This window comes from Marmota monax, unplaced genomic scaffold (genome assembly GCF_021218885.2).
Source record: "Marmota monax isolate L192 unplaced genomic scaffold, Marmota_monax_Labrador192_F-V1.1 WCK01_AAM20220418_F8-fsc00025, whole genome shotgun sequence".
In the NCBI taxonomy this organism is placed as follows: domain Eukaryota; kingdom Metazoa; phylum Chordata; class Mammalia; order Rodentia; family Sciuridae; genus Marmota; species Marmota monax.
Window position 1 is genome coordinate 8921882 of NW_026691950.1, and position 247718 is coordinate 9169599.

A 247718-nucleotide genomic window follows, 5' to 3' on the forward strand; every position below is an offset into this window, starting at 1 on the left:
GATAGCATCTTCAACAAATGGTGCTGGGAAAAGTGGAAATCCATATGCAACAAAATGAAACTGAATCCCTTTCTCTCGCCATGCACAAAAGTTAATTCAAAATGGATCAAGGAGCTTGATATCAAATCAGAGACACGCCGTCTGATAGAAGAAAAAGTTGGCTACGATCTACATACTGTGGGGTCAGGCTCCAAATTCCTCAATAGGACACCCATAGCACAAAAGTTAATAACTAGAATCAACAAATGGGACTTACTCAAACTAAAAAGTTTTTTCTCAGCAAAAGATACAATAAGAGAGGTAAATAGGGAGCCTACATCCTGGGAACAAATCTTTACTCCTCACACTTCAGATAGAGCCCTAATATCCAGAGTATACAAAGAACTCAAAAAATTAGACAATAAGAGAACAAACAACCCAATCAACAAATGGGCCAAGGACCTGAACAGACATTTCTCAGAGGAGGACATACAATCAATCAACAAGTACATGAAAAAATGCTCACCATCTCTAGCAGTCAGAGAAATGCAAATCAAAACCACCCTAAGATACCATCTCACTCCAGTTAGATTGGCAGCCATTATGAAGTCAAACAACAACAAGTGCTGGCGAGGATGTGGGGAAAAGGGTACACTTGTACATTGCTGGTGGGACTGCAAATTGGTGCAGCCAATTTGGAAAGCAGTATGGAGATTTCTTGGAAAGCTGGGAATGGAGCCACCATTTGACCCAGCTATTCCCCTTCTCGGTCTATTCCCTAAAGACCTAAAAAGAGCATGCTACAGGGACACTGCTACATCGATGTTCATAGCAGCACAATTCACAATAGCTAGACTGTGGAACCAACCTAGATGCCCTTCAATGGATGAATGGATAAAAAAAATGTGGCATTTATACACAATGGAATATTACTCTGCATTAAAAAACGACAAAATCATAGAATTTACAGGGAAATGGATGGCATTAGAGCAGATTATGCTAAGTGAAGCTAGCCAATCCCTAAAAAACAAATGCCAAATGTCTTCTTTGATATAAGGAGAGTAACTAAGAACAGAGTAGGGTCGAAGAGCATGAGAAGAAGATTAACATTAAACAGGGATGAGAGGTGGGAGGGAAAGGGAGAGAGAAGGGAAAATGCATGGAAATGGAAGGAGACCCTCAGAGTTATACAAAAGTACATACAAGAGGAAGTGAGGGGAAGGGGAAAAATAATATAAGGGGGACAAACGAATGTCAGTAGAGGGAGCAGAGAGAGAAGAGGGGAGGGGAGGGGAGGGGAGGGGAGGGGAGGGGAGGGGAGGGGGGATAGTTGAGGATAGGAAAGGCAGCAGAATACAACAGACACTAGTATGGCAATATGTAAATCAATGGATGTGTAACTGATGTGATTCTGCAATCTGTATATGGGGTAAAAATGGGAGCTCATAACCCACTTGAATCAAATTGTGAAATATGATATATCAAGAACTATGTAATGTTTTGAACAGCCAACAATAAAAAATTTAAAAAAAAAAAAAAAGAAAAGCAATGTTATACTATACTTCTTACACCAAGTATTATGGAATAACTCTATACCAGCTTTCTGTGAGTGTGTTATCTCTATTATGAGGTTGTGTTAGTTAGTTTCTTTTTTTTTTAATTGGTTGTTCAAAACATTACAAAGCTCTTGACATAACCCTAACCCTAACCCTAACCCTAACCCTACCCCAAGTCAGTTTCTTGTTGTGACAAAAATACTGACCAGAACACTTAGAGGAGGAAAAGTTTATTCTGGGCTCACGGTTTCAGAGGTTCAGTCCATGGTCAGCCAACTCCATAGCTCTGGGCCTGAGGTGAGGCAGAGCATCATGGCAGAAAGAGATGGCAGAAGAAAGCTGCTCAGTTCATGGCAACTAGGAAGCAAAGAGATGTGGGAGCGGGGAGGAATCAGAGACAAGATATAATCCAAGGCCACTTCCCCAATATCCTACATTCTTCAACCAGTTTCCCTCTCCTAGTAGTCTCTTCATCTATCAATGGTATAATCCAGCCAATGGCTTAACCCAATGATGAGACCAGAGGCCCTAATCATTGCCTACAACTTCCACCTCTGAACCCTGCAGAACTGGGGACCCTCCAACACGTGAAGTTTTGGAAATATTACAAATTGAAATTAGAACAGAGGTTCTCCAGTTGACATCCAATTTCCTCTGGCAAAAGGAGTACTAAAATTCTTCTTCAGGTGTGGCTCAGAAAAATGACTCTTCCTGGTCCCAGACCATGCTTTTCTCCTTCATTAGATCATTTGCTGGTTCTCTTCGGTTAGATAGCCTATTCTAAATTTCATACCGTTTATGTCTGGATTTGTCCACTAATGCTACTGTCACCCAGGTGTGAACTCATTGATTCTCCAAGTTATCCAGGGTGATTAGAAGTTAAATATCTATAACCCCGATGTTAACTAGTTAAACTGGCTGAAACTACCTCTACCCCATCTTCAGTGTAGCAAGTGCACAACTGATATGTATCCAACTTCTGAAAGACATAGATACATTCTAAGGCACCTTATGTGCCTGAAGTTTCTTCTGCCTCTCAGGCTTCTGCAAGTTTCATATGGTCTTGGTCCTGCATCATGTAGAACCACATATGAAATACACCCTGTATACTCCCCACACATGCAACAAAATCCATTCAAACACAGAAGTCACGATCCCAGCACACTCTACTGAATAACTAGAAGGACCAGGGAAGGAAAGATCCATCATGGACAGCCCAAGAGAACAGAACTTCCTGCTCTCTAGTCTATTACTGCCTTCAGGAATGTCATATCCAGCTATGTATCTGCTTCTGTCCTTCCCTGCCCTTCTCCAGTTTCTCCATAGGTCAAGCGGTGCATCTGACTCCAATACTAACTCCCAAACTTGTTTAGCCAAACCTATCAAATTTCTCATCAAACATTTAACAAGACCCATACATGTTACAAAGCAATTAGAGACACAAGTAGCCAACTGTGTGTGTGTGTTTGTGTGTGTATGTGGATCCCTCAGTTGATAAGAAGCTCACATCTGTTATATCTCCAGCTCCAAATTCTTCTATCAAATTTTCCTCTTTTTGCTCTGAATTACACCTCTAATTTTTTCTCTTTTGTATCACTCAAATGTCTTCAATCCTCCCCATTACTACATACTTTAAATTATACATGTAACCCACTGCGTTGCTAACAACAAAGAGTGGGAGAAAGTGATTATATTGCAGCACAGTTCAACAAACAAAACCAAATCTGAGCCAGCTCACTCTTAACAGCCCTTACATCCTTTTCAAGGCCAATAGAGATGAGCCTAGATGTTGAGGATGTGGATCAATTGCAACTTCCCACATGGCTGCTATTGTGCCCTTGTTTATATCCACCTGGGAACACTGCCTAACACTGTTTACAAAAGCTATGTATGTGCCCTGCAATTTCATTCCTAGGCATATACCTAACAAAAATGTACACATATTTTCACCAAAAAGACATGTAGGAAAATGTTCATAGCAACACTGATTTTAATAGTTAAAAATCAGAAACAACTCAAATAACCATCAAAAGTAGAATAAATGAATGAGATAATTATACAATGTAAGACAACACAGAAATGGGAATAAGTATAACTTAACATGAATACAATATGGATAGGTCAAAGGAACATATTGAGTGAAAGATGGTAGATCCATGTTCTGGCTTCTGTTCATAGAAGGATTTCTTTATGAAAAATTAAAAATAGCCCATACCAATTCATGGTGTTGGGGGGATATTAATTACTCTTGGGTTAGTGAATTGAATAGGGAATGAGAATGGCTTCTGCAACTCTGGAAATGTGCCACTTCTTGATTGTGTCTGGCTACACAGATGTGTTCACTTTGTGACTGTTAGGAAAGCTATACACTTATGGTCTATGTGTGTGTTTATGTGTGTGTGAGTAAAGGGTTAATAGCAGGCCTGTACCCTTTATCTCCAAGACCTAGGTCTACCTGGGGAAATTTTTTATTTACTATCTCCAGCACCAGTCCTTTGGAAATGACCTAAGTTAAGATAAATTTGGAATGTCAGGTGCCAAGTCAGATCCCTATTATGTACATTGTGAAACCTGTAATCTGAGGCACAGCACAAAGGGCTGAGAGACCTGTGGACTGTAAGCCTATATGACTGGTAGGCAACCAAGGGAAACTGTTTCCATGAAGGTGAGCCACAGAGCACGGCCTCATCCCCAGCAATCATGCACACTCTAGGCAGGTGAGGAGGGAGCTAGGCATCCGAGTCCATGGAGAGTTGGGAGACTTTCATGGAGACTGAAGGCTGTGCATATTCTGTTTCCTGTCTTGTATCCTTCTCCAAAGCTAAGAAAACTAAGTGCTAGATGAAATGCTGTCATATCTTGTCAGTTTGCTTGCCAGTCTCCACATATTATCTATGAGTTGATGGGACCATGTATTGGACTTCAATAAAAAGTTTACTAAAGAAAGAAATTCCTGTGACTATTCTTGCCCCAAAATAATTTTCACTGATCATATCTTCTGCTTGGCCTCCAATTCCCTTCCATTTTTTTCTAAACCTCCTTTCTGCCATTTGACCTTGTGCCTGAGAGGCAAGCACTATACCAATTGAGCTATATCCCCAGCCCCTATTGTCTCTTTTTTTAGGACTGTACAACCAGTCCCTAAAACACTTGTTCATTTCTCATGCAGAGCTGTTTAAAAATTGTACTGTCTCAACTACCCACAGAGACCTTGTGTCAATAGCAAACATTAAAACTAGTTGCAAAACATAGCCCATACCCAGGAGAAGTTGTGTGGTAACCTCTTTAAATTTTTTTTTTTATTTCTTCAGCTAAACAAGGAATGGAACATCTCTGTCACAGACATTTGTATTCACACTTTATCTGGAGTCTTATTTATTGAAAAATAGCTCTAGTTATTCTTGTTTCTAATTTAGTATCTTAAACTTTACTGAAGTGTTAAAACAAAGGTGTAAAGATTGCCTCCAACTGCCAATATGTACTCTGGGAGGTGCAGTTGCAGTCACATGACCCCTTAGAATGACTTATCTCTGGGTGTCACTCTTTGCTCTGTACTTTGTACCTCTTTAGTGATGGCAGATGCCCTATAGTCAGTGCTAGCTTCTCACTGTTTGTTTCTGGGGCTTTGTTACTTTGTTCTTGTTGGTTTTCTTTTTTAAGGGAATGAGGACTTTAAAGCTTAATAAAAATAGAAAAAAAAACACCTTATTTCATATACAGAAAACACATTAGTTTTTGTATTGTGCACATTTGCTGTTAAAATAGTCACCTACCCTCTTGAGATAGACTTTGTTTTATTTGAATTAAGGTCTCAATAGTTGGAGTGTTCTGTCTTTCCTCACCATGGCCAGAGTCACAAAAGAAAGGGTGTGATAGTGTCAGAAATATCTCAGTATCTCATGCAAACATTTCTGAAACCACTACTTGATTGATCACATCTTTTTCTTGTACCTTCTTCTTATTTGATGTAATGCAAATTTATTGAGCACACTGATATTCAAAGAATTCTGAGTGGAGAAAATATGATCTAAAAGCCACCAGCAACTTAGACTCTAATGAGAATCATAAACCATGTTACTCCAGAATATCATGTAGGGTGGGACGGTATACAATTAACACACATATATTGTTAGCCTTATGGTAATTACACTTGTGCTTTCTTCTTATAGGACTTCTGCAGCACTTAGAATGATTAAAACCAATTTCCAACCATTTCTACAAACAGTGCAAAAGAAAGTAAGATTTAATCATGATTGCTTGTTATTTCATTTTGAATTCAAAGTCTTAGACATCAGAAATAATGAGTCAATGTCACATTTGGTAATCTTATTTTGTATCTCCTGCCTTGGAAAAAATAAGTCATCTTATAGAAAAGTATAGGAGGCATTTACTATGACAAAATAAGGTTTCTTAATTTGTCCAGTCTCACTTGTACACAGTGTGAAATCTCAGAACTGAAATCAGTTCTGAATTCCCCTAACAATGGTCATCACTGGAAATGGAAATATCATCAAGATCTGTTCAAAGGGGAACTTTGGTTAAGTCCTATAATAATGTTTAAAACTGGAATACAAGCAACCATGTGAAAATAATCACATATGTACAAAAGGTTGTTAAATAACATAAGGTAAGATTTACTAAAGACATTTCAGAATGCTCACTTTCATGTAGTTCCTAAAGGTATGATTTCTATAAAGATCTGTACAGTTACAAAGCACAAAATTCTGCTACAGAGGCTCCTTTACTCCATGACCTGGCAGAATCCACTTTCACCTTCTATGCATGGAACACTGAAGTACAAAAGCCACTCTTCTTTAGGAAAGAAATTTCCTTAGCCTTGGGAAGATTCAGGTTTTCCTGTACCCTCGAGGGTTCTCAGCTATCGCCATGAAGAGCAGTCACTAGGAGATTTGTTATGGAACCTGTTTTAGTCAGCTGTTTATCTGTGGTGACCAAAAGACCCAATAAAAACAATTTTAGAGGAGGAAAAGTTTATTTTAGGGTTCACGGTTTCAGAGGTCTCAGTCCATAGACAACTGGCTCCATTCCTTGGGGCTTGAGGTGAGGCCAAATATCATGGTAGAAGAGTGTGGTAGAGTACAGATGCTCAGGACATGGCCTTAGGAAACAGAGAGAGTCCCCTCACCACAGACAAAATAAATACTCCAAAGTCATGTCCCCGATGACCTACGTCCTCCAGACATATCCTACCTTCTTACAGTTATCACCCAGTTAATCCCTATCAGAGGATTAAAGCACCAATTAGATTAAGGTTCTCATAACCATTCATTTCACCTCTAATCTTTCTTGCATTATCTCACACATGAGCTTTGGGAGGACTCTAATATCTAAACCATAACAGAGTCTTTTTTCCATCTTCACATATGGATGTGAAAGATAAGACAGGAGTGTAGAAATCCCTCTCACACATGCAGAAAAACTATTGTCAGAATGTTCTCAAACTTAAAACAATTTGAAAAGCCTGTGATCTCTGCCCTATTTCCAAGAATCAGCAGCTCTAAAGGAAGATATTCCCTTTAGTGGCATCCCACTCGTGATTAGCTCTTGTGACAATTTCGCAAGATGATCCTCTGGATTGGCATTCCATTTCAGGTCACCAGGTTTCTGCAATTTCTGTGAGCACTTGTAGCAACTCAGTAAATGCTGGGCGGCCTTTAGGGGTCTGGAAAAGGGAAATGAAGAAGTCAGCTCAACTAATAACACTCAGACACCAGCTGTGGATCTTGTTGGCAGAGAACAGGATCCAGCCTGGTTCTCCACAAAAAAGAAGAGAAAGACATCTTGGCTGATACACTATGGCATGATTTGCATTTGAACAAGGCAAGAGTGTGAATGTAAGAGTAAAGATTACTGCAAAAATAAAATGGCTGGAACTGACTAGCTGGGCATGGTGGTGCATGCCTACAATCCCAGACTCTGGGGTGGGATGGGGTTTAAGGCAGGAGGATCACAAGTTCAAGGTCAGTCTTAGCAACTTAGTGAGGCCCTAAGCAACTTAGTAAGACCCTCCATCTTAAAATAAAAAATTAAAAAGGTCTGGGAATGTAACCAGTACCCAAATAAACAAAAAACTATAAACACTAGTCACATGTGGTTATTTAAATTTAAATTAAGTAAAATTAAATAAAAGTTCAAGTTCACTTCTTCAGTCACACTAATCACTTTTCAAGTCCTCAATAGCCAGAGGTAGCTACAATATTGACAGCGCAGATACAGAACATTTCCACCATTACAGAAATATCTATCGGACATCAGCACCACCCTGGAACCCTATTTGGATGATATGACACATATAAGGGCAAAGAAGGATTTCACTCAGACAGCAAAAGACTTGTTTCCATGAGTGACTTTGTGGATCCTGGGGCACAGGCTGTTCTGTCTTTAGGCCCAGTCAACAAAATCCCTGGTCATGGAGCCAGGAATCAGAACATTTTTTTCTATTTCACTGATGGATGTGATTTGGCTCTGGATTTGTGAGGAAGAAGAAATGGCGCTGTTGTTTTCAGCATCCTTGAAATCTATAGGAAATGGAGTTATTCACAATATTTGCATTCTCACGCAGATCACTGTCAGCAGGGTGGGGGAAGACACCACACTTAGTGGCTCATAAACAGAGGGTTCCAACAAAAAGGACAGAGCAGATGATAAGAGCACACATTAGAGTCCTCTCTGAGACTCCAAAAATAAATTGTGGAGTCTCTTGAAGAGGCTGAAGTTCTGCAGGCAGAGCCTATAAAATGTGTTTATCAGTGGTAATGTGATCTCATTTGAGTCTAGGGGTGCCTAAACACTTGGTGCAAAGTAATGGACACAGTCAACTTTTGCTAACAAATAAGCCAACATAATGAAAACACTGTTTTAATCAGTTTTCCAGTGACAGTTTGAGATTGAGGTCATTTGTTGATCTTTCTGGGAGAATCCATTTACCCCTCCCCCTTCTCTGTCTCACATCCAACAGATACATAACATCTCACTAAGTATTCTATGCACACATACATGTATATTGTTTCATATACATTTGCTGAAGTTATGATGAGTTTATCCCCTAATAAGTCCATCATAAGTTGAAAATATTATAAATCAAAAATGCATTCAATTCACCTAATCTACAGAACATCATAGATTAGTAACACTGTCCAACCTAGAGTATTGGTTGTTTACTGTGATATGTGGCTGCCTGGGAGCTGTGGCTTACCAACTCTGCCCACTGTCCTTCAAGAGAATCATACCTCATTTTTCTATCCCAGGAAAAAAAAATCAAAATTAAAAATATGGTTTCTATTGAGTGTATGCCAATTTGTACTATTGTAAAGGTGAACTTTTGTAAGTCAAACCATTATAACTATCATGTGTATATTCCTGAGCTCTCTATGTTGTTATTGCAAGATGTTCTTAAGACAGCTGTTTGCTCCCAACAACTTACTTAACATTTTCCTATATCTTTCAAGATTCCCTGTGGACCAATTAATCATGTGTAACATATTTTAATGCATTGGGAATTTTCATAATTCCTGAAATGGGAACGAGCACATTGCTCTTGAAATACTGGCTTTTCCAGTGTCTGTGGTTTAGGAATGGAGTGATATTTTTTTTTTCTTTCAGGCAGGAGGAAACTCCTCATGGGGCTGTGATTTTTTCTAGCCTGAGACCATCAGCGGCAAAGAGAATAGAGCTCTCAAAGCCGCAGGGGAGTCTGATGAGAGCAGAGGGGTGTGTTGAGTCAGTGCCCAGAAAAGGCAGAACTGGGACAGAAACCCCTCTACTTTATTTTTTAAACTTGGCATTTCAACAAAAGAAGAAACGGGGCTCCTGAGAGATGATTTCTAAGTGGTGATTGCTGGCACACACTCTGCTTTCATTTCTAGTTTGCTTTTTTCTCTCCAGCAGGAGTCTTAAGTGCCATAGAGAGATGAAACCCATTCCTTCCAACCTTGAAAAGCAAGGAAAATCAAAGTGGAGTGAAGGAAATAAAACACCAGCCTTCTTTTTCAATGTGGAAGTTTAGCAAACCGTGGTTCTACCCTGGGGTTCACCGACCAGTTCTTAAAAGGTCATATCTCATCGTTTTGGCTTCAGTAACACCAACAGTTTCTGCAAAAACTCATCTTATAAAGATAAGATTTGGCAGATATACTGAGCTCCTCAGCAGAGAGGCCACTGTGAAAAACACAATGCACACATGACTGTAGAGTGGGAGTTTCAAATAGAATGAGGATTTTGTCCCTCAGGGTCATCAAGAAGACAAGCAGCTTTTACTGCCATGAGTCTTGGGTAACGTTGGTGAGAACAGGTTTGCTTTCATGTGCTGGGGCTGCCAACCAGGAAAGGCAGGACACTCACCTCATGCCAGCAGCTGTACATAACTTCATATATGGACATGGGTGCCAGGTGAGGGCGATACAGCCGGAAACCGTTAGAAATGGCTTCCACAACTTGGAGATTTGACTTATTTTCAAAAGGCATTTTTCCTTCTGTGAAAACTTCCCACATTAAAACTCCTGTGAATAAAATGCACAAAAACAAGAGGTTGGTGGGAAATTGTTACCTAGAACTGCAAGAACAGTTGACTTCAAATTACTGTTTAATTTTATTTTATTTTATTATTTTTCTTCTTCAGCCTTTGAGTTATAATCATCCAAAATGAGACTCTTCTATCTAGGAATCAGGCCATGCACACCTGAGTTTTTGAAGAGTACTGTAACTCAAACACAACCCCAGAGAAGGCAAAATCTTTCCTTTTCCATTTGTTTTGATGACCTCCATATTGGAAGAAAATGCTGGCGGCAATTTCATTTCCAAGTACCGCTCACATCCCCACGCCCTGAAATCAATGAGCCTTTCTGCTACTCCATAGAAAATGACAGAATTGTGTGAACCTCTGCTGCCTGCTAAGACTAAGTTTTTCAGCGGTGGATGGCACAGGTTCCTCTTTTACTGAAATACCACACTGCTGGGCAGGGACCTAGACTGTCTAGTGGGAACTCTGTACATAAGGCAGTGTTTAATAATCACTGATTGACTTTTGATTGACTAGTGAAACTCCTTTAAGAACTCCCAATTTGAGTTCTTTTAACTATAAACCTGTTTTACAAATATTTATTTGGTATCGGATAGAAACCAGGCCTATTCTAGGGCCGGATGATTCTATAAGAATGAAACTATTTCACCTCCTTAAGAAGTTCACTGTCCAGGGAGGAAGAGAGAAAAGTGGTCAGGTAATATTTAGGCGGTTCTCATTGTTCTGTAGCCACTTGAGGAAAGAGATGAAGCCTTTGTATCACTATTCAGAGGTCTCATAACTCACCTATGCTCCCCAGTGAAGCATAAAACATTACCTACAGCACCATAAGGCAATGGAGAGGTAATGAGAGCAACAATACAAGCATAACCTTACTATGGACAATAAAATTCATACCCTTCTTAGGGCCCAAACCCAAAAGTTATCCAGGAAGTTCTGAATGAAAGAAAATAGATAGGGTTCTGCATATTTATTGCCATGTTTTGAGAATCAAGCCAAAGAACAGACTACATTAGACATGGTTCCATGGTTTCTCTTCCTCGGTGAAGAATATCACCCAGTATAAATGAACAAACAGATCCTAAAGACACCTATGTCTAAACCTACAAAATGTAAAGGTAATGAAGTAAATGAGATGGAACCACTTTTTTTTTTCTAATTCAGGTTTTAAGTTCAGGTTGTCAACTGAGCAATTGACAAACAGGCTGCTTAGTAGTTAAGGAATAAAGTTTATTAAACACACATAAATTCAGTGATGACTTAAGATCATTTTTCCTTAAAATCTTTGTAAGATAGAAAAGTTGGTTGGGTTTGTTTGTTAGATCAGTAGAGTCTTTGCTAGGGTTTTAAAACAAGTGCTCACCAAGGAAGAAAAAGTTCCAAAAAGACAGACTAATGTAAAAGGTGTTTGATGCCAGTTGCCAAAGATGGTCTGGATGTGGTTAGAGCACAACAGGAAGCACAGCTACAAAAATACTTTTTTTTTTTTTTGGTACCAGGGATTGAACCCAGGGGCGCTTAACCACTGAGCCACATCCCCAACCCTTTTTACATTTTATTTAGTGACAGAGTCTCACTAAGTTGTTTAGGCCCTTGCTAAGTTACTGAGGTTGACTTTGAACTCTGGATTCTCCTGCTTCAGCCTCCTGAGCCACTGGGATTACAGGCATGCGCCACTGAGCATGGCATGAGAAGACTGTATTTTTCTCTCGCCATGCACAAAAGTTAATTCAAAATGGATCAAGGAGCTTGATATCAAATCAGAGACACGCCGTCTGATAGAAGAAAAAGTTGGCTACGATCTACATACTGTGGGGTCGGGCTCCAAATTCCTCAATAGGACACCCATAGCACAAAAGTTAATAACTAGAATCAACAAATGGGACTTACTCAAACTAAAAAGTTTTTTCTCAGCAAAAGATACAATAAGAGAGGTAAATAGAGAGCCTACATCCTGGGAACAAATCTTTACTCCTCACACTTCAGATAGAGCCCTAATATCCAGAGTATACAAAGAACTCAAAAAATTAGACAATAAGAGAACAAACAACCCAATCAACAAATGGGCCAAGGACCTGAACAGACACTTCTCAGAGGAGGACATACAATCAATCAACAAGTACATGAAAAAATGCTCACCATCTCTAGCAGTCAGAGAAATGCAAATCAAAACCACCCTAAGATACCATCTCACTCCAGTTAGATTGGCAGCCATTAGGAAGTCAAACAACAACAAGTGCTGTCGAGGATGTGGGGAAAAGGGTACACTTGTACATTGCTGGTGGGACTGCAAATTGGTGCAGCCAATTTGGAAAGCAGTATGGAGATTTCTTGGAAAGCTGGGAATGGAACCACCATTTGACCCAGCTATTCCCCTTCTCGGTCTATTCCCTAAAGACCTAAAAAGAGCATGCTACAGGGACACTGCTACATCGATGTTCATAGCAGCACAATTCACAATAGCTAGACTGTGGAACCAACCTAGATGCCCTTCAATGGATGAATGGATAAAAAAAATGTGGCATTTATACACAATGGAATATTACTCTGCATTAAAAAATGACAAAATCATAGAATTTACAGGGAAATGGATGGCATTAGAGCAGATTATGCTAAGTGAAGCTAGCCAATCCCTAAAAAACAAATGCCAAATGTCTTCTTTGATATAAGGAGAGTAACTAAGAACAGAGTAGGGTCGAAGAGCATGAGAAGAAGATTAACATTAAACAGGGATGAGAGGTGGGAGGGAAAGGGAGAGAGAAGGGAAAATGCATGGAAATGGAAGGAGACCCTCAGAGTTATACAAAAGTACATACAAGAGGAAGTGAGGGGAAGGGGAAAAATAATATAAGGGGGACAAACGAATGTCAGTAGAGGGGGCAGAGAGAGAAGAGGGGAGGGGAGGGGAGGGGAGGGGAGGGGAGGGGGGATAGTAGAGGATAGGAAAGGCAGCAGAATACAACAGACACTAGTATGGCAATATGTAAATCAATGGATGTGTAACTGATGTGATTCTGCAATCTGTATATGGGGTAAAAATGGGAGCTCATAACCCACTTGAATCAAATTGTGAAATATGATATATCAAGAACTATGTAATGTTTTGAACAGCCAACAATAAAAAATTAAAAAAAAAAAGAACTATGTAATGTTTTGAACAGCCAACAATAAAAAATAAAAAAAATAAAAATTAAAAAAAAAATAAAACTAAAACAAAAGTAAAAAAAAAAGGTTGCCTTTTATTAAGAAATAAAGATAAAAAGATTACCCATTTAAATAAAATAAGCAGCACCAAAGGAGCACTGAATTCACTCACCAAATGACCAGACGTCAGATTTACTGCTGTATTTGTTGAAATGAAAAACTTCAGGCGGGGACCACTTGATTGGGAACTTGGCTCCAGAAGAACTGATATATTCATCATCCAAAACATACCTACAGTCACCAGATTCAAAACACACTGTGTTAATTACCTCCACGATCTATTAACTTAAAATCCCTGATTTGCCAAAAGACATATTTTACCCCAGAAAGGTTCAATATACATTCTCTTCTCATTAGCAGAGTGTGAAATTATCCTTCAGAGGATTTTCTCCCCAAACCAAATCTCATTGTGTTTATTTTCATTGGATCTTAGAAAACCATAACAATTCCTCAGTTCAAAATAGTGGCCTACTCTATATGTTTATTTTGATTCATTCTTAACTATATAAAGAGGCATTCCAAATGTTCTAACAGCCAAAATTATTAAAAAAGAAATAAAAGACCAGCCTTCTTAGACTGAAAAAGAATGAATTCTAAATTGAATGCTATATTTTCTTTCATGTACACATTTTTGTGGGGCATAGAGAAGGGGAAGGGAGAATAAAAGCATAGGAGCAGAATACACTTTGATGTGAAAATCTCTAATATAATGGCATGATAAAAAGAACTAGGAACTGGAGAAGATAATGCTAAATGAAGTTAGCCAATTCCAAACAAAAAAAACAAAACAAATGACGAATGTTTTCTCTGATATAAGGTGACTGACTATAGTGGGGCAGGGAGAGGGAGCATGGGAGAAGTAGACAAACTCTAAATAATTGTCCTTTCCTTAAAAAGATATGAAACTCTCTCTCTTTCTCTCTCTTTTTTTTTTTTTTTTGAGAATTGTACGCAGAAATGTCAAAGTATGGGAATCTGGAGAGAAGATACAACAACTAATGTGTGCTTGTTGCCCCTTGAATACACAATATAATTTTAAATTGTTTATTATTATTATAAATTATAATTATAATTTTTAAATTATGTATTAATGCTGCCCCTACACTCCCACTTTTCCCCCATGTACTCCATCTCACACCACCTTTAAGATCTCCCATATTGAGTCAGAGGTCATTCTGCTTAGATAAAGAATGAATAAGAGGAAACAAAGGAGCAAACACCATTTGGATTATTAATAAGACATTGGGGAAATGGATCATGAATTCTCACCAACACCACCACCACCATTCATCCATTTACCTAGAAAAAGATTCCCTGGGCTAAGAGAAAGGAAGAACTGAAGGGAAAGAAAAGGAGTACCAGGCATTGGTGATATCTTCTACACTATAAGGGTGGCCCAGGTCACATAGCAGGAAAAGATGCTCCCACTCCTATATTGGGTCAATGAGACTCAAGATCAAAACAGAACCTTTCCCAAATGATGGCCCAGGAAAGGCAAAAATTCCAGAGAATAAATGCCTGTGGATGTGCCTAGGTATGTGAGATCTATGGAATTTTCTAGTCATAGAGAATGCCAGTTCTGAAGGAATTTGCAGACAGAAATTCAGAATGAGTGAGAAGTCACCTGTGTGTGGCTGGCTGAAGCAGGAGGATGGTGGTTACAAAAATGTCATTGTGCATGGATAACAGCAGGACCAGAGAAGTCACCTCCCTTCCAGAACCCAGCCCCATGACACATCCAGAAGTGGGACACTGATGTTGAAGAAAGTCAGAGAGAAACTCTGGATTTATTGATGTTAAGTTTCTAGCGCCCCAAAGAAAAGGGGACTCAAAATGTAAATTACATTGAATTGCAAAATACATGGCTAAATCTCTCACACTCTTGAGTTGTAGACTTGAAGCCAGCGACTCCACTCCATAATACATGTGTTTGGGATGGTGACCTAGAAAGTCGGGGCTGAACAAATACATCTTTGCCTTTTTCCTTCCAAAAATCTACACTTATCAGGAAAGTATTTTTCTTAATCTTACACAGATGAGTGGACTGAGAAATTCTTTTTGATTTAAGATCTACCATAGTTTTGTTAATGATGACCTGAAAGATAAGAATAGCCCACAGTAAGTAAATGCCTATCTCACAGTTAAAACTGGCACATGTCCTGAAATCCAAAGTGGGTCAGCGGGCCACACAACCACACCAACACTTCCCCCAGATGAAAAGAGCAGAGGAGAACAACTTCAATTTCTCCATAGATAAATGTAAGATTCCTTATAATGAGTGAAAAATATAGATACAGATATAAATATAGCTGATTTAAATTATATCTAGATTTATCACTTACCTGGTCATTCCAAAGTCCGAAATCTTTACTATACATGTAGAACTGACCAAACAATTCCTTGCTGCCTATAAAAGGAAAAAAATAATCCAATTTGACTATAAGTTTTTCCTTCAAGAGTTTCTGAGCTGGGGGTGTTGCACAGGATGCTGGGTCATTCCCAGCACTGAAAAAAGCATCTGTTCTCCTTTTCCTTAGTTTTCACACACCCCTTGGTGTGGCCAGCCATGCTATTGTTATAATGATACCTACCAACGTTACATATGATTTAATAGCCTGCCCTTATAGGATGAATTTTAGTGATTCTTTAATGTAGTAACAAATTGAAATGTCAACACTTTTTAAAATGTTTAATCTTTCTCATGAAATATACTTCATAAATATGAGGATTAATTTAATCTAACAATGATAAACAATGAGTCTTTGCCTAAACGTAGTATGTTTGTTACTTATCAAGTAAAAGAAGAAACCCAATATCCATGGTAGATAAGAAAAGTCATTTCATATCTTTAGGATCTCTACTAGGTGGTAAAAATTAAGAAATTATAGTTTAAAAACTGAAATTTCACTGAAGATAACTATTTTGTAGTGATAATTTCATATAAAATTACTGCAGTGAACTAAATATGGTACAATATAAAATCAACATAAAATAGTTGACGCCCAAACGATCCATCTTTACCAACTTAATCAAGAAAATCATTAATTTGGTTGTTTTGCATCATAAAGTTGAACTGCTTGATAGAATTTTTTTTCTTTTCAGCCAATTTGTGGTTCAATGGGTCCAGCAACAAAAGCAAAAAACTTAGCCAGGTGCAGTGGTGCACACCTGTAATCCCAGTGACTCCAGAGGCTGAGGCAAGAGGAGCACAAGTTGGAGGGCAACCTGTGTAGGGATTCTGATCATGGAAATGTACAGGGAAGCATTGCCCCGGTAAGAAAACTCCCAGGGGGTTGGGGGTGCGGGCAGTAATAGGCACCCTTAGAATGCCCTGTAATCTCTCTTAGGATCTAATAATATAGCTAATAAATGTGCAATGTCTAGCTGGTATGGCAATGCTCTGAGATGCCTCTGTGTTAGAGCTTCATCAAGCCTCGCCCTTGATTGCAGGCACATAGCTCCTGGGAATAGAAGAACTTGTTTGTTATATAACTACAATGTTTCATCAAGCTCCTGTGCTTCTGGAGCTGCCTGCCTAACAGTAACTTCAGACAATGGACTTTCTTGAGAACTACACAAAGCTCCTAACATTGCATATTGTAACTGCGAAATGTACCTGCAGAATAAGCAACCTTACCGATACTCTAAATAATAATGTGGTTATGGTACTAATGACCTAATGTAACCTAGTGGTATAAATAAAGGTGGCCACTTAAACAAAGAGCCCTGCCTCTGCACCTTGTCTCTCTGTCTCCTCTTTATTATTATTCCTTACAAGCCTGGGCAACCTAGAGAAACCCTGTCTCAAAATTAAAAAAATAAAACAAAATAACAAGGGCTGGCACCTGTGGGCACAACCTGTAGTATGAAAAAAAAAAAAAGAAAAGAAAAAGGCAAGAAAGTTGAAATGGTAAACTGGAAGGAGCCAGCAAGGATAACGCCGGCAGGTACCAACAGTGATCTCCAAGCCAAACCACAAGAACGTCCTTGACAGAACAGACTCGTTATTAGCTGATAAGTTTTATGGAGCATGTAGGTAGATAAAATAGAGTGTAAAGAAAACAATCAAGGGAGATACCAGGCATAGAAGAACCTGTGGGAAACTACCTGGAGCAAACAGAACAATGAGGATGGTCGCATAACTGAGTTTTGAATTATAACCCAGGAAAGACAAACCTATAGAGACCAGAAAAGTGAGCTAGGTGCAACAGATACCACATCCATCCATTCAAAAATTTGCTCAATAGCTCCTATGTGCTGGATACTGGGAGATGTGCCATGAGGGATGAAGAACAGGGATCTGTCCCTGTAATAGCCCCAATTACATTGCAGAACTCTCAGATGAGCCAGGCACTGTTTGACGAGCTTGCACATAGTCATTCATGGACTCCTCCCACCAAACCCATACAAGGGAGTTACTATAGTTAATACTGTTTTACTGGTTAACAGGCTGGCACAGGGTCATACAGCTAGTAAACAATGTAAAAAATTAACTATTATATGAAGCAGTAAAAAATAAACGTCATGAGAGTTCTGAGTCATGGGTGGGATAAGCTTACTTCCCAAGGTGTACCAGAGCCAAGGTAACTAGGCCTCCTTTCTCTCCCCTATATAACGCAGACAAGTGACAGAAACAGAAATATGGTCACTCTTGGTCAGATGTGATGGAAGAACAGGATTAGTTCTAGGTGACAGTGTCAGAGGTTTCTTATAGAACCTTCAAATACTCATTTAAGTTAATTTTTATATTCAGAAATGAGACATGGAAGGATGTAGAAGGAATAGAATGAATATCTTGAGTAAATGTGCAATGAACAGAACACGTTATTGCAGGGGAGGTAGCGAAAAAGGGAAGCAGTGCTGTTAACATTTGGTTTGGGACAAGATAGTAATTTTTTTAAAAATCGGAATGCTCTAAGCATTTCTAGTCTCCTTCCCTCAGTAATGCCAATAACTAGCTGTCTTGCAGTACTGTCAGAACCAAAACAGCTGCACACTGTGGCAACTGCACCCCGGGGAGAGAACCACTGGAATTTGCTCTTCGCTGTTGTCTCAAGTACCTAGAAGAGTGCTTGGCATAGACTAGGCACTTGGCACATGTTTGATTACGTGTTCAAAGGAAGTAAGGTGGAAGGAAAGTAAACAGAAGGGAGAAAGCAAGAGGATAAACCAAAGTAAATCCATTGTGATTAACTGATGGAATAGGTGGTTAATTAATTCAAGGCACATTTAGAATAAAATACTAGGTTTCAACATCCCTGGGCAATAAAAAAAGTAAAACTACATTTCACAACAAATTACTTAAAGAGGAAAGGTTTTAAAATGAAGTCAGAGGATACATTCTTCAAAGTATTGGAAGTAATGACCGTCTCCTTCCAAACACAGGTACAGTGCGTGAAACAAGAAGGGAATTTGCACCATACTCACTAAATCTCTGTGGATATAGCAGTTCCTCTCCAGGTATTCCATTCCTTCACACACATCCTGGCACACACTCAGGAGCATCTCCTTCCTAAGCTTTCCTTTTCTGTCCCTGAGGTAGTTAAGCAGACAGCCATTTTCCATAAACTCTGTCACAATATAAAGGGGCTTCTGCTGTATACATACCCCATAAAGTTGAACCAGCCTTGAATGGGATAGTTTCCTGTTGAAGAAGAACAGAGCAGTGAGCAGAATCGGTTTTGCAAATCAAAGTGTTTGTTTTACACAAGTGGTAATGTTTGCCATCCATATGTCATTTTCATTGTCAAGATAAACATCAGCCCAACCACAGAGAGAGTATTTTTCTTTCCACTTTACACACTGAGAAAGTAGGGTCAGTGCTTCCAAAGTCATTGTTGCCGTATGTTATATTCTACTTGTTAGCATTCTAGTTTTACCCTTTCCAACTTGTAAGCCTTCTGCTTCCTCATTACTGCTTCTCCAGGCCCAGGCCTCAGAGATCTGCTCCTTGACTCCCAACCTTTCTAATTTTCTCCACTCAGACAAAAACTCCTGGATGGACAGAAGAGAGGAGTGACCAAAACCATCAAGCTGGGCACAGTGGCGTATGCCTGGAATTCCAGCAGCTCGGGAGGCTGAAGCAGGAGGAATTTGAGTTCAAAGCCAGCCTCAGCAATCCTGAGGCACTAAGCAACTCAATAAGACCCTGTCTCTAAATAAAATACAAAATAGGGCTGGGGAGGTGGCTCAGTGGTTGAGTGCCCCTGGGTTCAATCCCTGATACCAATACATACATACATACATACATACATACATACATACATTCTAAAGAGTAAAGGCATTTTCAATGGCTTTAGAAATTTTTAAATAGAGACTAAGAAAACATTTTCCAACATGAAATCTTGCTTTGTATTTAGTAATTACATATACACATACACACAGGGACCTTGAATGTTGTCTGTTAAAACATACCCAGAAATTCCTAGTCATCTAGACTTCAAAAGTTTATTGTTTCTTCTGTGGAATATAAAATGCAATCTCTAAAGGCCTTTTATGCTAACTGATCACCATGGAAAACAACTTTGAATCAATGTTTGTAATTTTACAAGATGTATAATAAGCAATTCTCTGTTAGTCAAAAGTATTTTGAAAATTACCTCTTCTCCTTCAGAACAGTAAAATAAACTCAGTGACTCTGGAAGAATGTTTACCTTAAAACAAAGTACATGATGTGATTACAGACACATTACCATAAAATCAATTTGTGAAAACACTCCAGTTAATGGATAAAAGGCACTCAGAGACCCTAAACATTATTTTAATCTTGGAGATATATATATATATATATATATATATATATATATATACACACACACACATACATACATATACATATCTACATATCTTGTCAGATTTACCTTTCAAGTTCTCAAAGTATACTTTCAGTTAAGGAATGCAGTTTATGTGTGCCAAGCAATGGCAGAAAAGCAAGTCTTGAAATGGAATATTAATTTGCCATAAGAAAGCCACCAACCTAATATCCACAAGGAAACATTTGAGAATTGAAACATTACACTGCATTGGCTTTCAAGACCAATGGCAAAAAACCTATCAGAAATAAGGCAAAAACAAATAAAACAAACTCTCATGTATATTCAGTCTAACAAATAAAACAAATGTTTCTCATTGGCACAGGAAAAGTACATTCTTTTTTCTTTAAATTTAGTACTTCTTAATAACTTAGAGAAATATATGAGTCATTGTAGAGCAAATGTCTTTAATTTATCAAATATTAATAAATACCATTTATTAATATATTTGCTTATTAAATATTATTTATTCTATATTTATTTAAATTTTTCAAACCCATTGTAGATTTCTCCATTGTCCTTTTCTATTTATTCCCTTTCCTGTTGAATCAAGTTTCATGGTTTTAAATATCATCTCTGGTGATCACTCTCAAATTAATTCCCTCCACCTTGACCTTCCTCCTGAACTCCAGACTCATGTATTCACCTGACCACTTGGTCACCATTGGCTGTCTGATAGGGCTCTCAAATTTAACATTTCCAAAGCAAAATTCTTAATTTTTTCCCGAACCTATGTATGTCAGTAAGTGAAACCCTCTGCCTAGCAGTGTACACCAATACTTTGGAATCACTTTTGTTCTCCTGGTTTCCTCCCATTATCTTCCACATTTGGCATAACAGGTCTTGATCACTTTTTCTCAAACATGTATCTTGAAACAACTCTCTTCTTTCATCTTCACCTTCATTCCACCCACCATCATCTTCCACCTTGACCCCTGCAATAGCCTTCAACCTACTCTCCCACCCCTGATTCCTATCAATCATTCTCCACAAAACAACCAGTGTGACCTACATAGAATATAAACCAGATGAAATGCTTCCAATCTTCCTTGACCATCCAATCCAACTGAGCTCCCCAACCTGCCCCTAATATCTTTGTCATATCATCTCGTTGGGAGTCTTTATCCTTACTTCTCTTCAAAGCTATACTGCTCCTTTGTTTGTTGGTCTGCTATCTGTTTTCCTCCCCATTTCCCACTAGTGCATGGGCATAAATGAACTCTTCAAGAGTAGGAAATTGACCTGTGCTACTTATCAACCTATTTCTAGAACTTAGTACTTACAAAATCAGCAACAGACATTTATTGAGTGAATGGATGCAAGAAAACTGAATGCTGGCCCTGATGCTATATATTTTTTTAACAAAGCTGTAAGGGATACAATGAAATCTTTGTGAAATAAAATATTTCTAATTCAAAAGATTGCTGTGGATATCATAGCAAGAGTTTGCAATGTGATCTGCATTTATGCATGGTTTAGCACAAACTCAGGCAATTAGAGCCAGGCTCTGTCTTTCCCAGAAGGCTGCCCTTGGGGTATTCTGTCCTCTTTCTTTCTAAATCCTTACACCAATAGAAGAGCTCCTCAGAACTTACACTTCTGAAAAGTAGATTTTCTTTTATTTTTCCTTTTCCTCTCATTCCTGAATCCTCCTTCTTTTCCTGATCTGCTATACTTCTAAAACTTTCTCTTCATTCACCTTGAAGTTTTTATTTTTTTAGGCAGAAAAGAAGACTCAATACAATTTTATAAAAGATTGGATGGAAAGAATAAAAGCTATAAAGAAATATGTTAGGAGAGATATTAGATGAATCCTCTCCCTTTCTTAGTTTTCCAAATGTCCTGATTTTAAGTGATATTTAAAAATGTGTTTCTTATAATAGTATTATGTAAAAGCATTTAATTTTAATAATATCAATTATTTAATGTAAGTAATAGGGTCAAAGAACCCAATTAAAAACTTTATTATTAATTAATTACCCCTGGAGAAAATACTTCAGTAGGGAGAGAGAATAACAAATGGTATTTTCAATTCTTGATTCAATTCTGTTTAGCATTAATATAAAATGTTAAAGCCTGTTTTTCCAAAACTAAAATATTCTACTGTGAAGACATGACACAGACATAATGAATCAAGAGATTCACATCAAAGCTCTTAGAAAATTAGATGTACTTACACATATTTTTCTTTGTTTTAAATGTTACTAGATCACGTATCTCCAAATAGTGCAAGGCTATTGATATGCTACATCTAAAGATACAAACCCACAAGTGAAAAACTAAAACAAAGGACCCACTAAAGGCAAAGCAGGGGTTTAATAACTTAAAGGGAATAAAGTACTCCTGATCCAAAAAACATGGGCAGAGCTGTGGATATGCAGCAGACAGAACTCGATGCATGTCAACTATTTAAAGATGAATGTATTTGCAATAGGATGCTAGAATGGAGCTTTTCCTGCCTACTTAAATTAAAAAAAAAAACACATTCAAATCCAAGAACACATTATGTCCTGCTGGGAGCCATTAGCTGGTAGGATTTCCCCTTCTTCTACTGTTTTCTCTTTGTTTTCCACTATACAAAGTCTAATCTGGGACAGAAAAGATCCATTCTTTATAGGACATATTAGGGCACATACAGGATTGCCTGGAGCCCTTAGTTTAGGCAATGATTTAGCAGATAAAACTACACATGACATACATATTTTCTCTACATTTGAAGAAGCTACAAATTTTCATAAAAGGTTTCATGTTAATGCTAATACTTTACAAAAGCGTTTTAAAATAACTAAGGAACAAGCCAGACATATAATAAAACAATGTCAAAATTGTGTGACATTTTTACCACAAGTTAATCTTGGAGTCAATCCTAGAGGACTGATACCTAACCATATTTGGCAGATGGACGTCACACACTTGCCAGAATTTGGAAAATTAAAATATTTACACTTTACAGTTGATACTTCTTCTGGATTTTTGATGGGCTCCCTTCATGCCGGAGAAAAAACTAAAGATGTTATAGCTCATTGCTTACAAAATTTTGCCACTGTGGGCGTTCCTAAACAGTTAAAAACCGATAATGGTCCTGGCTATACCTCTACCTCTTTTAAACAATTTTGCTCATCATTTGGTATTACTCATATAACAGGAATCCCATACAATCCACAGGGACAAGGCATAGTTGAAAGAGCTCATCAAACTATTAAAACATACTTATTAAAGCAAAAAGAGGGAACTGGAAGGGGGTATATATCCCCCAAAGATAAACTTAAAATAACGCTTTTTACTGTAAACTTTTAAAATTTGGATTCATCAGGACTTAGTGCTGCGGAAAGACACATGTATCCAAAAAATGTACATAAGCCTAAAGTACTTTGGAAAGATATTCTAACAGGACAATGGAAAGGTCCTGACCCAGTGATTGTCTGGAGTTGGGGGTCTGTTTGTGTTTTTCCACAGGGAGAACAGCAGCCGATTTGGATTCCAGAGAGATTAACTAAAACAATTTCTACAGATCGAAAAGAAGATGATTTGACTCAAATCCATAACAGCTGATATCCAGAACTCCAGCTTGGCCATTCTTACATCTGCGACAGTGATTAACCAGGATGCTTTTTCAATAGCTATTTTATTATTGCATTTTTCCACATCATAAGGTTCTATTTTTATTTTTTGAGCTCATACAAACCTAGGTTAATGTTTTTCTGATCAGTTTTATTTTTTAACTGTGAAGTTTTTAAACATTGCAATGGAGATTTCACCTAGGTAAAGCTACAAGGCCTTTACTATTTTCTTATGTGTTGTACGTTTGTGTGCACATTTGTGTTTTGTGTTGTATGTCTGTATGTGCGTATGTCCATATTTCTTATATGAGGAGCGCTCATGAAAAAATGGATCCGAATTATTATTTTTTTTTATTCACGTGATTTAAATGGTTTAATTTAAATTAGGTAAACAGCTGTTAAGGATTGTTTTTAAAGTAGGTTAACAGATCTGTTTGTTTACTTTCACCTTTCCTTTTCATTATATTCAATAATTCTTTTCAGGATAATGTCTCTTTAGCATCATTGCCAGAATTCCTATCTTCATCCCAGTGCCGGTGAAGACAAAGATAAAACCAAACTACAGCTTCTATGATAGCTATCACAGTAAACTGTATAAACTGATGCATCAATGAATATAACTCAACAAGTAATGCTCAATCAAGGAGTCAACTTACTTTGGGAGGAAATGGATTTTGGGAGGAAATGGACATATTGATAGATTCCTCCGCTTTGAACTGCTTGCAGAACTTGCCTGGACTATGTAACTATCATTTGGTGCAGCGAATTGTGGTAATGCTGGCATATCTTTGCTGATGGTGTCACCAGTGATGCAATTTTTATTTCCTTGCCAGCGCACCCCATGTTAATTGTGGTAGTGCTGGCATATCTTTGCTGATGGTGGCACCAGTGATGTAATTTTTCCCAAGGAGCCGTCAATTGGCTTGGTGTTGTGGCATTTCTGTATCCTCCTCCCTTCTGCTAGTGATGGTCTAAAATTTGGGGGCCAATGGCTTATGCTGGACCGGTAGTCAGTGACGGGTATGATCCAATTGCAGTGGTATCAACCTAAGACAGGAGGCTGACGCCTAAAGGTCAGTTTTCCGATGACGGGTAAGAACCATATGTTGAATTGGACAACCTACCAGGCACGGTCCATATGCCACATTAACCTCACTCCCCCACTGGCACCAAGGCCAAATTTGGGGGCCAACAGAGGTGAGGCAAAGAACCTCACCCCCCCACTGGTGCATAGACCTATCCACAAGTATGGCTGTATGCTGGACCGGTAGTCAGTGACGGGTATGATTCAATTGCAGTGGTATCAACCTAAGACAGGAGGCTGACGCCTAAAGGTCAGTTTTCCGATGACGGGTAAGAACCATATGTTGAATTGGACAACCTACCAGGCACGGTCCTTAAGCCACATTGCTTGTTGTTTAATTAATCAGAAGGGGGGAGATGCTGGGAGCCATTAGCCAAGTAGGTATGACAATTTCCTTGCCAGCGTACCCCATGTTGCTTAGTGGAAGGACTCGTGGAAATAGGACATTTTGCAGTGACATTGCAGTTAGGTGACCTTGCTCAAGGACCAGGGAGGATCCGGGATTAGGGTGTTCCCAGTTTAGGATAATCGGGTTTAGGGCGTTCCAGGTTTAAGATTATTCCTGCTGGGAATAGGGCGTATCCTGCTGCCTGAGTTCCCCTTGAGTTCTCACGGGATTCAGACAGTATTTTTTGGGAGATAGAAGCCCAGTGGAGGTGGATTTGGGCAGAGAACGTGGATTTCCCCAGAACGTGATTGTAGACGGCTGGTGTGAGTTCGGGAATAAAGAGTTGCTGTTTGAATCTACAAGCTGTGTGGTGGCTCGTGATTTTGTGCCCAGCCAGACTGCGGCAATGTCCATCTGAACTGACTTAGAAGTCGTTGGCCTCATTCCTGCTTCTATAAACTGCCAGAAGCTGTTTCTATTCTCACACTACATACATCTTCCATCACCTTCAAAATATTATCCTCAGGAGATCAATGGAGTAGATGAAGGGGATTAAAGGGGAGGGAGGAGGGACAGGAAAAGGGAGGAACTGTGGAATGAAATTGACCAAATTATGCTATGTACATATATGAACATACTAGTGAATTTCACCTTTATGTATATCTATAAAGCACCAATTAAAATAAATAAATTAAAAAGGAAAAGCAGTTTTTGTTGGTTCTTTTTAGTTATTTTTGTTATAATTATACAAGTTTGGAATATATCATATCCTAATTAGGACTCCATTCCTGTGGATGTACACAATGGTGGGATTTGTTGTGATGCATTCATATAGGTATGGGAAAATTATGTCAGATTCATTCCACTGTCTTTCCTTTTCTTGCCCACTCCCTTCCCTTCATTCCCCTTTGTCTAATCTCCTGAACTTCTGGAAACCAGTTTAATAGAAGAAGGGGAACAGAGGGAGGAACGTAAAAGGGAAAGAGGAAGTACTAGGGACTGAAATGGAGCAAATTGTTTAACATGTATGTATGGTTATGTCAAAATGAACCCCACCGTTATGCATAAGTATAATGCATTAATAAAAACATTTTAAAAATCATCCCCAAAGATCCTAACCCAATTTCCCAACCAAGCTTGAATCATTAAAGAATTCCCTCATCATGATATCAGATATTGCTAATTCTTGTTTGATAGAGATTCCAATATGCCTTCAATTCCCTCTGAGTCCTACATCTCTCACTCATTTTCATATTATGCCTATTTAATCTAACACACAAGACTATAATTTTTGTCCTTTAGACATAGGAAAACCATGGTCAGATGGATATCATATCAAAGAGAGCAGAGGCCAGGCATATAGGTGCTTGAGCTACCTTGAGACACAAAAATGTCATTGGGAATCTGATGTCACTGGAAAATCGTGCTTATCATAACCTTCCTCTGGATTCATTCTGTTATGTGGCCAGAAAGGACATTTTGATCCAATACTTGGGAACAAAATTCGGAAGAACCAAGACATCATTGCTCTGCCTTCCAAGGAGAATGGGTCCAGCTGATCAGTTTGGGTTGTCGTTTGTCGTGTTGTTTTGTTTCCAATTCTGCAAGTTTGAGATGGAATTAAATTGCCCTGGACAACTAAGTAATGCTATTTGGGGTTATTCTTCTTCAGGGCATTGATCCTTTTCTAAGTAAAGGTGAACCAATATTTAAAGAATGTTGATTTGAACTCTGCCAAATTATTGATTTGTCCTGGTCCAACCCAGGTTACAATTATAAACCACAGCTATGAGTTCAACTTAGTCAAAATGGTGTCCTGGAAAATTAAAATTTTAAGAGCACTGCCCAATGGTCTACAATGAACCACTTCTCTTTTAAAGCTCAGTATTCTTAAATTCTCTGAAAGTAAATACTTTATCCTTGCCAAAAGAAAAAAAGAAAAAAGAAAAGGAAACCACTAGGGGATGCCCTTTCAAAAAAAAGAGCAACATACTACTACCCAAACAAAATCAACATTTTTCTTCAGGGAAAAGGAAAAATATAGAACAATCAAGCACCTATTCTTGAACTGAAAAGAATTACACTTGCTGGTATATTTTGTATCCTCATATTTAATTACACAATGATCCAGAGAAGTAGGTACTGTTATCCCCATTTTACACATGAGGACACTGAAATAATTCGTCCAGGTCACAGAGGTTTAAGAATTTGTCTGGATTACACAACCAGTTTGAGCAGAATTGTGTCATAAATCCATGGTGGGCCGATTCCAAAGTCCATGTTCTTTCCATGACACCAGGTATTAGGCAATATTTGTCTGTATGTTCCTTATACTTACATCATCACTTTGGCTTCTTCAATGAAATCCTCTTCAGACATAGAGCCTTCATTGATGGCCTTGATAGCTACCGGCAGATATGCTCGCCATTCACCTAAGTGAACCACCCCAAACTGACCGCTTCCAATCTCCTTGATAAAAGCCAGTTCAGTCGGATCTATCTCCCACTTTTCTGGGAAAGTAAAACATCCATGTTACAAGGAGGGGAACGAATGCTAAAATTTTAGAGTTAGAAAAGATTAAGGAATTATCTATTCCTATCCCTTTATTTTACACAGTGGTTAAAAAAATTCATAAATGAGTGGAGAGAGGGTATAACGAATTTTAATACTCTCATTGTGGCTTACCTGTGCAATTCAAAACATTGAGTTTAAAAATTCAAACTCTACTTCCTTGGAGAGCAATGTCCAACAAAGTGAGGATATCAAAACATGTATAATTCAATGGATGTGTAACTGATGTGATTCTGCAATCTGTATATGGGGTAAAAATGGGAGCTCATAACCCACTTGAATCAAAGAGTGAAATATGATATATCAAGAACTATGTAATGTTTTGAACAATCAACAATAAAAAATTAAAAAAAAAAGAAATGAAACTCATTTCCATGTCTTTCTAAACTAAGCTGACCAAAACTAGGTCTGGGACATAAAGCAGGTATGTTCCCAGTTTGGTTGTGTCCTGGTGTTAACTTTGTAAGGCAGATGAATTTTGTGATACTCCCTTTCCTCCTTTCAGCTTCTTCTAGTGTTTGTTTCACTTCACCCCAAAAAACTTTTCTGCCTTAGTGTGTCCTCATCTTATGGAAATCTAATCAATTCATCTAATAAACATGTCCAATGTCAGAACTCTAACCCCCACACATCTAAGAGTATATTTGAGGGGCTGGGGTTGTGGCTCAGCAGTAGAGCGCTCGCCTAGCACATGTGAGGCCCTGGGTTCGATCCTCAGCACCACATAAAAATAAATAAAATACAGGTATTGTGGCCAACTACAACTAAAAAATAAATATTTTTTTAAAAAAATAGTACATTTGTGTTATTGTGTATTTCTCATTCTATAGAAGCAAATGGGGTTGGGGAGAGAACTATTTCTAAAATAACCTTCTTGAGCACTGTTAAATATCAAATCATTTTTTAAGCATCTCCCTTTTATACATCAACACCAACACCTGCTGGAACTTTAGAGTAATTCATTTAAAAAAAAACTAAAAGCTGATGGCCTCATTCCAACTATATGAATTATTCCTCCTCCCAGGGATACATTTGAAAAGAAACCTGGTAGAATATAGTCATCACCTTGGTATTGGCATAAATTTATTTAACAGAATATTATCATAAAGGAAAACGATGAGAAATTACAGTTCATAATTCTATCTGTTCATCAAAAACACCCCTTTGAGAAAGCAAAAAGGTAAGTAACAGACTAGGAAAAGATATTTCTAAAAACATATATCCATATTTATATTCCTATTTAGAACATAAATGAACTAACTAGAAAAGACATGGAGACCTATTGTAAGGGCAAAAGTTATTTGGTCATAAAAGAGAATTCCAAATGGCCACTAAACCTATGAAAGAGTGATCAAAATAAATACTCATTAGGGATATACAAATTTAAGCCATAATAAGATACTACTTCTTCACATTCACCAGATTGGCTAAAATAATGGTTTTTTTATGTGTGGTGTTTTGTTTTATTTTGGTACCAGAGATTGAATCCAGGATTGCTTAACCACTGAGCCACATCCTCAGTCCTATTTTAATTTTTTATTTTGAGATAAGGTCTTGCGAAGTTGCTTAGGGCCTTGCTAAGCTGCTGAGGCTGGCTTTGAACTCAAGGTCCCCTGGCCTCAGCCTCCTGAGCTTCTGGGATTAGAGGTGCATGCCATCACAGCCAGCTAAAATGTTTAAAAAAGAAAAAAATAATACCGAATGTTGACAAGGTTAAAAATATGGAGCAACTGAAATGCTTGTACATTGTATGTGGTAGTGGAATTTGGTATAAACTTGGGAACCTGACCATATCTACTAAATCTAAGCACGTGCATACCCTGTGACCCAGTAAGACTGCTCTGTGGTATATATCCAACATTCACTGGAGCATATATGCACACTTAGCTTCATCTAAAGATGCGAGTAATATTAGTAGCAATACTTTTTGTTAGGGCCGAAAGTTGGTCACAACCCAAATGGCCATCTAAAGACAAATGGGTAAATCACCAGGGGGTCAGTCCTGGAATATAGCACCATGTCACAGCAAAAATGAACCTACCATGGCCAGCACCATGGGTAAAATTCACAGATGTAATGAGGACAGGAAGAAGTCAGACATGAAAGGCTGTATAGTGTCAGATTATATAATATTTAATATATAAATAAGGTAAAATCAAGCTATAGATACTAATTTTGCACTGTTTTATATGTTACAAAAAGTAGAAAAATTTCATTTCTAAGAAATTAAAGAGCATCTATTTAACTTAAATACATGACTGACAGTGGCACTTTTTATTATATATAGTTTCTACAAGGCAGAGGAATGATGGGGGCAGCCTGAAATCACCCTTCTACCCACTTCACCAAACAACACCCTGATATAATTATGTCATCATGATTTTCAGCATAACCTGAGTACCACTAATGGGAGAGATTTAAGGGAACAAAATACTGCCAGAGTATTAAACAGGACTCCCTGGCTCACTCTTATTCTCACAGATTCACAAATACCACATTTTATAGAATTTGCACTGTTTGAATTGAACTACTTTCTATAAAAAAGATGAAAAAGACACTTTTAACAGTATTTTTTGGTAGGTTCTCTTGGGGTTCAGTTGTCTCCCAAACACCCTTGTAACCAGAGAGTAACAGCCTGAACATCCAAATAAAAAGAACTCTCATTTATCTAAAGGATGAAGATTAAGTCTCCTGGTGACGTGGAGTGAAATATGAAGTATTTCTCCCTGGAGTTGAAATTGCTTTTATGAAATGCATTATTTAAACATGGTGGGAGGGTTAAGCTTTGAAAAGAAGTTTATCTAAATAGACATTTCAGAAGGGCTGAGGATTTAAGGTGTCTACCGTAGGTTCTTTACTAAGTGTGCAATACCTTACCATAGCTAAAGCCAGCTGTGGCTGGTAAACAACCCATCAGCCCAACCGGGCAGCGGAGGCGGGTCATAAGACCTGCGGAGAAAGAGAAATCTGTTTCAAGCCTAGTTACTAATATAGAAGAAAGAAAGAGACACACCCGGAGACAGTACTATTCTTTTAATAATTTGGCATAATAATGCTTTCTACACATTATTCTGGTTGCTTATTCTTTCCATTTGAAAAACATTTTTTATAAAATAATGTATATTCCTGGTACACAACTGAAAGACAATGGAAAGTATAAAGATCCCTCCTCACAAGATCTTAGTGTCAAGAGAGAAATGGTTGCCACTTTGGTGAAAATCTTCAAAAGAATTTTTATATGCACAATTGAAAGTATATACAATTCAATATATTTTATGGAAATGGAAATGTTTTGTTATATGATTTTTATAGTATGCATGTAATTTATGTATTCCAATGACTATAAATAGACCTTAAAATTATTTCTAAAATTTCACTAGCATAAAATATGCTGTATATTCTTTATTATTATTATTATTATTATTATTATTATTATTATTATTATTATTTTAGTTTTTATATAACCTCCCCTCCTTTCTCAATAGATTTTATTTTTTAGAGCAAGTTAGGTTCATAATAAAATTGTGTAGAAGGTACAGAGATTTTCATGTATTCCTTGCCCCTGTACTTGCATAGCTTCCCCCATCATCAGCATCTTCCACTCAGAGAGATGTTAAAACTAATGAACTACATTGACACGTCAGTATCACCCAGCGTCCATCATTTTTGGGTTGATGCTGCACATTCTGAGTTTGGACAAATAGGTAATGACATGTGGCCACCATTACAGTATCATGTAGAGTAGTTTCACTGGCCTAAAAATCCAGTGTCCCACCTATTCTTCACTCCTTCTCCCTTCTAAGTGTTTAAAAATACTTAGTCCTATACACAGTCAACCAAATTGAAACTTTTTAGTCAGATTTCTGCAGAGTACTATATATTCTTGAACATACATTTGTATGTACTTCTCAAATTATTGTCTTATAAAATGTGATTTCAGGTTGAACAGTGTCCAGAAAGGCTACTGCAGTTCATTTGACCACCATCAGTGCTTAAATGTACCCATTTCCTTACCCCCACCCCTTTGAGAGTAGTTCACTTTTTTCTTTCTTTCTTTCTTATTTTTTTTTTTGTACTAGGGATTGAACCCAGGGGCACTTAACCACTGAAACGTATTCCCAGCCCTTTTTATTATTTTATTTAGAGACAGGTCTAGCTGAGTTGCTTAGGGCCTTGCTAAATTGCTGAGGCTGCCTCAGCCTCCTGAGCCACTGGGATTACTGACGTGCACCACCGCACCCAGCTTAGTAGTATACGTTTTTGAAAAATAGCATGGTAAAGTAAATGGAACTTCATTTGACTGGGTCAATGTGCAGAATTCTAAACAATCAATTTCAATTTAGTTCAATAAGCACTTATCGTTTATTTCTTTCATTAAGAGCCTGGCATGAGTCATTTACTATCACAATGTTGGGTCCCTCGGGGGCGGGAAATAAACAAGTGTGTGAACACAAGAAAAGGTAGCTGAGGATAGGTGAAAGCAGAGAAGATAAAATACAGAGACTGTAGATAGTTGCCCAGGGAAGCCCTTCCTGACAAGATGACAGTTATATGGCATTGATTGACAAGGAGTCATCTCAGAAAGATCCAGAGAAAGATTCTTGCAGGCAGATGGAACAACATGTGCAGAGACTGGAAGGCAGAAACAAGCTTAGCTAGTATAAAAACAGAAAGAAATTTTTCTATTAAGTGCCTACTGAATGCAAGACACTCATCTAGGCAGATCCAAAGATGAATAAAACAAGGGAGCTCTATCTCAGTGAAGAAGGAAAGGAGAGGCTGTTCCAACATCAAGCACTGTGCCAGAGATGCACGCAAAGTTTGCTGGGGCGTGGAGAAGGAACACTGAACACATGGCTGGATTTTAAAAAAGAAGTTTTATGGGAGGAAATGACACCTGAGGTGAATCTAATAAGTGGAGTAACTCACGAGGAAAAAACTGAAAGGACATTCTAGGCAGAGGTGACAGCATGAATGATACTGAGAGATGTGAAGCAGAAAGGTGGCACTTGAACAAAAAGCAAGAGGTAGGGAGAGGCAACAAGTTGTACTTGAGAAGTAGAAGGATTTGTGGTTGTGATGGGCCTTGTAAGTCATGCTAGGGAGCATTGCATTTTCCTGCAGGTGGGAGAGAGCCATTGAGATGTCCCAATTAAGGAGGTGAAATATTCATATTTATATTTTTGATAGTTCACTCTGGCACCAGAACAGGGTTGAATTAAGGGTGAAAGAGCATCAGAGACAGTGACAGCAGTTAAGAGCCTACTGCAATTTTTCACCTGAGCACTGATTAGGGCAGCACTAATAGGGAGAGGCAAGGGTCAGAGGAGACACTTTTAGGGTATGAAATTAATTCCACTTAATAATTAATAAGAAGTTAGGTTTTGAGAATAGAAACATCAACTACCAATGCATCCAGTCTCTTTAATTGGCTAAATGATGGCACCATTGCCCGAGATAAATAACAGCAAGAAGCCTAGATTTGGAGGGAGAGAGAGGGTATAAGATGAAAGACCCGACTTCATCACTGAAGTTCAAGACTAGAGAATTCCAAGTGTCTGTGTCCACCAGGTAAAATTATGCAAAGGGAGAACCCTAGGGTGAGATGACGAGTGATCAAGGATGGAACCCCTGTGGAACATCAGTGTTTAAAGGAAGAAAAGAAGGACTCTTTGGGAAGATTCATAGGGAATGATGTGAATTAGAGAAGACCAAGAAAGGATGATGTCAAACATCTAGGGAGCAGGAAATTCAAGAAATGTCACCACCAGATATAACAACAAAGGCCGAATACATGAGCACTTGAAAGCTACACTGCATGCGCCCAAGTGGGGGTTACTGGCAAAGCACAGAGCTGTGGAGGCTGGAGGTAGAAGCCAGATTCCACAAGCACACCAAATGGAAAGTGAGGAATTGGAGGCAGTAGATGTAGACACATTTATTTTTTCAAAAGTGTGACTAAAAAGAGCAATACACACACACACACACACACACACACACTCACTCACTCAACAGAAGTTTGTTTTTGTTTTTAAAATAAAAATGTCTTAAGGGGTAGGAGGACTGTAGGAGAAGGTTAGGGGAAAAAAATGGAGTGACCAGAGAGAAAGGAGCCCCAGCAGAAGAGGAGAGATGGGAACAAGAGCACAGGCGAGGCCTTGGCCTCCTTACTATTGGAGGATTGGAGGGAATGAGGGTGATGGCAGTGACAGGAGACAATGGAGGAAGGTCATGCTGAGCTGCTTCCATTTTCTTAATGAAGAAGACAGCTAACTGATGTGCTAATAGGCCAGTGATTACTGTTGGCAAAGGGCCTTGAGGAAAATGGTAAAAGTTTGAACAGAAAACAGTGTTACCTAGCAACTCTGAATACCTACTTGAGGTTAGAGCTTCTCCCTAGTGGAGTCTTTATATACAGTTGTTGTTGTTGGACACAAGACCTTTAATTAATTTATTTATTTTTATGTCGTGCTGAGGATCGAACCCAGGGCCCACGTGCTAGGGGAGTGCTATACCTCTGAGCCACAACCCCAGCCCTCTAGGTGAGTCTTTATAGCACATGATTCAAGTAATTAAAGAGAGGAATTGGAGAGATTTTCTCTAACGTCAAAGTTTTTATTTGCCAAATATTTTTATCCTGGGAAATACTACCAATGGATTAGTGATAGTCTTTCTGTGACAGAAAGAAGTCTGTCACTCTCTTGGCTTTGTCCTTACTTCTGGGTAAGGTGGTGAATCGTCGTGGGTTTATATGTTTATATGTACACAGAAAAAGTCAAAGTTTAGGTAATAATTTTTTTAAATAAAGAGACAGGATAGCCATGGACCCCAATTCACAACTTTTCTAAAACTGAACCTCCAAAATATCCTCCAATGACATGAGTTGCCTCTTTCTGGAGGATACAATAGACGCTGAACCCAGAGGGCTCAATGGTTTCAATAGTTTCCATGACTTCTGTGGGTTTAAATCTCAACATAGGTACTTATTAGCTATATGACCTTGAGCAAGTTACCTCAAAGTTACCTTAAGTTTTTTCATCCATAAAATGAAAAATCTCAACAGCACCTACTCATAGGTTGCTCTGAAGATTAAATAAACATAAAAGCACTTGAAACAGGATTTGCCCCAAAGTAAATCTTTAGTAAATATCGATTATTTGTGGGGCGTATGACTTTCTTCTTGTCCTTATCACCCTTCTTTCTTGTTTTCTTACTTCTTTTATAGTTTATTTTCTTTCTTAAAAAAATAGCACCATGGTTAGGAATGTTTTTTCTTTTTTACTTTTGTAGTTGTATATGGAAAGCATATATTTATTTTATTTGTTTATTTTTATGTGGTGCTCAGGATCAAATCCAATCAATGCCTCCCATGTGCTAGGCAAGTGCTCTGCCACTCAGCTACAGCCCCAGCCCCTGGTTATCAATTTTTATCTCCTGTTTTCACTTTTTTCTTGTTTCAGTTGTTTTATTTTTAAAATTATCTTTGTGGTATTTTGTAGATGATAAGAATGATATACATGCATTGTAATTTAAAAAACTCTAAAGCCATCTATAAAGCAGAAAATAAAAGTGTCCTTTACTTCCACCTCTCAGTTTCCACAGATAAACATTAACAATTTATAGTCTGTTATACTCTTGTTTGTAAATCATATATATGCTTCTTTTTACCAGGAAAAAAAATGGCACTATGATCTGAATATATTGCTTGCGAATTTTTTTAACTTACCCACATTCTAATCTACTTCATTATTTTTCTTATCATCAGTTTTTAAAATTATTTTCTTTGAAGGAAGGAGAAGGAGGAATGAGCAGAAGAAACTCAGAGCCTGTCTCCTGATTCAGGGGGTTTGTATCTCCAGCCACACCTGTGGCCTCCCAGGCCTCCACCTCTCAAACCACACTCCCTGTGACCATCTAGAATATCCATGTAGGCTCATCCTATAGATGGATACAAATTTCTTGGGGTTTATTCCTAATATTTAGGGCCAGTTTAATGGAAAAGTGGTCTCTTTCCAGAAAGGATTATTTTGGTCAACACAACTTTTCATGAGTGAAATCAAAACAGCACTGCATGACAAAAAGTCAAAATAATATGAAAAGTGACAGTGGGTTCCAAATGCTGTAATGCTGACGTCAGAAGATTCCCCCGTGGACTCATAGTGATCCAGCCCACAATGAGTAGGGGCTGAAGGCCAGAGATGTGGTTGCAATTGTGGTGGAACTTTCTGGAATCCTATTATCTTTCTGCAGATGATAGGTTTGCACAAATGACAATGTGGCAAACAATAGCCGGGAAAGGAGGTTAAATATTTCTTCAGTATATTTAGGCCAAAGTGACTATAAAAGGCTGGATTTTGTATAACTTTCTCTTTTCTCCACACTAGAAAGAACAGAGAGAGATTTAAAGAGAGTTTTCTGTTACAATTGTCTAAAGTAGAGAGCAAACCTAGGAGAGGAGAGTAAAGAGAAGGAGGCATCATCATTTAGGGCATTTGAAACCTTATTACATTTTGCCCTACATAAATTTCCAGAACAAATGCATAATGACCAAAAGGCCTTTTGCTTCTCAGCCACCCATCATTTTTCTAACATGGTAGAAGTATGAAAAATAGACTCACTTCTTGCCCCTTCACTAGAAAAACAAAGGCACATCAATGAAGAGGACAGTGGCCCAGAAAACAGTGTTTTTCAAGTTCCTAAGCTCTTTGTAGAGGGAGACTTATTCCTGTTGAGTGTCTGATACCCACCATGAATTGCTGTCCAGAGCCTGGCTCCCCAATCCTCCCAGCCCCATGTCCCTCACTTACCAGCAGCATTGTGCTGGTGATACCAGATCAACTCAGGCACTGATGGAAAGAGGTGTCTTTCAGCCACATACCACTGTCCGGAATCATTCCTTTTAATCTGATAATGTTTTATTGTAGCCTCTGTACTTCTATAGCAGATAAAATGTGAATTAGTAAACAATCAAAAGGTCACTTTAGAACTAAGACAATTCATTAAGCAACAGAACTCAAATTCTCATGCCATCAACACCATACACTGAAGAGAAGATTGATCAGTTTAACATGTGCCTGACCATCCTCGGAAAATTCCTCAATAGTCTTATTGAGGCCTCAGATTCAAACATAACTTCAGCCAATACTGTTTAGGTGAAAAGTTCAATGTCCATGAAAAAATGCTCACCATCTCTAGCAGTCAGAGAAATGCAAATCAAAACCACCCTAAGATACCATCTCACTCCAGTAAGATTGGCAGCCATTAGGAAGTCAAACAACAAGTGCTGGAGAGGATGTGGGGAAAAGGGTACACTTGTACATTGCTGGTAGGACTGCAAATTGGTGCAGCCAATTTGGAAAGCAGTATGGAGATTTCTTGGAAAGCTGGGAATGGAACCACCATTTGACCCAGCTATTCCCCTTCTCGGTCTATTCCCTAAAGACCTAAAAAGAGCATGCTACAGGGACACTGCTACATCGATGTTCATAGCAGCACAATTCACAATAGCAAGACTGTGGAACCAACCTAGATGCCCTTCAATAGATGAATGGATAAAAAAAAATGTGGCATTTATACACAATGGAGTATTACTCTGCATTAAAAAATGACAAAATCATAGAATTTGCAGGGAAATGGATGGCATTAGAGCAGATTATGCTAAGTGAAGCTAGCCAATCCCTAAAAAACAAATGCCAAATGTCTTCTTTGATATAAGGAGAGTAATCAGAGTAGAACAGAGTAGGGACGAAGAGCATGAGAAGAAGATTAACATTAAACTGGGATGAGAGGTGGGAGGGAAAGGGAGAGAGAAGGGAAATTGCATGGAAATGGAAGGAGACCCTCAGGGTTATACAAAATTTCATACAAGAGGAAGTGAGGGGAAAGGGGAAAATTATACAAGGGGGAGAAATGAATGACAGTAGAGGGGGTAGAGAGAGAAGAGGGGAGGGGAGGGGAGGGGGGATAGTAGAGGATAGGAAAGGCAGCAGAATACAACAGACACTAGTATGGCAATATGTAAATCAATGGATGTGTAACTGATGTGATTCTGCAATTTGTATACGGGGTAAAAATGGGAGTTCATAACCCACTTGAATCAAAGTGTGAAAGATGATATATCAAGAACTATGTAATGTTTTGAACAACCAACAATAAAAAATTAAAAAAATAATAAAAAAGAAAAAAAAACGAAAAGTTCAATGTCCAAAAAAGTGGAGCTCATCATGGAACACAGAATATTTTGAGAAACTTCAATCCTTCTAGGAATCTATGACAGACTGGAGAACATACCTCAGAACTGCCCCACAGAAGCACAAAAAAAAAAAAAAAAACAAAAACAGGTGTTTATCCACCAGCTCCCATTCCTCATTGATGGACCGCTGCTCCTGATGTGACTGCAGGTATTTCCAGCCTAATCAATGGGTCCTATTTTCTTCCACAACCAGAGAACATTCTCAGGCAGGAAGACATGGGAAGCTTTCTAAGAGAAAAAAACCTCCCTGCAGGTCAATCCCAGAGTAGACCAAGGGACAGGAGGAATGCAGCAATAGTATTTTCTACACCTAACCTTATCTAACCCCTTTATTTGATGGTTGAGAAAAGGAAGACAAAAGAGGTCACGGAGCTAATGTAATATCACACATAGCGTGTTAGGGATACAATGTGGTCTGGCTAGTCCTGACTTCCAAGCCAGAAATCCTTTCCCTAAACTAAGCTCTCACCTCGATTCTGTACATGATGGTATCATCATAAAAACAGATTGTCCTAGGGCTTATATATTAACCAAAGTCACAGCTGCTTACCTTCTAGCTCTTATAAACACGGAAATGGTGTAAGACCCCAAATGTCTTGAATCTCTGACAATAAATGCACCTTCTTTAGCCTGAAAAACAATTTACTCATTATATAAGTCTATTCTTGCTCAGAAAGACAACATTATATCTTGGTGATGAAAACCAAAGCTATACCAACTTACTATAAGTCACTTACTATATTCTTACTATAAAGAATGAGACTGGAAGTACACCCAATGTTTTATATCCCCTATAGGTTTAGAAGTCACATTTCTAAAAGTAGTGTAATTTGGACATGAATTTATAATGCAAGAGTATTTAAAAACCTTCTGGTTTTTATAAAAAGAAAGTTCTGTATCTAAGAGTCTTGTACCCCACTTATTAGTTGTTTTTGTTGTATTAATTGGGACAACAGATAAAAATAGCTGATTGATAAGATGAACGTCTGAGACTGACAGGTCTGTACTTTGGAAGAAGAGAAATAAGGTAGTGGATAGGATGAAGGAAGCAGGTAAAAATATTTTTGGAAAGACAGAGAATGGATGGAGAGATCAGAGTTCATGAGAAAGAATGGATTTGGGAGAGTCTGAAGGGAGAAAGAAGTTGCTGTAGGGGTGGGAAGAAATGAAAAGAGAAATGGCAGGAGAACATTTTAACAAGGGTGATACTAAGTTAAAAAGCAGGTCCCTTGGGGCTGGGGAATATATCTTAGTTGGTAGAGTGATTGCCTTGCATGCACAAGGCCCTGGGTTTAATCCCTAGCACTACCAAAAAAAAAAAAAAAAAAAGATTCCTGTGGACATTCTTCCAGAGACTCTGATAAGGCTGAAAATTGCTTTAAAATAATTTTGAATGTTAGATTCTTTTGATTTGTTTGTTTCCTATTATGAAAAGTTCAGTCTCCCTGGATATGTTTGTTTTCAAGTGGGAAAACTTTTGGAATCATGTCAAACCCATGGCAGTTTACCCTTGGGAAGTGCTATGCCCCTTCACCTGTGCTTGCAAACTGTGTGACCCAAAGAGCAGGGTCCCCTCCAGGTGCCTATAATCCATCGCCAGAATCTTTTCTTCCTCCTACCAGGCATAAGCCTCATTCCCTGGTCAAGTGTTTTAAATAAAAGAATCTCTTATAGTCATTTGAAATTACAAAATCTATCTTTCATTGAATTCCTATAATGTTCAAGGACTGTGTTACATATCAAAGGGTAAAGACATAAAAGACAAAGATATAAAAAGCAAAGGTGCGTGTACAGTTTAGATTGCATATACAATAATATATATACATGTCAGTATATGTAATATGCAGGTAATAAAGTTGCACATGTAGTGGTCTCCTCTTACAATGAATCAAAGTTGAAAGAACACAAACAGTATTTCCTGATCACAAAGCATGAACACTAGAAATTCCCAACAAAACCCCAAATAAAATGCTCCTACCTCCTATAGATTTTTAATATTCTCTCTCTCTCTCTCTCTCTCTCTCTCTCTCTCTCTCTCTCTGGTGCTGGGGATTGAACCCAGGGCCTTGTGCATGTAAGGCAAGCACTCTACCAACTGAGCTATATCCCCAGCCCTCTTTAATTCTCTTTTATATAACTCAAGGAAATTAAATCAAAAATGAAAATATCCAGAAGATAATAAGGAAACATCATCTTTTGCTATGCAGCTCTAACAGTACTCAGAAATAAATTCAGTGTTATTATTTATACCAATAAGTAAAAGAAGTAAAAATAAGTTAGTTATAAAATCCAAGTACAATAGAAGAAATAAGTTAAAAAGATCAAAGATAATAAATTATTTTTAAAAAGTAGATAAAATATAAATTATAATTATGATAGATAATAAATTATTTTTTTAAAGTACAACTAGGAATTAAGTTCAAAGTCTGGTTGCTCAGGGAAAACAATAAATAAACAGCTAATTCACCTAATCAATAACTAATGGCAAAAGTTTATAAAAAATAAGTCATAAACCAGGTACGGTGGCACACACCTGTAATCCCAGTGGCTCAGGAGGGTAATCGCGAGTTCAAACAGCCTCACCAAAAGCAAGGCACTAAGCAACTCAGTGAGACCTTGTCTCTAAATAAAATACGAAATAGAGCTGGGGATGTGGCTCAGTGGTCAAGTGTTCCGAGTTCAATCAAAGGGACTCCGTCCCCCAAAAAGTCATAGGTACAAATATGCAAAAATCCAGAAAAAAAAAAATTTACTCGACTCTATACAATAAAATTGAAAAATTGAATGAAATGGATAATTAATTAACAAAACATAACTTGTCTTAAAATTTAGTCCAGAAGAACTGAAAGTTTTAATGAAACTATGAATAAAAAGTGGATGTTTTTAAAGAGCTAACTTTAAAAGCACCACAGTTACACATTTTGATGTATTAAATCTTTAAAAAAAAGTACAGAGATTAAACTAATCCTGAACATATGAAAAGAACAAAAACTTCTAAATTTATGTACAGGTTGAGCTTAATATCAATACCAACAACCCAACTGTGCACAAACAAAAGTACTGACCAGCTTATGTCAACTTACATCACTTAACACAAAATAAAATGTTAACAAATAAAATCCAGTAGCACAAAAGAATAATACACCATGACCAAGAGGGTTTGCCTACAGGAATGTCAGAGAAATTCAGTGTTGGAAATCTCATTAATATAATTTGTCATAGTAACAGATCTGAGGGAGGAAAAAAAAAATCATAGACATCTCCAGACATGTTGAAAAGGCATTTGACAAACTCCAACTTCTAGTACAACTTTTAAAAATTCTCAGTACAACAGGAAGATATTTGTACTTCCTTACACAATACCTTTCTTTACCCTAGTCTCAAGTCCTTTATTATGCTTTATATGGATATTATTCCAAATAATGTCAGGAGAAAAAAAAAATCATGCCCACTAACAACACTAGTATTTATACTATTCTGGTAACACTAGGCAATGAAATTGAATGAGGAGCAAAAATTAGAAGTACTGTATTAATATTATAAAAGAGTAATTGAAATCATCACTATTTGTTGCTGGTAAGATCATGTATCTGAAACCTAAGACAATCCAGTGAAAAACTACCAAAATTATGAAAACTCCCCAGCATTACTGGGTACAAAATTAATTCACAGAACTCAAAATCTTTCATAAATAAAAGCAAGATATATTCATGTATGATAGCAACACAAAAGATAAATGTACAAGCTACATGAGAAAAACTCTTTTTAAAAAAAATTAAATAGGAATGGATTGGAGGTATAAATACACAAAACAAAACCACTAAGTATCAAGAAACATAAGTGTTTGTTTTTTGTTTGGGTTTTTTTTTTTTTGTGTGTGTGTGTGTGTGTGTAACCTTAGACTAGGGAAGAAAATTCTGACACAAACTCTCAATTCTTACAAAAATTTTCCGCACAAATTCAAACATACATAATTCAAATATTATTTATGCCAGAAAACCATAGAACAATTAAAAAACTGGAGTAAATATTGCCACACCACAAAGAATAATTTCCTAAATATAGCTACATAGGTCCTGCAAATTCTTAGAAAAGGATAAAAAACAGAAAATTATGCAAAGGATATGAACAGTTTACAGAAGAGGGAATACAAACATAAAAAATTTAATATATGAATAATATTTACAATCCCCAGAATAAGAGAAGTGCAAATCAAATCCACACTGAGATGAGGTGTCAAAGAGCAAAGATCCAGATGTTTCCTATAAACCACTGGCTGGAGAGGTTATGGGAAACCAGACACTCTTCATTTCTGATAGGTATTCAAGCTGATACAATTCCCACAGAGGGCACTTCAGTCTAGGAAAATCAGAAATGGACATTCTCTTTGAATTTACTAACATCATTTTACAAAAGCCTGTCTATGGGACCATGCCAGGGAAACACCATATTTATTTCAATTTCATCTTAGCAAACAAAGCTCTACCCCAATATTGCCTGAGGCTGGGTCTCTGACCCTCATCCTGTCTGTCCCTCTGCAACAAAGTGAGTCTATCCTGCTCCTGAACCATTACAGGTATTGAGTTTTAGTTACAGAACTGACTCTTTCTCAGTCACATTTCGAGATTTCCTCAACATCCAACAGCAGTGCTTAATGATACAATACCTCTTATCTAGTTTCTAGTTTTGACTCTATGTTTCCCCACAGTTAATATTTACCGGCTGTTGGAAATTTAACTATATGCAGTTTTGTTTTGGTTTGACCTAAATGAGTAGTTCTGATCTGAATCTGGTATTTTGTCTATCCTACTCTCCCCTTTGTTTCCAAAGAATGAAGAAACTACTACACCATGTACTTTTCTGTTTGTGTTTTTAATGAGTGTAAGTTTGTGAGGTTAGAGAGTATATTTAATTGCTTTTGCAGCAGAGGTTATATGAGCAACTCAAATACAAATTCTTCAGGCAGAAAGCATGTTAGAATGAATGAAGGAGTCTCAGTACATTGGAGTTGAAATCATTTCAGGAGAAATAGATTTCTGAAATTATGAAGAAAGTTAATGGAAAACATGATCTGACATAAATATATTTGACTTACCAACTTACCAAGAAACATGTATTGGGGATGAAGTCTTAATAAGACTTCAGAATTAGAAAGAACAAGAAGCAAGACACCAGTATAGTTGATTAAAGTCTTCATAATATGCCTCTCTCAGACATTTAGAAAATATTCAGATTTATTCATTACTACAATGATAATTACCTCCTGTTTCAATAGACGTTCTGCCTGATTTCTGGTAATGTTCCTATGGTACCACCTATAAAAGCAACACAAATAATGTTTAAATTTTTTATTAATTTTTTTCCAAAAAAAATCTGACTCTATTTCCTTCATTTTAAAGACCTTGGTTCAGAATTAATTTTAGAATGTTCTGGCTTTTTAAAATTCAGATAAATTATGATAGAATATTACAGGACAACTGATCAGGTTTAATACAATTTTACTAATTTCAGGCCTGATCGCCTAGTTATTCTAGCATAGCCCATTCAAACTTTCTGACATACATGCTTAGCACCTGTATGTAATTTTGATGGACTCAAGATCTTGTAAAATTCCATGAAAGACTTGTGGGTAAGAAGTCATCATCTTCAACAAATGCTGAGCTTTAGCAGACAAACTAAAAAGTAGCAACTTTACTCTCAAGAACTTCTTATTTGAGTGCTTTCATAAGTGTTATTTCCCTTTCCAAAATTAAAATTCATCCTAATGTATCTGATTCTCTCAAGTCCATTCCCTCTGAGTAGAGTGGGGTAGTTAACAGAGCTCATGGAACAGCCAGCATGGGACCCTGCCCCGGAGCCCTCTCCTGCCACATCTCTTCCCCACTCTGCCCTCGCTCACAAAGCTTTGTCATGTTGGGGCTCTTTCCTCCCCAGACTCACCAAGCCCCTTTCTGCCTTCAATTGTTCTGTTTCCTCTGCATTAAGCACCTCATTAAGTGGCCAGAATATATGAACGCACAGTAAACATGATTAAGTAATATTATAAAGTAAACATATAGTTTGATACGACCATACCTAGACAGTAAGCAAATGTTATTCAGAAAGCAGAGAAAAGTGGTAGAACAGGGAGATTTTTAAAAATTGAAAAGCCTTCGTTAAAAAAACAACATTTTTACAAAGAATTTGGAATTTAACCTAATATTACCAGAAATACTAATTTTGTGGATAGTAGAAGAAAGGAGGTATATATTTAACTTTGTACTGAGTCACCAAAGGCCGGCCAGATGGTGACTAACCAACTCCTCACCTCAACTTGTGGACTTCTCTTCACAGCCAGGAGTAGACAGCTGCCATCAAGTCAGAATGGTCAGTTATCTAAAATACTGATGTCATCAAACTGAAAGTGAACTTTGGGAAGATAATCCACAGACAATGGGAGATGACAGATGGCTCTGACCACTGTCATCTGACCACTGACCACTAGTGTTGGAAGAAAAGTTACTCAGTGTTACATTGTGAGCATCATTCTGAACGTTTTTAGTCAATGTTAATATTCAACTGAGGAATTTCAAGATGAGTCTGAGAGTTCTTGTTGCAGGAAGAAAAAAAAATTCTTCAAACTAATTAAGACACAGGGAATTAGCTTAAGGAGCCCCCACTGGTTAGGTTGTGAAATTTGGATGTTAAAAGGAAAATAATGATTATAATTCACTAAAGTAAATTGAATCTGTGAAAAGCTGTGACTGCATGACGATATTCAAAAAGGAAAAAGTTAACATAAATTATATATTTTTTTAAAATAATGCTTTTTAAAAACATTGAGCTCATGCTGCTTTTGTGTTGGTGTTAATTATATTACTTGTATTCATTTATCAGTGATAAATAGCATAAGTAAATTGCCAATTTTGTTTAAACATAAATTAAAAATTTATACATATGTGGCTATCATTAGAATGACTTCAAAGTAGTTACCCAAGAGCCACATAGGAATATATCACAAATTCAGGGTCCTATAAAATAAAGCCCAATTCTGTTAAGTAGTAAAAGGATTCAGTGAAGGTAATTTAAGAGAGGTTGGGAGGATAGTATTTCAAAATTTTATCTAAAAGTCAGAAAATTCTTTTTTAAAAAATAGGAAAGTCCATAATTTATACTTTTAAAGCAGTGTTTATAACAGGTACAAAATAATATGAACACAGGAGTTGGGGCAGGGCATCTATTGATTTAAAAAAAATTAGCAAGTCCAGCTACATTTGAGTCAAAACTTTTGTATATATATGCAGGTCTTGAGTTTCATGCCCAATCTTAGATTTCTAATCAATAAGTAACAGTATTGGGCTCCTGAATTTCTGACTTGGAAATCCCACCAGAGCTGAGAAGTTACATCAGTTTCCCTTAGGGAGTTGCTTTATAACCCTGGGAAGATCAAGGACTCAGTGTAGAGATATTGAGATAAACTCTTATAAGAAGTTCAGGATAATCCATGTTTTGGTATTTAAATTGTCTACCATTTTAAGAGAATCCAATGTATTCATTTTTTTGTCTCTTATTTCAAATGCATAATCAATTTAAAACTTGTTATTTGAAGTTGAAGAGAATTTGATTAATACTTAACAGATATTCATACAGTTAGGAGAACTTGATTTCTCATATTTACAAGTTTAATTTATTAGATTTGTAGAATCATTTAAAGACTTACATAGGGCTCATTACAATTGTGATTTGCCCTGTCAAATATGTGAAGTATTTAAAAAGATAATTGAATGTATTCAGTTTATTAATGCTAATTACATGTTTCAGGAAATTTAATTAACTGAGCTTATAAATAGAACTGATTGTTTAAGAACATTTAGTATGTGGAGGGTGAATAAAGGAAACTGTTCTTATTTATTTAAATTTATAAATACCTTTCCTTAGAAAGGTCTTCCCAACTCAACATCCCCAACCACTTTATATATCCTCTTCCCTGTTGTTTTCTCCCACAATGTCTTACACTCTTCCTTCATAACACTACAATTTAGAATTATACATTTGTTTTTGAATTTAGTGTTGTTTAATGTCTCCATGAAACTGTAAGTTCCATGAAGGCAGGGAAGGTTCTGTGTGTTCCATGTTGTATCTCCAAGGCTGAGAACCACTCACATCTGATCCATCTTAAATGTACAATAAACACAGAATTAACAAATAAAGAAATAACAAATAAAGGAGGCCAATGTAACAAAGGCAAGGCTGCATATTTGCAATACTAAGCAAGGTGGACCAAAATGTAAATGTCTTTCCTATTTGTGGAAAAATAATAATCACTAGAATGTAATGACCAATTACTAAATACCATACAAGATAGATATAATTGTCCCCACTTATGAGATCATCAGAGGTTCAGAACAGCCAGAGACATTTGGCAACTTTGCTTAGAATCAAAGAACTAACCAGTGGTGATGCCAGGATTTGGAGCCAGTTTCCTCCATCCCTAAGCTCATATTTCAGTATTTCAACCTGGGGCAGCAATTCTTGTCCATAATTAGAAAAATGCCTGGCACACATGTAAGAGGTCAATCAACTTTGTGATTAATAGTGTTATCTATTATAACTATATTTTAACAAATTTGTTTTTTTAAATCAATAAAGTTAAAAGTCTTCCCAGAATTAGAATGATTCATAAGGATGATTTTTCAAAAATCAAAAATAAATTTAAGCCCCCCAAAATGAAATGGCAATGGTAACCCCAGAGTTGTTTAATTCAAATGATGTGAAATCTACATTGTAAGTAAGTGCTGCAGCCAGCGCCCAAGCCTATTCTAAACAGTGGTGGCGATGAGCAACTTAATTAACAACAACAACAAAAAAAGAAAGTAACAATACTGGGTAAAGTAGTCACTGTCACAGATGACTCCTTTAATCTTCCAGAAAATCCAAACTGGGGTGAAAAATAATCTTATTTTTCTTATTTTTTTGTAGCTGATTTTCATCCAAAATCTCCTGTAACATGGCCTTCCAAAAGTTCTGTTTCTGTTGGTCACCCTCCACCCAGGGGACAGTTAGATCTGTGTGAGGCATGCCAGAGTCACTATAGATAGTTGTAAAGATGTTTTCTAAGGAAGGTGTGAGTTCTGCCACCAAAGGCTTGGTTTTTACTGGAGACTGGAGTCTTGGCTCAGGACTATCAAAGCTTAAGTTAACGAGCGGACACGGCAGATGGGCTGAAGGTAGAGAGAAGATAGAAGACTGTGGTTTGTGGGAGAGAACAGAGACAGTCAATGGAGAAGCCTGGTAGAGTTGTCCTGTGGTCATCTCCTTCTACTCTCCAATAAAACTTACATTCTTCACCAGAGCTTTTGGAACTGGATTTACTTTAGGGAAGAAAATACTGAATCTGACTTTCAGGAGTGCTTCAATTAGTAGCAAGGCCAAGCAAGTTTCTTTCATTTCTTTGATGTGTGGTTCTCAAAAAGCCCCTTAGTGTGGCAACTCCTCTCATCTACTGCCACCTTCTGGAAACATTTGCTAATTGCAAAATAAGTACCTGAGGAAGGAGGAAGCGAATGCTCAAACTGAAAATCTAAATTTATTTTAAAAAACAGGGCTAGTCCCAGCTCTGCCACTTGCTACCTGTAAATTAATCTGTCAGCCTTATTTTCTCACTTGAAAAATGAGGCTCTATAAAAAGTGGTTGTGAAGATCTCCTTGTTTCAAATCTATAATTGTATTAAAAATATCTTTTGAGCAGAACCTTTTTGAACATGCCTAAGTTTCTCCCAAACGATAGCACTAGCCTAGTTCTTATCTTCAGCAATGTCTAATATACCTCAAAATGTGAGCCAAAATATAGGAATTATTTACATAGTAAATACAATTTACCACTCATTGAAAAATTGAATGATGTTATTTAAAGGAAACTTTCCACTAAGGATATATAGGTGTGTGTGTGTTTTTTTTTAAGTGCCAGATGGCCTCATTCTGTCCCTGTTAAAAAAGAAACCTGGCCATACAAAACAAAACAAAATGAAGTTTAAGAAAAAGAAGTTTCTAAATCAATCATGATAAGGACCAATGATCTCTCTATTGCTAAAACTGTCAAATGTGTTACTTTCTTTTCTTTTCACAGACCAAAATAAGTGTCTAGACTTTGAAACTGCCAGAATGTCCCTGATTTTCATAGGTTTACCACACAGCACACTTTGGAAGACACTTACTCATATAATTCCAAATTGGTGAGTCTGTTTTCAGTCACATAGTTGCTTGGGATTAAGCCCTCGTTCCTGCAACAAAAAGACGCAGCAAAAATCAAAATGTTAAGCACTCTTGTGACATTGTCATGACAAAAGTTCTTTAAACTCCCAAGGATGCAAGAGAAAATCAAATGTGTTTACTGATTAAATTCTCAAAAAAAAAAAGAATAAAACATTTTTTGCATTCCCAACTCATCAAAAATCCCTGTAGAAGAAATACAAAAATCTTAATTTATAAGATGAATAGTTTAGGAGGTTTTGTAACCTCAAAATAATTTCAAAAAGGAAAAAAAGGCACTTAAATGATAACTTGAAGTCATAGTGACTAAGTTAAAAAAAAACACGAATTACAAAGATGCTGGCTTTATTCTTTTTAATTGCTGCCACGTATTCTATAGTGTGGACATTCTAGTTCAGCTGCTCCCCTATTGAAAGCAGTAATCCTTGAACATGCCTTCTTGTGCACAAGAATATTTCTCTAGGCTGGACCCCAAGCAAGGAATTGCTAAGTCACTAAATATGTGCTTCTTTCAGAAAACACAGCAAAATGCCTTAAAAATAGGATATACCGATTTATACATCTACCAAAAGGCTGGGGGCTGGAGAAAGGGGGTTCTTCTCCTGTGCCTTCATCAGCATTTAACATTGCAAAATGATCTTCAAGACATGTTATTGAGAAGTAGAAGCAAGTTTCAGGGCAAAGCATGGAGTGTGGTAACATTTAGGTCAATTAAACCTACAAACGATCCCATATATTTCAATCTATGTGTATAAGTTCATTGAACTTGATCTGGAAGGCTGCTCACTAAATGGTTAATGATATCTGCTTTGGGGAAAGACACTGTGTTTGGAGGATGTAGCAAAACAGAATTCCGGCATTATTTTAAAAACTAAATTCATCTAACTATGAAATAAAATATTAATACAGTGTTTTGATTTTTTTTTAATCTGAGGCATGTTGATAGTCTACTTACGGAGGTGATTAATGACACAATTTTGAACCTACTAATGCCTCTTTTTCCACTGAAAAAGTCATCACATGATGAGCTTAAACTCAGAACTAAGACAGTCAACATCAGGAAATATAATTCAGAATTAAGGTATGTAATTGAAATGCTCATAATACTTATATACTTACACTCTCTAAATCTTGTCAAATACCAGAAATCAATGCCAACTTTCTCTCCCAGGGAACCCAGAAATCCCTCAGAATTCTTCTGAACCCAAAATTATAGTCAGGCATTAGTAATCTATTGCATCTAACATGATGAGATCTATTTGCATCCAAGGATCTTTTTTCTTTCCAGTCTAATTCAACAACTACTGGAATGTTTGCCTCCAAAACTATTTCTAGTCATCATAGAAATATAAAAGTGAATAAGATACTATTTTTATTCTTACCTTAGAGCTTAATAAGAACAAAAGAAAAATTCCCAACTGAAGAAAGTACAAATCAGAATAAGAACCTGTATGATAGGAATCACTGTTCCCATTTTACAAATAAACTCAGGGTGGGCTAGTAACTTGCCAAGGACCCACAGCAGTAAATGGCAGCATTAGGGTGTGAAGCCAGGTGTATCGGGTTCTGAGCCTCCCTGCCTGCCTGAAATCACGGTGGTCTAATGCTCAGTCTTACAGATGGAGGTAGGGCATGAATTCTATTCCATGCAAAGGGAGGTTATAAAGGAGAAAATGAGCCACCATATAGAGTCTTCTTAATGTTCTAAAGTTTTCAGAGGCTAACAGAGAAGAAATTTGATAAGGACTAAGCCATGAGCCTTACCCTAAACAGTCTCTTGCCTTCCACCAGTGAGGATCATACTTCTCCAAAATCAGGTATTCTTCTGCTCTCTTTAGTGCTAAATTACAGGGTTCTCGGGGCAGGAAATCATACAGCGCCTTGACCTGGATCTTCTCTTCAGCAAGCTCAGAGGGTGGAAGGGGAGGCAATGGCTTGCGTTTTGAAGGTTGCCCACAGCTCCTGTTGGACTGTAAACAGAGGAGTAATGTCACTCTTTTTTTTTTTTCTGGTTAATTACTTTTTTAGCAATCTGTACTAAAAAGCAGTGTGGATACAGCGCATCTACCTGCTACTTCATGTCTCCCACCCAGGTATACGCCAAGACAGAAATCAGGGTGGAAGACTGACTAATAAAACAGCCTTTGGGGCCAGCGACTCACATCATTTTGTGATTTCTGAGATCACAACTTCTCTTAACAACATCACACTGGGTCTGGCATGTTACAATTCTTAAGAGATGATTGACTCCTAAGTAGTTTCACTTTGTTTTAAGGATTCTTGTGAAAGAAGACAAGTGGCCACCCCCTTTCCTGTGCTATAAGCTTGTATTGAGTTCACCTCACTTTCTAGGTTCTTCTCCCAACACCGAGCTGAAATTTTCTCCTTGCCTCAAAATGGCAGGAACCAAAATACATTTCTCTTTCCCCTTTTACTGTTCAGGTTCAAGTTCTATCTTTAAATACAGCAGAGTAGGCTGTTTTAACTGTCCTTTTTTCTTTCTTTCTTTCTTTCTTTCTTTCTTTCGCTGGCTTCTAGAACATCCACTCGCTATGCATTGAGCACTTGTTACAGGCCAAGCTAATGGTAGGTTCTGGGCCTGGTGACAAGCAGGAATCGCTAGGTGCAGACTACCTTGGACCTGATACTCACTTGCTTCTTACTTGACGGTTTGCTGAGCCACCATCTGTGACGCTGAGTGTAGTTTTCTGGAAGTTCTTCATCTCTGCTCAGGCTTATTTGTGTTCTCACTTGTCTGGCATTGAAAAGCAACCGTGTTACAAATAGCTATAGGTATTAAGAGTATCCATACATCCACTAGATTAACACAACCGTAGGGGAGAGATCCAGGTATCTAGCCATCTGCTTTTTTATTTAGAAGGTTTCTTAGCTCTCTCTCCTCAGGCACATTGCCAGTTCTCAGAAGTGAAGTTTCCTTCTCTGAGAGCTAAAGATGCTAAGAGTATGTAGAATGCTTATGAAATAAAACTGAGAGAACATGTCACACACCTGTTCAGAGTCTGGTGCATATTAGGGACATAAAATCACAATCACGATAATGAAAATCTTACTGTGTCAGGCACAACATTTATCATCTTGTATGCATTACCTCATTTGATGGCATCTAATGTTATAAACACACATGGTATCCTGATTAATAACATGAGTTTCGTCCCAACTCCAACATTTCATAGTGTGGCCTTAGCTAGGCAGTGTAACCTCTCTAAGCCTCAACTGCCTCATCTGTAAAGTGAGAAATGTAAAAAGAAAAGACCCTAGGTATTTTTGAAAGTTATGTGAATGAATAAATGTAAACCTAAATAAAATGACATGGGGACATTCTTCTTAAATGTCAACTGTTACAATTAACATGGTACCTTGGGTTTAATATTTTACACATCTACTGGACACCAAAGTATAAGATACACCAATAGTTTGGGGGAGATTCTCAGGTAACTAAGACAAGTCTCTTTAAAGGAGAGAAAGTAAATAGTGGAACACAGTCATAAAAGTAATAGATATGAAATAAACGTCAGGTAGAGAACCAAGTGACACAGCTGTGGGCATATGAGGGAAGGAGTGATTATCCAGAAGGGATGGAGAAAGATCACAGACCACCTGACATTTGACCTACACCTTTCAAATGGTCAGGCAAAATAGGAGAAGGGTTCCCAGGTGGAGGGAGCAGCAGCAGATACAAAGAGACACAGAGACCCAGTAGATAATAAGGAAACCATGAAAGAATTCATTTCCAAGAATTTGCTTTCGGAACAGACTTACCGCTTCTGTACTGAGCAGCAACAGCAGCAACAGAAAATGGACTGGAACGTATTATCTGAAAAGCAGATCATTCTCACTGTTAGGGAGTCACAAATCCATGGCATTGGATAGATGAAGCTGGAGGTGTTATCCCAAAAGAGGAAGTCCCTAGGGACAGGGGCTATGAATTGTTATCAAGCATATGACCATCTTGAAGGTGCCCTCCTTCACTAGTGAAGGACAAAAACTGTCACGAAAGCAAAAAAATAAGTTACTAACACACTGGCCGATGTGGTTTCCCTTCTCAGGCTCCTCTTTCCTGGTCCAGCTTACGCATTTCCTCAGTCTGCACATGATAAATGACCAGTATATTCTTCTTTACCTTTGTCAGGGCTCACATTAGCTAACAAATGTACAGAAGAGTAGGATTCCAAAGACATTGTTCTCCTTGGAAATCTGTTAGCAGGGATTCTGAATTAGGTACGTCATATTTCTTTAAGAATTTTAAAAATAGAAACAAACTCTTAAATTTTCAGTGAATTAAGTCTATGTGTAAACTGAATATTTAGAAGAAAGAAACTAGCCAGTAAATCTGGGTCATGCTTAGACTTTTATGGTGCAGCTTAATCTTTATTTGATTTCAGTTAAATGATTTGCCTTTTTAAAGACCATAAATAAATCTTACAATTCAAATGAATGTTTTATTTTCATAGATCTGTATTTTTCAATCAGCTTATGCTCAAATTGACACCTGAAAATGAATTATTACTAAGGCAGCAAAGTATGGTAGGAGATGACCTTTAACTTTGAGGTTAGAGCTGGGTTTTAATCCCAGCCATGCAGGTAACTATATCTTAGATAGGTTCCTTTACCTCTCCAAGGCTATTGTGTGGACTTATCGAATCAATTCATAGGAAACACTAAGACCAATGCCAGCTATATAGTAAGAAGTTTATCAAGAAGGCATATTATAATAGGGTTGTTGTGAAGATTAAAATTAGGTATCGTTTTTAAAGTCCCCAGGACACAGAAGGAAACATTATCAGTAAGGATCCAACAAGAATCAGAACACTCAAATTAGAATGCGTTGAGTAGACTTCATTTATAAAAAGAAGGTATACAGATGCCCACAGTGGTGAAGAGTACATGGTTGGATGTGCAGGAACAGAATAGAACTGTTCTTCTATTCTATGAAGCCAGATATTTTTGAGTTAAAGAGCACATTGGTAATATATTTAGGACACCATTAAGGCAAACACCAATGAGACCAAAAAAAAAAAAAAACAAAAAAAAAAAACAGGTTAACTGCACAGAATGGGTCATCTGGTCAACCTCTGGTTGCCTTTCCCCATTCTGTCTCAATTCTAAGAGTTTCAGCTGCATTTCTCAGGGTGCTTCTTGTCACCAATCTCCCAATCCTGCTCATGCAGTTTTCTTGAGATTTCTGGATCTGCTGGGACCTCTTTCATCATATACCACTTTCATCTTATGATGGATAACTTCTGCATGCCCAATTTCATAGTTCATTGAATCAATAACACTAAGTTCATGATATACAATTTGAATCACATAAATATTTTATTCATGGCCAACCATGTACTCTTCACCAGCAGCTACTTTTCAAATGGAAGATCGTTATCAGCATGAGTCAAGAAATTATTCCAAATTCATGGAGATTTGTGCTGCAATTTTCATATTGGAACCTTCCAGAAGCTTGTTATAGACAGCAACTTGAGATGTGTAGAGTGGACAGGAATGAATATCAAGATGTGGAGATCACTGAGTCATTTTGGGGCCAGTCTACTACATTTTATTCCTACAGGCTCATCCTTCCAGTAGAATAAAATGGAAAAGAGTAAAGATATCCAGGCAGTAATTAATACATATTAATTCCATTCCTTGCAAAGAAGTTGATCTTCCAAACCGACATTCATGCATTCGCTTTTCTATGATTTGGATATTACTATTGCTCATTCATTGAGCCCATAACTTGTTGGTGGTCCAATAATAAATTTTTAATTACTGCCCTGGATATACAGATCAAACAACTCACATTTGCTACTTTACCACTCATGCCAATTTAATAACTTTCTCTCTTCCTTTCCTGCACCCAGAAACCACTCATTTCCCAAGTTCTATCTGAAGGCTTATTTATGGAAATAAAAATAAAATTCATTGATTCCTAAAAATCTGCACTACATCATGTTACTCTGCTTTTGGACTTCAGCTGCTTCTGTCAATTTTTATCTGGTTTATCTGATGGTATCTGCATGAGCAATTTGCCAACAAACAAGCAAAAATACTCCTTGGAGAGAGTGTACATTAGCACTTGAGGGTTCTGTCTATTTTGGCAGGAGTGGATCTAATTTACAGTTTTACCAATTTATTCCAGTGTTGTTTAGAGCCTCATTAGATCTGTATCTATCCAGGCCAAGAGATGCAAAATTAAATGTAGGTTACATTAAATGTAGGTTACATAGAGTGAAGCAGGTTATAATAGTTTAACGTCTGTGGCAAAGTGCAGTGCTCAACTCCACTTGGAGATATTTGAATTTAAATATTCAAAAATATTCCCTCCCTCTCCTATATCAGCATTTTTAATCCTTTCTACTGAATCATGCCCATCCACAAATATACTGCTACTTCAGCATATTGGAAAACAATACAAACTCCTCAGTGATTGTATTTCCTCCATCAGCTTCACTCCCTGTTAATGGTAAAATCTTGAAATGAGTATTCTGTACCTGCTGCCTGCAATTATTTTCCTTACATTTCTCTTACCCCATTCAAGTTAAACTTTTGTAGCTCTCACTTCTAAAACAAACAAACAACAACAACAACAAACAAACAAACAAAAACAATTGTTAGGGTCACCAGTGACCTCCACACCACTAAACCCAATGGTCAGTTCTAAGTCCTCCTCCTCCTAGATGTCTCAGCAGCATTTGGCACTCTATCCCTGTGGGCCTGCTCATTCTCCATCTCCTCTGTTGCTACTTCTCTACCTCCCTGACCTTGCATGTTAGACGGCCCTCAAAGTTTTTGATGTCTTTTCTTCTCTGTCTTATTCACTCCTTTGATTATCTTACTCCCTCCTGTGGCTTAAAAACCATTTATCAGTTGATGACATCCAAATGCACACATCTGGCCCAGTTCTAATGAACTCCAGATTGTGTGCCAAATGCACTCCTGAACTCTCCACTTGGATTTCTAGCAGACACCTCAAACAAACATGAGATGAAATCTGAACTCCTTTTCTTCCTTCCTTCCCCAGTTTTCTCCACCCACCCTCCCCCATCTTGTCCAAAGCAATTCCATATTTCCATCTTTCTTGAAGTCATCTTTGACTCCTCTATTTCTCTCATACCCAGGCCAATCTGTCAAGAAAGCATGCTGAGTGTTACTTAGAAATATATATATATATATATATATATATATATATATATATATATATATATATATATATATCTTGGCCTAGGAACATAGCTCAGTAGTAGAACACTTGCCTAGCATCATGTACAAGGGTCTGCATTTGATCACCAGCACAGGGCGGGGGTGATATATATATAAAAGTTTCAGTTCAGGATGATGAAAAAGTTCTGGAGATAATGGTAATCGTACAATGATACGAACGTATTTAATATGTTAATATCACTGAAGTAAATGTTTAAAAGGCAAATTTTCTGTTGTGAATATGCTATAGTTTGGATCTTGAATGTCCTCCAAAAGCTCATGTTTTGATGGCTTGGTCTCCAGCCCATGGCACTGTTGGAATGTGGTGGGGCCTTTAGGAATTAGGGTCTAGCAGAAGGAAGTTAGGTGATTAGATTAAGGATAAACCCTTGAAAGGGATATTGGAACCTCAGCCTCTCCTCTTCTTCTCCCTTTCCTTCTCTGAAACTATGAACCAAAACAAACCTTTCACTCTTTAAAGTTGATTATTTCAGGTATATCGTAACAGTAATGGAAAGTTAGTTAACCTAATATATCTCACCTCAATTTAAAACATACACATACATACATGCATAATCTCATGGCTTTTTCCCTCCTCATCTGTTACTAGTATGATTAAACCACTGTCAACTCATCTGGCTTACATGAAAAATCTAACTTCTTCTTGCTTCTTATCTTACCAATCAATAGTTTATTTTCAGCAAAGCAGCAAGAGTAATTAACTAAAAACCTAGTAGAGCCTGTTACACCTTGTCTGCAAACCCCACAGTGACTCCCCACCTCACTCAGAGTTACAGCCAACTTTCTCCCAGTGGCCTGTGAAGCCCACCTGTGGAGTTACACAGCCTCCTGTTGCCTCATCTCACCAACTAACAAGGCCTAACTTCCCTCCAGCCACACTGCCTCCCTGGAGCTGCTTCCGGAGCATGCCAGGCCTGCTCTCACCTTTGCTTTATGTAGTTAAGAGCACTGTGTTCCCAACTGCTCCACTCTCTCCCAGACTTTGCTCCAATCTCAGCTTCTTGACAGAGTACCCTAATTGTCACAGCCACATAGACTCCTCATGCTGTCATTTCTCACTCTGCTTTACTTTTTCTTTCTTTTTTTTATGGCATTTTTTTGTCTTCCAACATACTGTGCAATTTATGTATTTATTTCTGTATTGTGCCATCTATATTCCCCCTAGAATGTACATAGAGATCTTTGTCTAATTTGTTTATAGTGACATCCAAATAGACTAGAGCCATTTTTGACACATAATACATACTTAATAAATGTTTGTGAGTGACGGAATGAATGAACAGGTTTAAAGAAGCACCAAAGCATGAGCTTGCTCTGAGAACACAAGGTCTTGATTCAGTCCTAAGGGCAATATGCAAACTGATAGCAGAACAAGCAGGTGCAATTAGGAAATGGTGAACACTACAGAGGATAAGATTAGATTATGAAAGTCCTTGAACTAAAGAAAGATAAGACTCTGAGCGTCTATACAGTAGGGAGTCTTAAACAGATACTAACGATGAAGAACCATTTGGCCACTGGCCAAGGCAGAAAAAACTACACCATCTAGAAACCTTTATAAGATAGTCCAGCAAGGTAATCTGTGACCTTGTGTTTTAAAATAATCTTAATCTATTTAACATCATCAAATCCAAAAATGTGGTCACATGGCTTTTTAAGGAATCCCTAGCATGTTATATTAGTCTCTATTTTTTTACATATTTGAAATAAAAGGAAAGTCCCAGAAAAATCAAGTTAGCCTGTGATTAGTTAGGTACTAATTAGGTAGGTACTGTTCTAGGAATGCTGACTTTTTACATAAATACGAATTTTAGTGATAAACTCTACAGGACTCTTTGGCTTTTTCCTTTGTATGTACTCTGTCCAAGTCCTCAGCAGTTCACATCTGCATTTCTACATTCATTCATCTAATCCTCACAATGAACCTAAGGAGTGGATGCCTCTTTACAGATGTGGTTATCCCATACTGAGAGTAAGTCTACTAAGCAGAGAGTCAGGATTTGAACCTAGGCATCCGACTCCAGGGTCTCTGCTCAGAGCTGGCTCTGTTGATTCATCCTGTAGACCTACTCCCAACAAGCAAGTCTAAGTCAACTGCCCTCCACCTTCAGCAATATATTCTCCTTCATTTCTGGCCGTCTGTAATTTGACTGGCCCCACCCTGACCATGTTCACCAATTCCCATGGCATTAGCTTCCTCCACTTGCTCTATCCTCAGAGAGACTTCGCCCGTTCTGAAAAGGACTTCCTCTACAATCCACTTGTATCATTTTGGGATTCCCAAAACATCTGTGATCTGCCCTGTCTATGGCTCTCAACTAGGCACCCCTTTAGATGGTTATTTCTTTGAGGAGGCTTCATCTCTCACAGGATTTCTCAATCTCACTGTCATCAACAAGCCGACAGGATTGTTCTTCATTGTGCAGAGCTGTCCTATCTGTGGAATGATCAGCAGCACCCCTGACCTCTACAGCCTAGATGCCAGCAGTTGCTTGGTTCCCTTTTCTTCTAATACCCACACCACTGCCCCCCTCAATCTTTAACTACTAAAATGTTACCAGACATTGTCAAATGTTCCCTGGTGGTAAAGTCACCGCAGGTTGAGAGCCCCTACACCCTAAGTTCTTACACACATCGATTCCAAGCTCTTGTAGGCTCTGCAATTTCAGGACTGTGTCTTACACTTTTTTTTTTTTTGTCTTCTCCAAATCATTCAACTTCCGTTTCTGACATATTGCGAGAACTTGACAAAGTTGTTAAGCAAAAACTCACCCGTCTTTATGCCATCCCATCATACCTGTGTCCTTTTCAGTAACTCATTCTATCAGATAGTACCTTACAGCTCACTGACCACAGAGAAAGCTAGATGGACCACAACCTGTTGACTAGGCAGAACAGCAAAGTTGAAGAAAACTGTGCTTCTGGAGCCTTAGGTAGTAGCATTTATAGTAGGCAATAAGTCTAACTTTTTGTTCAGATCTATTTAAAAAATGGAAAATAAAAATAATAAAAATGAGCTCATCCAAAATCAAGCATCAAACATGAAATGCTTAATTATGTGAAATTATTAAAAACTCACTGGTATTCTATTTTTTTTCTGTATTAGGACAGCACACATTAACTTTTGGAGTTAATATTTTGTCCCTGGCTCCTTGTGTCCCCTCCCCCTAACCCCCTCTTGACTAGCTGCCATGAACTATGTAGCTTTCCTCTGTCATTCCCTTCTGCTCATGATCCTCAGGCCCAGAGCAAAGGAGTCAGTGGATGATAGACTGAATCTCAGAATCCATGAGCTCAAAATAAACTTTTCTCCCTCTAAGCTGTTCTTGTCAGGTAGTTTGGTCAGAGCAACAAAAACCAACACAGAGGCAATCTTCTTTACTCAAAATCCACCTATTTAAATATTAAATAGTTGAGAAACCTTTTGTATCAGGTAGATATGGTCTAAAAATGTTGCATTATCTTATAGCAATAAGGTGAGACTCTTGGCAGCTATTCGGATGCCTCATCAGCTAAACTTAGGTAATAAACCCTAGCTTCTAGGAATTGCTATTGCCCATTTCTACCAACATAGTCCTTACCATACGCCAGGCACAATATGAACTAAGATATTACTGTGCCGTATTGACTGACTCACTCGTTGTGCCAACATTGAAATAAGTTCCGTTATTTTAGGTCCTATAAATAAAACGAGTTACAGAGAGGTCCGGTAATTTGTTGAGTCACATGCTAAAAAGCAGGTGAGACAGAATTCAAGCCCGGAGAGTTTTGCTCAGAGTCCATGACCAGGACAATGAGATTGTCCTTGTGACGATTAAGATAGCAAGGGCAAAGCAACTAGTTCATGGCAGTTAGTTCCTCTCCCACCTTTTCCCTCACCCAGTTTCCTGGAACTCATTCAGCGAGTACTTATCAGGTACTCACAGGAATATTTAAGGTAAACTCATAAAATCGTGATGGTTCTCTGAAAACACAATTGATTGGCGAGTAAGCCAACACAGATCTTCAGTCCTCCACTTCTCTCTTTTAAGTCCTGTCTCTACCTCTGACTCAATGTTGCCTCCACTCAAGACTCTCTCCCCACTGTCAAAACAGCTCTCAAGACAGACTATGACCCTTGTTCTCAGTGAGGTGTAAATGACTGGTGTGACAGGAGATGTGTCGTACTGCTGCATTTTTTTTTTTTAGTGGCATTTATGTTTGTAACCATGGCATCTGTATTAGGATGAACAGACAGGGAGGTCTGTTTTAAAGAATTGGTTCACATGACTGTGGAGGCTAGCAAGTACAACATCTGAGACGCAGGACAGGGTTACGGTTGAGTCCAAAGGCATTCGGGAGAATTCCTTCTCGTCTAGAGGAGACCGTACTTTTATCCGTAAGGCTTTCAACTGTGGATGAGGCCCAGCCACACTATGGAGGGTGTCCCCAGAAAGCTCCTGTGTTAATAATGTTTAGAGGTGAAATGGTTCGTTTATGAGAGCTGGAAGCTAATCAGTGGATTGATCTATTTGAAAAATTAATAATTTGAATGGACTATAGTTACTGGGTGGTAACTATAGGCAGGTGGGGCATGGCTGGAAGAAGTAAGGGCACTGGGTATGCACTTTTGGAGTTAATATTTTGTCCCTGGCTCCTTGTGTCCCCTCCCCCTAACCCCCTCTTGACTAGCTGCCATGAACTATGTAGCTTTCCTCTGTCATTCCCTTCTGCTCATGATCCTCAGGCCCAGAGCAAAGGAGTCAGTGGATGATAGACTGAATCTCTGAAACCATGAGCTCAAAATAAACTTTTCTCCCTCTAAGCTGTTCTTGTCAGGTAGTTTGGTCAGAGCAACAAAAACCAACACAGAGGCAATCTTCTTTACTCAAAATCCACCTATTTAAATATTAATCACATCCAAAAACACCTTCACCGAAACATCCAGAATAATGTTTAACCAAATAGCTAGGCACCAAGGCCCAGCCATGTTGACCCATAAGATGAATTATCACCGCACTTTTAACTACATGAAACTTCAAAAGAGAAACTGCTGATATCAGACACCAAGCAGGAATTATGATAAGGATTTGAACTATTTCCTCAGAAGACCAGGAGCAGTTGTGAGCAGAGAAGACAGCTTCTGCCTTGCTTATTTATGGATCCATCCCACTGACTGCACATGTGCTGGCAGATAGTTGCTGCCCAATAAATAATTTTTGAGTGAATTAGAAAAACTATAAGACAAACAGCTCTTTGGTGTCCCCTTGCTGAGCCTAACACCCCAAGATACTAATTATCTTTATAGGTAGGAGTATTAGACCAAAATTCATCCCAAAGCAGTTATTAATGATTAATAGACTTGTGGTCATTTTCTGTTACAACATCACAGGACTTTTGGGTGAGGAAGTAAACACAGAACTCCCTTCTACAGGCATTCTGTGATTACAGAAGTCACTCTCTAAATCCTTGTGTTAACCCACAAGGGAGAAAGCTCTTGCCCTTCTAGAAAATTCCTAATTTAAGCAGGAACTCATGCATATCAAAGGCCTTTGCCAGAGAGACTAAAATGCCCCAGAGATGGACAGTGACTATTTGGAAGGACATGTGGAAGGATGATTACTGAAGGAGCAGGGTTTCTTCTCCGACAGTAACATCTGCGCTGTTCTTTTCATCTGCTTATTCCTCAGCAAATATCTTTAATGTTATGCCGTAGGCCGGCAAATTATTAAAAAAAAAAAATCATCGCGTCCAGCTGTAATCTCTGTGACCTTTGCGAACCATCAGCACATCTCTTGAGGGTCATGCGGTTGACCCTCTCATTTATTTGGTATTTGTGATCTTTCCTGGGAAAGCTTTGTCCTCCTTCTGTCATTTAGCTGGGAGCCTGCTGAGGTTCCTTCCACCCCCAGAGGTTTCTGGGTGGTGGCAACAGTGCTCTGATTAGGAACAGACTTCCACCAGGGGACACGGGAAGGAAGTGAGGGTGAGAAGTGCCATTTCTCAGGACAGTCCATAAGGTCACCTCTCCACAGGGAAAGGCATGGAGGTGAAAATCCCGGTCAGGGCTGTCTGAGAAGCAAAGCAGCTGTCATTGCCTTATTTCCAATGTCTTAAGGTTTACATCAAGTAAACCTTGAGTTCATCCCCCATCACCCCCCAATCCCACCTCCACTCTGCCCATCCGATATCAGAGTTTCTTTTTGAATCAGTTGTCTCGAAGGAAATTCAATCCTATTGAATTTGGTCATCATCATAACTAGCACATGGTTAGTGCTTTTTATTTAAAAACATGACTTGAAACTGGCTTATTCAGGAGCTGCCTTGAGCCAATGGCCAGGCTTGTTGGCCAACCCAGACGCTGCAGGCTGTGGTCTTAAGACAAAGAATCTCTGGTGCCAACTGCAGCTCAAGGGTTGGGGAACACCTTATAAAAGTGTGGCTTTAAGAAAATGGCTCTAGATGAGTGGAGCTGGTCCTATAAATTGGCCACGCCAATAAACTATGTCTTGTCTTTTTCCAGAAGTTTACAGAAAAACCAAACTTCCTTAATCCCACCACTAGTTCTATTTTTAGGGCCTTTTGAAGACACATGATTTTTAATTGAGTTAAACTAGATTAAGTGGGCAGTGCAACACAGCTAGCTTTCCTATAGCATGGATTTGTGCCTCTGATCAGGAGTTAAGTTGGCTTTCCAGACACCAAATGAAAACCACGGGGCCGTGGGAAGGAAAAGGAAGGAAAGGTGGTACATTGAGTTGGTCATAGCAGTCTTTATTCAATTTAGAAAGCTATCCCTATTCTGTTTATGCCCTTTGTACATTTAAGTTGTTAAATTATCCTGAGTGTGCATGTGTGTACACACTTGCTCATCCTTTGGATACTCAAATGTCCTCTCTTCTAAGACATGAAGTTCACCAGAGACCTTACCTTTTCTAAATGTATGGACCAAATAAGCGAGCAACTCTGTATTAGAACCCAAATTGTTTTGTTGGCATTTAGGGTATCTGTGAAACCTTGAAAAGGGGGAAATTGTTACATTAGGGGATTCATCTGGAAGGAAAAATGTACCTAGCTAGTGGGACAGCAAAGAGATAAATGGGGTGGAAGGCAGGAATGGTGCTTAACCTCTCTTGGGCCTGAAGGGGTACAGTGTGGGGGGAGGGGCACAAAGAAGACTCTAGAAGCCTGAAGAAGCAGGATGGGGCATCCAGCACAAGGGTGACTAGTGTTCCCCTGAGTGAAGGGTCCGGTAACAAAAGGCAGTGAGTCTCCCTGACGAAGGCTCATATTTCTCAGCCGCAGCCAAAACACCACACAGATTCCCAGTTCCTGGAAGCCCTTGCTTGCTCTATGCAGGGATTTTGATTTCTTCTAGGAAATGACCATCTGTGAGCTGGACCTTACATTCAACCTCTCTCCTCCCCCATACCTTGGAATCGTGTTTCCCAGAACTCGGTTGTCTGTGGGCTCAAAGTTGATGATGAATTTTCACATATCACACCCAAGACACCCTAGACCGCTTGCAAGGTGAGGAAACACCCAGCCAGGCCACAAGGCCTGTGGGCACAGCTGGCACTGGACCACAAGCTGTGCTCACTGACTTAGGATTCATTGAAGGCAGAAAACACAGGGCCAGTTGGCTCCACAGAGGAGCCATAGGATCTGCAGGTCTGCACAGAAGAAAGCAGAGGAGCCACCCAGAGATGGTTATAAGCTGCAAGTATCATTTTTATATACTTTTTTCAGAGGGGGACATGAAATAATTCAAGTCATCAGAACAACGACAAAAAAAAAGTCTCAATTAAACTGAACACTTTTTGTTTTTGGTGTCAGAGTTTGAACCGAGAGGTGCTTAACCACTGAGCCACATCCCCAGCCCTTTTTATTTTTTATTTTGAGACAGAGTCTCACTCAAGTTGTTTAGGGTCTAACTGAGTTGCTGAGGCTGGCCTCAAACTCACAATCCTCAATAAGCCTCCCAAGTCACTGGGATTACAGGTATATACCACTGCATCCAGCCAACATTGAAACTCTTTTTGAGTAAGACCAGAGGCAAATGGTTGTGAAAGCAGACAGGTTTGTTTCTGACATGTGGCTCTGACATGTGGCTCTGCCTGCTTTTTGCCACTTCGTTAGTTACCTGTTGTTAAGAATGAATCACTCTCAAACCTCAGGAAACTATGATCTCATGGTCTCCATGGGTCAAGATTTCAGGAACAACTTAGCTGGGCTCCTTTGGCTTAAGGTATCTAGTGAAGCTGTGGTCAGGCTGGGCTCCACTGGAGCTGGAAGATCCACTTCCAAGCCCACTTCCATGGCCATTGGAGGACCTTGGTTTCTCAAGACAGGCTTACTCGTGGGTGGCCTGAGGGTACGCACATGGCAGCTGATCTAAGAGTCAAGAAGCCAGAGAGCACCAAGACCAGACCCTGGACCTCCTTATAACCTAGTCTCCAAGGTGACATCCCATCATTTTTACCAGGTTATATTCATGAGAAGTGAGGAACTAGGTCTGATTCATACTCAAGATTAGGGATTGCATTAGGGCATGACTACCTGGAGGCAGGCCTCACAGAGGGGGCATCTTAGAGGCTGCCTCCTTCTGGTCCCTCAACTTCACATTAGTGATGATAATAATAATGGACAATTTTGCTCCTTACCTCAACCTCAGATCAAACTATGGAGATAAGTCCAAAAACCATGGTTGTCAACTGGCTTCATCTGATATCACTGAGCTTTGTCAAAGCTTGATTCCATAAGCTTTCAGAATTAAAATCAGAGGCAGTATTTTTCTTCCTTATTTTTAAATTATCTGAACAAGTCCCTCAGAATCCTGGAATTAAATCAATAACACTATCCCAGGCATCCTTTGAAGGCAAAGTCAGCACACTAGACTTAAGAACCACTTATAAAATTATTTTGCCTTTCAACTTTATACATTGGAGAGAAAAGAAGTGCAGAGAAATTGGAGGTGGGGGGCAGGTGGGAATGGGCTGCAGGGGAGGTCAGAGGTAAAATTTTCTAACCTTCAACCATTGCACCTGTGCCCTGTTCTCTAAAGAATTCTCCTGTCCTAGGCTGGGGCTGCTTTCAGCACAACTGTTAGCTGCTGTGAATGATGGCAATTCAAATTATGTTTTACTTATGGAAATTCTCTGGAGCAGTTGCCCCCATACCCAACTCAGAATCTGCCATCACTCAGCAGGATCAACATCCCAGCTTCCAGAATTACCTCCTTCTACCCTGCAGCAGCTTATGAAGCCAGACTGCCATGACTGCCCTGAAAACAGCAATTGCATTTGGCAGACGATTCTGAAAAGCACATATGGACATTTTTTAAAATTAATTTTAGTCTACTATGAGGAATTACTGGGCTTTCTCCTTGTCCAAAGTAGACAACTCATTCTTTTACCCAGAAGAAAATGGAACCATGTGTTAGCTGCAGTTTATGGCTGAAGGAAATAGGTGATTCTCACCATCAAACCAGATCATCAGAAGTTGAGAGGCACTGAGATCACACCCAAACCATCCCCTTCCATGGCAAAGAGAATGATCCTCAAAATACCCCTGAGAGGTGTTCTTGCTTAACCCCTCAGGCAGTCTAAACCCTGACTCAACCCTCACAAATTGCTTCTCTCACACATCATTTATACCCAAACCCTCCCTATTATCATTCACAGGGCCTTCTTCTCTCTAGTTCTGGCCTAAGGTAAATGAAGAACTCCTTGCTCACAGAACTTTTAATATTTAAAAATTCTTATGTCACTGCTCAGCTCTGTCCTGCCATGGGGTGGGGGGAGGATCATATGTTGCTGCTTTTGACTTTTTCTGCTTTAATCTTCTTGGCCTTTATTTCTGATTACAGGCAGCCTTGGGTTTTTTTTTTGTTTTTTTGTTTTTTTTGGTGATGTTTTTATTAGTGCATTATAGGTACATGTAACAGTGGGTTCATTTTAACATAATCATACATGTATGGAATATAATTTGCCCCATTTCAGTCCCCTCCTCCCACCCCTTTCCCCTTCCTCTACTCTGTGGTCTTCCTTCTGTTTATTTAGGAGCTCTTTTTTAAAAAATTGGTGCTTTATAAATATACATAAAGGTGTGCCTGCCTTTTCCTGTCCCTTCTCCCTCCTCATTTATCCCTGTCTCTGCTCCACTAATCTCCCTTCTATTTCCTTGGGACCCTTGTCCCCCACCTTTCCCTTATTTTATTCTAGTTTCCATGTAGAGAAAACATTTAATCCTTGACTTTCTGAGTCTGGCTTGTTTCATTTAGCATGATGCCCTTCCGTTCCATCCATTTACCAGCAAATGACATAATTTCATTTTTCCCTATGGCAGCCTTGTTTTTATCAGAATGGATTAAGACTATAAATTATATTGGGGTAGACAACTAGAATAGCATGGTTTATTTTATTTTATTTTTTTTTTACAAATTCTAACAATAAGTATTGGGTCCCAATTTAGCTGAAACAGGTGATATTTTAAAATTAAAATCAATTTTTCTAAACACCACCTAAAAATCAGAAATGCAAGACCTTGACTTTGTGATCTGTCCTAATCTGACATTGAGCTTTGTTGAAACTTCATTCCAGAATAGGCATCCAGAACTAGTCTTCCAAAGTGACTCCAGAATTAAGTTCATGAAGCACCCATCATTTTTAGCTGTTGTTTCTTTGTGATATCTCACTGGTGGGTAACCATAAAGGGAGTTGTCCTTTTAAAGACAGGGGCTTGACATAAAGAAGTTGCCAAGGATAACCCACCAAGACTGCCACAGAACCACAACTAGAATGTGTCTTCTGGCCTTCAGCACAGGGTTCTTTGCATTAAATATCCTTCTAGAATCTAACACTTCACACTGATTACATTTTAAATCACATTAGAGATGTAAGAACACTGGTTTTCACTGTTTTGTGTTCTCAATGCCAAACATTTACTAGAATTATATCACCACTGTGGTTATTAAAACAAGAAACGAAATACTGTCAATATGTCTGGGGAAATTATCTGCAAACTTTCACAAGTTCTACAACTTAGACAAAACTTCCTCTGATGTTCAAGAAGAATAACATGTCCAGAACAAGCCCTGAGAACAAAGCCCATCTTACTTACAGGTGGACAGAATCATGGCTGTCCTTCTGCAGGGGCACATAAAGCCGTCCTCAGTTCTTCAGCCACGCTCCACGCACAAAAACACATCTTTAAACTGAAATCATAGTTTACCCAAGACGATTCTCAGCAGCAAAGTTAACCCCACCTATTTTCCTGTTCTAAAAACCTCAAAGTCTGTGAATGACAACCTAATGGCCTACATAAGAAAGTTCACAGATCTGCATCCAGATCTATGAGGGTGGTTGCTATTACTTCCTCATTCCCATATGTGTGGGTGAGTCTAGCAAACAACATTTTCAAGAAATCACAAAATGTTAGTATAAGGCACCTTAAAAATCATTAAGTCTAATTGCCCTCTGTAGACAGAGAATGAAATAAAGAACAGACAAGGAAGGAACTTGCCCGAGGCCCCAGGAAGTGGTAGAAACACAACAGGATTCCAGGTTTTGGAATATGAAGCCTAGAAGGTTTTGTCCTCTGACTTAGGATTGACACTTCTGGGACTTTGGGGAGAAGGAGAAAATCCAATGATACACTTAAAACATGACTGAGGTCTGGCCAAAAAACCATGAAAACAACATCAATAATGCAAATTACATTGGGGAGCTTTGTTTCATTTCACTGGAAAATATAACCAAAAATTAACTAATTAAGGGATCAACTTTAATGAAGACTCAGTGTATTCTCAGGCTATTTCCTGCCTCATAGAGTCAGATCTTTTGGCATTCTGGGAGAATACTTCTACTTTTTATTTTGTTTTTGGCCTTAGCAATGCTTTCATATAAAGCTTTTTTAAAGTTTTAGTGAAGAAAATGTTACAAGTGTTGCCAGTTATCATCTATCTTGTTTTTCCATTAAAAGCATTCATGATGGTTAGGACAGGAACTAGACCTTCTCCTGATCCTCTTCCCCACCATCTGTTCTTCCCACAGCTCCACAAGATGAAAAGGAAAAACTGGGGGCGGAAGACGAAAGATGTAAAGGAGGAAAGTGTGACAGTCACTCTGAGGTCTAGCTTGCACATGACCAACTCCTTGAATGAGCTACAAGTCAGTAAAAAGTGTGCATGTTTCCAGGTGTAGCGGTGTACACCTATAATCCCAGCAATTTGGAAAGCTGAGGCAGGGGCCTCACAAGTTCAAGGCCAGCCTGGGAAACTCAGCAAAACTCTGTCTCAAAATAAAAAAAATAAAAAGTTTTGGTGATGTGGCTCAGTGATTAGAGTCCCCCTGGGTTCAATCCCCAGTATCTCAAAAAGAAAAAGTGTGCATGTTATTGTGAAAGGGAGGGGAAAATGAGGAGGAATGTGGCAGATTCTGACAAGAACTGGGATATTTTGACTTTTTTCTATTATAAAGGATTTAGTGAAGGAACGAACCCAGCCTTTGGCGGATGGGCTGCTGGTACATAAAACCCAAGCCAAAGACATGGTTCTCCTTATGGCAGCCTTGTTTTTATCAGAATGGATTAAGACTATAAATTATATTTGGGTAGACAACTAGAACAGCATGGTTTTTGTTTTGTTTTGTTTTTACAAAATCTAGCAATAAGTATTGGGTGAAGATGCAGCTCAGAGCAACTATCTCTGGCCTATCACCAAACATGTCACATTGCAGGGCAGATCATGGCAGCCCTCAGAGAGGAAGGAGCCCCTAGAGGAAGGTCCAAGTCTTCCTCAGCCTTGTGCCCAATAGATATCAACAATATGTTGGGCAATAAATGCTCTCTGCTGTTGGTGACCCAGATGATTTCTTTTGCCTGGACTCATGAAGAAAAAGGAGGGCTCTAACTCAGTTGGTGTCTTAGATGTTGTAAGGGTGAGAAACCCACCAGAACAAGCTGGAGAGAAGGTCCATTGTGAGGCTGTACAGACAGTCTCACTGATCCAAGAACCCAAGACCAGCCGGGCCTCCTGAGGTTCTCAAAAAGCCATCTCTCCATTTGCCTCAGTAGCTCCCTGGACTTTTTGCCACAACCTGAGTTGTTCCTGGGTTGTGCTTGAGATGGGGACAGCCTTTGTTACCAACATTACCTAATCTGTCTGCTCCAAGAGCCCAGCATCTCCAATTAGAGCAACACTGCCCTGAGGCAGATTCTTACGATTTAGGAACTGACTGATTCTCTGGATCAAATATTCAACAGATTAGCTGTGGCTACCATAGGCAGGATCCTATAGTCCCAAGACAGGTCCTACTGGGGCCTATGCTAGACAGGCATCCCCAGCTTATTTACTTGAGGAAAAGCATTAGCAACAAAAGGACCCACACTTTCTTCTCTTCAGTAAGGAATATTTGATCCCCAGGAAAGGAATTGACAGCTGTCATGTATAGTCCCTAAAACAAGGAACTTATATTACAGAATTAAAAGTTTCAATTAAAAGACAACTCGTGTTTCTTATAAATATATAACTTTATATATTATATGTATTTACAATATATACAGCATACAAGTATTTTAAATGTAATACTAGGAACACTCTTGAAAACAGTTGTTTTCAAAAAAAAGATGGATACTTATCCAAGGTGGGCTCCTGATTCATCTAGAACTTAGCTCTCTACACAATGCCCCAGGCCTCTGTTTCTGCGGAAATCACAGAGAAGTGAAGGGTTGCTGGAACATGGGTCTAGTACTGTTCCCCTTCCCCCAAACCCTGGCTTTCTACTGGCACTAGTCAACATGGTCCCATGAACACCCCTAAAATAGGCAAACCCCAGGGCCTGAGCATAGTGTCTGGAACTCAAGTTCGGGAGAAATAAGAAGTGAGTGCCTGGAATCACCAGCTCTACGGCAGCATCTCCACAATTGGGTAAACTCAGTCACAGAGCCAAGGTTGGTATAGAAGCAAATGCCTTAGCTGTGTATACGCAAAACGTCTACACAACCAGGTTCCAAATAAGTTATCCACAAAGTGCCATTTCCTTTGCATGCTTTGGAATCTTGGAGCCACTGGTCACAACACCACTTATCTTCCAAAAGTTTCTTCACATTCAACCAATTCATCTATTGTGTGCAGCAAATCTTCAAATGAAGGCCTCACCTCTGGTTTCTACAATTAAAAGTCAAAGAGAAGCTGTGGGTTCCAGAATCCATTCCCAAGAAAAGTTTCATTGCTCAGACTCCCAAATCTAACTCACTACAAAGAAGCATTTGTGGCTTTGGGCCTGGAGATCACTCCAAAGAGGCATTTGTGGCTTTGGGCCTGGAGAGTGCAGACATCTCCCAATAGTCTGTCTCTGCCCTAGTTGACCATGCATGTCCACCCTAGGTGACCTTGCATGTCCACCCCTGTTGACCACCTGCATTGCTGCTAGACTAACCTTTCCAAAGCTGTTTTCAGGTCCCTATTCAAAGACCTACTAGAGCTCTGCAGAGCCTACAAAATTAAGTCCTGTTAATTTGCAGAGCCCTCTATAACCTGTCCCTCCCCAGGCCCCTTATCACCCAATTTCATTTCCCATGAACAGCCTCACATGGGTTCTCTGCTAAATCAGACTAATTTCTACCCTCATGTTCATAGCATGTTTATAACCACCTCCTTACCTTTGTTCGTGCTGTTCTCTTTCCCCCTAGTACCACTTCCTGCCTAGCAGGTCTCTCTACCCGACGCAATCAGGGTTCTTGGGAGGTTACAGCCAGTGATTGAAAACCTGGGCTTTGGAGTCAGGTGAGCCTCTGCTGCTCTATAGCTAGTTGGCCTTGAGCAAGCATCAACCTCCGGAGTCTTAATCTTCTCATCTATAAAGTGGTCACAGGAGAAATATCTCCACCTCAAAGAGTACTTTGAGAACTAAATCTAAAGCACTCAGCACAGTGCCTAGTACACAAGGCAGGTGAGCTACTATCATTGTCTTTCAAAAGCCACTTGGCACATAATCTTTCTGTGAGATGATATTTCGGTCCTTCCAGAGACTAAGCAAAGAGACCTGGGGAAGCTGAGGTTTAAAGGAAGAAACCTCTTTTGGTAGAAGAGTAATATTTGAAACCCAAAAGTAAGCCACAGAAAGGAAGCGAGCAACTTCTCCAGGCATATTTTTTTTTGTCTGTGGCTCAGGCAACTGTGGCAAGATTCCCCCGTGGGAGCGAGGCAGTAGTCTGAACGTATGCAGTTCGTTATTCGTATTTCCACTTCACATTCTTCCTCTGATTATTCAGAACCAAGTTGAGAGGGTTGGCGTCCTACCTAGCTAGAGTTTGAAATCACTATAAAACATGCACTGCCTACCTGGGCCTTCACATTATCCAGCTACTAAGTCCAACCCCTAAATGTTTTAGAGATTCCCTAAGAGAACACAAAAGAAATATCTATACCTCCTGCCAACATCTCAGCATCACCTCATATACATATAGGGATGCCAACTTCGGGCGGTAGAGTCGGTGGCCTCGAGTAACCATGGTTACCACTTCATAGTTGGTGTTCTTTTCAAAGGGCATTCTGCCTTCAGTGAATATCTCCCACATCAAAACACCTGGGGAAGGATAAGCGTTAGTCCATGATGTGTCCACTTCCTCCCCAGAGCAGAAGCAATGTGAAGCATGGCTCTTACCAAATGACCACACATCTGATTTGCTGCTGAAGCGGCTGTAATTGAACACTTCGGGTGGACACCATTTCACGGGGAATTTAGCACCAGAAGAACTTGTGTACTGATCATCCAGAACATACCTAGAGTAAGACACACCGTGGGTTTACACCTCTGAAGTACGATCTTTGTTTCGTATGTGTGCTTTCGTTTTTACCCCCTTAGAATAAAAAAACACAGTTGATTGAAGTCTGTAAGCATCCGGTTGAAGCTAAAGGTTCACCTCAGTGACCACACCTAGTGATTTCCATCTTCCTCAGCGTAATTTAAGGGGATGAGAGGGATATATCACAACATCAGTACCTGAACTTTCGTTTTTCTGTTCATCTTTCTGTTTTATTAGGCAACAGAGGCGGAACACAATAGAATAGCTTGAAAACTTTTTGGTAAGCAGGTTTGTTCTTTAAACAAAATTTTACTCAAAGGCCCCATATGTGAAAGATCTAAAGCAGAGCTGTTCTAAAGGAAGTGGTGAAAAGTTTCTAGAGACACATGTTTTGAGCCCCCATAATTCCACAGAACACAATTTAAAACTGCAGCATATGAAAAAAGGAAATGCAAAAAAAGAAAAAGAAAAATGAAGTATATAAATGGTGGCATGTATATTTATTTTATTTAAATATTTTTGGTACCAGGAATTGAACCCAGGGGTTCTTAACCACTGAGCCACACCCCAGCCCTATTTATTTATTTATTTGTTTGTTTGTTTGGAAACAGGGTCTTGCTAAATTGCTTAGAGCTCCACTAAGTAGTTGAGGCTAGCTTTGAACTTGCAATCCTCCTGCCTCAGCCTCCTGAAGCTCTCAGATTACAGGTGTGTACCACTATGCCAACTATGTATGTTTATATACCATGACATCCCCACATGCACGCATACTCAAAACAACACCATATTATTATTCTATGTGAACACAGTTATGCCCTTCTGGAAGGACATATAGCAATGGTAACAGTAGCTGCTTCTGGGGTGAATAGCTGACTAGAGGTGGTAGATGTGAGAACTTCAACCCTTGCTATAATATGTTCAGTACATATTTATATGTATTTAGAGGTTACATGTACATATAAAGTTGATTTCTAAAAGCTGTCATGAGGAAATATTCGAATAAAAGAACAAACTTTCTTTGTGCAACTATACAGATAAAGATGGTAGCTAGGAATGATGCTGCTATGGGCTGGATCAAATCATATCAGGGGAATCAGAGTTTAGTGAATAAAGATTGTTTTACAGAGGTTGATATAAAAGCAAAGATATTCTGAAGCTCAGATATATGAAAGTGGAGGACGCCCATCAGATGTTAAACATCTTTATGCAAAGCAAATAGAGAACGCTTAACATCTAGAGAGTCAGAAATTGATGGCAACATCTTTCTAACCTCCCTAGGCCTGAGTTTCCTTAGGAGCTAACCTTGGTCCCTGACCGTGGCCTCACAGCACCTGGCCTTGCCTGCCATTTTAATTGTTCCTAGCACTACCTATGGGCCAGCTTCCTTGGCCCTCTTTCAGTTCCCCAAATTGGACAAATTCATCCCAGACTTCAAGCTCTGGCACTTGTTCCTTCCACCTGGAATATTTTATGCCCAGATTTTCACCTAACTGGTTACTTCCTGCCTTTTGGTGTCTACCTTTTGGTGTCTCCATCTCAGAGAGGCCTTCCCAGTCAGCTGATCTAAAGCAGCTTCCTTCACCTCTGCTCTACCCCAAGTTGTCTCTCGAGGGGTCCACAGACTTTTGCTGAAGAATGGACAGTTATTTGAGTACCCAAAATACTTTGGGTTTCACAGTCCACCCAGTCCCTGTCACAACTCCTAGTTGTGCCTCTGCAGGGCGAGACCAGTGACAGATGACACATCAACAAAGAAATGAGGCTCTGCCTCGATAACACTATTTACATGGACACCGACTTTGGAATTTCAGACAATTTTCAGGTTTCAATATTCTTTGAATTTTTTCTAACCATTTAAAAATATAAAAGCCATTGTTGGTTTACAGGTCACACACAGAAAAGTGTAGGTCAGACTCACAGGCTGTCATTTGCTGACCCCTGCTCTATCACATAAATTATTCTCAGATCTTGCATTTTCCTTCCTCTAGAACATGAGCTATATGTGGCTTAGTCTCTGCTTTGGTTCATACACTCTGTGTCTGGCATGTACATAGCAGGCACCTAATTTTTATGAACAGATCAAAGAATAGAGGGAAGGAGAGAAGATAAACAATATACTTTCAAAAAATATTTTCTACCCTCTATTATAATTACAAATATTAAGACAATAAAAACGCTGCAGATGTTGAGATACTAAGTGCTGGACCTCCAAACACCTTTTGGTGAAAACAAATCTAGAAATCTAATTCACATGGAGGGGAGAAGAGCTGTATATTTAACGGGCTATACTACCACCTAGTGGAGAGAACTATTAACCCCACAATGTAGAGTTTTTTCAATGTATTACTTTCTTTCTGTCCCATTGGTACAAATTACTCCTACACGTATTAATTCTATAACATAAAGTGAACATCACTTAAAAACACATATACTAAGACCTACCTGGCCATTCCAAAATCAGACACTTTTACAACTCCCGCCTCATTTACTAGACAGTTTCTGGCAGCCTGGAAAACATTATGATGATATATTTGTTAAAAATTTACACCCAAAAAATGCAGAAAAATAAAAGTCCAGTCACATTAAATTTATTATATGCCAGTCAACATTTGTATATGGTGGAAATGTGTCCTTATAAATCATTTTTAGCCCTATAGAAATGTCTCCAATGTATAACAATTTTTTAAGTAAAAAGGTAAAAAAACCATATTTGCAATAAGGTATTATGACATTGTCTTTACCAATGACCGAGTTTAAATAAAGATCAATAGGTGGGTCTACCCTCTTTCCCCACCTCCTAGTCTTATTAAATAGTGTGATTTTCTTACTGATAATGACAATATTTCTTGCTTTCCCCAAGATAAGGTCTGTAGACAAGTGTAGTCTGACACATTCTTGAAGATATTCTACTTTTATTAAGTACAAAAAAAGAGCAATGTACTGTTTCAATATGACTGAGAAATATTCTGTTATCATTGAGCATAATAACCAACACTAATGTTGTACATCACGTCCACTTTTAATCCCTTTGCCTCGATTATACACTGACCTTTAAAATAGTCTTATGAGAAAAAAAAATAACAGAATTTATTGCTGTGGAAACAGGGTCTGGGGCTCAGAGAGATTAGGCAACTATCCCAAAATACATCGTGGAAATCAAGTTTTCCAACTCCAAATCCCAAATTCTCTATTACACGTTAAATCTAGAGATACTGTCGCACAGTGGTTAGAATACTGACTCCGGTCAAAACCCCAAGTTCAAAACTGCCTTCACAGTTTATTTGACTATTGATATATTTGCACCTCTATTTTCCCATCTGCAAAATAGCAATAATAAGAGTACTACTTCCTAGGATTATTATGATGATTAAATGAGGGATTTTTGTGTGTGTGTGTGTGTGTGTGTGTGAAGTAATTATTAGAACAAGGCCTCTTTAAGGTGACTGTTAAATTTTTAAAAATGACTTTCTGCTTCTCTAGAAGAAATGCATCCATACTTTATCACAAAAAAAAAGCTAGAACTAAAATATGACGGAAAGTCCTACATGCAAATCACTTTTATTTTGGTGAAAGAGTCAAAGTAGAGTGATAGTGTGACTGATATGTTGAAAACAGACACATTTGTGAAAACAGGTGGAAAATAAAAATGGAAGAAAAAGAAGAATGAAAAAAAAGAGAGAAAGAAGAATAAGAAAAGTTAAGAAGCGTCTTTTAGAGCCAGTAATAGGTTTTTTTTTTTTTTCTGGTCTTGTCAGAGGTTAACACATTGGATAAAGGAAATGAACTAAGAGATTTCTCTGATAGTTTTTGTTTACAGTGTGTGAGGTGGAAAAGAGCTTAGGATTTAGCCAGAAGGTCAAGGCCAACCCTAACTTTTCTGTTTACCACATTAGGCAAGATTTTCACTTCCCTGGAGCTAACTTTCTTATCTACAAAACGGTGAGGGTAATAAATCTGCTCTGACTTGCTATCTCATGGAACTCTAACAGAGATTTAATATTTAACGCACAGAAACTTACCCAGAGATATCAACTCCATAAATTATTAGATTTAATAATTATCTTTCCTTTAAAATTATGCAAATGAAATCTATCAGGTTCAAAAACAATGCTGAAACATTATTATGAACAAAAATTGGATACTAATACATCATTGCTTATTGTTTACAAAGCAATCAGGCCAGTGAATGGGAATACAGTGACTCGTGGTTACCAGGTCTCTGTGGATGAAGCTGTTCCTCTCCAGGTACTCCATCCCTTCACACACATCCTGACACATGCTCAGCAGGATGTCTCTACTGAAATGGCCTTGTCTCTGTCGGAGGAAATTCAGAAGGCAGCCCCGTTCCATGAACTCAGTAACAATGTAAAGCGGTTTCTGCTGGGTGCATACACCATAAAGCTGCACCAACTTGGGGTGTGTCAGTTTCCTGGGAGTGAAGACATAGATACACAGAGTTACAACAGGAAAAGAAACCAGCAGGTGTATTAACTGAGGAAGAGCCACTTTCTAATACAAACAGGGAGCCTGGCAGGAGAGAGTAACTTACATCATAACTTTAGCTTCTTCTATAAAGTCCTCCTCACACATGGCGCCTTCCCGAATGGCTTTGATGGCTACTTTGTACTGGGCTCGCCACTTGCCAAGCCTCACCACTCCAAATAGTCCACTCCCCAGTTCCCTCATAAAGGTCAGCTCTGAAGGGTTAATCTCCCACTTCTCTGCAAGACAGAAGGGAAAAGTGAGAGCACTTAATAAAGAGAACACAGCATGAATCAGTGTTGAAAAGAAACTGTAACCAAGATCTGCCTCCAAGTCCTAGGATAATGGCAATCTGTCTAGACAGCACAAAGTGGCTCTCCACCCTCTGGGGAGAATGTTCCTGCTTGGCCATCACTTACAAGCAAAGTGAACTGAAGAATCAAGATGCTGCATAATAGGAAAATAACATAGCTGAAGATTAAGGTACTTTTTTGAAGACAAATACTTCCTCACTTACCACTCTTCCCTCTGGATTTTTTTTCTCTTTTAGTTCCATCAAGTTAAAAAAAAAAATTAAACCTGCTCTTTAAAAGGCTTTTTCCAGAAGCAACAAAAAACAATTGCATTGGAAGAGTTCTCCATTACCTCTAACCTTATATCCCTGAGAGTAATCAACAGCAGTAAGAACCAGGAAGGGCTATGATTTATTTTAGATATAACAGGATAATGTTTATTTTTCACCAACAGAAACTTTTCCATTGAATTACAAACAATCATGAAAATAGGAAACCTAGGGTTACTATAGCTATAAAATAAAATCATCTAAAAACTCAGAGTACAAATTTATAAGAATGGTTCCACTGTGCAGAATTCTACACATCTAAATCCTTCTTGTGATAGTGGATCCTTTTCATGGAAAATTAGCTGATACAACTACAAAATGAGAGTTACCATAGCTGAATCCTGCAGTGGTTGGGGCATTCTTCCCCTTTGTACTAACTGGGTACCGCAGCCTTGTGACGAGTCCTAGAAATCAAAGAAAGTATCACAGGTGAAATCGCTCTTAGCCACTCCACATGACCAAATGCTAATCTAGAAATGTACAATTCATTCATTTATAAATGTACTGCTCTCCCTCTGCATACACACATAGCTCTATGCCATAGGCTTTCACTCATTCCACAATCTCCTTCTAAATATTAGTGTGTATCAGGCACTGTGCTAGCTTCCTCACAAACATTTTAAATGATATTAAAAGGTTTCTGTTAGTATTTCATGTTCTTTTAAAATATGAAAGCTGAACTAGGAAAGAGAATTATATTGAGCTGCTAAAAATTAAAGTGATTCCCCTGATAAAATTCTATGCTAGCAATCTTAGCATAAAAATAGGCTGCAAAGATTAACCACTGGGAATATCGACTGCTGGAAATCAGGAAAGTAAGTTAAATCTTTTAACCTAAGTTGCTTTTAGCACTAAATAAGAAATAGGAGGTGCCTTTCCATCAACACCAAAAGCACTCTGTATTTGCTCTTTTATAGCACATCTCACAATAACTTAAAATTGTTATGTATATCTGTCTCCCCTCAGGGGATAAAATCTGGGAGAATCAGAATCAATGACTATCTGATCCATAGCACTCTCCCCAAAACTTGGCTTGGCTTCTAGCATGCAATAGGCACTAAATAGATGTTTGTTGAATGAGCTGAGATAGTGATTAAAAAATAAAACTTACAAAAGAAAAAAAATAGAGGAATGTGAACACGAAAAAGGAAAGAAACAGAACAAACAGATAAATTATTTGGGAATAAGTCGATATGAATGAGCTCCTCAAATCTTAAACACAGGATTGCTACATGACCTAGCAAGTCCACTCCAGGTAAATACCCAAGAGAAATAAAGACATATTTTCATGTAAACACTGTACACAACTATTCATACTAGCTTTATTCATGAAAAATGTAGAAGCAACCCAAATGTTATTAGATTTAATAATTATCTTTCCTTTAAATTAATTTAATAATTATCTTTCCTTTAAAATGTAGAAGCAACTCAAATGTTATTAGATTTAATAATTCTTTCCTTTAAAATTATTCAAATAAAATCTATCAGATGAACAATAAACAAAATAAATAAATAAATAAAATCCATATGATGGATTATTTTTCATCAATAAAAAAGAATTGATACTTAATCCAGCAGGCTGCCTGAATTTAGAAATTCCATATTCCTCAGGACCTCTATCCTGTTACATGTCAGATCTCAGCAGAACATACAAGCCAATTTCCAAGGACGTGTGTAGCAAGTCCATCAGGCAGAAAATGTTATCAGGTATTTATGTTGGCCAGAATCCCTACTGATACCGCAGAAGTTTTTCTCCTATCCTCATGACTTCAGTCTGTGCATACCCAGGCTGTGTGTTGGTTTCCATAAGCAAATAATAGATGACTTTCTATCACAACAGGTGAGTGTTAAGATAACTCCCCAGATTTGGAATTAGAGGGGTGGATCCTCTATCTCACCATTGACCATTATTACACTGAAGTTAAAACTTTTCTTGAAGAGATAAAGGTAGACTTGTATGTTGGCCTGAGAACCTATATATTACACAAATATTGAGCTAGGCTCTGCATGGTGACTCAATAATTGGTAGAAGTTGTACAATTCCTATGTCTCTAGCCCTGTCCTTTTTTATGTAACCTAATTATTTGAACAAACTTGTGATAGTTTTTGTTTTATTTAAAGAATGGAAGTGGGCACAGTGGCACATGCCTGTAATCCCAGTAGCTCAGGAGGATGGAAGGTTCAAAGTCAGCCTCAGCAACTTAGCGAGGCCCTTAGCAACTTAGCAAGACCCTGTCTGAAAGTCAAAAATAAAAAGGGCTGGGAATGTAGGTCAATGGTTAAGCATCCCTGGTACCAAAAAAAAGAATACTTTCGCTTGGTATAACATGGACAAACCTCAAAAACCTTATAATGTATCCAAGAAACAAGTCACAACAGAACACACGTTGTTTTCCATTTATGTGAAATGTTCAGCATAGGCTAATCCACAGAGACAGAAAGTAGGTTAGTGGTTGCCTGGGGCTGAGCTGGTGAAGGAGGGGTAATGGGTGATTTCTTTGGGAAATGATGGCAATGTTCTTAAAATTAGATGATGGTGACAGCACAGTTTGAAAATATACTAAACACCACTGAACTGTATACTTTAAATGGATGACTTTTGTGGTATAGTAACTGTTCTTACCATTTTCTGAAAAAAGTAAATGGACTCACACAAAAACAACAGGCTTTGCAAAGGGCCTTCGATAAAATTATAAAAGTTCACTTTCCATGCTTGTCTGTTCCCTGTTCAGTTACATCTTTAAAATCCAGGAGTAGAAATCATGCTGTATCAATCCCGTAGAACCTCAATGGCATAAATGTAGTTTCCAATTGTATTTTTTGGTGTTTGTTTTGTTCCCACTCTGGTGCTGAGTTTAGCAGAGATTCAGGAAGATAGAGAATTCATGGGACGTGATTACAGACAGTCTGCAACTTATGCAGGTTCAACTTAGAATTTTTCTCAACTTTATGATAGTGCAAAAATGATATCATTTCACTAGAAAGCATTCTCCAATTTCTGAATGTCTAGTGAATTTTGAATTTTGATCTTCTCCTGGGCTAGCGATATACAAGAAGTTACTCTCTTGCAATGATGGGAAGCTTCAGTGAGCCACAGCTCCCAGTCAACAGTGGACACTCCACAGTTACTAAGCTATGTGTTTAGTAGACGAGGTAGATTAAATGCACTTTCGACTTAGGATATTCTCAATTTACGATGGGTTTATCAAATGTAAGTAAGGAAAGGAGTATCTATCATCTACTCTTTGGAAGCCTACAGCATAGGATGAAATCCTGGTACATCTGGCAGCTCCTTCAGTGACTATAATATCTTTTTATGAGACAGGGTCTCACCATGTTGGCCCTGGCTGGCCATGAACCCAAGGGATCCTCCTGCCCCAGCCTCCCAAGTAGCTAGAACTATAAGCACATGTGACCATGCTTGGCTTAAAACAGACATCTTTTTAGTTTAGTACTAATGATACAAAGCACACAAATGTCAATACCATAATCCATTGAAATAACTCATGTCCTAATGTCAAGATAGAACTTTTTATGAACCTTGATATTACTTCTGATTTTTCTTGGATATATCACTTCTTTAACATATGCAGATTTTATACCCATCACATTTTACAACTGACAAAATAAAACTTCTCACAGAAGAATTCATTGGGATGTCTGATCATCTGCACCAATACCTAACATTTGAAATAAGTGTTAACAGGTCACTTACCTGCCGCATTGTGCTTGTGATATTCAATAATCTCAGGAATTGAACTAAAAGCATGCTTTTCTGCTAAGTAATACTTCTTTGGAGATGTTGTTGTTTCCTTTATGTGATAATGCCTGAAACCTGATGAACCTTCTCTATAAGGAAAATTGAAATGTGTTACAACCAAGCTGGGATAACGTAACTTCACTCTTAGATGTTTTCTATAGGTGAACACCCAGCCTTTCTCTGTATGGCCCCTTCTATTCCTGGCATGAAGTTTATTTCTTTCTCCATGTTCTTTAGCTTTTCCTTTCACATTAACAGGTGGAAGTTCTGCAAGTGGTCACTGATAACATACTTGGTCCCTTTTATGAGATTGAGAAATATAACATTCCCCAGCTCCATTCAACAACAATTAAAAGTCTCAAAAAAGCCATCAGCGGCTACCACTTTTTGTCCTTGCTGTTGGCATAAACTTGAGAATTTTCAGAGCACTTGCACTTCCCATTTTTTGTTGTTGTGGTTTGATTTGGTTTGGTTTGATTTGGTACTGGTGATTGAACCCAGAGGCACTTTACCACTGCAATACATCCCCAGCCCTTTTTTAAAATTTTTTATTCTACAATAGGGTCTCGCTAAGTTGCTAAGGCTAGCCTCAAACTTGTGATTCTCCTGCCTTAGCCTCCCAAGTCACTGGGATCCAGAGTACTTGCATTTCTAATAGTAAATAAATTAGGCTTAAAAATGTACACACTCCACTTTAGATGTCTTTCTAGAATGCAGACCTTCTCTTGTTATCTCTTGATAAAAATGCTTTCAAGACAGTCCTGGACACTGACATGACCTGGCTTCGGCTTCTACCTCTCAGGTTTCTCTTCCTCCCTCTCTGGGTTTCTCCCTACAATCCAGCTACACACGCTGTTTCAGTTCTTTGAAATTCACCATATCCTCTCCCACCTCTGGGTCTGAGTACCCTGGGTCAGAAACACTCTTTCCCTTCCCTCCAGTGTTTTACTGTCTTACCTATGAGGTCTCAACTTGAATTGAGGACAACAGATATGTCTTAGCTCTGTAACCCCAACACCCCCGGCCCCAATATCACCTTCCTGTCACAGTGCTTCCCCCACCCAGCCTGTTCGCTTGTCTACAGTCCCCACTGAGCTAGGAAGGAAGGAGGCCAAGTCTGCGCCTACTCTGCTCACAGAGGCATGTTCATTGCTTAGCTCCGTGTACAATAATTATTTTTTTAATATTACTAAGGTTTCTATAGCCATGCGGAACAAATATACTTATGGAAAACTACGGGGTAAATTTCTGAAAATATAAAGGCAAAAATAAGTAGACTTTAGAAATAAAGTTCAAGTTTTATTTTTTCTTTACTGTTGAATGCAGAATCTTTTTTTTGGAAATTAGGAATACATACAAAAATATAGGAAAATTCATATAAAACTCTACAGTAAAAATTAATTAATTAGTTAATTAATTAAATGGAGCAGGATTACTCACCCTCCAAACTTTGTATAAAGGGAGACGGTGTACAAGCCTGGTTGACTGGAGTCCCTTACTATAAAAGCACCTTCTTTATCCTAAAATAAAAGTTAAGAAATTGCTTTTTTACTCCAGTAACTAATACCAATGCCAAGGAAAAGATGCGAGAACATGATCTTACAATTTTATGAATATTATCCTTTATTGAGAAAATGTGTTCTGGAGAAGTGCAATTTACCAGTAGGGGTCCTTGGTTTCTCCCATCCACATGGCTTTCTACCTCACAGTACTGAGCCATGAGACCAGTTAAACAAAAGCTCGCTCACAATTCCCCACGATTGCAAATTCTCACACACACTAAGGCAGACATTTCAACCAGATCATTTCTCGGAGCCCTTACAAAATTAACACACAAGGTTTTGCAGAGCCTGTAAGTCCTGGACGTGTGGGAAAACAGTCATTTAAAAACATGACTTGCTCGTCACACACGCCTGTAATCCCAGGGGCTGGGGAGGCTGAGGCAGGAGGATCACAAGTTGAAAGCCAGCATCAGCAACTTAGTGAGGCCCTAAACAACTTAGCAAGACCCTGTCTCAAAATATAAAATAAAAAGAAGAGCTGGGGATGTTGCTTGGGAGTTAAGCACCTCTGGGTTCAGTCCCTGGTACAAAACAAAGAAAGGAAGGAAAGGAGTATTGCTTAACAATTAGGTTTCATTTCATACATTTTTTTCTTATTTGCTGTAAGCTTTGAATCCTGACTCAATATCATTTTCCATCCTCATAGCATTATTCCTGCAAATAACTCAGTACTCATTTATAAGAATGTACTTAAATATTCTTAATTCTCCTGGAATTTCATGTTAAATGCCAATCTTTACAAAAGGAGAAATGGAAACACAAGTAACTAAAGTGGAAAAAATTTAAAAGTCAGCAACAATTCTGAATGAATAAAGGACAAACCTTCAGCAGGTTCCAAGAGCAAGAAACAGAAGCCATGAACCTCAAGTACTCTACCACTAATACCATGTTCAATCTCTAGTATTTATGTTGCTCTAAGACGAAAAATGTGCTTAATAGTTGAAAAGTAAAATGAATTGTATTCTTTCTCTTCTAAGCCAGTATCAAACCCAGGACCTTGTGCATGCTTACTAAGCTACACTCCCTAACACCTTAAATTTTATTCTTAGAAAGACAATGGAATTAAATCAGGCCCCACAAATATATCTGATAAGAACAATTAGGAACAATAATTATGGTAGTTAATTGATAAGTAAAAACATAATAGCTACCATTTATTTATGGAAAACCTATTCTGTTTTAGCATGCCCTGATATGTAAATGCACTTAATCCAAACAGTCCTATGTGGTAGGTACTCCTGCTGTCCCCACCCAACTTCACATGTAAGGAAATGGGCATGGAAAGATGGGTAACTTGCCTCAGATGAGAAAGTTCATAAGTAGTGAACCAGGATTTAGACCCCAGACCACCTACCTACTACCACATCCCTAGAGCAGCCTCTCATCGTGGAGCCTCTAGGAAGACACATAACAATACTGCAGAAGTCCAGCCTGATGGGGCATGCCGGTATTCCAGCATCTTGACAGGCTGAGGCAGGAGGATTGCAAGTTCAAAGCCAGCCTCAACAACTTATCGAGGCCCTAAGCAACTCAGCCAGACTGTCTCTAAATAAAATATAAAAATGGGCTGAGGATATGGCTAGAGGTTGAGGGCCCCTGGCTTCAATCCCTGGTACCAAAACAAACAAACAATCCTGTGGGGATGGGCATGGTTAGGTGTAACCCAAATGAGCAAAGCCACCTGCCACTGTTTCTGCAGCACATACTACAGAAACAAGTGCTCAATAAAACCTTGACTGGTAACAAAAAGCAGGAGAGAAAATGAGAAAAAAAAAACTGCTTAAAAGACCTGGAACTATTACTAAATAGAATAACTAGATCATAAACGCAGGGAATTGCAGAGGTCATCTTCTAACCTAACCTTCTTATCTTATGCAAAATGTGGACTAGAAAAGCTACAGCTAAACTTAGGTCTCCTTCCTTAGCCTAGTACCATTTCGTCTAGAGAATTCTTTTAGTTCTCACATTCTTTTTAAGATGTGAGAATTTAAGCACATTTATTTCTATAGGCAAATATTTTATTAAAATGACATTTATAAAGATTCTTAATATCAATATGAATTATTCTAAAATGAATAGCTCAAGCAAAAAAAAAGAAAAAGAAAAGAAAAAATACTAAAATGCTGAAAGCAAGGTAGCAAATGATAAATCAGTATGAAAGAAAGAAAAAATTGCTCATGTACAGCTATTACCTCCTGTTATGGGTTTATTGTATCCCCCTTCCCTGACAAAGAAGCTCCTAAGCTCCAGTATCTCAGAATGTGACCTTATTTGGAGACAAGGGTCTTTACATAGGTCACTGAGTTTAAATGGAGTATTTATGGTCAGCTCTAATTCAACATGACTGGTGTCCTTATAAAAAGAGGACATTTGGATACAGAGGCAGACATGCACAGAGGAAAGTAATTGCCATTTCCAAGCCAAGGAGAGGGGCTTAGAAGAAATCCTCACCTCACAGCCCTCAGAAAGAACCAGCCCTCCTGGGACCTTACTTTTGACTTCCAGCCTCCAGAACCATGAGACACAGTTCTGTTGTTTAAGCCCCTCAGCTCGTGGCCCTTTGTTACTGAAGCCCAGTGTGCTAACACACCAGTAATCTCTTTAAAATGATGTGGAAAAAAACCATATTTATATCATAGACATTTTAGGCTTTAGAAACAACTATGTGGGGCCACTTATTAGGGATTCATTAAAATTAAGCTGTATTGAGATCAAACCCATAAAATAAGCACAAACAACTTACCTCAGTTCTGAGGAGTTGCTCTGCCTTGCTTCTATTTGTATTTCTGCAATACCATCTGAACAGAAAAAAAGATATACCTAAGGTCTCATATTATTTAAAATTATGTTTTTATTCTTAGTAGGATTAATTAGATAATGAAGCTCCCCAATAATAAACACAATAAGTAAAAACTAGGCAAGATATCACTCATAATCTAAATAGACAACCAGTAACATATTGATGCATATAGTTTCAGATATTTTTACCCATGTTTTTATGAAAACACACATCTATGCCTGCATTATTAAGGTGGGATCAAACTCTACTTGATACATCATAACATGAATTTGTCACATGACACCTCATAGCAATATAGTTCTATAAATCTTGATATGGATGTACCATAATTTATTTAAGGTATTCATTAGACAATATGAAAAATCATCTGCAATTTTTTGCTGTTCCAGTCATAATGAGAATGAATTTTATTTCACTGATTCAAACTTGCAGACAATGTCAATTTACATTTTTGTCTTAAATTCAAATTAAATCTTATTCTAAGCTCCCAGGACACCAACATTGCAGATTCCATCCTAAGTCATTATGGTAGCTCTCTGTCAAATTTCATGAAGGTCTCAAGTGTCAACAGAAAAGAAGGAAAACCTAAGAGCACCGCCTTCTGGGTTTTCCATACCTGCTGATTTCCAGAATCCTCAAGCTCTTGTGGTTGCCTAAGGATGTACTAGAAAAATCCCTGTCCTGGCCAAGTAGTCACTCCTGATCTCCCACCAAGCCTAGCCACTACCCTGTGCCATGCCCCAACGTCCTGCAGATCTATGCCCCTTCTTAACCTCTGAGAAACCTTTCTCTTCATACTGTCATCTCCCACCTCATCCCTAGAGGTCCTCTCCCCTCCCTTCGTTCCCAACACAATCCCTCTATACAACTATTAGCAAATGTTCAAAATAACATGAACTGAGATCATTTGGACTTCAGTTTTAAATTTGTTTTATTAAATGATTTTTAGTTGGAAAGGAATCTTCCACCATAGTCAAATACCCTGAACTGAATGCTATGAAGTCAGCCTGATCCTCCGGCCTTTGAAATTTTCACCACTGGATCAGGTTTTCCTAAAAGAACCAGCACCTGACTGGTCCAGCAAATACCCTGAGACAAGTGAATACAAAGGCCTTCCCTGATTGAAGAAGGCAAAAATAGAAAGATAAAATACAAGACCTTTTTCTATCTGGATTCTTTTATACAGCAGCCAAACACAAATTACAATCTCAATGTGAATTGAATGATGTTGGATATTTTATTTAGAATCTGAGGTGGTGAACAAGACCTCAGAATTGTCAACATCTCATTACTGTGGCTCTCACTTTAAAAATGAGACCAAGTGGAACAAAATTGCTATTTTGATAAATCCATTTCTGAATGCAAATGAGAAATACATAAACTAGGAGAACAGAATGAATTCTGTCCCTAAAGCTTTTCCACTCATATGAGAAACATTTGTCAGATGCCAAAAGCAGTCACATAAATTAGCTAAAGAAAGATAACGGGAGCTCTAATACACAATATAAACTAATAGGGTGTGAGTGATTGGAAAAATTCTGTTTATCAGTAACAGAAGATCCAGTACCATGTCTTCACAGTGAGAATAAGTGATAGGGATTCATATGCAGGACATCAGGAAAGGTAAACTGTGGCTCTCAAAGGGAGACTAGACATAAAATATTCAGAGAAAGAGGGAGGCGCCTTCCTTGTCTATTATATTCTAGCTCCTGGGAAGGAATTAAAGAAATAAGGAAAGAAAAGGGATCAGGCTCTTTGAACTCCTCTTCCAAAGGGTCATTTTTATGCATTTGGAGGTTCTCTGAAAAGGATACTTTCATCCTTGGGATATGCTATCATTTGGCTCTGAATTGCCCCCTAAAGGCCCTTGTGTAAAAGCTTAGTCCCCAGGATGGCACTGTCGGGAGGTTGTGGAACCTTTGGGAGTGGGGCCTGATGAGAGATCCTTAGGCCATGGGGGCAATGCTCTTGAAGGAAATTATGAGACCCTGGCCCCTTCTTCTTCCTTCCTTTGCTTTCTGCTTATTATGTAAGTAGTTTTGCTCTGCCGTGTGTTCCTACCATGATGTGCTGCCTCACCACAGGCCCAAGACAATGGGTCTAATCCATCATGAACTGGAACCTCCAGAACCCATGAGCCAAAATTTAAACATTTTATCTTTATAAAATAATTGTCTCAGACATTTTCTCAGAGTAACATGAAGCTGACTAACATAGGATATAAACTCAGATCTTTCAGTGTATATTGAAGGAAGGAGAGAGGAAGGACTGATGAACAAATAAACAGGTGAATTAACTAGTGATATTTCCTAATACCTCTCCATGGCTTATCTCACCTCTCTTAAAATACCTATCCCCAAGCAAGGAGAAAAAGACCACAGGGGCTCTGCTGGGTCCATTCTGTCAGAAAGAGAGATACGCACCAGTAAAATGTAAAGGAGCCTATGTGACATGAGAAGACAGAGGTGCCATCCCACATAGCTCTTTCACAAGCCTGCCACAGAGATGTGTCATTTGAGATTAACACTTTTTGCTAAAGGGACTCTGCATCTGGAAATAATGCCCAGAATGTATAGGTAACATGTCAACCTGTCCTCGGACATCAAAACGCTGATGTGAATTTTTCAAATTGGCTGGTCACCTCACAATATTCCAGAGAAACAGGACTTTGTAGCAGTGTCTGAATACAGGGAAAGAGGACGTTCAGTCCTTTCTGGAAAGATCACACCCTGGTCAAGCTTTTAATGGCAGAAATGTTATTTTATTTGTATAGTAATGCATCACTTAATGACAATGAAATGTATTTTTATGCAATTTCATCACTATGTGTACGTACATAAACCTAGATGGTGCAGCTTAACACATATCTGGCTACATGCTTCAGATTATTGCTTCTAGTCTACAAACCTGTATAGCATGCTACTATACAAAAAACAGGGTGCGGTGGTACACACCTGTAATCTCAGCAGCTCGGGAGGCTGAGGCAGGAGGATGGCGAGTTCAAAGCCAACCTCAGCAATTTAGTGAGGTGCTAAGCAACTCAGTGAGACCCTGTCTCTAAATAAAATACAAAAAAGAGCTGGGGATGTGGCTCAGTGGTTAAGTGGCCCTGGGTTCAATCCCCTGTACCAAAAAAAAAAAAATAGACAATTATAACATAATGGTAGGTATTTATGCATCTAAACACATCTAAACACAGAAAAGGTACAGTAAAATACTAGTAAAAAAACTTCAGCTTTATCTTAATTTTATGAAACCACTATCCAATACACAATCAATTTTAGCCAAAATGTCATTATACATCAGAAAATGTATTTAGTTTATATTTTCTACCAACTTCTAAAATTTCCTTAAGGGATCATACTGCTGAGCACTGTGACTCTTCGAAACTATTTGTCCTCATCTAGATTTATGTTACCATAAATGACATGAACAGAGGTGACAGCCTGCTGCTGTTTTTAAGGAAATGAATGATGCATGAATACATTATCTCAAAATGACCACAAGAGTGTGTGGTGTGTACAAGCTTTGCAACAAGGCCTAGCCATACACTTTGTGTGTGCTAGCCACACACTGCTAGCAGGCAGAAACAGGACAACTTCTCTGACAGTACTCAGCAGAGGTCTTAACAAGTTCAAACACACAGCCTTTCAATATTAGAGGTTACAATTTTAGAGCTCTCATTTAGGACAGTACGCAAGAAGAGGTTATCCCAGTTATTTTTACATAGCTAAGATGCCTGAATCAACCTAATGCCCCACAAGTGACTACCTGCTGTACATCCAGGTGCAATAAACTCGCTGTGTCCCAAGGCCTTGCAGAATACCTGAGACATACTAAGAATTCAGTAAACGAATTTATGACTGAGTGAAACATAATGCATCTATGAAGATATTTTCAAAGAATATTCAGTGTCAGGAGCAAATATTCACTCATACTGTTCAGAGGGGAAAAAAGATATAAAACAATATATACAGCATGAGTCTACTTTTAAAAAACAGTAAAAAGATTTTTAAAATATATACTAATGTTGACAGAGGTCAACTGTGATTTGTCTTTGAGAGCTTTTTCTTATTAACATTTTTCCTATTTCAGGGGTTTATTTTTTTCCTTTTCTTTAAAAAAAAATTTTGTTTCTATCATGTTTCTTCTGAATGAATTGACCATTCCCACCAAGATAGTGAATAGCCAAAAGACCAAAGGAAGCTATCACTCTTGGCTCCTGTTTGAAACCAATAGCTACCGCAAACATCTGTCTTGATTCAGGACCAATTATTTTCACGGTTTTTAAAATAATAGTCATATTTAAACAATAATCATATTTAAATATATAATATTTAAACAGATATTGTATTTGAACAAATCATTTTAAACAATAAGCATAATCTAACTTTTAGTTAGAAAAAGGAAACAAACTTTTTTTAAAGACTACTCTGGGAAATATTATAGCATATCCTGAATGAACAAAAGATCTATATTTCAAAATCAGCTAAGCTATAATTTGTTTAAAATCAATTCAATTGTATCTGTTTGTATAACTCCATTCACACACAGAATCTTCAGGAAAAATGCCTTATAGATACTAATTCTTAGGGTTTTACCACACCAGTTGTCTGGTGTGGTAAGAATATATTGGTACCATGTTCTAAAGGTTATGAAAGAAGCCCATCAATTTTCAAAACACCTTACATAATGAAGAAAATGAAAACATTTTCTGGGTTTTCCCATTTATAAAATAAACATCTACTCACTCATATTGATCTAAGTTGTTTGATTTCTTTCCTGTTACATAATTACTTGGGATATATCCTTCACTCCTAGAAATAAGAAAAACACTGTGAGTAAACAGATATTACTTTATTGAGAGGTTATTTAAAGAAAGGAAGATAAAAGACATTCTAAGATAGTTAAAGCATATTGCCCAAAGCTCATAAGAAAGATAAGCTCACTGCCAATAATTCAGGATATCTGTATCATTTGACACATTACAAAGTACTACCACATTTGATCCTCACAAGAGTTCTGAGGCAGGCAGGCATCACTGTCCCCATTTTCTGGTGGGAAAAGCAAGGCTTAGAAAGATTCAGATATGTTCCCAAGGTCCCAAAGCCAGCCAGCAACTAGACCAGAGCTGAAACTCTAGACTTATGATTCAATGTAGAGATCTCCAGAATGCACGATTTCTTGGGATTTTTTTTCCTCCACATTTTTTATTGATGTACTATAATAGCATATAATGTTGGGATTTGTTGTTACATATTTATACATGCTCTTGGGATGTTTTAAAAAAACTAGAATATTCACAAAAGCAAAAGTGCTAAATAAAGGCGCACACCACTCTAACACCTTGACAGTACTTATAATATAGCTTCACTGAGGTACTTGTTAAAAAGGCAAATTCCCTAGCATGAGCAAGGCCCTGGATTCTATTCTCAGCCCCACAAAAAGAAAAAAGGCAAATACTTGAATCATACCCCAAGACAGGAATTAAGAAGGTCTACATACTCTAATAGCCTAGGAAAAACACACCAGGAAGATTGGTAAATCAAGATGGTAAAAATGTTGGTAACTTTTTAAGTTAAGTAATGTTATTATGTGTTTTTGTAGATGTTTGGAAATTTCTACAATACAGGTTGAATATATCTTATCTGAAATGCTTGGGACCAAAAGTGTTCCAGAGTTTTCTGAATTTTAGAATATTTACATAGACTCTACCAGTTAAGCATCCATGAAACCCAGTACTCCAAAACCCAAAACCTTCAGAATATCAACAAAGTACTTTGGATTTAGGTTTTTGGATTAATGTTGCTCCAACTACATAAAATTATGAATAAGATATCTGGTGAAGAGGAGCAGAAACTTCTTATAAGATTAAAAGGTTAAGATTCCCAAGAAGGTAATAATGCTCAACAAACTAGCACCCAGATGACCAGAAGTGCCAAGACCTGAATAGAAGAGGCGACCCTGCCTCACCCAGAGGCTACCACTGTTCCCAAAAATGAACTGAGGAACAGAGAGGAGAAGAGGGGATGGGTCAAGGAGGTGAGAGCAGGTGGAAGAGAACGTACTTTCTCAGGACAGAAGACCCCTGTTCTTATCCACTGGAACTCATAATGTAAATGCATAGTATTTCAGAGGTAAGCACAGGATATAGTTCACTTAATGAAGCCCAAGAGAGACTCATCCTCTGTGTTTAACTGTATCTACCTATATGTTTAAAATGAGGTTAAAAGAATTGTTCCACTTAAATCCAACATTATCTGGTGCAAATAATGCTGGTGTTTTTTGTTTGTTTTTTGAGATGGGGTATCACTATGTTGCCCAGGCTGGTCTTAAACTCCTAGGCTCAGGTAATGCTCCTGACTCAGCCTCATTAACACTGGGACTACAGGTGTATGCCATCATGCCTGACAATACTTGCTGTTTATTTCCTGCATGCATGTATGTATGTTTGTGTGTGTGTATATATGTATGTAATATATATTTATTTATTTTATGCATATACATATATATGCATACATATACACAAGTACTCTCCCTTCCTATTTCTCTCTCTGATGAAGAGAGGGAGAGAGAAAGACAATTTCAAGTGACAAGAGGCTCCATTATATCATGTCTGTATATATGTACATGTAGAGAGAGAAATTCTAAGAAATTTATGATAGATAATGCCTTAGAAAAACCTAAGATTAACTACTTAGATAATCTTAAGGATTATATATAACTATTTCTCCTAAGGTCAAAATAGTCAAATAAAACATATGGTGGATGAGAAAGAGATGAATATAATCTATTCCAACCTCTGGAAAAAAGTGATTGATCAGTTTGTATTTATTGAGTAACTACTAAGAATACATGGTGGTAATGCAAAGTAATAATGTATACTTTGACTTATGGCCAACTACAACCTCATTACATGACAGATAGAGCGCATATACTTCACTCCTACCCACTCACTGCATGCAAGGGCCAGGGAGAGAATGCTTACCCATATTTATCTCTTGCTCTCCACCAGTGGACATCATTCTTTTCCAATATGATATACTCTTGACCTCTCTCTAATCTGAGGTCATGCGCTTCTGTTGCTTGGAAATCATACATTGCTACAACTATTTCTTCACTACTATCTTCTTCTTCAGGAGGAATTGGTGGGGGAGGCCTTCTCTGAACAAACAAGATAACATTTGAAAGTTTAGTCTTCTATCTGAAACTGATCTTGAAATAAAACAGTAAAACACTGAAGGATTCATACATTACCAAAGAATAAGGCAGAATAAGACAAAACCCTCTAATCAAATATGTCACCTGAGAGCAACCAGAGAACCCTCCAATCTTAGATGCAGTAGATGCTACCACATCTCTCACGGGTTTCAGAATACAGGACAAGAGCAAAAACCATCTTGAAACATGGAAACAATTTTTATGTGTCAGGAATAGTTTTCCAGGGAGAGGCAAGGGTAATACGTGAATAGAGACCAGGAGAACTAAAGGGAGACCCATCACTGAAATGTCCTGCAGTGGAGAAAGCCCACCATGGAGTCTGTTAACAGGTCTCCTCCCATTCAAAGGGATTTGCACTTCTTTATGCCCACACTGCTCAAGGCACATGCTTAGGATCTAACAGTTTTTCTCTTTTGTTCTTAATATTGCTTCCATGAAATACAGCATAGTAACTCCCATGTTACCAGTGAGACAACAATGGTTTACACAGTCCTCCAAAATCACTCATATCAGATTCACATCAGCCCAGTTCAGGAATGGGTCCAAAGTCCATGCTTTTCCACCATATCCAGTCTTCAAATATATGACTAAATCACTAAAATCACTCATGGATCATACTGGGGGTTCCTTGTTTTGTTGCAGGTTTTGTTTGTTTGTTTGGTTTGGTTTGGTTTGATTGTTTGTTTTTTTAACCAGGGATTGAACCCATGAACCCAGGGAAACTTAACCCCCTGAGCCACATCCCCCAGCCTTTAAATTTTTTTTTTTTTTATTTTGAGACAGGGTCTCACTAAGTTGCTTAGGCCTTGCTAAATTGCTGGGGCTGGCCTTGAACCTGTGATCGTCCTACCTCAGCTTCCTGAGTTGCTGGGATTACAGGTGTGCGCCACTGCACCCCGCTGTCATATTGTATTCTTGAGACCAAAATTTTCTTTTAAAAAAGTCCCACACTTCTGATACAACTCTTTCAGCCAAGCTACAGACAAAATGCCAGATAAGAACAGGACTCCCAGTGATAAAATCTATACAATTAAATTGATATTATTTCACATCAAGGACAATTCAAATAAGTCATAACCTATCTGCTTCTAAGATGGTCGTGGGGGAAAACCATATCACAAAACTAATATTTTTACTTATTTTAATATTTTAAAACTCATTTTATTTATTGTTAATATTCATTTTAATATTTTATTCATATTAAACATAATTAATAAGCTGCAAATCCCTCCAAAACCTAAGGACAGAAAGGCTGAAAATTTAGACGTAACTGCCCAATGCAAGAGATCACCTACCTTTTTCATTTCTGGGGCTGGAGGTAGTGCTTTTCTTACACCTGAAAATGCCAACAACAAATATAGGTCAAAATGCTGTGTAGCAATGATCGATAAAGATATTGGTGGCTTCAAGGAAAACAGAACACACACGCAAGGGACCTGTCCGCCCGACTAAGGGAGTGTTGCCAGTACCTCTGCCTCTGTGTCCCCACCACTGTTAAACTGGGTTCTCCATAATGTATATGCAATTTAAAAATAAACTGAATTACAGTAGTCCCCCATATCTGTCCTTTCACTTTCCATAGTTTCAGTTTTTCTGAGTCAACCACAATACGGAATATTAAATGGAAAATTCCAGAGATAAACAACTCTTAAGTTTTTAAATCGAACCTTTCTCTGAGGAGTATGATAAAATCTCAGTCCCCACTCAGTCCCTCCCAGGACATGAATCACCCCTTTGTCCAGCACATCCACGCTGCATGCACTCCCAGCCCCGTTAATCACTGAGCAGCCTCAGTTGGTGATGTCATGGTGCTTATGTTGAACTAACCCTTACTTTACTTAATAATGGCCTCAAAGTGCTACAGCAGTGATGAGTGATGCTGGCGATCTGGATATGCCAAAGAGAGGCCATAAAGGGCTTCCTTTAAGAAAAAGCTGAAATTTCTTGAGTTAGAAGAAAAAAAATTGTATGCTGAGGTTACTAAGATCCACAATTCAATAAGATACTTTGAGAGAGAGACCACATTTGCATAACTTTTATTACACTAAATTGTTCAATTTTGTTATGGTTGTTGGGAACCTCTTACTGTGACTCATCTATAAATTAAACTTTATCCTAAGTGTATATGCACAGAAAAAAAATCATAGCATATATAAGGTTTGATACTATCCATGATTTCAGGCATCCACCAGAGGTCTATCCCGGTGGATAAGAAGGAGTGTTGTAATGACAACACTATGAAATTAAGAAGGTGTGGCAGCCTGTCCCTTCCTCTGCCAGAGCTCTGCTGGCACATGACTATCCAGCTACACAGATGAGATGAAATTCTAATCAAAGAGCTCTATGGACAAATGGGGTGTGCCAATTTTAGATCTGGTCCCTAAAAGGTCTTCCCACAGGCATCCTTGGCCTCTTTACCCCTTTCTGACACCAGGAAGAGAGAGAGCACTGGAACTGGAACAACCCCAGGAACTACCTGCAGAACCACCTGCCAGCCCTGGACCAGCACCTACCTTGGGATTACACCATGAAACTGAGATGAACTTCTAGTTTAAGTCACTGCAACTTCCAGGTCTCTCTTCCTCCCCCCCCGACCTCTGTCTCCCTCTTTTAATTGGCTCTTCTTAGTTGTACATGACAATCAAATCCATTTTTATAAAATTATATAAGCATGAGATATATCTTTTCTAATAAGGACCTCATTCTTGTAGGTGGGCACAATGGTGGGATTCACTTAGGCATTTTCATAATATGTACCCTGGAAAATTATGTTAGATTTATTCTACTGTCTTTCCTATTCTGATCCCCCACTCCCTTCCTTTTGTTCCTCTTTTTCTAATCTACTGAACTTCTCTTATTCTCCTCCCCCACTTTATTGTGGTTGAGCTTCCACGTATCAGCAAAAACATTTGACCTTTGGTTTTGGGGGACTGGCTTATTTCACTTAGCATGATAGTCTCCAGTTCCATCCATTTACCAGCAAATGTCATAAAGTCATTCTTCTTTATGGCTGAGTAAAATCCATTGTGTATATATACCACGATTTATTTATCCATTCATCTGTTGAAGGGCACCCAGGTTGATTTCATAGCTTAGTTACTGTGAATTGTCTCCTATAAACATTGATGTGGCTGTGTCACTATAGTATGCTGATATTAAGTGTATGGATATATGCCAAGGAGCAGGATAACTGGGTCAAATGGTGGTTCCATTCCTTGTTTTTTGAGGAATCTCCATACTGCTTTCCCAGAGGGGTTATACCAATTTGCAGACCCACCAGCAATGTATGAGTGCATCTTTTTCCACCCCATCCTCACCAATATTAAATTGTTACTTGTATTCTTGATAATTCTATTCTGACTAGCAAGAGATGAAATCTCAGTGTAGTCTTAATTTGCATTTCCCTAATTGCTAAAGAAGTTGAACATTTTTTCAAATATTTGTTGTTTATTCATACCTATTCCTTTGAGAAGGGTCTGTTCAGCTCTTTTGCCCATTTGCTGATTGGGTTTTTTGGTTTTCTGGTGTTAAGCTTTTTAAGTTCTTTGTCTATTCTGGAAATTAACACCCTATTTTATATACTCTGGTTTCTCTTCAGATCGTATAAATCTTTCGCCTTTTAACACCCTATTTGAAGTGCGGATGTCAAAAATTTTCTCCCATTCTGTAGGCTGTCGCTTCACATTCTTGATTGATTCTTTTTCTGTGAAGGGACTTTTTAGCTGATACCATCCCATTTATTGTTTTATTTTAACAGCAGCTTACACTGTGCACTAATACTAAACCTTAAGAATTGAAAAATTAGGAAATAATAACAGACTTGGAAACTTGGACCTTCTCTTTAATGTGCTAAATTAATGTCAGGATACCCAAGACAATCAGGTGGGGAGACTTACAGAATCAAGGCCAGCCTCTTGCATAAGCCAGCATCCCTACCAAATAGCCATTCTGCTTATATCTAAAAGCTTGATGGGTTCTGATTGATATGGCAAGCACCATGTATGGTGCCAGCAGGAAAACAGAAGCACAATACCCACTGTCCTATCACACTAGCAATTTTGAGTCCTTGTGTATTTTTAACTTATGACTAAAGGCCTCTCATTTTCAGGATTTATAAGGTGTCAAGATTAACCCTCGACATTTTTATTCATCTGAATATTTACATGTGAGTAGCATTGTGACACTTAATCATTCTGACAAACTGTGAAGCCATTACTAAAGTCCATACCTCAAAGCCCCATCAAAACGAGAATGATACTAACTTAGACTGCAGATGCACTGCTACACAAGGTTTCTAGCAGCACATCTGGGAAGAGTTTACTTGCTGACAAATACATAAACATTAATGAAGAAAAGCTGTTGATGGTGACATATTAGGCTCATGACTTGGAAACAGATTACAGGCTCCCTGTAAGGGACCTTTGCTTTTGATTCCATGAAAAGGTCCCACTGCTAACTTAACACATTATTCTAATTATTCTTATAAAACACACCTACACACTTGCATTTTCTAGAAAGTGTGATGAACTTAATCCAAATCAAATTCATGCCACCGTACCAATGATATGCCCATTTTGAGCACAATAGAATTACAGAATAAAATGAATACTTACTACTCTCAAAAAGATTATATTTTTCACATCCAGGTGCTAGCTTTTCAGTTTGTCTGCAACACTGATAACTTCCATCTGCCCAGAATTTTGGATGATATTTAATCATAATATTATTGTTGTTCTTTATTTCTGTAATTCACAGACACATTAATGATTAGTGAAATAAAACAGACTACACAATGTTTGCTAAGTAACATTGCCAATCATTCCTTGGATACCATGTTGATTATGAAAACACCCTCATAACATCATGCGACCCAGCATTCAGAAAAGCCAGATGCTTCTCTTTCACCTCCTTTTTTTTTTTGAATGAAACATCCTTGTGAGTTTGTGAGCAGAAGTGACTAATACTACTCCATGATGAATAAAAGCAAAAGTTAGCCCACTACCACTTTGCATTTTGCTCCAGAGGACAAGTGATGAGGATAGTGCAGCCATTTACCCTTTAAACACTTGGTGTGTGTGTCAATCCATCCACACCAAATATCAACTACATAAGGCATTTCTTAGAAAATACTAAATCCTGTTATCATAAAAGCCCATTCTTTATCACCTTCAAATACATCACACATTAAATATCACACATTAAATGGAAGCATGCTTTTCTTAGAAACTATGTACCACTAGAAAGAATCAGATTTTTAAAATCTGATTCCATCTGCTGGTTTTCACATGCTGTAGCTGACTGGCCTTGGAGAAACATGTAGTGTCAGTTAAGAGATTAGAATTGCAAAATATATTGGCTGTATTTCTGTTTTAGTCATAATGACATGTTCTAAAATGATGCGCAGATTAATATTTTATTACATGAGTTTTACCTTCTTTTAACTTCTTCACCCATCGGTCCCTGCTTTGTGCACTAGGTGCAAAAATGTAAAGTGTGTTAGCATCATGAACAACCTAAAATAAAATAAAAAATGAAATCAGTGATAAATATTTAGACACAGCACTTCTGTCTGAGTCCTTGGAACCATGGGCACCAATAAATGAGTTTCAAGTGACAGAATGAAATTATTTACTTCAGTCACTTGGAAGGCTAAGGCAGGAGGATTACGAGTCAAAGTCAGCCTCAGCAACTTAGCAAGACCCTGTGTCAAAAATAAAAATAATAAAATAAAAACAAGTCATTTAAGCCAGGTTTGGTGGTGCATGCCTGTAATCAAAGCATCTCTGGAGGCTAAGACAGGAGGATCATGAGTTCAAAGCCAACCTCAGCAATGGCAAGTCACTAAGCGACTCAGTGAGACCCTGTCTCTAAATAAAAAATACAAAATAGGGCTGGGGATGTGGTTCAGGGGTCAAGTGCCCCTGAGTTCAATTCCTAGTACCAAAAAAAAAAAAAAGTCATTTACCTCAGATCCAAAGAACCTAAACTCCTTTCTCATAAAAGCACATTTATTTCTTTATTTCTACAACAAATGGGGCACACATTTTGCAAAAGACTAATTTTTTTATAAAAAAAAAAAACATGCAGAGATCAAGATGTTTCATTAATCTTGTTATTTCTTTCAACTTAATTAAGATTCCTTAGATAAATTTGATGGAACAGGATTATTATTCTAATCCAATATTTTTTCTAAATAATATTTTAGATAAGTTGACTACTCCTTCAGATTCACTCCTAGAGTTTCCTTCTGCCACTATCAAAAATTGTGGTATCCAACTTAATTAGTACTGGCAATCTTGGCTCTCAGCTAGATGCTCTATAGATACTAACTCAATTTGTCCTCCCATCAAACTATTTCCATTACAGAAGAGGAAAATATGGTTATCTACAGGCCTTCCAACCTCGAAAAACTTCAGGAGGCACTGAAATGGTGTCCCCTAATGTGTGCCACCTAACCTGCCCATCATAATTTGGCTGGTAATGTAGAAAGCTAGGATTTCGACTCCAATAGCCAAGCTTTTAACCATAGCACCTCTTTCAGAGGTAGGCTGTCTGGCAATTAGTCTTTTTGTTGTTGTTGTTGTTGTTATAGGTAAACATAATACTTTTTATTTCATTTATTTATTTATTTATTTATGTGGTGCTGCTGAGGATTGAACCCAGTGCCTCACACATGCTAGGCAAGTGCTCTGCCACTGAGTTACAGCCCCAGCCCCGTAATTAGTCTTATTTTTATACTTTTAATAATAAAGTAAGGCTGGAAATTAATCCAGGAATTTCTTCACTTTATCCCTAATGAACAATCACAAAGCTGAAAAACGCTGACTGACCCCAAAGTAATATGAGGCTAGAACCCTCCCTTTACTACATCAACACCTACTGAATTAGAAAACAATCACCCATTGATAAATGGCTGTTCTTGACCCTGGTCAGTAAACATTAGGACCATTTCATTAAAATGGTCCTTTCTCATTTATCTTAGTGAAATTAATACACTCTGACAGCATGTGAACACCATGGGATAAATAGTTGTAGAACATTCTTTGGTATGACTAAGATACAAAAATGAATCAAACATGAAGGCTAATTCCAAGACATGTCTAGAAAACCTTATTATAAGGCAGAACATGAGCAGGCCACAATGGTGCACACCTGTAATCCCAGTGGCTGAGGAGGCTGAGACAGGGGGGATTGGAAGTTTGAGGCCAACTTCAGCAACTTAGCAAGACCCTATCTCAAAATAAAACACAAAAAGTGACTTGGGATGTGGCTCTGTAATAAAGCATTTGGGATTCAATCCCCAGTACCATAAAGAGAAAAGAAAAAGAAAAAACATAAGTAAAGGTGAGAAATGATAACAGAAAGATAAAGTGCAGAAGGAGATGCATAGAAAGATGTTTCCTTATTTGCTACATATTTTTCACACCTAACCCAGATTTGCCCAGACAACCGATAGTACAAAAAGAATGAGATTAAAATGCACCAGTGAAATTATTCTGAATTCTCACTGATGTGTCTGGAAAGAAGTACAAAGACTTTGGAACTTCCAGAAACTTGTGGGATATTATGAGAATAATTTATTTTATTATAATGACTTACTTTACGGAGTACTACATGGGGTTAAGTACTTTATATACACTTCCTTGTTTTATCCATAGAGCAACGCAGGTCTTTATAAGTGTTAGAATTTTCATTTTCCAGATGAGAAAACCAAAGTAGCTGAGGTTAAGTCATATGAATAAGATCTAACTCCCAATAGTGGTTTGAATCTGGAATGTTCCCCAAAGCTCATGTGTTGAAAGAGATAATCCCCAACGCAGCAAAGTTCAGAGGTGGGGCTTTTAGGCAATGATTGGACCATGGGGGCTCTCACCTTATCAGTGGATTAATCCATCTGATGGTTGGATGGACTACTGAGAGGCGGGACCTGGTTGGAGGAAGTAGGTTGCTGGAAACATGCCCTCGAAGATTTTATCTTCTTCCCAGTCTCTTCTCTGCTCCTCTCCTCCTCTCTCTCTCCCCATCTATTTCCCAGCTGCCATGCGATAAGTAGCTTTCCTTAACCACACCCTCTGTCACAGTGCTCTGCCTCATTTCAGGCCCAGGGCAATGAAGTTGGCCAACATGGGCAGCAACTCCTTAAACGGTGAGCCAAAGTAAGCTTTTCCTCCTCTAAGTTGTTCTTGTCAGGCATTTTGGTCACAGCAGCCAAAAACCAACTTACACACTCCCAGATATTTTTCTTATTCATGTATTTTCTCCCAAACACTTCAAATGGCCCCTTGATAGTTCCCTCCTAAAGTCTGTCTTTCCAGGCCCCATGCAGACTAATTTCTTCACAAAACTGAGCTCATATTGTACCATGAGCTTTGTAACTTTGTTAAAGTTCATTAAAGACCAGCTAATCCCAGCTGAGGTTGTAGCTCAGTGGTAAAGCACTTGCTTAGCACACCTGAGGCACTGGGTTCAATTCACAACACTACATAAAAATAAATAAATAAAATAAAAGGTTATTGTGTTCATCTACAAGTAAAAAATAATAATAAACTAAAAGACCAGCTAATCCAAGTAAAGTTAATCCAAATTTAAAAGAGTTCCGATAATTAAAACTAGCTTGATATATTACCTCGCTCCCTTGGGGCATTTATATTTGTACAAGAAATTTCTAGAAATACCACCCTAAACCCAAATAATAAGTATCTAATTTGGGCATCTCTGATAGACTGACAGGAAGGAGAGATATTTAGGGGCCTGAGTCCTCCCTTCATCAAAGCCCAGATCACACATCGGGTCCATCTTCTATGTCATCCTTGTGGACAGCACCTGTGGCAGGGTGAGAACTAGGTTTCTCAGGTGCCTCAAGACTTCTGGTGAGTCACTGTACAGTAGCAGAGGTTGTCAGGAAGCAAGAGCTTGGCCACCTTCCCTTGATGAAGGGCAGAAACCATTTCAACTGGGAGGAAATACTCATAGTACCTTGACAGTTATCCTCCCTCCCATTTAAATCTAAATTCCATTCAACAGACTTAACTACAGTGTAGTGCAGGAGAAACAGCACAGATGTAGCAGGTAGATCTGGGTTTAAAACCCGGGAAGGACATGCCACCTCCTGGGGGAACCCTCAAATGCCACCAGAAAGCATAAGCTGTTTCCTCTGTCCTTCCTTGGGCTAGAATATGCAGAGAGGAATATTCCTTTCTTCTCCTGGTGTCTTTTGAAAATGTCCACTTCTTTTTTTTTATTTTTCCGCCATTTGGACTTTGTAGAAAATTTCACTATCAAGATGTGAAACTAGAATCTCCACTTCCTTAATTATACTTAAGTTACAAGAGGATTTCTTTTAACGTTCAAATCCACTTGGTTTAAATTACATAGTCAGAGCTCAAGTTTATCTCTTCTAAATTGATTTTAAGATTTTTTAAACTGCTCTTATGTCTATTCATCTCAACTACTGAAAATGGCTCAAGGATGGAATACTGTTCTATTTTTTCCTGTTTTTTTTTTTTAATCATCCTTCTTAAAATGAATCCAAAGCTTGCAGAATAGATCTCTTTTCTTTTAGAAATACTCTAATTATCAAAAATCCTAATTCTTAGTCCAGAATCATGAGAACTATTGATCCCCATTGCCTGCCACCCCGCAGAATGTCTAAGAGCCATCAGAAGTGTGGCAGGGAGGGTTCTTCACCAAACTTCATATGAAATTACACAAACACATAATTATAGATGCATTTGACATATTTACCATGAAGAAGATTTAAATTGGCCTCATTCTAGATCGGGGCGGGGGGGGGGGCAGGTGTAGTAATAACAGCAGCAATAGCAAGAAGGTACCAATAACAATAATAATAAAAGCAACTAACATATTGCTCTTACTACATGTCTCAGCTATTTCTTCATGAACCCTCACGACAACCCTGTCACATGACTGCTATCGTTAGCATTTTCATTTAGAACAGGAAACAGATATAGAAAGGTGAAGTGACTCACAGAAGGTCACAGAGGCAGTAAGTGGTAAATCTAGCAGCGTGACTTCAGTGTCACCTCCTTCAGCACCTAACTCTCCTCCAGGCCCTTCACTCAGAGAAATAAAATAAGGAGTGGAAAAATGGAAATGTAGCCCTTTCTCCTTTAGTATTCTTAGTTGAAAATAACCCAGATACAATTTCAAAGCTTGGATGTTTTAGCTCACTACATCCAGGTAATATTGATCTCCAAGTTGGAAAATGTTTTCAAAAAACTTTTTTTAAATAAAATTTTGTTTTGTTTTTGTTAAAAAAAAAAAAGCAAACAAAATTCCATTGTAATATTATCTTGAAAGAGATTTTTTTCAGTGTGCCCCTCAGGTCATGGTGAGACCATAGCCATGGATAAAAGATGACTTCCATGATAGATGTACATTGCTCAAAAGAAGGCATGGAAATGGTCCCAACCACAGAAGGGATTGGTTAGGGGCTGGACAGGGTCCTGTGCTGTTTGCAGTAAACTCTCGAATACCAATATCCAACTCCTGAATTCTCAAGGCACGTGTACACTAACCTCCTGCCATGGATGTGGAGTGGCCTAGGATTGGTACCCATCCTGCTTGAGAGCAAGAAGATGTATGTGCACATGGCTGGTTTTTAATTCACAAAGTGGCCCTGGATGAGCCATTAACATCTCAGAGGCTTATTCCCCTCAGTCATAAGCAAGAAGAGTATGATATTTACCTCCCTTGTGTTCAGGATCATTGTAAGGAAAAAATAGGAAATAATATGATCATCCCTTAAAAATATAGTTCAATTAACATATAATGCTAATACTCTATTTCCCACCAAAAGCAGCCTTTGCATCTCATTTCTGATTAACAGTAACTCTTATCACTTCCCAGCTTCTCAAATTCAGAGAGAAAACTTCATCATAGTTTGTTCAGCCCTGCTGATAAATTTAAACACTAGTAGATAAGACCTGAGGTTTAGAGACTCAGGACCCCTGGTATAATCTAACAACCAAAAAAGAAGAAGATAATATTTCAACAATGATATGAGTAGTCCATGAAGAAAAGCAATTACTATTAAAGTGGCAAATGAACCTAAAAATCAGTCACCAAACTAGTGATAAATAGGAAAACTGGTGACAGAAAGCCCAGAGTCATACTATTGCAAAAATATACCAGCTTACCTGAAATGGATACTTATTTTGACAGGGAATGACACCGTCATCATTCTTAACAATTTCCACACACTTGATTTTTGAAATATCAATAAACCCCTTTCTGTATTTTTTCTGTTGAAAGAAAAGAAGGGAAAAGCATTATAATCATAAGGTATAAGAAAAATGTTTTAATGGTAATATTTGCTGATGAAATTACCAGTTCAAAATATTGCAATGTCCTCAATAATGAACTAAGTCATATCTCCCTTTAACTCTTAAAAAAAGTATTCAACACTGAATAAAGAAGTTAAAGATGACCTTAGAAGATGGAAAGACCTCCACGTTCTTGGATAGGCAGAATTAATATTGTCAAAACACCCACACTAATGAAATCATTATACAGATTCAATGCAATTCCCATCAAAATTTCAATGGCATTCTTCACAGAACTAATAAAAACAGTTCTAAAATTCATTTGGAAAATCAAGAGACCTAGAGCATTCCTGAGCAAAAGGAGCAATGCTGGAGGCATCACAATAAGGGACCTCAAATTATACTACAGAGCTATCATTACAAAAACAGCATGGTATTGCCACCAGAACAGACATGGTAGAATAGACCAGAGGAATAGAATTGAAGACACAGAAACACACCCACATAAATACAGTTATCTGATACTAGACAAGGATGCCAAAAACATGCTGGAGAAAAGGCAACCTTTTAACAAGAAATGCTGGGAAAACTAGATATCCATATGTAAAAGAATGAAACTTAACCCTTATCTCTCACCCTGCACAAATTCAACTCAAAGTGAATCAAAGACCTAGAAATTAGACCAGAAGCACTGCAACTGTTTGAAGAAAATGTAGGCCCACCACTCCAACATGTCTGCTGAGGAACTGACTTCCTCAACAAGATTCTTAAAGCTCAAAAGTAAAATAACAAATCAGTAAGTGGGATGACATCAAACTAAAAAGCTTCTGCACAGCAAAGAAGAAACAATTAACAACGTGAAGAGAGGGTTTGTAGTTCAGTGGTAGAGCACTTGCCTAGTATGTGTGATGCACGGGGTTCGATTCTCAGCACCGCATATGAATAAATTCATTTAATACAGAAAAAAATAATGTGAAGAGAGACAATACAGAATAATAGATCTTTGTCACTTATTCCTCAGGGCATTAATATCCAGAATATAAGAAGAACTCAAAAAGTAAATAACCCAATTAATAATGAGCAAAAGAATTAAAAAGACACTTCTCAAAAGAGAAATACAAATGACCCACAAATATATGAAAAAATGTTCACTATCTCTAGCAATCAGTGAAATGCAAGTCAAAACTACATGGAGATTTCATCTCTAGTCAGAATGGAAATTATCAAAAATACAAATAATAATAAGTATTGGGGAAATACGGGGAAAAGGGTATAGTCATACATTGTTGGTGGGTCTGCAAATTAGTGCAACCACTCTAAAAAGCAGTACAGAGCTTCCTTAAAAAACTAGGAATAGGACCACCATATGACCCTATCTCACTCCCCAGTATATATCCAATCAGCATACTGTAGGAATGCAGCCACGTTAATGCTTATAGCCACATAATTCACAATAGCCAAGGTATGGAACCAACCTAGGTGCCCTTCAACAGGAGAATGGATGAAGAAAATGTGGCATATAAACACAATGAAATATTAGCCATAAAGAAGAATGAAATTAAGGCATTTGCCAGTAAATGGAAGGAACTGAAGACTATCATGTTAAATGAAATAAGCCGGACCCCAAAGGTCAAAAGTCAAAAGTTTTCTCTGATATGTGGAAGCCAGTCCAAAATAAGGGGGTGGTGGGGAGGGAAAGGAAAGATCAGTGGAGTAAAAGAAGGTGACTGAGGAAGAGGGAGGAGGGAAGCAATAAGGGAAGAACAGTGGAATGAATCTGACCTAAGTTTCCTATGCACATATATAAATATACCACAGGGAATCTCACCATTATGCACATTCACAAGACCCAGTAAAAAATTGTATAATAGCAGAAAGATCGGTAGAAGAGAGGGAAGGAAACGGGGTGGGGGTGGGAGTGTTGAGGGGAGGAGGGAAGGGAAAGGGGAAGTACTGGGGACTGAATTTGAGCAAATTATATTCTATGCTTTTATAACTATGTCAAAATGAATCCTAATGTTATATATAACTAAAATTAACCAATAAAAGACACTGTGATGATTATAATCAAAACCATTAAATCATTTAATTTCTTTTTTTTTAAAGGGAGAGAGAGAGAGAGAGAGAGAGAGAGAGAGAGAGAGAGAGAATTTTTAAATATTTATTTTTCAGTTCTCAGCGGATACAACATCTTTTTTTTAAAATTTTTTATTGTTGGTTGTTCAAAACATTACATAGTTCTTGATATATCATATTTCACACTTTGATTCAAGTGGGTTATGAACTCTCATTTTAACATCTTTGTTTGTATGTGGTGCTGAGGATGGAACCCGGGCCGCACACATGCCAGGCGAGTGCGCTACCGCTTGAGCCACACCCCAGCCCTAAATCATTTAATTTCTAAAAGATGAAATTGTTCTGTCATTGCCTCAAAAAACCTCCAGAACAGAGAAATAAACCCCCTTTCATCGCCTTTCCCTCCCAGCACATGTCTTGTTTGATTTCTTCAACTTCTTGACAGTAGTGTCCCCAAAGAAAAATATCAAAGGCAAAACCAATCAAAACTCCACTGACGCAATCACAAATGCAAATTCAGCCAGCTGTGTCTCCTTCTCCGGTATAGATGCCTCTAGATGCCTCCTGTAGAGGTGGCACAGGGAGCTCAGCAAGGTGGACCGAGGTGCTCACAGATAACTCCCCTGGGACTCTAGTGTTGACTGCCCTCCTTTACTTCCCTGTTGGCCTCCCTCCCTGCTCACTGCACATCTGCCTGAAGCAATTAACGAATGGCAGACCAAGAGCCTCCCCTCCACCATCATCCACACCCTTGAGCATGGTAATGTCACATCTGGGAATTTGTTCCAGGGAGAAATCCAAAAGAACACAAAGTAGTATCTGCGAGGATAATCTGATATCATATATCCATTAAAATGATCATAAATACAATATAGAAATTTTAAAAATTGGCTGAATAACAACGCATTCCACACTAAATTTTGTATAAAGACTAAGGTACTTCCCCCCTCCCTGTGGTAGATGTTCATATGATAAACAGAAGGAAAAAAAAAAGAAGTAAAATCATTGTTCTATTGGGGCTGACCAGCCATGTCCTGGCCTCAATCACTGAAAACTGTTTCACCTAATTCTGTGAAATTCTTCTATAACCTTTGGGCTCACCACCCCACTCCCAGGGACCCAGTCTGCACGCTCAGTGTCACCACACCTCTTTATACCTGCCCCACTCTCTGGCCATCAGCAGCTCCCATTTGACTGGACTATCCCAGCTGCCATTTTACCAGGGCATCCTCTCCCTTCCTCCTCCTCCCCCTCCTCCTCCTCCCCCCTCCTCCCTCCTCCTCCCCCTCCTCCCCCTTCTCCCCCCTCCTTCTTCTTCTCTCTCTCTCTCTCTCTCTCTCTCTCTCTCTCTCTCTCACACACACACACACACACACACAAATATCCCACCCCCTTACATTTTTATCAGTTCCCACTTGTGTCCACACCTTTCCCAAGTCCCTCCTCACCTGGCTGCAGAAGTTCACCTGTCCTCTCTACACCTAGCCAGACCTTCACTGCTGCTCTTCAGTCCTTTTATTTATCTTTAGTGGAGAGCACCTGGTGGCCTCAGGGAGACCAGCAGCTCTGTGAGAACTGCAAACCCTTCCTATTCCCCTCACCTTGGTGGACAATCTTCCTCCCTGATTTGTGGAGAAGACAGCAGCCATTCTGAGAGCACCTTCCCAACTTCCTACCCCTGCAGTTCAACAGTATTCTAAGGTTTTGTCCTTTCTCTTCTCCTTCATCTTGTCTCCAAGAGAAGGTTAAAGGGACACAACAGTTGAGACCCTACAGCTGGCATTTAACAGAAGGACTTCATTCTATGCTCATAAAATCCTTGGGAGGTAGGCACTCTGCCTGTTCTAATGGATGAGGAAATCGCAGCTCAGACAAGCTACACACATTACGCAAGAACCTCAACTGACCCCAACCCCATTGGACCCTGGGATGCACCAGCTGCAAGGATGTAAGAGAATGAACGGAGCCAAGTCCAGGAGGGTCAACAGGGATTCTGGGAGTTCCCCAGGATAGGGAGAAGTGCATTCTCCCCAGCTGCTCTCTTCTAAGGATTTACTTCTGTCTACAGACTTGTTCAACCTCCCCACCCAAACCAAGATCCCTTCTCTGGTCCTGCTAATGCCCTAACTCTTTTTCTCCCTTCCTGAAAGAGAAAAGGATTGCACCCCCAGCTTTCATTTCCTTCCCGCCCACTCTTCCTTAACCACTTGCAATCTGCCTCTCACCTCACAGACTGCTAAAGCTCTTCTCAAAAACAGCGCTAATGACCAAGCCTAACGGTCTTTTCTGAGTTGACATCTGCTTTCTGAGCATCTGAGAGTGCCAACCCTCCCTTCTCGCTTGGTGACCTTGACTTTGGGTCATCCTGGTTTACCTCCCCTTTTCCCTGGATTTATTGACAACTGCCTGTGTCAATGATTGTGTCACAGGGCACAAAAAGACAAGATAGGAAAAGCTCATTTCCTGCACGTGTCATCTTGGAATTGTGCCAGGAGCTTTTAATCCTCACAGTTACCTTGCAAGGCAACGATTATGATGCTCATAGTAAAGTTAACTACAAAGTTAGATAACTTTTCCTGGTTTTCCTGAGGGAGAGAATAATACAGAAACTATTATATAATATAGTTGGTGCTATATAGAAAAAAAATGAATTATGATTTACATGTCAGAAAAGGGACAGTAGAGAGAAACATCCTGCAGAACGAACAACATATGAAAAGAAAAAAAACATTTTCAGGCATGACTTCAGTTTCCTCATCTGTAAAGTGGGAATAATACTAGTTCCTATTCCATAGATTTATTATGACAATTAAATGAACTAATACTGCAAAGCACTTAAAAGAGGGTCTGACCTGTCAATATTTGCTAAATTAAAAGCAAAAAAAAGACAAGTGTGACTAAAGTAGGATGGAAAGGTAAGCAGAGAGCCAGCTTGTAAAGATCTGCTGCATGACACTGAAGGGTCTCCCCAGACAGTGCTACCCACCTGGCTCCTGAGTTCTGACCCAGTTAATGAGTATAAGAAACTGTCTGAGTGACACTCACCTAAGCACAAGACACACACGGTCATTGTAGAAACCTTAGAAAACACTAATGGCACAAGGAAGAATCTAATGACCCCTAAGCCCCAGCCCTGAAGGAAATCACTCTTGGCATCATGAGGTTATCCAGACATTGCTCTGAGGTGGCATATCTCATCTGCCAGCTTGTTAAGAGCAGGCTGTGGCCTGCTTACAAAATGCCCATCGCCACCCACGGCCTGCCCCAGCTACTGAAGGCAGATGTCAGATGTTGCTCAATCTGTACAGAAAATTTTGAGATGGCTTAGATAGTGGGTTGAGTCATTCACCCTAGACTCGTGCTTTGTGATGTACAGTCACTCAATATATTAACATTTGGGCTTTCCTACCCAAACATCTTCCTTTATAGTTAGCATATAAATGTTCAAAATTTTATTCATTCGTTATTTCATCTACTCTGCTAGTGAACACTCACAGGACACCAACTAGTTTCAAAGTTACGGAAAGCCAAGTAAGGGTCTCTACAAGAGGATTTCACAATAATACAGTGAATGGTGGGAGAAGTGAGGGCATGAGTCATAATCTAGAAATGATAAAGTGGTGTGCTTTTATGGTACGATATGTATGTCACTTCACTGTGGGCAATGACGGGCCTAGGACAAGTTGGGGGTTTGGGGGAGGAAATGACATCTGGATTTGGTTTTTAAAGGATAAGTTTCCCTGTTTTAAAAAAAAATTGAGGGTTCCAAGCTGCAAAAACAAAAAAGCATAGAATATTCTGAGAACTGAAAGAAATTCACTGTGTCTAAGGCTTAGGATGGCTCAGGGGTGCTGTGGAAAATGACATCAGAAAAGTCGTTTAAGGTCAAATTAGAAAGAGGCTTATATGCCAAACTTTGGGGCTTAGATTTATCCTGAGTGGCTGTAGGGTAGGGAATGAGGAGGCCTATGCCAAGGCATGTTTTTGAAAAGAGAACTCAGGCAGTGCAGAGAATGGGCAGAGACAGGGAGGCTGGCCACTGCCATACTCTACACCTGACCCCATGCACTTTCTCCCACTTTAACTCTTGGTGAGAGATAATAAGGATCTGCATCAACTCAATGGCCGTAAGTAGGGTAAGGAGAGCAGGGACAGTGTATGGGTGAGGGGTCGGGGGACTTAGAAGGCACAGTCGACAAAACTTTGTGACCTTAAGTATGGGAATGAAGAGCAAAGGAGTTAGGCAGGCTCAGGGATTTTGAGTTGGAGTGAACAGTAGGCCCTGATATCTGATAGAGAATACCAAAGGACAACTAGGCCTGAGGGAGCAAGGCTCGGAAATGTTTGATGACAGAACCAGTTGGAAATATGGGGAGAGAACGGAAAATATGGGGCTAGGGTTCAGAAATGCATGGCACCTCTTTAGAGATGGAGGTAATTCTGCTTTACAGTATTCACAGTAGTACCTCATTCAGACCACATCTCGGTGGCCCTGGAAGCAAGACATGGTGAAGGAGACTCACCACAGGGAACCCCAAGTTACTTAGAGAGCCATATGCTCCTTTCACCTCTGGTCCCGTGCAGTCTCCCATAGTCCACTTTGGCATAAAGCCTTTCAAAGCCACACCAGAGGAGCCATATAAAAGTAATTGTTAAGAACTTTGGGAAGTAACTTCTGGGCATCGACCATAGTTAACCTTGAGAAGGAACGTGCAGGTTTTTCTCCACCTTAGACTATTCCTTGGAATGTTTTTCAAAAACAAAATTAATGGGCTGGGGTTGTGGCTCAGTGGTAGAGGGCTCACCTAGCATGCATAAGGCACTGGGTTCGATTCTCAGCACCACATAAAAGTAAAAAATAAAGATTGTGTCCACCTAAAACTAAAAAAATAAATATAAAGAAACAAAATTACTTCATGAGATATAGTATAAATTATTCTGAATATTGTAATCCAAGGAGAAATAGCCTTTATTTTTTGTGTGTGTAAAATTCTTTTCTAACATCTTTGTCTGACCTGCTGGCCTGGAAAGTAGAATGAAGCTAAGAACTCCTCATACTCACTTTTGAATCCTCCATGCTTAGACTGCCTGGCATTCAATAGGTGTTAATTCAACAATATGCTGAACTGGTATGCAAAGAACCATATGAGCAATACTCTGTGTTCTCTGTGTGTGTGTGTGTGTTCTCTCTTGCATATCCTCTGTATTCTTTGCAAAGCTTGAACATGAGGTAATAACCATTTTACAAACATCACAAATGGAGGAACTAAACAGACAGATAAACTATAACTTGCTTAAAACTGTACACCTGCTAGACGGCAGAAATGAAGTTAGATTTTAAAAAATTCTGTCCCCTAGAAAGTCTTACAAGGCACACCATTTTCCTTTAATTTCCAGAACACTCAGAGTTTTAATAATACTAATATCAATCCTGAATTCAAGCAATTATATTATAAAAGAATGTACACAAATAACCATCTGGCCTCTGGGTGAATTTAAGAAGTCAGTCATTTACCTTCTAGATACCCTGCTATCATTTCTCCTTGCACTTGAGTCACCATTATGCATGATGAGTTATCAGAGTTTCCCTCCAAAATTCCAAATAATCCCACCCATTCCCCATATCATAACTATTATTCCTGCTGTAGCTACTTCCAGTGTCTGCCACAAAGGAAATCTGAATGAATTTCCTCTCTGCTGCAGTAAGAACTCAGGTAGAGAGCATGCACTTTGGAGACAAGCAGTTCCTGTTTCCAGCATCATTTTTGCCACTTATAAGCCATATGGCCTAGGGCAACCCCTGCCTCATCTCTGTGCCACAGTTTCTCTCTCTCTGAGAAACAGGACAATACTTTACCAATCTATTGATGGCATTACAACTGGTGAACATAGGTGCTCAGTGCAATGTCTAGCACATGGAACTCTGTGCTGGATAAATGTATGTATCGACTTATTGGGCCAATGGGTGCCCAGATGGCTGGTAAGACATTATTTCTGAGTGTCTGTGAGGGTATGTCTGGAAGAGAATCAGTGATGAATAAAGAAGAATCAGTAATGAATGCATCGGTGGTGAATAAAGAAGATTTACCCTCTCCAATGTATGTGGGCATCACCCAATTTATTGAAGATCCAAACAGAACAAAACAAGTCAAAAAGCTAGGACAACCCTCTGTTCTTGGGCCTCTGGGGCTTATGTCATAAGCCTCCTCCCCATTTCCAAGTTTCAGTCCTTCATCCTCAGACTGAAGTTCCACCACTGGCTTGCCTGACTCTCAGGGCTTGAACTTGGGGGAACTACTACAGTACATGGTTTTCCTGGGTCTCCAGATTTCAGACGGCAGATTGTCAGAGTTTTCAGTCTCCATAATCATATAAGCCTCTTTCCATAAAAAATCTCTTATACATCCTCTCTCCCTCCTCCATATACATACATATACATCATATACATGCATGATGTATGGACATTATCCTATTGGTTCTGTTTCTCTGGAGAACCCTGACTAATGCAAACTCACTCCCTCAATGGTAGCATTTCCTATTAGTTTTTACAATAACCTTAAGCAGTAAGAAGCTGTCAGGAAACCATGCATCTGAGAGGTTTTAAGATTGGCCAAAGGCACCGGCAAGGTAGAGGGAACTGTGACCACGCACAGAGCAGGCCCAGCGGCCTGCTGAGGGGCAGAGCCGCCCCCCCACCCCCCGTGCCTGCCAGGTAGGTGGAACAGTGACCACCGACAGAAAAGGCCCAGTGGCCCGCGGCGGGACAGAGCTTCCAATCACTCCTGCAAGGTAGGCGGGCCTGTGACCCACAGGCAGAAGAGGAGCAGCGGCCTGCTGAGAGGCTGAGCCGCCCCCTCCCCCTGTGCCGGCAAAGTAGAGGGAACTGTGACCATGCACAGAGCAGGCCCAGCGGCCTGCTGAGGGGCAGAGCCGCCCCACACCCCCGGCGCCTGCCAGGTAGGGGAACTGTGACCACCGACAGAAAAGGCCCAGTGGCCCGCGGTGGGACAGAGCTTCCAATCACTCCTGCAAGGTAGGCAGGCCTGCGACCCTCCGGCAAAAGAGGAGCAGCAGCCTGCTGAGAGGCAGAGCCGCCCCCTCCCCCCCACGCCTGCAAGGTAGACGGAACTGTGACCACCATCAGAACAGGCCAGACCTGCAACCGAGAGACAGAACAGGCCCAGTGGCCTGAGGAAGGGTAGAGCCGCCCCCCCCACCCCGCGCCTGCAAGGTAGGCGGACCTGCGACCCACTGGCAGAAGAGGAGCAGCGGCCTGCTGAGAGGCTGAGCCGCCCCCTCCCCCTGTGCCGGCAAAGTAGAGGGAACTGTGACCATGCACAGAGCAGGCCCAGCGGCCTGCTGAGGGGCAGAGCCGCCCCACACCCCCGGCGCCTGCCAGGTAGGGGAACTGTGACCACCGACAGAAAAGGCCCAGTGGCCCGCGGTGGGACAGAGCTTCCAATCACTCCTGCAAGGTAGGCAGGCCTGCGACCCTCCGGCAAAAGAGGAGCAGCAGCCTGCTGAGAGGCAGAGCCGCCCCCTCCCCCCCACGCCTGCAAGGTAGACGGAACTGTGACCACCATCAGAACAGGCCAGACCTGCAACCGAGAGACAGAACAGGCCCAGTGGCCTGAGGAAGGGTAGAGCCGCCCCCCCCACCCCGCGCCTGCAAGGTAGGCGGACCTGCGACCCACTGGCAGTACAGCCCCAGAGGCCTGCAGAGGGGCAGTGCCGCTGCCTGCGCCTGCAAAGTAGACAGAACTATGACCACCGACAGAACAAGCCTAGCGGCCCGCAGAGGGACAGAGCTGCCACCCGCGCCTGCGAGGGAGACTTTGCAACTATACAAGACCAATATAAATATATAGGGGGAAAATTCAATAGCACAACAGTTTCACCAAGTAGAAAGGAACGCGAACAGTATGAAGAGACAAGGAAAGAAAGGACCACAAGCATTGCAGGTCAACTCAACGTTAGAAGAGGTAATAGCTGCAGCAGATGGAATGTCAGATAAAGAATTCAGGATATACATGCTTCAGATGATCTGGAGTCTCAAGGAAGACATCAGACAGCAAAATCAGACATTGAAAGATCACTTCAACAATGAATTACATAAACAAATCCAAGAAGCAAAAGATCAACTATACAGGGAAATAGAGGTTATAAAAAACAAACAAACAGAAATCCTAGAAATGCAGGAAGCAATAAGCCAACTTAAAAACTCAATTGAGAATACTACAGTAGAGTAGAACACTTAGAAGACAGAACATCAGACAATGAAGATAAAGTATTTCAACTTGAAAAGAACATAGACAGCTCAGCAAGACTGTTAAGAAACCATGAGCAGAACATCCAAGAAATATGGGATAACATCAAGAGAACAAATTTAAGAGTCATTGGGATACAGGAAGGGACAGAGTTTCAAACCAAAGGAATGAGCAATCTATTCAATGAAATAATACGAGAAAACTTCCCAGACTTGAAAAATGAGACAGAACCCCAAATCCTAGAATCCTACAGGACGCCGAATGTGCAAAATCATAAGAGATCCACACCTAGACACATTATAATGAAGATGCCCAACATACAGAATAAGGAGAGAATTTTAAAAGCTACAAGAGAAAGGAAGCAGATCACATTTAGGGGTAAGCCAATCAGGATAACAGCTGATCTTTCAACACAGACTCTGAAAGCTAGAAGATCCTGGAATAACATATTTCAAACACTGAAAGAAAATGGGTTCCAACCAAGAATTGTGTTTCCAGCGAAATTAAGCTTCAGGATGGAAGATGAAATTAAAACCTTCCACGATAAACAAAAGTTAAAAGAATTCGCAGCTAGAAAACCATCTCTTCAAAACATCCTTGGCAAAACATTACAGGAAGAGGAAATGGAAAATAACAATGAAAACCAACAGTGGGAGGTAGGACACTAAAGGGGGAAAAATAATCAAAGAGGAAAACAAACCATGTTTAGTAACATAAATAAACAAATATGGCTGGAAGAACAACCCATATCTCAATAATAACCCTAAATGTTAATGGCTTAAACTCACCAATTAAGAGACACAGGCTAGTAGAATGGATTACAAAACAAGACCCAACAATATGCTGCCTACAGGAGACGCATTTGATAGGAAAAGACATACATAGGCTGAAGGTGAAAGGTTGGGAAAAATCATATCACTCATATGGACTTCGGAAACAAGCAGGAGTATCCATACTCATATCAAATAAAATAGATTTCAAGCCCAAGTTAATCAAAAGGGATAAAGAGGGACACTACATACTGCTTAAGGGAACCATACACCAACAAGACATAACAATCATAAATATATATGCCCCAAACAATGGTGCAGCTATGTTCATCAAACAAACTCTTCTCAAGTTCAAGAGTCTAATAGACCACCATACAATAATCATGGGAGACTTCAACACACCTCTCTCGCCACTGGACAGATCTTCCAAACAAAAGTTGAATAAGGAAACTATAGAACTCAATAACACAATTAATAACCTAGACTTAATTGACATATATAGAATATACCACCCAACATCAAGCAGTTACACTTTTTTCTCAGCAGCACATGGATCCTTCTCAAAAATAGATCATATATTATGTCACAGGGAAACTCTTAGACAATATAAAGGAGTAGAGATAATACCATGCATCCTATCTGATCATAATGGAATGGAACTGAAAATCAACGATAAAAGAAGGAAGGGAAAAGAATACATCACTTGGAGAATGAACAATAGGTTATTGAATGATCAATGGGTTATAGAAGACATCAAGGAAGAAATTAAAATATTCTTAGAGATTAATGAAAACACAGACACAACATATCGGAATCTATGGGACACATTGAAAGCAGTTCTAAGAGGAAAATTCATTGCTTGGAGTTCATTCCTTAAAAAAAGAAAAAACCAACAAATAAATGATCTCATACTTCATCTCAAAATCCTAGAAAAAGAAGAGCAAAACAACAGCAAAAGAAGTAGAAGGCAAGAAATAATTAAAATCAGAGCTGAAATTAATGAAATCGAAACAAAAGAAACAATTGAAAAAATTGACAAAACTAAAAGTTGGTTCTTTGAAAAAATAAACAAAATCGACAGACCCTTAGCCATGCTAGCAAAGAGAAGAAGAGAGAGAACTCAAATTACTAACATACGGGATGAAAGAGGCAATATCACAACAGACACTTCAGAAATACAGAAGATAATCAAAAATTATTTTGAATCCTTATACTCCAATAAATTAGAAGATAGTGAAGGCATAGATAAATTTCTTAAGTCATATGATCTGCCCAGATTGAGTCAGGAGGATATAGACAACCTAAACAGACCAATATCAATTGAGGAAATAGAAGAAACCATCAAAAGACTACCAACTAAGAAAAGCCCAGGACCGGATGGGTATACAGCAGAGTTTTACAAAACCTTTAAAGAGGAACTAATACCAATACTTTTCAAGCTACTTCGGGAAATAGAAAAAGAGGGAGAACTTCCAAATTCATTCTACGAGGCCAACATCACCCTGATACCTAAACCAGACAAAGACACTTCAAAGAAAGAAAACTACAGACCAATATCTCTAATGAACCTAGATGCAAAAATCCTCAATAAAATTCTGGCCACTCGGATACAAAAACTTATCAAAAAAATTGTGCACCATGATCAAGTAGGATTCATCCCTGGGATGCAAGGCTGGTTCAATATACGGAAATCAATAAATGTTATTCACCACATCAATAGACTTAAAAATAAGAATCATATGATCATCTCGATAGATGCGGAAAAAGCATTTGACAAAGTACAGCATCCCTTTATGTTCAAAACTCTAGAAAAACTAGGGATAACAGGAACATACCTCAATATTGTAAAAGCAATCTATGCTAAGCCTCAGGCTAGCATCATTCTGAATGGAGAAAAATTGAAGGCATTCCCTCTAAAATCTGGAACAAGACAGGGATGCCCTCTCTCACCACTTCTGTTCAACATAGTTCTCGAAACACTGGCCAGAGCAATTAGACAGATGAAAGAAATTAAAGGCATAAAAATAGGAAAAGAAGAACTTAAATTATCACTATTTGCAGATGACATGATTCTATACCTAGCAGACCCAAAAGGGTCTACAAAGAAACTATTAGAGCTAATAAATGAATTCAGCAAAGTGGCAGGATATAAAATCAACACGCATAAATCAAAGTCATTCCTGTATATCAGCGACAAATCCTCTGAAATGGAAATGAGGACAACCACTCCATTCACAATATCTTCAAAAAAAATAAAATACTTGGGAATCAACCTAACAAAAGAGGTGAAAGACTTATACAATGAAAACTACAGAACCCTAAAGAGAGAAATAGAAGAAGATCTTAGAAGATGGAAAAATATACCCTGTTCACGGATAGGCAGAACTAACATCATCAAAATGGCGATATTACCAAAAGTTCTCTATAGGTTTAATGCAATGCCAATCAAAATCCCAACGGCATTTCTTGTAGAAATAGAGAAAGCAATCATGAAATTCATATGGAAAAACAAAAGACCCAGAATAGCAAAAACAATGCTAAGCAGGAAGTGTGAATCAGGCGGTATAGCGATACCAGACTTCAAACTATACTACAGAGCAATAGTAACAAAAACAGCATGGTACTGGTACCAAAACAGGCGGGTGGACCAATGGTACAGAATAGAGGACACAGAAACCAATCCACAAAACTACAACTACCTTATATTTGATAAAGGGGCTAAAAGCATGCAATGGAGGAAGGATAGCATCTTCAACAAATGGTGCTGGGAAAACTGGAAATCCATATGCAACAAAATGAAACTGAATCCCTTTCTCTCGCCATGCACAAAAGTTAATTCAAAATGGATCAAGGAGCTTCATATCAAATCAGAGACACGCCGTCTGATAGAAGAAAAAGTTGGCTACGATCTACATACTGTGGGGTCGGGCTCCAAATTCCTCAATAGGACACCCATAGCACAAAAGTTAATAACTAGAATCAACAAATGGGACTTACTCAAACTAAAAAGTTTTTTCTCAGCAAAAGAAATAATAAGAGAGGTAAATAGGGAGCCTACATCATGGGAACAAATCTTTACTCCTCACACTTCAGATAGAGCCCTAATATCCAGAGTATACAAAGAACTCAAAAAATTAGACAATAAGAGAACAAACAACCCAATCAACAAATGGGCCAAGGACCTGAACAGACACTTCTCAGAGGAGGACATACAATCAATCAACAAGTACATGAAAAAATGCTCACCATCTCTAGCAGTCAGAGAAATGCAAATCAAAACCACCCTAAGATACCATCTCACTCCAGTTAGATTGGCAGCCATTATGAAGTCAAACAACAACAAGTGCTGTCGAGGATGTGGGGAAAAGGGTACACTTGTACATTGCTGGTGGGACTGCAAATTGGTGCAGCCAATTTGGAAAGCAGTATGGAGATTTCTTGGAAAGCTGGGAATGGAGCCACCATTTGACCCAGCTATTCCCCTTCTCGGTCTATTCCCTAAAGACCTAAAAAGAGCATGCTACAGGGACACTGCTACATCGATGTTCATAGCAGCACAATTCACAATAGCTAGACTGTGGAACCAACCTAGATGCCCTTCAATGGATGAATGGATAAAAAAAATGTGGCATTTATACACAATGGAGTATTACTCTGCATTAAAAAATGACAAAATCATAGAATTTACAGGGAAATGGATGGCATTAGAGCAGATTATGCTAAGTGAAGCTAGCCAATCCCTAAAAAACAAATGCCAAATATCTTCTTTGATATAAGGAGAGTAACTAAGAACAGAGTAGGGACGAAGAGCAGGAGAAGAAGATTAACATTAAACAGGGATGAGAGGTGGGAGGGAAAGCGAGAGAGAAGGGAAAATGCATGGAAATGGAAGGAGACCCTCAGAGTTATACAAAAGTACATACAAGAGGAAGTGAGGGGAAGGGGAAAAATAATATAAGGGGGACAAACGAATGTCAGTAGACAGAGCAGAGAGAGAAGAGGGGAGGGGAGGGGAGGGGAGGGGAGGGGGGATAGTAGAGGATAGGAAAGGCAGCAGAATACAACAGACACTAGTATGGCAATATGTAAATCAATGGATGTGTAACTGATGTGATTCTGCAATCTGTATATGGGGTAAAAATGGGAGCTCATAACCCACTTGAATCAAATTGTGAAATATGATATATCAAGAACTATGTAATGTTTTGAACAGCCAACAATAAAAAATTAAAAAAAAAAAAGATTAGCCAAAGATCATAAAAGGCTATGCCAAAACTGAACCCAAAAAGACCAAAGCTTTTACCTAATTCCAGACTTTTCAAACTTTAATGTTTATGGGTTCTTATTAAAGAAGTTATGCTGTGACCAAAGCTAACAACTACAGAGCACTCACGATGAGCTGGACACTGTCTTAGCCTTTTATATGGATAATCTCACAGCATTATAACACGAGAACTGTTGCCACCCCATTTTACAGATGAATAACTCAAGACTTGGATTACATATTAACTTGCCCCATAACTTAGAGTTTGAATTCTAACTAATTCCAATTCTAAATTCTTAAGTGCCACATACACTTGGGCCACTTAACTATGTATAAATATAAACTCAGTGAAAATTTCCTATGCCTACAGCCCTTATACAACTATACACTAAAGCAAATTTACAAATAATATACAAACAAAACTACACAACAAATAAGGCGAAATTAATGTTATTGGCATGTGCTAAATGGGGGTGCTTGCTGGAATGGAATCCCTCTAGCTCAGTTCTCTTAGCAGCCACTTATCCTCATGACTGTAGGCCATGTGACACTCTCTCCTGCCCCTCCTCTCAATTCCAGCTGTGGAGAACCTCTGTACACATACTCCTATCCCCTCATTAGATCCTGTGCAGCACCTCCAAATTGTTTGATATTCAATCAGCCTCCTGTTCTTTCTCAGTAGACCACAACAATTAAAATAGACCACAAATTCAAATCCAAATTGGGACTACAGATACAGCATGTTTAGTAATGAGAGACCATCCAGGAAAAGCAAAAAAATAAAAATTAAAAATCACATATACACACACGTAAAATGTTACTGAAGGGGATAAAATATTGTCATCACATCAAGAAGACAAAATTTTAAATTCCTAGAACTTTCAGTCCTCAATACACACAAAGCACTGTTGTGGCCAACATTCACTGCATTCTTCACGACAATTTTTATTTGTATTTAATCTGGAACTAGATTTGGTCATTCATTCAGTCACATTCATCAAATATTCCATCCTTCCACCTTCTGCAAGATCCAAACACCAAAGTACCATGATGGAGATAAAAGCATACAAAATTCCTTGACCTTAAAAAATTTACAACCAGACATTTGCTAAGGTTCAGGAGAGGAATAACAATATTCATAAGGAAAATTCAAATGGGTCAAAACGAAAGGTAAAGAGTTTCAATCAACTCTGCAACAAAACAGAAAGTGATGCACTGTAGTATCAAAATCCCAAGTGAGTCAGAAAGGCCATTCCATTCCTGAGAGTAGTCCTTTTCCCTGTCCACTAAGAGCAGAGTTCAAAGAAGGAGTCTCAATGCGACAGGACCCATTAACAGGAAAGTAAGGGAAACCTCAAATACACAATGCTCAAGTCCTGTGGGTTTTGCATGTGAAATGAAACCTACAACTACAGTCCTACTGGGCACACGATTCCCACCCTCTTGTGGGATTCCCACCCACTCAGGATGGTTTTGACATTTTTCATGTGCATACTGAGAATAATTTTGATACAGACGTTTCTGGGGTCAGATAAGGTGGAATAAAAAAATTTCAAAGCACTATTAGTTTGGTGATAAATTGCCTTTTTTTTTAAACCAAGTATGAACTTCTAATAGAAAACAAAAGCAAAAGCAAAACCGAAAATTTGGCATCCCAGTATCTTTTTTCCTCTCTTTTAATCAGTTCATCTTATTACTTCTTAGGGTGCTTTACATTTTATAATGGGCTTTTATGCTTTAACAACAAAAAAAAGCTTCTGCATTGAGAAGCGAGTAGTTGCAGACATAAACATGTTTTAATGATAAAGTTTATGGTTTTTCAAAGTAATATCCAGAATAAAAACAGGATGTTGAAAAATCTCTGTAAATTTTAAGAAATCGGAAGGTAAAATTCCATTTCCAGAATCAGAAAATAATCTTCAGATAAGATTGTGCTGATGTAGGCAATCATAGTTTCTGGAGATGTGGTTTCACTGTATTTTACAGTCCAGTTGCAGTCCTCAGAGAACAAATGACTATTGCCAAGGGATTCCACAACCACAAGAGATGGTGGTCACTGGCTGTGTTGCTGCAAATCTCATTACTTTTAACTTTTTAGCAGCAAAAGAGACAGAAGGCCCTTTAGCCTCGGTTTCAATTCTTGGGTTTCTACAAATGACACCCACTGCCGCAGAACTTTCTGTACTAGGGTGTGTGAGTGTGTGTGTGTGTGTGTGTGTGTGTGTGTGTGTTTGCACAAATGTCACATGTTCAGCTTTTGGGGCTTTTTTTTCTTAAGTGATACTTTATATCTTTATGAACGTGGAAATAACTAGTATCACATAAACTTGATCTCCTGTCAAGAGGAACTTAGGAGAGGTAAGCTTTGTTAGTGTTGGGCGGGTGAGAGTTATAGACAGCGAGATAGAAAACACAGTTTCTGACATAGGTGGTGAGTAACAGGGGCAACTAGTAATTCAAATACACAATGCTCAAGTCCTATGGTTTTTGCATGTGAAATGAAACCTACAACTACAGTCCTACTTGGGACACTATTCCCACCCTCTTGCCCCAGCATCCCCACCAGAGATAATTCAGTCCTGGGTATTGAACGCTCTTGTGACATTCCCCAGTCTCACCCCAGGGCTGGGTTTCTGGAAAAACATAAAGGAGGGAGGCTCACAGCCTGTTTAGGACTTTGCCTCTACCCTGCCCAGAACTGGTCAGTTCCTCCACTAAGAAACCCCTCTTCTGTTTATCTGGTGTTAGTGGAGGGCCCGGGGGTATGCATACAAACATGAACTGAAAATATAAATCATTAACATTAAACAGAGCTTCACTAGAGCACTGCGAAGATGGAGAACTAAACTGGTCCTTAACAAGCTACTGCTGGGCCCTATTTTTCTCTGGTTCTCTTCCCCTGTTAGGGAGATTACACTGCAGTTCTTGTCTTTGTTTTTGGGGTTTTGGTCCCCCCCTCCAAAATGCCTTTAAGAGACTACACTGCATATAATGAGGCTTCCCTACTATGGTTTGCTGTCTATAAGAGGGCAATATCTCCTCCTACGTCATTTCCTTTTCCAATTAATATAATCAGCCATGCTGGGAGAGTCTCCTTCCTTTTACTTCTACAAAGGAGGGACCTGGGGAGAAGGCATCACCATAACAGAACCAGCAAGAAAAAGAAAACGTGTTTGAGAACCAGGTCTCTAGTAAAGGATGAACTGCCTACAACTTTCCCCACAGTAAGATATTCAAAGAGAAATACACAGAATTTCCTCATTATGTATTCCAGGATTTCCTATAGGCCTAATAGGGTGCCAATCACTGCTTTTACTATGGTTTCTATAGGAATATTCATTCCTTTTGTATTGCAAATACCAATTTACAGTAAATTTTTGTAAGGCAACCTATCACTTGGGAACATTCTTTAGATAATTTTTTGAGGGGTGCTGGGGATTGACTCAGGGGCACTCAACCACTGAGCCACATCTTCAGCCCTATTTTCTATTTTATTTAGAGACAGGGTCTCACTGAGTTGTTTAGCACCTCGCTTTTGCTGAGGCTGGCTTTGAACTCACAGTCCTCCTTGCCTCAGCCTCCCAAACCACTGGGATTACAGGCGTGCACCACTATGCTCAGCCTAGATAAAATTATTTTTAAAGCAATTTTTCCACTGCCTGGGTGCTTGATGGTATCAAGGAAGTTCTGTTGATATATTTAGAAATGTGTCGATATATTTAGAAACTCCTTGACTTTGGGAAATGTATACTGAAGCATCTAAAGAAGAAATCATGTGATTTCTGAAAGATAATCTGCTCAGTCAGGATGGGATTTGCTACAGATAATGGAGGTGGGGGAAGAGCCACAGACTTTGCGGCTGCCTGATAGGCACAAGGGGTTCTTTGTACTATTCTTTCTACTCTCAAGTATGTTTAAAATGTTCCCTCTTAATTCCCTTGCTAATGAATGCAATTAACCCTCAACTACTCTAGTAAAAATTAATCCTCGTTGCAAAACACCTTGTCCATTCTGAGAGACGTCCCTCAGATACAGGTCCCCACTGGCCAAGAGACACCCACTCACTGAGAACCACCAGCACCCGCAGTGGGAGCACTATATGCGCTTCTCCTCCTTGGGCCTCACCTCCCTTCCAGTGGTGCAGAGACACACATTCAACCCCCCCCCACACAAGGCTTTGGAAGGCTTGAAGGAACTGTGTGGGTTACCTTGTAACACCGGTGAGTATGTCTGAAACCTTGGTATTACCAAGCACTAGCTTTTAAGAAGATTCAGAAAGAGAAGTGGCTTTTCTTATCAATTCACTAAGGTAATATTAGGTCAAATCATAATAAGTTGCCATTTTTGTAGGACAAAAAAAAAATGATCCAATATTGGTCATTTCAGATCATTCTGTTTAGTATGCTGGGGTCCTAATCACCCTCTGAAACATGAGTAGCCTATACTCTTCCAAACTTCCACATGTTATTACTGCAGTTACTATTTGTGTGACTTTCTGTGGAATACCCTTTGCCCATGATAGACTCCACTACTCACAAGTGCAAGAATGTTATCCACCTGGTGTGGTCACCTCTGGCTCCAAGCACTATCAGAATTCAACTGATATTTGGCATTGACAACCCAGGAAAATGTTAGAATTTAAATTAAATTTAACTGAGTAAAATTCAGACAGTTAACATACAATGATAACGAATGTTTTAAATTATACACTACTTTGATTGCCAAGATGATAATGGTCGCCCTGTTGCATGCTTCATGGGTTTCATGATTGTAAACTTCCTAATTTGTAAACATTCCTGGTTTTGAAATAAAAGAGATCATACTGAAAAGCCTGTCTCAAAATCAAAGTAATATATTCCTTAGATAGGATAATAAAGTCAGGAATTGAGAAAATATCCTCTTGCCTTTCCATAGTCTCCCCTGTACTCCTTCCCCTCAGTTCTTTCACCCAACAGTTATGGAGCATCTGGCCAGAAAGACAGCTCCTCTCCTTAAGGAACTTCCACCTGACTGGGAAGGCAAGAGAAACCCCACGGCCATGAGCAAGTCCCTTCGTGACAGCAGTGGGACACAAAGGAAGAGGTTCATTCACCCGGGGGACAATCAGAGGCGGCTTCACCAAGGACTCTTTGAGCCAGGCCTGGAATCATGAATAAGAATATTCCCAACAAAGAAAGGAGGAAAGAGTATTAAAACTACAGAGATCATCACAAGCAAAAAGCTGTAGTTACAAAATTGTACGGCAGGTTTAGAGTCAGCAAGCCTTTTAGTGGGACCGGTGTGTTAAGATGAACTAAGAGGAAGTAGGGGGGCAGGAGAAGAGAATGGAAGATGCAATGGGAGCAGATTATCAAGGGCTTTGGAGGTACTGCTAAAAAACTGCACTTGGTTTTCACAGCAATGAGGAACCAGGGCCTTAATATTATACTTTGGCAGGCAAGTGCCTAGGCTGATATAAATAAATAAATAGATAGATAGATAGATAGATAGATCGGAAGCTGATGCTGTCTCTGTTGCTTGGTGGGGTTTTCTTAGGAAAAAAAAAAATTGGGGGTACCTTTTGAAAATACAAATAAAGAAAAAGGACAAATCACCTTACTTTGTTTTCCATCTGTTACTTCCCATTAGGTGAGAACCAACAAGAATGTTTAACAATAGAACTATGCTTACAAAGACTCTGGAGCCCCACTGAGTTTGAATCAGCTGCTACTTATTTACTGTGTCTCCTTGGACAAGTTACTTAACCTATCTTTGCCTCTTGTTTGTTTAGTTACAAAATGAATAACAGCACCAAGAACTTCATAAGTTTGTAGTAAGAATTAAAATCATCAATTTATGCAAAGCTTTTGGAACACAGCCAACAAATGGTAATTGTACAGTAAATATTAATATTGGCAAAAACATACCACTCCTAGGAAAAATAAAAGCAAAACCTCCCAGGTTTGTTTAAGGAATATCATACCTACCTTCTAGATTTCAAGAAGGCTCTTCTGAGAACTGAGATTAAATGAGACTGTGTCTTATAAAAGAAAATGGCATAAATGAGATTCTTCACTGGGTCATGGTATATAGAAGCTTCCCCAAATTAGAGAAGGGCAAAAGAAATGACCCTCTACTAGCACCTACTTTTTTTTACCAAGAAAAAGGGGTTAGTCTTTATTTCACATGTTTTCTAAATACATTTTTGAAAAGGACAGTTGATTCTGCATGTAACTGTACTATTTTTACCCTTTGAGGCTGTTATTTTAGTCTGTCTTACAGTATGAAACCAAGACCGAATCAGCAAGTCACTATATTAACACTTCCTTCCTACCTTAGCAACAGTCGAGCTCGAATAACCCCAGCCTCTAACACATCATAGCAAGGACTGCCTTTCAAAACTGTCTCTTCCTTCAAAGTGTAAGAGAAATATGACAAAGACACATTTTTATCAGTTTGTTAGGCTTCTTTTTTTTTTTTTTTGTCTAGTGTTGCGGATGAACCTGGCCCTGCACGTGCTGGGCAGACAAGCCACCATTCAGCTGTACCCCAGCCCTTATTAGGCCTCCTTGAGAGCTAATTAATATTCTGTGAATATAAAGATTAATATATGTCTAATCCTCATGCAAACACACAATTTGGACAGCCAAAAAGTATCACAAAGTCATCCAGAGGCAGCAGAGTACATAGTTCAGAGTTCTGGAATCAGACTGCCTCTGCTGTGTTCCTAGCTCTGCCACATACTGACTGTGTGATGTTGGGCAAGGTACTCAACTTCTCTGTTCTTCAGTTCCTCATCTGTAAAATGGGAATAATAACTTTATCCACCTCATTCAGTCGAGAGGATTAAAGTTAATATTTACAGAGTATGTAGGACCATGCTTGGCATAAGACAGACACTGGTAGGGCAGCAGAGTACACCAACCCCAAATAGGCCACATGAGCACATAGATTATTTTGAGTTACACGCACTTAAAAGATAGCAAATGCAGGGAGAGCACAGTGAGCTCCCTTTTTATTCCTATAATCATGAAAGATTCCTGTACTAACAGAAAGAAAAACACATTCTTATCATCAGAGACGAGGAGCTGAAATCTGTATACACCAACCCTGTTAAATCAATCCTGCTTTCCTAGTTACTTTTCCACATGAACTGCCCAATCCCAAACCCCATCTCCTTATCTCGATTTTACAATCTGGCAGCCGTCTACTCTTTGTTCATCCTAGTACATAAGCTGCTCTGGGCCTTCATTCTCCTTCCTTCTCCCATGTACATGGAGGAATGACTAAATGAAACTCCTGAGCTTTTCTCCTGTGAATCTATCTTTAGGTAGTCTAATTTACAGAGCCCCTGCCAGGAGAACTAAAATGGGCAGAGAAAAAAGACTTTTCCTCTCCTACCCACTATGAAAGTATTTGTGTAAAAAAAGAAAGAAAAAAAAAAAAAAACTAAAAACATCTCCAAAGCCTTCCTGGGCTGAAGCCCAGAAGCTGATCTCGGTTTTCACTGTGCAAAATGTGCATGCGGGCCTAACAAGAAATGATAAAGAGAATAATACTTTCTATTATCTCAATTTTTAAGATAGAAGGGTTTGTAATATTCTGTCTGCGGAGTGTGTGCGTGTGTGCGGGGGGCGGGGGGGAGTAGTGAGGGGACAGGGTAGACATCTTCTACATTCACAGATGAAGGAATTGAGACTTTAACCAAATGCCCAGTGTCACAGCTGGTGAGAGCAGATCTATCCGACTTCAAAGCCTACTGCCAGCCCCTCCGGAAGCTGCCTCCTTTTAGAATAGATAGCATTACTTGAACTAGAGATGTTGATTCCAAATTTGCTTCTCTCACCCCAACTTCTCACTTGTGTCCTGGATCTATCTGTATCTCTAAACACTAGCATGATTATCTCTCCCTCATTCTCTCATGTTTAACTTTTTTAACCAGATATGCAGGGAGAGCACAGTGAGTGCTGACTCTGAATTCCACCCAAACATTTGAAAACCATTTACTGACTATTTACCATAGGCTGGATGCTAGGCTAAATCATGCCTCTGTAAAGCTAAAAGACAGACTGAAAAAAAGAGTTGAACTAATAATGCATTAAAATCGAGATAGGTGGGACAGAGTAAAAGCGCATGATGATGTTACTCAGGGAAAGCTAATCTAATCTGGAAGATCAGGCGGAGGTAGGGAGGAAGTGATATGCAAGCTGAAACCCGAAGAGGGGAGAAGTGAGCCAGTCAAGGGAGGGGCGACACCGGTTCTAGACAGTAGACCCAGCTGGTACACAAGCTCTGAGAGGGAGGGTGCTGGTGGCTTCAAGGAGCAGTTTAGGTGAGCTGGAGGGTGGTAGAGAAGGACTGCAGATCTGTGTATACAGGGGGCATCCAGTGTCCCATAGGCCATGCTGAACGCTCCTGAGATTGACACTGGGGATAATATGAAGTTCTTGATGGGTTTTAGGCAGGGGAGGGACAAGAACATATTTGTGTTTTCATAACTGTGGTCACTGTGTACAACACACTAGAGAAGGACAAGAATGGAAAGAGGAGCCAAATAGGATGTGCCAGAGATTGCTAGTTGTCTACCCACAACATTCATTTCTGTCCAATAACAAAACTCACTTTACACTGGGCCTGTTGGTGCCCGGAATAAAATACTGTATTTCTCAGCTCCCTTTGTCTCTAGGTACGACCATGGGGTTAGGTTCTGGTTCATGAGATAGTTTACAGGCAAAAAGGTCTTGTGTGGATCAAAAGTAGGCTGCTCAAGGGAGCTAACTCAGATAGGAGAAGTTTCTTTTTGCTTTCCTGTTGTTCTTCCTTCTAGCTTTCAATTCAGACAAGATGGCTAGACCTCTACCAGCCATCCTGGGCCAAAACACGAGATATTGAAGGAGACAGAGAAGGGTTTAGGCAGCCAGGACAAGATGGCAATTGAGGAGGTTGGGGGCAGGGCCAGAACAAAGGAGCATGGGGAGGGTCTTCTGATGAGGTCAGCTTCCTGCTTGATGAAAGTGCTCGTGGACACAAGCTGGGGACCCAATCAGGCAGACACTTCCCTACTCATGCTCCTGAGTGGACATGAAGAGAGAGCCTGCAGAATGGCTCTAGCCATCTAGCCAGAACATCTCGAGCAATTAGAGAAAAGCAAATTAGAGAAACTCCGTCTTACTCCAGTCACAATGGCAATCATCAGGAATACAACTAACAATAAATGTTGGCAAGGATGTGAGGAAAGGGTACACTCATACATTGCTGGTGGGACTGCAAACTGACTGCAACCACTATGGAAAGCAATATGGAGACTCCTCTGGAAACTTGGAATGGAACCACTATTTGACCCAGCTGTCCCACTCCTCAGTTTACACCCAAAAGACTTAAAATCAACATACTACAGTGATGCAGCCCATGCTCAATTCACAATAGCTTAACTGTGGAACCAACCTAGGTGCCTTTCAACAGATGAATGGATACAGCAAATGTGGTACATATTCACAATAGAATATTACTCAGCCATAAAGAAAAATGAAATTATGGCATTTGCTGGTAAATTAATGGAACTGGAGACGATCATGCTAAGTGAAAAAAGCCAGTCCCCCCACCAAAACCAAAGACTGAATGTTCTCCCTGATATGTAGATACTAACATACAATGGCAGCATGAAGAATAAAAGTTCATTGGAATAGACAAAGGAGAATGAAGGGAATGGGATTAGGAAAGACCGTGGAATAAGTCGGACATAACGTTCCTATGTTCACCTATGAATACAGGACCAGTGAAACTCTGTATCATGTACAACCAGAAGAATGAGATCCTAACTGGAATAAGTCATACTCCATGTATGCATAAATATGTCAAAATACACTCTACTGTCATATGTATCTAAAAAGAACAAATTAAAAAGAAAAAGAACTAAAACAGATGCATGGACAGAGGGGCACCAATCAATAATATTGAGGAAAGCATGGCCAGGTGAGGTGATAAGCAAAGGAGGAAGTCCAGAGACCATAAAAAGAACAAACCAAAACACCCCCACCAGTTCCAGGGCCCTTCCCTTCAGAGAAGTCTGTCTCTGTCACTTTTGCAATAAACCTGCTGCTTGCTTGCTATCTATCTCTGTGTCCTGTTCCTCAATCTTTTGCTGAAAGGAGACAATGAACCAAGCACCCCTAGACAGTAGAAAATATAGGCCAGGATAATGGAAGGGAAGGACAATAGTCAAGATCCCTAGTTTGGATCTTGTTCTGCACAAGTTGCTCAGTCTGCCTCTAGTTTTCACTCCCATCCAGTACACTGAGAAAGAAGAAAATTCTATTTTTTTATTACTATTTTTTAGGGATTTTGTGTGGTATGTAGCCTAACTCAATCCTCATAAAGAAGTTACTATCTTCACCTGAAAAGAGGTATTGATAGTTTGGATCATGGTGGTGGTAGAGATGGAGGGAAATGAAAGGACTAAAATATATTTAGAAGGTGAAATCAGTCAATCAGATGAGGGTTTAGATATAAGAGCAATGAGAACGAGGGTAAGCTTAGCCAGAACCTCAGGTTTCTGACACAAGCAGCTGGATAGATCTTGATATCAATTACCAGAGCTAGAGGGGGTGAGCGTGGGGGACACCTTGAATTTCATTTCACACATTTAAAATTTGAGATGCCTGTGAGCACTCACAGACCTCAGACCAGATGGGGCTTGGAAAGAGAGACTGGGGAAATCATCAGCATGTGGATGCTAACCAAAGACACCCACAGGATCTCCTGAGGTGACTGCCCAGTGAGAAGGAGCCAAGAGGAACACCCACATTTGAAAGGTGGGCAGAGAAAAAGTAGTCCTTGACGGAGACAGGAAGAAGTCAGTGGTCAGAAGAGAAGCAGGAAAACCGTGGAGTTCACAGGAGGAGATACCTGCCAATAGTCTACTGCACCAAGAAGGGCTGAGGCCATCAAAGAGGCAGGGATTTAAGAGCAAGGAGGCAGGATCCCAGAGGAGGGAACACAAGCTTGGAGGAGGACAGGGTAAGAGGGGAAAGAAAGAGGAGAGAGAAAGAGATGAAGCAAAATGTTCCAAGTCTGAAGAGGAGCGTGGGGTGTGTGTGTGTGTGTGTGTGTGTGTGTGTGTGTGTGAAGGTTTTAAGGTTTATTAAAATAAAGTATTAGCAAACAATATGTGAAAATAAAGTCCTTAAGAGTTGTGCCTTTGAAAATCACAACATAAATAAGCAGAACAAGCACAAATAAGAAGTAGACCTATACTGTAGCCATTGGTTTGTTTTTATCATCTGCACAGGGGGGAATTTTTTTTTTTTTGTATTAAGGATTGAACCCAAGGGAACTGAGCTACAGCTACTGAGCTACATCCCCAGTCCTTTTTATTTTTGAGATGGGGTATCACTACATTGTTGAGGCTGGCCTCAAACTTATGATCCTTTTGCCTTACCCCCCAAGCCACTGGAATTACAGGTGCACACCACCACACCTGGCAAGAAAAGTCTTTTTAAAAGAATATGAATAGGTACGTACACTTAGTTTTCGTGTACCTGGCCTCCACCTGCTAAGACAAGCTGGTGGCAGGGGAGACTATGGAGGGTCTCCCTGCCAAGTGAAGGGAAGATAAATCATTCTCTTTCCCCCCAACAACCAAGTGTGGGGTCAGTGGTTGCTCAGCTCACAACATCAGGGAGAGTCAAGGGTGGAGCCCCAGGCTGCCTGAATGCAAAGCACTGTGGCTTGATTTAAGGTAGACAGGCTGTCACCTGCCACATTGTAACTTTTTTCAAATAATTATCTTAAGATTTTTATTGATGAGTAAAAATATTACATAATTAACTAAAATGAAGCATTCTTATGTTAAAGTTTTAAAGGAGTGTGAAGTAGAGAGTAAGGAATTTTATTTATTCAAATGAGTATCAGCAATCAAAAAGAACGGATTTTGATGAGCACGGTGGGGCACACCTGTAATCCCAGCAGCTCAGGAGGCTAAGACAGGAGGATCACAAGTTCAAAGCCAGATTCAGCAATTTAGCAAGGCCCTAAGCAATTTAGCAAGGCCCTGTCTCAAAATTTAAAATTTTTGAAAAAAGGGGGGCTGGGGATGTGGCTCAGCAGTTAAACAACCCTGAGTTCAATCTCTGCTATCAAAAGGGAGGAAAAAAAGAATGATTTTGATATCCTAAGACTTAACAGCAACAGCAATGTTATTAGCTTTTCTTCAAGCCCCACTCCATGCCAGGTTCATTTACTGCACCTTTTTAGATGCATCACTTCAAACAACCCCATGCAGCCCAGTGAGGGCCATTATGGAGACTATTATTGTGTCCATCTTACAGATGAGGAAACTGAGGTACAGAGTGGTTGCTTTTTGTCTGGTCTCATAAAAGCTAGTGAGTGCCGGAGCCCAGGATCTGAAAGTGGGTCACCTGAGGTTAGAATCAGTGCTTCTTGCATTAGTCAGAACATGTGCTTCTCCCAACTCTAAAGAAGACCAGTGCTGGCCATTACCTTAAAGAAAGTAATGGAAAAATAACTAAGCAAAGACAGATGGGAAAACAATGTTTTACTTCACTGGAGAGAATGGACTGAACTAGTCAGACAAAAAAAAAAAAAGTAAGTTGTTCGTGTTTTCTTTTCTTTTCGTGAGTCTGTCATAGGAACTCAGCATAAAAGGAACCTAGGTTATCATCAGTTCGTGGTAGCAATGGTCTGCTCCTTCCCAGAACTGCGACAGCAGAACTCCCTGGAAAGTGCTTGTGACAACTGAATACACGCAGACAATTCAGTCAGCCCCTGTGCATGAGAACAAAGGACGGTGTGGCCCCAACATGTGACCCAGACACCAAGGTGGCCAGCCGGAAGAAACAGTTCCACTTTTAGTCAAAGTTCACTCATGTAAAAGTGAGTCTGAGACAAGGTGTCTGGGGCTGTGGAACAAAAGAACCAATATTTCCACTGAAAACACAAATAGCAGAGCTTAGATACTCTAATGTATTCATACAAAGGCCTTTGAAAAGAGAAAAGTCACTGAGAAGTCAGGGCCGGGGTTATGAAGCTATGCCAAGGCACGCAGGATAAGCAACTCATAATTCATCACTGTTTGGAGGACCAGCAGTCCTGGGTGAACTGAGAGACACCTCCAAGCACAAAGGCACTTACTTCACAGACACAGAGGAGCTGTGTCTCAATGAGGATCTACACCACTCAGGACCCATTATTAGAAACCCACTCTCTTATCAAGTTCTCTGCAGACACTTAGGGGGAAGGGGGAGAAAATGATAAACAGACATGGGCTCCATCCTTTCTCAGTCTGCTTTCCTATTTTTACATTTGGCCAGTGTGCAGAAAACAGTTAACATAGCAGGCCTGGACTGCTATTCTTAGAAAGATCTATTTGCCTTTTCAAAGTTGACCTTTTGGCATCTGAGAACCTGGATTTGGAAAAGGGCCTACCATTCCCACTGAGCCTAAACAGTTTTATTTTGTTTTTTAATGATTTATACTGAACACCTGCTTTTCTTCTGGAAGCCTGGAATTTGGGTGCATACTAGGCAGAGGGTGCCTACTATGTGACCAGTCCTCAATAAAAACCCGGGACACCAACTCTCTAGTAAGTTTCACATGGGGAAGACAGGCAATATTCCACATGTTGTTGCAGCTTATTGCTGGAGGTTTTAAGCAAGTCCCATGCTATGTGACTCCACTGGAAAAGGACTCTTGGAAGACTACACCTGGCTTCTTCCAGATTTTCCCCAGATCCCTTTCCCCTTTGCTGATTTTGCTTTGCATCTTTTCACTGTAGTAAATTATAATCATGAGCACAACTATACACTAAATCTTGTGTCTCTTCCTAGCAAGTCACAGAACCCAGGGATGGTCTTGGAGCTGCCCAACCCCTGAAACAGTGGGCGAACTGGAATGAGCTCTGGAGTAAGAAAGACTTTTATTAAGTCCCAACTTTGACCCTTAATAGCTGTGAATCATTAAGCTAGTTAAGTTCTCCAGACCTTAGATTTTTCTGAAAATAAAATAGTACAACTTGCCTCAGAAGACTGTGGTAAAGAGTAAGTGGTAGATAATAAAAACTGTGTCCTTTTCTCCTTAAACTAACATGCAAATGGCATCCCCTATTAGTTTCACAGTGCCCCATCTACACAAAACCAGGCGGCCCCAGAGAAGCTCATCACACCCATTCCTCCCTCCCTCCCACAGGTGTGCAGGAGCCAGCCAGCTCATGAGAGCCTGCTGGGCTCCATGTTATGCTGGACACCAGCAATCTGACACAGTGGGAGTACTTACACTATGGAAACTGGCAAACTAAAAATCAGGGCTTCTCCTAATTCCTGAACATTTACTTGCATGCCAGTGTTCCCTTCATCTAGAGAATCAAAAAAAAAAAAAAAAGATGTGCCTACGTGCATTTTAAAAAGAATTAAGTTTTAGGAAAAAGATGCTCAACCTTATTATCCTAAGGTAAAAGCAAGGCAAGAGCACAATGAGCTACCCCCTTTATACCCCCTATGACAGCAAGAGCGACAAAAGTGAAGCAGGATTTGGAGAAACTGGTAGCCTAATACACTACTAGTGGGAAGGTGAAATAGCACAGCTGCTTTAAAAACAGTTCTCTAAAAGGTTAAAGTTAATTAAAAGACAAAGCAATTTCAATTCCTATACCCAAGAGAAATGAAAACGTATGTCCACACAAAGACTTGTACATGAATATTCACAGCAGCTCTATTTACTATAGTCAAAGGGTGGGAACAACCCAAATATCTATCAACATGACAAAATACTTATGATACATCCAGACAGTGGAATATTTAGCCACAAAAAAAGAATGAAGTGCTGATGCATGCCACAACACCCATGAGGAGGATCTCAGTGGGAGAAGCCAGAGACACTAAAGGTAACATGTGTACAACTCTATGTTTATGAAATACCCAGAACAGTCCAATTCATAGACAGGAAGTAGGTTAATGGTTTCCTGGGAGAAATGAGGAATTGACGACTTACTAGGATAGTTTCTGTTTGGTTGATGAAAAAGTTCTGCACTTAGATAGTGGTGATTTTATACAACATTATGAGGTGCTTTATGCCACTGAATTGTACACTTTTAAGAGGCTATAATGGTGAATGTTAGGTTATGTGTATTTTACCACAATAAGTAAAAGATATTAAGAGAGTTAGATAAGCTACCAAGTACAAACAAGTACAAAAAGGTTTGATCCAGAAAACATATTTGATATCTTATAAAAATAAACCATGAAAAGTCAGAAAACCTAAAAGGAAAAAGTGTCTAAATAAGTATTTCAACAGAGTAAATGCTAATGGCCAGGGAACTCTAATTTCCTTGAATGCATTGGGTTCCCCTCACCTCAAACGGACACAGTAGGGAAAGAACTTACAACTGGTAAAAGAACACCCTCTTCAACGTCTGATATATAAAGCCAAAAGCAGCCAGGAGGAAGGAAACGTGAGCATAGAGGTGGTCAGTGAAGTTACTGTTTAAGGAAGTCCCCCTGTGTGGGAAGTTACCCAGTGCGGTTTAACAGATAGCACACTCACCAGAACGATAAGGCATCTAGAGGCACGTACTCAAATGCGAAGGCACCTGACATTGTCTGTCCCCTGGTTTCTTCATTTATAAAACAGACAGTGGACAAATTTTGTGGGTTATTTGCAAATACACATGATCTGGAATCTAAGCTATGTACATTTTAAGAACAGAAGGAAATCTGGAAATCCAATAGGTACAGTGGCCCCCACCACCACCCAACTGAAATCCAAAGGTCAGTGAGGCTGAGTCCTGGATGACCAAGAAATGCACAGTGAGGGCCAACAACACGGGTACACAGGATAAGAAACAGGAACCCCAAGTCTCAAGGCCACCTTCACAGCAGAGTGGAGGCAGCATAAGAAAAAGTAAGCCATCATGAGCTCAGAAAGACAGAGATTCGGCAAAATCAGACTAGGAGCTTAAGGAAGCCAGGACCATTCATCTTTTAATTTCTCCATCCCTGGCATACTTGCTCTCTCTCTCTGCTGAACAAATGAAGAATAAACAAAGGGGCTGCCTCCCATATTACAAATTACAGTGTATGGCGTCTCTTCTCCTCGGAAATTATATACACAAGCTTCTAGAAGGAGCAAAATTTACTAGGCTGCAATCTCGTGAGCAAGGATTTACACATTCATGTTATTTTTGCAGTGGCAAATAAATTTAAGGAACAGCTATATCTTTTTAATATTTATTTTTTAGTTGTAGTCGGACACAATACCTTTCTTTTTATTTATTTATATGTGGTACTGAGGATCAAACCCAGGGCCTCGCACTTGCTAGGCCAGTGCTCTACCACTGAGCCACAACCCCCCTATATCTTTATGACCACCTGGAATAAAGACAGAGAGTGAAAAGGTGTTCTCACAGAACTAGGATAACGTGAAAAATTTTCTTCCCACAATCTTTTAGAAATCATTAGAGGTTTCATGGAAATCTCTTACTCATTTGTTGATTTAACTCATTTGTTCGGCAATTTTTTTTTCAGGTGTTTACCAGTGTAGAATCATGCAAATGTTAGTTTTCTAAAATTAAAAATTTTTAAAGGGAAGGGAAGAGCTTTGGTAATACGATATAACTATTTTTTATCTGAAATCATTATCATTAAACTTTAATATTCATTTTAGAAATACAGTACACAAAACCCAAAGCTAATAATGCTAAGAGTTCTCTTAATAGAGTTAAAAGAATTAATTCTACTAAACCAATTCCTGAGTAACACGAGTGTTTCTAGGCCCCAATCTGTGCATTATGTTCTACGTGTATCTAACCAGCATCAACCAATGGCTAAGAGCTGGCACATCTGAAATAGTCTCAGAAACAACTCAAAATGTTGTTTCACTTTCTCAGATTGCCACATGATCTCTTCTGACAGATTCTACTCTAGTTGCTGGTAACAATGTCCACCTTTTACTTTGTAGGAGTGATTAATACCAATAAACATTAAGTGAATATACTTTCATGTCTAAATTTAAATAATGTATCTCCTCAAAAAACAAAATGAAGGTCTGAGGTTGTAGCTCAGTGGTAGAGTGCTTGCCTAGCATGTATGAGGCACTGCATTCGATCCTCAGCACCACATAAAAATAAGTAAATAAAATAAGGGTATTGTATCCACCTACAACAAAAATTTTTTGTTCAAAAAAATGAAACAAAATTACATGAGAAAGCACTCCCACAAAGATCTAAAGATCTTATTGATCACTTTAAATTCTTACTAATCATTAGCATTGTGATCATTACCAACAAAAACTTTCTCGAGTTAATGGGCACAAGGCATGGTATAGCATGTTTAAATTATGAAGCAACAATTATGGCCCTCAGGAAGATTATTATGTTCAGATAGTTGATGAGGAAAAAAGGCAGTAATAATAATGTATACAGATGGGAGAGTAACTTAGAAAGGGCAAGGCATTTACAACCAGGGGAATCTCCAAGGTCTTAAGAGGACCCAAGATGGAACTCCCATAACTGGAGAGCTGTCGTGCACTGCAGGAACAAGGCTTCAAAGGTAGGAAAGTGTCGAGTGTTTTTGAGCATGGAGGTCTAAACAGTCATTAGATCTGCTATCAATTAATCGTCTTTTTCTTTTTTTTCTTTTTTATGGTGCTGGGGATGGAGCCCAGAACCTCACACATGCTGGGCAAGTCATCAACCACTGAGCTACATCCCCAGCCCAATGGTATCTATTATAATCACAACCACCGAATTGTCTAAAGCTGAATAGAACGTTTACCTTTCCAGAACTGAAGCAATGCAAGCACAGAGGCTAATCCAGGAACATCTGGATATAAGTTTCAGTATAGGCAATCAGCTACTGGGTGGCCCAGAGCAAATCATCTCCTTATCCTCAATTTTCATAAGTTAAAAAAAAAAAAACTGGAGGTAATTCTTCAAAGTCTCTTGAAACTCTAAAATTGTGTGATTCATCTTTATTACTAACAAATCAATCACCACTTTGTATGAGTAATTATCAGTTATATAAACCTATGTAGGTCTGGGAACAAACACTCCACAAACACACTGAGCCCAGTTTCACCCAGGGTCACTGTATGAACTGTTCCCTCTGTGTGGCGTGGGCTATCTGTGTCTATCACTGCTCACACTCTAACTCTTGGAAGGTCAATTAGAAATCTTTCCCAACCCCTTCCCACCTCCACTCTCAGGAAAAAGAAAAAAAAAGTACTTTTTTTCCTGTACTTTTGCCACCAAAGCTTCCTCCATTCATATAATTCAGTCTCTTTTTAAACTGACTCCCAGGATAAGTGTCACCATACCTATCATCATCAATAAACACTTAACAGAAACTACTAGTTATAAGAAGTAGCTTCAAAGAAGCTACTAAGAATCTCCAGCCCAGTACTTTATGGTATTGCAGAGAAATAAAATGCAATTTACATAAATCACAATGTCAAATATGACAGTTCTTAAAACGTTTTTTCAAGAACTTGCATATAGTTCTAAGGCAAGTTTCCTTCAAATAAGCAAGTGGGAAAGGAGGGATGGGTAGAAACACTGATTATTTCAGCTCTGAGATCACTTCCCAATCTTTCTGGGAACCAATCTCTTCATATTTGCTTTCCCTGCCTACAGCACAGTCTTCTGAATACATTCAGTGGAAAAATAGCTAAATAAAACTTTGATGGAAATTTGACTTGTTGATATCACTAAAAATTGCTGAAAGCCAAGTTTTATGAATAAAATAAAGCAGATGATACCTTTTCTGAGAAAAAAGGCTGATTTTTTCTTATAGCCACTGTATGTCTCCTCATCCTACAAATAATCAGTAAATAGAACATAACTATCCAGCCAGATCCAAGAGTGTTTTTTAAGATCAAGAATATTTTTATTGATTAATTGTATGTCCTCCTCTGAGAAGTGTCTGTTCAGGTCCTTGGCCCATTTGTTGATTGGGTTATTTGTTATCTTATTGTCTAATTTTTTGAGTTCTTTGTATACTCTGGATATTAGGGCTCTATCTGAAGTGTGAGGAGTAAAGATTTGTTCCCAGGATGTAGGCTCCCTATTTACCTCTCTTATTGTTTCTTTTGCTGAGAAAAAACTTTTTAGTTTGAGTAAGTCCCATTTGTTGATTCTAGTTATTAACTTTTGTGCTATTTTAGAGGCATTCCCTCTAAAATCTGGAACAAGACAGGGATGCCCTCTCTCACCACTTCTGTTCACCATAGTTCTCAAAACACTGGCCAGAGCAATTAGACAGACGAAAGAAATTAAAGGCATAAAAATAGGAAAAGAAGAACTTAAACTATCACTATTTGCAGGTGACATGATTCTATACCTAGCAGACCCAAAAGGCTCTACAAAGAAACTATTACAGCTAATAAATGAATTCAGCAAAGTGGCAGGATATAAAATCAACACGCATAAATCAAAGACATTCCTGTATATCAGCGACAAATCCTCTGAAATGGAAATGAGAACAACCACTCCATTCACAATATCCTCAAAAAAAAAATAAAGTACTTGGGAATCAACCTAACAAAAGAGGTGAAAGACTTATACAATGAAAACTACAGAACCCTAAAGAGAGAAATAGAAGAAGATCTTAGAAGATGGAAAAATATACCCTGTTCATGGATAGGCAGAACTAACATCATCAAAATGGCGATATTACCAAAAGTTCTCTATAGGTTTAATGCAATGCCAATCAAAATCCCAACGGCATTTCTTGTAGAAATAGAGAAAGCAATCATGAAATTCATATGGAAAAATAAAAGACCCAGAATAGCAAAAACAATGCTAAGCAGGAAGTGTGAATCAGGCGGTATAGCGATACCAGACTTCAAACTATACTACAGAGCAATAGTAACAAAAACAGCATGGTACATGAAAAAATGCTCACCATCTCTAGCTGTCAGAGAAATGCAAATCAAAACCACCCTAAGATACCATCTCACTCCAGTAAGATTGGCAGCCATTATGAAGTCAAACAACAACAAGTGCTGGCGAGGATGTGGGGAAAAGGGTACATTTGTACATTGCTGGTGGGACTGCAAATTAGTGCAGCCAATTTGGAAAGCAGTATGGAGATTTCTTGGAAAGCTGGGAATGGAGCCACCATTTGACCCAGCTATTCCCCTTCTCGGTCTATTCCCTAAAGACCTAAAAAGAGCATGCTACAGGGACACTGCTACATCGATGTTCATAGCAGCACAATTCACAATAGCAAGACTGTGGAACCAACCTAGATGCCCTTCAATAGACGAATGGATAAAAAAATGTGGCATTTATATACAATGGAGTATTACTCTGCATTAAAAAATGACAAAATCATAGAATTTGCAGGGAAATGGATGGCATTAGAGCAGATTATGCTAAGTGAAGCTAGCCAATCCCTAAAAAACAAATGCCAAATGTCTTCTTTGATATAAGGAGAGTAACTAAGAACAGAGTAGGGACGAAGAGCATGAGAAGAAGATTAACATTAAACTGGGATGAGAGGTGGGAGGGAAAGGGAGAGAGAAGGGAAATTGCATGGAAATGGAAGGAGACCCTCAGGGTTATACAAAATTTCATACAAGAGGAAGTGAGGGGAAAGGGGAAAATAATACAAGGGGGAGAAATGAATAACAGTAGAGGGGGTAGAGAGAGAAGTGGGGAGGGGAGGGGAGGGGACGGGAGGGGGGATAGTAGAGGATAGGAAAGGCAGCAAAATACAACAGACACTAGTATGGCAATATGTAAATCAATGGATGTGTAACTGATGTGATTCTGCAATTTGTATACGGGGTAAAAATGGGAGTTCATAACCCACTTGACTCAAAGTGTGAAATATGATATATCAAGAACTATGTAATGTTTTGAACAACCAACAATAAAAAAATTTAAAAAAAGAATTGTAATGCAAAAAAATAACAAAGTACATGTATAAAGGCATAAATTGGCATGAACATACTTTATATACAGAGATATGAAAAATTGTGCTCTATATGTGTAATAAGAATTATGCATTCCACTTTTGTTGTGTATTAAAAAAATAATAAAATCAATAAAAAAAGAAAAAAAAAGAATATTTTTATTGATTCTACTTTTAAGTTGCAGGAGAATCAAACCTTTGAGTAAACTTCTCTTGTATTAAAGGATTACATATAATATACTGTTCTCCATAAAAAGCCATATGTACCTAACAACTATTTTAATACAAAAGAAAAAGTTGAAACTAAAAAGTGAGGAGGTGAGAGATTAGTAAATTAGTGAATTTTATTCATCCTAGTGGATCATGCTAAAATAATTTTTTTGTTGGGAAGGGGATCTTCAGTCTTTAATGATACACATGAGAAAAAGAATAAGAAAATAGAGGACACTGAACAATTTTTAAGTCAGATTTCATGTTTGGAGACTCTCACATGCAATCACTAGGGTTCACAATATAGTTGGCATTTTATAATATAGAACAAAGAAGAGCACACTTCCACATATTTCTCTTCCTCTCACCATGAACATTTAAAAAACTTTATTTCTTGACTAACTAAATGCAATGTGTGATCATGAATTAGATCCCAAACTTGGGGGTAGAGAAGGAAGGAGGTTGGAAAAGAGCTATAAAGAGGGACCACAAATGTAATTTGACTATGGACTGAGATTAAACATCTCGATATTGATCATTGAATTGTGGTTATAAAAGAGAATGTCCTTGTACTCAGACAACACACAATGACCTATTTAGTTGTAAAAGGGGAGGAGGCAATGTCTGCAACTTAACTCTCAAACAATTATGGTGAAAAAAAACAGAATCATTACTTAAAAGTTCTGTATGCTCTTATTGTAAATTTTCTATATGCTTGAAACTATACAAAGTTTAAAGTTACCAAAAAATATCAGGAGTGTGGATGAAGGGAATGGTATTGCTCCCCTCATCTACCTTACATAGACTTCAGCTTCCTAAGAAAAAAGTGAGTATTAATTTATTAAATGAAGATAGACAACCTGAAAAATTAAAGAGATAAGTCAGATCCTTGGATTTGAAACATGGTATCTTAGCCTTTTTGAGTGATAAAGGATAAGAAAGGTTGGATCCAAGAGAGTAGAATAAGAAGACAGGTATAAATCAGAAATGGGAGAAGAGATGGAAGAAATTGAGACATTAAAAGGAAGTTCATGCTACCTTATTTCAGAAATAAGGAGGATTAAGTGCCAATGAGAAAATGAGTTTTCATGGGATAATACAGTTGAGATTTTTTAGAGCCAGAAAAAGTCGTGTCACACATTAATCAAAGTACTGTCCATGGACTACAGTGTCCCTCAGTCACAGTTTTGCTTTCTGAGATCTCAGTTACCTGCTATTAACCACGATCCAAAAATATTACATGAAAATTCCAGGAAAAAAAAACTCATAAGTTTTAAGCTTCATGCCATTCTCAGTAATGTGATGAGATCTTAAGCTGTCTTACTCTATCCCACCGAGTACATGAATCATCCTGTGTCCAACACTACCGGTCCATTAGTCAATTAGCAGGCAACTTGGGTACCAGATCCACAGTAACAGCATCACAGTGCTTGTGTTCAAGTAACACTTATTTTACTTAATAATGTTCCCTGAGGCAATAGTAGCAATACTGGCAATTTTATTATTTATTCTTATAATTGTTCTATTTTACTATTAGTTATTAATCACTTGTTGTGCATAATTTATAAATTAAACTTTACTGTAAGTATTTATATAGAGAAAAAATATGTATAGGATCTGGTGCTAGCCATGATTTCAGGCATCCACTGGGGGTCTTAGAATATAACTCTCAGAGAGAAGGCACTATGGTATTGAGAGCTACACCACTTTTTACAAACTGGTGAACTTCCTGGCAACCTCTAAAGTCTGATGCTAATGCTTCCAACTGCCCTGAAGTAAAAGGAACTATTTTTTTCCACCCCACATTAACTCCCCAAAATTTAAGAAACTACTGAAAGATACAAAACTTCAGGAGGGCCCTGTAAGTTTGGGGTTCCCACTTGGACATCCACCTAATCCAAGAATACAACTAAGAGAGTAATATCAGATCATTTCAGAGCCCTGGTAGACTTTCATCTCTGCATGGTTTGAGAGCTTCCAGGTTCCTGGAACTGGTCAAGAAAACAACCCTAATATGACCAGGCGACCCTACAGAAATATGAGGGATTTCCAGGGTGTTAATAGATAATAGTGTGTAGATAGTTGGATCTTGGCACACAGGCAGAGAAATATGTCACTGGGAGCAGACTGGGCAATGTTAGCAAAGGCAAAATGTGAAAGAGCAATTACAAGTTAGCAACAACAACAACACAACAAAAGATAGCTGAGAATGGAGGGAGATGAAAGAGAGGAAAAACTGCATAAAGCACTCTGTTTTCCAAGTTAAGGCATTTTAACATGATCATAGAGAATCTATAGCTTTTGAATATCCCTCTGACGTCTGGATGGATCAAAGATGATAATCCAAGAAATGAACCAGATAAGGTAGTAATCCACCTAAAAGATGGAATTGGGGACTGTAATAAACTGCAACAGAAGGAAAGAGAATTTTCAAAGTGATGCTTAATTTTATGTGTTAACTTGAATGGGCTATAAGGTTCCCAGATTAATCACTGTTTTTCAGTAAGTCTATGAGGGTGTTTGCACATGAGAGTAGCATCTGAATTGATGGACTATTAGACAGCTCTCCTCAATGTGTGGTCATCCTCTGATCCTAAACAGAACAAATGGTAGAAGAAAGAGGAATTTATGCCTTTCTCCTCCCTCATTTATGGAGTTGGGACACCCCCCTCCCATCAGTTTCTGCTCTTGCCCTGGGATTTCCATCATTGGTTCCCTGACTGTGGCCTTTGGATTTGAATTAATATATCACTGGCTTTTCAGGGTCACCAGTTTGCAAACAGCATACAACTCTTAGAATTTCTCAGCCTCCACAATCATGTGAGCCAATTCCCATAATGTATCTCCTTTTATATATATAGATAAGTATATATATATACACACACACACACATACACACACATATACACATATATAGATTTGGTAGCAGATCAGATGTGTTTTGGAGTTGAATAACTATATATACATTTGTATATATACATATATATGAAAGGAATATTTAAACTATACAGAGTGAAGAAGATTATCTTAGAACATCCAATTAGAAGTAGAAAGAGGACAAAAGACCTGTTTGATATTAACTTTTCCTATACAAAAAAAAGAAAGTTTTAAAAAGTCATAACGAAGCTGGGCACAGTAGCACACGCCTGTAATTCCAGCAGCTCGGAAGGCTGAGACAGGAGGATCATGAATTCAAAGCCAGCCTCAGCAAAAGCAAGGCACTAAACAACTTAGTGAGACCCTGTCTCTAAATAAAATACAAAATAGAGTTGGGGATGTGGCTCAATGGTTGAGTGCCCCTGAGTTCAATCCCTGGTACCAAAAAAAAAAAGTCATAATGAAAGTAATAAATAAAACTATTCTCAAAAGTTTTAAAATAAAATGTTATCTAGGGAGAGAATTAAACAACAGCAGATGGGGTAGAGAGGGAAGATGAGAGGGAAGGGGAGGGGGGATAGCAGGGGATAGGAAAGGCAGCAGAATACAACAGTCATTAATATGGTATTATGTAAAAATGTGGATGTGTAACCAATGTGATTCTGCAACTTGTATTTGGGGCAAAAATGGGAGTTCATAACCCACTTGAATCAAATGTATGAAAGATGATATGTCATGAGCTTTGTAATGTTTTGAATAACCAATAAAAAAAATAAAATAAAATGTTATCTATATTCTAGAGAGCTGTAATAACCACCCACCCCCAATTTTCCCTGGAATATCAAGGTGGTTTCAAAGATAGGCTTTAAAGAATAGCCCTGCAATTTCTTACATGTGTATGTAATTTTTTGTTTGGTGTATGTTATGCAAGTTTTTAACTTTTCTATGCCTCAGTCCCTTATTTTGAAATAAAGTCTAAAAAGACTTAATATAGCATTGCTTAGAGAAATAAAGGAAATTATATGTCAAATACTTAGCACTGCAGCTGGCTTATAGTTAGTGTTTAATAAGTCGTATCACTTTTATAACTAATGTGCAGGAAACAGTTAATATAACAGCTGAAGTTGGTATCTGGCAACTTGGACTTTGGCAGGGTCCCACTATTGCCAATACTGATAAGTGTGTTCTCACTGTGCCTCAAGAGTACAATAATAGGATTTATGTTGGACATCTACTTTCTTTCCGGAGTCTATAGTTTTGGTATATTCTATATATTCTATGCAGAGGGTGTCTATGTGACCAGTCCCCCAAAACACTTGGGCACTAAGCCTCTAATAAACTTCCTCGGAAAAGATCTTATAATTGTCAGAATTCAACGCTGGACAGAAATGCACATCCTTTGTTACTCCATCAGGAAAAGACAATTGGATGCTTGCATTAGGTCCCATGTTCCTGTTCACTTTGCTGATTTTGCTTTGCATCCTTCACTATAATAAATCGTAGCTGAGTAGGACTAAATATTAGGACCTAGGAGTCCTCATAACGAATCAACATTGTGAGGTAGAATGCCTGATACTACTAGTCAACCTATTCCTTTGATATTCTAAACTACTTGCCAGAGTCTATACTGGGGCAGTATTACAGACAACAAACCAACCAAACTAAGACCATCAAAGTCCAATTATAAAAATTCCTCCTGGGTACAGTGGCACAGGCCTGTAATTGTGGCAGCTCAGGAAGCTGAGGCAGGAGGACCGCAAGTTCAAAGCCAGCCTCAGCAACTTAGGAAGGTCCTAAGCAACTTGGCTACACCCTATCTCAAAATAATAAATAAAAAGGGTGGGGATGTGGCTCAGTGTTTAAGCTCTCCTGGGTTCAATCCCTGATACAAAAAAAAAAAAAAAGTATCCTAATTTCCTAGCAAATAACGGTGGTCAGTTTACATACTACTTGAAATTTATTTTATTCAGCAAGTCAACATATAGAAATCTCTCTACTTTTTTTTTTTCTCATCTTTATCCAGTTGGTCTTTTTCCTGATAAAACTCCAGTCCTGCTCCTCCCTGGTTTCCGTCCCAGTATTACATGGAACCTCCAATGGAACATCAAATGGCCTATCCCATGGGTCATTTAGTTGCACAATTACAAAGCAACATCACTTGCGAAAACTCCATGACCCTTTGATCTGTGTTTTTATGAGTAAGATCAAACAACAGCTGTCAGGAAGATCTTTTTTCAGTTCATTTCAATGTATGGAAACACAGGACTAATGAAATAATCACCAGAAAAGAAAGGAGGACAAACTGAAGAATGACCCAATGTAGTCACTGGAACACAGATTTTCAGGAAATATCTTGTCATCCAGAACAGAATTTCTCAGTATACTTCCAAAAGCACAACAGGCAGTATGCCTATTAGAAGCATTTCATAACAGCTTCTTGTCACCATGTTGAAAGAGATGGGGTCCAGAGAATAAGGATGGGGTGGATGTCTGTTTGCCATTATGACTGACTAAGAGTTTTAACATAATACTAGTAACCACTTGATTGCTATGAAGACCTAGAAATCATAGCTACTGGATCAACAGCCTGCCTCCTGGTTAAAAAAAAAATAGGACAACTATGAACCACTTAAACATCTCTAGGCTATTTATTTTAACCCCAAATAGCTTACAAGTTTTTTCAAATTCACTTGTAGAGTCTTACATCTTTAACAAAATATTATTTTTACAACTCCTCCTGATTCTCATGCAGTACCCACCTCACAGCACTTTTTGAATCATCACTTCTAATGCTAGGGAGATGAAAACCAGAAGATTGTCACCGGAAATCAGAGAACTGAGCACATTCACCCAAGTGGGAAAGAAATATAGTAGTGAGGTGCTATGAGCTCACCCAGAAGACAGACTGAAAGCCATCATGTGACAATTAGCCCAGAATAGTCAGAATTAATGTTATTTCAATAATTAAGACTCTTATCTTAAAATTCTTAATTTTAAAAATATTGACAGCTATTTATTTTTAACTGTGAGAAACAAACAACTCCGCAACCACTTCGAGCAATAGGTCACCAATGAATGTCAGGCTAGGAGGAAAGAAACAGGAGGATGGAAGTGCCCAGTAGTTCCAGAAGAGTGAAAGTAAGGCAGGAATTAAGCCAATGGCACTAGGATCTCTGGACCACTCAGCAGCGATCAGGAAGGAGAAGGAATCTGACCTGAGGTGTTTAAAGTAGGATTTCACATGTAGGACACCACCTCGTTCTGTCCTTTCTGGTTCTCACTGCAGCTAAGGCTGGGATCTAAGTAAGAGGAATCACAGTGCTTCAGACAAAGCAAGGAGTGCACTTTCAACTTCATTCAGTCAGCCCTCCACATCTGCAGGAGCCACATCCACAGATGTGACTGAGCACACACAAAAAATATCCAGGGGAAAAAGGCTGCATCTCCACTGACCATGTACTGACTTTATTTTTTTTTCATGTCATTATTCCCTAAACAATACAGTATAACAACTATTAACAAAGCATACATTGTATTAGGTATTATGAGTAAGTCTGGAGATGATTTAACATATATCAGGATGTGTGTAGGTTATAGGCACCTACTCTTTTTTTATAGAAGGTGTTTGAGCACCTGAAGATTTGGGTATCAGAGGCAGGTGCCTGGAACCAATCCCCCACAAATACAAAGGGACAACTATAAAGCAATCATCTTCAAAGTAAATTAACAATTACAATGTGTTTTAATACTATCAGGCATATTTCTAAGCAGATAATATAGGTTTCTGAGGCTTTGTAGCTAGAAAAGAACCACATTTACCACATTCACTGCTACGCTTCTATTTTCTCCTTAAATTTACTATATAAGATTCAAATTATAACAAATCTTTACCACACAGCAAAAACGTGTAAATGTTTCCCTTAAAAATCTGGTTTATATTTTAAAGTGATTCATATTTCTGGTAATAATCCTTATCTGAAACATTTTTGGATTTCTGAATTTTTCAGATTTAATAAATGTAACATAGCACACGTACCACACATTACATAACACAGGGACTGAGACAGTCCCACGCAAACACATTCACATTTCTGTATGCACACACACAAATATTCACGATGAATAGGATATAGACAAAATCTGGCTTCCACTAAGGCATGCTTTTGCAAATAAGAGTTTTTGAGGTTTTGGATTTTAGCATTTTGGGGATTTAGGGTTAAGAGACTACGATCTATGTGAAACTGAATAATCTCGCAATGACAAGCCACAGCAGAATTCAACAGAGTTGAAGACCATTTATGAGCAACAACGCAATTCTGTCTGAACTGGGGGAACCCAGCCATAGAGAAATCAGTGGGAGTAAAACGAAAACAGAACAAGTCAATCAACTTCTGAGGATGGTACTCTAGGAAATAAGCAGAACCAAAACCAAACATGAGGATCATCAAGTGCCCACTGTAACCAAGCGCACAGCAGCATGTGGCCAACAAGAAACCCAGTCCCCAGCCACTCCCTAGAACCCAAAAATATTTCTAGCAGAGAGGACCTTGGCAGTACTAGAAAATGCCATTCCCAACATGTCAAGAGCCAAAAAGTGGGCTGATGACTACTCATTCACGCACGCCATCCAGAGGTGGAAACAGAAGCAGAAGCAAACGGAAAAGCCAGGGGGTTGGTGAGCACAGCCTTCCTGGAGCACGTGCTCCCTGGCCCGGTTTCTTAGCTGCCCCTCCCTGCTCCTGTCATAGGAACTTGGCAGTAGCTGCTTATCAGGAAAAGAGCTGAACATTTCTGCTTTAGGTCAACTTCAGGAACATGTTGGGACCACCAAATCACTAACCAGTTTTAAGTAGCTTCTATTTAATGATGAAGCAACATTATTATGAAGCAAAGGACACAGAGTACATGTTTGCTAAGAAAGACTTTGATGGTTTGTGGGAAATAGTGCACAATATAGATAATTAATCCATAAGGATCTAAAACTTATAAAGGAATTTACTTTCTCTGGCCCATTTGTTCAGTAGTTTGATATAAAATGAGCATCAATATGTCACAGGTCTATATTTAATATAACAGACATGTAATTTCTATTCACATGCTAAATTTCAGCTTTCACATTCAAATGAAAACAACTCATAACCTTAACTTCATCATCCCACTGCTCATGCCATAAGACTAGAGAGCAGAGCAGTATAACAAGTCATATCGACATGGAAAGCGGCAACATATTGCTGTGATGGTCTCCTACCTCTGCTCGACCCTCATAATAGGTTAACATGGACTTCGTAAGTACAAAAAGTCTCTCTTTGTAGTTTAAGGGTGATGTCTTCTTTTTCTGCTGGGACCTTTTAATAAGAATCTCTTCTAGAATACTGTTAAAATTCATCTCGGTCTTCTGATCACTCCTTCTGCTGCCATTGAAGATCCCAGTATTCTAACGTGTGAAAATAAACAGTGAAAATGTGACATTTTAATTACACAAGGATGTTGCCATTTCAGATTACCAATATAGGCTTTCCCTCACCCTCGCTGAACCCATGAATGTTATTCTCTGAGCCTGGATTGAAAATAACCAGGGCAAAAAGGCTCAGCCTCATCTCCTACCCCACTCTCCACCCTGCCCAGTCATTTCATAAGAAAAACTAACCCAGGTTCCCCATAAGGATGACTCCCTCTTTTGTTTTCCCCAGCATCCCTTGGCTCTCTAGCACACTCTTCTTCGATTTGATTGCAAGGAACAAAAATCTCAGATGGCAAATTCATTTCATTATGTAAGTGTTTGTTTAGGCTGGCGCTGAATTGTCTCAAGATGTTAGTACATAAAACAGAGGACCACATAAACATCACAGGCTCTTGAACAAAATGAATCGCACACAGTGGTAAATCAATTCACACTCTGAGAAGGGTGGAAGCTCCACCCAGCACCCTAGTCACCAGGGCCATAGTGACTAGGTGACTACACTACCATACTCCACCATTCCCCTCCCTATGGCTCCTGCCTCAATCATAAAAGAAAGGAAACCCACTCAATCACAGCTAAACCGAGTCCACCTGGATAAGAAGATCCTCAGTCCTTTATAAGGGAGTCCATCTCTCAATATTGTCCATACCTACGCCATATCCTATAATAATCAACAAAATTTAAATCTGAAGGCCTAAAGATACTCAGAAAAGGCCCAAAGATCTTTATTTGAGATAAACTGAATTAATGACAGTCTTTTCTCCCCTTGTCTCCAATGCACCCTTTCAAGAAGTAATTGTATTGAGGAAAAAGGAGTCACATGAAGAGCACTACGTGCCTACTTGATAGCAGAGCCAGTGACTACTGAGGGACTCCATCATCCTCCCCTCCAATCTGATAACTCTCTTCCACCAAATGGCCATCCATCTAATCAGGCTCTTCGGGGTTTTTTAAGGTTACTTTACAATAGCTTAACCTCTGAAAATCAGGTGCTTCATTTATAAAGTATGGAGGGAAATACCACAAGGTTAATGTGAGTTTTAAATGAGATGTGGGGAAAAAACTTATTATGAAATCCTACACAAATGTGAATCGCTGTTACACTCTACTGCTGTTTTCCTCACTCAGAGCATTTCATCCTCACATCTCAACCATGACAGCAGCTGCCCCACCGGCCTTCCTTTCCCCAGACTCTTGCCTTATTTCATTCAAACAACATACCCCGTATTCCCGTTGAAGCCGTCTTCAAAGATTCATCATGCCATTTCAGAAATCCTCACTGTCTCTCCAACACCTGTAGGATAAACAAAAACTCCTTAGTCAGACACTGGAGATTGTCCACAATATGGCTGCAACCTGACATCTAATCTTTACTTCCACTCTTCCCCAAACAAGCCACACTTCAGTCAAAATAGTCAGTTAATACCTACGGACTCCTCTTGCAGCATTCATATCCTAACCTAGAAAATTCTCCTGACTCCGCTCTCTCCATCTATGAAAATTCTACCAACTCAAAACTTGACTCCTCGATGTAGCCCTTCCCGATGACTCTGATTGATTCAATACCTTCCAATTCCTGTACCAGTCACCTCTCACTCATCATAGAGTGCATCATATTCTTTCATGTCTGTAGTAATTAATGTACATGTTGTGGTTTGAATGTGGAGTGTCCCCAAAAGCTCATGTGTTGGAATCATGGTTCTAATACAGCAAGGTTCAGAGGTGCAGACTTTAGGCAATGATTGGGGCTCTGACCTCATCAGTGGATTTTGCTGAAATAACCACTGAGAGCTGAATGGACTACTGGGTGGTAACTGTAGGCAGGTGAGGCACGTCTGGAGGAAGTAGGTGACTGGGCATGTGGCCTTGGTCTACAGATGTCTCTAACCCCGCCCCTTTCTCCTTCCTGGCAGCTGTGTTCTCACACCATGATGTTCTACCCATTTAGGCGCAGAGCAATGGAATCAGCCTTGCAAGGATTGAGACCTCTGAAAATGTGAGCCAAAGCAAACCTTTCCTCTAAGTTGTTCTAGTCGGGCATTTTGGTCACATCAACGAAAAGCCGACTAACAATACGTATTTTAATTTTTCAACTAGCTATTAGGCTCCCAAAAGTATCTAAGGGTACACCAGAATCACCTAAAGAGTGTTTTGGTTTTGGTTTTTAAATATTGATGTCCTGGCTCCACTCCTCACCCTCCTTTTTTACCTTCACTGGGTCTTGGGTGAGCCCTAGATCTCAGGATGTTATATACAAGTAGGATTGAGCATCACTATCTTAAATGAAGAAACTGGGATCTTGCATTTCTTTTTACCTCTGTTGGTACTTTCAGTAGCCTCTCAATAAGCAGTTAAGTCATGAACCCCTTAACTAATGAGTGTCCTGAGTACTCAGAGAAAAGCTCTTCTTCTCTTTGGCTCTAAGGTGGTTGGTCTTATTCCATATTAAGATTCTACTACTCTATTTTGTTTGCCTGTGAAACTGTTGGCATGCAAATGCTACTTCTTTAGAAATTACCTTATCATCTTTGTGCAACACACATTCAGTGCAAGATAGAAATGACTACTTACAAGAAAGGCTCCCAGGAAAGGTAAGCTATGCTCTGGAAAACAGGCCTCATACAAACGTGGGGTTTCCAACCCAGTGAGCAACACCCACAGTCACCAAATGAAAGGCAGGCTTTTGGAAGGCCCAGAGGATAACTAGGGTGTGGCTTATCTTCAATTCTAGAAGCAAAAGGTCTCAACATCAGGGATAGGAAAAAAGATTTCACGTTGCATGCCCCCGGGGTGGAGTGGGATTCACCTTATCTAATTTATATGAGAGATAAATAGTCTTAAACAGAATCATATCACTTCAGTAGAAAGGTAACACAAACCAAGACCAGAAACAAAGACTCCTAGTTCCAAGGAAAGGGTTCTCTCCACCATTCTAGACCACACAATTAAAGTGCACCGCTGTTGAAATCATTGTCAATGCGCAATCCTGGCCAAAGCAACTATTAAAGTTCAGAGGGATGTAAATGAAGGACAAATCTCCTCTTGTAGACTTCTAGCTAAAGATGGATGTTCAGTGCAAACATTCACCTTGATTCTCTCCTGAAATTCCATTTAAAAAGGGTAGTTTGTGATTGTTATAGGAAAATTGTGTCAGATTCATTCCACTGTCTTTCCTCTGTTCCCCTTCCCTTCATTCCCCTTTGTCTAATCTAATAACTTTCTGTTCTCACCCCCCACACCATTATTGTGGGTTAGCATCCACATATCAGACAGAACATTCAGCCTTTGGTTTTAGGGGATTGGTTTATTTCACTTAGCATGATAGTCTCCAGTTCCATCCATTTACAGGCAAATGCCATAATTTCATTCTTTTTTATGGCTGAGTAATATTTCATTGTGTATATGTACTGCATTTTCTTTATCCATTCATCTGTTGAAGGGCACCTAGGCTGGTGCCATAGCTTGGCTATCGTGAACTATGCTGCTATAAACATTAATGTGGCTGTAATACGGGTCGTGTATTCATATATGAACAAATGAAAGTTATGACCAATTCATTCTACTGTCTTTCCCATTTCCATCCCCCCTCTCTTCCCCTGACTCTGCCTGTTCAATCCAGTGAACCTCCCCACTCCCTCTCCCACCCCCACCTATTTGAGCCAGCATCCTCATATCAGTGAGAACATTTGGCCTTTGGTTTGTGGGGACTGACATATTTCACTTAGCATGATAGTCTCCAGTTCCATCCACTTAGTGGCAAATGCCACAATTTCATTCTTTTTTATGGCTGAGTAATATTCCATTGTGAATATTTACCACATTTACTGTATCCATTCATCTGCTGAAAGACATCTAGATTGGCTAGCTATTGTGAATTGAGCTGCTATAAATATTGATGTGGCCGCATCACTGTAGTATACTGATTTTAAGTCTCTTGAGTATAACCAAGGAGTGGGATAACTGGGTCAAATGGTAGTTCCATTCCCAAGTTTTCTGAGGAATCTCCATACTGCTTTCCATAGTGGCTGCACAATTTGCAGTCCCACCAGCAACGAATGAGTGTACCTCTTTCCCCACATGCTTGCCAAAATTTGGTTATTGCTTGTATTCTTGATAACTGCCATTCTGACTGGAATGAGATGAAATCTCAGTGTCATTTAAATTTGCATTTCTCTAATTGCTAGTGATGTTGAACATTTTTTCATATATTTACTGACTGATCACATTTCTTCATCTGTGAAGTGCCTGTAAAGTTTCTTTGTCCATTTATTAATGGGTTTTTTTGTTAAGTTTTTTGAGTTCCTTATATATTTATATATATACAAATTATATATAATTTTAAATTACTTATAATTAATGCTCTTCTGAGTGTAGGTGGCAAAGATTTTCTCCCATTCTATAGGCTCTCTCCTTACACTCTTGGTTGTTTTCCTTTGCCTGTCAAGAAGCTTTTTAGTTTGACACCATCCCATTTAATGATTCTTAATTTTACTTCTTGCACTTTAAGAGTCTTGTTGAGGAAGTTGGGTCTACATTTTATTCTAGTAGGCACAGGATCTCTGGTCTAATGCCTAGGTCTTTGATCCACCTTGAATTGAGTTTTGTGCTGGGTAAGAGACAGGGGTTCAATTCCATCCTGCTACATACGGATTTCCAGTTTTCCCAGCACTATTTGTTGAAGAAACTATCTTTCTTCTAATGTATGTTTGTGACTCACTCTTTATTCTAAGAATTAGCAACTACAATCTAAACAGGGTTGATTATGAGATAAACGTATTTCTACTTACTTTTCAGGATAAACTTGAATCATACAGAGTTCTTTCTTTCTTTTTTCCTCTTACTATTTACTGTGAAATTTAAGTGGATTCACTTTAAGTGGCAATATTCTGCCACCTATACTCAACTTGACAACTTGAATACTAACTGCATATTGATGGTATCAGTATTTGCTCATGTATTAGTCAGCTTTTTGTTGCTATAATGAAATGCCTAAGGTAGCTAACTTTAGAAAGAAGAGAGGTTTACTTAGCTCACAGTTTTGAAACTTCCAGGGCAAGGTACCCATGGGTCTGGTTCTGGTTCTCAGCTGTGTCACACCCCGGTGGATGGTAATAGCAGGAGCACATGTGAGAGCAACCAATCACATGTCACCATGAAAGAGTGGTCAGGCTCAGGCCTGCACAACAACTCCCTCACAAGAACCACCTTAACCTGTGTGACAGCACATCCCCAATGACCTAAGGTCCTCCTACTAGGCCCCACCAATTACAAGTCTCATCTCCCAACATCACCACATTGAAGATCAAGCTCCCAACACATAGACCCTTGGAGACAAATCAGATCCAATTCTTAGCAGCTGGTAAAAATCTGTTTGATAATATTAACATAATTAAAGGTTATTTGACAGTTAAGAGTGGAGGTGGGGAATAATCACATCGTGATTATATTATTAAGAGTTCCTATCTCTTAGAGACACACACTGGAAAATCTCCATATAATTTTACTGTCTGTGCTTTGCTCCATATCTGATGAGGGGTATGTGGGAATATAAACAAAAATAAAATTGTTCATGCCGTAACTGCTGAAGCTCAGGGCTTCCTTATACACTCCTATTTGCACTTATCTTTGAATTTTTTTCCACAATAAAAAGTATTTAAAATACTTGGTTTTGCATGTCCCAGTCATGGAACCCTTTGGAACCAGTAAGAAAGAGAATAGAAAAAGGGGAAAGAAGGGAGAGAAGGGAGGGAGGGGAGAAAAGAACCAAGGTAGTGGGCAAATAGAAGGAGGAAAAGATAGGCGGGCTCCCTTCCTCAAGCATCCTTACTACCACTGTACCTAGCAAAGCCCTTCCAGTGGATCCGGTGACTCTGTGAAGCAGCCTGGAGCCTCATGACATTGTAATGTGACACTCCCCCTCCACCTCTGAAAAACAGGAATGTGTGGTTTCTAGCCACCAAAAATAAACCCACAGTCTAATGCAACATCTGTCCTTGTGATAACTCCTCTCTTCCCTCTACGTTATTTCCTTCCCTTTTCCCGGATCAAATTTCATGGAACCCAAAGTTTGGTTTTCAAGTGTAGAATATAAGACGAGAGAAATTCTGCACAAACTGACCAAGTACCAAAGTCCAGCGGGCTGTCAGGCAAAGTGAGTCTATCCAAACTGCAGCCTTCTTATAAAAGAATCAATGAAAAGATCGTCAAAGGTCAGTGTCACAACTCAGCACACTAGAATGAGGTGGCAAATTTGACCAGAGATATTTTTACCCTTATTGCTAGGCTGTATGATTCTTAGCAAATAAAGAATTTCCAAAACTGAAATGTAAGCTTTTACATACCTGATATCTAAGAAGAAAAAAATAAATAAACTGGTAAAATACTAATCCCATAGGAAACATATCTCACCCATCACTTATAAAAAAATAAAAATTATAAACTATTCAAAAATGTCATGACATCAGCCCAATCTAACTATTGTTTGGAAATGTCCAGTGACATTTTCCTCTGTCCCCCCAATGATGAAATGAACTGATAACCATACTCTTCTGTTCTTTGCTCTACCCATCATTGTCATTATCTGGCTGGTGTTTTTTTTTTTTTTTTTTTTTTTTTTAATTTTTTATTGTGGGTTGTTCAAAACATTACAAATTTCTTGACATATCATATTCCACACTTTGATTCTAGTGGGTTATGAACTCCCACCTTCACCCCATACACAGATTGCAGATTCACATCAGTTACACATCCATTGATTTACAAATTGCCATACTAGTGTCTGTTGTGCTCCGCTGCCTTTCCCATCATCCACCCTCCCCCCTCCCCACCTCTCCCCTCCCCTCCCCTCCTCTCTCTCTACCCCCTCCACTGTATAACCCTGAGGGTCTCCTTCCATTACCGTGCAATTTACCTTCTCTCTCCCTTTCCCTCCCACCTCTCATCCCTGTTAAATGTTAATCTTCTTCTCCTGTTCTTCGTCCCTACTCTGTTCTTAGTTACTTTCCTTATATCAAAGAAGACATTTGGCATTTGTTTTTTAGGGATTGGCTAGCTTCACTTAGCATAATCTGCTCTAATGCCATCCATTTCCCTGTAAATTCTATGATTTTGTCATTTTTTAATGCAGAGTAATACTCCATTGTGTATAAATGCCACATTTTTTTTATCCATTCGTCTATTGAAGGGCATCTAGGTTGGTTCCACAGTCTTGCTATTGTGAACTGTGCTGCTATGAACATCGATGTAGCAGTGTCCCTGTAGCATGCTCTTTTTAGGTCTTTAGGGAATAGACCAAGAAGGGGAATAGCTGGGTCAAATGGTGGCTCCATTCCCAGCTTTCCAAGAAATCTCCATACTGCTTTCCAAATTGGCTGCACCAATCTGCAGTCCCACCAGCAATGTACAAGTGTACCCTTTTCCCCACATCCTCGCCAGCACTTGTTGTTGTTTGACTTCCTAATGGCTGCCAATCTTACTGGAGTGAGATGGTATCTTAGGGTGGTTTTGATTTGCATTTCTCTGACAGCTAGAGATGTTGAGCATTTTTTCATGTACTTGTTGATTGACTGTATGTCCTCCTCTGTGAAGTGTCTGTTCAGGTCCTTGGCCCATTTGTTGATTGGGTTGTTTGTTCTCTTATTGTCTAATTTTTTGAGTTCTTTGTATACTCTGGATATTAGGGCTCTATCTGAAGTGTGAGGAGTAAAGATTTGTTCCCAGGATGTAGGCTCCCTATTTACCTCTCTTATTGTTTCTTTTGCTGAGAAAAAACTTCTTAGTTTGAGTAAGTCCCATTTGTTGATTCTAGTTATTAACTTTTGTGCTATGGGTGTCCTATTGAGGAATTTGGAGCCCGACCCCACCGACTGTAGATCGTAGCCAACTTTTTCTTCTATCAGACGGCGCGTCTCTGATTTGATATCAAGTTCCTTGATCCATTTTGAATTCACTTTTGTGCATGGCGAGAGAAAGGGATTCAGTTTCATTTTGTTGCATATGGATTTCCAGTTTTCCCAGCACCATTTGTTGAAGATGCTATCCTTCCTCCATTGCATGCTTTTAGCCCCTTTATCAAATATAAGATAGTTGTAGTTTTGTGGATTGGTTTCTGTGTCCTCTATTCTGTACCATTGGTCCACACGCCTGTTTTGGTACCAGTACCATGCTGTTTTTGTTACTATTGCTCTGTAGTATAGTTTGAAGTCTGGTATCGCTATACCGCCTGATTCACACTTCTTGCTTAGCATTGTTTTTGCTATTCTGGGTCTTTTATTTTTCCATATGAATTTCATGATTGCTTTCTCTATTTCTACAAGAAATGCCATTGGGATTTTGATTGGCATTGCATTAAACCTATAGAGAACTTTTGGTAATATCGCCATTTTGATGATGTTAGTTCTGCCTATCCATGAACAGGGTATATTTTTCCATCTTCTAAGATCTTCTTCTATTTCTCTCTTTAGGGTTCTGTAGTTTTCATTGTATAAGTCTTTCACCTCTTTTGTTAGGTTGATTCCCAAGTATTTTATTTTTTTTGAAGATATTTTGAATGGAGTGGTTGTCCTCATTTCCATTTCAGAGGATTTGTCGCTGATATACAGGAATGCCTTTGATTTATGCGTGTTGATTTTAAATCCTGCCACTTTGCTGAATTCATTTATTAGCTCTAATAGTTTCTTTGTAGAGCCTTTTGGGTCTGCTAGATATAGAATCATATCATCTGCAAATAGTGATAATTTAATTTCTTCTTTTCCTATTTTTATGCCTTTAATTTCTTTCGTCTGTCTAATTGCTCTGGCCAGTGTTTCGAGAACTATGTTGAAGAGAAGTGGAGAGAGAGGGCATCCCTGTCTTGTTCCAGATTTTAGAGGGAATGCCTTCAGTTTTTCTCCATTCAGAATAATGCTAGCCTGAGGCTTAGCATAGATTGCTTTTACAATATTGAGGTATGTTCCTGTTATCCCTAGTTTTTCTAGAGTTTTGAACATAAAGGGATGCTGTACTTTGTCAAATGCTTTTTCCGCATCTATCGAGATGATCATATGGTTCTTATTTTTAAGTCTATTGATGTGGTGAATAACATTTATTGATTTCCGTATATTGAACCAGCCTTGCATCCCAGGGATGAATCCTACTTGATCATGGTGTACAATTTTTTTGATATGTTTTTGTATCCGATTCGCCAGAATTTTATTGAGGATTTTTGCATCTAGGTTCATTAGAGATATTGGTCTGTAGTTTTCTTTCTTTGAAGTGTCTTTGTCTGGTTTAGGTATCAGGGTGATGTTGGCCTCATAGAATGAATTTGGAAGTTCTCCCTCCTTTTCTATTTCCTGAAGTAGCTTGAAAAGTATTGGTATTAGTTCTTCTTTAAAGGTTTTGTAAAATTCTGCTGTATACCCATCGGGACCTGGGCTTTTCTTAGTTGGTAGTCTTTTGATGGTTTCTTCTATCTCCTCAATTGATATTGGTCTGTTTAGGTTTTCTATATCCTCCTGACTCAATCTGGGCAGATCATATGACTTAAGAAATTTATCTATGCCTTCACTATCTTCTAATTTATTGGAGTATAAGGATTCAAAATAGTTTTTGATTATCTTCTGTATTTCTGAAGTGTCTGTTGTGATATTGCCTTTTTCATCCCGTATGCTAGTAATTTGAGTTCTCTCTCTTCTTCTCTTCACTAGCATCGCTAAGGGTCTGTCGATTTTGTTTATTTTTTCAAAGAACCAACTTTTAGTTTTGTCAATTTTTTCAATTGTTTCTTTTGTTTCGATTTCATTAATTTCAGCTCTGATTTTCATTATTTCTTGCCTTCTACTTCTTTTGCTGTTGTTTTGCTCTTCTTTTTCAAGGATTTTGAGATGAAGTATGAGATCATTTATTTGTTGGTTTTTTCTTTTTTTAAGGAATGAACTCCAAGCAATGAATTTTCCTCTTAGAACTGCTTTCAATGTGTCCCATAGATTCCGATATGTTGTGTCTGTGTTTTCATTTATCTCTAAGAATTTTTTAATTTCCTCCTTGATGTCTTCTATAACCCATTGATCATTCAGTAACCTATTGTTCATTCTCCAATTGATGTATGCTTTTTCCTTCCTTCTTTTATCGTTGATTTTCAGTTTCATTCCATTATGATCAGATAAGATGCATGGTAATATCTCTACTCCTTTATATTGTCTAAGAGTTGCCCTGTGACATAATATATGATCTATTTTTGAGAAGGATCCATGTGCTGCTGAGAAAAAAGTGTAACTGCTTGATGTTGGGTGGTATACTCTATATATGTCAATTAGGTCTAGGTTATTAATAGTGTTATTGAGTTCTATAGTTTCCTTATTCAACTTTTGTTTGGAAGATCTGTCCAGTGGCGAGAGAGGTGTGTTGAAGTCTCCCATGATTATGGTGTGGTGGTCTATTAGACTCTTGAACTTGAGAAGAGTTTGTTTGACGAACATAGCTGCACCACTGTTTGGGGCATAAATATTTATGATTGTTATGTCTTGTTGGTGTATGGTTCCCTTAAGCAGTATGTAGTGTCCCTCTTTATCTCTTTTGATTAACTTTGGCTTGAAATCTATTTTATTTGATATGAGTATGGACACGCCTGCTTGTTTCCGAAGTCCATATGAGTGATACGATTTTTCCCAACCTTTCACCTTCAGCCTATGTATGTCTTTTCCTATCAAATGCGTCTCCTGTAGGCAGCATATTGTTGGGTCTTGTTTTGTGATCCATTCTACTAGCCTGTGTCTCTTAATTGGTGAGTTTAAGCCATTAACATTTAGGGTTATTATTGAGATATGGGTTGTTCTTCCAGCCATATTTGTTTATTTCTGTTACTAAACATTGTTTGTTTTCCTCTTTGATTGTTTCCCCCCCCCCTTTACTGTCCTACCTCCCACTGTTGGTTTTCATTGTTATTTTCCATTTCCTCTTCCTGTAATACTTTGGCTAGGATGTTTTGAAGAGATGGTTTTCTAGCTGCGAATTCTTTAAACTTTTGTTTATCGTGGAAGGTTTTAATTTCATTCTCCATCCTGAAGCTTAATTTCGCTGGATACACAATTCTTGGTTGGAACCCATTATCTTTCAGTGTTTGAAATATGTTATTCCAGGATCTTCTAGCTTTCAGAGTCTGTGTTGAAAGATCAGCTGTTATCCTGATTGGCTTGCCCCTAAATGTAATCTGCTTCCTTTCTCTTGTAGCTTTTAAAATTCTCTCCTTATTCTGTATGTTGGGCATCTTCATTATAATGTGTCTAGGTGTGGATCTCTTATGATTTTGCACATTCGGCGTCCTATAGGCTTCTAGGATTTGGGATTCTGTCTCATTCTTCAAGTCTGGGAAGTTTTCTTGTATTATTTCATTGAATAGACTGCTCATTCCTTTGGTTTGGAGCTCTGTACCTTCCTGTATCCCAATGACTCTTAAGTTTGGTCTCTTAATGTTATCCCATATTTCTTGGATGTTCTGCTCATGGTTTCTTAACAGTCTTGCTGAGCTGTCTATGTTCTTTTCCAGTTGAAATACTTTGTCTTCATTGTCTGATGTTCTATCTTCTAAGTGTTCTACTCTGTTGGTAGTATTCTCCATTGAGTTTTTAAGTTGGTTTATTGCTTCCTGCATTTCTAGGATTTCTGATTGCTTGTTTTTTATAACCTCTATCTCCCTGTATAGTTGATCCTTTGCTTCCTGGATTTGTTTGCGTAATTCGTTGTCGAAGTGATCTTTCATTGTCTGATTTTGCTGTTTAATGTCTTCCTTGATACTCCAGATCATCTGAAGCATGTATATCCTGAATTCTTTATCTGACATTCCATCTGCTGCAGCTGTTACCTCTTCTAAAGTTGCGTTGACCTGCATTGCTTGTGGTCCTTTCTTTCCTTGTCTTTTCATACTGCTTGCGTATCTTTCCTGCAGGTGCGGGCGGCGGCTCTGCTCTCTCCTTATTCCAATTGGGGTGTCGTGGCTACCACGCCGGCAGGTCACTGGGCCTGTTCTGGGAGCTGGTGGCGGCTCTGTTCTGCCCCTACTCCAATTGGGGTGACGTGTCTGTCGTACCAGCAGGCCACTGGGCCTGTCCTGCTGGTCGGTCGCAGATCTGCCCACCTTTCGGCCACGAGTGGAGGCTCTGCTTTGCCCCTACTCCAATTGGGGTGTCGTGACTACCCCGCCTGCAGGATGCTGGGTCTGTTCCTGGCAAGGGAGGCGACTCTGCTCTGTCACTACTCCAATTAGGGTGGTGTTTGTACCCCGCCGGCAGGCTCCTGGGCCTGATCCGCCGGTCTGTTGTAGGTCTGCCTACCTTGAAGGCGCGGGCGGCGGATCTGCCCTGCCCCTCCTACCACGCCTGCGGACCCCTGGGCCTGATCTGCAGGTTGATCACTGGTCTGCTCACCCTGCGGGCACGGGTGGCGATTCCGCTCCACCCCCACTCCAATTGGGGTCACGTGACCACCACACCGGCAGGGCCTGATCCGGGCGTGGGATAAGGATCTGCTCTGCCCCTACTCGAGTTGGGGTGACGTGTGTACCACACTGGCAGGCCACTGGGCCTGACCCGCCAGGCTGTCACAGGTCTGTTTACCTTGCAAGCGCGAAGGGCGGCTCTGCCCTGCCCCTCCTACCACGCCCATGTACTACTGGGTCGTGGGACTGCCCACCTGGCGGGTGTGGGTGGCGGCTCCGCTCCGCCCCCTCTCCAATTGGGGTCACGCGGTCACCACGCTGGCGAGCCGCTGGGCCTGCTCCGGGGGCTGGCGGCGGCCCGGCTCCTTCCCTCTGGCTCGAGGACAAATTGAGGAGACTCGGGTGACTGAGCCTCACCCCCCTTACCAGGAGACCAACTGCTTATGTCACCGCTGGTATTGATGAAGATCTCTCCTCCACCGCTTTCTGCTGACATCAGATCTCTGCCATGTTGGTATCCTATGCGAATGGCAGCATTTCGTTCCCCTTGCCAGGCAACCCAAGCAATGGGTGAGTCCTGACCTGCCCTCAGCAGGACCCGGACCGAGACACAGTTTCCGCGGGCTCCTAGCCCCGGTCCAGGGAGGTTCCGGGAGCCGGAACTCGGCCGCTCCGTGCTCGGTGTAAGCTCCTATAAGTGTAGGCTCCAAGAAGCAGCCCCCGCGGGCTCAGTTCCGGGAGCCGGAATTCGGCCGCTTAGTGTTTGGTGTATGCTCTGATAGTAGCAGGGTCCAAGAAGCAGCCTCCGCGGGCTCCGCAGCCCTGAGCCAGGGCGGTTCCGGGACGGTTCCGGGAGCCGGAACTCGGCCGCTCTGTGCTCGGTGTAAGCTCCTATAAGTGTAAGCTCCAAGAAGCAGTCCCCGCGGGCTCAGTTCCGGGAGCTGGAATTCGGCTTCTTGGTGTTTCGTGTTTGCTCTGATATTAGCAGGGTCCAAGAAGCAGCCTCCGCAGGCTCCGCAGCCCGGAGCCAGGGCGGTTCCGGGACGGTTCCGGGAGCCGGGACTCGGCCGCCCCGCGCTCCGTGTTCACTCCGATAAGATCAGATTTTAAGAAGCCCCCAGGCGCTGAACCCTAGCAATCTGTCTGCAAGCCGCAGGCGAATTGCAGCCTGAAATTACCTGTTCTATGGCTGAATGAGCTGCGGTCAGTCAAAAACAGGTGTGGTGACGTCAGTTTACCAACATGGTGGCTGCTGGCCTCCTCTGTGGTCTGACCGGTGTGGAGAACCGAGATGGACCGCTTCCTTCCCCGTCTGGAACCCAGAATTCAGCCCTGAGTGCGGTGCTTGCGCGTCTGGCAGAAACTGCAGCGCTGTAACCCTGCGTCTCTATCCCAGCGCGCGCTGCAGACTCTAGCCGCGGGGCGATTTGCTGAATAAGCAGTGTTACCCTCCGTGCGACAAACCTCTCGCGTTTGAGTCCCCGTAGCCGATCCTCATGCGATGGAAATCCTTCCTCCAGGTTCCGGCGCACCCCACTATTGCTGGAAATTCCTAACAAGATATCCTTTAGCCGTCCTGACTTGTCATACTCCCACACAGTGAAGCAGCACACGGGGGTAATGCACTCCCCTCGCCGCCATCTTCCTGGCTGGTGTTTTTAAATATAGCTACAAATTCATTGACACTCATTCCTCTCACTAAGAGTCAGGGTCTATGTCCTCTCACCTGGAATCTGAGTGGGTTTGTGGCCCCTTCAACTAATATACTATAGCAGAAGTGATACTATGTGACCCTTGAGCCTAGGTCATAGAAGCCAAGGAGCTCCACCTAGTTCCTTTGAGCCTCTGGTCCTTTGGTTCCCTGTTGGAACCCAGCCACCACACTGAGTGAATCCCACACCAAATGGAGCAACCATACACAGATGTTCTAGTGCCAAATTCTAGTGAAACCCAGCCTTCAAATCATGCTAGCCCAGGAGCCAGTCATATGAGTGAGAGAACTTTAGATGATTCCAGTCCCCACTCATTTGAGTCACTCCCAGCCATTCAAGTTTTTCAAGAGAAGCCCAGACTTTGTGGAGTACAGACGACACATCTCCATTGTGCCCTGTCCAGTTGCTAACGTAGAGAATCCATGAGTGTGCTAAAACGGTTGCTCATGGTGCCTTCAAATTCAGGGTGGTTTCTCACACAGCAATAGATAACGGGGACATAGACTTCACCTTCTTAACTACACCATTCTCATTTCATTTTCTCTAATCCCTGTCGACCTTCTTCCCTCTCTCAAATACTTCCTCTTCTCCACTCAAGTCCTCTTTTCACAATTTTCAGTTCATGAGCCAATTTGTCCACAGGAATAGTTTCCAGCATTCCATTCTGACATTCATTCATTCATTCATTCTGACATATATATGCATTCCCATGATATATGAGGAGCCAGGCATGAGGCATTTGGGTGATTACAGAACTAAACAAGACATGATCTTTGCTCTGGAGAAGCATGGGAAAGATTGATTTAAAAACAGCAACCCTGCACTCTGGAAAGGGCGATCAAATGACATTCATGAAGTATCTTGGAATCACTTCCAGACCTAATAATCACCAGTCTATAATCACTAAAGAGGAAACAATGGCCCCTTTTCAGAGTATTGCCCACGACGTTGATGAGGAAAAAACACAAGAACAGAATTTTAACAGATGGCTAGAGATATGCCAACACGTGAATCAACGTAGATGCTAATGTTCTGATCTTTAACACCCATGTCCTCGTATAATGCAGACAGAGATTCTTTTCAAACTTGTTTAATTTTAATCCGAATCATCAACAGGAAATAAAGGTTTAAAAAGGCATGTGTTTACTATTTCATTTTCCTAAGTTTCACGGTGAGTTTTGAGTATTCATTTTGAGTATTTAAACTTCACCTGAATTTTAATTTTGAGTATTTTATTAATGCAGGGATGAAATTAAAGAGAAAAGCAATAGTGTTAGGTACAGAAAAATTGACTTTTAATTATACATATTATTCACTTTTTGGACTAGATACATTCCAAGCACATGGCTTAAGTGAAAATAAAATTTACCTAGAATAATTTTTCTATCTAGATTCAATCCTAGGATCAAAATTATAGGGAGGAAAAATTATTCTGTACACATAGTTAAAAACCTTTAGAAAGAAACAACAACAACAAAAAAAACATGTTGGGATCCTTTGGGGCACTAGGGAACTGAGGAACAGTTACACAGAACTTCCAGAATTTTTTAAAGGTTTTAACAGAAACATTGTATTTTATACAATTTTCCATTTCCCATTACCCCCATTTACCATTTTCTTCCTCAAAGAAAATAAATTTGTGTTACTCATAAACTTTCCCTGACATATAAAACTCCTCAAGCTAGAAACTCCTCTCTTTGGAATATTATCTGAACTAAATCTCAATATTACATTTTGCCAATGTAGTCTGAAAATTACATGAGTTGAGAAATCATTTTCTACAAATAAATCAATGCCCAAGTTTCCAATGCTGTGTGAAATTCTGAAAATCAAATTTACTTAAATTAGTGATAGTGATATTTAGAAAACCACACAGAATAAATTAGTTAATATGTGCATGTACACACATCGCACATATACATAAATCTCTGTTTGGTCCCACACAAATTTCTCTAGAGCATATTTCTTTTTTTTTTTTTTCCTGAGTCCTTGGTCTTACAAAAATCACAAATCAAGCAAAATAAAATTTATTTGGCATAACCTGGTGCCCAGAACAGTACCTAAAAATCCATTAGGTATTTGGTAAGTATTCAGATGACTCAATGATTTCACTTTATTTAAGTCTTGTTGCACTTTGTTCAGAAGCCAAACCTCAGGTAAAGGAAGCATCTACTTCAGATCCACCACCACTTTTAGTTTCTCTGTTTCTTTTATTGTCACTGAACAGACTTGAAGGAAACCTCCTATTTCAAAAATATCTATTTGCATTTTAAATCAGCTTCTTTGGCATCATAAATTAACCAACAACCAACAGGATCTTTGTCTTCCAAGATGCTCCTGAAGATGGATTCTGTCCTGCATCGGTGTTCTTTTTCCCTGTGGGGACTGGAGGCTCAGTTTCCCCATCTACCTGAGGAGCCCAGGCCAGTCTCAACGTGTCACTGAAGAAAATGAAATGATGGTATTCCAACCACACTCTCTCGCTCTCATCACTTCAATGTGACAGTCTGTCCACCACTATTCTGAATTTCCTGTTAAACATATATATACATACATATATAATGTGTATATATATATATATTTAATACATATGTGTGTATGTGTGTGTATATATTTTCTCATAGTGTAGACTTCTCTGTCCTTAACAAGAAAACTGAGGACAAAACTCACAGACTCTAAGGTCCCTGTGACATCATTTGTAAGATTCAAGGTTGAAGCCAATGGTCTCTAAGGCTGTCATTAGCCCTACAATTCAATTATTCAATTATTCAGTGTAGCTTAATATGCTAGAAGTCCACTGGCTCCCCATATAACTATCATCTTAAAACACAAATGTCAACTACCTAGAACATAAGCATGCACCTTTCGACATATTAAAAGACCAATTCTTTCTTTGAGTTAGGGTCCTGCTACCTTGCCCAGGTTGGCCTAGAACTCTGGGACTCAAGTGATCCTCCTGACTCAGCTTCCCAAGTAGCTGGCACGACAGGCACATACCACTTCATTTAGTTTCTAAAAGACCAAAATTTTAATTTGCCTCCTGACAGAGCCATAGGAGACATATGCAATGGTTCTTTAAACATTATCTTAAAGATTTATTTTCTTATGTCATCCTCTGTCACCTTATCCCACCAATTATTGACATTGGACTTCTGGTTAAGTAGCATGATTTAGTGGAAGGAATTGGAACTGCTGAGCTGATTAACTGGCTCTGAATCTCAGCTTTGTCGTTTATTAGTTACATAAGCTCATACAAGTTATCAAACTGCCTGGGACTATTTTTTTTATCTGTAAAATGAGAATGGTGGCATCAACCTTACAGGATTATTATAGGAAAAAAAATAAGAAAATGTACCTTTAGTTTCTTACACATAAGCAGACATTTGGGAAAGCAACTGATGGTTGGTCAACTGTTGCCATATCTTTATTATGAATTGATTCACATTTACACACTCAACAACTATTAACTGAGCATTGCTAAGTGCCAGATATGTTCTCAGGCTCTGAAACTTAAAACACAGCTATTAAGAGAGCCATATCCTAATGGAAGAGACAGACATCACAGAAACTAACACTTTCGTTGGCATGTTATTAAAGCTAGACCAGAGATGGCTATATGTTTCAATCCTACCTGGAGATGAAAAGCAGACAGAATATCAGCACCGGTGAGACATGGGCTGGGCTACAAAGCAAGGTAAGCCATGAACCATGAAAGAGGGTGGGGCAAGGATGTCCCCAAGGCCAAGAGCTCAGCATTGTAAAATGCAAGGTGAGCATGAAGAAACAAAAGCAGTAGAAAAGCTTGTACTGATTTAAATATATCCCATCTCAATACTCCTTCCTCTCCCTTGTCCCAACCCAACACACACACACACACACACACACACACACACACATTCCCAAAAGAGAGAATACTATTTCCACTATTTAAAAAAAACCAAAACCAAACTTATTCCTTTCCAGCCTTTTCTTATTTGTTCACTCACTTTCCAATGAAGCATTTTATTTAAAATCCACTTGACATCAGGCACCATGACAGGAACAGACAGAAAGCTGCTGTATCCAGATGCTGCATTATAGGATATGAGGCCTGGGCACTCTGAGATTGGAAATCACTGGATCCAAACTTCTCAGTTGAGAGATAATAATATTAAAGCCCCAAAAAGCTGAGTTGACAGACACCTCTCTTTGTTCATTAATATTATTACTGATATACCTTAATTTTAAAAAAATAAAACATTTGCCATAATTACTTTTGAGAACTTTACATTAAAATTATGGGATTTTGGTGGGCTGGGGTTGTGGATCAGTGGTAAAGTGCTCCCCGAGCACGTGCAAGGCCCTGGGTTCAATCCTCAGCACCACATATAAATAAAATAAAGGTATTGTGTCCAACTACAGCTAAAAAATAAATATATTCTTTTAAATGGGATTTTTTTCTCAGTGTCACTCAAAAAATAAGACTTCACACACACACACACACACACACAAACACAATCACACAGTTCTTTAACTTTTAAAGCTGTACTCCATCCAGTATTTCATTTCATTAAATAAGTTAATGCATGTAAAACATTTGGAATAGTTAACAATAGTAACATATGTCCATATGTTTGCTGTCACTATCACTGTTTTAATTTTCATGGTATTATTATAAATCACTAAGAAACTGAAATGTGAGGGAGTAGATGGCACTTTGACAGGTGCCTTCTATAAATTAATAAATAAAACCAAAAACAATATAACCAAAATAATAATAATGTTAAAATATCAACAATACAGAATTGACAGTCTAGAAATAAACCCATACGTCTATCATCAACTGATTTTTGACAAATGCTAAGGCCATGCAAGGGGAAAAGAATAATCTTTTCAACACATGACACAAGGACAGCTGGATACAAATGAATTTGAGCCCCTACCTAACACACAGACTTGAAGAACTAAAATTATAAAATTTTTAGAAGAAAATGTAGACGTGAATTTTTGTGCCCTTAGATTAACCAAGAGTCTCTTAAATATGACACAGAACATAAGCAAGAACACCAAAAAAAATATAGATGAACTTCATCAACTTAAAAGTTTTTGCATATCAAAGGACATCATGGGAAAAAAAAAAGCTAAGACAATCCAAAGAATAGGAGAACATATTTGTAATATAAAAAGAACACTTACAAGTGAACAATAAAAAGACAAATAACCTAATAGTAAAATAGGCAAAATGAGTCAGGTATAATGGCATGTGCTTGAAATCTTAGCTACTTGGGAAGCTGAGGCTGGAGGAGCATTGGACCCAAGAGTTCAAAGTCAGCCTGGTAATACAGCAAGACCCCATCTCAAGAAAAGAAAAAAGAAAAAATTAAAATAGGCAAAAGACTTGAACAGACATTTCTCAAAAAAAAAAAAAAAAAAAAATATATATATATATATATATATATATATAGACACACTAATGGCCAATGAACATATGAAAAGATGTTCAACCATCATTAGTCATTAGGAAAATGCAAATCAAAACCACAAAATACCACTTCACACACACTAGGATAGTTAAAAATCAAAAAAACTGAAACATAACCAGTATCTGCAAGAATGTAGAGAAAACAGACCCTCATACATTGCCTGTGGGAATTAAAATGGTGCAACCATTGCAAAAAAACAGTTTGGCAGTTCCTCAAAAGTTAAACACAGAGTTGCCCTATGACTTGGCATTTCCACTCCTAGGTATAAACCTAAGAGAATTGAAAACATATTACTCAAACAAAAACCTGCACATGAATGCTCCCAGCAGTACTACCCATAACAGCCCAAGAGCGGTAACAACCCAAATGTCTATCAAATGATGAATGAATAAGCAAACTACGATCTATCTATACCATGCAATATCATTCCACCAAAAATAAGAATCAAATACAAAATATGTAACAACATGAATGAATCTAAAAAACATGTTAAACTAAAGAAGCCAAACACAGTTGTACTGATTCCATTCATACGAAAGATCCAGAACATGTGAATCCACAGGAGTAGAAAGTAGATTGCTGTTTCATTGGGAAGAGGAGAGAGAAAGGAAGATGGGGTTTTCTTTTGAGGAGGTCATAGAAATCATCAGGAATTGGATAGTGGTGATGGCCATATAATATCACAAATAATACTAAAAACCACTGGACTGTGCTCTTTTTTAAGAAAAAAATTCATGTACAATATATAAATAATATGCTTGCTGGGGACATAGCACAGTCATAGAGCACTTGCTTAGCATGTCCCTGGTCCTGCATTTGATCCCAAGCATCGAAAAAAAAGTATACTTATATATAAGTATGTATATATATGTGTGTGTGTGTGTGTGTGTATATATATATATATATATACATATACATACTATACACACTGATAAGAATTAAAAGTGATAAAAGATATTAGAAATGAAAATGGTGGGAAGAAAACAGTGGAATCCAATTTTATATGATAAGTGGAGGTTGATTCTCACATCAGCACATATGGCAGAAACAGAATATTGTCAAAATTAGCCTTGACTATTCCTCAGGAGACACAGGTCACAATGGAGAAAGATACTCCAACTCTGAATAAGTCCAACACAGCATTGGCAGAAATGTTCAGAAGCCACTGGGAAATTTATCAGTTAGTTTTTTATAAGAACAAAAAGAAAAATCTGTTCCATAAGTAGTAGCATAAAACAACAAAATATTAGTTCTCAGGTTGGTTGGGCAGACCTGGCCTGGATGTCCAACCTGGTCTAGCTCTGGCAGGCCTTCAGCCAGACAGAGCACATGTGGCCCCTTCCACAGGAAAACTTGGGCTTGATCACATAGTCCTCAGTTTCAAGAGCAGTGAGAACAATCAAGCCCCAATACACAACACAGTTCACAGTTCTGAATGCTTTACTGGCCAAAGCAAGTCACACTACCAAGGCCAGAGTCAAGCGAGGAGGCTACCAGTCAAGGGTGTAGATACACCAAGAGGGAACCACCATAAGGCTTTTTACAAACAGATTTGGGTGTTTGTTGTTGTTGTTGTTTTTAGTTTAGCATGAAAGTCATTGGCTTGGGCTTAGCACCAGCTATTGTGAAAAGGTATTAGTCCTGAACCACAACAGTCACATGGAGCACTGAGAGGCTCCAGGAAAGCTGTATAAACCAAGACTGAGTGAGGGAGCAGCAGGTTCAGGAAATGCATACACCCTTGGGACATTACTCACCCAGAATGGTGAATAGAAGCACGCACACTCTTAGTGTTGTTTCTCTTTTCTTTGCTGGCACACAGAATTCAAGTCCCTTAATTCAAATTCATATACGCTATACTTCTACTATACACAGATAACCAGAACTCTGAGACATTGACTGCAATAGTGACATCTGGAGCCTCCCAAAGTCCAGGAGGAAAAGGATAAACATATCACAGAAGAATGACTTTTTTATATCAGTTTTATCAAAAGAAAAACTTTTTGTCACTAAATTCTAAGGAAAAATTAGTTTGAGATCATAATGGGATAAAAATTAGTTGGTATCAAAATTAGTTGGGGTCAAATTCAAGGTTTACTCTCCAATATGAGACTGGAATATAAATCTTATGTTGATAATAATATAATGCAGTGTATTTAAACAGCATATCTGTGAAATTTTAAAAAGGCTAATGTGTACCTTCCTGATAGGCCAGGTACCTCACAGTGTAGCCAACTGAATGACCCAATGTAACAAAAACACCACCACTCTCAAAGACCTATGTCTTCACACTGGAAGCATGCATATTTGGAGATTCCAACTTCATCTGTGATGTAAGTCCACTCCTTGACTTCATGATCTCTCTGCTAACATTGAGCTAACACATCTCAGATTGATGCAGCAATTATAAGACCCCGGCAGGTGTTCTTCTCAGTGTGATTTCTGCCAAATCAAAAAGCTCTCAAGTAAAGCAACAAATTATTTATAGTTCACAGTACAAGCAGACACTAATATTTTTAATTAGTGAAATAGCAAAGTGGATTCAAGCCATGGAATAAAAATTTTCCAAGGCTTTTAATACACTGTAAGACAGGGTGCTGCATCTCTTCACTCAACCACCCTCACCCGTCGCACAGTTAGCATGTACCCCAAGGGGGTGATAAAAAAAATAAATGCATAAGTAGTGCCAAGTGTACACTTGTCCTTCGCCCAAATACATTTCAAATTACCATTTACCTGACACATTTGCTTTACTTTAGACTTTAAAACTTTAGTTACACTAGCTTAAAAGCATGAAAGGTAAAAACTTCTGTCACTCAGTGAGAATTCCAGAATGCACACCTTGCCTAGGAATCTACTGAATAGCACCCTAAAGTCTTCTAGTCTGTGCATGAAAGGTAATACCTGCATTGCTGAGTGCAAATGCTTCTTTATATTAATCAAAACAATCAAATCAGACTGGTGTAAGAACCTGGAAGAAGGAAGGAACACACATATTCACATTCCCCTTTTGGCTCTGAGATCTTCCCACATTTGTGAACCACATCAAAATCTAAACAACTGAATTTACCAGCTTCAATAACCATCGTAAGAAATGCTGAGCATGACAGACATCACCATTCCAAAGAGGCCTGTCCTCAATAATGTCACCTGAATGACTCTATTACACAGGCAAATTGCCCAGTGTGACAACAGAACTCACATTTAAAACCTTACCCTGCCAGATGGCTGAAATGGTTCCAATAGTGGATATACTTTCATTCCACAATTTAAAATAAAATATGGAAAGTAAATATCCCAGAAGATGGTAACTAACATGCAAACCAAAGTGAACCCCACTCAGTGTGCTCGACCATCCCCCTTAGCAGTCACATGACTTACATTCCCAGCCATAAACCATTCAGTCCACCCACTTGCACCTCCAAGCACCATGTTAGTTCTTAACACCTTTGCAACAAAAACTATTGAAAACCAGATGATCTTTGCTCTCTCTGCTTCTCACACCACATGCTTTCCTCAAATCCCTCTACCAATTCACTAAGACTGTCTTCTTCAAGTCACCAACAACCACCAAGTTGCCAAACTCAGTGGTCCCTTATCAGTTCTTATTTGACCTTCCAGAGGTATTCAACACGTTCTGTCCTTGTAATGCTTGCCTCTCTTTTGGTTCTCTGTGACATAAAAATTGCCTGTATTTCTCTGATCTTAGAGGCTACGTCTTCTCAGTCCCCTTTACTGGCTTCTACTTTTCTGCTTTACTTCTAAACACAGGCTCTTCTTGGGTGGCCTCATCGAGTTCCAAAAATGGCTTGAAATATCATCCATGTTGGTAACTCTGAAATCTACATGTTCAACCCACGAACCTCAGATTTCTTGCTCAACTGCAAACCTGACATCTTTCTGTCAATATCTAACAGGTATCTCCAACATATTCTTGCTAAAATAGAAGTCTAGATTTTCCCCTAAAAGTTGCTCTTTTCTCAATCTCTGCCATCTTAGTAAATGGCCTCCCCATTTCTCTATTTGCTTATCTAAAAATATACGAGGTATCATTGATTCATTCCTTTCTCTTATACCTCAGATCCAATACATCAGCACATTCTTTGGATTGTGTCTTCAAAGTATTTTTGGAACCATTCAAGATTCTCCTACAGTCCTGCCCCACTAGTGTAATAAATTGATTGCTGTTAAGGCCTTGATTTTTCAGATCTCCCTGTATCTTTCATACCTCTCTGAACACTTGTCCTTTATACCACACCCTCCCACACTGACTGTGAGTGTTGTTGTGTAATGTGCTTTGACCAATAGGACAGAGAGAAAGTGAACACAAGCTAAAACTTTGGAATGTGTTTTCTTGTTTCTACTTCTTATCTTGCTTCTTTGCAATCACCATGAAAATATGTCTGGGCCAAGCTATCCTACTAGAATGTGTAGTGAATTTGTGAACCACATCAAATTTCAACCTAATGTCACTTTCACAAAAGGGCCTTCCCTTGACTCCCAATCTACAGGAGGCAGCCAGTCACCCTCACTCTGGTCTCCCATTTTAATTATTTGCATTATACTTATCACTGCAAGACACTTTTGGTGTGCTTTTATTGTGTGCCCTCCCCACTGGCTGTAAATTCCATGACAGCGGGAACATAGTCTATGTATTCAGAGCTGGATCCTCAGCTCCTAAACAGTTCCTTCACATAGTAGGTACTCATTAGAGATTTAACAAGTACTACTTGATTCATTTATTAAATGAATCAGAACCTTTCTGACATCAGGTTTATAAAAAACGAGGAGACAGGCGTGCTAAAATGGAAAGAAGAAAAAACAAACTGATTCTGAGAGAGAAATCTTGAAGTCAAGAAATCACTTTGGGGTTGTGGCTCAGAGGTAAAGTGCTCACCTAGCATGCATGAGACACTGGGTTTCATCCTCAGCACCACGTAAAAATAAAATAAAGATATTGTTTCCACCTATAACTAAAAAAAAAATAAATATTTAAAAAATCACTTCACCTGATACAGAATGAAGGCAAGAGTTTGGACTCTGAAAACAACCTATGGGAGCTAGGCTCTGATCCTTACTGGCTGTGTGTGTAAACATGGACATATTACTCACCTCTCTGCCCTTGCTTCTTCATTTATAAAGCAAAGTGACAATTACAACTTCATAACATGGTAAAATTAAATTAAAAAGTCTCTACATAAAGTACTTAGATATCTGGATCAAATAATTACTCAATATTAGTGATGACAATGATGGTGGTGACGGTGGTGGTGGCACACAGTTCACCCTGGTGGTGTTGATTAAACTGGCATGTCCAGAGTATCTCACTCAACCTATTGTGGCTACTTGAATTTTCTTTAATTTTCAGGTACTTCAAATTCCCCCTTGTCATCAAGAATGGAATGAGCATGGAACCTACAACCAGAAGAGCTGGGTTCTGGCTCTAGTTCTGCAACTAACCATCTGGGTAATCCTGGGTGAGTCACCAACTTCCCAGACCTGAAAGTTTTCTTGTCATTTTCTCAGTCCGTGCCCAAGACAGGAAGTGCAGAAAATATTCTGTGAAGAGGTGGCAGTATGAATATAAGATAGGGACATGAAGGCAGAGAGACAAATCACTAAACGTTCCATTCTGGAGCATAAAAGGAATGTCTAAACACTTTAAGACCTCCCAAATCATGTTCCTCAGAACACTGGACCTGTTGAATGAATGATTAGACATGCTTATTCCAAACCAAAATGGCTTAAGCACAGGAATACCACCTGCCTTCGTTCTCTACTACACAAACAGGGGCCAGTACAGCACCCAAAACACACTAGCATGCACTTACTAGTCCATTCATGCTTGTTGAGTGAACGGACAAACATATTTGGGGAAAGCTGGGTTAACCTATGTCAGACTGGTTCCTTATGAGCATTTCTCAAAGACTTTAATATGTGAACAAACTCTGTGAATCACATAGCATGCAGTGTTTCCCAACCTTATTTGATCACAGAACTTGCTCTATTTCCCTTGAACCTCATTAACATCTCTGAGTTGTAGAATTCTATAAAACACTGGGAAACACCACAAGCTTATGTAAGTCATTTTTACTATCATGCTATTGCATGTGTTATCTTACTCTTCATTCACAAGGTTATTAAAAGGCCGAGTAATTTGATTCATATCTAGTATACAGCTGTTGTCTCCCAGCATCCTGGAACCTTAAGTCTCCTATTGCTAGGCAGGACCTCATCCTCTCCTAGCTCATAAGCAGCAGGAGGACCTGACTCATTTCCCTGCCTTACTCTCTGCGCCCTCATAACCACCCTGTGCTGCCAATCCCTCCCCCTCTTCTCTCACCATCTCCACTCTACAGCCCTACTCTGTGAAGTTTCTTAAACTGCTATCATGACTCCTCCTCCCCCTTTACAACCACTCCAACCAAGTTTTAATCTTGTCACTTACAATATCATCCCACCTCTCTCCTTTCTATAATAAAGGCTGTCTTTGTCTTGCATTCTCCCTCCTGACTCATGTCCAATCCAACCTGGGTCCCCTCTTCCTTTCCTACCACTTATTTCCCAGGAATCAAGCTCTTCATAACTCCAGGCCTCTGCTCAATTTTGCTCTCTGCCCAGAAGACTCTTCCCTCTTAATCCTCCTGTTGAAATCCCACTCATTTCTCAAGGTCCTTTTTCTGAGGTGGATCTTAAATATGCCCCAAAGGCCATGTGTTGAAGGCTCTGTCACCAGCCTGTGGCACTATTGGGAGATGGTGGAACTTTTAGGAGGTAGGACCTAATGGAAGGAAATTAGGCCACCGAGGATGTGCCCTTAAAAGGGATATTGGGAAGCTGATCCCTTTCTCTGTCTTCATTCCTTCCTCTATGTCTTCATTTCCCAGCTGCCCTGAGGTAAATAGTATTCCTCCACCATGCTGACTTGCCAACCATGATGTACTGTGCTGCTATAGGCCCAAAGCAGTTGGGTCAAGTGATTGTGGCCTGAAACCATGAGCCAAATAAATCTTTCCTCTTTCTAAGCTGTTTATCTCAGATATTTTGTTGCAGTGGTGGAAATATAACCCAGTCTCTTTGATGAAGTCTCCCTTGCTTTCCACTCCCACCACAACTATGAGCTCCCATGAACTACCCCAAGGCATCTGCTCAACTATTGCAAATATATTAAGTTAGTTGTATATATGAATACAGAAAGTGCAAAGCTGGGAGAAAAGACTAGGAAGCACGTGAGTCAGTCCAGGAGGATGACCAAGAAGTTGACGGAAACAGAGGAAACCAGGAGGATATCTACAAGAATGGCTTGAATGCTAAATGAAAAAGATGTTTTGCATGAGGGTTGAAAAGTGATGCCCTGAAAGTTAGGAAGAGAAATCAGGAGAAGGCTACAGCAGAGAGAGCTGCGGGGAAGGGAGCGTTTGCATGTGTGAGGAGGCTGGGGTGTGGGAGAGTTGATTCACTGTGGAACAATGCTCTCAGAGGGCCACCGGAAAGACTTGGGAAGCAAGCCAGCAGAAGGATGGGAGTTCAGAATCATAGGGGGGCTGAGAGTACATAGGAAGATAGCTGATCAGAAAGGCTGGAAGTCAAGGAAACTGGGGATAAGAGGCAAGGGCTTGGCCTAAGCTGGCTGAGAGCCCAGATGGTGTCAGAGGCCAGATGAGTTCATTCCAGAGTCTTTGATCAGCATTCAAAGAGGAGGCTGATGAACAATTTTTCTGATGTCTATGAAGAACAGATTTCTCTAATGCTCCTCTCATGGTACAATCCGTGTCCCACCCAGATCCATGTGTGTGGGCTACACCATGGGGTGGGAAAGGGATGGAAGGGCTCGGTGTGGAAACTCCTTTCACTTGGGCAGAGCTTAAAGGCCTAAAAGGGAAACAGCAAGCTGACCATGGTTCAGAGTCTGCAGAGATCAAAGGCCTCCTGGCACAAGTAGAAAAAGGCCCTAGAAGCAGTGGGTTTACTCTCATCTAAAGGCAGACACAGAATGGCAATGGGGAAGCCAAGACAGAAATATTCATTTTCTAAAAAGTCTGTGACTTAGATAGGATTCTTTTCAAATGCAAATATCTAGATTTAAGTAAACAACAACAAATGGAACATATTGGCTCACATAACCAAGCTGTCCTGGGATGCTTCAGGTGAACCCTGAGCTCCGAATGATGCTGGCCATGCTCTCATGACCACTCACTTCTCACTGCGTGATGGCCTCCTCTCTCCTAGTACAAACAGCTTCCTCCATAGAGCAGAGCCATCATCAGCTCCAGATTACATCACACAGCACAAAAGAAGAAGGAAAAAGGCATCCCAGAGGAAAGAGTGCCTCCTTTCCTAAATGTAAGCAGAACGGGAACCTCATTGAGCCAGCCTGGATCATACATTCTCCCTGGGTCAATCACTTGGTCAGATGGAAGGTGTGTTCAGATCACCCAAAGCTAAGTCACATGACCAGCCCTGAAGTCAGTGTCAATCCCAACCAAACCACATGACCCGGAGAAAGAAGTTCCCCAGAGAAATAAAGTCTGGACAAACAAATAGTAAGTCCACTACAGGATGGGCACTTTTCCATACAGCCCCAGATACCAAAGGCAGAAGCTCCGGGCTGGTACTTAAAGCATAGAAGAGCTTTGAAGTCAACCTGGACTGGATTTGACACTTATTAGCTGTATGGCATCATGCAAATTACTTAACTTCTTAGTGCCTCAGTTTCCTCATTATAAAATGGGAATAATCATAGTGCCACATCCTAGAGATATTTGCAAAGGTTAAATGAAATAATGCACATAAACTACTAAGCACAACACTTGACACAAAGCAATCAATAAACAGTAGTGCTGTTACTAGTAATAATAATAATAATGGCTGTTAGTATCATTAGAAAAGGGCAACCCATGAAGGGTAAGCAGTGACTCAATGAAAGAGGGAGCCATGTCAGCATCTGCATGAATTGGCCAAGGTCAAGTATCATTAGGGGCAACTCAGACACAATAGAGGCCCATGAGTCAAAGCTAGATAACAATTCAAATTAATGTGTTGAGCATCATTATGCACCAGGCCCTGGGAACACAATATGAGTGAAACACATATGGATGGCTCCAAAGAGAACTATGGCACTGTGCACTATTCTGAGGGAGAGGAGGGTAACTGAGGCTGCTTCCATTCTTTCAACAACAGGCAGATTGCCCCAGGATTGTGCTGAACATAAAAGAGAACAATGCAAAAAGCCTAACTGATGAAGCCATAGGAAAAAACAGAGTAGCCACAACCACTCACCTATCCACCCCCTCAAAATATGTCTCTGCATGCATTAGAAAAACCCGCCTCTTCCTTTGAAAATTTTACTTCCATTTTCTTTAAAACCATTGCATGCATTAAATAAGCAAATTTGTTAGGTCTATAATGTAAATGACACCCAAGAATTTTGCAGTATACAACCTGCACAATTGTACATCATAGCTTTGGGCACAGGCAAAGAAAATTAAGATGGGAGCTAAAAGGAATGAGAGATTGGGGTGGGGATGCAATGCCTGGAAGTCCCTGGGCCTTTGGGGACAGAGCACCTTTTGTTATAGAACTGCACTGTTCAATATGGTAGCCACATATCACAAATAACTACCTAGTATTTGAAATGTAGCCAATGCAAGTAAGGAAAGAAATTTTTAAATTTTTAAAAATTTTAATTTGAATTTAAAATGTAAAACTGAAGCACTATAAAATATCTTTTCATTAATCACAACTTTATTGTTTGGTAGAAATACAGTTCACTTTACCCACTAAAATACAAAAGATTTCATAATGTATTATACTGCATTTGTAATATTGTATTGCTCCTCAGTTGTTTCTAATATCTCATTAATAATTTTTATGATTACATGGTAAAAATATTATATTTTTATATGTTGGGTTACATAGCATATATTATGAAAATTAATTTCACCTGTTGCTTTTTCCTTTCTTCACATGGCAACTAGAAATTTTTAAATTCCATCTGTGGGTCACAGAATATTTCCACTAGACAGTGCTACTATGAAGACTTCTTAGGATCTACAGGGTTCAGAGGCTTGGGAGCAATGCCCAGAAAGACTGATTGGTTTTTATTTGAAGCATTTGCTCCTACATTGTCCAACTCTATTTAAGACAGCAAGAGGAAAGGAGAAGAGCTCACTGCACAGAGCTCCAAGGAGAACATAGCAGAGAGCCCTGGACTCATACTGCATTGTTCTGAACTCTGTTATCACCACTTACTACTTACCAAGTGTTACAGAACCTCCCTGAAATTTAATTTCTTAATCTATAAATGCTGAAAATATCTTACCCATTTCACAGGGTTCTCTGAGGATTGCATGTGATAATCCACCTAAAGAATTTAGCATGGAGCCTGGCACATCATATATGCTCAATAAAGATTTGGAATGTTTATTATTTGGGAATAAAATAGGTGCAAATGAATGGTTTTCTTCATATTATTTAGCTCAGTTTCCATAGTTTAAGCAGGTCCACTCTGTCCACAGGTCTCATTTATCTTTCTAGACTGAATAGCTAATGGGAATATGTCACTCAGTCTTCTATGTCACTGATTTGCTTGCTCTAAGTGCATTATGTCTTTTAAGGTACAGTGATGAAACTTGCAGAAACTATCTTAGATGCTGAAGCATATGAAAGTGAAATAACATTTCTGATTTATTTGTGACAACAGTTAAAATTAGTCAGCATGTTCCAAATTATCTACCTTGTCAATGTCTTTAGTTAAGAGTTTACAGTAGCCGGGTATGGTGGTCCACGCTTGTAATTCCAGTGATTCGTAAGGCTTAGGCAGGAGGATCACAAGTTCAAGGCCAGCCTCAGCAACTTAGCTAGGCACTCAGCAACTTAGTGAGACCCTGTATCAAAATAAAATATAAAAAGGGCTGGTGATGTGGCTCAGGGGTTAAGCAACTCGGGGTTCAATCCCCCGTACAGAGAGACAGAGAAACAGAGAGAGAGAGAGAGAGCTAGTTAGTTTACAGTAATCTCTGAATCTCTTTCTTGAGTCAAAAACTGAAATGTATATCTGCATGTACAAATTGGATCCATTTTACCTAAAGGTATTGTTTGCAATGCCTGCTGTTTTGCATAGACTTGATAAAAGCAGTCTGACTTTTTAGTGTCACAGAAGGTTCATGTTGACTATAAACTAGGAGTTCACTAAAGTATTCCCTCTCATATATTACTTACTTAAAAATAATAATAATAAGACTATGGCATCTACATCTGTATTCTGAGAAATGTTCTGTTTTTCAATCCTCTTTCAAATCCTGATTTTAACAATATTTCTCCCTAACTCCCACTGACCCTACTTAAGAGTCTTTGTGTGGACTCTTCCCAAAATCACTTTGAAAGTTACAGTTTCAAGGGCTGGGGTTGTGGCTCAGCGGTAGAGTGCTCACCTAGCACGTGCGAGGCACTGAGTTGGATCCTCAGCACCACATAAAAATAAATAAGATAAAATAAAGGTATTGTGTCCAACTACAACTAAAAAAAATATTTTAAAAAAGTTACAATTTAGATCTATCTACCTTTCCTATTTATCTAAGGCTCTCTAATGCTAGTGAATTTTTCAAACATAATTTCTCCTTATAAAGGAGTAGCCTATCCACCCAAAATGTTAAATTGCTTAGAGTAGTAAATATAAATGTATTTTGCATGCACACACACAGTCATGAAGATTTTATTTTAGATTCCACTTGTCCCTCCAAGTCCAAGGAAAACTGAATGAACATTACATTAAATTTACCCTCTGATTCTCAGCAAGTCATTATTCTCTCTTACTTGCCTGCAATGAACATCAGACAAGATGGATTTTTCTCATCCATAAAATGAGTATAATATAGATGTTCTTTGCCCAACACAGCAAGCCACCTCATTATTCATGAATGTGTATAAAACGCTCTCAGGAAAAGCTCAAAGTTCTTTACAAGCATTAAGCCATGAATCTTTCTGAAGTGCACTATTAATTATGTGTCATTATGCTTTGTGTAATAGGTGGAAACCCTGAAGCATGGGAACATAATGCCAGCTCATAGTTAACTTAGAAATACAGCTTAGGCTTTAAACATTAGAACATCTAGACATCCAGAAAAATATCAAGGGAATAATTTAAACAGGAATTCACTCTACTCTAGTTCTTAATCAAGAAATACATTCGTGCAAATTTTGATGATGGGGCTCACCCTGCACACCTTACTGAGCCTGGCTTACAGACTCCAGGAATGAGGAAATGAGTGGGAGGGTTGGAGTTTCCCAAGAAAATAAGATGCCTTCCCAGCTTACCGGAAAGGTCATAAACCCTGGACCAGGTACAGAGGTCAGATAAAGTTGCAGTTGCCACAACAACCTCTCCACCTTTTGTTACTAATCCTTAGAAACTTTTCCTACCAAATATCCAATAAAATGAAAATATCCACAAAAACACCGTTTCTGTACATGGTTCTGTCAGGTTCTTCAAACTGTCTTATTTGACCTACAACCAGGTACATAAGATGGTCTCAAAGGTTCTCGTGTATACAAAGAAGATACTGTTCATCTAAAAAAGTCAAAAAAGAGGATAATGAAAACTCTATATAGCTTTATATAGCTAGCAATTTTTTAATTGTTATTTTTGTTTCCTTCTGACAAGAGTTAATAGAAGTTAGAAATCCTTAATCCCAGGATGATGTTTTGAAAAATATTCCCCAAGGAAATAATCCTCAAAGAGGGGAAAAAAAAAAAGCATGGGGCAGGGGTTCCAGGGGAGGGTATAGCTCAGTGATAGAATGTTTGCCTAACATGCACTAGTCCCTGGCTTCTATCCAAAAATTAATTAATTGGTTAAGAAACAAAAATTTTTTAGAAGGAAAATATTCCAAATTTCCAACACCTGAAGAGTTATTCAAAATACTATCATATATTAACATGACAGAATATCCCCTAGCTATTAAAAATCATAACCATCCCTATAAGAAAATGCCCACATAAAAGATCACCCAAAGAACATTATACATGAACTACTATGTGTATAAAAAAATTATAGAATTCAGAATTACATAAACAGTTGCACATGTGCTCATCAGGTTAACTATTTTCTAGGAAGTTACTGAGGATTTTTAAGAAGTCCAGTGAAAACAGAAGAGAGGAGACTCACAAAGATTCCTTCTGGGATAGTTTCAGGGTTATTTATTTTTATTTCTTTTTTGTAAGCTTCAGTACTATTTGCATTTTTAACAATGAATATATAACACTCTACTAGATGACATTTTTTTAACGATGACAGGAAGAGTTCGAGGAGCACATTATTGAGTCTGAGAACCTGGGTAGTACCCAGAGATCTATCCTTGGACTGGGGACTGTGGGAGGATCTGTCAACAGCTCTAAACCCAAAAAACATCTTCCCACTAAGACTCCAGAACCCATGACCAAGAATTCTTTAATGCAGTGGTTCTCTAAGTGGTTTGACTATGTGAAAAAGACATTGGAAATCCTTTTTAAAACATTCAGTTTATAAATGAATGCTCTTGGCAGTGGGAACTTGAAAGTCAATGTCACCCTGCTGTCAGTCAAAAAAAAAAAAAAACCCACATTCAGAAGCATGTATATCTAAATTTACACATATGAGCATTCATAACCCAACTGAACTATATCTCTGTGTCTCTTCATGGCTAAAGGGTCAGGAAATTTTATTTTAGCAAACAACAGAAGCAATAGAAACAATAGAAATTGCCTTCTATGAAACAAAAATAACTCTAATGGTAAAAACTAATGCATGCTAAATCAAACTGGCAGAAAAATAAACTGCAAATCACTCCTGTATGGGGCAGGGAAAAAAAAGGTTCATTTTTTTGGGCAATCATGTGGAGATCCCACAAGATGTGGCTGAAATCTAATACTGGAGGGCATAGGAGGACGCGAGAGTTTCTAAAGAAATAGTAACAGAAAAGATGCTGTTGGAACTTCATTTTGGATAAAGAGAAAACATTAACATTTTTTCCTACTAACTCAGCTTAGAATTTCGCAAAAAATGAAAATTAAAGGGAGTAAGATATTTACAGTTTTACAGAATCAGGATCTCATCTACTATGTAAAGACTACAAGTCTACCACTATGACACTCTATAGCTAAGCATTTTAAACCTTGAAAATAATGACATATAGCTACAGAAGCTAAAAGTAAATGTGTTATTAAAATCCAAACAAAGGTTTTCCTCCTTTAAGTAAATGCACCAGTGTAGGCAACCTAATCAGCATATACTTCCCTCCTTCCTCCAAAAGCCATTCCTCTTTGCCATTAAAACAAAAACAAAAACAAATCCCAATACCATACTAAGTAGAAATACATGGACAGAAAAATAGTATTAGTTTCAGTGAGGAATATTTCTAAATGACATGAGAAACAATACACTTGGTAAAACTTAAGTTGATTGTCATTTGCTTCAGTCTATATACCCAAAGTGAAGTAAAGTCTAATCAGGATTTTGTGAGTTTAGAGTATTGGACACAACTTGCATAATTATGATCAAGTATTTTTTTTAACTGCAAAGCATCCAAAATTCATTCAGAGCATTGACCGAATATTTATGAGGTATCGTCCTTTCTCTAGTAGAGTTTAATAAGCAGCTGAAAAGATAAAAAGAACTTATGTTGAAGCACTCAGGACATTAGAGAAAACTACACTGCGTGGAAAGAGAGACTGCAATAGCACTCTCTTTAGAAAAGGGAAAGAGACCTGCATAAGTACAATGGGAGGAATGAGCCTTGCAGCATTCTCCCTGGCCAAACTTTCATTCATATGTGTTACGGGGTACCAGCTAAATAAATCTTTTCTTTTTTTATTTATACATAACAACAGAATGCATTACAATTCTTATTACATATATAGAGGACAATTTTTCATATCTCTGGTTGTATACTTAGTATATTCACACCAATTCATGTCTTCATACATGTACTTTGGATAATAATGATCATCACATTCCACCATCATTTCTAACCCCATGCTCCCTCCCTTCCCCTCCACCCCTCTGCCCTATCTAGAGTTCGTCAATTCCTCCCATGCTCCCTCTCCCTATCCCAGTATGAATCAGCCTCCTGATATCAAAGAAAACATTTGGCATTTGTTTTTTGGGGATTGGCTAACTTCACTTAGCATTATCTTCTCTAATTCCATCCATTTACCTGCAAATGCCATGATTTTATCTCTTTTATTGCTGAGTAAAATTCCATTGTGTATATATGCCACATTTTTTTTATTCATTCATCTATTGAAGAGCATCTAGGTTGGTTCCACAATTTAGCTATTGTGAATTGTGCTGCTATAAACACTGATGTGGCTGTGTCCCTGTAGTAAGCTGTTTTTAAGTCCTTTGGGTATAGACTAAGGAGAGGGATAGCTGGGTCAAATGGTGGTTCCATTCCCAATTTTCCAAGAAATCTCCATACTGCTTTCCATATTGGCTGCACCAATTTGCAGTCCCACCAGCAGTGTATAAGTGTACCTTTTTCCCCACATCCTCGCTTATTATTGTTGTTTGTATGCATAATAGCTGCCATTCTGATTGGAGTGAGATAAAATCTTAGAGTGGTTTTGATTTGCATTTCTCTAATTGCTAGTGATGATGAACACTTTTTCATGTGTTTGTTGACTGACTGTACATCATCTTCTGAGAAGTGTCTCTTCAGGTCCTTGGCCCATGTATTGACTGGGTTATTTGTTTTTTTGGTGTCTAGCTTTTTGAGTTCTTTATATACCCTAGAGATTAATGCTCTATCTGATGTGTGAGGGGTAAAGATTTGCTCCCAAGATGTAGGCTCTCTATTCACCTCACAGATTGTTTCTTTTGCTGAGAAGAAACTTTTTAGTTTGAGTCAATCCCATTTATTGATTCTTGATTTTAATTCTTGTGCCACAGGAGTCTTATTGAGGAAGTTGGGGCCTAATCCCACATGATGGAGATTAGGGCCTACTTTTTCTTCTATTTGATACAGGGTCTCTGGTTGTTAAATAAATCTTTTCTAATAACCCATCCTTCGCTGTCATCCACCTGAGATAAAATCCCTAGTGCAACTGCTGTGTTGGAGCAATTGCTAGCGCTGGTGTTGTTGGTCTTCCCAATGCACAGTTGTTTTGCCCTCAGAGGGAGCTAGAGCTTCACCTTTGCTGCAGGTAAGATGGTTTGGGAACAATGCTCTTCCTACTTCAGTGGAGGCTAAAGCTTGTCAATATTCCCCTGTGCATAACCACGAGAATGCTGCTGTGGTAAAGCCCCAGGAAGAGAATACTCCCTGCATGAAGGGAGCCTGAGCAATGACTCAACCCGTAAATGGGTCGGGAAAGTTGCAAAGAGCAGGGCAGGTCAGTCATCTCAGCTTGCCCAGCCAGAAACAGGAACTTGGTGCACATTCCAAGAAGGGCCCCAGCTTGCAAAGGGGAAGGGAGGATCTCGCTGCTGGCAAGGAAGCTGTGGGATACCCTGGCCTCCAGAGGGAAATCATAGGAATTTCCACTGAGGCCACAAGGCCATCTCTGACACTAGGTCCAGTTTTCAAAGTGAATAATATTAGACTCACCAAAAGGTAAGAGATGCAGAAACCAAGGAAACAGAATGATTCTTCCTAGACAAAATGAATTCAAGAAACAGGAACAAGCGCTGAATGACCAGAAAGCTATACACCAGCCAAGTTAGGATTAGGGAGAAGTTTTAGCTCCTATGACAACTGGGATTAATTAGTAAAGAAACAAAAGGAACCTGAGATCCAAACTGAGCTCAATGAGAGGATATTCCAGGTTAATTAAAAATGTTTACCTGTGGGTTGAGACAGGGGAACCAACAGCATGTTGCCCTGACAGACCCAAACGAGTCTCTCAGTAGAAGTTGGTTAAGAAATCTATATTCCAGGCACTTATGGCAGATGGAACAGAAACCTTGTCAAAAGCCCAGTAAAATGTCAGTGAAAGAAATTTTTTTCTTTAATGTGTAAACCAGGGCTGGGGGCATAGCTCAGTTGGTAGAGTACTTGCCTAGCATGCACAAGGCCCTGGGTTCAACCCCTAGCCCCACTGGAAGATTTTAAAAAATAAATAAATAAATAAATAAACAAACAAACAAACCTATGGTATATAATGTGTAAACTAGCAAGGACAGAGAGGGTAAGAGAAGAGACAAGAGCAAAACCATTACGATGGGGTGAAGGAGAGCCAATAAACAATCTGACTTATACAGCAGAATCTCCAAAAGGTTAAGTAATTAAAGGTAATTGGGCCCTATGTAGGGTGAAGTGTGGGCTGAAAAGAAAAAAGACTGATTGCAAGCCTCCCCCATATCCGTCTACCACTCTGAGCAGTTAGGTGACAGCCCCTTCTCTCTCACCAGCAAAAAGCCTGGAGTTGCCTCCCCACACATCCCCATCCTCCAGGGTCTCCGGGCATCAGGCACATTTCAGGCACCCTACGGAAGACAGCCACCCACAACTTCAGCTTTTACCCTCCCACTCAAATGTCAGCAGACAACCAAGGGCATTGGGAACACAAGAAAAGCCTCCAACAGGAAAGTAAGAGATCTAAACAGTGAAAAGACAAGAGCAACCTTTGTAAACTGAAACTGTACAAGAAAGAAAAAAAAAATCCCCCAAAAGTCATTAAACTTCCCAGGGGGATAAGATCCTGGAACCGCAAAGAAGAAATACAAAGATACACACACACACACACATAAGTATATGTGTGTGTATATATATTCAGAAAACAAAAAAAATAGCTTTAAATTGAAAATATTAAATAAATTATTAGCATAAAAATCCCGGTGAAATGGTTTAGATAATAAAATTGAGAAAACCTCCCCAAGAATAGAATCTGGAAATAAAAAAAAAGATGTTATGAAAGAAAAGGTAAGAAAATTAGAGGCCTCATCCAAAATATCCAATATCCAAACAGCAAGAGTTTCTTAAAGAAGCATCATAGAAAATGGAGTAAATTACCAACAAGATCACTCAAAAAAATTCCCCAAACCAAAGATATAAGTTTCCAGATTCAAAGAGCCCAACCCAATGGGTGAAAACAGACCCACATAAAGGCACAAAATCATGAAATTTAAGAATTGTAGAGAAAATTTTATGAAATTCCACAGAGGACACAGCAGGTATGGAACCTATATGCAGCCTGCAAACAAAACTTGAGGGGTTGGGACTGTAGTTCAGAGGTAGAGCACTTGCCTAGCACATGTAAGGCACTGGGCACATACAAACAAATAAATAAAATAAAGATCCATCAACAACTAAAAAAAAATTTTTTTTAATTGAGGGTTTGGAACAGTTCTGAATTCCTCAACAGCCACACCATAATCTAGAAAGCAATGGAACAAAGCCTTCAAAATTCCATCCTAGAATTCTTCACTCGGCCAAATTATAAACTGTCAGTGGAAAATAGATATTTTCAGGCATTCAACAGTCTCAGAAAGATAGATATCCTATTCACCCTTTTCCAGGAAGCACCCCAGGACATGTGCTACCAAAACAGGGGAGTCCACCAAAATAGAGGAAGACATGTTCTGTGGGTACCAGGAGATCAACACAGGAGTGAGATGATGGGAATCCCCAGAACGCTGCTTTAGGGAGGCCCTTGGGGAGAAATATGCAATGACAACAAGTTCAGATTATAGCAAGCCAGGAGGCTCAGGATTGGTTTCTTAGAAAAAATGAGATTAACAAAAGACCGATTTGAGGCAAGACTTAGAAAGCAGGCCAAGAGTTGTAAGTTGAATTAATGAGTACAAAACGGTCAAATAAAGCAATTATTAACTCAAAGGAAAAAAAATGTGCTTAGCATAGTTAATGAATATTGATCTGGCCATTAATCAATATTCTGCTTTAACTACTGCAAGGGTAGTAAAAATAGGGAAGCTGTGCTTGTGCTGGGGGGTGGACAGAAAAAGAGAGCCAACTCATCGTCCTCCACAGTGGGAAGTCAACAGATAATACTTAAAGTTGAAAACCTCAAGAACTATCACCTACAAGCAATACGTGCCAAAGAATTCTAAGGGTTGTTTCTGGAACGTTAGAAAAGCAACATGAAATGCTTAAAATTCAAAGTAAAACAACATTGGCTTCCTTGCCCCACACATATTTACATTTGTTTGGCTTTTTCTTTGTTTCCCCAATAGCAGACTGTTTTGAAAAATTCCTTTCTTGTTTTTCTAAACAAAAGAAAATATAATTTTCTACATCTATGCCACAGTAGCTGTGGTCATCTGAGCTCTGAGCAGTCACGTAGTGAGGAAATTAATAGTCATAATCTGTTCCAAGGAAGGACTGGTTGAGCCAGGGCAGAAACAAAAAGACAAGCCAAGGGGAGGCAGGTTTAGAGGTGTGGGCAAATACTAAGCCCCCCACCCCTAGATTGGGTGTTGTTGCAGTTTTCAATAAAGCTCTTCTAATGGCATAATTGCATTGCCTCAAGATAATTTTACAATTTGTCAGTGACCACGAGCCAATTTCAATTCTTTCTGACAGAACTGAATGCCCAATTTACAACGCTAATTCAACTAAGAGAGCCAGCCCCCAGGACTACTGATCTGGGTTCAACTTCAGTTACTCTATTTTGCCTGATGCAGACTAGACAAGAAGAGAGCATAGGAAGGATGCTGAACAAGTGACAGTTTCATCAACAGACATTTGCCATTCATGGGGGACCCAGCACCAGGATCAGGATTATCACTCCTGCTGATGCTGTGGACCAATGCTCTCTATCCTGAACAATAGCAAGGAATCTGGGCAGGGGTGAAGTAGAGGTCAAGGAGCTAGAAGAACAGGGGCCAGGAGGAGAGGCACCAACCTGGTCAACCAGGAGAAACCTGTAGGCAGAGGCGTAATCAGAGACCCAGAGCACAGGCTCCTAGCTCTCTGGATGCCTGGAGAAAAGCAACCAGGCCAATAATTCTTCCCAAGGTATAAATATGGGCCAGTCACTACCCACAACTTCTTCAACCTCCCTGCCAAGGGTCATCCTCAGAGAGCAAAGTTTGCCATTCTCTGAGCTTCACTGTGGTTTCATAAAACATAGCCCTTGCCCTTGAGTAACTAGCTACTAAGAAAACAAGACCATCTTGTTACAGAATAAAGTAAACAGGTTGAAATGCTACAGCATACATGAATATTCTGATTCTTTCCTATTTGGAAGGATTTGAAAATTCTAGATCAAGGACCCAAGTGGGTCAAAGTTATAGTCAATTAGAATTGATTTGCATGTGTTTACAACACTTGTGTTATACAGCTCCACAAATCAGAATGTACACACCCTTATGGGAAGAATCAAGATCATTAACATAAACACACTACAGTATGCATCCTGCGTTGGCAGGAGTAAAGTATTAGTTAAGAGTAGTAAGTTGATTAGATTAATTAGAGTATAGGGAAAGTATATAGTTTGTAAACACTGAAAACAAAACTAAGCTAAAAATATTAATCACATATTTAATGTGAAAATTACCCATACTTGTCTTTTCCCCATATAAATCATGGTAATTTTATATGCATAATTTCATAATTGCATATGATTCTTGTGGAACAAAGAGCTATCATTGTGTAACCTAATTTGTTAAATCCCAAAAGTTATTTGGAAGACCTGCTGTTGGTTCTTCGTTTTGTTGTTTTTTTTTTCCTCCCCAACTCTATAGGAAAGAATCAACCAGAACGCAGTAAACTCAGAATTTCCTAAGAGGAAAATGAGCACTCACTGGAAAAAGACAGGACATATGCACAAAGCATATAATTGTTTTAGATAGCCTTCAAGCCCACTTAACCACCAGCCATTCTGTGATTCTGTGGTTCCAAGCTAACTGAGATCAAGTCTTCTAATCAAATATTCCAGTTTCCAAAGAATGACAAGAGATGAGATTGTTCCTGAACCTGATACAACGCCATATGTCTGTTATTCGTCCATGAAAAAAAATAATAATAAAGTCAAAAGAAGATTTAGGATCCCAGGAAATAAATGCACACTCACGCGTCAAGGCCCTAATTTTTCCAAATACATCCATAATCCAAGCCCCTATTTTCAAGATCCATACACTATTTCCCGTTAAAAAAAAAAAAAAAAAAAAAACTTGATGGAGTGAGGCACGAGAACATGCAACAGTGGAACATCTTCCTGGATTCTGCCAACTTCGATCAAGACTGCAGTGCCGCGGGAGTAGAGAGGAGGAACCAACTCCGCCGCACAGCTGGGAAGTAAACCCAACGCCAGGCGGCTAGGGCCCTGAGATCCAAAAGAAAAGGGGGCGGATGCCTCCCCAAGAGAGGTCAGCACCGGAGCCCGGGGTACAGGCTGCAGCCCCCAGGAAGGCGCGGCCACGCAGGAAGAGCACCACTCCTTTCTTCCAGGAGCGAACAGGACGGGTCCCTCACCTGGCGTGGCACGCCCGCGATAACTACAACCCAAAAAGTAGAAAATCCTTCCCGGTTCCACGATGGTCAGTTTGGACATGTGGAAGCCACCTCTGTCCGCGCGCATGCCAGTCCAGACCCTCCCCGCCGGAGTCCCGGCCCGCGTCGCCCTTACCTGGCTGGAGCGCGTCTGCTGCGCCTAGCCCGGGAGAGTGTGAGGTCTGCTGGGTTGTGCCCAGTCCGCTTCTGGGCGCCCTCCGCCCCGGCCCACCGGTCGCCCCGCCCCACCGGTCGCCCCGCCCCGGCCCGCCGGTCGCCCCGCCCCACCCCGCCTCCCATCGCTCCGCCCCGGTCGCTAGAGCTCACAACCACCGTTTGACACCGCCCTGTGGCAATTTGAAGGCAAAAGACCGGAATAGATCGCAAGCGTGTCCAGAGCCCCCAACCCGCAAGTTTCAGGGGACACCCTTATGTTCTCGGACGCAGCGGTTGGCTTCCCTAGGCTTGGGCGTCCCTACCCAAGAGAACCGCCCAGTTAGGGCTCCTACATCCCTGATCGACGGGGACTACCCAGAGCAGTGCCACCTGTGGGTGACTGGGAGCCTGGTAGAAACTAAGAACCGCAACTCCTCTTCCGCTAAAGGTTGGCGGGTCAAGCGGGTGTTGAGGTGCGCCGGAGTGATACAAGGCGTTATACCAAAAGAATAAATCCTTTTACTGTCAAAACTGATATTTACAGGGTCACGTGCACAATTAATGAATTAACACTTCACTCGATGAAGAGCAGAAAATGCGCTGTTCTAGGTACTGTACCTGAAATTCCTAGTAACAGAGACCCCATTTTAGATATGGTGAAAATAAGGCATAGAGAAGTAACAACTTGTCTAATGCCAAACAACTAGTAAAGTAAAAAGCTGAACTTCAAATCTAGATTAGTAAAGTAAAAAGCTTTACTAAAAAGCTTTTACTAATCTTAATTAGTAAATTAAAAAGCTGAACTTCAAATCTAGACTTACTGAAATGTGAGTGTCCAGCATGTGCCATAAACTGATGCAGGCTTGTGGAATACAAAACAGAGCTCTCCCTTCAAGGAGCTTTTATTCCATGTAGGGATAAAGAAAATAAATATGTAAGATATGTAAGAAGGGTCTTGGCAACATACAGCAGGGTGATGGAAAAGTGGGTGACAGAATGGGGTTGGGGGTGGGGAGCTTCACAAGACAAGGCGGTCCTGGAGGTTTCTAGGAGGAAGTGACAATAGAACTAAGACCTGAAGGACAACACAGGCAGCCAACCTGAAAATGAAAGGGAGGGGAGGGCAAGTGCATTAAAAGTTATCATACCTTGTGCTTGTTTGGGACTAGAAACAGTGCCTTCCTATATTACTTCTCCTTTGATCATTATAATTACCCTGAGAAGGAGTCCGACAAGATTCCATTTAACAGGAAAAAAAGGTGAGCATCAGAGAGGTTCTAAAGACTTGCCTAAAGTCATTTAATTAAGATAAGGGGGATGGGACAAACGGAGGTTTTCTGATACCAAATCCTCTCTCACTCCATCCAAAATCTTGGGTATACATATGACTTACTATAAATGAATATAGTAAAATTTCTCTCATATAATCTACTGTCTCCTCCCTACCCTACTCTTTCTTGCCTCTTATCCTGTTCAGATGCTTGTTTTGACCCATTAACATAATTTCCCCCAGGACCAATGTTCTTTGAGGGATGGATGGTCATGAACCCTCTGAAATTCTATGCAAAAAATCAAAATGGGATGTGCGTGTGGAGAGAGCTAGTTATAGTTATTACAGTAATAAAGTTAATTTTCTCCCAAGAAAAATGCTCAGATACATAAGTGAGAAGACTTAGAGCTTTAATTATTTGACTTTTGTAAGTATAAATGCTCAATATCAGGTTGACATTGTTTCAGTTCTTTGAGAGAAGAAAATACATCTTTTTAACTTTCACATAGATTCCGCATGGAGCACAAGAAGACATACAAAATCAACATGGCAAGTTTGTAAATAAAGTAGTATTTGTATTTGGATCTTCTTGTACTCCTTTCTGTAAGTCTCTGAATTCTTTTTTTTAACTTTCTACTTTCCCAAATGAGACTTAACTCATCACAGATAATTAATAAATTCTTGTTGAATAAATGAATGATGTGGTAATAATACAGTCCTTATCAGTTTTGTATGGAGAGTCTGTTCCTACATGAAAATGACTTCATTGTGATGGTATGATATGTCTGTCTCTTTCTATCATATGCCAAAAGTAGTTGCTCCTTTGGAACTACTTACATAGTAGGAAGGAGCAAGTTTTAAAAGTTGGACATAAAGTCAATAATCATATTCCCAGGAATGGTTGCCAAATAATTAACTCAAAGGAAAGAAAAGATATCATATTCAAAGTGTGTTTATAAAAGCATCATTTATAATAACAAAATAATTAAACGTCAAATAGGGAAATATTTAAGAAAAATATATCAATACTATGGAATGTCAGGTTACTATTAAAAATATTATCTGTGTTAATATAATAAAAATGTGGAGAAAAAGTTATGAACAAGTTTATATGGAAAAAAAATAGAACCCAAGGCTTTGTGTACTCTGTGATTACTACTAAATAAAGATTATGTGGGGAAAGGTTGAAAGAATAAGAATTACAGTTAACAGTTATTTGAGGGAAATCCTACGTACTAGGCCCTTTTCTAAATGCATTAATTCATCAAATTCTCACAAATGTGAGAGGCATACAGTTGTTATCTTTGTTGTACGGATGAAGAAGCTGAGGCAGAAAAGCTTTAAATAATTTGCCCAAAGTCACACAGCTATCAAGTGGAAAACCAGAATGTGGACACAAAGCAGCATGGCTCCAAAATTTACACTTGGCTTTTTGTTTGTTAGCTTGCTTGCTTTGTGCACTAGATACTGGGCCTTGTGCACACTGGGCAAGTGCTCTCCACTGAGCTACATCTCCAGCCTCCGACTTCACACTCTTAGCCATGCAAAGCTGCCAGAGGAAATAAACATTGAATCCTGGATCATGTGGGGTTATTTAAAAATATTTCCTTGTATAATGTTTTTCTGCTGGATTGGTAGTAAGTGAAATTTTTTAAAATACAGAGCCAGAGAAGAAGGCATAGAAATAAAATCAGATTATGCTTAGAAGAAGAGAAATATAAAGACAAGAATCACATCTGTCTTGAGCCAATTTATATTCTAGATTAAAATCTAAATAGTGTTTCAAAGAACTCCAATATCTCAATGACTTTGTAATTTATGAAGTTTGAGTTAAAATTACTTTTAGTCATAATAAAATGCAATATTCAGTATTACTAATATGAATTAAAAAATTATTCTGGGGAAAAAAGATTATTCTGTCCTGGGCTTATATTTCCTTTTCTCTACCCAGAATGCTCTAACCTCAAATGTTTCTGAAGCTACCTCCTTCTTAATGGTGGTCTTGAAACTATGGCCATCACTGCATGACCAAAAGGCTGAGAAAACAGGCAAACAAGGCAGACAAAACTTCTACTATGCCGGGCCTCACATTCTGGTGGAAAGTCAATGGTTTAGAATTCAATTTAGCTGCAAGTAACAACATCCCCTTGTGGTGAGGCAAATTAATGTCCCTCCCAATGATGCCATCTTCAATCCCTGAACCTGTGAATACATTAACCTACATGACAAAAGATGTGAGTAAATAAGAATCTTGAGATGGGGAGATTATTCTGGACTATCTGGCTAAGTGAAGGAGAAAGGAGGGTCAGAGTCAGAGAAGGAGATAAGAAAAACAGAAGACAGGAAGAGAGAAATTTGAAGATGTGATACAGAAAGCTTTGAAGATAAAGGAAGGGACCACAAGTAAGGAAAGCAGAGAGCTTCTAGAAGATGGCAAAGACAAGGCAACATATTTGCCCCTAGAGAATCCAGAAGGAACCAGATCCTTTGATACCTGAATTTTTAGCTCAGCAAAACTATTTTTGGACTTCTGACTTAAGAACTGTAAAAGAATAAGAGAACAAACAACCCAATCAACAAATGGGCCAAGGACCTGAACAGACACTTCTCAGAGGAGGACATACAATCAATCAACAAGTACATGAAAAAATGCTCACCATCTCTAGCAGTCAGAGAAATGCAAATCAAAACCACCCTAAGATACCATCTCACTCCAGTTAGATTGGCAGCCATTAGGAAGTCAAACAACAACAAGTGCTGTCGAGGATGTGGGGAAAAGGGTACACTTGTACATTGCTGGTGGGACTGCAAATTGGTGCAGCCAATTTGGAAAGCAGTATGGAGATTTCTTGGAAAGCTGGGAATGGAACCACCATTTGACCCAGCTATTCCCCTTCTCGGTCTATTCCCTAAAGACCTAAAAAGAGCATGCTACAGGGACACTGCTACATCGATGTTCATAGCAGCACAATTCACAATAGCTAGACTGTGGAACCAACCTAGATGCCTTTCAATGGATGAATGGATAAAAAAAATGTGGCATTTATACACAATGGAATATTACTCTGCATTAAAAAATGACAAAATCATAGAATTTACAGGGAAATGGATGGCATTAGAGCAGATTATGCTAAGTGAAGCTAGCCAATCCCTAAAAAACAAATGCCAAATGTCTTCTTTGATATAAGGAGAGTAACTAAGAACAGAGTAGGGTCGAAGAGCATGAGAAGAAGATTAACATTAAACAGGGATGAGAGGTGGGAGGGAAAGGGAGAGAGAAGGGAAATTGCACGGAAATGGAAGGAGACCCTCAGAGTTATACAAAAGTACATACAAGAGGAAGTGAGGGGAAAGGGAAAAATAATACAAGGGGGACAAACGAATGTCAGTAGAGGGGGCAGAGAGAGAAGAGGGGAGGGGAGGGGAGGGGAGGGGGGATAGTAGAGGATAGGAAAGGCAGCAGAACACAACAGACACTAGTATGGCAATATGTAAATCAATGGATGTGTAACTGATGTGATTCTGCAATCTGTATATGGGGTAAAAATGGGAGCTCATAACCCACTTGAATCAAAGTGTGAAATATGATATATCAAGAACTATGTAATGTTTTGAACAGCCAACAATAAAAAATTTAAAAAAAGAACTGTAAAAGAAAACATTTATATTATTTTAAGCCAATAAGTTTGTAATATTGGTAACAAGAGGCAATAACAGAACATTCAATAAGTTTCTTTCTCTCTCTTATGGGAAAGAAGTCAATGTCAGGTAGTCATGATATTCCGTAGTATCAGGACCCCAGCCCCTTTTATCTTTGCAAGTAGATGAGAGAAACTGAAGGGAAGTATGAATATTTCCAGGGACTCATAATGCAGGCATTGAGCCAGGTAGTCATCTGTGTCAGTGTTTCTCAAACTAGTAAAGTATGAAGCCTTTTAAACAATACATTTTCATTGTAATTCATTTAAATATACACAACAAATATAAAACTATTTATGCATTCTTTATTTTCAAAGTAATATTTACGTTTGTAGCACTTTATATACATAATTAAAGGCAGAATAAAATTTCAAAGTAAATTTGATCAACACTAAAAAAACAATTATTGAGGACACACACACTCCCACCACATGGTGTCCCTGGAGGCCACACAAGGAATAGTAACAGGACACTTCTGCCCCTCCCAGTCAGGAACACATCAGGGGAGGCCAGCTGGGGACAGGGAACTCACTATACTAAGAAACAGGAAGATCTCAAACTGAATGAGAAAGACAATCTATAGAAAACAGCACCAAGATGACAGGATGTCAAAATCATGTGACAAAAATTTTAAATTATCTATCATAAAACTGCTTCAATGAGCAATTACAAACAAGCTTAAAATCAATGAAGAAAATTGTCTTGGCAAAAAATTAATTAATTAAAATAGAAAGTATCAGTAAAGAAATAGAAAGTATCAAGAAGAACCAAATGAAAATACAAGAATCAAAATTTAAAACTCCATGGATGAGCTTCAGCAAAATGGATGAGACAGAGGCAAAGAGTCAGTAAACCAGAAGACCAGCAATAGAAATGACCTAATCTGAACAACAGAGACAGAAAAAAAGATTCACAAATAATCTCATGGGACTATAACAAGAGATCTACCATTTGTATCATAAGAATTTCAAAGAGGAAGACCACAGGGCTGAAAAAGTACTCAAGGAAATATTGGTTGAAATTTTTTTTATATTTGAAAAACATGTAAACCTATACATCATGAAGTTGAGTATACTTCATTCAGGATAAACAAAAATCAATTTATGATAAAACACATCATAGCTACACTTCTTAGCATTAAAGACCAAAAAAGAAAAATTGTACAAGTAGCAAGAGAAACATGACACTTTTTTTCCCCTCTTTTTAGTTACGCATGACAGTAGGATGTATTCTGACATATTATACGTACACGGAGTACATCTTCCCATTCTTCTGATTGTACATGATATGGAATTATGTTGGTCATATATTCATATATAAACATAGAAAAGTACACCTTTTCTATAGGGTAGAAAAGAATTCAAATGACACCAGATTTTTCATCAGCAATCCTAGAGAAGGAAGTGGGCATGGCATTTGTTTGAGTACTGAATAAAATAACTATCATCCAGTTCAGAATCCTATACCTAGCTAAAATAGTTTTCAAAAGAAAGGACAGCTCAAGGTTTTCTCAGATAAAAGAAAATTGATAGCATTTATCATCAGTTGATCTATCCTTTAAAAAATGGCAAAAGGAAGCTCTCTAAATAAAAAAGAATCAATAAAGGAAGGAATCTGGAACTACTAGGAAAGAAGAAAATACAATGAGCAACAAAATACAGGTAAGTAAACATTCTTCTTCCTCTTATTTTTTTTCTAAATTATAATGGACAGTTCATGCAAAAATTATAACACTGAGAGGTTCAAAGGTATGCAAATGAAATCTTTAGGAAAATAATAAAAGGGAGAGGATAGAGGTACATAAAGGGAGCTAAAATTTCTATGCTTCCTTTCAATGGGGGGAAAAATGAAGTTACATAAATATAATGGAGAAAGTAACCACTAAAAAAATACACAAAGATAGCCAGGTGCTGTGGTGCATGCCTGTAATCCCCACAGCTAGGAAGTCTGAGGCAGGAGGATCTCGAGTTCAAAGCCAGCCTCAGCAAAAGTGAGGCACTAAGCAACTCAATGAGACCCTGTCTCTAAATAAAATACAAAATAAGGCTGGGGATGTGGCTCAGTGGTGGAGTTCCCCTAAGTTCAATTTGCGGTACCAAGAAAAAAATATATATATACACAAAGAGATATACTAAGAGTTAGCAAAATCACTATGGATAAGTCAAAATCAAACTCTAAACACATATACTGTTTGAACCATTGATAGAACACATAGACAGAAAACTAGCAAAAATATTGAGTTCAACAGCATCATGAGCAACTATAAAAAGAGCTCTCAAAATTCAGCAGTTAAAAGAAATGACACACTTAGAAAATAGGCAAAAGACATGAAGAGTCATTTCACAAAAAGGATACACAGTGAGCAAAGTAGCACAAGGGAAGACCTTCAACATCCCTGAAGGCTTGGTAAGTACATATTAAAACCACAATGAACTATCACTGCAGAGCTATCAGAATGGCTAAAATTAAACTTGGTGACAACAACAAATGCAGGTAAAGATTGTGAAGAAATTTGATCACCCATGTATTGCCAGTGAAAATGGAAAATGGTATAGCTACTCAGGAAACCAGCTAGGCAATTTCTTAAAACCTAACCATACAATTACCAAATTACCCAGCAATTGTACCTTCAGGCATTTGTTCCAGAGAAATGAAACCACATGTTCACATGAAAAACCCATATACAAATGCTTACAGCAGCTTTCTTCCTGGTAGCCAAAACCAGGGAAAACCAATCCGTCCTTTAATGGCTGAATAGTTAAACCCAAACTAGGTATAGCATACCAAAGAATATTACAGAGCAATAAAAGGAAGAAAACTATTGATACACGCAACTTAGACATGTCTCCAGAGAGTTATGCTGTGTGAATTTGGCCAATATCCATCCCCAGCAAATAGCCAACATTTATTGTATAAATGTTGTAAAGTATAAGCCTAAGCACTTAATCCACTTAATCCTCATGACAAACAATTGATACAGGCACACTCATTAGTTCTGTTCTATAGGTTAGAAAACAGAGCATCAAAAAATAGAAAAATATTATTAAAACTACATCAACTTAAACCTAATAAAGAAAAACCAACATTAACATTAAGTCTGAATTGTAGAATGTTTTTAAGTAACTATAATAAAAACAAATGCAAATAGATACTGCTAGTGTTGCGGCATATTTTTTTTAATAAAATAAAAAATCTTTCTATAGGTCTGTACATACTACTAATTGCTTAGTTCATTACTTTTCCAAACTAATTGTCACGAAGGCTCCTTTCCCGACCTCACCCCTACTATGCTAGCTCTCAGTGTCTCTCATATGTCCCTTTGCCATTCATCTTTCTCTTAGGTTCACAAATTCCTTCTCCAGCATCTTCTGCAGCGGGCTTTCTCTTGTTTTACCTTCAGAGAGCAGGCCAGAAACGCCAGAAGTGTTAACATCCCCAAGGAGCTGCCACCAGATGATGATGGAAAAGAACTGGAGGATAAATACCCTAGTTTTCTTGTCCCCTGGATGGGACAACTCTGAGGACAACTTCTGGGACCCGGGAGGATTGAAGGCAAGTTGATATTGATATTGACATCTTTCCTTTCCTGTCTCACCTCCCCACTTCCTTATAAGTGCCTTCTGGAATCCTCTCCCAAATAAACCATTTGAACAAAATTCCTTGTCTTGGGTCTGAAGATTACTCATTTTAGCCAAAGACACCCATTCCAGGAAAGAGGGTGTTTTGAAAAACATAGCCTCACCCAGGAGAAAAGTAAAGATTGGCTGTGTTTCTAGTCAGTTGAGGAGGATTAAGTTGGGTGATTTTCGATAGAGAGATACTATGTTCCAGCTTCAAATTGGGAAGGGAAGGTGAAGACAAAATCATGTGAAAACTAAAATTACATTCTTTCCTCCTCACCTCTGAATTCATCCAAATCTGAATTTTCATTCCTTTTACAACTGGTGAGTTTGCTGTCCACTCTGGGGCTCTACTTAACTCCTTCAAGGCCAACTGTGATGGACTGAATCACATCCCCCAAAATTCAGAGGTTAAAGCCCTAACCTATGAATGTGACTCCACTTGAAGATTGGGTCTTATAGACCCTCCAATGTGACTACACTTGGAGATAGGGTCTTTCAGAAGGAAATTAAGGTTAAGTGAAGTCATAGTGTGGAGCTCTAACCTAAATAGGATTGTGGCCTTAAAAAAAGAGAAATACCAGAAGTTCACACACAGAGTAAACGCCAGGTGATACAGCGAGAAGGCAGCCATCTGTAGGCTTGGAAGAGAGGCCTTAGGAGAAATAAACATTGGAGCTCCAGGCTTCAGAACTGAGAAAAAAAAATAATTTCTGTTTTTTAAGCCACCTGGAATATGATATTTTGTTATGGCAGCTATGGCAGACTAACACAACAACATTCTACAGACAAAGGACAAACTGCATATATATGTAATTTTCTATATCCACTCCTTTGAGCAGACAATTATGAATGGCATTTAGTATGCTGCTCAAAAGGTTTCAGCAGAATTAAGCTCCTCTTGCTCAATGCATTGCCCTCATCACCCATAATACACCTTCATTTGGCCTTGCCACGTTCCCTGTCTCACTCTTCTTCCCCAGGATCACTCTACATATACTATCAACATAGCATGTATGTCCTTATCTCAGGCTTTTCTTTTGGAGGAACCCAAGCTAAGACAAGAACTACCACCAATTCCAGATTAAAATTAGGATCTGGAGTCTGGGGGGATTTCTAGGAATGGCAGCTCTCAGGACCCCAGTCCTGCAGCACCCAAGATGTGTATCCACAGATACTCCAAGCTTGCATCAAGCAAAGGTCTACTTCATTCACCACAGCTTTGTCCACAGCTTTGCCAGTGATCAGCATCCACATCAGCAGAAAGAATCAGTGGGAATGAAGCCAATATCTCTCCAAGGACTAAGTATGCAGGCACCCTTCCCAAAGCTCCTGACCCTATGTAAGTCTTTGATTCTTGTATGACTCCATGGAAGAGGATAAAAGGGCTTGGATACTGACCAAGATTTTATTTCCTGCCAGGTAAGTGGATGAAGGCATAAGGCTGGTGACATCTTACACCCTGATGTTATGGACTACTACAGTGGTTGTAAGAGAAACTGAGAATACACAGGTTCTATGCAATTTTTCAGAGATCTCCACCCAGAGGTGCTCAGCCAAATGAACTCCAAATTTAGAATTGGTACTACATGTATGGTGAAGGAAGAAATTTCTGCCTCTTCTGATTCTTTTTTCCCCCATGACTAATTTAAACACAAAAGAGTTATAAAGAACTCCCTTTTGCTGTGCTTGTTTTTCTAATGTTGCGGTGTTTTTCATATAATTACATGATATGATGACCAAAAACAAGAGAGACTACTTTAGTTCAACTTATTTTTTGGCTTCTGAACAATAGTGGGAACAAAGCCCATAGGAAAATCTGGCCTGCCAGACACATTGTGTGATGATTAGGAAATAAGCTAGAACTGATGATAACCCTCTTGATCTGTTTTAAAAGGTGAAAATTAACACCTCTTTCTTTTCATTTCTTCCCCTATGTGCCAATTTTTCTTCCCCTATTTTGGCAGTTTCTGTATTTTGAACTTTTCAGAGACACACTAAAATTTTCTTCTGTGAGATCTCTTAATAACCTGCAGGATATTATGAAATTAGCACCTACTGTGTACATTCACCTTGCACCAGGATAAAAGACTCTCATCAAATTGTCAAATGGTGAATAAATTAGTAAATTTCTCTTTGTAGGAGAATACTGATTAATGAACTCAACTCTATTTTTGAAATTGCCTTTATTATGCATGGCTGAGGCTGGTTTTCCACTCTTTATAATTTCTTATATTATTAACCTTAGTAGAAAAAAATAATCTTTAAGACTTACCTGATCCAAACAGAAAGTTCTTGAACACTCTCCCATAATAATACAACTGGCATCCTCTGAAGCTGGAAGAAACACCAGCTCAGGATAGTATCTACTCCTCTGATGGATCCCAAGTGCAAGCACTTTGAGCATAAACAGGAAAGTATTACGAATGTGACTACTTTCCTTACACTGGTAAAGTTAGAGAAAGATAATGTTGAATAGGAAAGTTAGCCTCTCTCCTTTTGCAGCTTTTTATCACTGTGACCAAAACACCTGACAAGAACAACTTAGAGGAGGAATATTTATGTGGAGCCCACCATTTTAGAGATGTCAGTCCAGAGCAATTTCATTACTCTGGGTCCAAAACGTGGCAGAACATCATGGTAGAGAAGCATGACCGAGGAAAATAGCTCAGGACATGGTAGCCAAGAAGCAGAGAGAGAGGAAGAAAGGGACCTCAGGGCCATGCCTCCCAATGACCCACCTCCTTCAGCCATGCCCCACCTGCCTACAGTTACCTTAACCCAGTTAGTCCATTAGTTACAGGAGTGACCCTCAACTAACTACTCCTGATGTGATGAAAAAAACAAACTCTGTACTTTATTATGAAATAGAAAAGTTAAAGATTCATAATAAAAATAATATCCACATCTACACACACGCGCGCGCGCACACACACACACACAGATCAATGGTATTATTCAAAGATTTAAGTAAATAGTCACATTCATGTATAGAACAAATTTTAACTGCCAAATTTACATATTCACAAACTTAACTGTACCATGTTTTTTTAATTTACCACCTAAATTTTTTCCACATAAATAATACACTTAATTAGAAAACTTCAGTTTAATAGTAAAATGAAATAGTAATATTTCTCTATTATACTGCCACCTTACCCACTTTCAGCTACAGATCCAGCCACAGCAGTCAGCCCCTAGATCTTTATTCACTTTTCCCTTCTGTTGACCATCAAATAAATCCTCCTCAATATGCCTAGGCTAGAGCCTTCTCTAGTGGTCCCTGGCATAACTCCCAGCTTGTTGTGGGAAAATGGACAGGAGCTCTTCTAATAAAATCTATCCAGAACAACTAACAGAAAAAATTATATGAGCCTCAAATGTAATTGAAAATGCCCTAATAGCCACATTGAAAAAAGAAACAGGCAAAATTAATGTTAAATTTAAAAATAATACTAATGAGACGACCTACATTTTTTGTACTAAGATTTCACATTTTGATATATATATATTATACATACATCATGTCTCAATTTGGATTAGCCACTTTCAATACTCAGTAGTCATGCATGAACAATGGCCCTCTGTGGACTGATTTTTGTTGTCATGTAACTTGACTAGATTAAGGGATGCCTAGAAAATTAATAAAGCATACTTCTGAGCATATCTTTGAGGCTGTTTCTAGAAAAGATTGGCATGTGGGTCAGCAAACAATGGGCAAAATGTGCCCTGAATGTGGGTGGCACCATCTGAAGGACTAGGGATCTAGCTGGGACAAAGAAAGCAGAAGGGGAAAGAAAGCTCATACCCTCCCACACTGGACCCTTCTTAAGCAGGTGTATTTGTGGCAGCTGCTGTCATCCATGGACATCAGACTCCAGATTCTTCAGCCTTTTAATGTGAACTTGTACCTGTGGCTCTTCAGGGACTTTCAAGCCTTTAGCCCTAGACTAGAGTGACATGATTGGTCCCTCTTGTTCTGAGGCTTCCAGCTTCTTGGACTGAGCAGCTGCCAATTTCCCTAGCTCTCCACCCTGCAGGTAGCCATTTTGGAACTATTCAGATTCTCATTGTGTAAGCCAATCTAATAAATCCCCTTGCAATTTTATATATATATATATATATATATATTCTATCAGATCTGTTCCTCTGGAAAACCCTGCTTAATACAGGCACCATGTTAAATAATGTAGATGTAGGACATACCATAATAGTGCAGTCACAGAAAATTGGGTGGGGAAAATGGTATTGTCTAAAACATCCTAAGTGTCACAATTTGGGAAACTGCCTTCAGAGTTTCCACAGCCTGAGCTCTTGACCTGAAGAGATCCCTAGTCATCTTATAATGAATGAGAGTCCTTAGTTGACCTTGAAATAGCCTATGACTTTCTCAGAGGTATTGCAGGAATTTCCAGGCTAAGAATTGATTACCCTGTCTTATAACAGACTTTTCAACCTAGAATAGATCCTTCTGGATGCACTTGGGTCTAAATTGCCACTCCTTTGGACCATCGCTAACATTAGACAACACTCTGGACTGGAAGCTGAAGAATACTTTGTTAAGAAAATAGTTTCTATTTTCCCTTTTCTTCTGACAAGTTCTGCAATTTTACAATGCAAACTTTCGAAGCTATTGAATGTCAACTAGCTTCTCCAGTAGTATTTCTACTCTAATTCTATTTTATTTCAGAGCATGTGCAGAGTCAATATGGAGTGTGGAAAAGGCTATTTAAAGCATAGAGTTGTTTTTTAAATTATTCTCACTACATGTAAAAAATAGCATACTCTGTCATCTTGAGTGAGAATTGTTGAGACTAGTCACACAGCTCTGCTATCCAAATCCACTGGACCACATAACTGCTTAACAATACATGTATGATCTAATAGTAAAATATGTATGATCTAATAGAAAGTTGTTTTATGATTTTTAAGTTGTTTTAAAATAAAGGAGAAGAATAATAATTAGTTTTTTTTATTTTTTCACCATTTGAAAGCCAATGAATCATAAAATCATAGAATCACATACTTTTGTAGATGGTGAAGGGGTTAGAGATCCTCCAGGCAAAGACTTTCTTCTTGTAGTTGAGGACAGATTTTTTAAAAATAACTACAGTCTGGATCTAGAGACTTTTCCAAAAAAATCAAGGTATTTAAAATCATTATATTTTAAGAAATGATTAGTAAAATAATTTTAAAATCCTAAAATGCAATTTATTTATTTGACAGTCATTTATTGGGATCCACCCACTTGCCAAGAAGTCTGATAGAGAGGCTAGGGTTGTGGCTTAGTGGTAGAACAATTTCCTGGCATGCTTGAGGCCCTGGGTTCAATCCCCAGCATCACCATAAAGGGGAAAAAAAAAAGAAAAAGAACAAGAACAAAAAGTCTGATAGATACTAAGACTACAAGGACAAACTATTTGGTCCCTGTTCATATTTATTTCAATATACCACAGTGTGTTGTGATGGACATTTATATAATTTATAATTCTTTCAATAAACATCTAATAATTTAACCAACACAATATTATTCATTACAATGCATAAAAATACTTTTCCTTTGTGGTTAACCACAGTGATGACATTGGTTAAACAACAAATCAAAACTTCAGCCAGAGATAAAAGAAACATTAAAATAATAGAACAGAAGAGATTTAATGGCAGATAGAAGCAAGACTTCCTGAGAAGAAAGGTACTAAAAAATTAGAAGGGCTTACCACAGGAGAATGATCTTTATCTATAAATATAGGTTATTCCTTCATTATTCAAAGTCTGTCCAAGAAAACAGATCTGCAAGCAAGGAAGGATATTTCTATATTCGTTTCTCTACTTATGAAACTAATCACAAACTTTAGAAAACAGAGATAAAATTCTCTCCCACAACCCCACTACTCTAAATGTAGATAAGATTTGCAATTTAGTATTCCTCATCCCTGTTTCATTTTCTGCATAGACGTGTCTCATTTTACATAGCTTTAATCATGGTGTAAATGCATTTTTCTTATTCATTTCACTTAGTATGACTTGATTATTCCTTCATCTAAAACATAGTATTCAGAAGATATGTGATGAGATTCCTAAACCCTATGAATTAATTAATCTTTGATTCTTCATCGACATCTCCTACTGGTTTGAGGAGTATTTCTACTTTTGGCTTTGGGCAATTGGGAAGGAACAGGCTTCTATGTATGCATTTGATTCCACATTTTTCAGGGACTTACATCTGGACATTCCTTTTAAAGTCTTTATTCTCACACCTACTATTGACTGCTGCCTGCCATATCCAGATGGTGGCCTCTTGTCCTGTAATACCAAGGGCACAGATAGTCATGGGTCAAGGTGTTGTGGGGAGTAAACACATGGATAACACCTCACAAAATAATCTCCCTCAACTCTCATATCCCAGTTCCCGTATGTGTTCGAAAAAGTATTGGCAATGAAGTTCCCCCCAGCAAAACTGGGAGTTCTAGAGTCGAGTAATTCTACTTGCTGATCTGCCTTGAACACTGGTAGTCTTACCAATTTATGGTAGAACAAAGAGAAGACTAGAATGAAGTGGGGGAACTCTACAAAATCCAAGTTTCCCATGGGAACACAGAACAATGTGTGCTTACGTATTGCTGTGTACAGGACTCCAGTGAACATCAGTAATGTGACTTGGAACAAGCTGGGGTTGCAGGTAGAACTGTCAACAGGTAGATGGATGGTAACCTCTTCTCTACACATTCTAAAAAGAGACACTCTGTGCCAAGACACAGGTGGGTACATCAGGGGGGAGGTAAGGTGAGTGTGACAGGGGTGTGGATACAGATGGAATGCAGGGAATTTCCAGATGTCTGGGAGAGCATTGAGAAAGCTGGTTGCCCTACATCTGGAGCCTATATGGGAGACGAGTTTGGATGCAGTGCCTCTTGCTGCAGAGAAAGGGAAAACCCCAGTTCCAACCATGCTCATTTCTGAGCCTCCAAGGTCATTTATCAATCACATTTTGTATTCACAAATATCAAAGGTTTAATGCATCCTATATTCTCTTGTAATCTAGATATCATGGAATTCTAGAGTCTTTATAGTCTATAATAAATGGATGATTGCTTATACAAAAAAAAGACTGAAAATCTTTAAATGTCTGGCACAGATAAGGACTCAACTATTTGTTGCAGGAGTGAATATAAGGGCAGTAGAATACAATAAATTCCATTGAATACAATTAATTCTATTTGGAATCAGATTATGAGACTATATAACTTAATGTATCCAGTTTATGGAAAAGTTTTAATCTCTGAAATAATCATATCTGCTTAAACTCAATTTTTAGAGTCAATTACTATTCAATTATCCATGAATTTATCCAAATACTTGTTAACTTCTATAGTTTCATACTGTAGAAATTTTAGGGATAACAATTTCTAAATGTTTATATTAGGATACAAAGATATATTTCTATTCAAAATCTTCCCTTTTTTATATATCTTGTATACATCCTTCAGTGATATGGCAGTTTGTGAAGGAAACTAAGGTTTTGTTTGTTTTTTGTTTTTGGCACTGGAGATTTAACCCAGGAGTGTTTTACCACCCATCTACATTCCCAATCCTTTTTTTATGTTTTGTTTTTATTTTGAGATGGGGTCTCACTAAATTGTTTAGGGCTTTTTGTTAAGTCGCCAAGGCAGGTTTTAAACTTGTGATCCTCTTTTCTCAGCCTCCTGAGCCACTGGGATTACAGGCATATGCCACCACACTGAACTCATGGTTAAGTTTGTCATCATGATAGAGAATGGCTGTCAGATTAGTGGTTCCAAGTATACATGGTGCAGACCTCTGCAGGTGGTACTCCAGCAAATGGATTCTAATGGAGTCCATCAGATACTAAAAAACATAATAAAACTTGATATAGATTATTTGTAGAGACAGTAAACCTAACATCTTATTTGTAAGAGTAAATATAGAAGTTAAACTCTTTTTTAAGTGTATACATTACACAAGTTTAATCAAGGGAGATCTTAGGGGCTGGGGTTGTGGCTCAGTGGTAGAGCACTTGCTTAGCATGTGTGAGGCACTGAGTTTGATTCTCAGCACTGCATATAAATAAATAAAATAAAGGTTCATTGACAACAAAAAAATATTTTTAAAAAGCCGGGGAAGAGATTTGTAGTAAATATCAAAAACCTTAAAATTTTGATTACCATTTCATTAAACAATTCTAATTCTTGAACTATGTATTAAAGAAATGTTTATGGACATGTATAAATTATTGTTAAGGATGATTTTCATCACTATTAAGATTTTTAACATAAAATTAGAAATGATTGGAATATTTATGTTATGACCCACTGTGATAGAAAATTATTAATGTTTTATATGCATATAATAATTTTAGAGGAATGTTTATTGATATAGTATAATGTTATAGCAAAAATGATATAGCAAAAAATAAAGCTATACAACAGATGGACTTTATAATCTCATCTTTGGTTAAAATGAACAGCTACATGAACATAAAAGGATTGAAATTGTGTCCTAAAATATTACTGGATGTAACTTCTGGGGAGTATGTTTATAGATTTTCATGTTTTGGGATTTAGGGAGGTTTATAAAACATTTTTTTTACAATCAATATATATTTTTTTCTATGATAAAGTGTTAAAGGTTATTAATTTTTAAAAAATCACTCTCTCCTGCTTAACAGTTCAACTGAACTTAAGGTTATGCTTTTATAAAAGAAATAAAAATTAAATAGCTTAAGAATAAAATTGATGATTAATACAGGTAGGAGAAATTGCTATGGAAAATGAAGAAAGCCTCACATAAAAATGAAAAGGGGATTAAAGGAAGTGATCATTTGAGACAAGCCTCTCTATGCCCCACCTCTCTAGAATTTAATCCATCAACATAATTATCAGTATCGGTACCGATTAATAGGTTGCCCCTTTATTTTGCTTTAAAACAATGTGTGGGGCTGGGGTTGTGGCTCAGTGGTAGAGCACTTGCCTAGCATGTGTGAAGCACTGGGTTTGATCCTCAGCACCACATATAAATAAATGAATAAAATAAAGGTCCATCAACAACTAAAAAATAAAAACAAAACAATGTGTATAATGAGTAGAAGATTAAATTCATAAAAGATTGACTCAGCTACATAACCTTATGGGGAAAGTGACTTTTCTAGTTCTCACAGTTATTAAAAAGGAAACTGAACTCCCTTTTTCTTTCTAGTTGGAGCAAAATAGATTATATAAGCTTTGTACAGAGCCCACTGTCCTGTATTCAGCAAGGTGCAGTGGGTGTGAGCTATTTCGTATTGCATAAGAAAAGTAGCCACCTGTCTCTTCCTTCCAGGAAAGAAATTTCTTAACATATGCCAGAGTGTGAGGCATCAGGTGTTACAAAAGCCCAGCTGTCACCACACAACTAGCAGGCTGTTATGAGACATATCCTGGCAATTCTACCAGTAATGTGACTCAAGACGTGGTATCCTTTTTTTGTTATTTTTTTCTTTTTTCATTAAAGAGTAGCATATTCCAGATTATGAATATTCCATACTTCTGCAAAAACATATATTTTAAAAATTTATTTTTCTTTATGGGGGTGGGGCATACTCAGGATGGAAATCATTGAAATTACTTGCTAAGTAAATTACTTGCTGTACCACTGAGCCATACCTCTGGTCCCAAAAACATACTCTTAGGCATAATGTGAACAATAATTATTATTAAGCAAGAAAAAGCCCATTTACCTACTTCAACCTCTGCCTCCAAACAAAACAACACTGGATACTAAAACTGTAATTATGTGCAAATTTATTCTATTTACGTTGGGAGGGGCAGGAAGCAGAAAGTATCCTAACTTGCCATTTCTTGTGGCCAGTTTTAAGTTTCCCCTCTATATTGATACTCTAAGATTTTGTCTCAATTTCTTCTGCTCCCTTAGGCATCAGTAAAGATACAGAAACAAGGAATGTGTGTAATGGTGGCAGATAGATTTTATCTAAATGCATTTTCTAAATAATGTTTGCTTGCTTGGTTTTCAAGAAACAAAACAAATTAAACTAAATAGGGGTGAGAGAAAGTGTTTGAAAGATGCAGAACAAGCAAAGGACTAAAGTTTATAATAAGTAAAGAACTCTGATAGATTAAAAAGAAAATAACAAATGACCTAATAAAAATGGGCAAAGGTTACAAACAGGGATATTACAGAGAGAAACCCCAGTAACAAAAACATGTGAAAAAAGGCTCTACCTACTTACTACTAATTAAGAAATACAAGTTTGAGTGATAATGAAATAATAGTTTACATCCTTTGGGTTGGAAAGTCTAATAATACCAAATATAGGAGAAGATGTGAGTTTCTGATAGGAGTACAAATATGTACAACCATTGGAAACAATTTGACAATAGCTGGTAACACTGAAGATGTCCTTACACGTGCTTCAGTGTTTTGTTTTGTTGTTGTTGTTTTTTACTCCAGAGAGACTTGACCACATTTGCACAAAGAAGAATGTGCTCTTGAATATTCATTACATCACTCTTTAGGGCAGCATAAAAAAAAAAATTGGCCAGGCACAGTAATGTGTGCCTATAATCCCCCAACTTGGAAGGCTGAGGCAGGAGGATCACAAGTTTGAGGCCAGCCTGGTTTTTAGTGAGAACTTGTCTCAAAATAAAAAATAAAAAGGGTTGGGAATATAGCTGAGTGGTAAAGTACCCCTGGGTTCAATCCCCAGTAAATATCCCCCAATCCTGTCAGTTCAGAAATATAAATATATGATATGTGACTATTTATACAATGGTTTCTATATCATAATTTGATTGAGTAAATCAAATGTACATTTATCCAAATGGATACATTTCAAAAAAAATTATATTAAGTAAAGATGAAAGTAAATCACAATAGAATGTATTCAATATAATAAAACGTGTAATTTTACATGCACAAAATAATGTGCATGTTATTTTATACACACACACACATACACACATTGACTGGAATGGCTTACCCTAGATAGGGAAAAGAAAGAGAGGAAAGCCAGGCACAGTGGTTCACACCTGTAATCCCAGCTACTCAGCAGGATAAGAAAGGAAGATGGCTGCTTCAAGGCCAACCTGAGCAATTTAGTGAGACCACGGGAAACTTAGTGAGACCCTATCTCAAAATAGCTTAGTAGTAAAGCACCCGTGGATTCAATCCCCAGTATCAAAAGAAAGAGAGAGAGAAAGAATGATGGAAATTTTGTTTAGGTACACCCTTAACATTATGTATCTATAAAATTTGATTTGTTTTAAAAAAAATTCTGAAGCATAGATGGCAAAATGTAAATATCACTTAAACTCAGATGGTAGATAAATGATTGTAATATTGTTTTCTGTATGCTTGAAGCATTTAATAATTAAAACAATTTTATTTAAGTTATTAATAAAGGAAACACTTAGATTGTTAGGAGAAATACAAAAGCAAGGCATATATATATATATATATATATATATATATATATATATATATATAAACAATTCAGAAAGCTCAAGTTCATGAATAGAATTAATTGTGTCCCTATGACAAGTTCTTGATGTGACAGAATTAAGCCCTAAGGAACATCTGTTTTATGCTTATCTTAGGTGGAGGACCCCTTTTAATTTATTCCTCAAGACAGTATGATGATTAAATCTTAAAGGTTCATTCAAGCTTTTTTTAACTTGACATTTACAGGTCAAAAGATAGATTTAGGCAAATGAGAGACTCAATCATACTTCCCATCAGTTTTTATCACATAAGCAAATTATCTATTTGCTTTTGCCACTTTATTTCTGAGGGTTGCTAATCTCAGTTGTTTGATTCGACCCTGGAATAGAGAGAAACTGGACCCAAGTCTCTGACATTGCACACGTTTTACAAAAATGCAAACAAATATGCTTTAATAAATTCAACCTAAAGAGTATCTTTATACTACGGGTAATAACTGGTTCAGTCAATCAATAAGGGGTTGGGAATGTAGTTCAGTGCTAGATCGTTTGTCTGGCAAGCTTGAGGCCCTGAGTTTGATTCCCAGTTCTGATGATAATGAGAATGTGAATGAGAATGAGAATAGAATCATCAATGGATGGTGTATATTTGTAGGGAAATAAGACATAGTCTCAAAGTATCTCTCCATAAATTACTTTTTTAATTATAAAGGAGGAAACATAGTAATTTCACAGCACAGAAACTAGGCAGACTTTTGAACTGATTGACAGCTATATGTTAGGTGCCTCTCAATGTGAAACAAAAGGAAGTATACAGTGTGGTGAGCCGTTCTAGTAGACCGTGGCCGCCATTAGAAGATGGCGCCGGCTTCCACTGTGGCCTGTGATAAACAACTCCTAATATGGAGAATTGGCACGCAATCCCTTCCCACCCTATGAGAAAGGTCCACGTGGCAGCTTGGGATTGGTATGCGGGAGGCTTTATTAGGCTGTGCTTGGGTGGGGGGGTCACTAGAAGATGATACATGAATCAAGGCCTGAATAAACTGCTGAAAGAAGAATCCTGTGTCGTGTTTTCCCTTGCCGGTGAGGGGTCGCGACAATTGGTGGCCCGGACGGGGAATTATATTCCTCGAACCCAGGATCCAGAATTTTCAGCAGTCAGGGTGGTGCACCGGTAAGTTCCCAGGTAAAGTGGGAATCCGCAAGCAAATAGCGGGGTGCTCTCTCTGTAAATAGAGAGAGAGCGGGAAAAAGGACGCTCCCCTGTAAAAGGAAGAGAGTGGGGAATTCATAGAACGGAACGCTCCCCTGTAAAAGGAAGAGAGCGGGGATTTTTGTACTTTCACTTTCTTTATAGCTCTAAAAACATTATGGGCGCTACCTCTTCAAGCCCAATTTTGTTGGCCCTAGATGGGTTGTTACATTCAAAAGGACTTAAGATAAAGCAGAGTACTTTGCAGATGTTTTTAAGAGAAGCTGATATAGCGGCTCCTTGGTTTGCTTTTTCAGGGAGTCTTACGATTCCCAGCTGGGACAAATTAGGGAAAGATCTAGATTTCGCTCGTGAGCAAGGCACCTTAGAGGGTGGCGTTATACCACTTTGGAAGTTAGTTAGAGGATGTATAACAGATGGTAAATGCCAGGAAGCTGTGAGTGAGGGTCAAGCTATTCTCGAGCAACTGCATGAGGAAAAATCTGAAGGATCATGTAGTGAAGTGGCAGAGAGTATTAAAAGTAACAGTAGTGAGAAGGCAAAAGAGCCTGAAGATAAAAATAGGAGAAGGCTCTACCCAGACTTGACCGAATTAAAAACGCCTGAGAACACAAGCGACTCAGAGAGTTCTGAGGACCTTGATATATTGTTACAACAACTACATAAGATAAAAATGAAAAAGAAGAAAAAGGAGACACAGGGCACACAGGCCTACTGTAAGAAGGGGAAGGGAGTTAACATCGGTCAACAAAACTCTGAGGAGGAGGAGGTAGAATATCTAGAAGAAGATATGGTGCCGATTGCCCCACCTCCGTATGTGGGGGGAGCCAAGGTTCCGGGAGATCTTTTCATGCACAAGTTTGGAGGACAGTTAATACAGATATGGGACTTGCATACCCTGTATTTCAGGACAATAACAGGGGAAGATATCATGAGCCTTTAGACTTTAAGATAATTAAAACCTTGGCAGAATCTGTCCGCACTTATGGCATAGATGCCGCTTTCACTGTCACTTAGGTGGAGGGACTTACTAGATTTTGCATGACTCCCTCAGATTGGGCTAGTCTAGTCCGCGCTTGTGTTTCCCCAGGGAAATATTAGGAGTCCAAAGTTGGCTGTTTAATGTTTCTGGCAGTACCCAAGACTCGGAGCGAGGTAGGAGACTTAAAATTACTTCACACAATTCACAATTGTTTAATGCTACATTACCCTCCGCAGCAGTCTGTCTCCAATCTCCGTTCCTGTTTCTTTTGGCTAATGTTACATTACAGGGGATGCTTAATTGTTCTAATATTACCTGTTATTTGTCTGAGTGTTGGAATGGCTCCTGGACTACGGCAGTGATTATGAAAATTCCAACTTTTGTCTCGATCCCGGTTACTGCAGATACAGAGTCATTTCCTATTGTTGAACTGATTGGAGCCCGTAGAGATTTTGGAATTACGGCAGCTATGGTGACAGCTGTGGCGGTATCTGCTGCTGCAGCAGTTACAGCTGGAGTAGCCATGGCCAGCCAGGTACAAACTGCTGCCACTATTAATCAGGTTATTCAACAAACATCCACCATACTTGAATCTCAAAGTAAAATTAATCAACACATTTTATCTGGGATTCTAGCTGCTAATCAAAGGATAGATCTGCTTCAAGCTTAAGTTGAGGAATTGTCTGACCTAGTACATTTGGGTTGTATTGATCAACGTGCACATTTATGTATAACCTCTGTCAGATTTAATGATTCCAGGAATGCCTCCCGCATCATCGGGGAATATCTATCCGGAACCTGGTCCATGGAAGCAGAAAACTTGATCCAGTCTCAACTAACTCAGATTGCTGTTTTGAATAGTACCGGTGTCGAACCAGTGACTTTGGGTCAATTCACCAGTTGGCTATCCTCTGCCTTTTCCTTTTTTAAGGAATGGGTGGGAGTGGGCATTTTTGGGGCAATGTGTTGCTTCGGTGTTGTACTTTGTTTGTGGCTTCTCTGTCGCCTTAAAACTCGCCATGCGCAAGAGAAGGCTATGATCGTACAGGCTCTTGCGGCCTTAGAAAATGGCATTTCTCCACAAATCTGGCTTGCACATCTTAAACAGTGATTTCTGGGCAGGGCCATTGCACCCCAAGTTAATTTCACATTGCACTGGAATTGGCCTGTCCTCTTCCTTATTCTCTCCCAGTGCTGAATAGCCCTTGCACTCTGCAGGTCTTGTTACCATTGCACGCAGATGGGTTTCAGGACTGGTACTTCTTCTCTGCTACAGAATCTATACCTTCCTCTAGGGCTTGGGGATGACGTTGCCAATTTAAATTTTGTCATTACTACCAGGCTACTTGTGTTATCCTACTTCTCACCGTCGTCACGATGCAGGATGCGAGGCAAAGCACTGCACTTGAGTGATCCCTCAACGGACCTCAAGGAAAGCATGTCCTATTGCATGCGGGTTTGACGTCCACGCCCCGCCCTACGAAAAAAGGCGTCGGCTGATATGGGACCAGGTCTAGGGAAGGGCCCTCCTTAGGACTGAACCATACACTGCAGCCACTTCTGCACAGTGGGATAGGACCTCTACTTTCGCCTGCATTGTTATATAAAATAGAAGGGGGAACTGTGGTGAGCCGTTCTAGTAGACCGTGGCCGCCATTAGAAGATGGCGCCGGCTTCCACTGTGGCCTGTGATAAACAACTCCTAATATGGAGAATTGGCACGCAATCCCTTCCCACCCTATGAGAAAGGTCCACGTGGCAGCTTGGGATTGGTATGCGGGAGGCTTTATTAGGCTGTGCTTGGGTGGGGGGTCACTAGAAGATGATACATGAATCAAGGCCTGAATAAACTGCTGAAAGAAGAATCCTGTGTCGTGTTTTCCCTTGCCGGTGAGGGGTCGCGACAATACAGTAATATGTGTAAAATATCCTTGCCTCAATAAATAGGTAAACTTGAATCTAAAAGAAGTCTCTAAATCTGTTTATAGGAAATTCTACTCGACATTCATTGAAATGATAAAACTTGATAACTCTGACCCTAGGAAGCTTGGTGAAGATGTGGAACACTGGAAACTCTCACTCCTTGCAGGTTGGAGTGCGAATTGGCCCAAGTGATTTATATTTGACATTACTTGTATGCACACAATGGGGAAAAGTCGCCTTCTGGCCACTAGATGGCGCATATTGACTTTTGAGTATTTTATTGTATTGTCTTCTATCACATTGCTGAATTTCTTTTTACTTCTGCGAGATCACTGAAGGTGGCACTGGGCACTAGTATGTGGAACTTCACCAGAAAGTTGCAATCTGGATCCAGGCAGCTGTTCTGTTCTCTGGCTACCACACCTTATGGCCACTGCAGATGCATCTCTGAGGCTTCCTGCCTCTCCAACCACTTCATTCAGTTGCTTAGCATGATCTACCTCTAATACTCTGTCAATGGCATTTTTCTAAAGAACATATTTTAAAACATAATCTTATTATTTTTAATTACTTTACATAAAGGCTATGCTCTCTAAATTTTTTGAGAAAATTTCAAAATTATGAAACACACCTACAAGGAAATTTTGTCCATCCCTCCCTCAGGACCCAGTTCACCACTTACTTTTTGCTATTCCATTTCTTCCCCCCACCTCTTTCTTTCTCTCTCCCTTTTATGAGTGATGATGATGATGATGATCCATTGGTCTTTAAAAACAAGAGCACTATTTTATAAAACTATAGCATACCTATCAAAACCAGGAAATTAACATTAATATATACTATTTAATTCATAGACCCCATTTAAATTTCATGATTATTCCAATAATGTCCATAAGGGCAAACATAAAAGAAAGCAAACAATAAAATCCCCATCTTCATCCTTCCTTTTGTTTCTATTCTAGGGCCCAATCTATGATCATGCACAACATTTAACTGTCGTTTGTCTTCTTCAGTCTAGACTTTCCTTGTCTTTATTATAATATTGACATATTTGAAATCCAAATACTTTGTATGACCCTCAATTTGGGCTTTTGTGGTACTTTCTCATGATTCAAGTTATGATCTTGCAGAGGCAGGGATATCACTGTCTTATCAATGCACCAATCAGGAGCCACACAATGTCAACTTGTCCCATTTCTGGGAAGTTAACCATTATCATTTTCTTTATTGTTAATCAAGTAAATTAGTATTTTATTTATTAACTAATAGGTAATTAATAATTACTTTTGGGGAGATATTATGGGAGTATATAAGTATCTTTTTTCTAATAAAACTTTCACACTATTTTTCCCGAATTGATTCTTACTATGGTTGTTACCAAATGATGTTTTCTAATTCCATTATTTCTATTATCTTAACTAGTTATTAGTGTACTGTAAATTAGATCTTTACAAATATTTATTTGTTCATTTCTTTGTCAGTAAAGACTCACAGATTCTTCTTTATTGATTTGTGATCCACTATTAACATTCATTTTGATACTCTTCCCATATTTGACTAATGGAAGCCTCTTCGTATTGAATCCTGTGTCTATTAACACATTACAAATATACTTTGAGAGCTTCCTTGTTTTCAGGTGCAAAAAGATGCTTGTTTCATCTTGTCCTTTCATCAGCACAATCTGAAACAGACAAGTTTCCAATGAACTCTGGTTCTTTTTAGGGAAGTATTCAGAAATGACAATCTGGGTGTAAAGTAAGTTATTAATACAAAGATGTCATTTGCTTCTAGGCCTCTTACCAAACAAAGCCCCCAAATTCATCTATGTTTTTACCCACACCTGTTCTAACATGAGTTCTGTAATTCCAATTCTATGCCACAGAACTTATTCTAGTCTTTCCCTTTCTATTCGTACTCCCTCAGTGACAGTAGGAAAGTTGTCTTTCATCATCCTTAATACATTTATTTTCCCTGTGAGTAACTAATATCCAGATTAAGTGAGCCCCCTCCTTGACAGAAACCACCAAGTCAAATGCACAGGTTACTTCCACAGCCCCAGCCCTGCCAAAGATACATCGCTTGAGTGCCCATGACCCCAAATGACCTCAGTTACTTAAGATTCCTCCCTCTCCCTCATTGTGCCCGCACAATCAAGCACCAAGCCTGACTATCCTACCTCCTAAACATTTGCTGAATCTGGCCATTTTACCATATTAGTTCTATCCAATTGTATGACTAGAAAAGCCTTACTTGTCACTGCTATGCTGGTCACTGATGTAATTAAGAGAGCTAGCATGTTCTTTCTCCCTGACCCTCTGATATCTTTTGGCTGATGACCAAGTATTAGGAATCTTATTAATCATGGTTAAAGATTAACATGTCCTCCAGACCACGCTTGCTGTCTCCCTAATGATTATTCAGGGAGCCCAAGAATGGGATTTGAGAAGTGAAGCCCTGGTCCTGGCCGGCAAAGCAGGAAGAATGATGCTCAGGAGGCAGAGCTGATCTGAGTAAAGGATGGAGGGAGCAGCAGAAGGTGAGCTGCTGTCTCTATGAGCCCAGTTTCACTGGCTCTTTATCTTCTAACTTCTGTAAGGGTAAAAGAAATTGAAGTTAAAGTGTAAAAGACCGGGCATTGTAAAGTTTCTAAGCTGCAAGGCCTGAGTTAAAATGTAAAGGACCAGGTATTATTAAGTTCCTATGCTACACGCAAAACCTGAAATTCCTGTAGCTGTTAAGACAATACTCGCACTGCCCAGTAAATATTCCCCCTGACTGCCTGGTTGTTTAATAACTTAGGGCCCTGTGCGATCTTGCATGTAGGCATCACAGGGCCTAAACCAATCAGTTTGAATGTGTACCCCGCTTTAGAACTGACCTATCACCCCCGCCCGACCTGTTCCCGCCAATGAATGAACTAATCATGTTTAGGAATTGTTGTTTGATTTTCCTGTGGTGTATGATGATTTGTTAAAGGAGACTGTGATGTATGTAAAGACCCCGCCCTCCCCAAAAAGTGTACTTAAGCATTACACAACCCCTGCTCTGGGCTCTGGGCTGCTCTCCCTTCTTGAGTGAGCACGGAGCCCCAGCGTGCTAGAATGGATCCCCAATAAATCCCCTTCTGCAATTGCATGAGTCAGTCTCTTGGTGGTCTCTTCCTCTGACACTTCGTCGGACCCTTACACTTCCAGTCCTGATCTCTGAAGAGTAAAGCCTGAAATGCTCAGCTCTTCCCTACTATTCTCGCAGGTTACAAATGGTATTAATTAGATAGTAATTGCTGAGCTTCTATGCAGCTCAGGTTGTTGCCCCACACATTCTAGTAATTTGCACAGGAATCCAGTTGAACCACACTTGTCACTGTTGGTTTGATTATTTCACCTTGTCAACAACCTTGCTGTATCATCTTAGAGTTGATCTAAGAGGCCATAGGTGGGTAGGGTTGGAAAAGTGTCGCGACCCCTTGCCCGCAAGGAAGACGCAACTCAGGAATCTTCTTTCAGCAGTTTATTCAGGCCCTTGATATTTCTTCTTCTCCTCCTCGGATGCCCCTCCCAGCCTTAATAAAGCATCCCAAGCCCCAATGCAAAGCTGCCGCATGGAGCTTTCTCACAGGGTGGTGAAAAATCATGTGCCAACTTTCCCAGATAAGAAGTTGTTTGTCACAGACCACAGCGGAGCCAGCGTCATCTTGTAATGGCGACCATAGTCTGCAGAAACGGCAGAAGCAGCTCACCACAGTTCCCCCTTTTCTGTTTTCTTAAAACAATACAGGCGACAGTAGAGGTCCTATCCCACTGTGCAGAAGTGGCTGCATAGTATGACTCAGTCCTAAGGAGGCGCCTTCCCCAGATCTGAAGCCATATCAGCCGACGCCTTTTTTCGTGGGGCGGGGCGTGGACGCGTCTAACCCGCATGCAATAGGACATGCTCTCCTTGAGGTCCACATCAAGGATCACTCAAGTGCAGTGCCTTGCCTTGCATCCTGTATCGTGATGATGGTGGACGAAGGGGTATAGCTGAGGCTGAACTGTGGCTGTTTATAATGACAAACAAGTTGACAGCACCCTGAAAGAAAGGCACGAACTTCAAGGCGATAGAAAAGTACTAGTGTGGAAACCCATCTGCGTGCAATGGCAGTAAGACCGGCAGAGTGCAAGGGCTTTCCAACACTAAGAGAATAACAAGGAAAGTCATGTCGATCCCAGTGCAATGTTATAATAACTTGGGGTGTAACGACCATGACAAAGGTTTACTGCTTAAGATGCGCAAGCCAGACTTGAGGCGAGTTGCCATTTTCTAAAGCTGCAAGAGCTTGTATGATCATAGCCTTTTCTTGTGCATGGCGAGTTTTAAGGCGACAGAGAAGCCACAAACAAAGTACAACACCGAAGCAACACATTGCACCAAAAATGCCTACTCCCACCCATTCTTTGAAGAAGGAAAAGGCAGAAGATATCCAATTGGTGAATTGACCCAAAGTCACTGGTTCGACACTGGTACTGTTCAAAACGGCAATCTGAGTTAGTTGAGACTGGATCAAGTTTTCTGCTGCCATGGACCAATTTCCGGCCAAATATTCGCCAATGATGCGGGAGGCATTCCTGGAATCATTAAATCTGACAGAGGTTATGCATAAATGTGCACGTTGGTCAACACAACCCAAAAGCACCAAGTCGGCCAATTCTTCTACCTGAGCTTGGAGTAAATCTATTCTTTGGTTGGCAGCTAAAATCCCTGACAAAATATGTTGATTAATTGAATTTTGGGACTCAAGTATGGTGGAAGTTTGTTGAACAACTTGATTAATGGTGGCAGCAGTTTGTACTTGACTGGCCATGGCTACTCCAGCTGTAACTGCTGCAGCAGCAGACACTGCCACAGCTGTCACTATAGCTGCCGTAATTCCAAAATCTCTACGGGCTCTAAGTAGTTCAACAATAGGAAATGACTCTGGATCTGCAGTAACCGGGATCGGGACAAAAGTTGGAATTTTCATAACCATTGCCATAGGCCAGGATCCATTCCAACACTCAGACAAATAACAGGTAATATTAGAGCAATTAAGCATCCCCTGTGATGTAACATTAGCCAAAAGAAACAGGAACGGAGATTGGAGACAGACTGCTGCGGAGGGTAATGTAGCATTAAACAATTGTGAATTATTTGCAGAAATTTTAAGTCTCCTACCTCGCTCCGAGTCTTGGGTACTGCCAGAAACATTAAACAGCCAACTTTGGACTCCTAATATTTCCCTGGGGAAACACAAGCGTGGACTAGACTAGCCCAATCTGAGGGAGTCATGCAAAATCTAGTAAGTCCCTCCACCTGAGTGAGAGTGAAAGCGGCATCTATGCCATAAGTGCGGACAGATTCTGCCAAGGTTTTAATTATCTTAAAGTCTAAAGGCTCATGATATCTTCCCCTGTTATTGTCCTGAAATACAGGGTATGCAAGTCCCATATCTGTATTAACTGTCCTCCAAACTTGTGCATGAAAAGATCTCCCGGAACCTTGGCTCCCCCCACATACGGAGGTGGGGCAATCGGCACCATATCTTCTTCTAGATATTCTACCTCCTCCTCCTCAGAGTTTTGTTGACCGATGTTAACTCCCTTCCCCTTCTTACAGTAGGCCTGTGTGCCCTGTGTCTCCTTTTTCTTCTTTTTCATTTTTATCTTATGTAGTTGTTGTAACAATATATCAAGGTCCTCAGAACTCTCTGAGTCGCTTGTGTTCTCAGGCGTTTTTAATTCGGTCAAGTCTGGGTAGAGCCTTCTCCTATTTTTATCTTCAGGCTCTTTTGCCTTCTCACTACTGTTACTTTTAATACTCTCTGCCACTTCACTACATGATCCTTCAGATTTTTCCTCATGCAGCTGCTCAAGAATAGCTTGACCCTCACTTACAGCTTCCTGGCATTTACCATCTGTTATACATCCTCTAACTAACTTCCAAAGTGGTATAACGCCACCCTGCAAGGTACCTTGCTCATGAGCGAAATCTAGATCTTTCCCTAATTTGTCCCAGCTGGGAACCGTAAGACTCCCTGAAAAAGCAAACCAAGGAGCCGCTATATCAGCTTCTCTTAAAAACATCTGCAAAGTACTCTGCTTTATCTTAAGTCCTTTTGAATGTAACAACCCATCTAGGGCCAACAAAATTGGGCTTGAAGAAGCAACACCCATAATGTTTTTAGAACTATAAAGAAAGTGAAAGTACAAACGTCCCCGCTCTCTTCCTTTTACAGGGGAGCGTTCCGTTCTATGCATTCCCCGCTCTCTTCCTTTTACAGGGGAGCGTCCCTGTCGTCACAACAACAAAAGAAGCACAAAAACAAAAGCGAAATGACACAACAAAAGAAACACAGAAAACAAAAGCGAAAGTACACAGTGCAGCTGCAATAAAATGTAATGCTCTCTCTTTCTTTACAGAGGAGCTGCCCCGCTTTGGTCGCGGATCCCACTTACCTGGGACTAACCGGTGCACCACCCCTGACTGCTGAAAGTTCTGGTTCCCGGGTTTCGGCACCACTTGTCGCGACCCCTTGCCCGCAAGGAAGACGCAACTCAGGAATCTTCTTTCAGCAGTTTATTCAGGCCCTTGATATTTCTTCTTCTCCTCCTCGGATGCCCCTCCCAGCCTTAATAAAGCATCCCAAGCCCCAATGCAAAGCTGCCGCATGGAGCTTTCTCACAGGGTGGTGAAAAATCATGTGCCAACTTTCCCAGATAAGAAGTTGTTTGTCACAGACCACAGCGGAGCCAGCGTCATCTTGCAATGGCGACCATAGTCTGCAGAAACGGCAGAAGCGGCTCACCACAGAAAAGGCATCCTTTCTTCTCAATATAAAAGAAATCATTATGTTCTAAAAATGCATAAATAAATAAAACAAGCAAAAATCACCCCTGATATAACATCTCCTTGATATAATTTTTCTAGTTTCTTTTATTCTTTTATAAACTAAACTTGATATTATTATAGTATTTACTTTCATACCCTGTTTTTCTTAACATTATAATACTGAAAAGCCAGCCTATACCTCAGAGCAAAGCCTGTCCAAGGAAGGCGGCATGACCCTTGTCCTTGGAAAGACCCACAGAGCACTCCTAGGCACATACCCACCTTGCTGAGTTGTTTGTCTGTAAATAACAGGAGAGGTCTGAGGCGCCAGGTGTCCCTGACTCAGTCAGGCTAGGTGGGGACCCATAGCAACCCCTTAGCAGCCATCAATCAGCATGAGATAGGGAAATACCTGGGATGCCAGATGACCCTCCCAGTAGTTTATGGTGGTTGATAACATGTTGGGAAACCATGTAGTTCAGCTTGTACACCCCTCATGGTTTAAACCACTCAGTTCAAACGAATCCCTCTCTTGTACTGATCAATCACCCCTACCCAATTTTTTCCCGCCAGTGAATGTGCTACTCATGTTTTAGAGTTGTTTGATTTTCCCGCGGTGTATGATGATTTGCTAAGAGATGCTATGATGTATGTGAAGTCCCTGCATTCCCCAAAGAGTGTATAAAACTGCTACAAACCCTAGGCTTGGGGCCTCTCAGCGTCACCAGTTGCTGTGCGCTGTGCGTGTGGAGGACCAAGCTAGCTCGCAATAAACACCTCTTTGCTGCTTACATTGATCTTGGTCTCTGGTGGTCTTTTGGGGGTCCTGAATTCAAGCATAACAATACATGCATATTTCCATTTCATTTAAAATTCTTTTAAAACATAATTAGTGTTTTTAAAAATTAGATGTTTAATTTAACAAAGTATAATTTTTTTTTAAGAAAAGAGAAAAAAGGTTTAGTGCTTTGCTACCAAAGGAGAAACAGAGGATTAGGGGTCTCCTGTCCCAGAGGTTGTGATTCTGCCCATCAGCAGGAACAGAGGGCTTTTATAGAGGTGATTCAAAAGCTGCATTCCCTGGGTTTGCTGTTGAAGTTGTAATTCACTTGTTAATTTGGGAGATAGTCATTTCTGAGATCTTCTGATACCATCCCCAAAGTCTGGATTACTTCATTCCTATGGTGGGTGTGTGCTCAAGGATAGTCAAATCTGCCTAAAATGGGGAAAAAAGATAATCCTGTTTCGCCTGAGATTAGGAAGGGGGAGAGATTAGGGAGGAGCAAGGAAAAGAAAGAAACTTGTCCATTTTCTTTTTTTTGGGGGGGAGGGGGTGGTACCAGGATTGAACTCAGGGGCACTCGACCACTGAGCCACATCTCCAGCCCTATTTTGTATTTTATTTAAAGACAAGATCTCACTGAGTTGCTTAGTGCCTCTTTTTGCTGAGGCTGGCTTTGAACTTGCCATCCTTCTATCTATCTCAGCCTCCTTAGCCACTGGGATTACAGGCACGCACACCACACTGGCAGAAATACATCCAGTTTAAAAATAAATTGTAAACCGCACGAGGTGACTCATGTCAGTAATCCCAGCAGCTCAGGATGCTGAGGCAGGAGGATTGCGAGTTCAAACCAGTCTCAGCAACTTAGGCCCTAAGCAACTCAACAAGACCCTGTCTCTAAATAAAATGTAAAAAAGGGCTCAGTGTAAGGGATGTGGCTCAGTGAAAAGCATCCCTGGGTTCAATTCCTGGTACCAAATACTAATATTACTACTACTGTTAATAATAATAATGTTTCAGTGGCAAAGCAGCAAGATCTATAATCAAAGCATAAAATAGACCACTGTTACATTTCCTCACTGTCAATTTCTACATTCCATTTCTGTGGAAAACAGCTCCAAAGTGTAAGGTCCTTGCTTAGCATCTGGATGGTCATCTTACACTTAAGATGCCATTTTAAGAAAGCTTTCACTTTTCTGCCCAAGAGCGTTTCTGAGAAAGGCTCACCACTCCCTCATTCCAACCCCACCCTTAACCACAGCATTAAGACCCACTTGTCTCTAATCCCTGAGCCTGCCCCATTAAAGTCCCAAACCCCAAGCCTATTTTGCCTCTCTCCGTCTATGTGCCTTTATTTGTCAGCTCTGACAAATAAACTCTTGTAACTCTGCCTGATCTCCATCTTTCATTTCTCACTTACCCGTCTTTCTGTTCCTCGCTTTCCTTTCACAAACTGCTTCCTGATGAAAGGGGGTGAAGTTGGGGGAAGTAACCCAAAGGCAAGGCATGAATTTTTACATGGAGATTGTTTCCAAGTTTTACTATTATAAATATTGCTGGGACGAAAATGTATGCATATAAATCTTTTTCTCCATTGATGATACTTTCTTAGGTTAGACTGCCAGATGTAGAACTCTCTGGCTCAAGTATCTGTACACAGTTAGGCACTTGCAGCATACTGCCAAAGTGTTTTTCAAAAAGCTTGCTGTGGTTTACACTTCCAACAGCTTTCTCACTCCAACAACACTGCATCTTAAAGGACAGGGTAAGAAGTGACAGGATGAAAGGGGGAGGTAAGTGGAAAAGGAGAGAACATTTACTTCTGACTTCTGTCTTTCTTCATGAGGATGGGATGGTGCCATTTAGTAGCCATTCTGATGTTCTGCAGGGCTTTTAGCATTTTTTCTTTCTTTCTTTTCTTTTCTTTCTTTTTTTTTTTTTTTTTTTGCATACATCTGGGAAAACAAAAGCTCCTAAATTATAAGATGCTTAGGCACTACTGGCATTCAACTTCATCACTTGGTAGGAAGGCCAAGAAAATTAAATTTCCCAGGCTGGCCACCTTGGAAGATTCTCCCTACCTCCTTTTTTCTCACCCTTCCCATCTAATTGTAAGGGGACAAATAGATGTGGATGGTGGGAACCCGAGGTTAAGAGAATAATAATTCTATGAAATGAGCCCACTGTACTGACTCCCCACATGCTTTCTTTGCCAAAAAGCAATCTATTGCCACCCTGCCTGGCCTAAGGGAACAGGATATGTGACATTCTTCAAAAAACTGAGGCAGGGGGCAGGCAGAAAATCTGGCCATCAGTGTAGAATGATGAGGGTTGAGAAGATGAGGGCTGGTTGTCAAAGAAAAGACACTGGGTTGCTAACAGCTAGCCTCTAGGAGAGCACTTCCCAGGGCCAGGAGCTGCTAGTGATTACCCCCTGTGCTACTCTTTCTAGGCACATGTGGGGAGAAGAAAAGAGAAGGTGAGGGGTTCTGGGGGTCTACAGAAGAGCAAGACACACCCATTCCCGTGGACACCCAGCTAGTTCTGGGCCTCACTTCTCTCTAGAGAAGTCTGCTATCTTTTTCTTATATAAAACTTGCTTTCTGTGCTTGCCTTGGCGTTTCTCAGATGTTTAGTCTCAACACTGGGGAGAGGAGGACCTGATTCTGATTCTCTTAACCTTGTGTTCCCACCAGTATCATAATCAATCAGCAAATGCAGACAATCTGCCTCCTCTCTCCCTACCACCACCTTTCCAACCCTATTAGCTTCTCTCACCTGAATAAATACAAAGACCTCCTGGCAGATCTCCCTCAAGTCCATCCTTCACCCCAAGTAACCTGTCTAATGCATGACTCTAGCATCTCAACCCCAGTTCAAATACCCTCAAGATGCCTCACTGGCTACAGAATAATGGTCAAGCTCTTTCTCCTGAAAACAAGGGCGACCCCGTCTACTCCCCAACTGTTATTACTCTTTCCTCTTTTACTTTCTTCTGCCGTGAGTGAGCATGATGCTCCATTAATAGCAAATTACTTGTAGTTACTGCCCAAACCCCCTTCTGTTTCTTGCCCCTAATTTGTGCCTTCCCACTCAGACCTTTCCTCCCTCCTTGATAATGAGTTTGGTAGTAGTTTAGTCTCAATATTATTATTCTATTTCAAAAAATACGAATTTCCCCCCTCCATCCTTACTCAAAAATATAAATTGATCTTCCCTAGGGTAATATCATACTACTCTGCCCCACAGAAATCAGGTTTGACCACATGATTTGTTTTGGCCAGGGATATATTAGCAGATGTTCCAAACAGAAGCTTCAAGGACCAGGATGTGATTGGCTATGCTCTTTCTCTCCCCCGCCCCCATTAAATCAGTAATGTTCTAGAGGCTATTTCCACATGGGTAGTAAAGTAAAACGGTATTGGCAAGCTTCAATGGACGGCAGTGACCATTGCAGAATGAATGGGCCTTCCTTGCTGTAAGCCATTGAGATTTGGAGTCATTTGTTACTGTAGCATAATGTATCCTATTCTGACTGACATATTGAAAATCTCTTGTCCATCCTTAAGGCTAATCATTTTCTCTAGTGAGGTTCTGTAGTAGATACAATAGTTGATGATACAAATAATATCCTGTTTGGGGAGGTCCCCATTGCATGATTTTTGGCAGGGGACAAGTTTTGCCTCCCACTAAAGAAGCCAAAAATAACAGATACTTGTTCTCCTAGATTCCTCATTGTAAGGGAATAGGCATATGACTATTGGGAACTCCCTACTCAGGGCTTGATGCAAAGCATGGATGGTTTAGTATTGCATTAATTCTACTGCTGGTGGCAGTATTCAGTGTCCAGTAGAGTGACAGCAGTGATAACAGTGGTGAGGAATAAGAGTGAGTGTCCATTAGTGACAAGATAAACAGATTGTTCCAATGGTAGGATCTGGCTGTCCCCTCAGTTCCTGCTCAGTCTGAACCTGCTTCTCCAGTATTCCCAGTGATTCTTTAATGCACCCAGTCCCTCTATCAATCAGTTTCCATCTTAAATTACCAGGATTGTTTTCTGTTGCCCACAACTAAGAATCCTATTTCTACCAATTCCCGGGGCCTGAAGTAGCCTGGTCTCCACTTGGAGTTACAGATTAAAAGCCTAATCCTGCATCTGGAATGTTCTTGTAAGAGTCCTAATCTTTATTTAGTACCTCTGAAGAACATTGAGAGGATTCCATTCATGAGTCATATTCACCCACACTCATTCATCCTCCTCCCTCACTCACCTCCACTGCAAGAAGGTTCCCATGCCTAGAAGTCTGGAGTCTCAAACAACTGCCCCCTCTCTCTGCTCCTAGACCGCCCAACTCTGGAACCTCTTTTCCTCTTACACCCACCCCACCTCTTTGCTATCTTGATCATCTTACTTCATCTGGCTGACCTTTATTTATCTCTCCCTCATTTTCTCAATTCTGCATAACTCTGGGGATCCAGCTGAACAAGACAAAACTCTCTTTATGTGTAGAGGTGGTAAATTTCTTCCCGCAAGTTGCATCCAGCCTCTCAACTTTAAGTTGTGGAGTGTTACTGTTTTCTTTGTTGAGTTTATTACCAACATATAACAGTGGAGACTTTCACCTAAAAATCTAGATTTTCAGATCTTCTTTAAAAAAAATTTTTCAGAAGATCTGGTGACATTGGGATCTTATTTCCCCATGAGAAGATCAAATGGAGATTGACAGCAGGCACCTTTTTGGAGGCATCAATCCAGTTCTCCATGATCCCTGCCCATTGGTCATCACTCAAATTATATTTCTGGCTCCCACAAGCATTTTAATTTGCAGTCTCTGCTCCATAAGATGCATGGGAGGATTGGACACATCTGTGAGGTTAAAAAGCATATCCTCTTTAGGAATGGGGGAATGGTGGATAATATAACAGGAAGTGTACAAGAAGGGAACAGTGCACATTATAAATCCTGTCCTGCCACATTAGGACAAAGGGAGGAAAGAGTAATGGAAGAAGAAATGCACAGGAGCGAGTAAGGCAGTTTCAGAGAGTGGGGTTAGGGGGTGACACACAGGACAAGTGGATTAGACATCTAGCTGAGAAGAAGAAGAAAACTGTAATGTTTACAGTCTTTAGTGAGCTTGCATTTTAGAGGTGCTGGTACTCTCTTCTTCCACCCATCCCTCACTTGTCAATCCCACTCCCATCTCTGTATCTGAAAGACATCATTCTTGATCACTCGGCCCCTCCAAGCTCCATAGTAGAAAGAATAGCATTTATGATTTAGAATCAAACTGTATTTCATTTCACTTTGAATGTAGAAGGGAGAAAACTTTTGGGATGAATCAAAAAGTAAAATATTTACCTACCAAAGTTTGCTTATATTTTTAATTGTCCTAATTTTCGTGTACAGTTAGTTTTTTTAAAGTTAGATCAAACAATTGGGCCAAAATTTCTTATGCCAAATTTGTTATTTTCTTGCAAATTTATCATTGATCTCCATTGAGAAAACTTATTAGAGGTTTATATCAATATCTCTGTATTAGATCTCTACATGAAATAGTTTTAATTCTTTAATATTCCATAATTGTAAGTGAAAATAAAATGGCAACTTTTGAGCTTGTAGGTAATAAATTGACAGAAATATTTAAGGAGGAGAGGGATTAAATGAAACACTGGATTTTGAAGGAATTCAACCTCAACATGGTTCACACCTCTAGAAAAAAAAAGAGAGATATCAATATTCATAGTAATATATCATCTTTACACTTTTTTAGGGACAATCTGAGAGTTCAATTTTGCTTAGAAGGAAAGGGAAGTTGAGAGTGGTGAAATGTTGTGTCTCATCTCTTGTGCGTATACTTAAAAGAAAGAATTTATAAATGGCAGATCTGGGTTACTTTGCAATTCGGTTTTAGCTTCTGTTCCCTGTCAACTTTCTTGGCATTTTCTTCTCCTTTTTGTAGTATTTGGTAATTTTGTATAGGATAGGCATGGACAGCAGAATGTTTCACAAATTGATTCCTTCAGGTAAAATGATATAATCAGTTTGAAGAATAATTGGGAATATCTACACAATTCGACATTGCATGTATCATGTGACCTGTAGGTTTATATCCTAGAGAAACTCTTGCATGTGTGCACAAGACATATATAAGACTGTACTTGCTGTAGTGTTGTTTATAGTTTCAGTAGGATGAATACATAAATTGTGTTCTATTCATTGAATAGAATGACCAAACAGTAATGAAAGAAAATTAAAACTTCCCTAGACTCATTCATACCTGTCCCAGCCTCCCCAGCAGAGAATCTACTTTTAGCACCTGCTGTGCCACCATCTGATCTTGGCCACCATCATCTCTCTCCTGAACAAAGCAATAACCCCTTAATTCGCCCTTTCACTTACACCTTTTGCTTTTCTCAATCCATCCTCCATACAACAGCAAAGCTCATTTTTCCAACTGTAAATTGGATCCTGGCGCTCAAGTACTTAAAAATCTTCAATAGCTTCCCATTCCCCATAAAAAAAATCCAAACTCCTTACTTAGCCTCTAAGACCCTGAATAATCTGGTCCCCACCTAAGTCCCTACCACACCACCTGTTATTCTTTCCCTTCCTTAATAATATAACTAAAACTTGTTCTTCTCTCTCAGTTTTCAGAATTCTCTTTGCTTTCCCAACTCATGGCTTTGACATCTATCATTCTTCTGATATGTACCAACCTTCTTCTTTCTTATCTTTCACATTCCAGCTTAAACAGATCTTCCTAATCTCTCTATCTAGAGTAACCTTCCTTTCTACCTGTCTCTACATTTCCTTTTTTAATTTTCTTCACAGCACTTTTCACTATTTACAACTATAATGTGTTGGTGCACTTATTTTTTAGGCTGCTTTTCCTATGAGAATGAAACTATAGAACCATGTGACATTTACTAATGTAGTCCCAGCATCCAACACAAACCTTGAAATGTTGTAGCTGCTCAACAAATACACGCAACAAATAAATGCACTTAAATGTACTTTGAAAACTACTTGAGCAGGGCATGATAATGCACACCTGTCATCCATGTGACTAAGAAGGCTGAGGCAGGAGCATCACAAGTTCAAAGCCTGTCTTAGCAAATTAGCAAGGCCCTAAGCAACTTAAGGAGAACCTGTCTCAATTTTTTTAAAAATAAGTAAATATAAAGGGCTAGGTATGTAGCTCAGTGGTAAAGTGTTCCTGGATTCAATCCCCAGTACCAAAAAGAAAAAGGGGGCGAGGGGAAGAAAGGAAAGAAGAAAGAAAACTACTTGAATATTTCCTCTACTTATTTTCAGAAACCAATGCTTTAATCTAATTGTGATCATTTTGATTACAAGTAATGAAAGCCCAGTAAACCTAAATAAAAAATATATTTTATTATGCAGAAACAAGGCCCCCTCAAGAAGTTGAAAGGCAAAGATACTGATTTTCTTAGGAAAGAACTCAAAGCAGGAACTCAGAGATTTTATCTCCCTTAAGAGCTAACAAGTCAGCCTGTTCTAGAGTCATAGATTCTGGGAAAAGTCATAAGATTCCTAAATTACAGACAAAGAACTATATATCACTTGTAGGAATATTAGTAGCTAGTGTATCAGCATTTGCATTATTTCCAAGCTCCAATTCCCATAGGATGGCATGAAGAGAGCTAGGTAAGGTTTATATACCCACGGTGCTATGCCATGTGTGAGAAACCCCAAGCTTAGGGAGTCCAAATATTTTATAAAAGTCTATAAGCACACTTGACCTTTGCCCCTGAGAAAGACCTTACTTTTATCTTCATATTGAATAGTAAACAAACCAGTGAGAGATGTTATTTCAAGACTGTTTGTCATATAAACATCGAAATAATCCAAAACAAGATAATCCCAAACAAGAGCAGTTAATACCTTGCTCACAAACACAAGAGTTCTGTGGAGAAACATCATCCAACAAACAGGCATGAAGGAAGAGGAAAAGCTGAGCAGATAAGACTGTAGATTCCCACCACAGGCCCATCTTGGGAGCTGTGGTGCCTTCTAGAATGGCTGAGGCAATATGTTTAGCACTTTTTACAAATGAATTCAGGAAATATTTGCTCATTTGTATCTTATTAAATCTTTGCTGTTTGAGCTGCTTTTCTTGAGAAAAACATTGATATCTCTTTCTAAAAGGTGATTTTGAAAATACTATTTATTGATATTTTTTTCCCACAAAAGTCAGTAGGGAGAACAATTTAAATTCTTGGCAATGATGAATTTTAAATAATTGTTTAAAAATAGCTTATCATTTTTTATTTTTGGTCTCTGTTTTCTAAGGAGTATATGTGGCAGAGAGGCAAGTGAGGGTCTTGCTTGGTATTTTAACTGCTCAGGGGAATTTGAAGTAATCTGATTCTGCGTGATAAAATAAAACTTGGAACACTTCTGATTACTTTTAAAAAGCTCCAAGGCAACCCAAAGGGGATTAAATGCACTGGTAAGTCTCCCATGACCATTTCAGCTATTTTTATCACATCTGTACATGAATTTGAAATTCTGGTTTGCCAGAATTCTGGGGATGATGAAGTCATATACTTAGGAGATGAATCAATAGTCAAAGCTTACTGCTACCAGAGTAAACTTACTCTATAATTTCTCTCTGACTTATTGTAGAAGAGTAGTTTATAAATAAATAAATTATTTATCATTTCTTCACTCACATTTGTTGATTTTTTTGTCTTAGGTGGTAAAACCATAAGATATTGGTCTTGAATTCGTTTATTTCACTTTATAGAGTTTAACAGCTAGTTTACATACCTGCTCAATTAAGAGTCTGACTCCCAAATCAATGACAGCATGAGGATTTTCAATATCCATGGAGGATGAGTGTTTAGAAGCTTAGTTTCCTCTAAGTCATTGTTAATACTTTTTCTTTCTGTCCCTGAAATTAAAAAAAAAAAGTTCATTCCTGTTTTTTCTCATTTTGCCCATTTATAACCCAACAGAAAATCAAAACTATCTTAGCTATATTTAGCAATTCAGTTAATGTGTAATAGCATATTTCCATGTTTTCACATGTGAGAAAATATGTTAAACAAATAATGGGAACTACATGCAAAACACTAATTTATTTTATGAGAAAAGCAAAATAACAACTTCATATTCATATTCTTTAACATACTCATTTGTAATATGAAATGCCATCAACCTCTCATCATTATTTCAGAATTTAACTACTATTTAAATAAGTAAATTTTAGTATGGTGCTACTTAAAGTGTAGAACTATGCATTAATGGTGAATGATGAAATTAAAACAGAAATTGAGACTAGGCATTTAGCTACTAACTGCAATCTGACAAAGTACTTTTCTGTCTATTAAATCTATTAATGAAACGTTTAATAGGATGGGGATATAGTTCAGTGGTACAACACTTGCCTAGCATTTGTGAAGTCCTAGGTTTGAGACCCAGTACAGCAAAGCAAACAAGAAACCACTTAGTTTCCATTTTGTGTATCTTTTAAATTTTTTTCTAGGAATTCATTTTTTGGTACATTTTACAAAAATATCATTCACCTATAGATTGGAAATAAAAATTTTAAAAAACTAGTCCTTACTATAAATATTTTTAGAAGCCTTGTTTTATTATAAAGTCACCAATTAGAATAGTTATATGATGATGATGATGATGATGATAATGATGGTGATGTTACTGAGCATCATAGATAGCCCTATCATAGGATTCTAGGCTGTTTATTAGATATGCTAGATTTATTAACTATCATGTATTTTTTGAGAAAAATACTTGAGGTACTTGATGAAGTTGATGTGTTAACCATTGCCTTTCTTCCTATATCCCCTCTGGGAAATACTACAGGATTCTGCACACTTCTAACCCTGTCCTCAGCTTATGGGATCTTGGTAGACTAATATTAGTCAATCTAAAAATACATGAGTCTAATATTATGTCACTCAAGAATCTGGACTTGGGACATTGAGTGACTGAGTGATTAGGTCAGAGTAGACACATAAATGGACATGTCAACAGTTGTTACAACACCAAACCAAAAGCCACATGCAAGATGATACTGGGATGAGAACATATAATCATGAATAAGCAGAAGTTCTGACAGTAGAATAAGGGAGATGGAGCAAATGGCAAACATGCAAGAAGCAGAGAAGGTTCTGTCAAAATATCAATGGGGTCCTGTTACCATAGGTGAAGAATTCTGCTTTTCTTATCTCAGTGTAAAAGTGGGTCCTTCCAACTGCCTCAGCATCTATGGAATTGTCCCTTCCTCTCTGTGATAACCTCTCCCACTGCCCACCCCTTCACTCACGCAGACCTTATTTTTCCTTGAGAGCAGGTGCATTACGTCTCTAGGGCTTTCTATTGGCTCTTCTGCTTGGTGTGCTCTCCCCCCACCTTTCTGCAGGGCTTTCTCTCTGCCTCCTTCACCTTTTGCTCAATGGAGGCTGGGGATGACACTCGGTGGTAGAGTATCACCCTTCCCCATCACACTCACTATCCCCTGTCCTGGAATTATTTTTCTCCTTAGCACCATTTCTGTGTCCTTCACTCCATTTCTCCCCCAGCCTGGCCCTTTGGTTACCATTTTTTACAAATTTTTAATTTCTTCTTCTATTGTTTCTTTTTACAAATATAATTGTGGAGATATATATATATATATATATATATATATATATTTAGATTCTTCCCTTCTTTGTCTACTAAAGGTAGAGTACTGTAAGTGCCATTCTGAACCAGTTAATCTGAAGATATGTGGAAATCTTTCTCTCCTTTTTATTGAGGTATAGTCATCCCTTGTATGAGTATGTCATAATTTTTTCAACCAGTATTTCCATACTGACAACATTTGGGCAGCTATTAGTCTTTTACCATTACAAAGAATAAACAATAAATAAAAATAGCTTTGTTTATAGAGCCTTTCTATTTTTGCCAGTTTTCTTCTGGAATAGATTCTTAGAAGTGAGACTTATGGAAACCCTCTTTTTAAATTGAGACTATTCAAGAGGTTTTCTGTTTATTATAACCAAGTTGTGAGTATGATAGGTACCCATCACTGTATACCCATCACATAACACACTTCTGGTAAAACTCTTATTACAGGCAGAGGTGGGAAAAATGCAGTTGTATTTTTCTTGTTCACATCACTCCCGTGGCAGTTTTCACATGTTGCTTTTTATGTATGGTAATCTGTGTCTTCCTCATCACCTTAAATAGACAATAAACTGCTGCAGATTAAGAAGCACATTCTTATAACCTTTATTATCTTGGGTCTCTGAGAGTGTATGTACCTTGAACTAGTAATGGATGATTAAATGACTAAAAACAACAGGTTAATCCTGCACATGACAATGTCTGGCAAAATATATTCATTTAGATCCATGACTCATGTAATACATGAGACTAAATCCCAGGTGGACTCAAGAGTCAGAAGTAAAACGTGTAAAAAAAAATTAAAGGAAATTATAAGGAAAAGAGAAGTGATGTTTATTATTTGGAAGCCAGTGAAAGGATTATCTGAAACTCATGACTTTATTTTTTCTTTTTTATTTGTTCTTATTAGTTATATATGATAGTAGAATGTGTTGTGATATATTATGCATATATGAAGTATAACTTCTCATCCTTCTGATTATACATGACATAGAATTACATTGATTGTGTTATCATATACACACATAGAATAGTAATGTTCAATTCATTCTACTGTCTTTCCTATTCCCATTGCCTCTCCCTTCTCTTCATTCCCTTTTGTCTAATCCAAGAACTTCTATTCTTCTCTAATTCCCACCTTATTTTGAATTAGCATTCACATATCAGATAAAACATTCGGCTTTTGATTTGGGGGGATTGGCTTATTTCACTTAGCATGATATCTCCAGTTCCATTCATTTACTGGCAATGTCCATAATTTTCTTCTATTTTATGGCTGAGTAATATTCCACTGTGTATATGTACCACATTTTCTGTAACCACTCATCTGTTGAAGGGCACCTCTGCTAGTTCCATAGTTTGGTTATTGTGAATTCACCTGCTATAAACATCAATGTGGCTGTGTCACAGTAGCATGCTGATTTTAAGTCCTTTGGGTATAAACCAAGGAGTGAGTTAACTGGATCAAATGGTGATTCCATTCTAAGTTTTCTGAGGAATCTCCATACTGCTTTCCATAGTGGTTGCACCAATTTGCAGTCCCACCAGCAATGTATGAATGTACCTTTTCCCCCATGTTGAGAGCCAGAGCCGAGGCCTCAGCAAACTTCCAGCTGATTGGCTCACCATGGCCCCAGCAAACTTCCAGCTGATTGGCTCCTCTGCGGTGATGCTCATTGGGCTGTTTCCCTGCCCTTTCAGACCACAGAGCTGCTCATTGGGGGACTCTTTTGGCTCCGCCCATGCGACCCAGCCAATCAGCCTCAAGAGCGGGAGGAGTGGGGGTTGAGATGCTGGCTGGAAGAGCCAGTGGTGGCAGTTGGGCTCTGAGGGAATTCCTGAAGAGCTCCCATAGTGGGGTGTGTTCGGTCTATAAATAAAAGTTCGTTCCTGCTTGATAAGTGGCTGGTGAATTGTGCCCAGCCAGACTGCGGCACCCCCACATCCCCACCGACGTTTATTGTTGCTGGTATTCTTGGTAATTGGCATTCTGACTGGAGTGAGATGAAATCTCAGTATAGTTTTTTTTTTAACCTTTATTTTATTTATTGTTTTATGTAGTGCTAAAGATCAAACCCAGGGCCTTGAACATGCTAGGCAAATACTCTACTACTGAGCCACTGAGCCACTACCCCAGCCCCTCAGTGTAGTTTTAATTTGCAGTTCTCTAATTGCTAGAGATGGTGAACATTTTTACATGTATTTATTGACCGATATTTCTTGTGAAATGTCTGTTCAGTTCCTTAGCCTATTTATTTGGTTTTTTTGGTGCTAAGTTTTTTGACAAAACTCAACTCAAAGTGGATCAAAGACTTAGGCATTAGAACAGAGACCCTGATTCAGCGAATCGCCCCGCGGCTGGAGTCTGCAAGGCGCGCTGGGATAGAGACGCAGGGTTACAGCGCTGCAGTTTCTGCCAGACGCGCAAGCACCGCACTCAGGGCTGAATTCTGGGTTCGAGACGGGGAAGGAAGCGGTCCATCTCGGTTCTCCACACCGGTCAGACCACAGAGGAGGCCAGCAGCCACCATGTTGGTAAACTGACGTCACCACACCTGTTTTTGACTGACCGCAGCTCATTCAGCCATAGAACAGGTAATTTCAGGCTGCAATTCACCTGCGGCTTGCAGACAGATTGCTAGGGTTCAGCGCCTGGGGGCTTCTTAAAATCTGATCTTATCGGAGTGAACACGGAGCGCGGGGCGGCCGAGTCCCGGCTCCCGGAGCCGTCCCGGAACCGCCCTGGCTCAGGGCTGCGGAGCCTGCGGAGGCTGCTTCTTGGACCCTGCTAATATCAGAGCAAACACGAAACACCAAGAGGCCGAGTTCCGGCTCCCGGAACTGAGCCCGCGGGGACTGCTTCTTGGAGCTTACACTTATAGGAGCTTACACCGAGCACAGAGCGGCCGAGTTCCGGCTCCCGGAACCGTCCCGGAACCGCCCGGGCTCAGGGCTGCAGAGCCCGCGGAGGCTGCTTCTTGGACCCTGCTACTATCAGAGCATACACCAAACACTAGGAGGCCGAATTCCGGCTCCCGGAACTGAGCCCGCGGGGGCTGCTTCTTGGAGCCTACACTTATAGGAGCTTACACCGAGCACGGAGCGGCCGAGTTCCGGCTCCCGGAACTTCCCTGGACCGGGGCTGGGAGCCCGTGGAAACTGTGTCTCGGTCCGGGTCCTGCTGAGGGCAGGTCAGGACTCACCCATTGCTTGGGTTGCCTGGCAAGGGGAACGAAATGCTGCCATTCGCATAGGATACCAACATGGCAGAGATCTGATGTCAGCAGAAAGCGGTGGAGGAGAGATCTTCATCAATACCAGCGGTGACATAAGCAGTTGGTCTCCTGGTAAGGGGGGTGAGGCTCAGTCACCCGAGTCTCCTCAATTTGTCCTCGAGCCAGAGGGAAGGAGCCGGGCCGCCGCCAGCCCCCGGAGCAGGCCCAGCGGCTCGCCAGCGTGGTGACCGCGTGACCCCAATTGGAGAGGGGGCGGAGCGGAGCCGCCACCCAAACCCGCCAGGTGGGCAGACCCACGACCCAGTAGTACATGGGCGTGGTAGGAGGGGCAGGGCAGAGCCGCCCTTCGCGCTTGCAAGGTAAACAGACCTGTGACAGCCTGGCGGGTCAGGCCCAGTGGCCTGCCAGTGTGGTACACACGTCACCCCAACTCGAGTAGGGGCAGAGCAGATCCTTATCCCACGCCCGGATCAGGCCCTGCCGGTGTGGTGGTCACGTGACCCCAATTGGAGTGGGGGTGGAGCGGAATCGCCACCCGTGCCCGCAGGGTGAGCAGACCAGTGATCAACCTGCAGATCAGGCCCAGGGGTCCGCAGGCGTGGTAGGAGGGGCAGGGCAGATCCGCCGCCCGCGCCTTCAAGGTAGGCAGACCTACAACAGACCTGCGGATCAGGCCCAGGAGCCTGCCGGCGGGGTACAAACACCATCCTAATTGGAGTAGTGACAGAGCAGAGTCGCCTCCCTTGCCAGGAACAGACCCAGCATCCTGCAGGCGGGGTAGTCACGACACCCCAATTGGAGTAGGGGCAAAGCAGAGCCTCCACTCGTGGCCGAAAGGTGGGCAGATCTGCGACCGACCAGCAGGACAGGCCCAGTGGCCTGCTGGTACGACAGACACGTCACCCCAATTGGAGTAGGGGCAGAACAGAGCCGCCACCAGCTCCCAGAACAGGCCCAGTGACCTGCCGGCGTGGTAGCCACGACACCCCAATTGGAATAAGGAGAGAGCAGAGCCGCCGCCCGCACCTGCAGGAAAGATACGCAAGCAGTATGAAAAGACAAGGAAAGAAAGGACCACAAGCAATGCAGGTCAACGCAACTTTAGAAGAGGTAACAGCTGCAGCAGATGGAATGTCAGATAAAGAATTCAGGATATACATGCTTCAGATGATCTGGAGTATCAAGGAAGACATTAAACAGCAAAATCAGACAATGAAAGATCACTTCGACAACGAATTACGCAAACAAATCCAGGAAGCAAAGGATCAACTATACAGGGAGATAGAGGTTATAAAAAACAAGCAATCAGAAATCCTAGAAATGCAGGAAGCAATAAACCAACTTAAAAACTCAATGGAGAATACTACCAACAGAGTAGAACACTTAGAAGATAGAACATCAGACAATGAAGACAAAGTATTTCAACTGGAAAAGAACATAGACAGCTCAGCAAGACTGTTAAGAAACCATGAGCAGAACATCCAAGAAATATGGGATAACATTAAGAGACCAAACTTAAGAGTCATTGGGATACAGGAAGGTACAGAGCTCCAAACCAAAGGAATGAGCAGTCTATTCAATGAAATAATACAAGAAAACTTCCCAGACTTGAAGAATGAGACAGAATTCCAAATCCTAGAAGCCTACAGGACGCCGAATGTGCAAAATCATAAGAGATCCACACCTAGACACATTATAATGAAGATGCCCAATATACAGAATAAGGAGAGAATTTTAAAAGCTACAAGAGAAAGGAAGCAGATTACATTTAGGGGTAAGCCAATCAGGATAACAGCTGATCTTTCAACACAGACTCTGAAAGCTAGAAGATCCTGGAATAACATATTTCAAACACTGAAAGATAATGGGTTCCAACCAAGAATTGTGTATCCAGCGAAATTAAGCTTCAGGATGGAGAATGAAATTAAAACCTTCCACGATAAACAAAAGTTTAAAGAATTCGCAGCTAGAAAACCATCTCTTCAAAACATCCTAGCCAAAGTATTACAGGAAGAGGAAATGGAAAATAACAATGAAAACCAACAGTGGGAGGTAGGACAGTAAAGGGGGGGGGGGAAACAATCAAAGAGGAAAACAAACAATGTTTAGTAACAGAAATAAACAAATATGGCTGGAAGAACAACCCATATCTCAATAATAACCCTAAATGTTAATGGCTTAAACTCACCAATTAAGAGACACAGGCTAGTAGAATGGATCACAAAACAAGACCCAACAATATGCTGCCTACAGGAGACGCATTTGATAGGAAAAGACATACATAGGCTGAAGGTGAAAGGTTGGGAAAAATCATATCACTCATATGGACTTCGGAAACAAGCAGGCGTGTCCATACTCATATCAAATAAAATAGATTTCAAGCCAAAGTTAATCAAAAGAGATAAAGAGGGACACTACATACTGCTTAAGGGAACCATACACCAACAAGACATAACAATCATAAATATTTATGCCCCAAACAATGGTGCAGCTATGTTCGTCAAACAAACTCTTCTCAAGTTCAAGAGTCTAATAGACCACCACACCATAATCATGGGAGACTTCAACACACCTCTCTCGCCACTGGACAGATCTTCCAAACAAAAGTTGAATAAGGAAACTATAGAACTCAATAACACTATTAATAACCTAGACCTAATTGACATATATAGAGTATACCACCCAACATCAAGCAGTTACACTTTTTTCTCAGCAGCACATGGATCCTTCTCAAAAATAGATCATATATTATGTCACAGGGCAACTCTTAGACAATATAAAGGAGTAGAGATATTACCATGCATCTTATCTGATCATAATGGAATGAAACTGAAAATCAACGATAAAAGAAGGAAGGAAAAAGCATACATCAATTGGAGAATGAACAATAGGTTACTGAATGATCAATGGGTTATAGAAGACATCAAGGAGGAAATTAAAAAATTCTTAGAGATAAATGAAAACACAGACACAACATATCGGAATCTATGGGACACATTGAAAGCAGTTCTAAGAGGAAAATTCATTGCTTGGAGTTCATTCCTTAAAAAAAGAAAAAACCAACAAATAAATGATCTCATACTTCATCTCAAAATCCTTGAAAAAGAAGAGCAAAACAACAGCAAAAGAAGTAGAAGGCAAGAAATAATTAAAATCAGAGCTGAAATTAATGAAATCGAAACAAAAGAAACAATTGAAAAAATCGACAAAACTAAAAGTTGGTTCTTTGAAAAAATAAACAAAATCGACAGACCCTTAGCGATGCTAGTGAAGAGAAGAAGAGAGAGAACTCAAATTACTAGCATACGGGATGAAAAAGGCAATATCACAACAGACACTTCAGAAATACAGAAGATAATCAAAAACTATTTTGAATCCTTATACTCCAATAAATTAGAAGATAGTGAAGGCATAGATAAATTTCTTAAGTCATACGATCTGCCCAGATTGAGTCAGGAGGATATAGAAAACCTAAACAGACCAATATCAATTGAGGAGATAGAAGAAACCATCAAAAGACTACCAACTAAGAAAAGCCCAGGTCCCGATGGGTATACAGCAGAATTTTACAAAACCTTTAAAGAAGAACTAATACCAATACTTTTCAAGCTACTTCAGGAAATAGAAAAGGAGGGAGAACTTCCAAATTCATTCTATGAGGCCAACATCACCCTGATACCTAAACCAGACAAAGACACTTCAAAGAAAGAAAACTACAGACCAATATCTCTAATGAACCTAGATGCAAAAATCCTCAATAAAATTCTGGCGAATCGGATACAAAAACATATAAAAAAAATTGTACACCATGATCAAGTAGGATTCATCCCTGGGATGCAAGGCTGGTTCAATATACGGAAATCAATAAATGTTATTCACCACATCAATAGACTTAAAAATAAGAACCATATGATCATCTCGATAGATGCGGAAAAAGCATTTGACAAAGTACAGCATCCCTTTATGTTCAAAACTCTAGAAAAACTAGGGATAACAGGAACATACCTCAATATTGTAAAAGCAATCTATGCTAAGCCTCAGGCTAGCATTATTCTGAATGGAGAAAAACTGAAGGCATTCCCTCTAAAATCTGGAACAAGACAGGGATGCCCTCTCTCTCCACTTCTCTTCAACATAGTTCTCGAAACACTGGCCAGAGCAATTAGACAGACGAAAGAAATTAAAGGCATAAAAATAGGAAAAGAAGAAATTAAATTATCACTATTTGCAGATGATATGATTCTATATCTAGCAGACCCAAAAGGCTCTACAAAGAAACTATTAGAGCTAATAAATGAATTCAGCAAAGTGGCAGGATTTAAAATCAACACGCATAAATCAAAGGCATTCCTGTATATCAGCGACAAATCCTCTGAAATGGAAATGAGGACAACCACTCCATTCAAAATATCTTCAAAAAAAATAAAATACTTGGGAATCAACCTAACAAAAGAGGTGAAAGACTTATACAATGAAAACTACAGAACCCTAAAGAGAGAAATAGAAGAAGATCTTAGAAGATGGAAAAATATACCCTGTTCATGGATAGGCAGAACTAACATCATCAAAATGGCGATATTACCAAAAGTTCTCTATAGGTTTAATGCAATGCCAATCAAAATCCCAATGGCATTTCTTGTAGAAATAGAGAAAGCAATCATGAAATTCATATGGAAAAATAAAAGACCCAGAATAGCAAAAACAATGCTAAGCAAGAAGTGTGAATCAGGCGGTATAGCGATACCAGACTTCAAACTATACTACAGAGCAATAGTAACAAAAACAGCATGGTACTGGTACCAAAACAGGCGTGTGGACCAATGGTACAGAATAGAGGACACAGAAACCAATCCACAAAACTACAACTATCTTATATTTGATAAAGGGGCTAAAAGCATGCAATGGAGGAAGGATAGCATCTTCAACAAATGGTGCTGGGAAAACTGGAAATCCATATGCAACAAAATGAAACTGAATCCCTTTCTCTCGCCATGCACAAAAGTGAATTCAAAATGGATCAAGGAACTTGATATCAAATCAGAGACGCGCCGTCTGATAGAAGAAAAAGTTGGCTACGATCTACAGTCGGTGGGGTCGGGCTCCAAATTCCTCAATAGGACACCCATAGCACAAAAGTTAATAACTAGAATCAACAAATGGGACTTACTCAAACTAAGAAGTTTTTTCTCAGCAAAAGAAACAATAAGAGAGGTAAATAGGGAGCCTACATCCTGGGAACAAATCTTTACTCCTCACACTTCAGATAGAGCCCTAATATCCAGAGTATACAAAGAACTCAAAAAATTAGACAATAAGAGAACAAACAACCCAATCAACAAATGGGCCAAGGACCTGAACAGACACTTCACAGAGGAGGACATACAGTCAATCAACAAGTACATGAAAAAATGCTCAACATCTCTAGCTGTCAGAGAAATGCAAATCAAAACCACCCTAAGATACCATCTCACTCCAGTAAGATTGGCAGCCATTAGGAAGTCAAACAACAACAAGTGCTGGCGAGGATGTGGGGAAAAGGGTACACTTGTACATTGCTGGTGGGACTGCAGATTAAAGCAGTATGGAGATTTCTTGGAAAGCTGGGAATGGAGCCACCATTTGACCCAGCTATTCCCCTTCTTGGTCTATTCCCTAAAGACCTAAAAAGAGCATGCTACAGGGACACTGCTACATCGATGTTCATAGCAGCACAGTTCACAATAGCAAGACTGTGGAACCAACCTAGATGCCCTTCAATAGACGAATGGATAAAAAAAATGTGGCATTTATACACAATGGAGTATTACTCTGCATTAAAAAATGACAAAATCATAGAATTTACAGGGAAATGGATGGCATTAGAGCAGATTATGCTAAGTGAAGCTAGCCAATCCCTAAAAAACAAATGCCAAATGTCTTCTTTGATATAAGGAAAGTAACTAAGAACAGAGTAGGGACGAAGAACAGGAGAAGAAGATTAACATTTAACAGGGATGAGAGGTGGGAGGGAAAGGGAGAGAGAAGGTAAATTGCACGGTAATGGAAGGAGACCCTCAGGGTTATACAGTGGAGGGGGTAGAGAGAGAGGAGGGGAGGGGAGGGGAGAGGTGGGGAGGGGGGAGGGTGGATGATGGGAAAGGCAGCGGAGCACAACAGACACTAGTATGGCAATTTGTAAATCAATGGATGTGTAACTGATGTGAATCTGCAATCTGTGTATGGGGTGAAGGTGGGAGTTCATAACCCACTAGAATCAAAGTGTGGAATATGATATGTCAAGAAATTTGTAATGTTTTGAACAACCCACAATAAAAAATTTAAAAAAAAAAAAAAAAAAAAAAAAGAACAGAGACCCTGAGCCTAATAGGAGAAAAAGTAGGACCAAATCTTCATCATGTCAACTTAAGAACTGACTTCCTTAACAAGTCTCCTAAAGTGCAAGAAGTAAAATCAAGAGTCTATAAATGGGATAGAATCAAACTAAAAAGCCTCTTCACTGCAAAGGAAACAATCAAGAATGTGAAGAGAGAGCCTACAGAATGGGGGGAAATCTTTGCCACCTACACCTCAGATAGAGCATTAGTCTACAGGCTAGATAAAGAACTCAAGAAACATGTGACATTAAACTTGAATAACCCAATAAAAATGAGCCAGGACCCCTCTAACATATCATTTTGGATCTTCTCAAATAACTCCTGCCCATATTTTTATCAGGGTATCAATCCTGGCAGGTAGCCCATAAAGGAACAATGAAAAGTTCTTTCCCAAATCTAAGGTTCCAGAGTTAAGTCTACTGCTACAACCATGTAGATCTGGCAACTCCATTGTTGTGCTCAGGAAGGATACCAATTTCTGTATGGAAATGGTAGCCTCTGTAGCCTTTTCACTGAGGAGCTGTTTGGAGGAGCTGTTTCTGTGTGTTCACGTTCCTTGCCTGAACTCTGACAGGCTACACCTACTCATGGAGGGGATCTTGTGCAACATTATGATATAGCTCTGAATGCATCTCTTTTAATCTCCCTGTTGGAGAGGTTGGGTGAGTTTTTCACCTTCTCCCATGTAGCTTGCAATACCATCTTTGAAAGCAATATATACTTCCCAGTTATCCTATGTTATACATACCCTCTCCCTGCCAGGACGATCACACTTAACACCATGATCTGTTCTGCTGCCAATGCACAGCAATATTTTGGTGGTTTCCTCGAGAGTTGTCTACAAATGATATCATATCAAGATTTGGGTCCAATATTCAAGAGATCAGAGGATGCTTAAGCAGAACTGCTGATGGGTGCATTTGACTCAAGGCTGACTAAATACCTGGCCACACCTTCTAATAAACTGACCTGGGCTGCCAAAACAGGCAGTAGAAAAAGCTCGAAAAATTTGGGAGTATTGTAGTAGCGGGAAAGAAGAAACAAGTCCAGCAATAATGCCAGTAGACAACCATGCCAACAGAGAAGATAGGTGCCCCATCTGAGGTAAACCATAAACACTGATAACAGGGGAAACACCTGTGCCAAGCCCTACATCTTTCCTGTCTTGCCTGACACCTTACCCTCATTTCTCAAGAGTAGAGTGCAGATGTGAGATGAAGGCTATCTGATTTCCGGAAACTAGATGGAGATGGAATCTATTTACACAATGGTGGACTGGTGGAGTTTAGCAGATTGGGCTCTAGTCCAGCATGTCAGGTTACCAATTTGTACCAAAGCTAGAAATACCCTGCCAGGCAACAGCATCCCTGACTCTTTAAATATAATCATCCTTCCCACATGCTCTAATACAAAACAGCATAGAATTGTCTGAAACCACTTTGTTTTGGCATTCACCAAGAATTCCCCTCTCATCCAGGATTGAACCTAATGCTCCTTGCACTCATGTTTCCCTGGCACTATATATTTAAAAATATTCTCCTCCCTGCCCCTGTACTGAGAATTGAACCAAGGGTGACTCTATCACTAATCTACATCACTAGTCCTTTTTGAGACAGGATCTCACTAAATTTTCCAGGCTAGACTTAGACTTGAGATCTTCTTGCCTCAGCCTCCCAAGTCACTGGGATTGCAAGCTTCTGCCACCATACCTGGCTATACTTTGGCTATTTCTAGTATTTCTTATTTCAGGACCTGTTCAAATTTTCATTTTTTGGTATATAGGCCTAGGACTCTTGCCACTAAATTCTGACTCTTGAATCTTCTTGCCTTGTTGATTGTGATAATACTACTGCCTCAGGTAAGAAACTTCTCCCACCAATTTCTGCCCAGTAAAATCTACACGAGCTAATTCACCAGCCTTTAGAATAAGAAACTCAGATGACAAAATTTCATTTTAACAAATTGCTAACAGATGGGTCTTCTGGTCTTCCACCTCTCAAGCATCTGGATAACTGTCCAAGTTAATGGCCTTTTAGAAAGTCTTTTGAGCAAGAGATAGAATAATTGCTTCACTATCTAAGGACATGTTTGTTTCATTGTGTTGGGTCCTAGAGGTGCTGAGATTCCAAATCTATAGAACTTGCTCTTAGAGCAAGAAGATTGGGTTGTTGGGTATCTCAGAGTCAATAACTCAAGCTCTCAACATTGTTCCCCAATTCCACCCCAGATGGTAGCTAATTGAGATATCAATACTCTTTTAAGTAAAATAATGGAAAAATCATTATGGGTATGGGCCATTGGGCACTGTGAGTGTAGATTCTGGAGTCACACCAGCTGGGTTCAAATCCAGCTCTATCACTTCCTGCTATGAAGTTTTGGGAAATTATTTAAATTCTCTATGTATCAGTTTCTTCATTTGTAAAATGGACATGATGGTAGTAATAGCAGCTACCTCAAGTGGCTATCTTGAATTTTAAATGAATTATTAGATGGCATAAAAGTGACCAGTACTTGTCAGCTACTATTATTATTAGGAAATCCAGAGATACCTGGATTTTGCAGAATTAAATATTCAGGGCACATATAAATTAGCCTAAATAGGGAGGATGAGGAACACGAAGTAACTTTGTATAGGGTCAGGGATTTAGCTCAATGGTAACTCTTGTGCTTGTCTAGCATGCACAAGGCCCTGGATTCAATCCTCAACACTGCTTCTCCCATCCCACATGCATACATGAAAATTAACTTCTATACAATCTTGGCCAAATTGAATAGTTAATGATGTCCTTCAGTCTGAGGAATAATCTAAGAGAAATGGAATTATCCATAATTTCCTAGATAGAAGAGAAATTACATAAGTACCTCAAAGTAGCTTGCTTTACTAAAAGCCTCTATTCATAATCGATTGCATACTCTATTGCATCTCTAAGTTAATGCTCAGAATAGTATATTTTTAAATCCTAGATCAGATTACTGGGATTTATTTTACTGAATGGAAGATTTGGATTATTCCTAACAAGTTTTCTCTCATCTTTGATAGTTTCTCTATAATATGAAGCACATTCAGAAGTGTTTCATACTTCATTTTCCAACTGAAATAATAGTAAATGATATTTAACAACCTTATCTTTCCATCTGCTACAAGAAGAAGAAGGAGGAGGAGGAGGAGGAGAGGAAATAAAGTATTGTCTCATTTTGGACTAGGACAGTAGCCTCCTAAGAATTCAAGAACCCATTCACCTCTGCCCTGAACATGAATTTCCCACCCCTACAATGATATAATACATGCCCCCAGAGGACCCTCCCACCTTTGCCACTAAGGTAGTGGTACCTGCCATTTAAGTCACTGTTAAGGCATCCAATGAATATAAGATCTGATCACTGCTAAATGGAAAAAATATAGATCCAAATTTTGAGCCTCCTTCTTTTTGCCCCCCAAGATTTCAACTCAGAATTTCTTATATATCTGACCTTTAAAGTTCCCGGGATTCCTTCCTAATATTGCATTATGCCAAAATAATGAATAAGAGGCTCCTTGACATGCCAGAGAGAGGCATATGTGGGGAAAGAATGCTTCTGAGGAATAAATGAGAGAAAACAAGGAGAAAATGTCTGACCACATGTGTGCCCATGAAGATACAATGGATGGATGGGATAGTAAAGCTTTGCCAAAGAATTTGAGGGTTTGTTAAGCAAGTGCAAATATTCTGAAAGGACCAAACAATTTCTAAACTATTTTTGGGTATGAGCTTACACATACATGCACACACACATACTCTTAAGGATTTTAGCACTGTTAAATGCCTTAAGTCATTGAGTAATAGTTTTTCATTCTAAATACTTTTAGTGGTTTGTGATATTTTCTACCTTGTCAGGAGTTTCACTAGGAGCTAACATGCAAGCAGGAGCAAGTTATGAGAAAAGGTCACACCCACTTAGAAAAGAAAAAACTCCTCCATTCAGCAACAAAATAAGCTTATTGTAGAAGACACCTGAAAAGCTAGTTGGGATCACTGTGATGCATACTTCAGATAAGTACTAGTTCTACTTCTTCTATCTATTTAAGAATCACTTTAAGAATGAATTTTTTTAAACATGTGCTAACATGTATGAGTCACTGGAGAAGAGAGTGTTGCAATTAATCTGAAAGAGGAAGATTCTTGCAAGATGTTTAATAGAAAATATTCTTTTTTTTAAAGAGAGAGAGAGAATTTTAAAATATTTATTGTTTAGTTTTCAGCGGACACAACATCTTTATTTGTATGTGGTGCTGAGGATCGAACCCAGTGCCATGTGCATGCCAGGTGAGCGCACTACCGCTTGAGCCACATCCCCAGCCCTAGAAAATATTCTTATCTCTATACCTCTCAGTGAGAACATAAGACTACTTCAGCAATTCTTCAGGGCTGTTGGCACTCAGGATATGGAGCATGACCTTGTTTGTCTAGTGACATATGCAGCATGGTATGTTGCTCTTTTGGAAGAAGAAAATATAACTTTAAAAGCCAACCATTCAAACTGATTAGGAATTTCTACTTTAATGATTTGAGACATAACCATCACATTTATCTGAAATACTATCTTAGGAGGCGTAACTTGTCCTAAATCCATTCATTTGGCAAACATTTATTGGGCACCTCCTATTTACTAAGCAGTGGGAATGAAACAGTGAACCTTGTTCTCATGAAGTTCACATTCTACTAGGATGCAGAAAGAAAGAAAGAAGTGTCTGAAGAAAAATGATGCAGGATAAGAGGATGGATAATGATAGTGATGATATTTTTTGAGAACAGTAATATACAGGATAGTGAACCTAGGTGACCTATGAGCAGACATGAGTGAAGTGAGGGAACCAGTCATGTGACAACAATAGATTCTGGATAAATGGGTCATCAAACACAAAGTTCTGAAAGTAGAAACATGCCTGACTTGAAGAAGATCAAGGTCAGTGTGACTAGAATAGAGGGATAGTCAATGAGACACTTGCAGAAGTTACTATGTATCTAGAGTCTTGTAGGCCAACGAACAGATTTGAATTTGAAGTATGTTGGGAAACAACTTTTGGGAAAGTTTCTGAGCAGGGAAATGACCTGAAGTGATTTATGATAAGGATCAAATGTTTCTATGTTCACAACAAACTAAGCATCAGAGTGGAATGTTGAGTAAACTATTCTTTTCCAGGAATTATTTAAAAGGTTCTCTATAGAAACTGGCTAGTTGGAATCTATTTTACAAACCATTAAATACAAGTAAAAGCTGCTATATGTGAAGTAGTCTTGATGTTTAACTCTGGCAATAACTTCAGATATGTCAGAAATATCAATGACATTTGAGTAATAGTTTTTTTGAGTAATAGTTGGATGTGTATATATAGAATAAATATATTACTTCACAATTATTGTATGCTAGCAAACAAAGGCATCCTTTCACTAGGTTTGCACAGCTAGGAACTTATGTATAGTTACAGTGCAAACTTTTCATATAGCCAATGCACTTTTTTTTTTTTTTGCTATGAATAAACATCATCTGGTTCTTGGCCTGTTGGAACTTAACATTCTATTAACTTTCAACAAACCATTTACTGAACGTCCACTGTGTCAGACATGGTACTAGACATGGCGAGACAAAAATGAAAGGTTCCTTTTAACCAGATGCAATCAGAAACAAATGAGAATTTTTATTTTTAAAAAAGTGCAAACATTTATAGAAAACTATACCAGGTAGTGCCTAAGTAAGCAAAATAACTAGTTATTTGTGGCATTATCAGGAAGAGGTTTCCTGGATGGATGAGCACAAGTTTTAAGAAAATGAATTAGATTTGGAAAATAGAATATTCTAGACAAGTAAAACAGCGCAGAAAGGCGTATAAGAGTCCTGTCATATGATTCCACACCCAGGTGTAATAGGTCTGGATCGTTAGCGAAGGGTGGAGGAGGCAATTGGAGGAGAGCTGCAAAAACAAGCCAAGTAGTTCACTATTGACATTTGAGGAGCAGCGAACGTAATGGAAACAAAGCGTTTTTGTTTGATTTTGCTGCCACCAGTATGTACTGCAAACGGGTACACCGAGACAGATTTTTTTACATTCATATGTCGTACTTTTAATACACAACTTTTAAAAACGTTTAGGACACATTCTGGAAGTTTTTCAGGAGTAAACAGTCCAAGAGCAGAAGTGTACATCAATTGGGGTTCAAAGGCGAGGAGAAAAGCGGCTTTCCATTCCCCGCTTCCGTGCCAGTGTGTTGTAAACTTTTACGAAAAACGGTTTTAACAGACGATATAATGCCTTTAAAAGTGCTTATCACAGTGTCTGGCCCATAGTATGCACTCAACAAATTACGGTTATTATTTGGACCTTAGACCTCTCTTGTCCATTTGGGATTCAGGTTTCTCGTTTTCAGGGGGAAGAACGGGACGCAGATGGTCTCCGGGGCTCCTGTCAGCCTTGACAATCTCCGATTTCAAGTAGACACCAACTAACATCTGCAGGACAAAGTAAATTCTCTCCACCGGGTGGGGCTGGGCACCCATCCAAGGACCCAAGTCAGGGCAGGACGGGCCCGCGAGTCCCACAAACCGTTTTGGTGGGTGAAAATATACTGCACATCCCTCTGCTAAGACCAACAGGCGGGCTGAGAGAGCGGGTCTCCGATCCGCCAGGGACCGGCTCCCCTCCTCAGCTCCGGGAGGGGCTGGCCGGAGGACCCGCTCTC

At 39.3% G+C, this 247718-nt stretch overlaps 2 protein-coding genes and 1 non-coding gene across 6 annotated transcripts; all 3 read right to left on the reverse strand.

The window, feature by feature from the left end:
* Positions 1-3507: 3507 nt before the first annotated feature.
* Txk (TXK tyrosine kinase) lies at positions 3508-67258 on the reverse strand. Of its 3 annotated transcripts, XM_046458236.2 has the most exons (15): positions 66527-67258; positions 51974-52028; positions 50846-50948; positions 49958-50163; positions 48139-48204; positions 43206-43260; positions 38496-38575; positions 36501-36628; positions 30571-30642; positions 27461-27632; positions 18706-18922; positions 15621-15685; positions 13391-13509; positions 9897-10054; positions 3508-7218 (listed from the first exon to the last, which is right to left on the reverse strand). In XM_046458236.2, the coding sequence occupies exons 1-15, from the start codon at positions 66564-66566 to the stop codon at positions 7150-7152; spliced, it is 1605 nt and encodes a 534-aa protein (XP_046314192.1). In that variant the 5' UTR covers positions 66567-67258; the 3' UTR covers positions 3508-7149. The 3 variants fall into 3 exon arrangements, with proteins under 3 accessions (XP_046314192.1, XP_046314270.1, XP_046314129.1); XM_046458314.2 differs by lacking the exon at positions 66527-67258 and having other exon boundaries at positions 18886-18922; positions 51974-52430; XM_046458173.2 differs by lacking the exon at positions 66527-67258 and having other exon boundaries at positions 51974-52426.
* Positions 67259-68916: 1658 nt separating this feature from the next.
* On the reverse strand, positions 68917-189029 carry Tec (tec protein tyrosine kinase). Of its 2 annotated transcripts, XM_046458362.2 has the most exons (20): positions 188923-189009; positions 178094-178244; positions 148994-149066; positions 147560-147745; positions 102819-102923; positions 97091-97172; positions 96273-96401; positions 92955-92995; positions 91427-91602; positions 89190-89255; positions 84382-84436; positions 81517-81596; positions 80032-80165; positions 76646-76720; positions 75762-75933; positions 75425-75641; positions 73655-73719; positions 71071-71189; positions 70835-70992; positions 68917-69572 (listed from the first exon to the last, which is right to left on the reverse strand). In XM_046458362.2, the coding sequence occupies exons 4-20, from the start codon at positions 147695-147697 to the stop codon at positions 69489-69491; spliced, it is 1896 nt and encodes a 631-aa protein (XP_046314318.1). In that variant the 5' UTR covers positions 147698-147745; positions 148994-149066; positions 178094-178244; positions 188923-189009; the 3' UTR covers positions 68917-69488. The 2 variants fall into 2 exon arrangements, with proteins under 2 accessions (XP_046314318.1, XP_046314373.1); XM_046458417.1 differs by lacking the exon at positions 178094-178244 and having other exon boundaries at positions 188923-189029.
* LOC124110261 (small nucleolar RNA SNORA2/SNORA34 family) lies at positions 88578-88710 on the reverse strand. Its single transcript, XR_006845982.1, has one exon. It is a non-coding gene; the product is annotated as a small nucleolar RNA SNORA2/SNORA34 family (small nucleolar RNA).
* Positions 189030-247718: the final 58689 nt, after the last annotated feature.

What these genes read in the sequence shown, in the direction of transcription:
- Txk (XM_046458173.2), bottom strand. Translation starts at nt 52,077, where the DNA reads ATGCCATGGATTTGTGACTCCCTAACAGTGAGAATGATCTGCTTTTCA. An exon ending in ACCAATTTGGAATTATATGA is followed by an intron (nt 43,261 to 48,138) that starts GTAAGTGTCTTC and finishes TTGCTTTTATAG; the next exon opens with GTGGTACCATAGGAACATTA. An exon ending in AACGTCTATTGAAACAGGAG is followed by an intron (nt 38,576 to 43,205) that starts GTAATTATCATT and finishes ATTGTTTTTCAG; the next exon opens with GCTAAAGAAGGTGCATTTAT.
- Tec (XM_046458417.1), bottom strand. Translation starts at nt 147,697, where the DNA reads ATGAATTTTAACAGTATTCTAGAAGAGATTCTTATTAAAAGGTCCCAG. An exon ending in ATTATGAGGGTCGAGCAGAG is followed by an intron (nt 102,924 to 147,559) that starts GTAGGAGACCAT and finishes TTCTTTCAACAG; the next exon opens with AAAAAATACAGAAAGGGGTT. An exon ending in ATATAATCTTTTTGAGAGTA is followed by an intron (nt 92,996 to 96,272) that starts GTAAGTATTCAT and finishes TGGCATTTTCAG; the next exon opens with GTGTAAGAAAAGCACTACCT.